Below are 249,311 nucleotides of genomic sequence, written 5' to 3' on the forward strand. Positions count from 1 at the left end.
TGGGAAGGATGTGCTGTGGTGGGAGATGCCAGCCCTGCCTCAGCATGACCGACCACTGGGCCTATCAGCAGGAAACCCACAGGGCCTGCAGCAGGATGGGTTGGGGCTGGGTGATGCTGAAATGCTCGTGGGGAAGGTTGATCCTGTGCTAGAGACAGGGCTGGGAGCACAGCTGCAGCAAGGGCTGAAGCTAAGCAGAGAGGCACAAGTGTGGCTGCACCTGTAGTGAGGCTCAGCTGAAAAAAATTAAAGGGAAAAATATAAAGGAGGTGTGCTCCTCTGCTAATTGCTAATTAGTTTCTACCTGCAGGGAAGCTGGAGGCTGTGACAGAAGTAGGGAGGGAGCAGTGAGCTGCTTTTGCTGAGGTAAGGGCCGTACTAGCACTTCTGCTCGATGCTTCCCCTCGTGTGGAGGTTGTGGTGTGAAGGGGTGTATGTTGGGGCAGGGTGGGCAGCAGGGCAGGCACAACATGCACCCCAAAAGCAGACAGGTTTGGGCCACCCTAGATCTTCTTCAGTAATTGTAATGCTTCCCAGGCATTCACTGACTGCTGTGGCAGCAGCAGTGATGGTTCTCAGTTGTGTTTCTTGTGGAAATGTCTGTATTTTACCCTCAGAAAATGAATTATTGTCATGTTAGGAAGCATAGGATGAGCTGAGGGAGTGTGTGTCCTGTGGCTGCCTGACACAACTCAATGCAAGGTGTGCTCCTTCCCATGACTGAGCCCAGGTCTGGCTCCTTAACCTGTCCCCAGCAGGATCACTTCTTCCCCCCTTCTCAAATTCTTCTTCAGCTTCCTGCTTACTCCAACACACTTTAACTTGTTAAGCTATTGGTGTATCACTTAAAGTTCTTTAGCTCTCCCTAAAAGCTTTAATTGTAACTAAACGACTTAACTTCTGGTTGGCCAAGCAGTGCTGGAGAGCTCTTTGTGTGTTTTCCATTCCCTTTGCCATTTTCATGGTCTGAACTTGGGTAGACCTGTGCGGTGTCAAGAGTTGGACTTGATGATCCTTAAGGGTCCCTTCCAACTCCGGATATTCTATGATTCTATTCTATGATTTGTTTGTATTTTTCTTGTGTAGTTTTCTGAATGTCCTTTCCCTGTTGCTTCTACTCCCTTCTAATAACTTTCACCTTCCAGATCTGTTTTTCCACTTCAGTGACGGTTTTTATATCTCATCTAAGCATATGTGGCTGTGCGTATACTAATAACAGGGTTCAGTGCTTTGCAACACAAGGTAATTTTCCTTACATTATACACATGCATAACTATGCTTACTTGGAAATGTTTTTTTTCTGTGATCTCACTTAGTGGAGTGATAAGGAACAGTCTTGCTGAGTAACTGCCCATTGGTTTTCAAGCAGTCCACTTTAAAGAGGAAAAAAAGTTGGCAGATATTTAATTTATTAACTTAATGTCACTGCAGTCATGCCTTTACAAGGATAAGGTCGTTTAATGGAGGGGTGAAATCTGCCTAGTGTAGGTCATCACAGTGTTGTTACAAATTGTTTTTAAGTGGCAAAGCCAATATAAAGAATCTCTTTGTGGCTAATAAATTCACTGTCATCTTTAAGCTATAAAAAATAAGCTAGTCTCACCTCCCTTAGGAAGGAAGGTAGGTATCATTTATCCACTGGTGCAGCTTAAGGGGGTAAGAGTTCAAGATGCTATGTGGTGATGTAAGCACACTTCTTGCACAATGCCTAACCTGTTGGGAGTGACTTCATTTCTGTCTTGAGGCTAAGAGGCAACTGAACTTCTAATGAAGGTCTAAGGTATGCATGTATGTGTGCTTATTTTGGTTGCAGTTCAGTTAAATCTCAGTAAATAGGGTTATGTGTACAACAATAAAAATAATTTTTGACAGTGATGGCAGAAAGCAAGAGAGGCTACAGGGTAGTTCACACCACTAAAGATAGTGCCTTCTAATTAGGGATAAGGCATGTGGCTGTGAGGTGTGGGGGACCATCCTTTCATTTACAGCACAATGGGAGAAGAGGGGGAGCACTCTTTGTGCTGTGCAATTTAGAGGGAGGTTTTTTTCCCCTCTGAAGGAAAGAGGGGGAAATTCTTTATCTATTTCATGACATTATTGTGCAACTCATTGTTTCTGTTTCTTGTCATGGCTCCATGGTGCACAGAGCTTTGACTTCAGCCTAACCTGATCTATTGGTGGCTGTAATTTCTACCATCCTTTATATTAGGGAGATTTACTAGAGCGTTATTTCTCTAAGCCACTGCGCAAAAGTGATGGCATTCACAAAGAGGCCGTGATGAACTACTGCTACCTGTGGGAATCACTCCTGCTGTACACAGGAAGCAGTGCTGTTGGAGGGCAGTATCTGCCTAGTAGCAGGCAGTGGCAGGAATGCAGTGAGAGCAGCAGGAGTAGGAAGGCTAATCACCATCGCACTCTTCCTGCTCTGCAGCAGCTTGGCTTTTAGTGGGATGGCTTTGGGGCTGACATAGCAAGCATGCTGTTTGCATTACTCATTTAGGGATATGCTTAAACACTGCATTTGCTGAGACCTAAGAAGGGAGTGAAACCAAAAGCAATACAGCACTCTCCTGTGCAACATGCTTGTCCCATTCCCCTCTGCCACACTGACTGGATTGCCAAAGCTCTCCAGCAAATGTATTCCTCCAACATTACCTGCACTTACCTTTCCACAAAAGTGCCCATCAAGGTCCAATTAAAAATAATGTGCTTCTAGATCTGGTCTAGGATATTAAAGTGTTAGACTGGTAGAGCCAGAATGCTCTCTGTAGGTGGGTGCAGTCCTGTGGGTATATCTCCCTCTCACACAGGTCTACTCCATGACCCATCCTATTTGCCACCTCTTTTCAGGACATGCTCAAAAATCTCAATGCTGGGAACCTATTTAAGATATTTTAAGAAGACAGTCCTTTAAAAATAGAAATGTATACAAGTTGCTCCCCCCCGCTCCCCCCCACTCCCCCCCCCTCCACCCCCCCCAACACACACTTTAAGGCCCATTTTCCCATATGGTAATATGGAGTATAGAACTGTGCAAAAAATGATACCCTCTTCTCTCCTCACTTTCAACTTCAACAGGCTTGTACAGAATATCATCTGTTCAGAAAAAGCCAAAGGCATCAAAGGTTTCTTTCCGACTTCAGTGGAGTGCAATCTTGTAGTGACAACCGCCAAGATTGACACTCATCTGTCACTTACCATCTTGTTTCATGAACTTTAATGACATTTCAGGGGCCTCTTTTTATGGAAAGAGGAACAAACCTAGTGAATTTTTGACTTTGAAACAAGTCAGTTCCACAAATACTGCTCACTGAGGATTTCAGATATAACTAAATGAAAGCTTTTACATTGGCTTATTTATTTCTGTGAAATAATATTTTTCTGTGCTGTGAAAATGCTCATAAAAATGCAGAAATAAAACATTGATATTAATATGTGAACTGTATGCGTTTTGGCTTTCATAGGACTCATGCTAATTATATGACTGTTTTTTTTCAAGTGCATGCATTTGTAACAAAGGACATAATATCAAGGAGAGCACACTCCCACAATATGCATGAGCTATTGAATACCTGTTTGAATAATTAGGTGTTTTGAAGCATGCTTCATGGGTTCTCCCTTTTCACCAGTCCTAAACAAAGAGAGCAATGCACTGTGTTTGTGCAGTTACATTATACGTGTAAGTGCTGTGTGTAAGCAATTTCCTAGTTTGGTCACCTCTACCTCATCCTGAGTAATGGTGTGATGACAGCATAGATAACGGCAGGAATGCTTGTACAGGCAGGCATCCAGGAGGCTTTGTTTGGAGGGTGGCTGGCACTGGGCTTCTTGCAGATCATGAGCCCTACAAGCAGGAATCCTGGGCACTCCATGGTTGGGGTGCGGAGTCGCTCTGCAGTGTTCATGGTCCCCCAACAGGCCCAACACAGCAAAGATGTTCAACCTCAGACCATCTTGGGCAAGCTTTTTGGCTGTATTCTGGGCATTACAGCTCCGGGGTATCACCGAAATAAAGCAGTGGTGTGCTGGTGAGGCAGTTGGAGGGGATGATGCCAGCCATCATTTAGATATGGAAAACCACAGGAATTCAATCTTTAGGGCTGTTGAAAGTTACTCTTCCAAAAGCTGCTCTTCCACAAGTAACAAGCTGTCTGTTTTGATCACCCTGTCTTTTCATCTCAGTACCAGACTCAAGCCCTCTGGGAGCTTAGTGAATTTTTGAATATGTGGCTTAATGTATATATGCACTAAATGGTGGTGTTGTGACCTGCCACCCAGATCTCACAGAGCAGAACCAAACTACGGAATGCATGCATGTTACTTGATTTGTACGTGTAATACACAGCTTCTGTAATTATAATATGAGCTTTAAAATACCATGTATGGGGTATAAAATAGCTTGCAGAACCATGTTCAAAATTCAATGACATATTTGAGATACTATTCAGTATAGCAAACTGAACAAGGAAGAAATTTGATTCAACCTGTGGTGTACCTGAGCGCCTGAGTCTAAGTGTAGAGACTGAAATGCTGATTGTGATATTTTCAGGTTGATGTTTGCAATTGTGCATCTTTATTGTCAACCAGTTCTACTTTATGAATACTGCAAGAATTAACTTGTGACTCCCATATGATCCAATGCTGGTGGGAGGTCAGTCTTCTGTTCCCCTTACCTGAGTAAATGCTTTATACACTCTGTGAAAGATGCAGAAAGAGATCCTTACCTCTGTGCAATTCAGGGAAAACTGTGTTCAGGTCCTTCATCCCCAGAACATCTGTAGCTAGATAAATGAGAGGTCATGGTGCAGTGTAAATTCAGATCACTGTGGCCAATATTTGAAAGAAGTTATTCAGATATGTTGTTGATTATATATGTGCTGAAAGGCAAAAATCTGCAGAGTGTATCTAATTTTTATCACGCTGAGGTGAATTCCACTGAGGCTTCATGTTGTGTAGGAGCACAGCAAAATTGAAAGCCAGGTTCAGGAAACCTTTAGTATAATCAGTTCAAAATTTGGTTGTTGGATTTGTTTTTCTCCCAGTGGAAAATCAAATAAGGGTTCAGGATTGCTAACATGCTAGCTTTAAGGAAAATAACAGAAATTTTCCAAATCTATGGAGCAGGATTACAAGTAGGGTTTCTGTGAGTACTATCTGTTCGCCTAGTTTAGGTTTATATCTTTTTCAGAAAAGAAGCATTCTGTTTTACCATGGCTGAGTGTTTCTCCTGTTCTGTTTTTAAACTTCAGAGCCAAAGCTTTATTTTATTTTTTTTTTTAAAAAAAAAGGCTGACAGGGATCCAGCACACTTTTGTAAACCTAGCAGTTTTTGTCATTTGGAGATGTTGTAGACCACCACTGAGTACATATATTCTATACATATGCATTCCTACATATAGTTTGGCACTTTGTCTGGATAATTTTCTATTAATGATCCAGGCAACCTATCTAAGCTCCACCTCCTGTGCATGCCTTACTACTTCTTGGTATGTCTTAACATTTTCTTCATCACTGAAACTCTCAGTGTGTACTCAACCATCTGTTGCCAAGAGAAATAATGTTCCTCATGGTGTTCTTAGCGATGAAAATGTTTTTTTTAAGGCTTAAGTGCTAATGCCAAACTCATTTACAGTTACTTCTAGTGTTGTAGGCAATAGGGCTGTGCATTCTGTTCCGAAAGTATGTGAAAACTTCCATCAAGTAAACAAAAAATCCTTTTACATTCTTTTTACATTCTATATAGAAAGGAGGTAGCCTGAAGAAGTGTAGGAAACTTATTTCCGAGACAGGTTACAGATTACTGAAGAGAGAAATAGTAAAATCAGGGATGAATGATCTGTCCCGGAGCCAAAAGAGTTTGAAGGAAGAGCTCAACCTGTTGGAAGAATGCAATAGATGACTTTGTCAGCTTCAGTCAAGCAGAAGAGTGAAACATGATTTCCTGGGAATTCATGAAAAGAGATGTTTCAAAGAATGAAATAAAGTAACGATGCTGTATCCAGATGGTCAAAATTACATAGTAAGAAACTGTCTTCACAGGTGAAGATTGCCAGCCTTTTCAAGTGCTGATGTCAAGTCTCATCAGCTGAGGAACCGCAGATGTGAGCAGTAGCTGTGCAGGAGGCATCAGAAAAATTCACAAGCTCTTTATTTCTCCCAGTGACTCACGAGGTGATTTTTCTTACTCAGAACAGAGCACATGCCTTGTCTTGGTACTGAAAGGTGCCATCCTTACAGTGAAGGAGGAAAATTGAGCTGATGACCTTCATAGTAATCTTTGCATAATTAAGAGTGATGATTTCCACCCCAGTCATGGTTTTTGTTTTGGTTTATTACTTAAAAACATTTCTTGGAGGACAGAATGTCTTAAAGTTTTGAAAACAATAATACAGATGTAAGTGCTGGGACTGAAATCTCTGAACTGGAGACAAGGAACATTGAGCTAGCCCAAAAATACTGACTCCAAACCTTCCAGACTGTAGATGTCCTCTTGAGGAAAAACATATGGTGCTGCCCCTCTGCTGGAGGATGAAGTTCTGGGAGTCAAGAAAAAGGGATTGCTGGCTGCAAAACTTCCAGCCATCTGAAGCTCTCCTACCTTAAAAAGCAAAGTTTTGAGTACAGCATTACCATGTTTTCAGGCACTGTTTTTCATTTTTTCACAGCTTGTACTGTTGCTGTTGATTAAAAAATCCAGGTGGTAACTTTTCTTCTCACTTCCACTTTCCCTCTTTAGTCTGCCATCTGGTCCTTTCTTGTATCAGTGGCTTTGTTTTGTTTTTTGTTTATTTTTCACATAAGCCCTATATATTTACCTAGCATTCTACATTTATAAATTTGGGCCAGTAAAGATAAGTTGTTCTTGTGCTCATCTGCCTATGCTGTTGATGTGAAAGTTAAAAAAAAAAAAATACATGTTTCTGGCAGAAAAGTTTCTCATTACATAATGAGAAGGAATGTGTAATTTTGGGACAGTTTACCCAGCTGAGATGTTTATTTGCCTGTGGTAACACATTTACTTTGTGCATTTCTACTCTTGATGTGTTTCACAATTCTGTATGCTTACCCACAAGGAGGCAAGTTTACAACCTGATCATCTGGCAGAGGGTTTGATGGTTTAAAATTTTGTGCTTTCCCAAATCTACTGTCAAATTTCTTATTTGTAGTTAAATTTACAAAAAGATGTGGTGCTCTTACCAGAGCAACACTTGATTTACAGGCAAGCATAGTTCTGCTATGTGAAGTGTGTGAGATGAGTGTTGAGCCTTCCTCTTGCCTCAGACCATTTAGGTATGCCTGTACTGCTAAGTAAACTACGGAAGGAAGCAATACATGGCCAAGTGGTGTAGGACACATCCTGTCAGTCCTCCCAGTGCCTGGCTGCCCTCCAAGCAGAAAGTGCCCAGATGTCCTGCGCAGAGCTCAGCCCTGCACTTCTTTGAGACCTCAGTTAAGGCACTGAGGCCCCTGGAGGTGATTGTTTTTATTTTTTTTCTTTCCCGTTCAGAGCATCTGAAGCAATCTGAGCTGCACTACAGCCCACAATGTTTTTACAGCATGAAACCAAGGTTACTGTCATATTCCATAGGGGTAATGCGTGAAACATTTTGTAGTACACAGCCTGCTAGAATAATGTTAGAAAACTGTGCAAGGTGGAGGGAGCCTAACTCGGGGCAGTCATGTCCCTGTTGTGCTTTGAGAACCATCCACGTTGTGATTTCCAGATCTGTGCCAAGACTTTGTCACGGAGAAGGTTATCGGGTGTAGCTCAAAACAGGAGCACACCAGAGAATGAGAAATACAACTCATCAGACCTGTGGTGCTGACACTTGCTGCATGGTCATCTTTTAATACAGCAGCAGGGTCATGCTCAATGAATCTCAGCAGAGGCCATGAGCAACAGTTTGTCCTTGCACAGAGGTAGGCTGTAACAAAGGAACACAGGCTGCTGGAGGGTTTTTCCTTCCCAAACTGCAAATAGCGAGTTTAATTGAGCCGTAGGATTCTTTTGGCTTGGAGAAAGAGAAACAGAGATGACTCTTGCAACTTAAAAATATAAATATAAATATCAGAATATAAATATACATATAAATACAGAATATAAAAATCTGTATATATAATGTGGTTTTAATAGTCAAAATACATCAAGGGAATATTTATCTCTAAAAATAAAAATCAGCAACAAAAACACAAGAAATTAAGGCTGGAACAGGGATACAAAGAAGGATTAGGAGGTCTGGGGGTATTTTTAAACATAGATAAAAATAAACATTTTATTTCTGATCTTACATTGTTTTTTAGATCTGGGCCACATTTTTCAAAAGCTAATCTAATAAACCTTTAATGCATAATAAAGCTCCTGGATCACTTACTGCAGAAATGAATCCCTACCTCTAGTTTCTAAGTAGCTTACTAACTTGCTTAGAAAATGACAACCTTATTAAAGAACAGCTTAAGCTAAAAGTTTGCACATCCTGTCATTTGTTGTATGGAATAAGAAAGGTTGCCCAAGAAGTCAGGACACCCATGATTAATGTTCCTGTACCTGTAAGAGAAAAGAGTTTAGACTTCTTTTGTTATGTTTCAAGGAAAATGTTAGTTGAAAGATTATTGGTTGGCTTCCAACTTTCACTGATAATTCTCTTAATTAGACCTCACTTCATCACCTTGCTGCTTGCATTGTCTGTGAAAACAAGAAGTTTGGGTCCCAGAGAGCAGACTTAAATGGCTCGGGGCAGAGCTGCCTGTTCTGGTAAGACATTGTCAAACTTTAGTACTAGTCTCTGCTTTTCAGCACTACATTATAAAAAGTGTATTGAAGAACTGAACAGTCATAGGAGAGCAACAGCAGAGAACAGAGCTTGAGGAAACAAGATCAGTGATGAAAAGCACAGGAATTTTTTTCAGTTAGCTTAGAGAAAAGATCACTTAGAAAAATGGTAATAATTAGAAATGTTTTAGCAGAAATGTTAAAGACCACCAGGAAAAAGAAAATCAACAATAAAACTTTTCTCCACAACTGCTGTGATCGGGACAAGAAGTAATGAACTCAAAGTGGATCAAGTGAGATGTAGCTGAGATATCAGGAAAACCTTTCCACCAGTCAGAATAGTGAAGCAGTGGAAGTGTGTGTTCAGTGAGGCTGCAGGCCCCTTATTGTCAGAGGTTTGAAGAATATCTCTTCAGATGTTTTAGTGCTTAGATCTTTCAGGGTAGGTTAGGCATAGCCAGCTCTACCTTGGGAGCGGTGGATGTGCTAAATGACCTACCAAGGTTCCTCATGGACCTATTCCCACCATTCTTCTGCTTTGTTTTGGTTTTGTTTGTTTTCATTGAAATAAAACAAAACACTTATTCTTAATGTGTAATGCTGTATAATAGCTGAAAATACACATATATTTTTTGTTTTGTAATGCTGTTCCTCTCCAGGGACACATGATACAGGGATCCAAGAGATGCGAGGATTCTGAGAAACTATTTGGTAAAATTTTGGATGTTTAATTTCTACCCCTTCTCCCCCATACATAGGGAACAAATTTCTAGGACTGTTTGAAGCGGGGGGGGGGGGGAATAATGATCTTGATGCTCAGCCTTTGCCACAGTAACTCAGAAAGATGTATTTTATGTGAGCAAAAACATGTCTTCCTTTTTGGAAAGTGTTTTTCATGTTTATGATCTTGGCTACAAGAGAAAAAAGAGAATGATACATAGCTGTACCCATTGCACATCATTTTTTTTTCATTTAAGGTAACAGTATGAAACACAACTGCAGTTACTGCCTCCTTCTGTTATGTCCTTCTGATTTCGTAATTGGCTAGGATTGTTCCTGGAGTCACTCCACACCACTTTTAAGCTTATTTAAAGACATGCAATCTTTTCCTACCTCTAAAATTTAAAGCTGCTTGGCCTTTCACGTTATGTTGAGAGACATTTTTGAAATAATAGCATAGATTTCTATTCAGCAGAATGTGTACACAAGTGCTTTTGGAAACCATTTAATTCACTGTTGGTACCTGAATGCACTCAGGCGTGAGCCTTGCTGAGTTGTGATTGTGCTGTCATTAGACTGATGGTTTGTAATTATGAATTTGGTAGCTTAGAAGCACAGCACTCCCTGAGAAGGCTTGAATACCTCCTAAATGTTGTGAAATGAAAATGTGCAATAGTGAGAAGAATAGCTTTATTTTCTTCCATTCTACTTGTATACTGCACTCTTCTCTTTCTGGTCCTAGTATGTTTATTGAAGCTGTCTGGTCCAGCTGACTCGGTCACTTGCTTTTGAATATCTGCTGTTAACCAGTGGTGACTCAACTTGTTCAGCACGTTGTCTCTGCTGACATACTGCCCCCTTCTTAATGTCAGTGCCGTGGACTGCACTTCTTCATTCTGACTGCTTCTCATTTCAGACCATCTTAAGTTAAGATTAAGGCTTTTAAGTGTCCTATCTATCTTTTAGTCAATACAATAAGCATACATCGCTATTATACCTTGAAACATCTATTCTTCAGAAAATGCCATTCAGCATGCTTTTCATTTCTGTTCTTGCTACTGATTTTCACTTCTGCCTTTTGCAGTTCAAGTCGTTTATTAATATATACCAGCTTCAGCCACATTCACACACTGTTTTATTCTCCAGGGATTTAAATTTGAGGCTTCAGTAGCATTGGGAAACCAATGCTACTGTTCAGTAGCATTGGGTTTCCCAATGCTACTGAACAAACAAACTGAAGCAAACATCAAGAGGAGAAAACTACTGAACATCAAGCAAACATCAAGAGGAGAAGAACACTTTATAATGTAGCACCTCAGATCTTGGCCACAAAGAGGCATCTATCTCCCAAATGGAAAGATCAACAGCGTTATGCCTGAGAGTTCTGACCAGGGTTAAGCCTAGTAGTTGGGCCACGGGACTTGTTAGATGAACAAGCCGTGCTGCACCGGAATACTTCATTAGTACTGCTGAGCACTGACGTGACCCTGGGTCTTCTCACTCTGCTCTGCTGCACCCAACAGTAATTTTGCTGGGGCACAGCCCTGCTTGCCTTGTGACTGAAAGCAGAAGTGTCAAAAATGAATGTTATTTCAACAGCTTTCATTTCTGGCTTTCTTTCTGGTATTCTTTCCTTGTCTCCCATCAGCTTATGCTTCTGAAGGGACAAATGTGGATTTAACTCAGTAGTTATTGTCTCCTCCCATGTCCTGTTTAAGTAGTGATCAGAGAAGGATAGAAAAACAAATTATCAAAACTGAGATGCAAAAGAAGCACAAGGAACAACTTGTCTGAATGGGTGGGCAGAATAGGTTGTGTTGAACTGGTAGTGTTTAGATACAGCTCTGGTTTGCGGAACGGGGAGAGGTAAAACTCAAAGGCAATACCCAGGTGTCAGAGCTGAGACTGGCAGGAAAATGCATGAGGAAGAAAACATGAAGAGAACACAGACACTGAGCTATTTTTTCCAAATGTATTAACAGAGGAAGAGTGAGGAAGATAGGCTGCAATATTAGCTTGGACTGGAGACGGTTCTGAAGTGAATCTTTAAGACAGAAGATAACTGCATTGTGTTCATAGCTTGTATCGCCCAGAAGAAAGGTGTGGAAGGAGAAGAGGATGACAGTGCCTGCTGAAGGCTGGGAAGGACAACAGGGCTCCTCTGAAGAAGGAGGCAGAAGGAAGAACAAAATTGCAGCCAGTTATGGAAGCAAAGGGAAGGACCAGGTTTTGAGCAGAGTCAGCAGTGCCCATAGCATCTGGCAGGCAGCTGAGGGCATGTTCTGCACTGAGCTTTGAAAACCTTGACAAGAGCAGCATGCCTGTTCTGTAAGCAAGAAACTGCATTTGTAAACCTCTAAAGTAACAGTGTTTCTAAATCACTTCTAACCTCCACAGGAAAGGCTCCAGGTCAAAGCTATGTATTATAGTTTGATCTGTATCCCTGGCTAATGTAAAAGACAAGTTTTGCTTATCACCTATTAATTTATTCATTTTTCCTGTGTTCAAAAACCTTTTATGTGACAGGTATTTCTGCAACAACAAAACACCAAAGAAATTGTACTCTCGTAAGATGACATATTTCTCCTCAACCAGATTATATTCAGCTAGCTGCCTCATCTGAAAGCTGAATATGGATAAACAAGCTACCTTTTTGTAGCGTAGAGGGAATAGGGATTAAGCTGCAATGCATAATGTTTATATGTCCATCATGTGTACAACTGCTCTGATTCCAAAATATTAACACGGCAATTTGAGTTAGAAAAATCTATCCAGTCATTCAGCAGCATAATGTTACACAAAGAACTGATAACATAAAACACTGCTGTCTTTCTCTCCCTTCCATTTTTGCTTCTGTTACTAAGGACAGTAAGAAATAAGAGAAAATCTATTATGCAAGGTAGGTTATTCAGGAAGCTAGTTATAATTCATACAGAAACAGAATATTGATTTTATGGAAAGGCTGAAATAAGATGAAAAGATAAAAAGCATATTTTTGTCAGGTATGTTTATGGGGCAAAATGCTTCAACCACATTCAGAAACAAAAACTGCACATCTAAAAAGAGAAATAATCTTGATAACAAGATTGCAAGACTGTGACACATTTATCTAAGTAATAAAATTTCTCGTGGAATGACAATGGGTGAAAATAGGAACACTTATCATGGACAGAAAGATCCATGGGAAGAAAGTAATAGATGCCAGTTTCACTCTAATTTCTTTTTTTTCTTTTCCCCTGTGGAAAATCAATGACCTATGGTGTATAGTAAATTAGTTAATTATGTAAGATGTCAGACCCTGTAAATGATGTGAAGTCTGATCTTACCAATCAGTCCTGCCTGTGAGAAGTTTTGCAATAATAAGTACTAGTGATTAAAATGCCAGCATGAAAGACTGCTGCAGATTCTACCACTATAATAACAGAATATAATAACTGCATGCTTGGAAAGTCCACGTAATAAAAAATCAAAAGTTCAAATTATTTTAAAGGGTAGTTACAATTGAAAATTAAGACATGGCTCTAACGTGCAATAAGGTGCTCTCCGTGTGTCCTTTTTTTTTTTTTTTTTAAAATCAGAACATTCTCTACAGCTGCCTTTGCAGAAGAGGTACTACCCTGCCAGCCAGAGAACCCATGTGTGGGGACAGTGTCAGATTGTCCGTGTCTGGCTTTTGCAAGTATTGTGCATATTCTGGACATGATGCACTTGAAATTTCTTAAAACACTTTCCTATTTTCAGTTATTTGCATTTCTTATTTCCCAGCCAGCCACATCCCAACAGGAATTGACAGTTTTAATGACAGCAGTTTCTTCTCACATTCAAAAGCATAACAGAAAGAAAACACAGCAGGATTCCAATAGGCTTTACCTTTCCTCCTTATGTAGTATTTGTGTTCAATATGAAATTCAGTCCTTTGTCTACAGGTCTAGTACTACTGTTTTTAAGTGTGAAAGAGAATTCTTGCATCACAGTGATTACAGCTCAAAACTTAACTACTGCACTAGGAGTTTAGGTTTATTTGGTAGGCAATGTCTCCTTCAGAAGATGTGGCATTATGTTTATTTGGCACTCACTTAGATGTAGAATGTTGAAAAACAGTGGCTATGGAAAAAAATATTTGGGTGGTGATAACAGGATGTGTTTCAACTTGGAAATTTTCCTACTGTATTTTTTTTTACATTCTTTTCCCATTTGGAATTGCCTTCCTATAACTTGCTTTCATTCAACTGGCATACAGTTTGTCCAACTTTGTTGTTACAGAAGTGTTCTTGCACACTTCAAGACTTCAGATAGTATGTTTGGTTTTTTTTTGCTTCTTAAGTTTCTCAAACTTTTCTTTTAAGCATTGTTGTCCCTGAAACACCCTCTTCAATAATTTCTTCTAGTTGGCGACACTGCCAAAGCAGGTATGTAATCGTTCATTTTGGGGAGAGTATGTTACAGAGCGTGCTAGAAGTGCAAACATCTGGCAGCCTGCTTTCTGAAGCCAATGACTGAGTTGTATATAGCACACCAAGCGTCCCGTTTCAGACCGGGCACTTTCAGACCGCAGGCGCTCCCAAAGCACTAGCATGTTTTCATATTCACTTAGTAAAGGATAGTTAGAGTTTAAATTAGGAGACACTGGACAAACTATGGAAATTCTCACCTTGCTATCACCAGCTAATCCTTGCCTCTTTGCAACTTTCCTGCGGTGCTGCAGGAGGGAGTAGATTTCTACTCACAGTAGAAATCGCACTATGAGTAATTTCCCTTGAAAAACATAAGACAATGATGTAAAGGTTATAAAATGTTTCACAGCCTCTCTGCCAAACTTCTTTGGGATCTTCCAGCCCTGCTTTAATTTACAAAAGTCTTGAGCTATGCAGAAAAACAACACGTGGGGTACTTGCGTGCCTTCACCATTCAATAAGCAATGTTATCCAAACTCTTCTAAAAATATATAGATTTAATGTTTGATATGTTTGCTTGCTTCTCAGAGTTTTCCCAGCCATAAAGCTCCAGTAAAAAGACTACTATCGTCCCCTTCCTGGTTTTGGTTGCTTAGCTGTATGTTTGCTAAAACAAACCTATTTAATCTATTGGACAGAAAAGGCCTATATGGCAGATCCAAGCAGTGAGAAGTAAAGGCATCCTTAGGGTTGAAGGTAGTGTTGGTGAATTATCTTTATTTTAATTTTGTTCCCTTTAATTTATCAAACAAATGCAGTGGAAGGAATATTCATATGGCTGAGATACAGGGAATACGTGACCCTCTTCAGGTGAAGTGTGGTTTTGCCCCAACAGCAAATGAGTTACCCGAGGAAAGGGAAGGACTTAGGAAAGGCAGCTTGTAAGGGCTGTAAACCAGGATTCACATTTCTACAGACCTGTAGGCAGCAGATATCTGTTCAAATACTTGCAAATGAAGCGGAGGCCTGGAGATTCATTCTATGTAGCCATTTGGTCACTCAGTTTTGCAGAGGCTTGGAAGGAATTTAAATGAGAAGATTAAATTAACTGTGTCACCCAAGATTTTGTCGTTCCATAGATCATCAGGAGACAGGTATGGCTGTTAGCAGAGGAAGACGTGTTGTCTCCTTACAACTTGAGAGTGATAGGAGTCCTGGCTTGCAGTAGTCAGGGCAATTTAATTGACCCCCACTGTATGGTCCACTGAACTCGGGTACAAGATGCTGAGTTTTTCTGGTATTAGACATATAGTAAGTGATATATAAACAATAAAACTTCCAGCTTGGCATTTCAATACTACAGCAAATATCTGAACTTGTAGTTCTTGTGCATCCAAAACACTCTAAAGATGGATTTAGACTTCCACATTCACAACCTCAGAAAAGTTGAAATGTCTCCGATATGATGTCAGAAGACTTGTAGCTACAAGAACCTTAGTTGTGTATTAATATTAGAAATTTTGACTGGTAATAAATAGAAAATAAGTGTTTTACTCATCTTGTGTTGTCTTAAGAATTCAGGGAACACAAGTGAAAAGACTTTTAAAAATAGAAAATACAGTGAGTTGCAAAAGGAGTCAGGAAAATAGGAGAGAATGTATCCTCTGTAACGAGATGAATGTTTGTCATTAGTTTAATGAAGGGGCCCCAGAAACCTCCTGCAGCCCCCCATTAGTCTAACAGTTAGTCCATTGTATGCATATACAATACACAGTCACTTGTCCTTGTGGGGGATCGCGCCTGGGTCAAGTCTCAAGGCTAAAAATGAAGCCATTTCCACTTTTCTGAGGCTTAAAGTATTTATTTTTGTTTTTAGGAGGCATTCAGGTTCCATATTTTTCTGAAATAATATGTCGTTGCTCCACCAAAGTTTCTCCTTCGCTTTTTGCTGAGGGTGTAGTCTAACCATGATTTATTTCCATCTAATATTTAAGTTTCTGTTAGAAGGAGAAGAATTTTCAAAACACCAGAGTTGAGTTTTGCACCTACCTTCCCTGGCTTGAACAAACAAGCTACGTTTGTAAAGAGAGGGACATTTTGGCACTTGTGTGACCAATACTTGCAGTAGCAAAGACCTGCAAAATTATAGACTCTTACCACGAGAAGAGTTAGAGACACAAGGCTGTCATTTGGAGCTTGAACAACGATAAGAGGTGCAGTTTGTCCTCTAACTGCTATGATCTATAACTGTATGGATGCTGATGTAACACTCAAGAGAATTGCAGTTAAAGTAGTTGTTTAATTACTCTCTTGGGGTGTAATTCAACTCTTGCCAAGATCAGCAAGCCAATCAAATCTCTGAAGTCAGTGGGAGAATCACAGTTTTGACCCTGTATCATAATTTCTTCCACAGCACTTGCATTTCATACGTTTGCAGTGTAGTGCTGTAGCTGTTTCCTGACCTGGGATCAGACGCAGATGATCGCAGGAGGAATAAATCTTCATCGTGCTGTGCTTGGCCCAAGAAACCTAGGCTGGGGTCCAGAGGAGTGGAGATGCAGCTGGTGCAATGTGTGGATTTTGGAGAAATAGCCTTGTCCTGCCACCCTGTTCCTGTTATCTGCTCAGACAGGGGGATTTATGTACCATGTGATCTCCCTTTGTATTTGGTGGTTTCCATTACCCAATTCAGGCTGAGATTTCCTACCCAGATGCGCATCTGTCATCCCCCATCCTTTGGCCAACACAAGACTTGACAAATCTACAAGGTCTGCAACTCATCTGGAGAGTGTAAGCAAGGACTGCCATACACAGTCCTTGCAACAGACTTTTATTGCAAGGATGGATGGATGCGGTTGTGAATAAAGAGGCAAGGCTGAGAAGAAGGTGATGTGACCTTTCTTTTGCAGTAAATTAACAAACATTGTAAAATTATAAACATACACCCTTTTTTGTTTTATGCCATTTCAGTATGAAAAGGCATCAACACTTTAAGCAGATCCTTCAAGGACAGGGTGTACTGTTCTCTAAGTGCAAATGACATATGGTTGAGCCTGCTTGTGTTAATTTGAGATAAAAAGAGAGGAAAAAAAAGTTACATCTTTTGAAAGAGCCTCCCATAAGGGCAATACTAGCTGCCTTTACAAGGTGTGACGTGAAAGTCTGGCTTAGCTCAATCAGCAGCACGCATGGTCCCACTGAAACAGCAAAGGTTTCTGCATCAAGAAGCACAGAAGTAAAAGTATAAAGGAGGTGAAATAATAGCAGCAGCAACAGCAGAATCAATTGTTATTTCATCAAGCAACAGAAATCAGACCACTTGATCATGTTGGTTGCTCTGGTTTTTAAACTCAGGTCTTTCCATCAGGAGATTGCTCAGTTGAAAGCTCCATATAGTGAGAATATATGCTTTCTTTTTCCACAAGAATTGGAAATAATATGAGCTAAGACTGACAACCCCAGCATCTGGGAGTGCTTAAAGCAATTCATAGTTTTGCTCCAGTCACGTGACTCTGGCCAAAGACTGCAGAAAAGCCAAATTGGTCTGGAGGAAGCCTTGGTGTTGGGTAAAATGCAATAAATTGAGCAAGGGTACTTTGATTTATTTATCCTAGATCATTGTAAATGAATGACATTCTTTCTCCTATTGCAAATACTTATTTGCTATTTATTGTATACCCAACATTCATGACTATGTTAATTGAGTTGTATCTTTTTTTACCTTAATTTTATGAACATTATTGCTCTGCTTTAGAGGTCCTGATTAGTTGATTTATACGGTCTCTCTTTTCCACAGGCATTTTCATAGTCATTGTCTTCCAGATGTATTTTGTATAGGTTTAAAGGAAATGTTTACTGCATTCCAGAAATACTGTTGCCAAAGTCTCTAATTTAGGCGGGTGGGAATAACTTATGATAGGCAGATCTACGTGCTACTTTGCGTATTTCACTTTTAACCATGTGAAATTGTAAGAGTAACAAGAATGAATTATTCAAATGAGAGAAATTCTTAATTAAAACATTAAAAAGTTCCATATTTCCGACAGTTACTCTACAGCTGTCACTGAATAAAATTCCTAATCTGAACGGAGAGAATCAAAATGAAACTTTACTCACAGCTTTAAAACTTTCAGGTTTATATGTGCATATGTTAAGGAAATGATAGGAAGCCAAGTTTATATATGTAACTGTGTGGGAAATGAGTCAAAACCAAGTTGGAAAAAAGCTCTGGGCTGTTGCAATAGCCTGCCTGAACTAGTGTAAGTTACGCCTAGTATATGTGTGTGCCTACTTGTGTGCAGGACAGGCTCCTGTGGAGAATTATCAGAAAATTATTCTAGCAATTTGAGTATCATTCTGTTGGCCTGGGGTTTTTAAATTTCGACCTGCCTTTTCAGTTCTCAGCATTGTATCACCACTCTGCCAGTTACGTGCTTCCTGGTAAAATTGAGTGCCTGGAAGACCAAGTTACCTGTGCAGCGGAGGCAAACTATTTGGTAGGATGTTCCCTTCCCTCTGCTGTAGCTAAGTAGTGAAGCTTATATTATCTGACATAGGGCCCACTTCTGTTTTGGGGTTGGAAGCAGTAGGTCGTTGCATTGGTAACTGAAGGAACAACAAAGGCAGTTTCATGTAAAAGTTTTATGCGGTGAGGGACCACAACTTGTGTGGGCAGTCAGAAGATGAAGTGACCTAATTTACAGACTTTACCGTAAACTTTTAGCTTGTGGATATGTCCCTTTTCTGTACATTGCTTTTCCCAAAATTTGACCTAACATATGTAATGACATCCTGATGGCAGTTTATATAAAAGCAGTTGATGCATAACTATTATTTTTTAATTTTTTAGTGAATACCACTTTACCAAGGGAAGGATTCATGACAGAGCTTGACATTTGCTGGCTTTTTGATGTGTGAACAAACAGCTTTTCTGAAATACTTTGATTAGATGAAATATGCATATGAATAATTCAGTAAGGTAACTTCCAGCTTGTGAATTGCTAATTGGTTGAGGAAAGTGATTGTCCCACTCTGCACTGGTGCAGCCTCACCTTGAGTACTATGTGCAGTCCTGGGCTCCGCAGTACAAGAAGGACGTGAAACTGTTGGAGAATGTCCAGAGGAGGGCTACTAAGATGGTGAAGGGCTTAGAGGGGAAGACGTATTAGGAGCAGCTGAGGTCACTGGGCCTGTTCAGCCTGGAAAAGAGGAGGCTGAGGGGAGACCTCATTGCGGTCTACATCTTCCTCGCTAGGGGAAGTGGAGAGGCAGGTGCTGACCTAGTCTCTTTAGTGACAAGCGATAGGACCTGAGGGAATGGAGTCAAGCTGCAACAGGGGAGGTTCAGGCTGGATGTCAGGAAGAGGTTCCTCACTGAGAGGGTGGTTGTGCACTGGAACAGGCTCCCCAGTGAAGCAGTCACTGCACCAAGCCTGTCAGAATTCAAGAAGCATTTGGACTGTGCTGTTAGTCACATGGTCTGAATTTTTGGGTAGACCTGTGTGGAGCCAGAATTCGGACTCAATGATCCTTACGGGTCCCTTCCAACTCGGGATATTCTATGATTCTATATAATGCCTGAGATGAGCTGAAAATACACAGGGCCAAATTTAACAAGGGATTTAGACCCCTAGTTATTCAGGCCTCTGCTTTTGAAAATCTCATCAGGAGCCTGCCCTGAGTGGCTGGCCCTGGAAGCGGTCACCTGTGGATTAGATCCCCTTCTCCTTAACTGGCAAGTGCTGTCAGTCCTGGGGTCTGAGGGTGCCTCTGCCATACAGAGATCTGCATCAGCTTACAGCACCTGCCTGCCAGGAGCTGAAGCAGCATCCTCCAGGAATAGCAGCTCTGTTGCTTATGCACTGATAGCACCTGGAGGGACCATCCTGTGGGCATCCCTGGTACACCTCTTCCAGATTAGATGCCACAGAGAAGAAACATCCTACTTTTTCTGCTGTTGGAGAACTAACGCAGGATAAGAAAACACGAAGTTTAGTTCTCCCTCTTGTCTGAGGGCATTTGACTGCCAAAGGCATTCACTTGTGAGGAATGGTCTCTCTTTCTTGTAGAAAAAGAGAGACCTGGTTCATAGGGATGCCTTGTTTGATAAGAGAGTAGTGATGTTACTATTAGTAGAACATGAGTAAAGATATTTTTAGGGGGTGTTTTCAGGGATGTGGATTGAGGTTTCCTATAGGCTAGATTAGATGTATGACAGCCTGTTTCACTGTCCCATAACATTCCCAGCTGCAGCATCAACACACCTCTCAGTGGATCAGCTTACTTCCCACAACGTTTTTCCTTGTGATACAGACTGTGGTGCACTGCAGGGAGCTGTGGAATCACTCTGGGACAGGAGGAGGTGAGGCGGTGCCAGGATGGCTTTCTGCCCTCCCTCATTAATTCTGCTGTGAGTGCTGCACTGGCCTGGCCCTGCTGCTCCCTGTTATTACCATGGCATAGCCCTGCATAGTGCTGCACACATCCACTGGCTACTTTAGAGATAGCCTGGTGGTGCCAGCATACTCTGTATGATTCCTGGATTCAGACATGTCTCACTATCTGTTTTATTTGGTGCCTCATTAGCACCAGTGCTGTATTTTCCCCATGTGACGGTCTCCGTCTTTACATGTCTAAATCTGTCCAGTACATCGCATGGTGCTTTTCTGTTAACTGTCTAAACAAGAGTGGCTTTTAGCGGGTGTGCTGTAAGAAAACTCTTGTTTACGCATGGGAACTTCTGCTTTTCTGCTGTCAGTTTCCTGAGATAAATGCAAGACTTAGATTACTACTGGGAAATCAATACAAAGAGGACACAAAGTCAAAGTGAATTCTGTTAGGCTGTTACGAGTGGGCATTTATGATGGGGGAAAAATTGATCATTAAGACTATACATTATAAAACATCCTCTTGTACCTTCTGCTTTCATTGCTGCTTCTCAATAATATGCATACTGCTTAAAAAAGAAAGGGTCTTGGTTTAATTCCTGTTGGCCATTTTGATTTCAGATAAAATTAAACAAACAACACCGTTGTAATCAGGAGTAAGGACAACCCTGTGAGTAGCACTTTGCTGGGGAGAGCCAGCAATGTCAGGGGATTAATATGAATTCATTTTGTTAAGTTCTATTACTCTCCAAGTGACTTTGATAGACTGTGTTCATATACTTTCAAATGGCATTTTAATTAAAAATTCTAAATACCTTTTCTGGAATGACCCTGCATTGTCAGAGTGTCACTAGGTTGTACCTGTTTGATGTATGAGCTATAGGATGTGGATCATGTACCTACCTTCAGACAGTTACTATCATGTTTTTCCCAGAAATGTATTTCTGAACCTTCCACAAAGGACAGAATTAATACAACCAGCCAGCATAGACCTACAATCCTAGTTCAGTCAAGGAAGATGAAATTTGCAAGCATTTTGTGCGCATGAAATGAAAAGCCATGGTGAACCCTTATTTCATCTCCATCAAATTATCGACTATTGCTGAATAAAGTAAAAATAAAGCCTGCACGGCTGTCATCAATTACCCTGTTATGCTTTCAACCCTTTCCAAATCAGAGAGAAAGTGCTGGAGGAATCTCAAGCTGCAATCTTTCATGGGTGCTTCTCAGATGATATTCCCTTAAACCAGTGAGCCTTTACTCAGTGTTGCCTTGCATCTAAAATTTCTGTCTTTGCTCTCTTACAAAAAGCAGGGCCTGGGTTCTACCTTACCTCTTTCGAGTTGTTTACACCTTTGCAAACTGCCTATTATGGCATACCCCAGCCGGGGAATTTGGAGAATTTATCTAGAAAATTTCAACAACAAAAAAAATATTCAGATGTCAGAATAAGTGAAGGATGTTTTGCTTATGTTAGAATCAAAATCCTACTGCTGCAAAAATAAGAAATGGCAATGCCTCCACTCCTTGGAACATCAGTGTTTACTTTTAGACATGTGGTTTCTGCTCTTCCAATGGAAGGCTACAGATCTCAACGTGACCTCGGGCTGTGTGCACTCAGCAGAGTGGAGCTGTAGCCCCCAGCAGCCTGGTGCAGCCATTCCCAAGCAACTGAGCAGTGTGCTGGGCTTGGAGCCATGAGCAAGCAGCTCTGTGGGTGCATTGTCATCCCTGGGCTGGCAAGCAGCTGACCTGACAAGCCGGGCAGATGAGGCCACTGGGCTACTGGCACCTAAACCAGGACCTTTGCCAAGTGCAGCCGTGTGTCCTGCTGACACACGACCTCCTTGTGCTCATCTCGCTCACTGAGCTAATTTCTGAGTGGGGGTTATGAGTTTGCTCAGCAGTCTCTAGTGTAGCACTGAGGTAGACCCACCTGGGAATTCTTGGCAGCAATATTCTCTGCCACTTTGATTGTTCTGAGCGTCCTCCTCCAGCCCCAGGGAGCCAGCTCTGAGCTCGCAGTGTCCTTCTTGCTGGAATCATCACAGCCAGGAGAGGGATTCAGCCAGAGCAAAGCTGAGCAAAAAGCTGGACCTACTCTGGCTGAGGTCATGGAAGGAAACACACTTGGACAAAGATCCTGGAGCTGAGGCTAGGTCTAGGAGAGGAGGAAAAAAAAGGAGCGGGACAAGGTCAAGACAGGCAAGGAGCATGAAGACTGCTGCAGTCTGAAACTTATCTGAAATACTGCTCTGAAAGTTATCGGTGGTGTGCCTGCCAGCACCACAGCACTCCTATATGGTGTTGAGCAGATTGCTTGAACTGAGTGGCCACTGAGTGGTTGTTTTATGCCTGGTGTTCAGTCTGAGAGCCTGGGCTCTGATTTGTAGAAGTCGTTATCATTCACAGCTGTGTCTAAAGTCCATGGGAGCTATGCTGTCAATGTACAGAGTGCTTCATAATGCTAAGTATTTTGCTAAGGCAAACCCCTATCATCTCAAGCCTGGCAATCAAAATTAATAGACATGTTTAACCTTAATCTCTCTGTGTCCCGTTTGCACAATCAGTAAAATGGTGATATTAGCTGCATCACACGGAAGTAATTCAGAAACATTCCTCATATGCTCAAGGTACCGTAACAATGAATGCTGTGGAAAAGCCTATTACGACATTAATAATTCCATATTACAGGCAGGATTTAGATAGCTTTAAACAAAGCCTGAGGACATATGTTGAACAAAGAGATTAAAAATAAACCAAAAATCTGCGTGTTCAATGATCAGTGACTGTCGCAGACACCATACGAGGCAGCAGTCCTGGGAGCAAACAATATAATCATACAATTAACGGCTGAATTGCAACTTGTATCCTCTACAAGTTAAAACAAGTTTGTCTGAAAAATTTTACCTTTGGATTTTCTTCAAGTGTTGACACTTGGCTTTTCAACCATATCATTCCTTTAATGTGGGTTTTCATTCTTCTGCATGTGTGTGTTTGAATGCAAAAATCCTGCTAAGGATATGTTTTCATTGCTTTATGCTGTGCATGCAAAATCATACTATTTTTATTAAAGTCAATAAGTAGCAGGGGAATTAAAAATAGGGAGACAGTTACACTACATCAAGCTATAACGAAGTAAACAATATTTATTTTTCCTACTTGTTGTCCTACTTTAATTTTAGGCATTTTAATTGATAGAATAACAGAGGTGTGATAGTTCATACATATGAAAGGAATAATTTCTCTTCTTCCTCTTAAGAGAATTTTTTACCTGTCAATGGAAAGAGCACTCTTAATAAAACACTCTCTTCCCAATGATAGATCTGCTTTTCAATTTTTTTTTCACAATCTCTTCCTAGAGATCAAAGACATTCTTTGCAACTAGAAAAATAAAGATTTATTGATTCACCTTACAGATGTTGTCTGTCTTCTTGTCAAAGCATCCATTTTTCTCAAACGTTCAATGTAAATGCTTACTGGTTTCTCATTTGCAACACTAACTAGCACTGCGACATGAATCTGCAGTGTGGTTGTTGCAAGCTGTCTGGTAGACAATTTAAGTGTTCAAAGCAATATAAAACAATGCAAGACATCCACGGCAGCAGAGCAGGTTAAGTAAGCCCCTCACACTCTGTGTTTCAAACTGACATTCACGAGTATCACTAAGTGGTAATCTAACCATGCAAATACACTTAAGACTGTATCTGCTGAATATTACTGGGGATTTCTGTTTAAAGCAACCTATAGTCCTAAAGATTGACCTTTTATGTCACTTTTGGTGCTTGAGCACTAGCCTGAAGTGGAACTGTTATATTTTATCATTTTTGTTTTCTCCTTCTTGGAAGTGAGGTGTCATTGTTCCTAACTTTGTTTTTGTTTGGGTTTAGTGTGGATTTTGAAGGATCTGTGCAGTGATGCCATAGACTGTAACTAAACCAAATAGATTCCCCTCCAAATCCTCTAAGGTCTGATCTTTCAGCCACTATGGGGATATTGTTTATCAATGAATCCAAGGGGATTGCTCACTAGTTGTTTATTTTCAGGTTCTGGCTCTGGTCCTGTCCACATCACCAAGGTTAATTTCCCTGTTTCAGCAGGTGCCCTTTACTGCTGGAAACCAGCAACAAATCTAAAAAGGTAGGTGGGATTCAGGCATTTACACATGCCTTTCAATGTCAGTGGCAAAAACGCCTGAATCCAGCCTACTGAGCAGAATTTGCAGCTGCGAGTGCTAAAGGACTATGAGTCAGCCCCCCTCAATCAGGATGCATTTTTTAAGCCTAAAAAGGAAAAGGGTGATTGCATCTTGGTTTCTGACCTGGCGAGTTGCACTTGGGTCATGATTTCCTACTTTTCTCCCAAACCACAGAGGACAGAACTTGCTGTTGGCTAAAAGCAAAAGAAGGCTCTCGTGGGATCGCGTGAAGGGCTGGAAGCCCTCCCCATCTAGCCAGGTCCATAAAATGAGACTGTGGGCTGGCAGCGCTGTACCAGGCCTCCTCCCTCCATTGTAGTGGTGGCAGTGCGGCCACAGGATGCACCGAAATGCATCGCAGCTGCAGACAGTGCCTGGGGCCACGAACAGTCCCAAAAGAGATGTATGAAGAGGATGATGGCATTAAGCAACCCAGCACGAAGCGAGAACCCTTCACCCTCGTTGTGTGAAGCAGCTTTGCGGGCACGACCAAGTCATGAGGGATCACACTGCGAGCCATGTGCGGCCGGGGGTCACGCTGGGCTTTCGTGATCCCCGGGGCCCGTCGCAAGGCGGCGAGAGGGGCGCTCCCCTCGCCTCAGTCAGCTCGGCCGTGGGGGCGAGGGGGCAGCCCCGCGACCCCCGCCCGGGGCAGGTGCCTCAGGATGCGCCGGGCCCGTGGAGGCGGCGCCCGACGGCGCCCGCAGGGGTCGCTCGCGGGGAGGCGACGGCGGGGACCGGGGCCGGGCCGGGCAGGGGTGGGCGGGCGGCGGGGGCCGTGCCGGGGGCGGCGGGGCCGGGGCGGGGGCCGGGCGGCGCGCAGGGCTCGGCGGCGGAGCGGCGGCTGTAACTCGACACCGGGGCCAGAGGCCGAGCGGAGCTTCGGCGGCGGCGGCAGCAGCAGCAAGAGGAGGAGGAGGAGGAGGAGAGGAGCCCCGGGAGCGGGATGGTGGCCACCTCCTTCCCCTCCCCTTAGCCGCCGCGCCGGGTTCTGCCGGGGGCGGCGGGCGATGGGCACGGGACGGGCGCCCTGAGCCGCCGGCAACTTTCCCCGCCGCGGGCAGCCGGAGCCGAGCAGGCGGATGGAGGATGCGCCTTCCCCGGCGGGCTGCGTGAGCCGGCGGCGGCCGAGGGGAGGAGGATGAAGAAGAAGCAGCAGCAGCAGCAGCACGGCGGCGCCGGGGGCTGCCCGGACACCCGGCCCCCCGCGGCGGCGGCGGCGGCGGCCGGAGGGGGCCCGGGCCCGGGCGGGGGCTGGAGGCGGCGGCGGCCGCTGTCGCTGCTGCCCTTCCTCTCGCTGCGCGATTACGGCTTCTGCATGGCCGCCCTGCTGCTCTTCTGCCTGGGCTCCCTCTTCTACCAGCTCAACGGGGGGCCCCCGCACTTTCTGCTGGACCTGCGGCACTATCTGGGTAAGCGCGGCCGGGCGCGCCGGGGACTTGTTGCGCCTCGGGGATGGGATGGGGGCAGAGCCGCAGCCCCGCAGCGATTCGGGTTGCGGTGCCCCCCGTGGCTGCCCCGCTAGCGGAGGAGCCGGGGGGAGCGGGGAGCACCGCGGGGTTGTGCAAGTGCCGCGCCGCGGCGGGGCTGAGCCGCACGGGGAAGGAGAGCGGAGGGCTTCGCCTCACGGGGAGGTTGCTGCGGAGTCGTTTCGGTACCGGCTTTTACCACCTCAGCTCCTCGTGGCTGCGAAGGCAAGCTGTCAGCGTTAAGCACTGCAAAAGGGCAACCCGTAAGAGACAGCAGCACTAGGTTGCAAAGTAGAGCGCAGTACTTGTGGCTCAGAAAAATAAGCTGAAAGCTGTATGCGTGCGTATGTGTTTTGTGAACATCCTAGGAGTACGTCTCAGTGTGTTACTTTTCTTTAAAGGAAAGCTATCCCGTATCCTCAGCTAAAAGGTAACAGGACAAAGCCGGGCTCTTCTGGAAGGCGCACAGCAGTGGGACAAGAGGCAACAGGCAAAGTTGCAGCAAGGGAAGTGCCAATGAGATGTTAGGGAAAGAAATTTCAACACGAGGGTGGGCAGATGTCAGAACAGGCTACCCAGAGAGGTCCAGCTGTCCTTGCAGGCACTCAGAGCTCAGCTGGACAAGGTTCAGAGCAGCCCACTGCGAGTTGTCCCTGTTTTGTGGGGTGGGGGAGAGGACCAGGTGGACAGAAATCCTGCCCGGTTCATAGTCTGAGTCTACTGTACCTGGAGAAAAAGGTCAATGAAAATTCAAGTGAGAACAGAAGAAGAAACTCTTTGAACGTTACTTCACAAATGCACCAGCATATTGCCTTTGCCAAAGGATTGCCAATTGGATTTTACTGACTCTTTTTCTTCATGTAATGTTAATTATTAAGATATTCCTCCACTGAAGAGGAAACGGACAAGTTTTCCACCAAGGCAGAAGCAGGTTTTGCTTACAACTGATTGACTTTTTAATTGGATCAAGTACAGATATCTCTGTTTCAAAGCAAAGTTCGTGCCAATTTTTTAATTTTAATCTTCACTAAGGATGAGTCTTGCTTGGCGTGTGTGAATAGAGAATAGGGAATAGATAGAGGTACACGGGGTTAGACAGTATCTCATTTTATGGCCTTTTGACTGCTCTTGAGGGATCCAGGAAATAAAACTGGGTTCGGATGCTTGAACCACCATAGCTGTCTCTGCTGGAAAGTCTTCTGAGGCCTGGAGATGAAAAGCTTGGAAGACGCTGGATCTTGGTGAATGGGTGGTGATTGTTTTTGTGAGGTGCTCAGCAGGTGCCAAGGAGCCTTTGTTGTACTCGCCAAAACGTGATGAGCTCCTGGGGAAGGAGTGCGGTGTTCTTTGAAAACGGGGGTGGTTGTTTTTGTTGTGTGGTCACTTTTTTTTTTTTTTTTTTAATGTTGGCTTCCCTCAGGAGGAAAGTGGACAGATCTATTCATATCTCACCATTAGCGAACTTCTGCACTTGTTAGCCTAGGAGTTTCTTCCTTGTGCCCAGGTCAGCTGGGACATTGCGGATGAGGACTTGTCTCATGCCCTGCAGCAGGCTGGTGCCTGGGTCTGAAGCAGGGTCCTTGCGGCCCGAGCCCTGGTACCCAACAAGCAAACTGCACCACTGCCACTGCTGGTGAATGGAGCTTGTTCTGCCTCAACGTAAATGTGCTTGTTTGAATGCTATTTTCTACAGGTATTTTACCCTTGCTGGTGTACAGTGCCATTTGGGCTGTCACCCTATGGATGACATTGTTAAAGAGTTTTTATATATCTAGTGTACATTTTCCAAGACCAGTGCCGTACTCCTTGATTTGTCCAACTGGTAAGGTTTGCAAATTGTGAACACTTTTTTGTAACCAGGTAGTCTTGTTGCCTTCCAGGGGACTGAGAAGTGTTTGGAGGAATAGGCAGTGGACACCTGGCCATGCTAATGACCAAAGCCCTACATATGTGCATGGTGCTTTGTAAAACAGCTTGACTAGTCAAGTCTCATGACGTTAAAGAAAATCAAACTTTTTATTTCCCCTGAAGCCACAGATCCAGTGAACAAGCAACTCTTTCCTTCCAGTCCTTCCAAGCCACAGTTTATGGTGTGAAAATTTAAATCCCCAATCAGACAGACAGCTAGTTTGCAAACCATGTTTCCAGTGTGTGAATTTTGCAGCCGCCCTTATTGCATTTATAGCTACAAGAACCGAGAGGCACTAGACCAAAGGGAAAACTTATTTCTCAGTTTAATTACTCTGCGGCCTCCATAGCGTGAGGGGGGCCGTCTTGTCCGGCTTTGCTTTTTTATTTGCATTTCAGGTTTCAGTGTGTTGTTCCTGGTTAGTTATGATACTCTGGAAGGAATGCTTGGATGTTTTTTTTTACTTCAGAACTTGAAAGAAAGTTCACAAGTAACAGCACAAGACTTCAATGGCAATCAGGATGGAAATCACACCTGTGTTGGGCAGGTGTGTGCTTTAAAGGAAATCTAGGTGGTGAGAGAACAGCGAGGCTGAACAGCTTTCATTTAGTTCTTAGGCCTGCAGCATACTCTGGAGGAGGAATAAGTTTGTATTCAAAGGAGTCAAGTGTGAAGATTTGCTAATTCTCTCAACTTTCCTTTGGTGAGGCAGGGGACAGGTTTGGGGGGGCAGATGACTGTATTTTTAGAATATTCAGACTACTAGTAACTATTTTTCCTCCTGGACCAGATTCTCTGGTGTTTTGTCCGTATTTGTCTCCCTTTTTGTTTGCTTGCTCTACTGATCAGGGAGAATCAGTTGGAAAAATGTTGTGGTGTCTTGTAGGGAGAGAAAGTAGCTCTATTCAGTCTTTCCACTTTGCGTTGCCATCTCTTCTCTTTTGCAGAGCTCTGGAAGGGTCATATGGGGAAAAAGGGAGGAGATCTGTAGATATGAGGCTGTGCTTTTTTTTTTTTTTTTTTTTTAAATCCTGTTCTGAATTCAAGCTCATAATAGATCTAATAAGAATAAAGGTCTGTGGAATGCTGTTGGTTTCCGCTGTCCGTTCTGGCTGTGGTTCACAAGAACAGGGCTCAAGTTTCATGCTGTAGTCAGGCCATCAGGATAGATGTAGAGCACTGGTTTGCAGCATGTAATCTGTGGGGGCACGGGTATTAGTCAGCTATTTCTAAAGAATCTGTGGAAGATACTTCATAAAAGCCTGCCTGTTGCCAGTGGGCTTAAATTTGCTGTGTGGGGGCGCATATCAGTCCTGGACCATCTATGAGCTTCAAAAAATAAGAAAGCTTAAAAGCTGCCAGGCTTTTCAGTAATGCACTGGAGTATTGGGATTTACACAACATCTATGAGGTCTTGCTTGTTGCTTCTGCCAAGGTAACCCTGGCTCGCTAACCAAAACACAGCTCCAGCACTTGGAGGAAGTGAGGAGGATCTTCTGCAAGATGTGTAGGACAGAGCTCATAAATCTTGGGCAGACCCGTGGCATCTGGGGAAGGCACTGGGGACCCCTTTCCCTTGGAACAGCAGTGGCTTTACGTTGCTGTAGTCTTTCCTGCTTTGGCTTGTGATAAAGACGTGCTTCAAAACACAGAAACGGGTATTTCCAAGGGCTGCTAGCAACCCTCTAATGGCCAATAAAAAAAATCTTTTGATCTTCAGTATTTGCAGTGTGAAGTTGTTGTTGTTGTTCGTGTCAATTAAATCATTTCCCCTGTTGAACTCCCCGTGAGACTGCCAACAAGTGCACTGCTTGATGTCAGGAGTTTGATTGCATGTGGAAATTGCCTGCACTGTGCTTCCTATGCAAGACAAAAGACTGAAGTGGCCAGTTGTGCGGAAACAGGCTCTAAATTGCTCCCCACTCTCACTTTTCATTCCTCTGGAAGCTCTTAAGTGTTTTGGCCAGGAGATGTGCTCCGTAGGCTTAAAGTTGTCACAACAAGGGTGACTGTTTATTTTGGACGCACGGGAGAATCCAGCCATAATTCTGTCAGGTGGAGGCAGCAGAAAGAAATCTTTCAGGGGAAGCTGTAGCAGAAATCTTCAAACTATTTTAAACTAAATGCAAAGCAAAAAATTTTCATTGAGGTAGTCTGAATTGGTTTTATTTCAGTACAGTGTGGCTGTTGATTTTTCTTTTGTATTTTTTTCTGGTGTTTTTCAGGGCAAGCTTTCCTAAGAGTGAAAGCACCTAGCATGCTCCGTTTTAGGTAGACAGCGTGTTATTTTGTTGTTGGGTGTTGGTTTTTTTTTGTTTCTTAATGGCCAAAAAGTTGGCTCATCCAGTTTTGTTTTGCACTTGGATCATCAATATTGTTTTCCACAAACTTGCCTGTTTTGAAGGCCTGTCAGATGTGTGAGTAGGAAAAATACATTCAAGGAAAGATAGCCTCCACTATGGATGAAATCAATATGGTGATACACAGTATCTGCTTCTTAAATGAATATGCTTTTAACAAGGCCCTGGTTATGTTCCTATTGATGTTTTTTTTCCCCCTCATCATTTCAAGAACATACGGTGTTCTCAAAAGAGCTCTTCTGTACTTTTAAGCATTTTGGTTTTTGTCTGGCTTTTCAGTGGACTGTTTAAGAATACATTACACTTGGAATTGATTACGTGTAAAAATTCATTAACATTACAAGGAACTGAAAGGTCAGCTTAGAAGTTGCTTCTTAAAGCCTTGAAAAGAAAGCTACAGACTTGTCATTTTGGTTCAGAATCTGTATCTTTCCTCACTGACTTTTCTGTTCTCTTTGGACTTCCTAATTTTGCTATGGAGAATGCGGTACATATTTTCTTTTGAGGTAGAATGTGTTTGGACTTCAATGTATGTTGCTGAATACTCATGCCATAAGCGAGCTATTTTGAAATACAAAAGATGTGCCTCATCTCCAATAAACTTTTGTTAAAAGGCTGCAAGACTTGCTCATCATTCACCACTTGTCCAGTTGTAAGATCAACAGAGCTCTAGCTAACACATGATGCTGTCAAGGAATACTCTAAGCAGATATGGAATGTCCCTTTTTTTTTATGACTGACTCAAGCCTTTTCCTTTCAGAAAGATGAAGTGGTCACTGCACTATGTTACCACAGAATCACAGAACGTTATCCTGCCTGGCTATGAAACACTTCATACAGCAAAGTCATAGCAAAAGTGTTTAAACTTGCCTGAAAGTGTGATGTTGATATTCTAAATATATTTGGAAAATTGGATGATATTCATTCAGAGGTACATTTTCTGCTTTACCAAGTCAAAAGTCAGCATGGCAATCAGGTATTGTGTATGTGCAGCTGTGTACATTTTTCTGCTTCATCTTGGCAGCTTTGCCTGTGACCTTGAAAAGATTAATTCAGTTCCTGATGAGAGGGAATATTATTGCAACTTTTTTCAAAATTTATATATATACATATTTCTAACTTGAGATTATATGATACAGACCTGGGTATATACACCTGTGAGAAGATGAGTCCACTGGGTAAATGGGATGCTAGAGTTTGACTTGGGGGAGTGGGGAAGGCTTCAGTTCTTGTCTGTGACAGAGTTCATATGACTTTGAACAAGTTGTACGTTAATTTCATCTTATTTTAATCCCTTTTGCCCAAAGGACATAATGAAGATAAACGTGTAATAGAATGTTATATTCTCCGTACAGTGATGGTAGGCATAGAAATACTTAAAGAAGAAAGATACTTGTGATTTTGGCCATTTATGAAAGTGTTAAGGCAGGCAGAGTGTTGGAAGGGAGATCCCATGTAGGCTGAGGCAGTCAGCAGTCTGGCTATTTTATTCCTATTAAGGGTATTGCTACTGTTCATTATCACAGTCTCTGTGCAGTTTTACTTTAGGAGTTATTGTTATAATTGATAGCCACAGTCTCATCAAAGGGCATCAGTTTCTAACAGTTCTGCATGTATGTCTTCATAGCAAAGACTTCATGCCCAAGGGAATGCAGTCAGATCATGTACTTCTTGTTTCTGCTCGTGCTGCATAGACTTCATTTGCAAAAACAAAAGTAAAACCACAGTTTCGTGAAGCATCATTCACTTCCAGTGAATGGCAAGCATTTTGTGCTCTGTCAGGGAATGCTCAGCCAAAAGAATGGTGGCTGTCACAGGAAGAAAAAAAGGTAATTGATGGAGTAGTTCTTCTATTTTCATATGAAATTAGGGAGGAAGAAAATTGCTTTTGCTTAGGGCTTGGCAAAAAATGATAAGCATTAAAGGGTGTTGAAAAGGAGACTCTAACAACAGTAACTCGTACAAAAGCTTCAACACATAGTGCATTGTGGGGAGGATAAAGGCTATTTAAAAAAAAAAAAAGTTAAATGGTTTGAGATTAACATCTATGCTAGCTCTACCACACTGATTCCTGATAAAACTATTCTGAAAACCATTCTGAAGTCAGTAGCACATGTCAGAATCATCAGTGACAGTAAGTGGAGTTTTTTCATTTGTTACTTAAGTGTAGGTCTAGCTTGTCAAAATTTCTGGAACATAGGATAGAAGTACAATGTAGAGCTTTGATTTTTGGTGGGAACACTCTGTAAAATAGTTGAACAGGTCAACTTCGGTCCTAGGACAGTTCTGGCACAAAAGCCTGAAGGAGTAAAAAGAAAAAGAACATTGCTTTTTTTTTTTTTTTTCCTTTCTCTCTCTTTTTTATGGTATGCTGTTCTATCCCTTGTTTCCAGCTAGTAATTGAATCTTTGTCCTACCTCTTCTTATGATTCTGTCATTTAATATATATATTAGTCACAAAAGAGAGTTTCTAGTCTCTTCTGTGGGTAGCAAAAAACTGAAATTACTGGAACTGCTTGAGTGGTATTTTTATAATGTTAGCCTTTTTTTTTTTTTTTTTCAGACATAAATTTGGGGCACCTAAGAGGAACAGAGCCCTTCTTCCTGGGTTGTCTTAGCTTTGAGGGGAAGTACTCATACGTTAACTTCTGACTCCAGTAACTCATTCAAGAAGAGTTTCCAGTAGCTATTTTGGTTTTGTAGCTGTTTCTGTAAGCAAAGGCAAGGTTTGTAGATGAGATGTAACAATTCACTTTTTTTTTTTTCTCCCAGTCCAAGATTTAAAAAAAAAAAAGTCTGTTTATCCTTTTTTTGGAAGTTGTGACTGTGCACCTGCTGCTGACCCCCTGCAAGCTCTGTTCCAAATTGCAGCGCTGTGAAAGGAAGCCCTGTGTTTTAATGGTGTTATGAAGCACAGCCAGCGGAGCGAATAGCTGCTTTCTCTGTTCATCTGACTTTGGTGAACACACTCAAGAAAATAAACTACCACGTTGTTACTCAGGACAGATAATTTTTAAGGACATGTTTGCAGCCATTTCAAATTTGTTTGTCTTTCATGAAGGATTGGGTGCTTGGGGGATGTCCCCATGCTCACTGCTCTGCGTTGTTTTACTTCTGGAGTAGTGGGATCAGGATTCAGGGCTTACAAGGGTCCAGAACCTGATCATTCAAACCGTGGGGGCATGAAAGGGATGAGACTCGTTTTGAAATGCATGAGAATTGTGTGCCTGTTTGTGTCTTGCTTTAGGACTCATGCGCCAGACTTTATCTCCTGAGTTAGGTGTGCACCCTCAGCTAGTTATCTCCTCTCTAATCATTAAGGGTTGAGAGCTGCTTCCAGATCATTACAGCTTGTGATATATGTGTAATACAAGTAGGATCAGTTATTTTCAGACAGGTCAGTCGTAGCACGTTGCCATTAAGGTGAAAGGGAGCACCAGGCTAGAGTACCCCGCTGCTGTCTCAGCCACTGCTGCCTTTCCCTGGGCAGTGGAGTTTCTTGTCTCCAACACTTCATCTGACCAATGCAGCAGTGGCTCAAAAGCATAAGCTAAAAGCTTGGTTGGTGGCTGGCTTGTTTGTTTGTTTTGTTTTTGTTTTGTTTTTTAACTTTTGAGTGAAAGACATGGAAAATGATGACACATGACTTTTCACCAAAAGTTTCCCCATCTTTCTTGGTGAGCAGGCAAGTAGATTTTCAAACATAGCTTATGTTTATATATCAAGGCATTTGTTTTTCTTTGTTTTAGGATCTGGGTTAGGGGATGTTTGGAGAATGGAGGGTGGATAGGAAGTGGAGAGCAATAATTTGTCTGAAATTTATTTTACTCTCTTGCTCTTCAGAGCTGCAATGAGGGAAGCAGATCTTGTTGTGTGGAAAATAGATGTTTGGCTTTAAGTGTGGAAGCACGATTATTAGGTTTGTATTAGGGTTTATGAGTACTAGTGCTTCAGAAACGGATGTTTGGATGCTTGCCAAAGCTTCCTTCCTGTCACGCTTAATGATTCAGAGTGGAAGTTTGTCATGAAACTGGCATGGAGATCATGGAGCCCTTGACAATTTGGGTAAAGAAGCAGAGCATCTCTGACATACCTCAGAGGTAGGTTTTAGTGCTCCCACTCCTGAGCATGTTGACTTGAAGGAGAACCAACCATCCACTTGGCCAGTAGAGGTTTTTAATGTGTCAGCCCCAGATACATTGTGAATACATAACACAGTATTCATAGGAGGTCACCAAACTGCTAGCACGTTACGGATCTTTGAGATGAGCTGCCAGTGGCCAGATCAAAAGCTGCTAATCAAGGGGTTTGACTCATCATTTCAATTTTTTTCCCCTATTTGGAAAGTCTGTTGTTTTTCCAGATGGTCTATTTTTGTAATTACCTATTCAGAATATGAAATTGTACAGCTTTGCTCCATGGCAATTTCATTTTTCAACTTCAATTTCCATTCTCAATTTGTGTTGAAAACAACATGAGATCTGCAGGGATTGGGACGGCTGAGGAGATCTGAAAAGAAAGCAAGTCTGATGATATTGTTTCAGAAGGTGTTTGAGATCTTGTCTCCCAGTATACCGGTTCCAGCTTCAATTTCAAATGACATGATAATTTTGTGAAATGAATGCTTACACTAATTGATTAGTATTATTATCGCTTCATCTCACAGCAAATAAAGCTTTAGTATGGCCAATTTTTCCCACTTATTTTTATCAGAAAGGAGATAAATATAGTATTGGTCTTTTTTTTTTTTTTCTGGTCTCATTTCCTCATTTTTTCATTGCCTTGTAAGATGTGGCCATCTCTGTTTCCCTCTGCTTCTGTTGTATTTATGGGTAGTGGCCCAGTCCCCTGGTTAATCATTTCCTGTACAACACCAGACCCTATTTAGCAGCTGGTGGCTTCCAGAGTGGCTTCTCTTCCCATGGTGGCTTCCTTCCCTCTCTTTTGTGTCCTACATCTAGCAAAGAGATCTGAATCTATGTTGAAAATCGGAAGTAAGGATCTTAGGAGAAGTGTCCCACAAGTATCCTGTTCCTTTGCGTTCTTAAAAAGCAAAGAAAAATGCAAACAAGATATTTCAAAATACACAGAAAGGTTGTAGAGCTGAGATATTTGTAGGCCTCTTCTGAAGTTTGATGAGACTACAGATGGAAATGGCATTTTGGACAGTAGTGTTCCAAGAAGAGGTTAAGTGGAAGAGAACTGCTTGGGGGAAGAGGGGACAGAAAGGTGTCTTTGATGATCAGAAAAAGTTGCATGAGATTTAGACCGAGCGTGGCTTGTCCTTAAGGCCCTGACTTCTCCTTTCAAAGGTTTCCTATGAAGCCATCAGGGAGCGGCAGAGGTCACCCCAAAGAGCAGTAGGGCTGCCTGTGTCTTCATGACAGCCAAGTCCTTGACTTCTGAAGTTTGATGGCAAGAATCGGAGTCGTTGTGCCATTTATTCTTAAAACCATGGGTTGATGACTAGTGGAGATGAGGGGGAGGGAGAGGAGACTGGAAGCCCCACTAGCAAGATTTTTAGGTTGAGAGAGCAGTTCATGTCAGTGGGTCATGGAAACCTCAGTGCTTAGGATGCCTAGAAATAGACTGCATAAAACACTGGAAAAATAACACCACAGGGGATATTCGTCACCGCTTGATGGGTGGATTTGATAATACGGTATGTGTATTTCTCCCAAAGTCTCACAGTTCCATGAGAAGGGTGTGTGACAAGGGTTGTGATATAATCTAAAACATTGTAGTAGATATTGTAAGGCAAAGGCTGTGAAATTGCTGACGTCTCAGTTCCTTTCTTATCTGCAGCTGATTGTTCTTTCCTACCAGAACTTCCCATACAAATGTACAAATTTCTTTTGTGTTGCCCACTGGGAGATAACACAATAAGTAAATTATGTAGAACAGCAAAATAGCAGTGCCTAAACCTTAGGACTTACGGTTCTTTGTGATTTTTTTTGTCTTTTTTTTTCCACTTGTGTCATTTTGGTCATCACTGCATCCATGCAACAGGGTGATAGAGGCAGCAGTACATAGAATAATGAATAATAGATAAGCTAATGTATTGGCTACCATTACCAAGAGGCACAGAGGTAGGTAAGACTGAGAGTTAGCTGCAACCTGAGGATGTGTTGCCTCTTACTGGCTGAGGAAACATTGAAACCAGAGGTAATCTGGGAAGAAAGACAAGTCTGTTTTATGAAAATCAAGGTGTAGCCTCAACTTCTGGACAAGGGAAGGTGATATGGGAATGTGAGAGGGAAGTCCTTTGCAAAATACAGGCTTCCTTGGAAGTCTTTTTCAGCACATATATGAGGGAGAAAAGAATCCAAGTAAATACCTGGTGCTTGAATATTGCCTTTTTGGTGCTGATTTATTTCTTAAATCACTTTTGAACTGATAAACAGCCTTGTTCTATTAATCTTGTTGCACCCCCCCTCTAGTTTTGAATCTTATACTCATCTAATCAATGAGGCAAACTTTGGGAAAGCTCTGGGATTCTTTATAGCTCAGCAGTCACCTACTTTCTGCGCTGTGCTACATGGAAACAGCTGACGGCTTCATTTTTTTCCCTGGAATGTTTTGGTTATGAATGTTGGAAGCTGAAAGATTTTCAAGTTGCGTGCAGTCTTTCACCTTCTGACCCCAGCTCCAGCAGAGCTGAGGCTGGCAGTAGCTGGATCTCATTACTGGGGTGAGGTGTTCAGTGACTCGCACGCAGTAAGTTCACTGTGTAAGCTGTGATACCGTTGCTGGCATTGCCACTCTCCTTTTCACTCCTCTAGCTCTAGAATAAGACATGTCAGGCTGGAGTGTGAGCAGGCAGCAGCAGTGGAGGGTCTGATGGTTTTTACCTGGCAGGGATCCCAATGGGCTGCCTGTTCCAATGTGCTGTGGTGCTGGGCTCGGTGAGGGCACACACACTGCCCATGCTTTGGGCATGAGGGAAGTAAGATTCAGTGAGATGGTACTGAGGGTTATAAAGCTTGGAGGAGCTGTTGACCCCCAACTGGCCCCAAGATAAGAGCTGCCCCTGTTTAGTGGATTTGTTTGTACTACCCCTGATCTGTAGGGAGAGATGTTTGTCTGGAGCTATTGCATTAGTGATAAACTTATTTCTTAAAAATGAAAAAATCTTGGAATTTCCTGCTTGGTGTCATAGACCAAGAAGTCATTCAGCTTTTGCAAGGGAGCTGCTGACTGTCTTCCTCTCTTCCCCTTCTATCTCTGATTACAGACCAGAGAGTACATCTTTCTGTTTTTTATCTTCATATGAGTTTCCATCCAACACTTCAAAGAGGAAAGTAAATATTAACACCTTTTATTTAAGGCACACAGAGGGGCTTTGTAACTTGCTTGGTGTTGTTTGCTTGGTGAATAGAAGTATCAAGAATAGATCCACAATTTCCTGGACTCAGAAGGACAGGGATTTGCCTGGAAATGCATACAGCATGTCTAATGAAACACTGATGCTTAACAAAACAGCAGCCCTTCTGCTTGCCTTTTTCACAGCGCTTACCTGGCTCGCCTGGTTGGGGTGATTTGAGTTTATGCAGCCTGTGGGGAGCATATCTGCACAATGCTCCTGAAAGGCAATGGAGTTACTGGTGTTTGTTTGTTTGTTTGTTTGTTTGTTTTCTTTTTGTGTTGCCTTTTTTTGTTTGTTTGTTTTGTTTTGTTTTTTGGTGGGGCTTTTTAAGGTTCATAAGAGAGTGAAACCAAGTCTGACCAGGTTGGATGAGGCCCTGGGCAACCTGATTTAGTGGGTGGCACCCCTGCCCATGGCAGAGGGCTTGGAACTGGATAAGGTCCCTTCCCACCCAAGCTGTTCTGATCCTGTGAAGTCTGACAGACTGTGGAGTAGCTTTTACCGAGCCCCTGCCCTATGTACATATAGTAACTTGTATTTTCCTTTCTGCAAGCAGCCACTTTTTAGTCTTCACTCAACCTGTTCCCATCAACAGGAGAAGCCTGCTTCTGCAGAGCCATACGTAAGACTTGAGTCTCTCAAAAGAAAAGCAAAGTGTGTGGGAAGAAGTGATAACTGGGAGGGGGAAAAGTGGGGTGAGAGAAGGACAGGTTGCTGGGTGAATCTTTCCTGATTTAAGCTAGAACAGAGCACCTCTTACTGTGTTCTTCTTAAAATGAGTGAGCAGGAGACAGGAATAGTAGTGGGGGAGCAGATAAGCGATAAATGGCGTGTTATGGAGCCTCTTCCCACTGAAAAGGTAATTGGCCTATTTCTTGTTGCCTTCTGCAGCTGTCTTCATCACCTCTGTGTAATTTGTTCACCAAAGCCCCTACTGTCATGGGAAAAATTGTATTTGTGGCATGGGTAGATGTTAAAACAGCTGCTTCTGTAGCCAGCAGAGTTTAAAAGCTGTATATTCAGCTTCAGAAACACTTCCTTATCTGTGCTGAAGAAAGAAATGTTTTTACTACAAAGGATCTCATAATGTGAGGGAGTCAATGAGTTTCATGCAAGCTTCATCTGTTTAGGCTCTGTGGCTACAATTGGTTAAAATTTTGCATTCACAAATTGCCTTAATTCACAGGTAATTACTGCATGGTATGAGGAAAAAAGACCAGGGAATTTATTTTCTCATTCTATCAGAATCGTTACCATGTAACAAACAAAACAAAACAGCAATATAAAAAAAAATTAAGGCAGAAGAATTGAGTGGTTTATGTGGTAGTTTTTTGCTTTTATGTGATTACATTTTTGGCTAACAAAGTATGAACATTCTCCATTTTCATGCATAGTACTCTGAATCCTAATTCAAACTTGAAATTTCATTCCTGTAACAAATAAATGTGGTGATCGTGAGCTATTTTTTATGTGTATATGTTCAACATTAAGGAAACTAAGAGACCCACAGTGCTTCGATATATAGTTAAGTTTGAGTTAGAAGTGGCAGGTTTAGCTGTTCAGTTATAGTATGGCTCTGGTTCAAAGGATTTCCTTACTCCTACTCTATAAATAACATCATAAGTAATGTTTACACGCTTTTCTTTCTCCAAGAAAAGTGAAGCATGGATGTTTGTAGGCTGTTTGCACTCCTGATCCTTGACTGCACAGGGTCCTGCCTACTGACCAAGCATTACTAATCTCTTTTATTTGCTTTGGTAGCATGCTAGGGCAGTGAATGCTTGCTGGATTGCAGACCCAAGGATTTGGAATCCACGTGACTGGATAGATTTATTAGTGCATACCTGTATGTGTTTGGTCATATCTCACAGAGGCTTACAATGCTGTGCAGGTCACATGTATTGTCTAGAAAATGTTGCTGTTCAACTTGGAAAGAAAGTTGGATGGAAGAACAAGGAAGGGGAAAAGTGTAAGCATTTTTCCTCATTCCTTCCTTTGCCATGTTTTTGGGCACTTATAACAAAATGATGTTAGTACTAATGTATGGCTAAATGCGTTCTGCCTCCCACAGCTGTAATTCTTTGTGAACCACGAAGAACAGTTTATATAAAGTACAAATTTGCGAAATGCTCTTTTGTGTGCTTTTGAATGCATTGCAATTTCTTTGACCAAAAAAAATTTTGCTTCACCAGCTTAAAAGTCCTGTAAAGTAAAGGAGTTTAGAATGGGAAAGTGTGTGTTAAGCAACTAAAAAGCCAGAGCTTGCATTAATAGTCCTTATGTGAATTATACCAATTTCAGTGCGTCTGAGACACAAATGCTAAGTTACTGCTGAGAACTACAGTTCAGTAGGGCCTGATGTTTATTTTCTTTAACTAGAAATAACATAAAGCGTGTGACCAAACTGGGTTTATTGTACTGGCGTATATTGAAATTTCTTAGAATTTACATTTCATTATTTAATATTATTCTATTTATGTAACTTTATCTTCAGTTTGTTTTATTTGGAGTTCAGTCTGTAGTGTCACATGTTCATTTTTTAGGAGGAGGATCTGCTAGATTTTTCTTCAGTGGTAGTTTTTTTTTTCCTGCATGTTTTTGAGTAGAGATAGTGCAGAGTTTAGGCGCTGGGTTACAGGACTTACCTTAATAGAAAGAAGATGTAATGTGATTATGGAAAAAACAGCATCAATTGTGTGTGTGTATAAAAAGAGAAATTATATCCTTTGTTACACACAGTTTAATCAATATGAAAAAGATGCATAGTTAAAGCACATACTAAACAGTGCATTACTTCTTTGCCTTGCCACGCAGAGGTCAGTATGTGTGTCCTCCCTCTAATTTACAATTGAATTAGGAATGGCTGTAAGGAATTAAAACATCTACCACTGGATCTCCTTTACTCTTGAGATACAAAAGGGAAACTGAGGTTCTGCTCCTGAATAAGGTGGGGCCCTGGTGACGAAGGACATTCCACTTAAACATAACAAAACATTTTTTACATCTGGATGGTCAAGCACTGGCATAGGTTGCCTCGAGATATTTCAAAGCAGTCCCTGAGCTCCCTGCTCCAGCTGACCCTGCCCTGAACAGGTGGGCTGGAGTAGATGACCTCCCGAGGTGCCTTTCCACCTCTGCCATGCTGTGCAAAGCTGACTGCATGTTCTGTCCTACCAGAAATTTGGTTAAGAGTAGGAGGGAAAAGTCAGCTCTAGTGTGAAGTGTGAAGGAAATGTTTCTTCTCTTGCGCTAGGAAATGAAAGAACATAGAAAAAGCAGTCATCATACTACTTTGTATTTCCAATTGTAGATGAGATCTCATAAAATAAAGCCTTTGAATGCTGTGAGAACAGAACCCAGGTCATGAAGCCAGTTTTTCACTGTTTTTTGTGCTGTACTTGGTGTGGAGCTGTTTTGAGTCTAGAGTGCACGTGCATTGAGGGTGATTGATGTGATAGATGTGTTACTGATTGGGTGCAGATTTAGGAGTAGGGCCTAGGTCCAGGCTTCAGTTGAAGCCTAAAGGAGATGGATATGTCCAAATTGCACATCGCATTCACAAATCACTTCTATAGCTTGAATATTTCTTCTGGAGTCTGAACTTTAGTAATAAACTTGCTCTTAAGTTTTACACAGTTAAATATCCGGTTGGACTTGAGCCTAGGAGTCAAAATAAAATGATTTAGACCTACAATTTATTGTAGCAGAAAACATTTTAGAAGTACAGTTTGATTAGCTTCTGCATGTATTCTGCAAAGTTAAGATCTCCCAAAACAACAACAAAATCCTAGAGAACATATATGTCTGAGGGAGAGAGAATGGATGGGAAGTTCAAGAGAGGATGTAAACATGATTATGGTGGGAAGGGATTGCTCCTGAGTGATTCCAGCTACCTTTTACCCTTTTCAGCACAATCCTTTTTTTCTCATTTTCATCTCATTCTGTGTGTTTTTTCCTCTTAGGTCAGTAGGAGAGCGATTTCTTAGAACAAAGAAGTAGTACAGTAAATCCATTGTGCCTCTAGGATGTATTAACTTCAAACGATATGATGCTTCAGTCTCTTCGCCGAAGTTAGATAAAATCAAGCCTGCTTGTTTTTGTTACTCTGACTCCAGTGTGATTCTGTCTTGAAATAAATTGGACAGTGCCTTTGCAAGTGAAAAATATTGAAGCAGATTTGTTTCAGTGAAACTGATACCTCTGGCAGGTTGGATCTAATTCAGATTGGTGTTCCAAGGATGGGAGACTTGAAGTTTGAGGAGCCCCAAAAAAAAAAAAATAAATTTCAATTATAATTTAATTTTAAAGAAATTATAGCAAGCTTAGCTTAAAATTACTTGTGGATTGAGAGAGGAATTGCTATTGTGTTAATTTATTTTCTGAGATTAGCAGTAATATTCTGAGATTTCCTTTAGCACACACAAGACATTCATATTTGGCACTGGCAAGCATTCCTATCTGAAGGAATTTTGCCTGTTTTTTTTTTTTTTTCTCTTTTTCTCCAGTACTTTCTCTGTTTCCTGAAGTTAAGGAAGATCAGCTTGAGTACTTCTGCATCCTTTTTCCTACTGTAATTGCATGTGTTAGTTGGATCTAGTTAAATTGTTGGGAGACTTGGAGTAAGTTTTAAAGGAAACCTTTCAAGTTTAAAAGGAAACCTTTAAGCTTCAAGATAGAAAGAAGCAGAGCTGTTTTGTCAAGGCAGGTTCTGATGTCTTTGCAGAGGTTTAATGCCCACAGTGATACTGCACGCTGGAAAACAATTCATTTGAATAATTCAAATTATAGAATTGGGACATCGTTCCATATCATCGATGTTTTTTTCCTCCACTTCCTTTTCATCAAATGTTTTAATAAATCACAGAGGTCTTTCTTGTGAAGTTCTCCATTTAAAGAGGTACCAAGTACTTTTCTCTTCTGGAAGGCTTTTTCTCTTGATTCTTTGTTGCTCTCCCCACTGGATTGATTGCCCACTGGGCAGCAATTCTCAGGTAATAGGGATGTGTAGTTTTCACATAAAATTGTCAAATGCTTTGTTGCTCTGAGAGTGGGGATTTGCCCTGGGAGTTGCAGACCATGCAAAAGATCTTTCTGGTTTCTGTTAGTTTGATGGGTTGGCTTGCCTAAGAAGTAAATTGAAAGCATTTCTGCTGTTTTATTGACCTGATTCTTTGCTGTAAACTGAACTCAGTGAAGTCGTTGATGGACACTAGCATTGAGACTGCAAGTAAGAGGTGGGTGAGTGTCCTTGAGAGGGAAGAGGATCCAATCCTTGGATCAGTACAGGTTTGCACCACACACCAGTGGTCATTTAGAGCTAAAGAGTCTTGGTTCTGAGAGAACACAAACAGTGGGAATAGAAAGTGGAAATACAGATAAGCATGGATACTACAAAGTGAATATTTAATCCTTCTTTATCATGGTAGACTTGTACGCCGTTTTCACAATGCTGCACTTTGTTGCTGTATGGAACTGCGTGTGCTGCTGCAAGGAATAGGAAATAAGCTAAGAGCCATTTCTCAGCCCTTTGTGAGACGTCAATTTAGTGATATGCTGGCAGTGAGCATTCATTCCCTCATCCACCATGTTTGCTTCTCAGGTCTACCTCATCTTGGAAAGGCAGGGCATAAGCAGTAGCAAAACAAAAAGAAAAGATAATGGTCTGTAACATAAGTGTGCATGTATAATAATAATATATGATATAATAGCTAGAATAATATGATAGTATAAGTACATGATACAAGGAACGTATATTTGGAGATGAAGGAGAAGAAATGGAACTTTTATAGTGGAAAAAAACAGTGCTTTGACCAAAAACATGAACGTTGTTAGAATAATGTAGGCTTAGCTAAGAAATGCTTGTGTTGCTTGTCTTTCATTGAACCAGTCATAAACAGTTCTCATATGCACAGCTCCAAGCTCGAGTTATCTGATTTACTTTCTATCAACACACTGGCTGAAGTAATTTAGTTTAAAAAAATAATAATCAGCTTCCATTACTAATTATGCTTAGTACTCAAATGTGAACAACTCTTTTAGCAAGATCACAAAAGTGCAGCTGATTTCTTCATGGAATGGCCTTGAAGCCTCATGCTGCTATGAGAGAAGTCTCATTTTAGAGTGTATTGTGGTGTGTCCCATTTCTCTCACTTGCAGATAATTGTGAATATTGCTTACTTGATAAAAAAATATTTTTTGTTATAAAAAAATACAGGGAGCCGCTGTGAGGAAAAACTCTTGTGTATGGTATCTAGAAACTTTTCCAGAGATTCAGAAACTTTTTTTGATTAGTGGTTTAGCTAGGTATAAACTCATAATGTCTTCACTATATATATATTTGTGTGTGTGTGTGTGTGTGTATATATATATATATATATATATATTATTTGTAAGGTTTTCAGAGCAGCTGGGTTTTGTTTCAGCTGATGGGTTCCCACAAGAGATGTTTCTGTCATTCTGTCATTTCCATCTTCAAGTCATAAGAAACCCATGAGCTGTTAACTTGATTTTGCTTCTGAAATAGTCATACTGGTGATATGGCCTGCAGTAGGGCCATGCCCTAGATAATAAGGTAAGAGTTTCAGAGGGAGTATGTTCATGGTTTTTTCTTTGTTTGTTTTTACTTTTAATAATCGGTATCAAGCATATTTTCACTTCCTTTCTGGACTTTGTTGTTCTGTATGAATAGAATTATCAATCAAAGTTGAAAAAGTGTTTCATAACTATAGCTGTTTTGTTTCCTTTTAATGAAGGTTCTTCTGAACATTTCTATAGTTCATGGTTTGCTGTGTTTTTCTGTTTGCTTTTTTGGAAAGGAAATCTGTGATACTTTAATCTGGAAGAAGGACTTTAAACAAGACAGGGCACTTATGGAAATATTAGAAGAGTTATAGTTCTGGTAGTTTTTTATATTCCAGTCGTAATAATGCACTGCATTATGCTTTGTCTGTTCTCACATGTAAATGGAGCTGAATGACAGCTGAATGATAACCATTTTAATGATTACATGATTCTTCTTAATATGATAAGAATTTCCATTGAAGTTGCATGGGAAATGAAAACTTATCTCCTTATTACACACCTATTACTTTACACTGTGGCTTAATTTCATTGTTTGTGAAAGTGATTATGCAATTTCTGGTGCTTACAAGCAGCAGATTCAACTTTTTTTTGGGCTGTAATTTTCTTGCAAACTGAAAAGTTTTGAAGTTACAAATCCAGGTTATCAGAGCAAGGTTGTAGAAACAATGCCTATCAGAAACCAAAACTAAAACCAAAACAAATATCTTAAAAAGAACACTTGAGATCAAAAAGAGGAAATGGTCTAGGAGGTGATGTTCATTATTATTAGAAACATAAAATGAACATCAAGACATATGAACTTTGATCTAGGTAGATAAGAATTGACAAAGAGGGAACCTTCTGTAGCTATAGGGCAAAATAAGAAAATTACTTGAGTTTTAGACTTGTTTCTGTCAGTGTGCTATTCTGTGCACTACATGAACAAATATCTAGAAACAACGGGGAAATCAGCAGGGATTTCAGAAAGTTAGCAGTGTTTTAATCTTCTACGAGGAACGTTTGAAAGTGCAGGAACTTCTGAATATCACGTTTGCTAGTCTTTTAGAGAGACACCTGGGATGTGAATCTGAATCTGGCTTTCTGAAAGTGAATATCAATATCTTCTGTAAATTTTTAAAGTAATGCGATTGTCATCACATAGCTGACGCTTCCTACTAATAGTTAAGAAAAAAACACTGATTTAACAAGAACAAATAACCACTGCTTTACTGTTGGACTTGCATCAAAATCATTCTCTCTCTCTCTCAGAAAAATGCAGTCGGTTGTAGCTGCCAGCTAGTGTACAAACAGAGCTGAGAGAGGGAACAGCTGCGCTCTGAAAAATAGCATAGCTCAAAGGCAGCAGTGCTGGCCTCGCTCACTGTGGTGGGGTTTTTTGTCTGTTTTTTGTTTCAGACTATGTTATCTATTTTGGGGGTCGTTTTGCATATGTAAATAAGTTTTTCTAAGTGATATTTAGGATTAAAGTTTTTTTTACTCAAAAAAAGTATAGCAATGTGTTGGCTTTAAGAGTTACTGCATCTGTTTTTCCTTACCTTTGTGCTTCTCCATGTTTCTGTGATACTCAGTCAGAGGCTGTCAAATGAGGACAGTCGGCAACCTTGAAGCTATTTGATCATGCGTTGGTCAAAAAAATTCACTCACGTGAATAGGAATATCATTGAGAAAGGTGGCAGTGGCCTAATAGAGCATTTTTACTTGGTGGTCTTCCATGTTGCAGGATGTGAGTATTGAGGAGCAAATAATGGGTGTTGCGTTTCGGTAAAAGCTGCAACTGAATCTGCATACTGGCAGAGTTAAAAGAATAAGTTGTGACTACAGTATAAGGCAATAAGCGACACTATAAGAAAAAATGGAAGTAGTAAGTATAAAGAGTGATAAATATTTGTGCATTCATGCAGCTGTTTGTGTGTAGCATGGTGTGCAAAATATCACTTTATATCTCATTGAGATGTTAAACTTTTCTTTCCATACTTTTCTTTCCTCTCTTACAAGCTAGAAACTCTTGACTAACCATTTTCTAGTGAATATAAATTTAATACTGCCATAAAATCTGACTGTTCTAAGTGACTTGAGGTTTTTATGTAGTACGATGTCCATCAGTTATTACTGAGAACTGACACAGCTCTGTCTGCATTGCTGTTGTGTGTGCTGTTCCAGATGGCACAGGATACAATAACTTATTTCTGAACTCCACAAAAATAAGCTAATGCTCTTTTGGCTTGCAGCAAATGAAGTGTTATGCGCCACTTGTTGTGTTTTAGACAATGCATGGTACTTTAGAAAAGGTGGAACACTAGAATTTTCTCAATAGTACAAATATAATTTGTTGTGCAGGAAAACATTTGTATGTAGCTTGTCTTAATTTCTGCAGAGGTAACCTGATTCTGGATTCATGTTACAGAGTCCTGAATTACTGCCTGGGTAGGGTTTGCTTCTCTTAGGAGCATATGGTATTTTGTTTTCTGTATAAAACCTACTAATTTTCAAAGGCCTGACAATTGCGACTTATTTGCTGTTTTTAGAAACTTGGGTGCTACTGTAGCCAAAGATAGAAAGTAATGGTTTTCATTGTTGTTTTTTTTTGTCAGGGACTAAGGTGCAGCCAGGGTCTGTCTCTGCTCCTTCCTTGATGCCTTGCTCCTGCAAAGTCTTCCAATTCAGGGAACATTTCCGATTGTCCCCACCTTGCTGCCCTGGGGTCCATCACCTCACCTGGCCATGTAGGGCACTCTGTGGTTAGAGCAATGGTCCTCATCACTGGGTGTTGTTCTGAGCACAAATTGGCTGATGCATGATAATATTTTCTGATGTTCTCCATCAAGCAGGGACTCTATGGCCTTGGTTATGATACCTGATTACATCTGTCCTGTCTGATATCTCTTTAATGTTCAATCATCTTACTGGAAAGCATGTTAACACTTGAAAGTAGTTGTTCGCTCATTTGTTTTGTGTGATACTAAAACTGGCAATATGAGATTTGAGAAATCTGCCCTTTCTGCAGATCTGAGAGTGTGACATTTGACAAAGCTGGAGATAATGCACTGGATTAGGTTTTGCAGGATTTTTTGTCTGTTTTTCTTTTTTTCTTTTTAGTGCTATTGAAAACTGATGGCAGCAAAGTTTTTGATTTGGGCACTGCCAAGTTCGCAAGGAGTGCTGTCTCCATCTTTTGAGCTGTTTGGATGTCTAACACTTCTTTAGAGTGCTATATGGTAGTGCTGAAAATACATGCATTTAGCTATGGCTTTATGGAAGTATGTAGAGCATAAAGAAGTGAAAACGCTGTTGGGCTGTGTCTCCTCAGATGCCGAGAATCTTTGGAATACTGTGGTTAAGATGTTTTGCTTCTTTTTTTTTTTTTCCCTGTATGTTAAGCGCTGTTGACATTTTAGGAATTTTTGTAACAACAATTCAGCGGAAGAAATCGTGGATTGGAGGCTTGGGATGGGGAGACAACCCATGTTTTGTGTGCCTCTTCCTGCTGGTTACGTTGGGTATGTTTAATATAGCTTACCTTTTTTTGGCCTTTCGATAAGCATATGGGCTAAGCCGTTTGTTTTTAAATAGCAAACCACACTGCGGTGGTTCTGGATGTGTAATTACTGGAAAGACTCTGAACGTAATCAAACCTACTCTTTTGGCGTTGTCCGAGTTGGACCAAAATAAACAGCTTTTAATAGCACGTATCAACAAAGCTGTTTGTTTAAAAGGTGTTGACTTTATTATCGACACTTGAATTCTAAGATTTAGCTGAAACTTTAGGATGTGGCATCATTTGCTGAAAACTTTTTTTTTTTTAGCTTTTGTTGTGTTGTCAGAAGTGAAAATTTGCAAATAAGCCAAAAAAAATCTGTCACTGACCCACTTCCAGATTTGATTTGTATGTTCAGCGGCACAAGTGTGGTGCTGTGTTTGCTGTGTTTGAGGAGGCTTTCCATGCATTTTGTGAGGACACTGGCCATCAGGAACAGAATGCAGAAGTGGCAGTTGCCAGAAGTCCACAACAAAGAGATTTAGTTTCTCTGTTGAGTATTTGTGGATTAAGCCCTATTATTAGAAATGGTCTAGCTTGTAACATTTTCTGGTTGCAGGCTACATTTTTTGTAAGGCAGCTCAGCATACATCTTTTACTACAGACTGAAAACAAGAAAGAAGTGCAAATTAAGAGGGAAGAATTGATGTTAACTGTTGTGGAATTATCTCAAGCAGGCTTTGTTGAAATTAAGTTTAGCCTCTACCTCCTAGGTAGTTGACTCCACTGTGCATTTCTTACCTGCCCGTGCCTCTGTATGTTGATTGAACTGTAAGTTGAAGGACTGAACTTTTGCAGGGAGGATGATCTTGTGTTAAATCCCTGATCTGTCTGTCTAGACACATCACCAGAGCAGTAAACTGTGGACAAAGTGGCAACAGTAATGGTGTTGGAACTTCTGGTTTCAGATCTTTCAACCCTAGTAGTTAGCTGAGGTTAGATTTTTCACCTCCTTCTTAGCAAATAATTTTTCTAATTTTACATCACAGTAATATTTTTAAATGACTGAGTTTGTCAGTAGGTTTGAAACTGTAGCAGAGTGTTGTCAAGGTATTGGGGCACCCAACTGTAAGGGCTGGTGATTGTTCTTGTGCATTCCACTTCAGCATCCTTTCTCCTGCCTGTAGGATGACTTTGAAAACTTAACCTCCTTTTGGAATTTGCCCGATCCCAACTTTCTTACTCTGGCAATGACATGAGATTATGGGGGTGGAGGGGTGTGTGTATTGCCCAGGAGCTGAAATCCCTGCCTATGTGTGTTCTTCTAAGAATATGCATAAAACTGTTGACAAAAGAAGATTACAGGTCTGTTTGTACATGCTGTATTAGAGGAGGATTTTACGGATGCCGGGTATACTGGGATAAAACAAACTACAGTATCAGCTTGGTTGTCTGCCAGGCTGGAAGGAGAAAATTGTGGAACTCTACCTGAAGAAATCTCTTTTGTGCTTTTCTTTCTTCTGAGCAGAACTAGAGAGTTTTGAGCTATGTAATCAAAGCTACCAATACAGAAGGGAGGGACCCCAAATCCAGTCCGGTGCTGTTGTATGCAACTACCTACTGTAATCCCTTTATTAACTGTTCAGATTTAACCTTCAAGCTAGTTACATTTGATTACTTTTGTATTCTTACTGAAAGTTCGGTACTGAACAACAATGCTCAGATGTTCAGAGAATTCCTCAGAATTCTTCCAGCTGAAACTTTTCTCCATGACATCTTTGTGTATCTTTGATCTTGTGCCACTTTTTTTTTTTTGGTAGGTTCTGCTGATGCCCTCCTTACCTCTGATGGGGATAGTAACGTGTCATGCACCTGTTACAGAATGAATTACCCTTTCTAGAACAAAATTGACAAGAATGGTTCACAATATTTTATAAGCAGTCTCTTTCAGTACTTTGTTCAGAGGTAATAATTACTACATCCTTTTCCTCTCCTGGACAGGACTTTCCTGATGCATGCTATGCTGTCGTTTGCCTTTCTTGGCATTCACTGTTATCTTTTATAGATCTGGACACATTAATCAATACACAGAGTTTCCATCTGAAAGGCTCCAGCCTCATTAGGGAAGATCTCTCAGCGTGTGGTTTTGTACTACCTAGTTTCAACCCTTTTGCTTTATTCTAACCCTCAGCATCACTATGGTTCTTCATACACCATATCGTAATCCTTCACTGTTGACAGTTCATTTCAGCTTTGTGTCACCAGGAAACTTCATTGTAGCAGTCCTAACCTTTTTCCAAAGTAATTACCAAAATTATGCCTTCTGATTATAGACTACAACATGTCCAAAGTAAGGTTTGTGCAACTTCTGGTTCATATTATACAGTTACAAACTTCCTTTCTGTCTGCCTCAGACAAATGATTAGGTTGAAAGCAGAGGGCCAAATACTTAAGCTGTATTTTGTTTTGGTGTTGATCTACAGTTGTTGTATGAAATTGTAACAGTTCTGCGTTCCTTCTTGTATCAAATTTAAGATTAATTGTGGTATAAGAAGCCTTTCACTTTCAATTTGCTGTTTCAGTTCCTTATAACTTCAGATAGATTTGTAAAATATAAACGTATTTAAGAATAGTGTAAGTGCTGAGATGGATGGTACCAGGGAACACTCTGGTTGCTAATCAGAACTGTATTACTGTTACTATGGCTTTTTGCCTCTATTCTTCTGCACCGTACCTGAAGATGCTCCATGGCAGCTGGTGTCATGTGTTCCTTCCACAGCCCTAGTGGAGCTTGCATGGAAACCAAAGTCAAGATACGAGAAAGTGGGGAGATTCATGCATGGATGCTTCCTCCGATTGGATCCTAAAAGTCTTGTCACTAGTTACTTGTGCATTGAATAGTAACACTGAGTATTTGGAAACTCATGATATAGTTATTTTTGAAATGGGAAGATCTAATAACTTACTGAACTATAGTTTTTTTTATATTTTTTTTAAACCAGTTAAGAAAAAAATAGTAGAGATGGGTTTTAACAAATCTATCTTGAAGGGAGCTTAGTTTTATACTCCACCATCTTACAGGAAGATTGCTAAACCCAGTGATCTGGGTTTAGAGATAGGGTTGAAAAGTTCTGTGACATGTTCTGCTGAAAAGTCATCTTGGTTATATGGAGCCATTTCAGCAGTTGTTATAAGGTCTGTGAATTTATTAATTTATTTTATGAATGAATATCACAAGTGAAATCTTAGTGTGTTAGGTGTAAGCTGCATACCTTTCCCTTTCCATATGTGTCAGATACAATACAGCTGACTCTGGATATTATTGGCTGTCTTCGGAGGACTTTTTTTTTCAGAAAAACATATGGAGTCATTTATGTGAGATACTAAAGTATCTTTCTGTCATTTAAAAATGGGATATACTTTTAATTGTTGACCTCTGCTTTCTCTAATTTTTTTTTGTCTGTCCAGTAAAGCAAATGAACTGTCATGATGAGGAGAGATGTTTCTGCCTTGTAAAACCTGTAAGAGATGATCAATTAGGCAAAAGGAGGACTACACATCTGCAAGGGAAACTTTGTGTAGAGCTTTAAATGCATGGGTGGTCTGTTTTCACTCTTGGAGTTTTTGAAGGCTGGCAAATGAATGTGTTATCGCAAAGAAAAGCTTTCTGATGTTTTTTTGTGCTGGACATAGGCAGTGTTTGGCCCCGTGTTTGGAACAGAGGGAGAACTAGTTTGAGCTTCATGTTGGGCAAGAAAACCCTGCTAAAGAGACTTGCAAACAAGAAAACCCTGCTAAAGAGACTTGCAAACAAGATTTGTTGAAGATTGGCCTAATTGCCCTAATTGGGATGTGTAGCCCTGGAGTGGCTACATCATCTCTTGTTCTTTCTGCTGAATTAGGCAATTGGTAACATGGCAGATAGGATGTTTGAAAAGTAACATCTGCTGTTTGAAAACCTTCTAAAATGCCTTAAGTACACTGTTTCTGCTTTCTTACTGCATTTGTTTCTATCTGTTAAACAACAAAAAGTTTGTCCAGATGCTGACAAGTGCTCTAAGTGGTTTGAAGTATTCACGAGATCTGCTCAGTATTGCCAAAACTGAGTTGCAGGTCTGTCTGTTCAAGTGCTCCCTCTCCAGCCCTAAATGGGTGGTTAGACCATCTTATGGTACCCTACCTGGTGCAGTGAATTTCATTAGGAACTTAGCTTGAGCCATTCTGAAAGAAATGGTAGCTTACACGAGCAATCACTGTCCCTAACATAACAATAGATATGTAGGAAAGTGAATGTCAGGCAAACATTTTGTGGAAAATATGGGATTCAGGAAGCAACTTCTTAGTTATTCAGAATCTGACTGCAGTGGGACCTGTGCATATATCAGTGTGATGGATGATGCTTTGTTTAACCTCTGGAAACCTAGTGCTTGTTTACCAAGAGTGAAAAATTCCTACTTCATTTCTCTTCTGCTCCCACTCACTGATTCCAACTGGAGGGGATTCAGGTTTATTTATAGACTGATGCTCTGCATTTTTTACTGTTGGTGTCTCTGTTCTTCTGCTGCAGTGAAGTAGAGCCCTATGTCCAGCACACACTACAAGAGTCTGATGGGCGTACAGAACTCCCCAAAATAGAAAGAGGCTAGCATGTATTTGTATCAGAGTCTTTTATCCTCTTGGTTCTTCTTCCCAACTGTTGCTGCGTATTGATGGCCCTCGAGGATCTGCCTTGAATAGAATGGGTGGCTCAAGGTGAAATAGGAGGAGGGATCCTACTCTACAGTTGTCTTCCTTAATGTTTTTGGGTTTTGCTGACAGTTTTGGGTAAATTTATTTCCATCTGAAATGGTTTCATACACAGTTGCCTGCTAAGCAATGCAGGAGTGGCCAGCCACTTTGCATCTGAAATTCCTGATTTTATTATAGCCTGAAACTTGAAAGGACTAAGCAAACCATGAAAAATGGTACTGTATCATCTTTAAAGTGTTTTACTCTAAATTGTATTGAAGAAGAATTCCAGTAACTTCCAGGATACTTCTCAAAGCTCAGGGAAGAACAGAGTAAAAACATTTACAGTTCCTTGCCCACAAAACAGGCTGACAGTCTTGCAGCTCGGTACAGCACAGGTGAAGAACTCATCTTACATCTTCTTCAGACCCTATGACAACTGGCTTAAGGATTAAGATCAAAAGTGGTACCTGGTAACAGTTACTCTTCCAGCTTTTCCCTCAGCTAAGCTGGTAAAAACAATGAAGAGGTCTCCCTGCCCCAGTACTGGATTTAGTTTGTTCTAGGTACAGACTGCCTTTCCATGGTTGTATGTTTTATTTTACTAGAATAAAGAATATCTTTATCATATCTGCAATTCCAACCTTCATGAGCGGCTCTTACGGTCTAAATGTATAACTCGTTCAGTTAAAGGGAATGACGGAAAGCAGTTGAGTTCCAGCATTTATCAACTCCTTGTCCTTGGAAAGAGCCTCTGGTCCCAAAGAAATCCTTCTTCCTCACATCAAATAGTTGTCCCTCACATCAGATAGCACTCTTTATCCAAAATACCTGAAAGGTTTCCATTTCTAAATTCATGATACAGACAAATTAAAACTTAAAATTATTCATAGAATCATAGAATCATAGAATATCCTGAGTTGGAAGGGACCCTTAAGGATCATCAAGTCCAACTCTTGACACCGCACAGGTCTACCCAAAAGTTCAGACCATGTGACTAAGTGCACAGTCCAATCTCTTCTTAAATTCAGTCAGGCTCGGTGCAGTGACCACTTCCCTGGGGAGCCTGTTCCAGTGTGCAACCACTCTCTCTGTGAAGAACTTCCTCCTGATGTCAAGCCTAAACTTCCCCTGCTTCAGCTTAACCCCGTTCCCGCGGGTCCTGTCGCTAGTGTTAATGGAGAAAAGGTCTCCTGCCTCTCGACACCCCCTTACGAGGAAGTTGTAGACTGCGATGAGGTCTCCCCTCAGCCTCCTCTTCTCCAGGCTGAACAGGCCCAGTGCCCTCAGCCGTTCCTCGTACGTCTTCCCCTCCAGGCCTTTCACCATCTTCGTAGCCCTCCTCTGGACACTCTCCAACAGTTTCATGTCCTTTTTATACTGTGGTGCCCAGAACTGCACACAGTACTCAAGGTGAGGCCGCACCAGCGCAGAGTAGAGCGGGACAATCACCTCCCTCGACCTACTAGCGATGCCGTGCTTGATGCACCCCAGGACACGGTTGGCCCTCCTGGCTGCCAGGGCACACTGCCGGCTCATATTGAACTTGCTGTCTACCACGACCCCCAGATCCCTCTCTTCTAGGCTGGTCTCCAGCGTCTCATCGCCCAGTCTGTACGTGCAGCCAGGGTTTCCCCGTCCCAGGTGCAGGACCCGGCACTTGCTCTTATTGAACTTCATGCGGTTGGCGATCGCCCAGCTCTCCAACCTATCCAGATCCCTCTGCAAGGCCTTTCCACCCTCATTCGAGTCCACAACTCCTCCAAGTTTGGTGTCATCGGCAAACTTGCTCAAAATACCTTCTATTCCTACATCCAGATCATTTATAAAAATATTGAAAAGTACCGGCCCTAAAATGGAGCCTTGAGGGATCCCACTAGTGACCACCCGCCAGCCTGACGCACCGCCATTCACCATAACCCTTTGGGCCCTGCCCGTTAGCCAATTGCTCACCCATCGTATGATGTTTTTTATTACATATGGAGTTGCTCATATTTGCAGAAAATGATACTCTGGAAGGTCATGAGAGCACAGTGAAGACATGGTCCTCAGTGTAACAACCTTCAAAGTGTTTGAGCATCTTCAACTTCTGTTTCTTCATTCCTGCCTCTGCATGTGCCAGGATGATGCTTTACACAGCAGTGAGTCTATCTGAAGTGATGCTTGTGCTGAACAGGTGAAGGCCTCCTCTTCTGAAACAGAATTTCTTCTCTTTTTGAAGGCTGTTATTTCTTCGTAATTGGCTTTGTTTGTTTTGAGTGACGTGTTTAGTCCAGAAAATGAGGGTGGAAGGATGCGTTGAGTGTGGTTCGTTACCTTCACTGCTTTTTCTCTAGAAGAGATCACTGCTCGTTGTACTGCATTAAGCCAGCATAAAGCTTTTTTTGTGTGTGTGTGATTACTGCGCTGTTTAGTGTTGTTTGTGAAGTAGGTCAAAGGGGTTTGAAGATATATAAAAAGATGAGAGGCATATGTTGGGTTTTACATAGTTAGGCGATTAAGTAATAGTGTTACAATAGCAACAGAAATGAAACAAACTGTGCCACATGCGAGAATCTGCAGGCTGAGGGATTTCATGCATATGATTGAAGCCCTTGTTGTGGATTAAAGTAATTTGCCTAAAACATAGGGATTGTACAATAATGAAAGATATTACTTCAGTTATATGTTTCCCAGGAGGAAGAATGTGAATCCTTTATTTAGGGAATACCCATTTTAGTAACAGTGCAGTCCAGCATTTCTATTCAGAGAATGGGTGAAGGGCGGCTGAATTGGCTGCTGTAAGAGAGCTCACACTGAGACAGAAGAGGTGCCAAGAGGTCAAGCAATGGAGAACGTAGTTCTGGTGGCAGGTCCCCTCAGGAGGCAAGAATACATTTCATATATATAGCTTGTTATACAGTCCCAGCCAGTTCCAGAGGTGCACTCTGGGTCTACTGTAGGTGACTTGGGTCATCAGCATGTCAGAGAGAAGTGTTTTCCTTCTGCCACCCTTCCTCTCCTGCCTATGCTCTATGCTTATACGAGTAACTGTGCTCACAGTGACAGGATTACTTTGAGGTCTGTGGCTTTGGGTATATTACAGCCACAGCTCCTCCAGAAGTACAGGCACTTGGGAAGTGTGTGAGTGTTTTTAGCAATTGGAAATGATTGGGAATAGCTATGAAACAGACTTTCTGTCTAGAGGGATAGGAAAGGATATGGTACATAATATGAGGGACAGAGAAGAAAAAGAAGCCTTCACAGTTGTCCCAAATTAGTACATCCCATCTTGTTCTGGCTTGAAGAGATGAAAAAATGTGGCATTTCTACCAAACGACTAATGAACCTGACTTGTGGAAAGAGAGCTAATGTTTATTTTTCTATAAGATAAGTTTTGACTAGAAAAAATGTTGGGGAAAATAAAAATTGCTAGCTGAGGTGACAAGTTTGTGACAGCATTTTCTTATTAGCTCTGAAGATGTGCTCAATATTCATCTTCTCCGATGTCACAAAGATCCTGTTTTAATTGCTCTTCAGCTTGTAGGTAACCCCCCTATTTAGTATTATTTATGTAGTCAGTAGGGTACCACACCGAACAGTATTTCATGGCTTGTTCTCATGAAGGATGTGCATGTCTCAGTAAGATTTATGCTGGTCTACCTCACCTTGAAAAATTGCCAGTGGTAAATAAGCACTTTCTCAGATAGTCTTTAGTCGCTCTTGCTTGTGTATTTGATAAGAGAAGACTTCAATTTCTTCCATTTTGCGTATGTCAGATATTACTTCCAGAACACCTACAGCATAAGACACGTTTCATCTGGTAAATATGGGATAAAATGGCCAAAGCCCTTTTAGTTTCTAAGCAGCTGTAAATAAGACCTTGCAATGGAGGTGAATGCCAACCTGGGCAATGGACAGAGTGAGCATCATGCCCACAGCTGCCCTTGCTGCGAGGCCTTGTGTCCACCTCCTGTTTCCTTCTGTCCAGGCCCGTGCCACTCTGTTCATACACAAGGCCTCATCTGCAGTGCTGTGACACCACAAAGAGCCCGGAGATGCCTACGCCAGTGAGAAGCATGCTGGTGAGGGCAGATATTCCCCAGGTATGGGACCAGGGCAGCACACATGTGTCCCTGAGCAGCGTGGTGGCATGGGTACCACAGCCCTCCATGGTGCACTGTGGCTCTGGATAACGTCGTAGTCCACATGCCAGCCCACCATCGGTGTGCTACACCACTTGTTTCCAGGTGTGGCTTTGCTGTCATACACCACCTTCTGTGCGGAACAGAGGTGTCCACTGTTGCATGCTTTCATGTTGTCATCAGTGCATATTTTGGTGAAATCTAGAAATGAATGCATTTAAGTGTTTTCTTGCTTTCCACCAGCTTTATGGCCAGCTCTAATGATGTTCATCATTTATTATGAGAGGAACTTGTCAACATGAGCGTGACTCAAGAGATGCAGCAAAGAAATGCTATTTTGAAGAAAGGACTTCTAATGGAATTGGAATGTGAAAAAGAACTACTGGAGACCTTTGGAAAAAAAAAGTGTTTTTCTTGTTTCTGGTACTAGCAGAACGTCATGATTTAAAGCTGTGCCAGCAGATCAGTGAGAAAGGAATTGGTGCTTGCAGAGGTGTATGTTAACATTTGGAGAGATCTAGATTCTAAATTGTTAGTTCAGATTTGCTTGATTTGTATTTAAGAATAATCCAAAGTATAAAATCTGTGATAATCAAAATACAAAGGGGGAATGGAAAGAGCTAAGAATCTCCTTAAAATTCTCTGGGCATTGTCTTTGTTGTTTGTGTTGAAAGGGCAGATGCTGGGTGTAGTTTTTGCCTTATTTTAACACCTAAGCCAAGATGAAGGCAAAGAAGTGCTGATGCATGTCTGTGTACATCTGTGTGTCATCATAACAGCTTAAGAAACTGCTTCTACTTATGGGAAAAAGGGAGAAAAAAAAATCCACAGGATACTCAAAAAAATAAATAAATAACAAAGATATTTGGGGTTTAAAACATTGTAGCCTTTTTGACTGTGTCCAGGGAAACATTTCCTCTAGAAATCTAAGAATTGAAGATTTTTCAAAGACCTTGAGATTCTGCAGGAAAATATTTCTTTTATATGGAGGAAAAAGATATTTCCTGTCTATCTACAACAGGAATGCCAGTGGTATTTTCCTACAAAACATGATGTCTGTATGATGACCAAAAATTATAACAGATTTTAATGGCAGTTACGCTTTGACTTCTGTTGCTATAGACTTTTTTTTTTTTAACGTAGACATGCTGTTTCACTTCAGAAATATTGAATAACAGTGACTAACTTAAGGTCTAGTTCAATGGCAATTGACGAAATAACAGCTTTAAATTATCATTTACTAATTTGCCAGAGATACAATGCTGGGGCCTATTTAGAATCAGTTGGTACGTGCTGTATTTTTCACTAAAATATTTGATGCTAAATGTTGTGTCTATGACCAACCAGAAATCAGTCCTAATTCATAGGTTAAAGACAAATTTTTTAAAGACTACTTCTGAAAATGAACTGGACGAGTAATACCTGTAAACTCTTTTTAGTGTGCGGCATTGTCCAGCTTGTTTTTTCTTATCCATTAGCATTGCTGGTATCAAGTGTAGGAACTGAAGGAGTAAAACTTGCTTTGGCTTGTTAAAAACTGAAAAATCCTCTAAGTCTTGCAAAGAAACACAGATATTTTTATATATGTAGATATTTTTAATTTTAGCCTAAGCAGTAGTAGGTAGTATAAGGTTTGCTATATAGAATTAGAATCCTTGCAAATATTTATATACATAAAATTGCTCAATTGTGTAGGTCAGTATTCAAGGTTAAGCTTGCTTTATATATAATGTTCTTTCTGCCAATATTTTGGCATGCACTTCAGGCTGGTGCCGTGGTAAGGAGGAATAATTTGCTCTAATGCAAGTAAACAAAACCAATTAGAAGACATTTATCTCTGAACATAGTGTAGTTTTTAACAGCCAAATTTTTTAAAAGGAAAAATATAGTACCAGGGGACAGGAAAAAAAAAAAAAAAGCTGCTAAATTGATTTGAGGGATGGAAAAAAAATGTTGCAAAATGAAGCTTAGAACTCAGTAAGTATTGGTTTAGCATAAAGAAGAATGGGATATAACTTGATTACAGCGGTCAAGTACGTTTGCTGGCCAAAAATACTAAGAAAATTATAGTACATGAGAAACTTATAACAGAAAACAATAGCTGGAAGCTGAAATCAGATAAATTTGTATTGAAGGTAGCAATGATAATCTCATTATGTGAAGAAATCTGGGGTCAGCCCTAAGAGATGTACAGAGAAAAACCTGTCACAGAGTATCTGGCTGCAACAAAGTCAGTACCAGTAGCAAGTTTTTTGAAAATTACATTTTGAGAAACATTCTGGCTTTCTTGTACTGTTTGTGTAGAAGTCATGAAGAAAAAGGGAGGGGAAAAAAAAAAAAAAACAAAAAACACACAACAAAATACAAAACAAAAAATATAATGAAGGGAGGAGAAAATGTTCTGGGAAGTTATCAAAAATGTAGGACAAAAACATTTCTTGTGGCAAAGGCTCAGATATGTCTTTTCTGGAAAAAAAAGTGGAAATATTTTTGCTGATTTCTTTGGTGAATGCCAGAAGTACTCAACACTTCAAAAACAAGTCTTTTTTAATAAAAATAATAAAAAATAATAATCATGGCACTTTAGTTCTGAAATAAAACTGGCTGCAACAGTCTTTGTCAAAATGGACTTGAGCTGTTTTGAGCAGTATCAGATTCTTTGGTTCTGCCTTCAAAAGCGCCAACTCTCACCGAAGGTGGGCAAATAAATACTCCGTAAATACTCCACTGCAGGGGAGAGCTGGGCAGTAATTGAGGGGTAAACTTCTCTAACCTGTTGTACAGGATGATGATACGAGAATAATTTCTTCTGGCATCTGGAAGGGGAGCCAAGGGAAATTCTTTTTGCTTTCAGGAAGGAATCTGAACTTTATGCGGCATTTTCTGCTGTGTGCTCATTTTACATACTTTGCCCAAGGGTTAAACAGTTTCTGCTTGAGCTGGATATTTGTCCCTTTACAAAATACAGGAGCTGTGAGGCTTGGTATTACTAAACAACTGTGGATAATAGCCTACTCGTGACACAGCCTAGAACAAGTAGCTTGTGTGCAAGCCAAGGAGAGAGGAGCACTCCTGGGCTCTAGCAAACTTTCAGTCGCCAGCAGACCTACAAAGTTTTGCTGAAAATGAATTCCCCATGAACTGTCCAAACACGATGTGTGAGTTTTCATTTCGCTAAGTAAATTTATGCAACAAGAATGGTTTCCCAGCTGTGTTGTTTTTTCCCCCACACGTTCCCCCCTAAGATCATCCTCCCTTTAGACAGCAAGGGGGGAAGAAAGTTTGCAGACAATATGATTCGGAAGGGTGCCTGGGCACAGGCAAAGAAGATGGTGCACGGAGACAGTGTCTGGTAGAGCCAGTTGCATTTTGCAGATATCAGCAGAGAGAGGAAGAAGGCTGGGGAGGAGGCAGTGAGAGCCAGGGAGGCTGGCAGAGGCGCTGCAGAGCGCAGCCAGCAGGCAAAGGCTGCCTTCGGGCTCCACCAGCGAGCCAGGTCTCGCGGCTGACAGCAGGAGTGCAGCAGGCCCATCCGAGAAGCGGAGCCAAGGACCAGTTAAACAATCATAGCTGCTCCTGGGAAATCTTCAGATGTGCCAGGGGAAGGCTTTGATGCTCGTGCTTTTCTTGGAGCTCTGTGTTGGGCTTTTCGTAGAACACAGCGAGAGGTTCAGCGTTGGATTGAATTTGGAGTTTGACCTCCTGGGAAGGTGAAGTTGGAAAACAACAAGCAAAGTGTATGAATTCCTGTAGCTTAAGAGCAGATGTCCAGCTAATATCATATACTTCCCTGAAACACTTAATCTTTCCAAACAATTCTAAACGAGTACCAGATATCAACATCAATATTAGTACCATGTTTCTCTATTGGTCTTGCAGTGCTTGGGCTCCATTCATATGGATGGCAGTCAGTCTTCTCTCCTAATGATAGCTGAGACTTTTGCACCACTCTTCTTAACGTTTTGAACAACAGGACTGTACATAATTAATGTTCTTTCTTTCCTTCGTGTAAAATTGCAGGAAAAGTAGGAGATTAGCCCTCTGTAATAGGGGAGAATAATCCCAGCTGCTCTTCCTGTGTTACAGTTGGTCCTAGGCTTTCACATGTTAGGAGTAACACGCACAGCATTACCTGTGTGAGCTGTAAGCTGGTAATCTGTTCCAAGATAAACCAGAGAAGTGCTTTTTGCTTGGGCTTACCATCAGCTTGTCACTAAGCAAGCTAATTTTATATATGGAATGGTTTTAGAAAAACAAACATACTCATTCTTGTATGCATGCTGTTTAGTTAGATGTGGTAGGTAACAATTTGGAAAGAAGTATTTTTGTCATTTGAAACTGTGTGACCTGAGGCATGGAAACGATTTTATAAACTTCGAGATGTCAGTTGCCTCTCGCAGAGGCACCTCAAAACAAATGCTGTCATGTCTCTTCCCTATTTTACATGGAAGTTATTTATGTTCTGTAGAACAGGGCTTGACACTCTGATGGGAGTGTGCGTGCTGAGCTTACAGAAAGCATGAAGTAGTTTCTCAAGTTTTAAATGTATTTATTCTGAAACCAACATTTGCAATTTTGGAGAAAAATGAATACCTTAAAATTAATATCTGGCTTACAGTGGCTGATAGGCACTATTATATTGTCGTGTGGTTTGAGTACTTCATTGTGGACTTGGTGCTGTATTTACAACTTCATAGAGGATTCATAGGTCACAAGATGCACATCCCCACCCCTTTAATAACACAGCCTTTTATTCCCATATGCTGGTCAGCCTATTAGATCTCTAGCTTTATTAATCTACAGACAGTTCTCTCTATAAATCTGGAGGAAAGAGAGGCATAAATGCTTAAATTTAAATAATGGGATGTTGCAAATGGGGCTGGATTCAGTTACTTTTATTGGATGGTGTAGAGACAGCAAAAGAAGCTAATGGGTTCAAGCTGTGCAAAGGAAAGTATTCACGTGGACAGTGCTGCAAGGCTTGTTGCTCTTACCCTGGGTGCTTGCTGAATTCTGAACTTCTGTCTTGTCTCTTGTTTTTGAACAAATATTTCTGGAAAGAAAGGTGGATCAGATACAAACAAATATTTCAATAATTTTGGTTAGACATTAGAATGGAGAATCAGGTGGCTTTTATAAGAAAATAATAGTCAGGGCTCCTGTGAAATGCAAAACGGACTGACACACCTCTATATGTGGAAGAGGATGCAGTGTGCTAACACCTATCAGCCAGAGTAGCCCCCCACAAAGAGACTTGGGGAAGAGTCCATTGTGATCTGTTAATGAACTAGTCAGTGTCTGAAAATACCTTAAATATGTATTTTATCTGTATTGACTGGCTTGACTGGATCAGCATCTAGAATCCCCCCAAGCTACTGCTGTCCCCTCACTCCCCTCACTGGCAATAGCAGCATGTCTCCATTTTAATGTATTTTAGCAAGAGTTCCATCTTCCTCCCATGTGCTGTGTGCAATACTGCTGTGGGTTTTTGTGAATATTCAGGATTTTTCACCTTCCAGTGCATGTTCTTGCAGCCCTGGTGGACAGCTCTGCTCCTCGATGTCTTGTAACAGCGGTACTCTGTCCCAGGCTTCCTGGGTGAGCAGTGATGCTCTGTGCTCATGGCAGGTTTTGAAAAGGAAGTCTGGATGGTCATTCACACCTTCATTCCTGCAGGTCATTTCCAGCCTGTAGGTTGCATATGAGACACTCTCCAAGTTAAAATTGAACAGTTGACGCCAGTGCTGTGCTTCTAGAGAAACCCAAATAGTCACAAATGATAGCAGAAAGAAGCTAGTGACTACTTCCGTGTTGTTGTATCAGAATTTTCTGTGTATCGATCTCTGCATATCAACTGTGAAATGATATTTGAAAATACTAGGCAAAACATAACTCTTAATTATATGCGTTTTTCAAGTTTCCTGATTTATCCAAGTGGCCTTTATTTTACCAGGAACAAAATGAACTGTAATCTATCCTTTTCTGAAGAAAAGTCATTACTTAGAGGCACCTGGGAACAAATTAGCACATCATCTATATGCTCAAGACTTTGAGGAAAAACAACAACTTCCGAAATTCAGAATGTATGAATTAGTATAACAGCATGACTATGGCACATATCCCTGCACTACTGCAGTGTGATCACATTCCATGTTTCTTGCATACAATTTTTTTTGAAAAACTTGGACTGTGCTTTTTCTGTCCCATGATCCTGTCATTCAACAAAAATGAGATCACATAGTTAATTTTTTAGTATTTTAAAAAACAAAACAAAAATGCAAACCCCCAAACAAAACTTCTGTTAATTGAATTCAGATGTCTTGCTTGGAGAACATTCAATTAAACACAAAAATAGGATACTATTTGGTTCAACAAAAAGGGTTTTTTAATTTTAATTTCTTTGTTTCTTACGGTATAATTATGTTTTTTTTTACATGTACTGAAAACCCACTGGATAGCACAATATCATGCTTTTGCCTGCATGTGTTGTCTTGCTTTCCTATTTTTCTGCTCAGTAAAAAAAAAAAAGTTGCATTTCCAGCTGCAATTTTCATGTCTAGCTTGAGAATCTGTTTCAGAATAAACATTCACTGTTTTTACAACTCTTTGTAGATCATAAAATTTTAGAAGGGAAATGCTGAAAGTTGTTCACACATTCTGAAGTCTTCAGATTATAGAAATGTCATTTGTAAAAATTATCATTTAAACTTTCTTCATAACATAGCTTGATACCAGAAATGATGCCACATTGTGAAAATAATGGCTTTGCAGGAGTGAAGGAGGTGAGCAAAAGTGAGCACGTTAAGTTGTAATACTGCCATGTGGTACCTGGGGGAAAATTTTGTACCTGGGGGGGGAAAATTTGACCAAAGTGGTGTTCACCCCCTTCTACTATGGACAGCAGACATTTTACCTCCTGCTTAAACCTGCCAAGGAAGTGAATTTACCTGTGGTTTTGTTGACTGCTCTGTGACTCCAGCTGCTTCTGTGTCCATGGATCATATGCTTGTTGATAATATCCAATTGCATGTGTACCTTGGCCTGTCCCAGCAGAGTAACATCTAGTCATTTAGGTTGGAAAAGACCTGTAAAATCATCAAGTCCAACCGTGACCTAACAGTACCCTTTCCACCGTGAAGCCACATCCACACATCTATTAAATACCTCCAGGGAAGGCAACTCCACCACTTCCCTGGGCACCTCCCAATCCCTAACCACACCTCTCTGTGAAGAAATTCTTCCTGACATCTAATCTAAACCCACCTTGACACAACTTGAGACTGTTTCCTCATATCCTATTACTTCTCACCTGAGAAAAGAGTCCAGCACCAACCTTACTCCAACCTCCTTACAGGTAGTTGCAGAGAGTGATGTGGTCTGCCCTCAGGATTCTCCACACTACACAACCCCAGCTCCCTCAGCGGCTCCTCATATGTCTTGTTTTCCGGTTGCTTTCACCAGCTACATTGCTCTTCTCTGAACACATTCCACCAACTTGGGTTCCTTCTTGTAGCGAGGGGCCCAAAGCTGAGTACAGTACTTGAGGTGCAGCCTTACAAGAGTTGAGTACAGGGGGATGATCACTTCCCTAGTCCTGCTGGCCATGCTATTTCTGATACAAACCAGGATGTCATTGGCATTCTTGGCCACCTGAGCACACTGCTGGCTCGTGTTTAACCAGCAAGTAGCCTTGTTCATCTGGAGAGTCTTTTTCAAATTAAACATCACTGTGGCTGCCTGTGTGGCCGTGTCAAATTTACCCTGGCCACAGGTCTGAGGGTTGGTGTAGGACTGCAGGGCTTCTGTGGGAGGCTGAAATTCCTGCTGGATGCCTGTGGATATGGGGAACATGAGTTTTTCCATGGTGGCCTTGCACTAGGTTCCCTTGTGGCCATGCTTGCAGAATGCTCCCATGGGGGTGTTGGCCAGGGCCTGGCTCAGCTCACGCAGGAGCTGCCGGTGGTGATGGCAGCAGCAACGGGCCCTGCAATGAGAGCACGGTCACTCAGCTCCACTTGGATTCCTGCACTGAGGGAGGTGGCGATTCAAAAACTGTGAGACTGCAAGGCTCATCAGTTCCCACCTGACTCACGCTGTATGTATGCCATGGATTTCAGCAAGAGACTCTCAGAAAGCTTAGTTTGGTTTGTATCACAAGTGAAATGTATCTGTAGCACTTGAGGGAAGCTGTCATTCCTATTTACTGCATGTTTCGGGTTGTGGTTTGGGGCTTTTCTTCATTATTATTACATTAAATCTGCATTGCTAACAGCTGAAGGAAATGCAGAACTGTCATAGTTAAAGTGTGTACAGGAAACGTAAACATATGATGGAGTGTAGTGGAAGAGCTAGGCTTGCCTAGTGGTGTTAATCTGTTTTAATTTAAGAAAAAAAATCACTGATGAGTAGTGGGTTATTCAGCTGTTACTTTGAATGTTTGCACTCTCCATGCTTTTTTTTTCCATTGTTGCCAATCAGGTGAATCAGAGAATCAGGACAGGGTTCAGAAGCAGCCGAATCAGCAGTAGCACAGCTCTACCGCTGTTCAGTAAGAGATGCTCTTGGCACACCAGAAGTATTACTATCATTATTTTTAACTTATTATGCAGAACTGGAATTTCTGCTAAAGTAAAAGCAAGAGGTTAAATGAAAGTGTTAATGTACTTGAGTTTTTCTCAAAACAGCGGTAGCAAGAGAAAGCAGATAGGGTTTGGTTTCTATAGAAGCAAAGGGAGAAAAAATGTTGTCTCAAAACAGCTTTAATTCCCGTTTCACCTTTCTAGGTTTGACACTTAGCCAGAAGTCTCAAAAGCAACCAGCTTGTCATGGGTCCTGCTTTCAAACTGCATGATTTCAATTCAGGGCTGCTAGAAACTAGAACACAGTAAAGAATTGTTTCCCAGCGAATAACTTCGTACGTGCCACATTGTAGTTCTGGAACATTTGAAGCAGTAGTTGATGATTCAATCATAAAGTAATTCAAGTTTAAAGATGTCATGGTGTGTAGTGCTGGCAGCCCTGAAGTTTTTCTTATCAGAACCATTAACGTTTGAGTGCTTTGCACGGTGCCCAGAGGAAGCGGTGTGTGGCTGCTGTGTGCTCGTGACAGTGCCTTGCTCAAGTGGCTCTTTGCTCAGAGGTTGTAGTCAAAAGCCTCTTGTAGCTTCTTGTAGGAAGTGATTTTTCTCTAAGATGGTAATGAATAAATTCCCAGCAGCATCCTGGGCATGGTTGTCACGTTTCTAGTAAGTCTCAGTAGGTTTTATTAACTTCCTATCAAATCTGGAGAGTTCAGAAGGGGAACCTTGTGCTTACTGTGGTGACGTTGAGTAATGTGGTAGGGGGGTAGGGAGGACAGTAAGGCAACCTGGGCTGGTTCCATACGCAGCCTGGTTTCATGCTGAGCAGTGGAGGTGGCAGAACTGTGCCTGAAACCCCAAAGCTGCAGCTGCACGAGCAGGAGCTGTACCAGGAACTTGCGTCCAGGCACACCTCGGGGCAGGCTTACAGAAGGCAGAGCACAACCACGTGCTGGTTGTGAGAGCCTCTTGTGGTGCTGAGGATGCTGCTGGTGGCTGGACGTGGTTTTGTATCATGTAAGCTGAGCTAGAGTGCAACACTACAGTTATGAACAGAAAACTGATGATGATGTACAGAAGCTAGGTCTCTTTCCTTCATCTAACCTGCATTCTCCATTAGTGTATATATTCTTAATTGATGAGATTAACAGCAATGATTATAATACTTATGTAGCACAGTGTTAAGCTCTAACAGCATATGTATGTGTTGAAGAAGGTATCTATTAAGGATCAGTACTCTGGTTTCGTTTAACATCTGCATTAATGCTCAAGAAGTGCAGAGTTAACATTTTGATTATATTTGCAGATGAATCTGAAGTAAAGATATTGTAAGAGCTGGAAAGGGCACAGATGTGTGTCAGAACAATCTAGAAAAATCAGATTGGCAGTAAATACCAGGTCAGTTTTGGAAAAAACGTGGAGCTGGCATTTTTGCAGAAATACAGTCCAAAACACCCAAACTGCATAATGTTCTAAGTACTAACTAGCATGCTAAAAACAGAAGTCAAGTCAAAAACAGGTTGTATGCCAGATTGCAAAGTAAAAAAGACTGTAATTTCAGCTGTGTGAAAACAGTGTTATGTTAGAGGTGATGGTATTCTTCCATTTGCAATGGCAGAAATTTCTAATCACTGAAGACATCCGAACTGGGCTTCTGACATTTCTGTGCTGCCTTTATGAGTTTCCTGAAAAGTGTGAACTGCCTTCATTTATTTCTGTATTGAAAACAATTTCTGAAACTATAAAATGCCTGTTCCTCTGTGATCGTTTTAACAGAAACCTTAGCTACTCCAGGATATTGGTGAGTGGCTGGGAGGAGTAAAACTACTTTCCCTTTTGTGATCTTTGAATGAGTAAATTATTCCTAGATCTTAGCTATACTATGAAATCACATTTCCCAGCTGCTCTAATTACTTCTGATATTGCTGTCCTGTTCTAGCTGTGCGAAGCCATTGCTGGATCTAAAAATGTCACATAGAGTACTTGAAGTTCTTGAAGTTTCAAAGTTGCTTTTTTTGTGTGTGTATGTGGAAACTGCTTGTGCACTTATGGATGCACGCATGCTTTGGGAAGGGTGCCTTGTCTGTCTGGTATTTTTGTGTTATCGTTTCTGGAATATGATGCGGAATGTGAAGTATCATAGATGTGCATCTTATAACAACTCAGGTTCATGCAGGAAATCCCTTTTTCTTTAAGCAGAGAAACAATTTTGCGTAGCCAAGAGGTGGCTTCTAGCAAAAATTGTTTTAAAGTTTGTTTGGGTTTTAATGACCTACCTGAGTATCTGTCCTCTAAAATGAGTGTAGGGAATCCCAAGGTAAATGACAGTAGTGATGGTTTTGTCTTTTGTTCTTCTTTTTTTTTTTTTCTTTGTATGTGGTTTGTGGCTAGAACACCATAGTCCGATGTGATGATGCAACCTATTCACTTCTGCTTGGTCTGCCATAGTCCCAGCACATAGTCCTAGCAATGATACCAATGTCAGTCAATGTCTTAGCTCGAGTCTGTTGAACCTCCAAGCTGAGGAAACAGCAAAGTCCCTAAACTCCTTAACAATTCTTTGGCTTACTAATATTTGTTTGCCAATCCATTTTTGATAAAAGAGGAGAGGGACCAGTCTCACCTGATGCTTAGCGATTTGCTTCAGATTTCCTGGGGCTCATCGGTAGTCGTTTCTCCTTGCTAGTTCTTGCAATAACTGAATGTTTTTACAGTATAAACCAAGACTCGCAATTCCCAGGAGCTGTGAATGTTGGCAGTTGCGAAAACTGTCTCTCAGGCACTGTGGACATTGAACTTAAAATAAGTGGTCCAGCTGTTTGCTGGTAACAGTTCCTGGTTCAACGGTGATGCTAAAGGTGGTCAAAGACCTGACCCAATCCCTTGAAGTAAGGCTGGCATTTTGCATGGACTCTGGGCATTGCCAGGGTTTGGCTAAGCTGCCCAAGCAACCCAGGAGGTTGCAGTGTAGGGCTAAGATTTTGCAATGTCACTGACGAGGTGTGATATCCTTGTTTCTGTTTGTTTGTTTTTTCTTCTCCCAGGGAATTCATAAGGGATGACTTCTGTTTGTTAATAGCTTTCAGTCGTGGTACTTAAAATGTGACTAAACATTCAGCTAGTGCCATGAGAATACATGGTAAAAATGTATCTTGTTAGTTAACTGTTCTATGTAAATGGAGAATACTATCAAAATACTATGCTGGAGAATACTATAAAAAACTACAGTTAGTGCTGGAAATAAGCAGAAGGTCTTGAAATCTTTTACTCGACTGGAGGTGGCGGAAGAGGGTATGCTGAGCCTGCTGGCATCCTTCCCAGCCCCAGCAGAAATGTAGTAGCTTAATACAACATGATAAATCAAGCGCGAAGTTACTTTTCTACCCCTGGAAATTATATGTAGGATAATCTGTGATTTCATTATGATAAAGGCAGCCTTCTAAATGAGTGGATGAGGGGGAAGGAGAGAAGCAACAAAGTCAAAAAGGATTTTTTAAGGGCAAAGCTGGCCTTCCCAGTTCTGCTGTGAAGCTCTAGGCAGAATGCTTTGTGTGTGGTGCAGATTTTTTAATTTTATTTCTGATGTGTGCGCACCCTAGTTTCCCGCTGTGACTCATTTGCCAGGCCGTTTGTTTCAGAAAGCAAACAAAAGAAGCCCAACTTCCCCACTTTCCATCCATGGTGGTGTGTGGGAGTCTACGTCTTGTAAGCTTGTTGTAAAATGCTATAGTTTTATAGGAGTCTTGTGTAGTCAGCTGCCTGTGTGAAATCTTATTTGTGTTTACTCACCACATTTTCCAACTGACAGCACCATATTTATGCCTTTTCCTTTAATTTTCCGTGAACTAAAATGGCAGCATATTGCAGGGATTCTCCAGAGCTGGATACAATGCTTGTTTACATCCCAAAGAAACAGGGAAAAGTACACAAGTATATAGAAAGTCCTGGAATTAAACAGATGAATGCAAATCTCTTAGTGGTGCTGGAAGCTTGATGTGCTTTAATTATGAAGTTAGTGAGTGTTGGGCACTGTATGAACATGTCAGAGTAAAGTAACCCTTCACAGGGCTTTTAGATAGATTCCCTTCTGTAAGGGCTCTTACAAAATATCTCACGCAATGACCTGGATTTTCAGATGGCTCTGAAGAAAAGCAATTCTTGTTAGAGTTGTTGGAGGAAACACAGTTGTGTCCCGCTCTAAGGAAGAATTGCAAAGGGAGGGAAACTGCCTGGCATCAGAGCAGAAGCTCTGGGCCCAGCTGAGTCATCCGAAACACTTTACTGCTAATGCCTTGGCTGTGAACACACGTTACAGCCTGAGCTGAGTAAATACACCGTTGTATTCTGAAATACGAATATTAGTAATCCCAGTACCACAGCATTTTGTCAACGTTTCTACCCCCTTCTTTTACCTCCTTAAAGTCCCATTTTCGACTCCTAATTTTCAACAGATTGTTTTATTTGCAGTGCCAAGAGTCTGTCTCAGGATGATTTTTTTTTCTTAATTCTTAGTTTAATTTGAGTAAAAAAAAGTAATGTACTATTTTTGAGGAGGCAGCTAGGGGAATTACATTCTTTCTTACTGTTTGACAAAAATAAGTTCTGGAAAGCTCTTCGTTGTTAAATAATGTAATACAGTGGAAACTGCTGTGGGAAACAAGAAGAAAACAGTGGAGACCTTTAAAACGGCTTGCATGAAATTGCAACAGCCACTGAGAGGATGTATTTTCACAGCTGTATTTTGTTTGGAGGCAGGGGAGCCGAGGAGCTGACACTCTGGCTGACCATAGCATGAAAGCTGCTGATAGTGGATCCATAAGGACATCAAGACCTGGAACATGATGACTTCTGGTAGGAAGTCTGGGACAAATTCTTGAACACCAGAGAGGAAAATAATAACAAAAAGCCCCGACATATGTCCCAGTGCCTAGGGCTTTGTCAGGCATAAGACAGTGGAATATTAAGCAATCTGCTGCAGCCATTGGTGAAAGTTATTTACCTTCATAGCAAGGCTGCAGACTGAGTGTGCCTGCTGCTGTGGCAGGGCAGTGCAATTTAATGCACTCACTTAAGGCTGCATTCAAATCAAAACAAATTTGGTGTTGGCCTTTTACCAATTTTTAGATGTTACCAGAAATAGAATTCATTTCCCACAGGAGTTCTTCTAAATCAGAGTTCAATATTCTTCAGAAAGAATCCTCTGTCTTTGGATCAGAGGTCAGAACAATCCATAGAAGCATTAAGCTGTCCATGAGTGACTAATGTCAGTACCGCAGGTACCAACCACGTACTTGTCTGTTTATTCTCATCCCCTTTACACTGCAGACCATTTTTTCTGTCTGGAGGTGCTAGCTTCTTTACCTTGTAGGTAATTTGCCAGCATGTGTACCTGGCTTTGGAAAATTCTGAGCATCTACCCTCTGAAAATGGCCTCTTTCGAGCTGTAAGGTATTGGTCTGTTAGCTTTAAAACTTGGGCATTAAAAGGCAAAATCTTTGAGGAAAAAGCACATCAATAAATGGGATGAGATTTGATTTAGTTTCTATGGTACCTATGTGAAAACTGTTCTGCTATACATCTCCAGGGTAAGGACCTCCAGTCATGCTAAATAGGGCTCACTTTTTGCAATTTGCTGCTGGTGGAACAATGCAGTAATTTAACTTCAGAATTAGTGTACTTACAGAACCTCGGCTGTAAAGGGAGAGAAATCCCACGTGAAGAAAGAAAAAGCTGTAAGAAAATTAATGGATGAGATTGGGATGAGCTTGCTTTAGGAATATTTTCACTTCAGGAAACAGCACATAGGAGGAAACTAAGCTGTAGTTATATGTTGGTATTTAAACTTCTAATACACAAAAAAGCCATAACTCTATAGACTTTGTAATAGGGGAGAAGATGCTTTTTATGTATTAAATTAGCATAAGTATTTTTTTTGCATTCTTGTTTTCTCAGCTGTAGGAAAAAAAAAGTCAGTTTGGAGTTAATCATGAATTTTGTACGTTCATATTAGCAAGTGCTGCAGTTGGCAGATAATATTAAACAGCAGCATGGCTTCACTTTAGATGTTCTTCAAGCTTCTTTCTATGGAAAACAATAAAAATTATTTAGAATTGTAGAAAGGTGAAGAGTTGCATTTTTTGAGGTATCTGGATGTTAATTTCAGTGTGCTACAATTTCTTTATTCTGTATCTCAGCCAAGCAAATTTCTAGAAGTTAAATACTGTCACTGAAATGACCTTGTGAAATGTTGCAGAATTATGCCATTGTGCCTGCTATATGATTAGAATGATAAGCCTCTTCTCACCTTTCAGCAAAAGTTGAAAAGTTTTGCAAAAATGAATGCTTTGGCATTAAAGCACTATTACCTTTACAAAATAGGCTAAGGCATGTCTTAGTGATAATACACCTTCTAGTAACATAATGCAATAATACATCTATGCTATTTTGTCGAGTAGTAAGTGACAAAATGAAGTGATACCTTTTGTTTTTGTTTTTAACAACTAATTTCATTGTTGGTTAGAAGTCTCCCAACCATTTGTGCAAACCAGAGTTTGTTTCTGATACATATTTATATAGTTATATGTAAATATAGTAAAAAGCTTCTCTTAATGCATATGTACACTAAGAAGCCAAATTTAGGTAATGGCTGATATATGGTGATAGCCTACATAGCACAGATGTTTGTTGTGTATTTTGAGATGTCTCTTATAAGAATCATGGTCTGTAGGAGGGCTGGTGAGTGGCAGTTAGAGATCTATTAAACTACCATGTCTTAGTTGTGACATCCTGATGTGGTTCTCAAAGCTAAATAAAACACAGGAAAACGATATAAAAAGAAAGAGCACGCCTAGGTAATTGTTACCAGGAGTGAATGTTTGCATCTCAGAGTTCATAAGTGCGGTCAAAGCAACCAAGAGCAGTCCTAAATAAACAAACAGTTATCCAAGTGAGTCAAAATGTATTTGAGATCTTCTTAGCATCTTCACCGAGCTAAATTCCTCACCAGTAGGAGCAAGTGTTTGGTAGTATATAAAAGAGAAATGTTTCTGGGACAGGTAGAGAGCATGAAGGGAATAATGCTATTTTGAAAAATTCTGCTGAGGTCAATGAAACTTGGACTACTTGTATGGTTGTATGACACTGCATTGTTATGACACTGTATGGTTCTTTTTTAACATAACTATGTTAATGTAGAACCTGGCATTGCTGACACTTTTGGGAGACTATTTTAGTCATAAGAGAGCTTAAGGCTGCAGATATTAAGTAACACATCTGAACACTGTTCATCTGAACACTGTCTTCCCCATGTTTTTACCTAAACATCTTAAAGTCAAAAGTGTACTAAATGCTTAAAAATTGAGGGCCAGATCATTTTGTTCACAATCTGGGAAAAGCCATCAGTACATATTTATAATTTTTTGCTGTATGCATTTATGAGTTCATGAGAGTCACGAGGGTTACACTGTCTTTTCATACAGGTGAGTCTTGTGTATGCCATGCGGATCTTAGACTTAGTAAGAAAGGCAGCATTAGATTTTGAAGAGCAAAAATATTTTATGGCAATTCATTGAATTATTAGGGCACCTTACAGAATGCTAACAAGTCAATCTAGCAAATCAAGCACTGGTACAAAAATGAGCATATCTTGCTTGAGATCATGAGAAGTGAGGCTGAAGGCAGGAAAACTCATCTTTTTAAATCGTGACATTTATACTGGACGCATACAGTGATCGAAGGAATAGACAGATGTAGAAGAGAATAATTTCAGAAACATTGAGTTTTATGTTGCTTGTTCCATGTGCTAAAATGACTTTTTTTCCAGTAAAGGCTGAAAACTGAATTTGAGGGAAATGTATTGCAAGGGGTTGGAATGGCAGGAATGGGGTCGATCCTGTCCTTTTGCATTTGTAGGTGAAGGGGTGCTCAAATGGAAAGGCAGGTTTAAGCAAAGTCCAATGCTCTATGATTGCTAAATCTTGCCTGTTATTTTTAAAGATGCAATTTGTACACAGAAGTCCCTAAAACACAGAACACTTACAGAAGTCTTTCTGTCATTAAAGTGCATCTGTTTGAGTCAGGTAGAAAGGAGTTAAAATGTCTTCATGAACTGAAGCCAGTAGCTGGATAGTGTGAAAATTGAGTAGTTTGGCCAAAGCATTTATAGTAATGGAAAATATTTACATTAAATCATATTGAAGTCTAGAAAACCATCTGACATTTAAGTATTTTTTGTAATAGAGATTAATAAAATTTTATGCTAATGTGTCATACAGAAGAAATAGTTCATTTAAGTACGGTATGTTCCTTATCTGGCCTACTTATATATACTGTTTTGCGGCTTCTAATAGACTTTGACAAGAAATGCTATTTCAATGTTTTATGCTTGTTAAGCCTTTTGAAGAAGGGAAACTAATCATAGTTAAGCAACTTGTATTTTTTTCATGTTTCCTTCACAGAGGAAAGCAACACAAAGGCAGTTATGTGGAGTGGTTTTGCTTTCCGAAAGGTATATAAGTATAGGGAAGAGTTTTACAGTGATTTCCTAATGGCACAAAACAAAACAAAAAAAAAGAGAATAAAAGGAGACAGACTTTAAAAACAAAACAAAACGCAGAAGTATATTTTTCTGTTTTCAGTAGTACTTTTTAAGATCAGATAGAAAGGGAACCTGACTGTGAAGAAAGCAGAAGACTGTAGAGACATATCTTGATCCCGCACACCTCCCTCAGATGGGGGGTCCATTATCCTAAATGCAGCTGCGTCTGTAATGATGTGTGACAAAGTCATAGCAACCACATGACCTGAGGGATGTTGTGAAAAGCATATGCACAAAAACTCATCTGCTTTTAGTATGATAAAAATATGAATAATTCTTTAGAGCTTTATGCAATCAATTATCTGTGAAGCACGTTCATTTCTTCTCCGCTAGGAAGATACCGCTGGGGTCAGACCGCAGCCCTGAGCAGTTTCTTGGAAATGTGCCTCCCGGGATAGGAACTTTAAACCAAACACCCAACAAACAACCCATTCTGGACAGCATTTGCTGCATAGTGCTTAATAATAATAACAGTAATAAAAATCTTCCTTGAATAAATGGTGACTTGCCAGCTGGGCGTTTTCCAAAATTCATTGACTTGCTGGTTTCCAAGATTGCCTGTGCAGGGGGAACAGAGAGAAAAAGAAAAAAAAAATCTGAAAATATCTACATAAACGCAATGAACAGGAATAAAACTTGCAAGTTGGCGTAGGTTTAACTAAGCAAATAAAATCCGTGTCTCTGGAAAAACATCATGCAAAAGACCAGAGCTGATGTCTGGTACTGATGTAATAGGAAACTCTTGAGAATTGTATCATCTGAGAAGGTGTCTGGTCGATACAGATTCCCTGGAGTTCGCAGTCTGAATGGCAGAGTGAAGCGAGAATAAGAGGCGTCGCACTTGACAGGGTTTTCATTGAAGCTTCATCATTATGTCCATTCTCCAGCCATCAGGCCCATCTTTAAATTGTCGTCACTTTGGTAAGGAGAGTCTTGTAAAGAGAAAGCTGATCTGGGGAATTGCAGTCCCAAACTTCAGATGTGCATTTGGAAATTCCCTGAATCGGACATGCTCTTCCCTGGTGCAGGGGAGAGTGTGAGCGTTAAGAGGGGATGTGTCCTGACTCTGCCAGCATCTTTTGTCCAACGAAGTTTCTTCCTCTGTGTCATGCGTTCTGCAGGTAACAGCAAAAATAAATAAATAAATTTCTCTGATGAAAGCAAATGGTCTTAAAATATCCTCATATGAATCTCTCACTTTGGAGGAGGGAAACAGGCTTTTAAGGCTTAATCCTAAGAAGATTAGTTAAAATGGAGCTTTTGCCAAGCTAGTGAAAGTATCACCAGACATTCAGCTGGAATGGAAGGATAAATGGAGGGATCTTTCTGAAAAGTTTTCACAGAGTACTCAAAGAAATCCAAAGGAAGCAAATTGGTATTCATTTCCCATCATCTCTCCCTGTGCTCTTTTCTGCAGTTTCCCCATTGTTTCCCATTCTTCTTTTTTGAAGATGTTGATCTTACCTGAGTTGAAAATTTTATACTTGTTGTTACTGAGTTGTATCTAGTATTTTCAGGCCATTTCATTGAACGATCAACATCTTTTTGACTCTGTTTGTCTGTGGTGGTTTTAGCCAGCTGGGCAGCTGAGCTCCACCACAACTACTCTCTCACTTCCCCTCCTAAAAGGGAAAGGGGGAGAAAATATGATGGAAATGGTTCAAGGGTTGAGATAAGTATGGAGAGATCACTCAACAATTATTGTCATGGGAAAAATTGACTCAGCATAGGGAAATTAATATAATGTAGTGCCTATCCCTAGCAGACTAGAACAGAGTGAGAAACTAAAAGTGAACTAAAAACACCATATGCCCTCTTCTACCTACCTCCCCCCCCCCCCCCAAGCAGTGCAGGGAAACAGAGAACAGGGGCTGTGGTCAGTCCCTAACACTTTGTCTCTGCCGCTCCTTTTTGGTCACTCTGCCCCTGCTCCCCATGGGGTCCCTCCCACGGGATGCCGTCCTTCCCCAACTGAGCCTGCAGGCGCTGCCCACAGGCAGCAGCTCTCCAAGCACGGCTCCCACACGACTCTGTACCATGGGGTCCATCCATCCCCCAGGAGCAAACTGCTCCAGCACGGGTCCCCCATGGGTGGGCAGCAGCTCCCCCCAGACCACCTGCTGCTGCAGGGGCTCTCCATGGGCCGCAGCCTCCTCCAGGCCACATCCACCTGCTCCACCGGGGGCTCCTCCACCCATGGGGGGGCTGCAGCGTGGAGATCTGCTCCGTGTGGGACCCATGGGCTGCAGGGGGACAGCCTGCTCCACCAGGGGCCTCTCCACAGGCTGCGGGAGAACTGCTGCTCCGTGCCTGGAGCACCTCCTGCACTCACAGCTGCTGTTGTGGAGCAGTTGTTTTTTTTCCCTCTTTCTTAAATCTGCCTCTCCCAGAGGCCCAACCAGCATCCCTGATGGGTTCAGCTGTGGCTACCAGTGGGTCCCTTTTTGGAGCTGGCTCTGATCTAAGGTGGGGCAGCTGCTGGGCTCTTCTTGTAGATGGCAGTCCAATAGACCCCTGCTTCCCAGACTGCCACATAAACTTAATACAATGTCCCAGAGTTTCTCCAGTGTCAAATCCCTTCACTTGGCATGGTTACCAAATTTAATACCAGTGCTGTGTACTGCATTTTTCAATAACTGAATGAAAATATTGAATGATAGGACACAGTACAACACCCAGGGAAATTTTGTTTGATTAAAATAAAAATTAAGAAGTAAGGCTGGAATGGGATCTAAATTATTATGTTTGATCTAAGCAGCATGGTGACGCCTGTGTCATTCCTGGCAGTGCCTGCTTGATCTGCTCCTAAACATCCCTGGGGATGGCCAATCCTCACAATTTACTGCAACATGTTTCTGTGCTTAATCCTTTCAGTTTAAGAGTTTTGATATCTGTTTTCGGAGGATTGTCTTTCACTCATTCCTTTTCTGTGAATTCTCAAAGATAGTGGTTAGTGCAGACTACTGGCAGTTTCCCAAGCATGCAACGTGAATTTCTTTAAGTCTAGCTCATTTCAGAATGTCATGTTTCTAACTACTCTCTTGCAGAGAAACTTGACAGTTTCTATGCTACGCAAATCATTTTTGTGTTCAGCCATAGTAATTTGACACAGCTTCCACTGTTATTCTCATGTTAGCCAGTTAGGAAATAAAGTCGGGGGCCAGTCTTTCTGTCTGTGTGATTTGAATGGGTGGCACTTCAGCTGTCAGTCTCAGCTTGCCCCTCAAATTTTGACCAGCTTTGTTTGCAGTTGCCTAGCGATGACAACTTTTTCAGAAGGACTCCCTGAAGGGCACAGGGGAATATAGTACTGTATTTATATAGAGAATTTACTCTGCCTTTTTGTGGTGGTGAATCTTTGCTGAGGAAATTAAGAAGTAAACACAAGTCATTGCAAAATACCTGGCACACATCGTGACAGAAGGCAGGGTAAAAATCCTCTCTGAAAAGAAAAACCTCTTATTTAATCAGTGTTCACTTGCTGTGTGATACCAGAAAGTAGAATTGGAGAACCAGCTGAAAAACAGTGAAAACGAAGAACAGATTAATGCAGCTTTGAAGTGCAGTTTGCAAAGAGCTACCTGGCAGTGGGGATAGACAGTAGTCTTTGTTCTCATAGAGAAACACATTCAAGTAACATTGAAATAGTTTTGCTTAATGGCACCTCCTTTTTTGGGATGTTAGTTTCTTCTCAATACTGCCTAGAGTACAGGAAAATATCTGTTTTTCTTAGTTGATTTTATTTTATTTTTTTCTTCTTTCTGCCTCCAGTGGTAGTAAAGTAGTGTATTGACAAAACAAACAGGAAAATGAAACGCGTGCCTGTACTTCTGCAGTGGAAAGGTTTGTTGCCTTTCTGTAGCAGGCATGTTGAAACAAAGCTTAACTACACAATTCAGAGTTGTTTTGCCTTCTGGAGTCTCCTCTCTTTGCAGGAGGAGGGCTGTGTGTAGTGTGCACTTTCCCCTGCCCTGCCTGCACCTCTGCTGCATGTGCAGGTTAGGAAAAGTCTCCCAGAAAGTGTCTCAGAGCAAAATATTCTGTACATGGTCTGTACACGGGAAGAATACATGATGTTGTGGCTAGTAATAGGACAATTTTTGTACTTTTATTTCAGACTGCCTGGTTCTGTCTTTGTTAGTTTGTAAGATGGAAGGGTTTTTCCCCTTCTTTGAGACCAGTTATAGCCAAGAGTTGTCATTGTTAAATATTCAGATTCCATTTTATCTGGACAGCATTTCTAATTGTTCATTAAAGTGTGTCTTTCTTCTTGTACAAGTATAGACTGGATGTTTGTCTCATTAGCGTATAGAAGAAAATTTAAAAATAAAATAAAGTAAAATATTAGGAATATCACAAATAAACCAATGCCCGTGATATTTCATAGAATTATAGAATGGCTCAGGTTGGAAGGGACTTCATAGATCACCTAGTTCCAACCCCCCTGTTGTAGGCAGGGACACTACCCACTAAATCAGGTCAATTGGGACCTCATCTAACCCGGCCTTGAACACCTCCATAGATGGGGCATCCACAGCCTCTCTGGGCAATCTGTGCCAGTGCCTCACCACTCTTTGAGTGAAGAATTTCTTCCTAATCTCTAATCTAAATCTTCCTTCTTTTAGTTTACAACCATTCCCCCTTGTCCTGTTGTTGTCTGATTGTGCAGAGTCACTCTCCATCTTTTTTATAAATTACCTGTATGTACTGAAAAGCCGCAAGGAGGTCCCCCCCGAGCCTTCTCTTTTGCAGGCTGAACGTTCCCAGCTATCTCAGCCTTTCTTCATAGGAGAGGTTCTTCAGCCCCTTGATCTTCCTTGTGGTCCTCCTCTGGACCTGTTCTAACACATCAACATCCTTCTTGTGTTGGGGACCCCAGACCTGGACACAGCACTCCAGGTGGGACCTCACAAGGGCAGAGCAGAGGGGGACAATCTCTTCCCTTCACCTGCTGGCCACCCGTCTGTGGATGCAGCCCAGGGCTCAGATGGCCTTCTGGGCTGCAAGCACACACTGCTGGCTCATGTCGAGCTTTTCATCCACCAGAACCCCCAAGTCATTCTCTGCAGGGCTGCTCTCAGTGAGTTCTTCTCCAGAGCTGTACTCATGTCCGGGATTGCCCTATTTCCATCATAGTGTTTGCTGTAGTTCACGCAATTTGGATAAATTTGGCCATATTAGAAATTTGGTTTGTTTTTTTGAATGAAAACACTGAAAGTTTTGATTTCTTGTTTTATTTATTGTAATTATACATTCAGTATGTTTGAATGGAACAAATATAATCAGTATGGATGTTTTTCCGAAGCAATTGACCTGTGGAACAATTTAACTCCCTAGCCTGATTGCATTAAGAGGGAAATGTATAAGCAGTAATAGATTTGGACAAACTTGTAAGTATAAAGAAAGACAGTATTTATATGTGTGTGTAAAATATATATAATATATCTTTATATATATATATATATAAAGGCATTTTTCTTCCTTTAGAATCTTTCTTTGATATATGTTCTGCATTACTTTAGAACCTGCAGTTATTTAAACACTCCATGTCTTTATAATAGTAGTATTTTTAAATATGTTACATATGTTGAATTAAAAGTAAGTTTTCAAAAACCGTATTTGAGTGTGCCAGTTTCTCTCCTCTTTGTATTAGAGCAAACTTGCAGGTAAACAAATCTGAATTATATCTTAATGAAGTTTCCAGGGTTCAGTGACTGGAAAGTAAAGCATTTTAGTCATCTTCCAGGTTCATTGCGTGCAGTGACATGGAATTAATACATAGCTTTGGGGTTATTTTGGGGGTATTTATGACTTAAAAAATGAGAAATAACTAAGATGTTTTGAAAGGCAAAAAAGGAAGCAGAAAAATCCATTTCAGAATGTTTTTAAAAATAGTGCTGTACATTTTTCCATCTTCAAAATGAAAATTTTGACAGGTGTTAGTCTTAAGCTGAGGAAACCACTTGTAGGTACAGGACCTTTTATATTTAATGGAAGAAATTGTATTGAATCACAGTGTTTTGCAGTGCAGACTGGACACTAGGGTTTTACTATGTTAATCTTTTCTGTACACCTGTAAAAAAAATCCCTCTGTTGAGAATGGCACAGCTCTGCTGACCTCAGCAATCAGAGGGTTTCCCTTCTATATTAGATTTGAGCTGGGCAACATCAGACTGCTAAGCTGCTGATTTTCAAGTTGTAGTCCATATCCCCCTTCCTGCCTTTGATCCATAAAGGGCTCCAGGAAATGATGACTAAGAACATGGTATTATTTCAGATGTATAAAAATCCACAACATTTCTGAGGATGTCCACTGCTCCCTTGGAAAAAAAAAAAAAAAAAAAAGACCTATAAAACGCAGAAGGCTGAGAACAACCCCAGCACCTTCAGTCTGTTGTTTCTGGCAGTCCCGGCTGGTCTTGGTACCTGCTGCCGGCCACGGGCATCCTGTTCAAATTAACGCTCCTACTGGTGGAGCCTCCGCAGTCTTTCCCGTCCTGGGAAATTTTTCATGGTGGAAAGAAAAGAGAAAGTGAGGAAAATGTGTGGTACAAACTGACGATTGGCACTGGGGAGCCATGAACTGATCTTGATTGTGAGTGGCTTTTCAGATTCTTGTTTAAATAACTTTTGGCTGAAAGCAGAGCAGAACTAATCCTCTTCTGAGTAGTCATTGGCACTTTCATTTATTTTGTAGACGGTATGCCAAGAAAGATTACATTGGCTAGTAGAAATTTGAGACAGTGACCAAGTAAAGAGAACAAAGTGGTGTTTTCAGAAGACATGATAAATTTGGCAGTAACTGCATCCCAGTTCCCTTAGACCACTTCTTGTGATCCCCACCAAGGGAAAAACCTGCTGCAGGAAAATAGTAAAAATGCCATATTTTCCATGTTGGCTTTCTCCCTTCATCTCTGACCATTTCTTTCCATATGATATCTAAATTGTTCAAATGCAGTGATTGTGGTTCAGTTACTATCAAAGGATCTTCAGTTCATACATAAGCCCATTTACCACCTCTTTCCATACTCTCCAGTCTTTTTTCTTTTTTTTTTTTTTTTTAAGATGTTTTTCCAGGATTGCAATTAATCTTGTCTTCTGTGGTTATGAACTGCACACAGTCATGTTTGTCCTTAATCCTGGAGACTGACCATCTTTCTCTGTTTAAACTTGGCTTGCTTCAAGCAAAAACCCCCACACTTCAGTGATTCCAAGAAAAAAGGAACATAACCACAAGGTTTCCCCAAAGATTTTGCATACATCTGATTCACTTAACCTCAAAGATAATAAATTATGGAGAAAACTGGACTGCTTCCATATATTCACCATGTTCTGCAATAAAGCTGGACTCTTTTTTTTTTCCTGAGACACTGGAAAAGACTGTGTTCAGTCAGTGCAAGTGTGCTGCTGAGTGTGTTTGTGGAATGCATAATACCACTGTTTTGACCATTGATTATTCTGTCTGCTTTGTTGTTTCTAATGATTGACTATCGTGCTATTAAAAGAAGGCAGAAAAAGTTATAAGGCAGATTTATTTAATTTTTTTAAAGACTAAACACTCTGTTCCATAAAAAAAAAATCTTTAAGTGTCTCGTTGGATGACAGACAAGAACAAAAGCTTTATTAAAGGTTTATTAAAGGGTTTCAGAAAAATCCTATTAATAATTTAATGAAATAGGTTGTTTCAGGAGAACGGAGTAGATTCTTAACGAAAAACTGTTGACTTCTATCACTTCACACAGAAAGCAGCACCACAGAAAACATTTTCTCTTCTTGTGACACTTAGTAATGTCAAAAGCATATTTGTATAATGTTCTAGTTGTTGTCTGCCAGAGCATATAAAAGCTGCATAATCATATTCTCCATCTGAGATTAGCTGGTTGTGTTGATGTAGTTACAATAAACACTTCAGCCTGATGAACAGTGGTTTCAGCGTTTATGGTAGTCATTCCTAAGTTCCTGATTTTTACTGTGCAACTTCCATTTTTTGTACTTCTGTGTCATCTCTTAGTAGAAAATAGTTCATAGATTGGCTTTACCTTGATGTTTCTTCACTGTTGCCATACCTATCATGCTGATTTTTCTTTCTTTCCTTTTTTTTTTTTGTTTGTATTTTTAATTAACATAGTCTGATATGTATTTTCTGAGAAGTGGCACTAAAAGTTCATACAATTTGTAGGTACCTAACCTAGGAGCCATGTGTAACATGCATTGCCTCTTCTTGTATTAGAAATTACTGTTTTCTGCAGGTATTCTGCAAAAATATTCTGAGCTTGGTGTGTATTTTTCAGGGTATTTCTGCACATGTTAAGGCTCAAGTAGTGTTGCCCTACTTGTGGTGGCCAAAGGGAACGATATCTTCCATGATAAGATGCTCAATGAGAGCACATGAAGGGCTTCACAGGGTTAAGGAGCTGGCAGACAGACCACAGAGCCTGCTCAGTCCACGCCATCACAGCTGGGTTTGTTGAATTATTTTAGTGTTTTTACTAAGGGTATGGTATGAATCATACAGCAAAAGGTTTCACTTTTATTACTGAAAACAAATACTCATTTTAAACATGAACCTAAAAGAATTCAGACTATTGAATTGGTCTGGCACACTGTGGATGCTGAAATCAGCTCCATTTTATATGCCTGAGGAGCCCAAGCAGAAGAACTGGCAGGAGAAGGAAACTAATTCAGCACATGGCATTTGGGGCAGTGTAAGGGAGTGGTGAATTTCTGTAGCTTTCCATCCCCTTCTCTTGATTTGTAAGGTATTCTGACTGGATTTCAAATCAGTACTCTGAATTTGCTTGACCACTTGTGTCAGTCTTGTGATTATTTTATATAGCCAGTTGTTACTTCTGGATTTGAGTAAGAAATTGCCATGAAAAAGAGCTTTATAAAATGGACCAAAACTTACTATTGTCTTAAAGTGGAAAAGTGGATACAGCAGTAACTAGACTGTGCTTAAAATAAATAAATAAATAATAAAATAAATAAATAAGAACGGAAATCAAGTCTGCAGGATCCATGTTCGATGCCAGGAAGATTTGGATTTAATTGTAATAATTAAAAACTGACGCAGAAAGGAAAATGTAGTATGCATACCAAGAACATAGGTTAGTGATACAGGAAAGTGAAATTGCTTAAGTTATTGGCTCCTTAATTTTAAAGGATACCTCAACAATGTTTCTTGTAATATATTTCAGATTCTCTTGACACTGCAGTCTAAGATATCATATAAACAATGGCTGTAATTATCTGTTTCTCAATAGAAGACAATTTCAAATCCTTCTCCTCAGCAAAATGAGCTATGATGGGTGTTTGCTAAAGACGAAGTGGCAGTATTTCAGCTTGATTAATGACAAAGAGGTGAAAGTTGCTATGAAGCCTGATCCTACAGGAAAATTAACTTCTGAGTAAGTGCAGGAGGAGAAGCACTAACAGGGCTTTCTTTGCACCACTCCAATGTATAACTCCACATTTTTCTGAAAAGCTTATTTTCAAGACCATCTCTGTGTGTACGGGTGGCTCTTTTACCAGAAGGTCATACAGGAGACTCCGTTAGCAGTCTGTGTGCGGGAAGACTATCCTGGCGGTTAGAACCATATCAGAGGAAAGGATAGCAGAAATTTTTCATCCATGGATATAGGGGATGATTGAAATTATCCATGGCATTAAAATAATCAGCTGTGTCATTCAGAGGGTGGATATTTGTGTCAAATATGTAGAAAGTTGAGTTTTTCTGCATCAGAGTCATGGAAGCACTTGAACAGTTAAATCGTATAGAAGGTGGCTGTTGGCTGCAGAAAAGTTGGCCTCCTAGACCCAGTTCTTTGTGTTTTTTTGTTTATTTGTTTGTGGCACTCTCAAAAATCATGTGATACACCATCCTTTTGGCCAGATTGACAAGAGAGGAGCTCTTTGGTAGCAAGTTGTTTTCCCCCCACCTATCTCGTGTTCCCCCAGAGGCATCATCTGCTGCTCCTTCAACGCCCCGAGAGTAGAGATGCTCACTAAGGGACCATGCTTTTTAGAGACCTCACCAACATCATGTTTGAGTATTTAGTAGACACTTGTTAAAAGTTATTCTCATAGTCCATACGGATGTAAGATTAGTACAGAGGTACCTTTGCTGTCTTTGATATGAGGATGACTTGGAGGATATGTATGCATGGCTTGAGAACTTCTCGGCCTGCACCAAGGTTTTATCCTCTGCTGGGACATGTTGGGAAAGCTCATAGTTAATCCTTCGGCAGAAGGGTTCAGGAAGGACAGCTGGAGAGGAGACATCATGTGGATGAGTGTGGGAGGGATTATTTTATTTATCAGTGTGTGTGTGCAAGTAATAGGTATAAAGTCTGAAAATGCTGTCTTTTCTATTGTAACTACCTAAAAAGAGAGCAATTTAGAATTTCAGAAGCCTTTTTTTTTTTTTTTTTCTGAAAATTTTCTTCTGAATTAAAAGAGCATCTTGGAAAGGCACATACATGTATAATCACATCAGAATACAGATCCTATTCCATCTGTACTGCTTAGGAACAAAGGTGCAGCTTGGAGGTTGGGAAAAACCTTTGTTAGAAGGAAGATAGTGAATGCTTGTGAACTACATCAGAGAAAAATCTGTTGAAGGCCTTTGATACTTTACTATTTAAGAATCTTTTTGAGGTTAACTGTATTCATTTGCTTGAAGTGTACCAGGGTGCAGCTGACAACTTTTGTCATGCAAATAATTGAATGCCATGACTGTTTAATTAAAGCTGCCCTGGCCCATTTAATTTTATGCTTAAAAAAAAAAAAAGAAGTGCATCTAACCTTTTACCATAAATGTGGCCACATCAAATTAATACTGTTTTTCTCATTTGAAGCAGAAGTTAAAGCAGAGGGTATTTATTTTCCTTGAATTATTTGACACCACAGAACCAATGCAATAAAGGTAACTGTTTCTATGCATTGGCAAGTTTTGAAGCTGCATTGGATGAGTTTTACTTATTTTCACCCTTCTTTTTGTAGGAAATTCCACTTACTTGGATGACCACGGACCACCCCCTCAAAAGGTGAGCTGCTTTTATTTTGCATTTGCTTTCTTCTTGCTTTTGCTTTCTTTCATTTTATTTTTTAACGTTTAGTATGTTTACTTGTTCTGGAATATGTGCAAAACAGCCCTGCTGAGTTTACATCAACAGCACTTGGCCTTTCTGGCTTTTTTTCCCAGTGTTCTCAGGCATTTGTAAGTAACTTGGGTTAAATGTCTGGGTGATTAAACTAATGGGATTTTTGTCATTGAGTCAAGGGGAGATAGGATTCTAGTGATGAATTTTTTCTGTCAGCAAAGTCATGCGAAGACAAGATTTGTCTCTCTTGGACAGGCATCCCTTAATTGTTTTGGAAATCATACCAGTTGTCGCAATGTTGTTTTTCTTGCAAAGTATTTGCTTGCAAATGGTCAACTCCTGTTGAACTACTTTCATTGGAGGACAAACTGTATTCATGCTAGAACGTCCGATCTATAACTGTTTTCATTTTGTATGAATATTTGTATGGTTATAGCATTGCAAGTATGCAGCAGGAGGCTTGACACCACTGTGAGAGCTAATAAGGGAAGTGAAGATGGCCTTTTTGCTGGTAGCAGTTCCTGAAGCATGGGCTCTGCTGCAGGAGCAATCCTTTCAAGCAGAGTGGAAGGATATATTTAATAAGTGTACATAATGAGCCATTTTATGGGGGTAGAATATACTTTTTCTATCAAGTATGTCTGTGTGGTGCTGTCTACACCCTTACTGTAGTCATAGCATCTCATGACATTACAGCTGAGAGCCAACATTGTGATGGTTCTTCAAGAGGAAGAAGTGGAAGTGGAAGCAGAAATTTAGGGTCTCTTGTTTTGTTTTGCTGGTTTATTTTCTAAAACCTGATTTGATACAATCTTGTATCTGCCTTTCCAGACAACAAGGCTCTAATAACTGCTTCTGTATAGTAGCATTTTCAAAAAAAAAAAAAAAAGAGAGAGAGAGATTTCTCCTGCTGTTTTTAATTTCTCCAGACTGACTTTATTTCTGCTGGTACAGTGTGTTATCTTACTGAGGTATTTGGGCAGAACTGTGGTTTTGTAGTCTTTATGCTGTGCAACTGTAACACTTCAGGGTGCATTTTTTATGAAAGTTTCCTTTCCAAATTATGCTGAATTTGCACTGTTACTTGTAAAACACCAAAGCGGAAGGGGGCATACTTGAAGTAATGTTGTTTTAATGGGACTTAGATGCTTGAATGCTTTTCTGAGCTCTCTTGGCCTTTCAGTAGAAATTTTACCTACTTTAAGAACTCCTCATCAAAAGGTGAAATTCTATGATCACTTCACGCCAAAAAAGTGGAGTGTGCTGATGGAGGGGTCATTTTTCACAGTGGTGCAGGATTCCCACTCGGCTGATACAACTGTTCATGTGAGGGAGCTGGAGCAGTTACCTAAAAATGCATATTTCTTCTAGTTTAGTTTTCAGACAGATTGCTTCACTGATGTGGCCCACTGTGAATGCCAGTGCAGCAGGTACGAGGAGTTAGAGATGGGGTGAAGGTGAAGAGCCACTCATTCTGATGGCATTTCCCACTCATGTCTGTTTAAAGTGACCATGGAATCACATCCTGAGCCTTCAGTTTAAATGCCTTCACTTTAAATGCTCAACCACATGTGTAAGATAGTGTGGTGAAATGGTTGGCATTTGGTCAGAGGAAGTAGGGTAATGTGGAAACAAATTTGATTTAGCTCAGTTCTCAGTGAAAGCAAGCTACCGGGATTCTTCACTTTATTTTTTTTCCCTGCAAATTTAGTGTGTGCATGAGATCTGTAACTTTCAGCAAGTACATGGAAATTTGTTACACTCAAGTTCACACAGTCCAATTAAAGAGGGATGGTGGACTTCTGAGTTTTGTCTCCTCAAAGAACAGAAGTTATTCATGTTTTCTGCATATGCAAATACAAATGGCTGGATACAGGAGTGATTTAATCACCTGTTAACTTAATCGTTATTAACTGAGATTGGGGTGAGAGGGAGGTAGAGGGGAAGTCTAAAGCTAAGCAAATGTTCCATACTTAAAATTCAATTAGTACCATCTTGTGGTCTTTAAATTTTTTCCTAATTATTCAGGTAGTCAGCTTCCGTTTCCCAGAAGTACATCAGCCTCCATGATTGTGTTTGCCTGGTCTCCACGGTGAACCCTCAGCTCCAAAGAATAAAGCAATGTTTACTCCAGACCTGTATTTGTCATGCTTGCATTTGCATTCAAATATGCTTAGATGTACCAGTAGGGAAAAAGCACTAATCTAAATAAGAGTTCTGAATTTTGAAAATTTTATTCAGATTTAACATATTGGTAACTTTTACTTCAGGAATTTTGTTTTGCTGATGAAAAGTACTGTGGATAGCAACTATGCCCCAATGGATAGTAGCCGTTGGCCAGATTTATCCAACCCAGACACTTTCCTGTTTACATTGGGAAAATTTCCTTGCCTTTCTAAACACATAGTTTGAAGCTGTGTGAACACAGCCTCATCCAGCTGGAACTCAGCTGTCTCTAGAAAGGCCAGCTGATTAGGTACATAGGTGATTGATTGTGTAGGTAATCTGTGATTAGCTGCCTACATGGTCAGTAAAGTTTTTAGGGCTTTTTATGTAATCATCCTCACTCCTGAAAGTTTGGTGGATAGCTCAGTAGAATAGCGGGATATAGCCTTGTATTAGTCACAGGTAATTTGCTTTTTGAAGTATTTGCCTGTGTTTAGATACACTGATAACAGATTGTGTGGTTTTACCCTCCTACACAGCTGAGCTCCACCACAACCACTCTCTCACTCCCCCTCCTCAGAGGAAAGAGGGAGAAAATGTCATGGAAGAGGCTGAAGGCTTAAGATAAGGACAGGGAGATCACTCAACAATTATCATCAGAGGCAAAACAGACTCAGCATAGGGAGATTAATATAATGTAGTGCCTATCACTAGCTGACTAGAGCAGTGAGAAACTAAAAGCAAATTAAAAACACCTTCACCTCCCCCCCTCCTCTCCCCATACACCCTCTTCTATCTCCTCCCCCCCGGTGCAGCACAGGGAAACGGGCTGCGGTCAGTCCCTGAGGCTTTGTCTCTGCCATTCCCTCACGGTCACTCTCTGCCCCTGCTCCCCATGGGGTCCCTCCCACAGGATGCCGTCCTTCCCCAACTGAGCCTGCGGGGCCTGCCCACAGGCAGCAGCTCTCCAAGCACTGCTCCCACACGTCTCCATCCCACGGGGTCCATCCCCCAGGAGCAAACTGCTCCAACATGAGTCCCCCATGGGCTCCCTCCCCTCACCCTGCTGGCCACACTTCTTTTGGTGCAACCCAGGATACGGTTGGCTTTCTGGGCTGCAAGTGTACACTGCCTGCTTATGTTAAGCTTCTCAAAAACCAACATTTCCAGGTCCTTTTCTTCAGAGCTGCTCTCAATTCATTCTCTGCCCAGCCTGTATCTGTGTTTAGGATTGCCCTGTTCCAGATGCAGGACCTTGTGCTTGGCCTTGTTGAACTTCATGAGGTTTGCACAGGCCTACCTCTCAAGCCTGTCCAGGTCCCTGTGGATGGCATCCCTTCTCTCCAATGTGTCAGCCGCACCTACAGCTTGTTGTTATTGGGAAACTTGCTGAGGGTGCACTCAGTATCACTGTCCATGTCACAGACAAAGACGTTAAACAATGCTGGTCACAGTACTGACCCCTGAGGAACACCACTCGTCACTGATCTCCACCTGGAAATTGAGCCATTGACTGCAACTCTTTGAGTGTGACCATCCAGACAACTTTCTTACCGAGCATCCATCAAATCCATGTCTCTCCAATTTGGAGATAAGGGTATTGTGCAGGATAGTGCCAAATGTTTTGCACAAGTCTAGATAGATGATGTCAGTTGCTCCTCCCCTATCCACCAGTGCTGTAACCCCATTGAAGAAAGCCACCAGATTTGTCCAGCATGATCTGCCGTAAGTGAAGCCACTGTTACCAATCACCTACTTATTTTCCTTGTGCCTTAGCATAGTTTCCAGGAGGATCTGCTCCATGATCTTTGCATGAGGTGAGACAGACTGGCCAATACTTCCCTGGATCTTCCTTACTTCCCTTTTTAAAAATGGAATTTGTTTCCCCTCTTCCAGTCAGTGGGAACTTCACTGGACTGCCACAACTTCTCAAATATGATGGATAGTGGCTTAGCAGCTACATCTGCCAGTTCCCTTGGGATTCACAGATGTATCCCATCAAGTCCCATAGATTTGTGCACCGTCAGGATCCTAAGCTGGTCTCAGACCTGATCTTTCACTACAGTAGATGGTTCACCATTTTCCCAGTCCCTGTCTTTGCCTTCTGGGGCTTGGGCTGTGTGGATAGAGCTCTTGACAGTGAAGACTGAGGCAAAAAAGTCATTGAATACCTCAGTCTTCTCCATATCTCAGGTAGACAGGTCTCCCATTTCCTTCTAGAGAAGGCCCACAATTTCCCTAGTCTTCCTTTTATCACTGACTTACCTCATGTACCTATAGAAGCTATGCATGGCTTCTATACACGATACAGCTTTCTTTATTAGTATGCATAATGAATAGACAAAAAAGCCCTTGATTTGTTTCTTGGATTCCTGGCAGTCACTTATCCTGGGAAGTATATCCTTGTCTTGCTTCATTCAACTGGGGTCAGTCCTACTTGGCACTGTTATGTGAAGCTCTCCAGTGTTTTCCTAATGCCAGCTGCATTAATCAGAGGGAATTACAACATGCCATGAAGGAAATGAAAACATGAGGGGGGTATTTGGTAGGTTTATGAGGTGATTTTTAGAATCAAAGGGTTTCTAATTTTGTGTGTCTACTTTAAAATAGGAATGGAGTTAATGAACAACAATTCATTGTCCAGGGTTGAAATGAATGATAGCTAGCATTAGTGATATGTAGTTGTAGAAGAAAGCCACCAACAGCTGATACTCACTGAATAGTAGCTGTTTTGCAGAATTTATTCTAATATTTTACTGTAAATCATATTAGTTTTGGCTTTTCATCACAGCTAGGTGCCTTTTTTTTAAATTTTGTTTTACGTACCATTTTTTTTCCCAGTGGAAGAACTGAAAGGAGCAACTTTTCTCTGAACAAGGAATAGCATGCTTACATGTCAGGAGGTCAAGGTTCTGGGTTGCTCTTTCAAGTAAAGGTATCATCAGCAGTTTTCCCAGTGCAGGTAGGCAAGGAAGGTTTTGTTCAGTGCCACAGATCAGTATCACCAAGGTGGCTCTAGTTCTCCCTTTACATCTCATTCAGCCAGCTTTTCCAATATTCCCTCAGCTGAGGCTTCCTTCATTGTTAAGGGGAATGTGCCAGTGGTATGAAGGTAACACACCTAGCATAGGCCACTCTTCTTTAGTCCTTAGGAACTGAAGACTTAACCAGTGATTTACTAATCTTAGACTTTCTCTAGTTCTAAAATAGATCTGTCTGTGCTTTTCTGTGAGTAGAAACAACTCCCAGTAACACTAACATAGCCTGATCTTGCTGGTATTATTAGCATGTGGCAGATAAAAAGGGAATACAGTTGAGCCAAATATAACCTCCTATTCTATCAGTAAAAAATAACTCTTGAAGTTAAAGCATTGGATTTCCTGGTTTGAGTGTCTATCTCATTCTCTTTTTTGTTTGTTTGTTTGTTTGTTTGTTTGTTTGTTTTCCTTATAAACATCTGAAAAGGTTAATTTTAAGCTTTTTGCAAGGTGATCGTTTGTTTATCCATTCCATGTAGATCAGAATCTAAGTAATGCCTATCAATGACTCTAGCCTATTGTAAAAAAACACTTGTGAAATTGATGCTAATTAGTGGCAGATGATGTTCAGTTGATTTTTTTTCTTGTGTGAGCATTTCAGTGAATAAAAATTGTGTACTCTGTTCTAATATTTGTTCTAGCTATTTCCTTAGCAAATCAGATTTTTTTTCTCCATCCATGGGGGTGAACCTGACCTTTGAGGGCTAGTGATGTGATCTTCATCAAACCTACTGTTTTTACTGATGAGATCTTCTCCCCTGAGAACTTGCTAAGAGCATCAGGATACATCCCTCTTTTGGTGCAGCTGATATATATGTGTAAAGGAGCTGTGCACACAGATGACAAATGACTTTCAAGTGGTCCCTTCTCTTTTTCTTGATGGCTTTCCCATGGGATGCCTGTCATGGCTCTGATGCCTTTTGGCAGCTGTTTAGGTGTCAGTAAAGTCCTGTCCTTAGCACTTGTGTGACAGTACTTCAAAGCTTTAAGTGAACACAAAAATGGATGTGGGTCAGGATGAGGTCAAAACAACAACAACAACAAAAACGCATGCACAAAATAAAATTTAAATTGATTTTGTTGTTTGAAGCTGCAAAGTGGACAAATTCCTTCTACACCATTATTTTAGTTATTACCTACTAGTCTTGCACTAATTGTTCATGTTTTCCATATGGATCAAGACTACAGGAAAATATAGCAGAAATCTTGAGCAGCCTTTGATATGCACTGTGCCCATTCATTGCCACACACAGCTATCAAATACATACTTTCTTTTAATTATTTTATTTTGTCTTGATGTCAGCATTGCCTCCATTACTTTGAGTTTTCATATCCATCAGGTTTGCCAACTTCATTTTTTTTTCCAATTATTTGGTAGCATTACAAGGATAACAGCCAAGAGTTGTATATTTTCCTTTGTTAAGATATTTTTTGAGTGGATACTTCCTGTTTCACTTGAACTTTTGCTTTATTGCTAGCAATCTTTTTGAGAGCATGGGTTTCTACTCCTGTAGTGCTATGCGCTATTAAGTGATCAATTTGTTAGGGATGAATTACTTGACTTTAAAAAATACACAAAAAAAGACTGGTTTCTTTCAGATACATGCTTACTAGGAATTTTAAAATTGTGAATCAGAAGTGTCTGTGGTTTTCATAGTATTTAAATTCTCTGTTCTTGTTAATGGCAGATAATCTTTGAAGCAAGCCATCCTATAGTTTACTGCAGTCTAGGTTAAACACAGAGAAACAGTCAATCTGGATGAGGGTGGAGGGAGAAAGGCAGAAATTTCAGTGATTTAAAAATAGCCTGTCCTGCTTATAGAGAGAAGAGCTGTTTACGACATGATTGTGCAGTGTGAAAGTTTTCACCTAGCCAAAATTGTCAGAATTCAGAAATGCTAAAATACAGTAAGTAACTTACTGCAGTTGCAAGACTTATTACATGGATGATAAAATCAAAATATTAAAAGAGAATTCTGTGTCTTAACAACAAGGACCACTCTTCACAGTTTGAAGTACTGTTTTACTGTATAACTGGGCTTCTGAGCCTAGTACAATCAATAAATACTTAGATTTAAAAAATACGTATAAAATACTTGTCAATTTCCTTAATTTTATTAAAGGGTTGTAAAAGAGTAGTTGAAATATTGGCAATCATTATTTTATGTTCTTCTGAAATTGTGTTCTTGCTTATAAATTACAGTATCTCAAGAGAATAAAAATCTGATTTTCCAGAAGATTACACCCTTGTATATTATTTATAATCAGTTGAAATCCTCCTAAAGTTATAGCTGGTGAATGATGTAGCCCTCTAGTATTAGAGAGACATTGCCAAAAGCTACATTAGAATCTGCACTATTAAGTCTGAATTGTGTTGTAAAAATATTTGAATAGTTCTAGAGAACTAATTTGTTTGTTTTGTTCATATTCATTTACTGATATAGAATCTTCAGGAAAATAAATAGTTTTCCACTGGTTTTCCCCAAAATAGAGAAGATCATTAATTATTTTTTTCCTCTTCAGTTCATAGTATATCAGAAACATGTTCATATGGGAAGATTGATTGATAGTAAATGGACAGTACAAAGAGACTTGGGAAATTAAAGCCAGACTGCCTGTCACAAGAAGATAAATCCATGAGGGATACTATGCATGCTGATATCCTGAAAAAGTTCCAACAATAGAGAATTTTCTTTTTACTAAGCCTTACATTTTCAGCCTCTCAGTTTCAAAAGACTGAGCAACAGCAGGGGTGCAGATTTTGTGAATGATAGCAGTCTGTAGTTTTCATCTAACTTATTTCAAAGATGCTTCGAAAGTGTCTTGTATTTGATTTGTACTCTAATTGTCAAGCTGCATGCATAGTTAAAGGTGGATTTTTCTTGCTTATGGCATTAACACAGCAGTCACTCCAGTATTACACAAAACAGAAAAATTCTGGTATCACCAACTTTTTAACCTGTAGGTTTTGTTTTATACCATGTACAATAACTAATAAACTGTCCAAGGCATTAGTGTCCCCACTTCTGAAGCTAATAGAGCTCTGTATTTTCATTGAAATTTAGTACATGATTTCTACCAAGTTGATTTTTGTTCACCTGCTAAGCATCCTTGCAGATTATTTCACAGCATATGAAGATCTTTTACAGATCGCAGTTTCAAATTTCCAGCTGCCCAGTTCATTCTCCCTGTTCTTCCCCTTCGTGACAGGAATGTATTCATAAACTAACATAGCACAGAAGGACATTATAGTCACTTAGTCATATCCACTCAAATAAGAATACTGTTGTATCAAATACATTCCAACGGATATATGTTACACTACGTAAGGAAACTTAGCAGAAATACATGGCTCCACAGAATGCCAGGTAAATAAGAAATATAATAAATCATGTCCGCCTTGATTATATGTTGTTTAGGAAATGCTGGTTCATAATACTGAGGTCCAATTTACAGCTAGGTCTGGATGACCTAAACCTCCAGTGGAGAAAATAAAAATCTGCCATTCTGGATTAGAGTAGCACAACAGGATATCTTGTAAAAGTGACAAACTGATTTGGTGGAGGTTTCTAAGCCTTGTGATTCAGTGTAGTAACATTCATGATTTTACCACAAGCTTCATCTTCCTTGATGATGTTCTTAAAACCCAAACTATTAACATTAAACAATTCTGAAAGAATCTCTGTTGACTTGAAAAAAATATTCCTTTTCCAGCCACTCTGTTTGAAGAAAAAAAACATGAAAACCCAGATGTTAAAAAGGCTTGCAAAACTGAAGAACAAATAGGAATTCTAATGTTAATTTGAAAGCCTAGTGATTTAAAAAGCAAGATTGTAGCTCCTGGCACTTTTCTACTGTATAGTTTTCTAACTATAAAGTATAGCTGAGGGAACAGTAAATAGTGATGAAGTACTTCAACAACAACCATGAGCTTTAATCAAAAAGGAGATTGGGAGCTCAACTATGTGTGGTCAACCATAGACTCAGAACTGAGCAAAGAGAACACTTTGTCTTGAGTGGGCCAGTGCAAGAGTGATGGTAATTTAGGTGGAGGAGGAGTTTCGGTGAGTAATATAAGCCAGGAGCACTGGGGATATGAACAGGTAATTCTCAGGATGTTACCAATAATGCCCTGGCATCCTGGGGGAACATGGAGCCCTTTGCTGCTGGAACCATTTGGGATTTTTGATTAGGTGCAGGGAGAAGTTCCTTCCGTTGTAATGGAAAGGAGTCCTCCTCTGGGCAGCAGGAATGAAGTTTGGTTTCCCTGAGCAAGCCAGATTCATCATTTCAGACTGCAGGAAGGTAAAATGGGAGCACTTGATACTGGGCTTCCAGCATGTGGCATCTCCAAAGTCATGGGATACATTTGTGGCTCAGATGTGAATTCTGGTCAGTTGGAAAGTTATTCTGGCCCTGTGAGTAATAATGGCCCTGGAAGAGTCGCCCATCATCCTTCATGTAGGCGCTACTTGTTGCTCCTTCCAGGTGGTGACATACTGTGATGAACCAGATTTGAATCTGTTACCTTCAGAAGCTCTGAAGGAAATCCAGGTCCTTTGAGTTCCTCTGAGCATGTGGAGCAGGAGCACCCTAGAGCCAGCCTGCCAGTATCAGCACAACTGGCCTGTTTTACAAATTAAAATTCAGTTTTGGCTATAAAGAACATTTATTTCATACTGCAATTGACTTGTAAAGTGCCTGCACAGAGTGCAATGGAAAATACGGACATGATTAAGACCATGCTGGAAACATTAAAATAAAATGTGAAAGTACTGAAGAGGGGCTAAAGTAAAGGATAGGAGGGCAAACTGAGACACAGCGTGACAGGTCCTTGGTAGTGGTGAAACCATGATGTGTTACACTAGCTACAGCCTGACTGATAGTCAACCACAATAGAGATACAAAAGAGTTAAACCTTAATGTGAAGCAAGACAAATGCATATAGAAGAATAAATTATTTAGTCTACCACTCACCACAGTCAAATCCAATATTATTGGCTCCCTCGGTGAATTCATGAATACTGCATTGGAAGCACAGAAACTGCTACAAGGTAGTTAGGTTACTTAAGGGAACTCCAATGCCACAATGTGTTATAAAAAGTTTTAAAACCAGGCTTAGCTACTTAATATCTCTTATTTTGTAAGTATCCAATATAAATATGTGGGTTGGATGTGATAGGATTTACTACTTAAACAGAGAATAACTGTGCCAGTGTGTTCTGAGCACATCACAGTGTACAAAACCCTGGGCTCAGGAGGAAAACCAATTGGTTTTAAACTTTACAATTCCAATATTTTTATTTTCATGGACATATATATATATATATATATACAAATGTGAAGGTACTCTGGAGTTGGAATCTGGCTTGCAAAAAATCTGCAGCTTAAGGGTTTTTCAATAGTACATGGAAAACTCTCAGTGGAAAGCTGGGTTGATTGAAGTGACATGAAAAATTTTAACCTACCTGAATTCATGCTCATTCTCTCAATTGCCAGCATCAGTGAACAATTTGGATCACTGATTTCCTTTATCTTGTTATGAGATAGGCACGTGCCAGCAAGAGGAATTACACAATGTGAGGAGCTTTGTAACTAAGAGATTAAAATGCTGGTTTTCAGAAGAGAACTAATGACAGCCTTACCATTATTTTCTGTTGTGATCTGCTTACGCCCATGTAAGGTTGAGAGAGGTCAAACCACAGGAAAAGAGTAAGGTCTTTCTGTTCTGCACCTCTCTGTATACGAGAGACAGTCTTCGATTCTTTTAAATGTCATTCTCATGTGTATTAAAAAGGGACATCTGCAAGACATGAAGCGTAGTTGTTCAGTTCTTTTTGGTGCTAGGGTGAAAAGGTACAGATTTGTGTCTAATTTTGGTCCCAGAAGAGGCGAACAAGTTGCCAATTGCAGAGGAAAGCAAGAAGAATGAAGAGGAGGCTGAAAAGCGTGCTGTGCTAAGAAAGGGTGAAAGGACAAGATGTGGTTAATCTAGCAGGTGTTCAGCTGTAGCCCCAGTCATTACCTGCTTGGTAGGGTGATTCCCTCTCGCCTGCTTCATCCCCAAGAGGAGCTGGAGCTGCCACCATTTCCATTCAGGTCTGAGGGATTAGATCCAGGAGTCTGCTCGCACTTCAAGGTGCTGCCTAATATCGATGACCACCTGTAACTGCCAAGTGATCTGAATGAACATCTGCTCTTTACCAGTCTGTTTCGCTCTTTGTATGCTTGTGCTGAATTTAAAAATCATGGTTGTTTCACATACCTGAAATAAACTTGGTCTCTGTTCTCTTTTCTGGGAAATCTTGAGCAGCAGATGGCAGAAGTAGAGGTTTTGCTCACCTGCAAGCTGCTGTTGTAGGAAAATAAATCAGACATGAGGGATAAAATGAGCAAAGCCAAATGTGTTGACAAGGTTCAGCCTTAACTTTGAAAGCTTGCTCTTTGCAATTTTCTTTTCACAGGTTGTTACTGATATTATCGAAGTATCAATTTGCTGTATGTATAGATGTGGTATCTTGTAATAGGACCTGGTATCTTGTAATAGGATCTGATCCAAGATTTAACAGGCAGACATCTTTATGCTTTGGTCTTAGCTCTTTTCAGAATTATAGGGGTTCAGTACTTCCCAGAAAGAAAAAAAAAAAAAAAAAAAAAAAAGGGAAAAAAACATATATATGTGTATAGGAGGGTTTGGTATTGGCTATATAGATATGTTCTGTATGACAAATTGGGAATCACTAACATTGAAAGACACTTTATAGTAACGGTTTTCTTCTGTCTTAGTAAGTGGGAGGACTGTGTCTACATCCAATCTTCTTTTGTTGCTTGTGCTTCATGCTTATGTTTTCAATTATTTTGGTACTTAGGGTTGTTGAATCATTAGGGAACACGTTTTAACTTATTCTTCCAAATATGTTAGCTGCCAAAAAGATGAAATGCTCTGTTTTTAAAAGTCATGCTTTTTCAATTGAATTAGTTGCTTAATAAAGATGCAACAGAAGAATCTTCTGTTTATTCTGCTGCCTATTTTCAGTGCTCCACTGCAGCTGTATGGACTTCAGATTTTGCAAACAAACTTCACCCTTATCTTTCTTGTGGTTTTAAGTGTATTTTCAGTGAACCGTAAAGGGGATGATGCTGTCTAGTCTGCTTTAGTGTTGGTTACTTCCAAAAGCTTGTCTTTTTCTACTGCCACTACATTCTACAGGTAGGCAGACAGATACTGCTGAGAATCTGGACTTTTGCAAAGCATTTGACATTGTCCTGCATGACATCCTTGTTTCCAAATTGGAGAGACATGAATTTGATGAATGGACCACTTGGTGGATAAGTAATTGGCTGGATGATTGCACTGAGAAAGCTGGGGTTATTTAGCCTAGAGAAGAGAAGGCTCTGGCGAAACCTTATAGCAGCCTTCCAATATTTAAAGGGGGCCTAAAAGAAAGATGAGGAAAGATTCTTTATCAGGGAGTCTAGTAACATGACGAGGGGTAACAATTTTAAACTAAAAAAGGATAGGTTAAGATTAGATACAAGGAAAAAAATCTTTAATGTTGGTAGGGCACTAGAACAGGCTGCCCAGAGAATCACAGAATGGTTTGGGTTGGAAGGAACCTTAAAGACCACCTAGTTCCACACCCCTGCCATAGGCAGGGCCACCTCCCACTAAATCAGGTTGCTCAAAGCCCCATCCAGCCTGGCCTTGAGCACTTCAAGGATGGGGCATCCACAGCTTCTAAAACCTGTATGCAAAAGAGGGTAGATTTAGATTAGATATAAGAAAGAAATTCTTTACTCGGAGGGTGGTGAGATGCTGGCACAGATTGCCCAGAGAAGCATGATGGTGCTTGACAGAATTGTGTCTATGATATTTAGCTGGAAGAGAGGGAAGGTAACTTTTTCACCTTTCAACCACGCTTTCTACTGGTAAATCTTCGTGTTAGTAATTCTTTGTTCTAGGCACTTTTAAGTGAGAATAAGGTAATTTTTGTTTGGAAAGGGATTATTTTTTTTTTTTGGTGGGGGGGAGAAATTCCTGAAGTTATCTTTGCAATATGCTATCTCTTACTGGCCTCGATGATTGTCTTTAAGTAGTCTGTGACAGGCTTGTTACAAACCTCACAGAAAGAGAGGCATCAGATGGATCTAAGATCTCAAAGCTAGTAATTGAATTTAATTGAATCTAATCTGTCTTCTTGAAACCCACAATATGAGGGTGGGTGTTCACGGGGAACAGTAGAAGATAAGGTAAAAATGAAATGCATGGTGGTTAACAAAATTCTGGAGTTTCTTTTGGGTGTGCTGGAAGAGGAGGAGAAATGTCAGAGAGAAATGGTCTGCAGACAGTGGTGGGTGTTGCTTGCTCTCCATAATGAGCATCTTCCACCACTCATGAGCCAAACAGACCATTGCTTTGACGCAGTAAGCCATTTTTGAAGTTTTATGATTGTGTCTCAGTGGTTCAGGAAGAAAATGGAGGGGTTGCAGAGGGAAGATTTGGTATTACACAGAGATGTGTGACATTAGCAAGTGTTTGTTTTCACAATCTTATCACTTGTGTGTGTGTTGGTTGGCCTCATTCACATGGCTAAGGTGGAGCATCTTCTGACCGCAAGTTAGTGTCTGCTGAGAAAGGAGGAGCCAGTTAGGGCATCAGCTTCAGGCCTCTCTTATACATAAGGACAGCGGTCACTGGAGTGATTCACTTACCTGCAAAATTTGTGGAGATAATGGACTGCTTTTGGGTATGTGCATCTCTGACATGAGTTATTTATCTGGGGAAATTCTTAGTGGCCTAAAGAGCTCTTTGACAGTTGTCACCCTTAATACAAATTCATTTTGGGATAAACATAATTTTTCTTCTGGTGGATTTCATTCAGAGTGGTTCTTGTCTACTTCTTTAACTGTGGAACAAAAGGAAAAAAAAAAAAACAGTTTGAATTGACAAGTACATTGTTGTATAACTTTTCAATTCCTTGAAAAGAGCTGTTGCAATTATACTGTGGGTTTTACTTTTCTATAACTGTAAGTACCAATTTGTATAACTCCAAAATTAATTATATGTTTGAATTGTTTTTATTACCTCTGGGCTTTGATGCCATGCTCAATAAAGTCACTCTAATTGTTTTGAAGTTATGCATTGTTACATGAATATTATGTTGCCAAGCATCACCTCAGTCAATTAGCCTATATGGTGCAACTCCCATTGCAAAATGAAATGTAACCCAATTAGCGGTTTATAAATCCCAAACCTCTGTTTTCCATCTTGTTTCCGCTAAAAGAAGCATTCTTTTCAAGTGTCTCTTCTGCCATGATCTCTTATATTGTCTGACTGTTGCTGTTGTGGGTATTGTGAGTGGGAAAACAAAGGAGTTCCTCTTTTAAACTTCCTTTTAAGTTCCTTGTTGTCTCTGTCTTGCATTTCTAGATCATCCTGATACAAACTCAGGTTTCTAGAAGAAGTACTTCTTCTTCCAAGAAATTACTTAATCTCTTTCTAAAATGCAGAAAGCAGATTTGCAGTGTCTTAAGAGAACCGGTCACATTAAACGAAAGTTTAAGTACCAAAAGCCTCTGTGCTGCATGGCTTTGTGTATTGGGCACACTCTCTGTTGCATTTAGGTGTGTAAGTGGAGTGGTGACGTTAATAGATAAAACATTAGCAAAGCATCAGCAATGAATCCTTAAAGCTAGCCACATTCAGCAGTGCTACAAGTGAAGTTCTGATTACAGCTAATTATTGTGTTCTTCTAAAGCAATCTAAGAGCTGTAGTGTTTATCTTGAATCTTGTCCGATTCTACCCAAGTGCATTCACATGTTTACTCAATCAAGGCATTGATATATTGGCCTCCTTTAAACTAAACAGTTCTCTGGAAATAATAGCCCTTTATTTCAGCTTTCTCTATCTGTAGTGAGCATTTGCTTTTAGTTTCTTTTTTTTTGCGTTGCCATGGTTATTGTCTGCATGCAGAGCAGAACTGCATTACATAAGAAGGTGAGTTTCAGAAACAAAGGTGAAAACTGGCCAAAATTGATTAGTAGATGTTAGCTGGCAAAATTATTTGCGCTTAGAACAGAAACTTTACAAAGGCCTACTTTTATTTGCTTTCATTCTTTTCTTTTTTTATTTTTTAAAGAATTTTATTAATAAGTTTCATCCAAAAGTTTTTGGGTAATAAAATCAGGGATTTCATTAAAAATTGAATTTAATCTGAGTGCAGCAAAATTCACTTGAAATGAATTAAGTATCAATGTAGAAAAATTTTTGCTCACTGTCTTGCAAAGTGCAACTCTGATATGAAAATCAAAGCAGTTAATAATTATGAAGCATTGTTTAACATTTCCAAACTCTCCCCTACATACTCTTACCAGTATCAAAGGTTAGGTACTGGTGCACCATCCAGTTCATCACCTTTGGAGTTCTGTAACCACTGAGGATGGGATTTTGCATTTCATGGGAAGCAAAGCTTCTGTAGGAAAGATTGATTAAAGAATAAGGGGGCTGGTTTTCTCATAGAAAACCTTTACATAAGTGTGGCAAAATAGTGAAGACGTGGTGTGTTATGTGTGTTTTATGGGGCCCATGTTCACTTGCTGAATCAGCAGATGAGATGTACTGGAGAAAGCTCAAGCAAGACAGTGATCACCAAATACCTACCCCTTCCACAGCTAATACGGGGAGTCACAGCTTTTATAGTTATGTTGCAGTGAAGGATATCCTAAACATTGCTACTAGAAGCAATAGTAATGTTCTTTTGGTCTTGAAGTGTAGTGATGATAGCAAAGTGCCATGAATGACCAACACTTTATATAATATTCAACATTATATATGATGTTCCCATTATATGTAAGGGTATCTAGATTTCTCCTTTTATTTTTGTTAGCAGTCTTCTATGAACGTAATCTGAAGGGTTTCCTGAGGAAGCATTTTCCTTCTCTGATGAAGATCTGTTAGCTGTTCCAATTTCACGAGAAGTGCCAGAAGCCCTTCTGTGCCTTCTGTGACTGCTGTTATGTTAGAAATCCTACTGCTAGAAAACATGATTGCACCACCAGCAAAAGTAACTGTAGGTTGAGACACACCATTGCTTTGGCACATGACCTGTTCCTTGTGCTGAAAATGTCTTGCCTAGAACCACATTGCAGGCCTTGTGTCAGGAAACATTTTGTGCAGTTGTCTTAATAGAAAAACAAGCTTTCCTTAAGTGCCATACGTGTGCTGCTGTAGGTGAAACCGTGAGGTCCTGACAGCGTTGGCCAATTTAAAGGTCTTTAAAACAGGTGATTCTTGGTCTATAGCATTAGATGCTGCTGCTATTTGCTATACCAACTGTCTAATGTGATAATGTGACTTCACAGTGCCTTTTACTGATAGAATAGCCCTTGGAAATCATCCAGGAACAAAACAAGGCTGCATCCAGCTTTCTTTAGAACACTGAATTGCTCGTTGCACTTTTTGGTTTCCCGGTTTTATGATTTAAGCTTCTAAAGCAGTCTGCAGATCTCAAATCTGATATGGAATAGTACTCCTTCCTTTTCACTCCGGTTTTATCTGTTCCTAACATCTCTGATCAGTAGTGACCCTAATCAGTAGAATAGCTCGATGTGCTTGTTTTATGTACTTTAATAGACTGCTTTTTACTTCTTTTTTTTCTTCTTTTTTTTTTTTTAAAAAAAAAAAAGAAAAAAAAACTGTAAAAAAGCTGTAGTGCATATAACAATCACACTCTGACTTCTGACATATTAGAAATATATACCGGAATGACAAAATACTCTGCTCTTAGAAGATAAATAACAAACATCAGTTTTATTCATCTTACAAAATAGACAGGAGAGTCTTTTGTATATCCTGCAGGAATGGCTATGCATAATGGATTCCTACAACATCATGCAATTTCTCATCATTTTGCTTTGGTATCTAGTCTAAGTCAAGGAAATTGTGTTCTATTAGACAGCAGTAGCATTTGGTCAGTGAGCTGTACAATGAAATGCTTTATAGTGTGTTTTGAGGATCTGAATTCCAAGAGACGCAGCACGGGTGACATGGAGCTAAGAGACTGGCATCCCCAGGAGCACCAGTAGACTAGTATTGGCAAGGTCAGTGCTTCATTGATCTTCTCTTCATTACTAGTAAGGAGCAGCTGAAATTTAGGAGCTAGAAGGGTTTTTTTAAGGCAATAGCTAAAATTAGCATGCAATACATAATGGATAAGAAACAGTGACCTTATCTCAATGTCACTGAAGAAATCCAAACAGCTGAATGAGCAGAAAGCTAGTTGTGCCCACTGACTCCTGCAGAGGAAGCCTTGTTTGCCTCTTGTCGAAGTTGTGCTGTGCCTACATTAGTGAGGGAGATCTGTAGCGGACATGGAGAGAGCACAGCAAGGACAGTACAGAAGAGGCGTTGCTGTGCTTGGGGCACCATGTCTGCCATGACTGAATCCAAACAATTCATTAAGTAGCAAAAAATGAAAGCTTCTGCATGAAAAATGTCTGAAGTGTGATAGGACACACTGTGTTTAAAAGAAGAGTCCATCACTCCTGACATTGGTTGTCTTGCCTCAAAGGCAAGACAGACATTTTCCAGAAGTGGAAAACAGCTGGTGCAAATGTATGAAAGCAGGCTTAATGAAGTTCAGTTTGTAAGCTGGCAGTTAAAGAAAGCTATTTCTAAATATTCATTTGGAGAAATAATCAAAAGCCTTTTCCTTGTCAGCAGTCTGAATGGAAATAGCCAAAATAAGGCTTCACTGCATGGAGCAGAGGTGGGTGCTCACCCATCCATGGCAGGTCTCATGGCAAGCCTGTAGATAGTTGTAGAAGACACTTGGTAGTTCTGGACTTTGGTGTCATTTTATGTTAGGTGCAGACTTGTGGCCGTAATTCCTCACTGGACTTACTGTAATGACAGCCTTTGTGGTTTTCATATTCTGTTGGTTTTTATGCCCACAAATCATGATATCATATTCACCTCTCAGTTGTCCTATTCTTTCATCCTTGAAAGTTTTGACTGTAGATCTGTTACCTTTCCCCAAGTGATATGGGGTTTGAGCCAAACCACTTCCTGTATTACTGGCCTTATTATTCCTGTGATTGCTCTAAGCTGGGTTTCAATGTCTAGTAATAAAACTTCTTAATTAACATGCTAAATTTGCTCATGTTAGTCTAGCATACAAAGCACCATCAATGACGTGTTGCTTTGCTTATTTGTGAAGCACTTCTCTTCTAGAATACCTGAGCTGTCTAAAAGCATTTAGTTAACTGTTATGAGCTGCTCTTTTGGTTGTGCCTTGGAAAAATACTGTTAGAACCACACAGGTACCCCACCTGCACCCCTGGTCCCTCCTTCTTTGCCTCAAAAACAATAATAATTATAATAATAAATGTTGTCAAACTGTAATAGGAATTTCTGAGAAATAACTGAAAGAAGAAATTTCAAACTTTTCGACCTTCTGTTTGCTGTTCTTGGAGCCAAAAAAGAAACTTACCTTCAGCTTCAGAGAGATGGTATTCAGTAAAGAGCACTGGTGTCTGCAGCAGTTGCATGAAGAGTGCCAAGTCTGGGGTCGCAGCTGCCCATGCTGTTAAATTATCTGAATAGTCCTTGGCATAGTTGGATAGTTGGCATAGCCCAAGCCAACTATCAGTCTCCCGAGTGGGGACAGGAGTGTGGTGCAAGAGACTTGAGCTGGAGATCATTGCTGGTAGGTGGGTGGGATGTGGCTGGTCTGGTTTGATGCTTAGTAAATGTCACCTGTGTGGCTGTGACCAGACTGTGCCATTTGTCCTCCAGGCCTGGCAGTGTCTTCTGGCTTGGTTTATTACACAAGTACGTACCTCACCAGTGGCACAATTCCTTCTCTAAGACTTTGGAAGATTCATGTTTATATTTTACATTGAAACGGTTGATTAATTTTAGCTCTCTCCAATTGGTTGTTGCTTCTTTAAAGCTGAAGTTTTGCAACTCGAGCATTCCTCTTTCATTAGATCAACTTCACTTTGAGCTGCCAAACTGTAGCACAAGTTCACTGCTCTTCATTCTTTGTATGGAGGCAGTCAACAAGCCCATCAAGTCAACAAGTTCATCATCATCTTCACTGGAAGTCATCAGCCATGGCTTAGAGTTCCTTGTGTAGCTACTGATCTGTGCTGTTACTTTAAAGTAGGTCATGAGGGGGAAGTCTATGTTTGCCATCTCCTGAGCGACGTGTTTTTATTATAAAGAGCTTATAGCTTGCTGGTGGAAATGAATGTTTCTGACCTGGGCAGGGTCCTAGAAATTCTCTTCTACATACCTGTTGGCTGACAGGCAAAATACTCTGTGACTGGGATACAAAGCCAAAAATAGCAATATACTGACTCATTTTTTTTTCAACCTTTATTTAGGTACTTCCTTTCCCCAGCCAGGTGGTCTACAACAGAGTTGGAAAGTGTGGAAGTCGAACTGTGGTTTTGCTTTTAAGAATTTTATCAGAGAAACATGGATTCAACCTGGTAACGTCTGACATTCATAACAAAACAAGACTGACCAAAAATGAACAGGTAAGTTACTCCTGCTCGACTTAGATCCTGTTCTCTTAGTTTGTGAAGCTGATAAACAAAGGGAACTAGCACAAATCATATTGAAAAGATGTATTACCTGAGTGATCTGCCAGTATTCATCATCTTCTAAGTAGCTTTAGTTAACAGGAGAAATGGATGGTAGAGCCTAGAGCAACATGATATGGGGGGTTATGTTAAAAAAAAGCTTCCAGTGAGACAGCTCTTGAATGTACTCGACATAGCAGTTAATCCAGCAGAGATGCAAGAAGAGTTACTACAAGTGAAATTAGGTGCTAACAGCTTCTGGGACCTGTGTTAAGGTATCTGCAGGGCACAGCCGTTTGTCACGTAGGCATGCTGGCTTATTCAGACCTAGCTTGGGTCTCTTTAAGCAGAGTATGAATAAATAATAGCCAACAGTTTCTCTGCTGGCTTTTCCCATTCACTTTTAGTAATGACTTGCATCAATTTATTTTTTTTCCCCAGGCCATGCTAAATCATGTTGCTGTAGTCTGACACATCCCTGAACCTATCTCAGCCTCTCACTTGTCTACCTTTTTCACATTATAAAACAACCCTCCCTAAATCAATGCCAAGTGAAACCTCTTTACCCAGACAACCCTCTTCATTAAAGCTGTAGAGGGCATTATTTTCGCAGCTTTCATTCCACAAGAGATCTAGTTATTTAAATTCACCTGTATCTAGCGTAACTGTGTGCCCACCAGAACTACCAATGTCATCCATAGGTATTGATGCAAGTAACACAAAAAAACTCAGTCTCCAAAGTGTGCTGATTAGTTCAGATGCCTTACACACAGCTGTTTCACACGTTGCCCACAGCTGTTCTTTTGATCTGCTGATTCAGGTAAGTGCTGCTGTAGCTGTCTGCATCACTCCTGAGATGAGTGATCTACAAACCGCAAAAGGATGTGGGCAGTGATCAAAACAGAGGGATGGGCCTACCAGTGGCATCGGCCTGTAGTTAGGGGTTATTTATCTGTAGCCTGTTTATGAGCAGCATAAGTTTCAACGTTTGTTATTTTAGATATAGCAGTTCATTCCAGATGAAAGTTTGGGAGCGGATGTCGCTACTGCAGTTCCTGTGTTCCTTCCTTGCAGTGTAGCCGTTCGGGTCCCACAGACAGCAATTCACCTAACCCTCTAGGGCATTTGTTTGTGGCCACAGACAAGGACTGGCTATAAGGGGCTGCCCACCAGCCAAAAGGCTGTGGAAGAAGCCAGTGCCCCCTCTGCTGCCCCTGCTCAGCCTCACTGAGTGACCAAGGGAAGGGGCAGAGCCCAGGGCTGTAGCTGCCGCAGCGTCCTTCTGTGCACAGCAAAACGGAGCCTGGGGAGTTTGCAGAATGGCCGGGTCAGGGGCAAACTTTCTTGTGTTATTTTTTCTGCTTCTTACTTTTTCTGCTTAATTGTTGGTTATGCAGTAGGGGATTTCTATTGGTACGATTGCTTTTGTGTTCGGGGTTGTTTGGGTTTTGTTTTGAGTATGTCCTTCATTATGTTTCATTGCTAACTGGGAAATAAAATCTAAAAACCTCAGAAGTATTAACAGCCACAATCCTTCATCCTCATAATCTGCTGCATTTCTCTGGTAGGCAGAGAACATGTTAAACATGATAACAGATCCCATGTAAACAGTCTTCTGTGCTTTGGTCCAACATGTCAAGATTCCAAAAAAGCCCAGACTGACTTGTGATGCAAGCAATACACTGACAGATGATAAATAGGTGCATTACTTTTTTCAGTCCATAAGCTTTGGGTTACTGTACAGTGAATGTGCAGGAACACAAACAGTGGTAGACATACTGTTACAGAGCTGATGATTTACTCTCTAGCATGGCCTGCTATAATGTGAGTCTTTCCATTTTAATTTATGGCTTATTTACGCAGTTACAATAGGTTCATAATTTAATGAGTACTTTTGCTGAAAAGCACACTTGATCGCTAGGTTACATGCCTGGAGACACTAACTGTTCTGTAGTTTAGGGTATTTTCAGTTGTCTTCCCATTTTTTATGAGTAAAATATGAAAAATGAATTATTTCTCCCACCTTAAATGTGGTACACACAAGAGGAAATTAAGAGAATGAATTGTCTGAGGCTTCAGGCATTGGAGAGAGAGAAAAGAGGTCTGGGCTGGGCTGTAGGCTCCCCGCATAAGAAACTCGCTCGAGATGTTATTGCTCTCTCCCTTCTGTCATTTGTCTGTCCCATGTTTGGTTAAAGCTCTGATCCAGCCAAGACTTCTCTGTAAATATTTAGCTTGCACAGTCTGCTATTGTTAAATAAAGTTAAGCATGTAGGTGTTTTTAATGACTATGGAGATTGCATTTAACTGGAATCTGTATGCTCATTGCCTCTTCCAGTCTTCATCCTACGAAGAAATTTTCCCAAATTATGTCTGCCTGCCAGCAATTAGAAGTGTAGCCATTGAACCTCCATGGGCATAAAGGAGTGGCTTCTGGAAGCAGATGAGTTAATTAGGTCATTGCCATTTACTATATTTTCAATTCATAATTAGAAGCTTCCAACTACAGAACTTATGAGTAGTATTTATGTATACAAAGTCAATGTAATTGCAGATTTCAACTTCTTTTTTGCACTCAGAAGTAAGAATGAGTGTCTATAGATATGCAAATACTGACCACATATAGGAGTACCTGATAGTTTGACCTCACATCATTTCACTCTACCCCCCATCCTTTTGGACGGACAGCTGGCTTTATATATAATTCAAGTTATACACACTAAACATCCATTGCTAATTTTTCTTAAATTCTTTTGAAGGCAGAAAATTGATCGTAGCAGCTCAGGGAATTTAAGAAATTTTTGAAACAATTCCAAATCTCTGAGAGTTGAAAATGAAGATCTGGTCTCATTCCTGTGAGCTGTGAATTGTTTATGGAAATGAAGTAATACTGAGATGAAAGTGATACGCCAAATGCCTGTAGATACTTGTGCCTCCTGGACCCTACACGCCTTCTTTAGAGACTGTAACCAGTATAAAAGAAGGCAAACAACTCAAAAGAGAGACAAATACTGAGAATTTTCTGTCCTATTTGCATCAGTGTTAGTGGAAACCATAGTGTCATCCACGGAAAATCAGTCACCTCACTGTTTTTATACATTTTGACCTCAGATTCTCTCCCAATGAAATGAATCAGCTTCAAAAAGTAGGAACATGTTGGCTGTTCTCTAGATAAGATTATTATCTGATTATTTCTTTCTGTTCCCAGTGCAATTAACCATTACAAATCCCAAACGCAATGGGACTGCTCTCAGCAGGCCAGCGTGTAGAGATAGATGTTTATGGAAGGGGGAAAGAAGGTGTCCTATCTCACAAGGCTGAGCTGAGTTTTGATGCAGAAACAATGCTGTGGCTGGAGCCAAGCCATGGTCCACGTTTCTTTCCTTTCAGGGAGGGCCCCAAGCCGTCTCTCTCCAAGTCATTTCACTGTGCCATCTGCTGGATTGTTATTTACAATGCAGCAGCGACTGAAAAATACACTGCTGATGCCGAGCCATGGTGACTTGATTCTTTCAGCATGGCCAGCTGAGATGCTACGATAGTGTAGGACAGTAGTCTGAGGGAAACTTTTTTCCCTTGGAGTATTGCCTCTTGGTTTTCTTGCTCAGGTGGGCTTTAGGATTCAAAAATAGCTTGTGATTTATGGAGTTGCCTCTAATTGCAGATCTGGTCTTGTTTAAAGATCCTGTTTAAAAGACAGAAAATTGATTTTGGAGAAAAAATAGAATGAAAGCTTAAGCAGGGAGTCACAGGAGTCAGAAAGACTAGTCCTTGCAATGAATTGCTGCTGAGGGGGATTGTGTTCTTCTTCTGCTCATGTAATTTATCTTTAAATTTCAAATATTTCTGTCAATGACAGCAAATGTCTCAGCACAGTTGATCATGCCACAGTGCTCCTTGCAGTTGCTTGCTTTGGTTTAGTATCTCTCCCAAATGCCTGCTGTGGGGCATGCAGTCTCGCTGTCCTTGGCAGCACAGTGCAGGCAGTGATTTGGGCTCACTTTTGCCCAGCGACTGAGCTGAAGTGCTCAGGCAGCACCATGGGCTCTGCTGGCAGATGTGAGCACGTGGGCATAGGGTGCCACTGCCTCAGTATGTCCACACACTCTTCATGTCCTGCCATTTCCATCTCCCTAGATCCTCATTCAGCAGCATCAACTTCCTGGTGCAATTTAGTTCATTTCCAATGCATTTGATATCTTTTTAAGCACTGCTTCACTGAAAAAGCTAGAAATTAACTCTTGCAGGGGAGCTCAGGGTGACAGGTGGACGGCTCTTACAGTCCCATGTCCTAGCAGGCATGTGTGCCTTTCAGGCTTCCCCCAGATATATTTGCAGCTTCCTTCCCCAAACATGGATGTGTTCTGGTTCCTCTCACCCCCTGACTGTGTTTGCTAGCACAATTGTAATATCTGCTACTATACCAAGGAGTATCTGCTGGTGCTTGTATGTCTTCATCTCTTTTCAATTTTAGGGTGGTTTAGATGACCTATACTTGTGTCTATCTCCTTCCTGCATGGCCCATTCCATCCAAAGGTGCTCACATTCCTGAGCTATCATCCACTCCTCATTCTTCCTCTATACCAGTTTTCTTGTAGAAAAGAAATCCTAGAGACCCCACTCTTCTGGGAGACATTGGAAGATTTTTTATTTGTTTTTGCATCATCTTAAAAGGAGAGCTGATTGCTTGGTATTCCTGAGCAGTACATTTGGCTTGTTAAGCTGAAATCAGTTCAGCACAGTGGGATCAGAGAGAGAGAGGCCCATGGGAAATATGGCCACAATTTGCATGTGGCCGTGAGCCATTACAGTTATTTATTTTTCCCTACTGACATCTGTGTGTTGTTTCTGTTGAGCCTTACTTACCCTTTTGGCAGGGTTTTTTAAAGAATGTTTTTTGCTTGTTTGTTCATATGCACGTTGTAGCTTTATCCACATCTGCTTACAAGCCCAGCTGAACATTAAGTGTCTAAGTATGAAGGTACTTTAAGTCAAAACAAAATTCTGTGTCTGCCTTAGAGTAAGTTATCATAGCACAAGAGATTGAGTTTGGTAGCAAGAGCTTAAAAAAAAAGCCAGGCAGCCAGATGCTCTGCAGCCATCTGCATGTATCTTTGCAGACTGCCTGTGCTCATGATGCCGAAGTGCCTCTGCTGGTCCAGCAGCAGGCTGACACAAGCCCAATACATCAGATGAAGAGAAATGGGAAGTGCTGTGGTACTGCACTGTGACTCAATGAGGTGCTATGGCCAGTTGGCACCTGCCACAGGGTGAGGTGATGGACAAGGGAGGCTGGAGAGGTTCTTAGTAATGCTCACATGTACCCCATTGCGCGCATTTATCTGTCATTAAAAACACAGGCAGCTTTAAAGTAATACACAACATAATTAATTGTATGTTTATAACAGCTTTACATCTCCGTATTTATGCTATAATGATGGTACCTCATTTATTCCAAGAAGGAATTACAGTGATGACTGTAGTGACATGAACAGAGTTTTTATCCCATATGAACATTTTCCTTCTGACACTCATTTGTGCAGATAGAGTAATACAGGTAAAATACCAATACAGCAGAAAGCTTCATACAGTTTTGAGAACTTCAATTCTCCTCTAACTTGGCTGGATAAAACAGACAAACAAAAAAAGAAACAAAGTGAGACCTCTGATATCCAGCCCCTAGAGTCTCTCCTCTGTTTCTTTCTGGAAACAAGGTGGATGAATATAACTTTTTGGCACAGAGAGTTACAAGTCCTAACTGGATGTCAGCTATTTGGGTTATTATGAAGTGTCCTGGGCTTTCTAATTTTGGGCTGGGCAAGTTCTGCTCTTTAGGTTTCTGATTTTCTTGCTGATAGCAGCTTTATTGTGCTGGAGGAGCTGTGTGAAGATATGTTTGTACTTGGATCCAGAGTCTAAAGATGACCAACTAAAGCTAAGTGGCCTCTTCCCTTCCTGCCTGATGGATGAACAGTTTGCTTCAGTGCTTGTTGTATGCATATACAAATGTTGAAGGCAGAGGAAAGTAGGGAAGAACGTAATTGTGTGCGCACTTTTCATTTGGTCCTAAAAATTATATGGCTACACCTTGTCTTGTCTGAAAGACAAAGGCGGGTTGTGTGTCCTATGAAAAAAAAATGGAGAATGAAAAATGGATGAGAAGCAACAAAATGTGATATGCAATGTAAAAAACATGGCAAAAAGTCCAAATATCAAAACTAAGAAATACAGAAAAAAATAATGATTCATCTCCCTTGGAGGCAGTTTAATATTTTTATAGTCTGGATATGATTTTCTGCCATGCTCTTATGGACATTGGCTCAGGTCCTGTTTTCTGTTACATTTTCAGTTATTTTACATTTTGGCATTCTAGCTAATGGATCCGGTGTCTTCAGAAGGCAGCTGCCACTTGCAACCTTCTGGTACAGATTTAGGAAGGATTTCATTTTTTCCTTTAGTTTATGCCTTCCTCTAAATCAATATCCACTTTTGGAAGTACATAAGCTCCGTGATAGCATGATGGTGTCTTCCTTGTTTAGGCATGCAATAGTGATAGTGCTATCTTGGTAAGGATGTTTGGGAGGGATGGTGGGAAAGGAGTTCCTGAGTAATGCAGACTTGAAAATTATGTTACTATATGTTGTTTAAGTTATATTTGTCTCCATAATGTGCCTTGACATAACATGGAAAATTTGATTTGTTAATTCTTTTCAGATGGAATTGATTAAAAACATAAGCACTGCTGAGCAGCCCTATTTATTCACTAGACATGTTCATTTCCTCAACTTCTCAAGGTAAGACATTTTTTGACTTAAAAATATTTGTTGCTGATTTATATTAGTTGTAATACATCAAATATTTGTCTTTCTTTTTCAAATATAAACAATGGAATTTTATTCCTTTTAGGCATTGGAAGTCACATTTCAGAGTTTTTTTCTCTATTGTCTCTTTCCTACCAAATAGTTACATACAGTATGTTTTTGAAAAGCCAGAAAACTATTGCATGCTTTTGCCAAGATTACCTTGGTTTCTAATGTTTCCAGACAATGCACTAGAGGTGGTAACTTGGGTCTTTAAGAGTAGCAGCAGCCTGTTGTGCCACAGTTGTGTGGCATCTCTGTATAATTAGATACTAATCTAAGAATGAAAGCTCAGCTAAGCTCATTAATTTTGTACCTGGAATGATTTTTATTTAACCAATTTAATTTTGTACTGATAAAATAGTCCCCATTCCACAGGATACAGAAGTATTTAGAAACCATGCAAATGAATTACACTCCATATCATGGGAGTGCAATCCCTTCTGGCATAAAAAGTAGCAGCTCTTTAACTTACACAGTAAGACTCTAGGGAAATTTATAGCATAGAATGTGAAGAAAATTGAATTTGGATGAAACTTCTGAGGAACTTTTGGAACGGTGTGAATGAGTTATGCCAGTTAGCATTTAGCCAGGATACAGAGGTTAAAGCTGACTGCAGATGGTTATTGCCCAGGCTTTAAATTTCATTTAAAAATTATAATCAGGATGTGTGCCATCTGTGCTACTAAGTTGGATTCCTGGTATTTAGATGAAAGAATTTCTGTGGAAGTGTGAATTTTCTACAGCTTTGCAAGAGCTTGCCTAGCTTCCCAGTGTTTTGTTTATGCCATAATATTAGTGGATGTGCTTTGAATGTATGGCTTCAGGCATGGGTAGAGAATGCAGTAAGAAATGCTAAATTTTGGGAGGGGTTGGTGGTTTTGTTTTTTTAGAAAATACATTATTCCGAGCAATTGAAAATTCACTTGCCTGTAACTGGTTATAGGCATGTTTTCACTGCGTGAAAACCTGAAGAGTTAAACAGAATTTTGGTCTTCCATGTTCTCTGTTCTGATTCTATGACAGTTCCATCACTAATACATTATTTTTAAATTATAAAACTCATTAGAATAGAACTTCACATCTTTGGTAAATGATCTTTTCTCCCAGCCAAAATACAGGATCAAACAAGTAGCCTGCCTGAGGGTCAAAGGGAAGTTCTTGATTAAGCTGATTTTTTCAGAGGCGGTACACAGCATTAGATACATGAGAAAAACATGAACACGGTTACCTCTTACTCTTCCTATGATTCCATTTCCTATAAATACGGTACCTCCTTGTCACATGGGTAACATGTATCTTCTGTAGTCTTTCCATAAGATTAAATCCATCTACACTTTTCTTAAATACAAATTTGTGAAAATACATAGAACTGTGTACAATTTATTAAAATATTTGCAGCTTCCTTTTTGGCTGTTACTTGCAAACCAGGAAAATGTATTTTTCCTTTTATTGAGAGAAAACTTGGTTTAACTGATAGCTGTCTAGTAGTGAAGAGGCTGTGATTAGTCTTTTAAATGGGGTGCCACTGAGGTGCATCAACATTGTTTACTTCTGGTTTAGGATTTCATAGTGTTTTCTGATAAATTAAACATTGTAAGAGTTTTAGTTTCAAAATATATTGGTGGTGTTCCATCTAATGGTGAAGCAGGATGTTGGATATTTTACTTTGTTCTTTAATTCTATGATGTAATTTTTAGACTGTATTTCATTAGGGAGCGGAGTGTCAAGTACCAATTTTGCAGAAGTTTCAAGAATGTGATTTAAATAGGCGTTATAAATAGTATGGTATTGTGAAGGTGTTCTAGTTTTGCCTGTGCGTTCTTTTTCCTTTCTGGTTGATTGAGGGATGGTTTTTTTTAGAACTATTCTTTTATGGCCCATCCATAGTGGATAGCTGAACTGAAATTGCCTGTGGGATATGCTTCTTCCTGTTTGACCTAGCCCTTCTACCAGCTCAACATAAAAGCCATGCAATACCCCAGAAACTTAAAAAAAACACAAGTGGCAAAGTATCAGTGTGGTGTTTCTTGACTGACAGCTCAAGACTTTACACAGCACCTCTTGGTGGGAAGGCAGCACAGCGGGGAGTGGGGCTGAAGGTAGGAGACAACTTAGCTTGAAGATAAAAGAAGCCCACTTTGGTGAAAATCATTGCTCCTTCACAAGGAAAGGGATGAGGCTTTCTTCAACGTATTGTAGCAGAACCTTTACTGGACATCACAAAGTTTTTCCCGGGCAGCCATCCTGGATATTAGTCCAGTGAACAAAGTCACTTCACCTTTGCTGTTTTATACCTTGAACCTAGCCTTTTGTTTGTAGGAAGGGATAGAGAATGCTTTATTCTGCTTCCACCTGTGTTTATCGAGCAGACAGGTGGGAGGTAAAGGCATGTTATCTTCACCACTCTTTCAGTAAGCTTCAAGGTCACCGCACATTTTTGTTTGAGTGCTTTCAGGATCTGAAGGGATTGCTGTAAGCAGTTCAGAGCCTAGCACTGGCTACTAGAGAAGTAGATAAAACAGAGCAGAGGCCTGCAAAAAGGGAGTCTGCTTCGCCTCCAGTTATTGGTGCCTTGCAGCTTCCCAAACAGTAGTAGGAAAAATAAACTTGCTTTTTGTTTAATGTCCCTGATGTGAATAACAGCAATGACAGACCGTTTGGATTTTCCTCCTTCGCATCCCGCACCTGCTTATAAACCTGTCAGCACTTAAAGCTCTCTGAATATTCAGAAAAGCATTGTGGCATTTACTTATGCTGTTTAGTTTGTTTCCAACTGGCGAGGGGAAAAAAAAAAAAAAAAAGGCCTATATCACTTACATCTTCTTTCCAGAAAAAATCTCCAGTGGAAGTGAGCTAAGGCTTAGGTCACCGGTGAATTTGAGCACATGCATGTTTCAGAGGCACTGTTAGTTCTGCTGAATAAAGTTCTGAAAATTTGAAAATCCCATCCCAACCTGAACACTTGCCAGGGACATTTTCCTCTCTTTTTGAACAATTTAAGAGTGTCTGCTGGTTCAGCTGCAGTCATGAATCTTCATTTACTTTCCTACATTCTTGACTTTCTTTAGTTCAGTACTATCTTTTCTCAATCCAAAAGAGTGCAAAGAGGCAGACAAAAAGTTAAATCTTAAAACATTAAAGCAAATCTTCATGTGAACTTTTACTGACAGAAATCTAATTAATTGCAGCTTCAAACAGAAGACAAAAAACTAGATTTCTTGCTGTTTTCTAATGTGAGGGAATTTATGTGTAGCACATGTCACAGACCAGTTAAGGAAAAACTTTATTCACAGAGTTTCCCAGCTTGTGTTTCCAGTCTGCCTTGTGTCTGTCCAGCTTTAGGAGACATCCCCGTGCCTCAGATGGGTGGCTGCTCCATCCAGTCCATTTTGGGACTATTTATTTTTGGGGAAATGGTGCTGTTTATTGAATCCTCCTTTGCTTGTGATTCTTGGATGAGGCTTTTCATTAATGACCATTGTCTTGCTCAGGTAATTTTAAATGCTGGACCGGCTTCTACATGGCTTCTTCTGATAACCCTACTTTGAAATGTTGTTATCTGCAGAGATAAATGTTTGGATGCCTTTTGGTTTTATACTGGCTGTTGCTGTTTAAAAAGAAAAACATTAAGAACAAAAACAAAAAAAAAATCTTATGTACCCAAGGAAGGTAGAAGTTGTCCATAATAACCTGTGCTAAAGCCCACAATGCACAAGGCAGAAGCACCCATCACCACTTACAAGGATCTCAAGAATTCCAAAGGTTTGTATCCGTGCATGGATGTCTGCCTGAAAACGACACGTGGCAGGATCAGGATGACAGCTGTCATTTAGCTTTGTCATATGCCAATTCTTTTTCAGTATCAATACTGCATCTATTTAAAAAGAACCGTGGGAACAATTCCATTATTAAAAGTACTGTGGGTTTTGTGGCATCTTTCATAAGGTCTCTTACATGTCTCTTTCTGAACTGAATTTTCTACAATAATATTGCTGTGAAAAGCTTCTGAAATGTTAATCAGAAGCACATACATAATAATGTATATGCTCAAGGTAGGTACAGATTTATATGCTGCTGCTACATTTGCTGAGATGGCAGGTGTTATTAGTAGATGCAAGTAGCATAGTGTTAGGCTGTAGAAGCTTTGAAAAACTGGAATAACTTGCAGAAACATAAAAAGCTATTTCATATTTCAAGTTCACTGTGTTTTATCATAGATACCCCTTGTCAACTATTTATTTAGCCTGTGAAAAATTAAGTGGGAAGAAGCTTCAAGTTTGTGGAAAAGCCCCGCTTGAACTCTTCTGATGAATTAAGTAACTATAACAGTCTTTTGGCAACCATTCAAGATCATTGGAGTGTGCTCCAAGTGTCACAGATTTCAGAGAAGCAGAAGAACATTTGCAGGAATGCATATAGGGGCAGCGAGGCCAAGGCTTTGGTTCAGGATGAGTCAGGGATCGGGAGAGTTGCACAACTCCCAGTCTGGATGTGGTAAGGCAGATTTCTTCCCTCCAACACCTAATCACAGTAGGTGTTTTTATATCTTCGGAACATGCACTTACAGCCCCCGGTTCAAGCAGAGCTGGAAGCCTGCCTGCTCCCTCCTGTCTCAGGGTAAATGAACATTACACAGGAATGTGTTAAAGTCTAAAGGCGTGCCTCTGTCAGTGACTGGTAAGTGATTTTTGCTTGCATAAAGGCTGGCTGGCTAGGTCAGGGTAAAGTCATAGGTGGGAGAAGCATTAAAAAGACCACCCAGAGAGAGAAACAGGCTTTTTCAGGTTTCACCGAAGCAATGAATTCTTTACGTACTGTAGGAGGAGTCATATGCCACTGGAGTAATCTCCTTTAAAATGTCTTATGATGTGGTAAATAGATGCAAAGAGATGAAGCGTGAACTCAATTTAATCTCACGTTTTAATTAGCCCTTAAATTTCAGTATATCTTATTTGTCTGAGAAGCCGGAATGAATTAACGGCCAGCAGCAGATGCAAGGAATCGGCCTTTCTGCACTGTTGGGCTGCTGCCCCATTCTTCTCTTCAGTTGCAGTTTAATACCTGCGGTGTGCCTGCATTTGGTGTCTGTGTGCCTGTGCTTGACAGGAGAGGACAGTGTGTTCCTTTTAGCACAGTTTTCTAAATTCTAAAGGCTCATGCAGCTGTTCCAGCTGTTCCGCCTCTCTTTCCATTTTCCCCCCACACCTCATTCCTAAATAACTTCTGAACCCGTTGGACAGTTTCAAATACAATTTGTAAGGCCAGTAGAAAATCCAGAAACAACCACGTTGCTGCAGGTGCCTCCGCCGAAAAGAAAGCCAAGCAAGACGGAGCTGCCAGGCTTCTGCTGGGCCACAGCCAGCGGCCACCACCCTCTGCCCTGCTTGAATGCCAGCCCCAGCTCTGCTGTGTCTTTCCTGCTTGGTGCACGAGGGGGACAGGTTTGGAGGAGGAGAGAAAAATCTGTTAGGTTTTCTGCTCCTGAGGGTACTTGCCTTGAGTCCCTGGCATCAACATAAGAAATATTTCTGGTTTTCTGTTATTCATTAGTAAAGTTAATGTGCAAAGCCCTTGTTTTTCTTGAAAAAAAATCTTTTTTTTTTTTTGGTAAACAGTCTGTATCAGCATTACTGATTTTTGTATTACTTTTTTTAAATAGACACAGAGGCCAACACTAACTGATAAAAATCAGTCTGTTGTAGGGACAGACACAGTCACATGCAGTAGTGCTGATGAGTTTACACCCTTTGCTTCAACTCAGACCCAAGTTCTGAATTATGGGTACCAGTACATCACGTGCTATATGAAGCAGATACAGGCACAGAGAGATTCAGTATGGATAAGTGCAAAATTGTGCTTGATTTCTGAATATTGTTCAGTTGTTGTTGTTCTTTGGCAGTTGTGTTTCTTCTGATGCAGAAAATAACAGTTCAACACAGCACTTTTACATTACAGCATTCCTTGTTCTTGGGCTCTGTAAAATGTGTCCATAGCCAAAAAACAAAAAGGAGGTAACTCTTGGAAAAGTAACTTGCCTATACGTCATGCGAATCAGCTGCATGTTTGAAAGCAGGGGCACTCTGCATTGATTGGAAGCTTGGCTTTTGAAAGCCTTGCATGTTAGATTTTGATTGTTCATAAGGGTTGTATGATAAAATGATACAATTTAAAAATTATTCCCATTTTCAAAAAGCTTTGCCACGGCTTAACCTGCACATGTGTCTTCGACCTGTCAATTTGGAAATATAATTTAAGTTTTAAATGTTTTATAGACTGCTAAGACGTCTGTAAAACAGCGGTGATTCTGTGATGCTGCTTTCTTTGACTTAAAACAGAGCCATGGAATATTTGTCATAACCCTCCCATTTATTAACAACTTGAGAATTCTTGTTTCTCCAAATTCTCCAGAGCAAGTAATACCACACAGAATGCAGATGTTTTGCAGAACATGCCTGTTATGTGTTTTAACTGTACTCAACTAGCTTTTGAGAAAAATGTTCAGGGCAAATCTGTGGAGTTGGCCTAAGAAGATGCAGAATGTCCACGCCCCTTCAAATACAAACTATAGTATACTCTGCATTAAATGCAGTAAATCAGTCAGCTTGCACCCATTTTGTGCAGTTCACTGGTAGGAGGGATCGGGCTTTTGAAATACCTCCTTGAAATGACATCTTGAAACAATGATTGCAGCCTAAGTTTACCTACTAAAGTAGTTTCATGTTGTGGATTTTCTCTCCTTTAAAAAAAAAGAGAATGTCATTAAAAATATGCTAAGAAAAAAAAATATTAACCTTTGGGTAAGCCCTTAAAAGTAGGGAAATGTCAGCTAAACCTATGTGCCCGGCTTTAACACTATGTCTTTATGTGTGTTCATTATAATCTATATTTTTTGCTAACACATCATGAAACACTTTCTACCATCATGTGAGGTCCGCCTTGTAAAGTACACATTTCATGAATGGCCACATGGTGCTGTAATCCCTCCTACTAAATTTTTTTCTTTTTTTATACTAATTTTTTTTAATGATGTGACAGTGTAATGATGTTTTTAACTGTGACTTGATGGAAGGCTAAGCACAAATCTAATGTGGAGTTTGACCTTTGTATGATCTAAGAGTTTGGGGGTTTTGTGGTTGTTTTTTTGTTGTTGTTTGAAAACATTGCCCTGTAGTGAACTTTTTCACAGTTTTTTAGATTATCTGCTTTAAAATTTATTTCCATAGATTTCCCATGTTCTTCACATAGTAGACTTTTCAGCTTTCATTTAGCAGGTAATACAATATTCACTGAATAGAAATCATTACTTGAAATTTAGTTACCATGGACTTGAAGGCCAGTGGGATTAGTCAAAATGCTTAAATTGTCATTTTTTACTGTTGTTTTAGTTTGTGTGCTCATATTTGCACTGTAGATTATATTACCAACCTTGGAGTACATTAACTTGAGAAAGATGTTCATTAATCAGTAAGAGTCCAAAAACAAGTAAAGGAAAAGATCAGAGAGAAAAAAGTGACCTGTGACAAAAGACTGAAAGGGCAGAGAAAGAAACAAGAGAGAAGATTGGGAAAGAGGGGACTGTGATAAGGTAAAGGAAATACACTGTTCTTTGAAAGTAATGATATCAGAAGTGGTGGTCTTAAATTGCATCAGCAGAGTTCTAGATTGGACATCTGAGAAAATGTGTGAACAAAGACGACAGCAAAGCAACAAAATGCAGTATACTCATGGATGTTGGAGTTGGTAGTGATAACTGCATAGCTGATTCTGCCTTGGGGCAGAAAGTTGGATTGCGGCAATCAAGTCATTTCTGTAGTCCTCCTCACCCTTGCACAACACCTTATACAGACTGTTTAAACCTTGATTCAAAATTACCAATAATGGAGAATCTGCTATCCTTGGTAAATTCTTCTGATATTGAATTGTCCTCTGATTCTAAATTTTGAGTTGTTTTTCCTCATAATTTTTTTTCTGAGAAAGCCAGTTGACTCCTTTTTATTGGATCTCAGAATCCATTTGCCCTACTACTTGAAGGCTCCTTTTATCTGATTTTTCTCCTATGTTATCTTTCATGTGTAGGTTCTTATGCTGTGGTAAAGTCACCTCCCAGGCTTCTCAGGTGTTTTTATTTTCCTTTTTGTTCTGTTTTTAAGGTGAAGTCTCTGCCCTTCTTGACATTTTTTTCATTGCAAGGTATTTTTTCAGCACTGTGACTCTGCTCTGAACGTTGTGCGTGCTTTGTTTGAAAAGGACTCAGAGCACAGTTAGTGCTTGTGTTGGTGCTGTGGCAGGTCTTTGCTCTTCTCCACTCGTGCATCATAGAAGAAGGGAAACGAGGATCATTTTGGCCTAGAAAATCTCACACTGCTGAGTGCAGGCATGCTGGTCCTTATAAAAATGGTTCTTTTCCTGTGAGTGTCCTCTGCTCCTGGTTCTAGGTACTTTGGTTTTGTTTTGTGATTTTTTGTTTGTTTGTTTCATTTTGTGGTGGTGGTGTTTGTGGGTTGTTTTTTTTTTTTCTGTCCAACAATGTGTGTTTGCTTACCTTGTGGCTAGTTCAAGTGTCTGTACCATGAAACCTCTCTGTTTATTGTTCTCACCTCTTGCTACTTCATTATCTGAAACTGTGACCAGTGGTTTTCTGCTTTTCTTCTGAACCACAGGTGGTGATATTAGACAGTATAGGTTCAAATACTGAAACGTTATAATATCCACAGATCCTTCTATTCAATGCTGATTGCTTAGAACTTCACTTTTGGGATGTGGCAGCCATATTTTCAGTTGTGGTTTTCAGTCATGTTACATTGATTTTTATATTCTGTGCATTGTCACGCAACATGTACTACTACCAAGTTACGGGTTGTGATGAGAGGTGACTTTTCATTACACCCAGTTTACTGTATTTGAATTTCCATATGGTGCTCGTAGCATTGTCTTCAGTTGCTCTGTGACAGCCATTTCCACAAAACAGCTGGAGTCCCCATTAACAACCCCGATAAAAGCATGCAGACGGGAAGCTGCATATGCAGTACCGAGTGCGTTGTAACTTCTGACCCTTGTCTACATCCTCTGCATGATAGCCTTCCTAAGAAGTCAGGTCACAAGATTTATGTGAATAACCATCTCAGCCAAATCTGTGCTCTCAGTCAGTTTTGAAGATGCGTCTTTCCTGCATACCATATTGGTTGATTTAATACTTCCTAAAGTGTTGTGTTAGCTGTTCTACTATAAATGTTTTTTTTTTCATAATGATTTGTATTTTTTTTCCATTCCTCTATATAATGTGCAACATTTGCTTTTGATGGAACATCTCCAAATTGTAGCAAAATGTTAATTAGAGGTCTAGAGAGTTCCTGAGCCTGACCTTTTGAAAGCCTTGAAAGCAAAGTATCTGGAATTAAGTGAGTTTAAATCATGCAGAGTTTGACTTTAACTGCTATTAGTGTTGTGTGGATAATTAGTGTTTTCACTCTTGCTTCCAGCTGTTCATAAATAAAACCACAAATAGTATTTCCTTCTCAAGTATTCCCTTTACTTGAGCTGGGGATGCTACATAGACATAGGCAGGAGTTGTGTCAGTGTTGGTGCTGTTCATTATCAATTTATATTTCAAACTACTTCGATATCCTTAGTGTACGGAAAGGCATAGATACAGATAATTTTCAGTATGTTTGCCATGCATGAACATAAAAGGCTGGCAGAAATACAGCATAAAATATTTTGGGAGATCTACAACATAGTGAAATAGAAAGCCTTACAGTGTAATCTGCCAGTTGTTCACTGGTCTGAGGCAGTTTACTAAGCAATTCCTTTGTGTTTTTGTTTTTGTTTTTTTATGATGACATTACCCAGACGTGTCACTCGGAAGCTGAAATTTCTGCTGTTGATGTCACAGCTCCAGAAGGGGTAGTTTATGAGAGCAGTGTTGCCAGCTTGCACCATTTTACTGTTAACCTTGAACCACTGAGCACTTTGGATCACACCTCCCATTCAAGGCCAGCCCAGCCAAGAATGCAGTCTTGAAATTAAAAGAATTATCTCAGCACACTTATTTTTTTCCTCCTAATTTCAAAGAAAAGCTTGAAAGCATGGCCGCAGAACAGGGTAAAGGCACAAAAGCAAGAAGATAAACTCCTTGAGTTGGGAGTCTGGCAGTACAATGCAGCACCAAGCAGACAATACCTCAGCCCACTCCTCTGGGATTTGTTGCAAAAAAAGGTGGCAGCTCATCCTTGAGGAGGGTCGGTGGAGTAACCCAGAGTTGCCTGATGCCTCCTGTACAGAATGGGTTTGCTTCACCAGAAGTGTTTGTTAATAAGAGAGATTACAGTGACTTTTCATTTCTAATTCTGTGAGTAAGATACCTTTTCCAGAAGACAGGATTGGATATGACTGCATCTGTTTAAGTCCTGAAAAGCTGAAAGTCGTACATTGGGGTTTTTACCTGATCTCTCCTTGAATCTGTGCTGCAGACCAGGTACTGGAGCTGTCACACAATTAATCTGTAAAGCTTCCTGGGCAATTGTGTTCTCAGCATGGTTGTATGAAGCTGCAAAAGGAAATGTGGCTTTCTGAGAAGGACGCAATATACCTATCCATGTTAATCTGACTGTCAGTTCTTGTTTGTTTCCATTATATTTCACTTACAGCAACCAACTCATTTGTTTAAGAGGACATTCTTCACATTAAAAGAGTAGCAGGCAGCTGATGTTCTTGTAGAGAAAAGGTTGGGAATCTTGATTTCCTCTAGGAATGTGCTCTGCCTATAGGGATGAAGAAGCCTGCTTCTGCTTGTGCAAAGAGTTTTGTGCTGAGCAGAGCTGCAGCAGCCTCCTGAAGTGAAGTGACAGGACTGCATTCATATTTAACCTTCCTTAAAAAAGAGCTTAAATGAAGAATGACAGGAGCTGAAATACACTCCATTTTACAACAAAACAAATTGCTTTGATTGAATTTTTTGAAATCTTTTACTGCTTTTTTCTTCCTGACTCAAATGGGGTTTGCTAACTGTTTTGGGCAAAGGTTTTACTCATGTAAATAATAAAATCAGAATTCATCAGAGACATTTTTCTATGACAGAGTTGCAACATCTGGCATATTTCTCAGCCTTTTTTTGTTTTCCTTTTTTTTCTTTAAAAAAAAAGAGGGATGGGAAATGCTACAAATGAATCTAAGTATCATTGATTGAAGCCTGCAAATATGCTAGTTATTTTGATGAGGAATCTGAAAATACATCTGTCACAACAGAGTAATTAAAATTAATTCGATGTAATTGTATATGCTAAATAAATCGGAAGCTAAGTGCAGAAGGAGCAGCAGAGGATCAGTGTGTACATTTTCAGCTCTCCATTGGAAAGGCTGTGTCCTGTCCCACTCAACCCAATTATGGCGATGAGCTGCGGGGCGTGAGAAGGATCCAGTATATTTACCAGGCAGGATCCAAATGTGATTCCTCTTATAGAAGATAAGCCTTCTGCTCAGGCCTGGAAGAGCAAAATTGCTTTTTTTTTTTTTTTCTGAATCTTCACAACAGATATGTGGGTATACATAAGATGATATGATGTACATGTATAATGAGAGCACTGTATGTTGTTACTGTTTGCAGGAGCATTTTCAAGTGGGTGTTATTAATTTGAAAAGTTGCATTTGGGAGAGCTAAGTAATATTTAATATGATGACTGATAGATATCTAAAAATGGGCAGAATATACATGAACAAATGGAGCATTGATTTTCCTTTTTTTATCTAAATAGCCTAAGGTTATTGATTTTTAACCATCAGGATTTTTTATGCCCTGCAACTGCTGCTTAGCTTCCCTCAGAGTCCCAGTACAGTCCGTAAAAACAAATGGTTGGAATTTGGAGTATTATAAACCATGCTTAAAAAATGCAGATTTGAATAAGTGCCAGAACAGATTTAAGTTTTCTAAAAATTCCCTGCTTGCTGCCTGATGGAGCAACTGCAGCTGGGTGTATACCAGGCCGGTCAAAGTGTGCAGGAAGTCAGAAATTTGAGCTGTGTGGTGTTTTGGGAGGCCACAGTCTCCATTTCCAAAATGAGAAGTTCCTCTGCAGTACCTTGTGAGAGACTGACTTCCCATCCCAGCTGTCCTCTAGGGACAGATGAGCCTCTTCTCTCAGAGCTGTTGGTACTGAGTTTATAGTTCACGTGTTCAGGGACACGACCTTACCAGAAAAAGAAGAGGCTTTAATGCTTTGGGTGGTTGGTTATGCAATCCGACCACTCCTTTTACTTCAGAAAAGACAATGATTATTTGTTGAATATTGTATCTAGACAAATAATAACTGTCTGGTTTTGCTTGTTTTCCTCTGCTGAGGAGCGTTTAGTTTAGGCTTAGCATCTTCTACAAACCCCAGGCTGGATACCGCTACTCTTTCGCTTCTCTGACTCTTGCCATCTTTCTCTATGTCTTAAGACAACTTGCTGCTGCTCTCATCTGTTCTTACTGTCTTTAGATTACTGTTAATCTGCAGCAAGCAGCAGGAAAATAATATGTTTGGTAATCTAGGTGCAACTTAATCTTGCCTGCAGTTTTACTTGAACAAGTAGTTTTTGTGGCTACCAGCCATGGCATTCACCAACCTTTTTCTATATAAAGATATTGTCAAAGGTTTATGCCTTTAATTTTCTGTGATAATTGCAGGAATGTCTGGTTTTTATGTAAGCTTTATTTCTGTATAAAGGCAAAGACAGCAGCAAAAACAATCTCAGAGAAGAATTCAGGATGTTTCCATTACAGACATATGTCCAAATTGGGCTATGTGCTAATCAGGAAGCAAGGAGCATCTGCCTTCTTAATTGGATTGTTTCAAAGCTTTCTGCTGTCTGTGCATCTACAAATTACGGGGGTGATCCTGCAACATTAAGGTCAATCAGATTCCTGATATGCACAAATAAATAAATTATTATCTAATTACTGGTATACATAAGTAGATATGCATAAATAATAAGTTATAAATATACACAAACCTTTGCAGGCTGTGTTTACGGGTCTGGGGAATCACGCAGAATAAAAATTAATTTGAGAGTGTGGGATTTTTCTTGTCTCTTACTATATGTCATATTTTTAAACAATTTTGCTGTGTCTTTAATATTTATGAGGAGCCCTGATCTTTTATTATATACCTTCAGTTATTTATCTGACTCAAAAATGAAGAAAACCTGAGAGTTGTGTTGTTTGTTTGTTTTTTTTTAATCTAAGTGGTGTCTTCTGTTTTCTGTCTTCTAATCTAATAAGAAAGAAATTTTCATTTTATAAGAAAGAAATACAACCTGTGGCTTAGACAGTCATATAAACAGCATTTAAATACTTAAATATGGCTATATCCTTCAGCTCCCAAAAATAAAACATGAGCTAGTGCTTAACTAAAGATTGTTCTCTTAAAGCGGGGAAACAGAGTGGAGAAACATAATGCATGCTTTGAGATCAGGAAAATTTCAAGTTGGATTTATCCTAGGAACAGCACCATCCAAATAAGTTTTACTTTGCTCTGTCTCACATCGTTTGCAGTCTGTAAGTCAGTTCCAGGGCATAAATTTTCATCCTTCTGTTTTGACCAAGGAAGAATGTAAGCAGCTTTCCTCTCTCTTTCCACTGGGTTGACAATTTTCCCTGTCCTGCTAGTGATATGTGTTGATGTAAAATAAGCAGTCAATATTATAACACTCTGAAAATACAGTAAAATCACGTGCCGTATCTTCTCAAACTCTCTTTTCCTCCCTTTCTCCTTTCGTATCCCGTATATGAAACTGAACATGTTTGTCTTAAGTATCAGGAGGAGACAGGTCCTCTAAGATGCAGGTACCTATGCTGTCTTTTGCTTTTTTAACAGACCCTGGTCACAGATGGTTTTACACCTTCTTTTTCTTCAGACTTGTGTGTACTTGAAATTAATACTTAATTTGTTTTTTGAAGCAGGATTTTTCATATTGACTTTTTTTTTTTTTCCATGAAATGCAGTACGAGTGTAAGGCGCTAGATAGCCACTAAATAACCTCAAATCCAGCAGATGGGGCAGGTTTGGGGGTGAGGGGAGGAATATCTGCGCAAGTTACAGCAAATAAATAGATGGAAATACCATACATATCTGTCAGTTCATCCGAAAGAAGCCTTTTGATATATGCTTGAATGTTGCAAAATCCTTAGCACATTCCCACTCTTGTACAGGTGAAGGTGATGCAAAGCTGCCCTATGGCAGTTAGTGTCAGGCACTGCCTGCACTGACATGACTTTCCAGACGGGAAGCAAGTGTTTAGAAAAAAGAAATGTTCATCCTTGGATTCATCTGCAAAAGGTTCTTCATCTGAAAATTGTGAGGAGAAAGCTGAGAAGCATAACCATTGACACAGTGGAAAAAAATAGTCTTAAACTAAAATGTTCGTAGTCCACATACAGCTTAATGTGATACTTGCCATTACACCTACATAAATCTCGTATGCATTTACAGTTTTGTAACTAGTCATAAGCATCTCAGCTTTACTTCTAGACTTGTAAATGCTGTGAACTCTGTAGAGAATAGTTTGAAAACATTCAGGGGAAAGAGATACATTTGCCTATCTGAAACCTTCTGGTAAGATTCACCCATTTTTCTTCCCACCAGGTTTGGAGGAGACCAGCCAGTGTACATCAATATTATTAGAGATCCTGTCAATCGATTTTTATCCAATTATTTTTTTCGACGTTTTGGAGACTGGAGAGGAGAACAGAATCACATGATCCGTACCCCAAGTATGAGGCAGGAGGAAAGATATCTGGTATGTTTAAACAAAAGCTCCAATTATTGATTTCCCTGTGTAGATACATAATGCTGATGTTCAAACTGGATGCTTGAAAAGCAGGAGACCAAGGAACCTTCAGTGTTGTGGTTTTCAACTGTCTTCATCTTTCTTGGTCCTTAGTTTGCCCACCTTTATGTGAAGACTGTTGCTGGTGAGTTCAGTTGTCCTGTTTGATCTTGTATAAGCTGGCAGCAAGTCCCAAATGCCATTGAATTTCAGTCCTCCCAGTGAGTTGGATCTGGACTGTACAGTAGTAAGATGTGATCATTCTGCCAATAGTCATTAGGAATATTCAGACAAAGTTTTAGGTTGAAGCTGCAGCAGTAAATATGCAGCCTTACTAGAGGAAAATTGGGAAAATTATAAATTCAGTGTGCCCAAGTCTCTGATACTTTTCCTGGTGAGTTGTGCAATGTTTCTTCACACCAATTCTAGGTTTGGCTTTGTATTCTTTTTTTGATTAAGAAGGTGGTAATAATGCTTGATATGCTGCTGTTCATAACAACAGTTTTTATTTTGCACAACTGCTGAACTATCATAATGCCCGTAAACCTTTGTCACAGATGAGGATCCCATGTCAGGAGGTGTACAAATGCTGAGGGAGGAACGTGGAAGTAAGGGTGCTGGTTCACTTGTTTGATGCCTGATAACTGATCTCTTTGCATGCTCATCACCACCTACAGAAGAAGGCAAAAAGGTGGAGTTAAATATTAACTTCTCTGTAATGGAGATCCAGTTTGGTTGGACTCAGCCTTCAGCCACACATGATCGTGCAGAGAGGGTTCAGTGACACAACTGTGACAGGACAGCATGATGCTATCCTATGAGATGTTACAAGCCAGATGTACTGAAACATACAGATCTAATTCCAGTTGTGTTTGTGTGGGTTTAAAAGCTAAGAGAAAAAAAAAAAAAAAATCACCTCTTATTTTCATTTGTGTTGGGGTATTCTTTAGGAAGTTATATGTAATTATTTATATGCATGTACACACGTACACATACACAAATCATTAAAAAAGCTACAATCAGAAGGAAATACTAAGTGGCCATCTGTTGAGGACACTAGTCATTTTGTTGAAAAGGCTGTTTGTCATTATGAGACTCTGATCATAACCTTCATAACCTTCATCAAAAATGTTTTTCTTTTTTGCTTTGATCTCCAGTTCATTGTTAGAAGCCTGGAAATGATTTTTGGAATCTGTCCTCCACCTCTCCTTGGCAAAGTTGGGTTGTCAGTCACGCTACTCAAAGAGGGTGGTTGTTCCTGTCAGAGTAACATATAGGCCACCTGCCAGTGAAATTAATTTTAATGAAAGCCACTCATTCTGAATGTTAAGCATTTTTAAGACTCCTGCTATTCAACCAAGTAATGTATTATGTGACTGCATTTTAATCTTTTCCTCGGTGGTGCAAAAGAATCTGCTGGCATGTGTTTTAAAACTCAGGGTAATGGATTTTGTGGCATAGTAGCTTCAGAAGCCTGCTGAATCAATTGCCTGATGTAGCTGTGAAGAAACTAAGCAGTTGGTTTTACCTCTGTGCGTGTGAGCCAGTGCAGTACTTCAGCACACAAGCGATGGCTGGCCTGATTGCTGTCCTCATACCTCTCACAGTTCTTCCCCAATGTTTGCCTTTTTATTTTATTGAAAATTCAACATAAAGTGTTGCTTTTCTGTGGGGGACTATCTGAATGATAAACTTGAAGTTAAGAGATCCCAATTTCAAGTTCTTAATGATAACACTAACATATTAAATATTTTCTGTATTGATCACAAAATTAAACCTAAATCATTTGGGATGAGATGTGCCTGACTGTGAGCAGACACCTGGAAAGCACAGGGTGGATACAAAAAGCTTTTACTTTTCTTCTTTCATTGTGCCTCAGATCAAAAGCTAGGAAAATACAGAAGTGCTGATTGTTACAAAAGGTTGTGCTCTTTGCTGAAGATCCTGAAAAGCCTTGTGCTGGCAGCAGTTAGTTACAAAATGGACTGGAGAACCTGTAAATGTCTAAGACCAAGTAACTCCTGCGTTTTACCACAGCCTGGTTTACATGAGGAAAGGTGCTCAACCTATGAAACTGGGATATTCATGGCTAATTGCATTTTTCTCCTAGCACTGATGTTCCTGGCTTCACATCTCTTGGCAGGTGTTTTGGCCACCCTGGCATTTTGGTCAATGACTGAACACTGCCCTTCTCTCTTGAGAAGCTAAGAGCATGCATTTTGTCTCAGAAACTTCAATGTGAAAGTGTGGGAGCTCAGCACCTCTAAAAAGTGGGCTTTTAAATAAGTAAATAATGGAAGGAAAACATTTTAAGATCAGGTTTGGTAAAGTTCTGTACCCAGTGAACTCCTGCTGTGCCAACAGGTAGTGATGTCCTTAATGGAGGCATTCCCTCCCCTTAGATCTGACTCTTAAGGAAAAAAAAATGAGGGAGAGGGGTCTGGAAAAAAAAAAAAAAAAAAAAAACAGTCTTTTTGTTCCTTGGGTGCTCTTTTTTTTTAACTGCGAAAATCCTAACTGCTGACATTGCAAAGATGAGGAAAAAAAAAAGACAGAAATTTCCACTGTTCACTGATCATTTGAAATCTTCTCTGAATAGAGCTTCAGGCTTTGACTCCACTCCAGAGAAAACAACTATTCATTCAGGAGTCAGATAAATTGTTTTAAATGTTTCGGCAAATGTCTGTGTTTACCAAAATTTAATTCAAAGCCAAGATAGAAAACAAGTCCTTTATTCACAAGCCAGATACGGTGGAGGCAGCTGCTGCAATGTGAGACTTCCCATCCAGATTAGCCGGCTCCTTGCCCTGACCTGGCACTTTCTCAGCTGGAGTGAGTTACTGTCAGTCACCTAAACAGATCACTTCCAAGCTATCCCAAAATAAACAGTGACAATGCTTTAGTGTGGAATACTGCGGAGAGGGTGCTGGTCTGAAATCGTAGCAAGGACCTCAGGTAAACTCTCAAGCATGTTCATGGGAGAGTTGCCCTATGTTCCTGTAAGATGGGATAAATTCATGATAATGAATTCAAATTCATTGTAGTGGATGTGTTTCAGATTAAACTAGAATAAATACACTTTAATAAAGCAAGTAATCCCTTGTCAGTACAGCTATAATTACTGCTTGTACCCAGCAAGAGAAGACTATGCACCAGTTGATATAGCTTAGGCCTGAAAGTGCAGAAGGTAAGAAGCACTCCTGACAGTGTGACTACCATAAATGTTTGAAAGCTTTGTATTAAAATTGTCCCTTCCAAAAGGCCTATTAATGATTATCTGGCACTTACTACAACTGCAGTGTGAAACATCGAAAGCAAAAGATATGCATGGCTTTTTCATCTTCCTTTAATGCATTCTAAAACTTTGATGTAGGACTGCCAAGCCTGAATAAAGGTGTGAAGCATTGTGAGCTGTGCCCTGTTGAATTGCAGACGACCTGGCTCTGTGTGCTTCTGATCTCTTTTAATTCCAGGATTGTTAGTAGCATGGCTTCTAACTCAAGACCTAAATATCTTTCAGCTAATTTGCCAGGGGAGATTTTGTGTAAAGAAAGAGAGAGAGCGCTTAATAAATTAAGAACTTGTCATCCACATATAGGATGTTTCAGATTTTCATTATAATTAGTGGTTAAGTTTGCAGCATATCTCTCCCAGGCTCAGCATAGTATTTCAATATCTCAGGAAAATAAATAGGAATTTCTCATTTAAAAAAATAATATTTGATCATATTCAGCTTTGGTTACATTAAAGACAATTTTGTAAAGGAACATCTGTCTTTTTGTTTTCTAAGTTAAACTTGTAAAAAGTGCATTAGGATCACTCCAAAGGAACAAATTAAAATTCAAAGGATGTTAGGAAACTTTCAAATCAGATTTATTGTAATAACATAGACATCTCCTCTGACAAAGATTGGCTTTTCTTACTAAAATTTTTAAGCGGCCTGTTGTTTTTTTGGTTATTTCATAACTTATAAACAAAATTCTAAAAAATGCTGAACAGTTAAACTCCATAGAACATTTTTTGTATTCCTTAATTACAGGAATTTGCTTTTATAACTACAATGCTTTTCATTAATATGAAAATATTCACTAAATAAGTTCAGGAAATTTGTTACTTATATCCCCAAATTTCTATCTAGAGAGGAAAATGCTGTTTTACCAAATTATATTGGTTTTCTGGTTGCAGCTTGCTGTTTAATTCCCATGTGTATCTGAATAACAAAAAATATTTAACTATGGCTGACTGTTGAGTTTTCAGTATTAGTAAGACATCAAATTTTCTCCTTCATAACTTTAGCTAGGTTTCTTGAAGTCCTTCAGTTTGCCAGAGACATGGCCAGTAGAAGAGGTCATGGTGCTAAGCGTGTGGCTGTCCCTCCCTGCTGCCAGTCTCCTCCATGTTTCTGCCTGCCTGCAGCTTGGGGGCGGGCACATTTCTATATGGGATTTTTCTGCCAAGGATCTCACAAATGCCTAGATTTTGACTGAACCACAGACTTTTTTGAGGGTCTGATGAACTTAGTATCATTTGGATTTGAAAACTGAGGCATGCAGAGGTTAAAATGATTTGCTTATGTCCATACCAGATATTAGGGAGTACATATCAGTGCATACCAGATATTAGGGAGTTCTTTTTTTTTTTTTTATGAACCCAGTAACTGAAAATGGTACTTATGTTTAGTTGACTATTTTACACACCCTCTGGTTTCCCTTCCTTCCCAAACATACAGTAGTCATTTTGCTCCCCGTGCCATATATCGGTGCTGAGATGACTTGAAGTGATCATTCGAGGCCTTGCAGCGTGTCCTGAGCTGCAGGGCAGCCTTGCAGCTGTACCCCTGGCCAGAGGATCACACAGTAGCATCAATCACTGCGGCTGCTGGGAAGGCAGCGCCGAAGCGCAGCCACCTGTCAGCTGACCCAATTAGAACAGTTTGCTGCTTCTTCCTTCTAATGAGTGCTTTTAATAGTCTCCAGCTGTTCTCTTTTGCTGTATTAACTCTTCACGGCATTTTTTTCTCGTGTTTTTGTAACTCTTCGCCTGCTGTTTATGTTCCAAAGCATCGAGCAAACTATCCTGCCCTCAGATTTTCCCCATTATTTATTAATAATATATTGGGCCTTGAAGTTAAGGATAATTCAGACTCAGTTGGAGGAGAGACTGATTAAACAACTTATAAAGTAACATTAAAGGAAATGTTTTCATGGCTGACATTTACTTTTCAGTGACTTTAATTTACAAAGCAATATTTTTTAACGTTCCCCTGTGGATTTGCATTCCTAATGTTGCAACATTATGCAATTACATGAGAGTGAGAAAATGCGTCTTACTAATCTGTTTTCATTTACTGATCTGAGTCAATTACATAGGGTAAATAAGGAACATGTCACGGTTTAACATTGCAGCACTAAAATCTTTTATGTAATTCATAATAGATATATTAATAGCAAATACACAAAGATATGGATTTTATTAATATTGCTCTTTTATTTTAATTATATCATTCTGTATTGCATTCCTTTTCATGGAGTCAGGATACAGGATAACCACAATATTTGTTTCAGAATTTAAAAACATGAGGTATTTTTTGTGCAATGTTCTACTGGTCAGTTATATGAGACTGAAAAATTCTGCCTGTTGCAAATGTTAAGAAACTACACGAGAAATCTGAGGCCTTAAAATAACAGAGTCTTAGCACCAGCAATAAACTGTACATGGTATTAAAGCGTTAGTATATACAGTAATTTATGTTCTTATATTTAAGGACCCAGCTGTATTAATCCCAGTTGAGAAACATGAATCTTCATTTTTATGGTGATTTTGCCAAGTTAGTTAGTAGTACTTTTATGAGTGTAAAGAATACAAGATAGGACTTGATGGTCTCTTTTTTGGGTGGGTGGGTGGGTGGGTTGGTTGGTTTTAAATGAATTATGGTGGCATGGGGAACTACTTTTCTGCAGCTTCTCTGTAGGAAGCTAGTGTTTGTGGGGTAGAAAATCCTAAATGCCTAACAGAGTGTTGAATATGTTGATACTGGCCTTTTTGGGCCAAATAACTGGATAAGGGAAGAGGTTATGTCCAAGTTATATTTTCAGAAGGTTTTGGAGATTTAAAAGAAGAACAAAAAAGAGCATTCTTGTGTAGCCCAGGGATAAAAGTCAAGCCTCGCCTTCAGCGCAGGCGGGAGGGCAGTTGAAGGGGTGTGCAGGCCTCATTTCACAGAGGAAAACGTGATCTCAGTGGACAGTTACCAGTCAGTAGGGCCTGGGGTGTGGGGTGGATGGCTCTGCAATAGCATCAGCTCAGTTCTGGAAGAAAAAAGAAAAAAAAAATCAAAAGCCACAGGGAACAAAACAGAGAGCGTCATTGTGTATAAATCTGTAGTGTGGCTGCATTTAACCTCCTCGAACATTTGTGACCTCCCGTTTCCAAAATGGGTTTGGAAGAACTGGAAAATATCCAGAGCTGGGTAGGAGTAACGATGAAAGTATGGAATAATTTCCATGCAAGGAATGACTAAGTAGATTAGCATGCTTCAAATGAGGAGGAAATAAAGAGGGGAGAGGATATAACAAGACAAATTTGCAGAAGGCATGGGAAAGTTGCACAAAGAAAGAATATCCGGGCAAGATCTCTTCTTCAGGGAATCTCTGATTGGTACACAGCCCAAGCCTGGGGTGTAGAAGAAGGGTCTTGTTCTTCCAGTCCTGGCAAGGTCCGTGCTGAGGGGCCCTGGTCAGGGTCCTGGCACAGGTGGGGCAGTCTGCAGATCTGAGACAGGGTGGCCATCGTTGTATGCTGGAGCTGGTTTGTAATGGGAAGACACTGGGAGGACCCTGGGAGGCAGTGGAGGCACCGTGTTTGGGGACAGGGAGAAGGGGAAGATTGGTGGGGAGCTCTTGGTGTAAGGCCAACAAGGTGTCTGCAGTGGTGCAGGTAGAATTAAGTATACAGGTGGCATTTTATTATTATTTGGTTGCATATATGTATTTCATGTGTTAGCTAAGAGTTAACTTAACTCTTAGCTAAGCATTATTTTGTCAGCCTGTCTTTCTAATAACCTTAAGCTCTCATTCCCTACCCAGGAAAAAGTGCTGGGAGTGTGCAATTCACTTCCTCTTGTGCATAGAGGAACATGAGTAGATGTTCCTCATAGTCTATAAAGAGTTTCTAAAATCAGTAACTGATCCATGTCAGTCAAAATCAAACTTTGTATCAAGCATTCCTGCAGATGAGTTCTACTGTTAGGTGATTTCACTTAGTTTTCATTACAGACATTTCTAGTTAAACATGTTGTGTCTTAACTTTAAACCAATTTCATGTTTTTGGGTTTATGCCACAGTTTTGTTGTCTTAGAGCTCTGATTGAATTAATTTTTACAGTTTCCAAACAGGCCTGAAGCTCTTAATTTTTACACTGTATTGATTATTCTCAAACTTATCTGAAAAAGATGAGACTAATATATTTAAAGTGTGAAATGCACTCACAACTTTGCATTGTGCCCTGTTACTAGTAAAGGTGCCAAAATAGACAATGTGAAAATAATTAATATGGTGGTTTTAAATTGTTTTTTTTTTTAAGTACGTGCTTTCCAAAATTTAGAAATCTATTGTTTTTGATGTACAGTTTTTTCAGTAAGGATGAGCTTCAGGTGTTTTGATAACTTTTGTAACTCCTGATTGAGTGTTCACATTTTTGTTTCTCCTCCTGTATTTCATGTATTTTTGATTGCTGTTAATGTGAAAAGAACAGGAGGACACAGTTAAGGAGACTACATTTAAATGGTTCCCAATAAATGGGTACTTACAATAATTAGCTGGTAAGTAACCATTGCATTTGAATGGAAACAAAGCTTAAGAGAACCTCGTTGTGTGATGTGCATGTTCTGTTAAATGCATGAGCTCTGTGCTGTAGCAGTCATCAAGTAAAACCAATTATTGCTTGATACTTTTTTAGAATAACAGGTTTTTTATCAAGAAGAAAAGAATAACTCCAACTTCCTCTTCTGTTAGCATAAATTTTAAAATTAATGTCTTTAAAGTTACATTATACACGAGCTAAATAACATAGACTTTGCATTAAACAACAAATAATAATTTTAATACCATATAATCATATTTATATATTCATCAATAGAAGTCTGATTTTTTAAATGCTTGGTATTGTATTAATGATTAATTAAAAAATAAGGTTTGAAGTCTTGTCTAATGAAGACATAGGGGCCTTCACTAGAAAAGCGTACTAAATACCCTCCTAACCATGCTCCTTACTAGATCTGTTTTTCCTGGTTGTTTTATGCTCTAACCACATTAAATCAAAAATATTTTATTGACAGTGTGGTGGGGAGGGAAACTGCACGACCTTTTAGTCATCTTTATAGATGGCTGAGAGGCAGGCACCCCTCCTCTTACAGTCAATATATTGAGCACGTTCAGCTTATGGTGTGATAATGTAATTTCAAGCAGTCAGGTATACTCTTCATTCTGTAGCTACGAAAAAAATATGTAGGAACTGACAACCTGACAGGAAAAAAAAAATTATTAGCCTGTTTTATTTCTTGTCTGTCACTCTCCTTCCTCTTTCCTTTTTGTGGTTAATACATAAGTTTTCTGGCTGTCAGCACTGCCAGTAAAGTGAAATAAACTGAAATCTTGATCTCTAAAACTTCTTTGCTAAAGCCTTCCAGAAGGCGGAATCGCAGTGTGAGTGTAGTATCCTGGGGTCAGCAGAATAACCTGCCTATGGCACACTGATAGCATGGTAAAATATAGCAGTGGTTTTCTAAAAGCATTCAAGACTATACTGTGCTCTAGATTCCTGGCACATTCACAGCTGAGATATTTAAGGTATTGTGCAGTGTTAAACTGTTAGTTAGTGTGCACAGTTACACCCATGCCCTGAATGTATTCTAAGTTATCTGTTTCTCTTCTTATTGTTAGTTTAAACTGTGTATCATCAGCAAAGCATTTTCCAGGCATGTATTTTTTGGTGGTGGTGTGGACTCTTCTAGTGAATGCAGAATAACTGGATAAATTCTGTATTTCTAAGATTGAAGTGGTTTATGCTGAAACCATGTGCAAGCTGAGATGCAGCATGTTGCAGAAAAAAAAAAAAAAATGGGACCTTCAGTGCCCAGGCATACTCAAGACTTAGCTTATCCTATTTCTTGTAGATTTCTTCCCTTCTGAAGTCTTGTACCTACCCTTGGTGGCAGCTAGCATGGACCCAGGTGCCTGCATGAGCACACCATGCCCCATACTGGTCAGCACCAGGCTCACATGGCTGGAGCCAGGACAAACACAGGGTGCCAAATGTCATTGGGGACACAGCTGAGGTGCACGACCACACTGGGCCAGAGGGAGGCAATTCCAGAGGTTTCCTTCAGATGCTAAAGGTAGTATGTTGTTTCCAGCCCAGGCTAAATAAAAGTACTGGTACCTGTGACTAGTAGCTCTTCTGTTGTGGCAACTCCTATGCCAACGCCATCTATTTGGACAATGTTACACCATGGATTTTTGGCTTTTCTTTAATGCCAAAAGCAGCGTGCTCACAATGCTAAGAGAATAGGGTGTCTTATTTACAAATAAAATTGACTGTAATCATTGGCTGACTAAACACACAAATACAGGAAAGAACCCTCTGAATGACACAGTGAGAATGAAGCACAAAATGCAAATTTCGTTTTTGTTTGTCTCCTCACAGAATGAACAGATCAGAACTGGGGAGTAGTCTTCGCAACAAACAGATGTTGTCTGTCTAGTCTTGCTTTGTTTGTTTCAATAAGCTCCTTAGAGGTAGAAATATTCATTTGTGTTTCTACAAAACAACTTCTAACTAGATACCAAACACCACAGATTTTTGTTGGCAACTGCATTTGGATGTTCTCTCCAGTGCTTGGTGCCACCTGGCAAGTGGCTGGTTTGCCTTCTCACAGGAGTGTCTTCAGGTGTCAGATATTCCAGATATTCAGATTTTCCATCTTGGCATAAAGGGTATTACAGTGTGTGTTTTTCTTTTTTTTTTTTTTTTTTTTTGTAAGACTCAAAGTTTTATTATGAGGTTATCAGCATGCTAATAGCTTCAGTTAAATGAACTTAAATGAACTTTTTAACATGGAGGCCCTGGGCTGGTATTTAGTGTCCTCCCTTCTCATATTTTCCCAGAGGGATATGAAAGGATCAGGGACAATGAGTCAGAAGATCGGCTTCTTTGCCAGCCCGATAAGCAATTGCAATCAAAAGAGCATTTGGCAAGTGTTCAGTGCAGTTGCTTTGGGAAGAATAATGGTTTCTGTGCCCTGAGATGAAGACTGATTCAAACCACATGCTCTAAGGTATCTTGGCATCTTAATGAAATAAACCCAGGCAGCTGAGTGGTCACTGATGGTCACTGGGGGTACTTCAGAAAACTGTGCATGCCCTGTTTCCTTCAGCCTTTTCATGATGGATTTTACTTGAATTAAAAAGTAAAAAAAAAAAAAAAAAAAAAGCAACCTTTAATAGCATGGCAAGGTGGTGCTGCCAGGAGAAAACTAGAGGGAACAGACTGTGACAAGCTGCAAACCTGTATTTGTTGACATTGAGTGGGGTTTGGGGCACTTGGCCATTGTTTCCTTAAAGTCAGTCAACTAAGGAAAGGGATTGATGCCAGGAACTCATTTTCTTGTCTTTCTTTGTAATTCCTCACTTTTTTAAAGAACGAAATGAGAGGAAACATGAGACAGACGTCAACTGTTTCAGATGCTTTATTTTTTTTTTAGGATGACTAACATTAAATAACCTTACTCAAAAAGCACAGCCACTTGCAGACCTGTTGGCTGATGATGCTGGTTACAGTTTGATGGTTATGAACTAACACGGGAGGCAGTGGGGGCCTCTCTGCAATGAAAAGGTAAATCCTTCATTCAAAAGCAGCTGTAAACCATACATATCAGTTAAGAAATATGTTGTCCATGAACTGTTTTAAGGTAGGGAAAATTTCCTATCAAGTAAAAGCAGTGTTTGTTTTTTCTGATTTTTTTATTCTAAGCGTTCTCTTCTTGTTTCTCGTTGACTAGTATTTTCAAAGATCCTATATCCCTTGCAACTATAGCCGCTATACCTAGACAAGAAAAGAAAAAGAACAACAGAAGAGTGTTTAGATGATTATTAGGGACTCTGGTAAAGGGGCTACCATTGTTTCAGCAAAGCTGCCTATTGCTCAGTGAATTGTTGAAACACAGTCTAGTCAGGTTGCCTTGAACTCAACTTTTTCCTATGAGCTCTGGTCCAAGCAAAGCCAGCTACTATTCATAACTAAGCTTGTCAAGAGTAATTTCCTTTTTCTTGGGGAAAAATCCACTAACTGGTGGCAAATAGGAAATTTTCCATGGTGCATGTGGGTTGCTAAATGAGATTTTTTAGAAATTAATTTTCTGTTCCCTTTAAAAGGGGAGAAAAATAAAACAAAACTATGCATCAATGGTTGGAGGAGAAAAGAAAAATCAAAATTTCTTCAGAAAGTAATCCAAAGAGATGATGTCTTTGATTTTTAAAATTAAAAAAAAAAAAAATTATTTTTTTCCCTCTTCCTCCTAGTAGAGTTATTAACTTACATGATTTTATAATTGATCTTGTTACTTGTACCTTTTGAAGTAGCATTTGGAATAAGATGATAGATTCTGGATTTGCATGTAGGTAGGAAAGCATTTTTCTGTTTTTCAACACTGTAGAAAAGAATTTCAGCAGACTCAAGGCTCAAAAATAAAAAAGAGGCAAATACAAACATTTTATGTGTCTAAATCTTGTTATTTTAGGAGTTTAAAATACTTGGAGTTGTCCATACAGTGATTGTCTTGTCAAACTGACAGATGAAATCAATATGTTTGTTCCATTTCATTTCTGCAATTCAGAATGGCACTGCTAGAAATAATGCAAAGTACTAGTAATTATCCAGGAGAAAAGAAAAAAAAAAAGCATTAGAGCTGTTCAGCATGGGGAAGATTATAAATATGAAGATTAGATGGGGTCAGCAGAGTAGACACCATCCTCAGGTGCAGCAGCAGGGAAGCCATGTGCAGAAAAAAACTTTTTTTTTTTTCTTCTCTGCTTTTTTGTATCTAAGCCCTGAGAGGCAAAGGAAGAGATTCAAGGTCAGCAGACACAGCAGAAATCTGATAAGAAAACAGAATTAGGGCACAAGTCACACTTCTAGCTCGTCTCACCATTCAAAAGGCTTGTGGTAAAGTGCCACCACAACTGAAGTAGGTTGAGAGGATATAAAAGACATTTAGACCTTGTTGCTGTAAGGAAGTCAGTTGATTTTTCCTAAAGGTCAATACTGTGCTTTTAAAAACTATCATCTAACTTTAAAAATACTAGGAAAATATAACCTGTACTGTATGATGATGATCATACCCTTTCTCATTTTTAATGAGAGGACATCAGCAAGCTTTTTATTTTTTTTTTATTTTTTTATTTTTTAAAGAAAAAAAAAAGTCTTTTTAAGTGTCTTTTTTAAGTGACAATTATTTCAGGTACACATCATAGGCTCTTGGCTACAGTCCCTTTTCCTGAACATCACTGAAAGAGAATTGGAAAGAGAATGGCTGGAATTCACAAGAGAGCTAGACTAAGCTATGGGTGAGCTGTATGTTAAAATGAAAATTTTAAGCTACTCAGTGGTTCCTTTCATTGAGAATTTTGCTGCATCTTCTGATGAGAAAAGCTTAGCAATATAAATAAATACTACAGGCTTCAGGAAAGCAGTTTTGCTTTTGTGTGTGTGTGGCATATTTTCCCTTCTTCATATACATACTCTTACTTTGAAGATTTATATTGAATAAAGTAAGCCCTTTTCTCCCTAATTTTTGTCATATGAACTTCCATTACAGCATGTGCAAATTGAATGGTCTCTTGTTTGTTCTCTCTCTGTCTTGATCGAATGAGTAAGGCAGCATTCATATTTAATGCCTGTTGCCAATGAAATTAATTTCCCTTTGGCTCATGGATCGTTTCTCTCTGATTACATATTTACTGTTAAGAACTCTGATACTTGTTTTAACCAGACTTTAAAAAAGAAAAATAAAAAAAAAAACTTTCATATTGTTAAAACAATATTTTTGTTTATTTGTGGAGATTTACTGAAACTGTGTAATGTTATTGTCAAGATGTTATGGAGTTCATAGAACTTAAATGTGTTTCTGTTACTATAGGTGTTTTGAGGTTTTTGCTAAAATCCAGTAAGCATGATTTCTGAGTATGAGGTCAGGGTTTAAAGGAATTGACCTGGGAAAGAAGACATGAGAAAAATGTGAATCTACAGAAATGTCATGTTATTAAAATAGGCTTTCCTGTATTATAGCAACTGAGCAATATTTTGAAAACTTTAAATCCCATGTTATCTGTGCAAACAACGTAGTGTCGTAAGTAAATGTGTGAACTTCCTGCCTTAAGTCCTCGTTGGGAGCTGAAGATGAGATGAAATGTCCTGGGCGAGACAGGAGCACCATCCAGCCTGGCTGGGGAAGGGCTGAAGGGCTGCTTCCCCTCCAGCATCCTCCCAGCTCCTGATATTCTTCAGGTTGCAGATTTCCTCAGCCAGACATTGTTTTCTTATCTGTGTTTAATAACCCTCGATGGACCATTCTTCCTTGAATCTCTCTTATTTTCGGATTTAAAAACCCAATTACACTTTTTTTCATCCAGAGTATGCATTTACCGGCCCTGAATTTCTTTCAGCATTTCATCACCTAATCATTTAGCATTATAGGGTTCTTCTATAACTCTCTGAGGCCAGATTTTTCATCCAGTGTCACTAATAACCCCTGAAAAGCATTATTTCACTGTTAAGCCTTCTCTGTAATGCACAAGTGATATTTCAGATACTGTGCAACCCTACTCAGTGTCTCATTTCACTAAGAAAACTAGCCATTTTATTTCCTGCCCTTGGCTTCCTATCCTTTATCAGCCCCTCCTCTATTTTTTTTCCTTGGGAATTTAGATACATAAGTCTGTCTTTGTCATTTCTTTAGGGACTGAATCACAGAACTGTCAGAAATTGGAGAGGCTCAGCTATCTCTGCTAACATATGTTGATTCTACCTCTTGCTAGCTGTGTTCTTCATTATAGTGTCCTCTAATACTAGCTGGTTCTGGCAGTCTTTTCTTCTGTTAGTTTTATGCATTTTTCCTAAAACATCATTGGCTGTCACTTCATTTTGAAACTTTTCTTCTGATTAATTCCCTCCCTAGAGGGCCCTTTCCTGTGTGTGAAAGCATCCCACCTCTCCTATGGGATAAGAGATATTTTTCTTCTGATATGATTTTTCATTCCAAACAATCTGTAATGCATAATATTGCTCAGTTCTGAGAAGGACTTGCTCTCAACTCAGTACGCGCTGAGTCTTAGTGTTGTAGTGTACTTGACTGGTCAGTGAGGCTTTTAACATAAATAGAGTAGTATAGTAGAGAGGTGATGATCTGCAGTGTTTTTACAATAATTTCTTCTGTATCTTATCTAATTCGGTTTTTAAAAAATGTGTAGCACAAAGCTGGGATCCAGCATTTCAAGTACAACAGAAGATGCTGGGCTCCAGGAGCCAGAGATATGAAATGATTCCTTCATTCTCTCCATAGCACTCTCTTCTTCAGAAGAGAACTTACAGAAGACATCAGCAAGGTATTTTCTGCTTTATTTGGAGCTGGAAAAGCCTAAGTTAAAAGTGCTCTGTTTTCAGACTTCTAAGAAATTGAAGGGAGTCCAAAAGACGTTCTGAAAAAGGAAATACTGCAGGGAAATGCAAAGGAGTGAAAATGTGTTGTATAGCAGTTGTCCTCCAGTTATTCCGTGTGTTCATCACAATTTAAGACAAAAAGGAGTTTCCTTAAATTACATAAAGGTGTATTCATGTCAGATACTAGTAAATATTTCTTGACTATTAGAGAGAGAGAGAGGATATGGACATTTTTATGTAGAGAGATGTCATCATAGCGATAAGTCATTATGGAGAAATGACAACCCTAGTTTAGAAAAACATAGTTCTCCATTAGTGAAGGATGGACTAAAAAGCTTCTTGAAGCCCTGGGTTGTCTGTAGCAGCCTTCCCCCCAAGCACAGGCAGCAGCCAGACCTGCACTGCATCCCAATGTCCAGGTACAGACCATGTCCCTACCTGTGCCACCACCCTTGCCGTGGTGAGCCTCGCCTGCCATCTGCGTCTGCTTCAACCCCACTGACTTCAGCATCTCAGTCCAGGCTGAGTCCATCATTTGTAGCTAACTGACTTTATCCATGCTCCACAATTACCTTTTGTGAGCTGCATTTGTCTGTCGACTCGCTGCTTTTCTCACGAGCATCTGTTGGCCAGCATCCAGCCACTGCATTCAGAAGGGCTGAGAAATCAGTGAGGTAGAGAGTATTTCCTGGTCAGGGCTTGCAGGATTGCATATGTGCCATCCTTAATTGGCTTTATTAAGGGTTATCGTCTGAGCAAACTAATTTTCCAGATTCTTTTATGAAGAGGTGTTGGTAAGCAGAAGTGACAGATGGACTGTCTCGGTGCTGCTAGTTGCCACTGCAATTCATTCTTTATCACAGCATAATGCTCCTGCACAACAGGATGATTATTTAAATCATACACTTCTTCCAGCTGGCAGGTACTCTTTATGGCATAATTTATTTCCATTTTTTTAAATATATTTCCTGTGCTAAGATGGTTTGAGGTGAAAAATACAAAGCAATGAAAAAGGAAGATGTCAGAAGGTACCTACTGACAACTGTTACAGAATCACAGAATGGTTTGGGTTGGAAGGAATCTAAAAACCATCCAGTTTCAACCCCCCGCTGTGGGCAGGGACACCTCCATCCAGCCCAGGTTGCCCAAAGCCCCATCCAGCCTGGTCTTGAACACCTCCAGGGATGGGGCATCCACAGCTTCTCTGTGCAACCTGTGCCAATGCCTCACCACCCTCTGAGTGAAGAATTTCTTCTTAATACCTAGTCTAAATCTTTTCTCTTTTAATTTAAGGCTTTTTAGGCTGCGATGAGGTCTGTCTGGAGCCTTCTCAAGCTGAACATCCCCAGCTCTCTCAGCCTTTCTTCATAGAAGCAGTGCTACAGCCCTAAGGAATGATTTGGTTCTAATTAGCAAATCTGGTTGTCTACAAATTAATTATATTTCTGGTAACAGAGGAGTTATGAAATAGAAAATTGGGATCTGCAAATGTATTTGGTGTCTGCCAAATACATGTTGGAGAAGTGGGCAGAGGTGTTCACCTCTGCTATGTTAATGCCAGCAAAAGTTTGCACATGAATGAATAATTTATGCCTGTGCTAAACGAACATGTAGACAGTTAGCAGAAGACACTGTTTTGTTAGGTGCTGCTTCACTAGTTGGGATGCCAGGAAGAAGAGCTGAATACATTGTTGGCAGAAAAGCCAGGCAAACTATCTGTGCCAAAAAAAGTCCGTCAGTAAGAAAAAAGTGGGAATTCAACTTGGCGGCATATTTGCTTATGTGGTCTGGGGGGAAAATGAAAAACACACATTTTGCCAGAAAAAAAAAAAAAAGTGGAAAGTCAATTCAAAGAAAATGCAGAATTATCCAAAAAATAAAAAATAAAAAAGGAAATCTATGCTGATGTAAAGACAGCATGGTTTGAATCTAAGCAAACCCTAGGCTAGCTTTAAAAAGTCAAGTTCTCTCATTTGAATAAAATTAAAAGAAGGCTTAAGTGAACCAGTCTTTGTATGGTAACAGTTGAAACTATTTTTGTCTCTTTCTTCAGATTTTCATAATAGAATTTTCTCTTGAATAGTTGTACTCTTATAATACAGGCTTTTTTAATTAAAGAAAAATTATCTCGTGTTATGAAACAAAGTGAAGTTTCATTAACTTGTGATTAGAAATATCTAGCCTACCAGTGCATTTATTCATGAGAAATCTCAAACTTTGTATGTATTCCTTCTTACACTACTTGTCCGGATATTTAGTCATCCACAGTAGCCAAGGTTTCTGTGAGCTCCCCATCCCCTCTCTCAAATACAGCATTAGTCTGCTACCCTGGGCAGCGTGAGATAGAAACATTCAGTAGTAAGTCTGCCCTGGTAACCACAGGTAAAGGAGGCTTAGCAGAAGGCAGTCGGGAATTATGGGACTGGTGGGGTGGGGTGGTGGTACGCTTTGCCCACCCCAAGGAAGCGATGAGGTGACCATACCCCCAGGAGCCGAGCAGAATTAGCCAGCCACGGGGCTGAGGAGTGAAAGGCTGCTGGGATGAGCGGCTCTACAGTCAACAATATCCATGGCATCTCAACTAAATCTGTTTCTGTCTGTGGAAGTGGCAGCACTGCCCATCGGTTACAGCAGACATTGCGTGCAGTTGGATGCTGGTTTGGGTACAGAGGTAAGCTCAGTTTTCTCTAGCCTTGCTAATTGGTGAAAACTTGTTCCCTGGAGATGAAACTGAAAGAGAAAACAATATTCCCAGGCTTGCCAAGATTTTTATCACGTGTACCACAAGTACTTCTAAAGTTTGTTTTTTCAAGTCAACTCAGAGCACTTGCAGCCAGGCCCCTCCACCCTTTCTCAGGATGGCTGGTGGCCTTGCCCCTGCCTGGGGGAAGGAGAGCTGTCTGGCATGTCTTCTCCTGACATCAGGTCTCTGAGCTGGAGGATCAGAAAGGGGAAGTGGTGCAGTCCTGCTCGTGGCAGCGAAAGCCATTCTAAAAAATAAACAGCAATTTTATTCATATTAAACATTGGAAAACATTTTTCAAGTTTCTCAAGTGCATTTTTCTTTAAAGAAAGATTTTTCAGAACAGAGACCTTCCTATTCTCCACTTTAGCTTATGTTCCACACTTTATCTTTGCAAAATGTATTTATGGTACACGTTGACTTGCCTCAAGCGTCCATATAGTAGTGTGACTTGCTACCCAGATCAGTACTGCCAGGGAGGGAGCTTGCTCTCAGAGGGGACAAGATGCCTCTGGAGCCTTTTGGCAGCCTGACAAGGCAGAAAGGCAGATGTGGAGAAGAGCTAATGTGCAGGCATTTGTGCATTGCCTCTGCTTGTGGGGATCTGTTGTTTCCCCAGAACAATTGTGTACGTGGCAACTTTACATAAGATTCCTCTCATAAATAGCCCTGTGAATACTCCCAAAAACATAGCAGGGTCCAGTCCTCCAAGTTGTCCTCATTGTTTCCCATGGGCTCCCGGGGGACCTTGTGCAAGATGCAGGGTTGGCGTTGGTGGTCCCTGAATGCTGACAGTGTTACACCACCGCCTCTTGCTCTCCACATTTCTGGTCTTGTGAGCAAAAGGCATCAAGAGGCGAGAGGTGGGTAGGTAAGCAGTCCCACCATCAAAGCAAGTGGTTAACTAATGCTTTGCGGGGAGAAGTGGGGTTGTAGGAAGCATTTGAAGAATTGGAAGAGATGGGAAGGGATTTTTCACTTTCTATTTCCAGGAAATGAAAAATCATTGGGAGAAAAAAATAAATATATATATATATATATATATATATTCAGTAAACCATTTGTAAGAGCACATTGCTTTGTTTTACAGGGTAATTTCTGTTTTGTACTAACCTTTACATCAGATAGCTGGAGGACAGCAGCTTGAATCAAAGGAGCTGGCTCTGCGGGGTGCTTTTGCTGTTCCAAGACACTGTTGCTAAGAGTCCCTGAAACTTTCTGAAGGATACTCCTTTGATCTCTTGTGTAGGCTGTTGTATTGTCTCCTTCACCAGCAGAGCACTGTGCCTGACAGCAGTGTGGGTGATGAGAGGGCTGACTTTTCCATTTTTCTCTTTTCTTCTCGTCATTCTCTAGTTGCTTTTGCTGCTGCTTTTTATCAAATATTCGATTTAGCTTAAGGTGAAGAGCAATTTTGGGGAGAAATGATAATGAGGCTTTCCTAGGAATTTATTAGATCAAGGTGTTGTTTGTGTTTGTTTTTGTTTTTGTTTAAAAAAAGCATGTTTCAGCTGCTGACAAATATGTGGAAGAAGGGAAGTTGAAAACCTGCAGAAATGTGAAGTGTCTGTGCAGCCTTTTAAGAGCTGTACAAAAGCTTTCAGAAATGTATCTCTTCAAAAACAGACGTGAAGTGAGAGAGAGTTGAAAGGAATACTTTTGGTGACTAAAACCAGCTTAATCCTTAGCTCAGCTTTTAATGTAGTGGTGGTTGGAGGTAAAGTGGTATTGCCACTTGGCCTTTAAGCAGAAAAGGCATGGCAGTGCCAGCTGAAAGAGGTCCCTGGGGAGTGAGGAGTTTCACAGTGCCACAGAAGAAAATGCTCAAAGTGACTCTGGTCCTGGCAGCCGCTGGCAGCGTGTGTGAGCATGGATGGGTATCTCCATGGGGGCAGTATTTGGGCACAGTAGGCAACCGGTGTCAGGGTGAAATGACCACGCTCTCTGGTGACAGTTTCCTAGTCATTGCAATGACCACATTAGCAAAACTAAAAATTGAAGAGTGTAGCTGAAGGCGTTTGGTGTGGCCTGCTTCACTTGGGGAGGGATGTAGAAGACCCCTGGTAGAAGACAGGATCACAGGTTGGATGAGGGGATGAGGTTGGATGGGACCATCTGGTCCAAGCCCCCTGCCGAGCAGGGTCACCTAGCACATGCTGCACAGGGTGGCATCCAGATGGGTTTTGAATATCTCCAGAGGAGGAGACTCCACAGCCTCCCCAGGCAACCTGTGCCAAGTGCTCTGCCACCCTCCCAGTAAAGAAGTGCCCCCTCATATTCAGATGGAGAGACCGGGCAGTGGAGGAAAAGAAAAGGGTTTCTGTTGCCTTTTTGAGCTGATGGAGCCCGCATAAGAGTGAAGGGGCAATCACAGCTGGTGCAGAGGGGCCAGCTGGGGACAAAGACCTGCATTTTGGTTAGCTAGATCAGCTCTGCCATCTCGTGGAGCTTCTCCCTGAAGTACCCGCTGCTCGCTCTGCAGTCTGCCATTGGTGTTCAGATAGTGTTGACCAGCGTGCTGTAGTCTCCAGAGGGCAATCATCTGCTTGGGAAATCTCCCGTGCAGTTTGGCTCAATCCCCCCTGCCTGGCAGCAGTTCTTGGAGGGGCTCGATACCAGAACAGCACTGGCTGGGAATTACTTGGCTTCAGCTGTGCTGGCAGTGCTGGTCTGGGAAGCTATGCCCAGCGCCTGCACACCTCACAGCCATCTCCTGCCAAAGTTGTTAGGCTTGATGCACCACCAAGCACCAAGTTCCTCCAGAGTCTGAATAAAGCAGGTCTCCTTGCTGCTGTGTGGCTCTCATTATCCAATTATTTGATTGCAATTGAAGAAAACCCATAAATATCAACTGATGATGTAAAAATGTTTTTAACTAGGGTTAAAAATGTTGATGGCATAGTTTATTTTCTGTAAACATACATACATACATACATACCCTGTGCTGCTAAATAACATTCAGTAAGATGTTACCTTTGTATTTGAAAACCTTAACTCCAACTATACCTTGATTTTTCAGTTTCTCAGGAGCAAGGTATGTCTTTCTGCAGCCTTACAAAGTAGAAAACCATGCATTTCCTTCTTTCCTTTCATATTTACACTTGCAAGGCATTTTCTGAACTGTGTTGTTTACATTTTCTTCCCAGTTGCTCTGTGGTACCCACAGCTCCCTAGCCAGGGGTCAGAGGAAGAGGCAAATTATTTTATTTTTTATTTCCATGTGGTTGTATTTAGTTTGTATGATGCCACGCTGTCCTAAGGATGTAATGGTCAGCTTGACCTCCTTACAAACACTGAGCAAGTATGTGAGAAAACCTTCAAAAAGCCGTGAGAGGATTCTGGGGTCTCTCAGCAGAGAAGAAAAATTTTTCTTGGCCGCCCATGGTGAGGACTAGACTGGGCCATTGACTGCCACGGAGTATTAAGAGCAGCCTTGTAAGCAGGAGAGGTCACCATTGACTGGGCTTACTCGCTGGTTTTCCACATCAGGTTATTTCATTTCCTTTCATGGGTATATTTCTCCTTGAAAGGTATTTATTTAGTTCCCTGCTTCCTCTGTAGTCATCATGACACAGCCTCACTTCACATCTGCTGCCTTTGGACATGAATAAGGACCATGCACCATGACCCGGCTGTAAGCAGGGTCTCCTGGCTCTGTCACAGAAGCCACAATATTCAACCAGGGCAGGACATGGAAAGACTGTCTTATTCTGCATGGTGATTGTGAGAAAAGGAAACAAATATGGAATGTTTTGAAGCTCAGGTTTTCTTTTAACTTTGGTGTTCCATCTTCTGGCCAAAGAAATGATTTTTTTTTCTACCAGTACTGTTAGGATTTTACACTGGGGGGGAAAAAAGTCTCAAATCTAAGACTGGGTCTTTTGGTATATGATATAATATCTGCAATGAATTAAAGTCATTAACTTAAGTAAATTGTTTTATGTTTTACAGGAAGTGCTTTAACGTTTGGTATTTTTATGACAGCACTAAAATTCCAGAAGAAATTTTGTATCCATAAATTTTTTTTAGCACATGCAGGCTTCCTCTTATAGCATATATGAACATGCTACAGCAAATAAAACAGTTCTATTATTAACTTAAAAAAAAATTAATAGCACGTCTTTGATACACCTCTGATAGATCAGTAGGCTGACTTGTTCACAGATTAGTGTATTAGGGCACATCATTATTTTTATATGAAAGACAGTTTTACCAAAGGAAATAGACATTGCTGTTACCAAAATGCCATTCCAGCCAAAATTGTAACAATAATAGAAAAACTTTTTAAAAGAAATCATTTGTTGTTACTGACAGCCCCAGGGCCGCTGTGGGGAGGGGACCATTGCTGGTTCCAGGCAGCCGGCTGCCTCCCTGCAGAGAGAAGCCCAGCAGGACATGAACAGTGTAGATCACATCTGAGAGCTGAGGAATAAAGAAGGATCCCTCTTTCTTTATTGTGGAGAGGTCTGATCAAAGAAGGTTGCCCAAAGCCCCGTCCAATCTGGCCTTGAACACCTTCAGGGATGGGACACCCACAGCTTCTCTGGGCAGCCTGTGCCAGTGCCTCACCCTCAGAGTGAAGAATTTCTTCTGTATATCCAGTCTAAATCCACCTTTTTCCAGCTGAAAACTGGAAAAAAACTGCCACTTGACCTGCCACTACTGGCTGTGGTAAAAAGTCTTTCTCCATCTTTCTTATAAGCCTCCTTTATATATTGAAAGATGGCAATAAGGTCTTTGAGAAGAAAAACAAACAAAAAAAAAAAAATTGGGAGCGTAGGCAGAGCAAATAAGCAAATTACCCGTGCCACCCTACTGTGCCACCAGTAGCTTTCTCAGTGATGTTCACAGAAGTGAGAGCAAAGCGTGTTTATTAGGTTAAGCTCTGAGCCTTGAATTTCAAAATATATGTCTTGAACATAAATCTTACAGTATATATCTTCTCAGTATGCTTGTGGGGAGCAGGGGAGATGGGTTGGTTGTATGCCAGTTTGCAATTTTTATGCTGTTTTCTTTGATAGTTCCTCACCATGTAATTTACTTTGCTGTCCAGTATCTCCTGACTCACTAATAAAACCTGATTTACAGAAGCGTAAGATGAGAGGAAGGGGAAAATAAACAGGCTTTTGGAGCCAAATGTGAAACTAGTTAGGGCTTACGTTCTGTGAAGAGCTTTTCTGCACTGAGTTCTCAGATGCTGATGCTGCAGCCAGGGCCTTATACCCCACACGGCCCTAGGGTTGCCCAAGGCACTTGTTGGTATAGTGGATGCTCTACACAGCCCCCATGCTGCTGAGCAACTCTGGCTCTTAGAGGGTGTGGTGCCCACAGAAATGTTCTCTGTCCCATCTCATTTACTTTATAAAGTATGGATGGTGTTTACCTAGACTTTAATTAAGCTTTTTACACTGCTTCCCACAGCATTCTTCTGGAGAAACCGGCTGATTATGGCTTTGACAGGTATACCCTTTGCTAGGTAAAAAGCTGGCTCTGTGGCTGTGCCCAAAGAGGAGCATTGGTTGATAGCTGGCTGAATATGAGCCGGCAGTGTGTTTAGGTGGCCAAGAAAGCCAATAGCATCCTGGCTTGTATCAGAAACAGCATGGCCAGCAGGACTAGGGAAGTGATTGTCCCTCTGTACACAGCTCTGGTGAGGCTACACTTCGAGTACTGTTTTCAGTCTGGGGCCATTGAGATCCTGGAGCCTGCCCAGAGAAGGGCTATGAAGCTGGTGCAGGGCCTGGAGCACAAGTCCTGTGAGGAGCGGCTGAGGGAGCTGGGGGTGTTTGGTCTGGGGAAGAGGAGGCTCAGGGGAGACCTCATTGCTCTCTGCAGCTACCTGAAAGGAAGGTGCGGGGAGCTGGGGATCGGCCTCTTCTCTCAAATAACCAGTGACAGGACTAGAGGGAATGGTTTCAAGTCATGCCAGGGGAGGTTCAGGTTGTATATTAGGAAAAATTTCTTCACTGTAGTGGTTGTGAGGCATTGGGACAGGCTGCCCAGGGAAGTGGTTGAGTCAGCATCCCTGGAGGTATTTAGAAGACGTGTAGATGTGGTGCTTAGGGACATGGTTTAGTGGTAGACTTGGCAGTGCTAGATTAACAGTTGGACTTCATGATCTTAGAGGTCTTTGCCAACCTGAATGAGTCTATGATTCTATGGTTAGTCACTGGTTTCCTGTCCATGTGTACCAAGGCTATTGCATTATAAAAGCACATGTTGAAGAACGATGGGAGAGGAGTTTTGCAAAGATACGATTCTTTCATCTTTGCATATGTTGTCTTACTCTTTCTTTAAGTCCTTCTGGAATCAGTGAGTCTGCCTGCAGAATAAGGGTCTACTAGGCGCTAGATAAGGGTGGTGGAATTCAATCCGATTTACAGGAGTGTTAGTGAGCTGAGTAAAACTAGAAATGGGGTGCAGTTCCTCAGGGTTCAGTAGCTATGCCTAGTCTTTTGAGAAATGAAAGATAGTCCATAATTAGATGGCTGATGAATCAGGAAAATGATAAATACTTTCTAATAAGCTCTTCTCTCAGTGAGGGTTTACACAATAGGCTCAATTCTGAACATCTCAGGAATGTAATCAATGGTGATGTATGTTTTTATACCAGGAGCAAGCTGTGTGAATTACAAGTTCATTCCAGTAATTGTATGAAGCAGAATAATATAAATAAATAAAATAATCATTGTCTAAATTTGATTTATTCTGGCCCCTTCTTGTTTCCCCTTGGGTGTATTCAGAAGAAAGAAAAGTCTGAAAATAATATCCTAACTATTTTAAATATATAATTCATTGTAAAAGTCAATCCATATGTCATGCTTTGAATCATGCATTAATCTCAAAATAAAAATTGTGGTTTTTGCAGAAAGACATTATAGAACAAATTTATTTTTTTTCTTCTGCAACTTTCTAATAAAATGTAGCAAGTATTAAAATGACTGGTAGATTCCTTCTAAGGTACTTGGTATAGCCTCAGCACAATTCTTTGATTCTGAGGTGTCCGTGTAAAGTGTGAGATAAATAAAACAATTGTTAATAAAGAAAGGAAAACACAGTAATCAACCTCATTTTCTTTTCTCTCACCCACAGGACATTAATGTATGTATCCTTGAAAATTACCCCGAATGTTCCAATCCCAGGTTATTTTATATCATACCATATTTCTGTGGACAGCATCCAAGATGCAGGTAAATAAATATAAAAGGTATCTCAATTTGTTCACTAGTAGCCATTGACAGCATTTTGTCAGAAACTGGTAATTTGAGACAACATTTATTTCAAGTACAAGAGAAAAGTGTAAGTACAGTGTAATTCTGTATGTGGCAACTGCATGTGTATATTTTGGAATAAGAGGGGTAGGATATTTTTTCTTCTGAGTTGGCAGAGTGACCTTATGCGCTTGTTAACCATTTTACCTGTACGGTAATTTTTTAGTATGCATTTTAGTTTTGCTCAGATGCTTATACCAGATGCTGTAAGATGCTGTATCTTAGGAACCCTAGGTTTCTGTTTCTATGAAAAAATAGTGAACATGCTTAAAATTATGTAAAGGGGAGCCTTCTACTGCTGTAATTGAATTAGCTCATTTTTAATGTGTCTATTTTTGCCATTCTCATGTTGCTGTATTATTGATGAGGCATAATAAACTTTCATGCAGTGTGTGAATAATTTTAAATACCTTCTTGTTTTCAAATATTTTTATATTTTGGGTCACAACACATTCTTAAGTAGGCTTGTTCAACTTCAAGGTATTATATATTTATTTATTATTATCACATTTCCATAATGGAATAGCTGTGAATATTTTCAAAAATTTCTTACAAAAGCCATACTTTCTTCTAGCTGTAATAACAAGTAAAAATGCATTCATATTTTTGTCTTTTTGTCTCTGTTTCTATTTGCTGTAAATTTCTACTTTATTTCTTGGCATAAAGGAAGATAGTATTGAGAAACAAAACAGATTCATGTCTTCATTAAACATTTTTTTCTTTATATATTTTGGCTTCATTTGCAAATACTTATGGTCGCATATTTGACTTGCATATATGAATAATCCCATTAACAAGAGTGGCACGCATAAATACTTTCACAATATATCTCTATGAGGTTCCTGAACATTAAAATACTGGTTTTTAGCTTGTTCTAGATCTGTCTCCTATCATGCAGTGGCTACAGGTCTGAGAAGAATCATGTCTTTAAACTCATTTTCAAGATGAAGTTCAGCATTACAGCCTCTTCGGCTGAGTGTGAGGAGTCCTAAGACCTGCTTTCTCTAAGATGTCATGGCCTCGCTGGGAAAGCTTAATGCAGTCTCCAGCAGAAGAGCAGGAAATGATATTAAGAAAGGTCCTAAATCCAGATGGGAATTGGCTAGGACAGACCACCTATCTTCATGATGTCGCACAACTGAAATACAGGATGGTTGTCTCTTCAGACCCATGGCAAGAGAAAAACACACACTGCTTTTGGTCATGTGGTGGATATATGTCCAGCCACATGTAGCACCACATATGCATTTTCTGTTGCAGGAACTGATACGTGCTTGTCTTAGGACATAGCCTGTTGGTATGATGGAGATGCAGTAGTTTCCTGCTAGTTTCTGTCAGTGAGGGAAAAGATAGAGTAACCCCCAAATGATCTTTGAAGCCAATATCTGTCAGCGAAAACAAATGTGAATCCTGTATCAGATCTGCAGGGCAGTCATGGGGTACTGGCAGAGAAAGGGAAGCTCCTGGAGACCTTGGCAGACTTTGTCCTTAACCCAAGGACAAGGCAGGAAACAGGCCAGTTGCCCCCTCTGTGGCATTCACTGGATAACAAAAGGCAATGTTTGCATGCAGCAGTTCTCCTGGTGTTGTTCAGAGTTATTGCCAGAGTCGTCCCCTCAGAGCCATTCATCACCCGGAAAAATAATTCCTCCAGCAAGATGGGTTCTGCTTCTGAGCAGAAATGTGTGAATTCACACGTGTGAGCTTTTAGACATCTCTGTGGAAGTTATCTATGGAACTGGGTACTTCCATACAGTTTTTAACCTCATTTTAATGTGATCATGTTTTTACATGTTAAATCAAGTCTAGATGTTGTGTGGAAAATCTCAGTAAGGCACACTAGTTTTTTGTCTTGTTTTGTTTTTTAATCTTCTCTTGGAGGAACAGCATTCAGCACTGAATATTTTTCCCCCTGCAGTTGTCTTCTTGGCTTGAATTTCTGAAGTAAACACATATTTAAACAGTCATTCCTTTTTCTTTTCTTTTTTGTTTTTTTTTAATTCCATTCCTCTCCCTCTGTTAATTTCATACAGGGAACCTGGTGAATGGGCCCTTGAAAGAGCAAAGCTGAACGTTAATGAAAATTTTCTGCTTGTGGGTATTCTGGAGGAGTTGGAAGATGTGCTGCTTTTATTAGAAAGATTCTTACCTCATTATTTCAAGGATGTGCTTAGCATCTACAAAAACCCAGGTAACTTTTTCCATTATACAGCTATTTTCACAGAAATTTTGGCAAATTTAAATAACTACTGAAAGGGAGACTATTTATGTCTTATTTAGTCAATGAAGAGATTTATCTTCCTTTTAGGGAGCAAATTTGATTGATGGAGAAAGGTATGTATTCTGCTTTTATTCTTAATATCTTTGTGTGGTTTTCATTCCCAGGCAAGCACTTGGTGCTCCAGTAATCTTGCCACATGCTGGAAAGCTTCCCAATTATCACTAGAGTGACTTTTTCTTCTTTTAATTCTGGCATAGTGAGCTCTCAAATAATGTTGCCATTTCTCAGAATGCTGTTAGCAATATCTACCTAAGGAAATCTGGAAGAAATTGGTTGGGGAGCTGGACCGCAAGGATTCTTGATTACCAGGCTATTTGTTTTCCCTTAATCTTGAGTGAGAGTTGCTAAGATTTTAATCAATTATGTTGAAATAACTGTTCACTTAAACAGAGATTGAGTACAAATAAAAATACAAATTTACAGCACGCTGAATAGAAAGCATGGTCAGAAAAAAAGACTCAGGTGGCCTTCAGCAGATAAATGAGAACAGAGATAAATGAGAACCTCTTAATTTGCACTGTGGCATCAACCTGAAAGGTTTCTTTCATTGTGTTCAGTCCATCCCTCCCAATGCTCATTTTCTGTTAACTTCTTTAGAAGATGGTTTTGTGTCCCATGCTTAAATCGAAGAATAAGATGTTCCTGTTTTTGCAGAACTGATCTGCTTACGTTTGACTGGGTAATTAACATGGTATGAACTAAGGAGGGGTAAAACTTCCTTTCTTTCCTGGTGACTCAGTTGCATTCATGTCAATTAGAAATGCCTACAGCCACTGAGAAGTGTGTTTTGTACCGATTTATATATCAAAAACACATTAATCAAATGTTGAATATTGTTTGTAGTGCACTAAGCTTATCACTGGCTTTTGATTGAGAGCAGCTGTAACAGTAATCAGCCACCTTGAAAAAATTATGGATTTCAGTGGTGACTGTGTACCAGTCCCTATTTCTAGGACAGATGTCTGGAAGTTTTGTATTAAGCCATGATACAGATATTACAGGGAAAGTTCTCTTTTCTTTGTAAATTAAAAAATAAATAAATAAAATAAAAAGAAATTTTTAGCATGAGGAAGTCTTCTTAAAGTTTGCCCAGTTCTGTCTCCAAAATTTTTCCATAGGAATGCTAGACTGGAAGGAGATTGGGGATCACTAGAAGGACACTCTCTGTAATCAGCAGATTTTTCAGTGGGAATCTGTAGGGTTTCCTCAGCTGTTCTATGCAGCATAGATTTTCACTTCTTTTCCAATATGGGAAGCTAATAAACAACACACAGGATCTTGATTTTTCATCAGAGTGCCCTTGAAATCATCAGAAGTGAAATAAATAATCTCCCAGAATCATTAAGTGCTGGATAATCTCTTCTTTGTGTATATCCCATTATATATGGGAGGTTTGACCCACGTTTCGGGGTAGTGATTTCCTCTTCTCTGGGATTTCGTGCATAAGACCTGTCTTGTCATTTCTTTGCTTCAATATTCCCTATGTGGATTAAAGTTTGTTTTATTCTTTCCATTCACTGATTAACAAGGAGTAATAGACAGGAAACCGTTTCCCTTTGTTAACCCTTCTCTGCTCTTTTCATACATGCAAGGGTGTATTGTGTGATTTATTCTTTTTAAGTCACAAAAGACTTAACAGAATCAGTCAGAAAAAAAATCCAAGTGCTTTGTAAGAAATCCTATGTAATTCTTTTCAGTGCACCTTAGACCTGATCTGCAACACCCTCTGCTGTTGCATCATGAAGTGCTGGGAGGCAGAGATGCTATTCTCCTGCCCAGCTGTGTGGTACCCCACAGAGCAGCAAATACCTCAAGCCAAACACGACCTTTTGTTGTGACTAACGCTTGCAGATAATTCTATAAAATGTACAGTTTTGTGTGCTAGCCTGCTGTTCCACCTGAGATACTATAATGGCAGTCTGTCTTTTCTTCATATAAAAAAGGTAAAGCTTTGCCAGAACTTACTTTTTATCAATTTCTCATATTCAGATGAGAAAAATACAGTGGAAGGACTTGTATGGGGGGGGCGGGGGGGGGGAGGAGGATTTATTCCCAGGCTAATGAGTCTGCACCAGAGCTCACTGCAACAAGCAGTTCTGGATTAGATACATTTCAAAAACTGAATTTATAGAGCTGCTTAGCAGCAGAAATTGGTTGAAGGAAGGCAGTCTCCATCCTTCAGTGGATTACATGCATTAGAAAGTAGAGTAACAACTTGGTGGCTGGTCTCCCACCAACATTGGAAACTAAGCAAAATTAGGAGCACCTGCCTCCCACTGTAGGTAGTAAACTGCTGGTTGTATTCATGTCCATAAAACACTTATGCTCCACAAGGTGACCTTTGGACATGGCCATACCTGCACTTCTTGATCTGCTGGAGGCTGCTTTGGGCATCTTGAAAAGCATCTAAGATACAGCTGTGGCAGTTCTGGGTTAAACCCTTTCTTCTCAAAGTTTGGGCCATCCTTCTCATTACAGGTGCTCTGGGTGGAAACCAGCTTGCTACAGCTCTAATCTGAGCAAATTTGTTATTATCAGGAACCTTCAGGGTAGGGTGATAATAGCACATGTCAGTAAATATGGAAACTTTCTTTTCCTCATCTCTGCTTTTTTAACTACACAAGTCTTATTCAAGTGTTTTTTTCTTTTCTTTGTCTGCAGTAGAATTTCTCATCTGAGACAGCGGTCAATAATTTTTAATAAACACTCTTGCTCAGTGTTCTTCTCCTAGCAAGAAAACAAAGCCTGGAGCCTTTTTACCATCAAAAAATACTTTGCTATTATTGCTCTGAAGCAGAAGAGCAATAAAATTGCGGCTCTGTTGATCAGATAGTAGGACATTTACATCAGAGAGAACATAAACTGAAGTGCGGCTGTCTATCTATGTAGTGACAGAGATAACTGCGCAATGTAATGTGACTTAAGGGCATTTGTTGGTGACACAAGATTTATTTCATCGTGTCTTACATAAGCTGACAGGAGGAGACTGATGGAAGGTAACTTTTAAAGAAATTTCAATGTCAGAGAATGTTAGAAGAATAATTGTCCTCATTGCATTGATAACAATGGTTCCTTGAGCTAATCCATATGCCAAATATTTTGACTTGTGTATTTTATAACAGTGTGCAACAAAATGTGACAGCTCTTTGTTGTGCTAAAGCTTTCATTGGAACTATTAATCTTGTAGCATTCTTTGCAGCTCTGTTTCATTTGTTTTGTTTTGTTTTTTCCCTTTTCTACTCTCTCCTTGAAGTTAAGTATCATGTTAATATCGATATCAAATCAAGCATTGCAAAGGGACTCCTCTTTTTTAAGTGCCAGTCTTGTCCAAAAGTAAGAAACAGAATCACAGAATGGCCAAGGTTGGAAGGAACCCCTCTGAAGGTCAGCTAGTCCAAGCCCCTGCCAAGCAGGATCACCAGAGCACACTTCCCACCTTGATGGCCACAACTGCTTTTGACAAGAGATCAGAAGTAGTGAGAGGATAATGCAAAATATACATGGATATAATTAAAAAAGAAAAAGAAAAAAAAGTATTACTTTTTTTTTTTTACTGGATTTCTGTTCTGTGCTAAGCAGTAGAAGCTGCTTGCTGTTCTGTCGTTCCTTCATTTTTTCCTCATCATTGGAGCAGATAGGGTCCAATTGTGGAGCCTTGGGTAAGTTTTACTGCAGAATTTGAAAGTATTCCTTTGCAATGTGAAAGGCCCAAAATAGTTACAGAATAACTTCACATGCAAAATCTCTCCTCACTCTCAGGAGCACAACTGAAGGAAAAATAATTGGTCAGTCCTGTTCATTTTTGGTGGTTATAGCTCTTTTCCATGGTCTGGCTGGTAGCCAGAAAGTGGAGAATGCTTACACAGTTTATTTTTAAATGGGCACGAGTGGGTTTTGTATCTTTGGTGTTTCAAAGGGGCAGAAAATGCACACAAAGCACAGAAGAGCTTTTTTTTTTTTGCCATTTCAACTTCTCTGACATGGGGTAAAAGTTAACAGCATCTAATGTAAAAGAATAGGCAATAAAAAGGTTTTTTTAATCACCTCAGAAATAAGCCTTGTCCTCTTACCTTTCTGTAGGAGTTCAGAAATTTTCTTTGGCACTAGAAGCCCTATAAAAACACTTCTTCCCCATACCAGAACTTTGTTTCTTGAACATTACACTTTGCTATGAAGGACATACAGATCTTACTGGAAAGCAAAAAGACCAACTTAGACTTTTCAGACAGTTATATTTATTGACTGTAATGAAATTACTGATCCTGTCAGCTGGAACAAAATATATTGTTCAGGTAAGGTGTAAAATGATTTGTTTTGAAAATGTAATTCTTAGAGACAATCACATTTGCAGAGAATGGTTTTAAACATAGTAATACTGTCCTAGGTAATATAAAAATGCTGATTTTCTTAAATCATTTTGTATTCATGAATGCTGATGATAGAGATTTGTTTTTGTTTTTGAACTTCTCATTCTTTTTAAACTCAGTAAGGAGTGCACTGCTGCCATTTGTCTGTATTGCAAGGCTGAGGTCCTGTGACACAGATATAAACCCTTCTTTGGTAGAGTTAGGAAAAAGATGAGATAAACTTCATTGAAGGTGTAACGTGCCTTCAGATGGTTCTTGTGCTGGAAGTGGAAAAGAGCATTTTTTCCACTCTGTCAAAATAAAACTCTTTGCAAGTGGAGAAGGCTGAGAGAGGCTTTTCTTTCCTTATCCCCCATTCATGACATCGCTTCTTTCGCAGTGCTCCCCCAGAAAAGAAAGACATTTCTGATACCTTTAGTACCAAGTTCTCCAGGCAGCCGTTCTGGCATCCTGTTCTTAGAGTGCTCCAGCACCCAGGACATGGATGCTCTGCATTTGGAAATGTTCAGAAAATCAGTTCAAATGAACTGATTTTCATTGCTAGAAATGTTGCTGTGATATAGAGAAATCAAAGGGAGGGCAGGAAGGATCCCACTGTGTTTTCCATCCAAGAACTGAGAGGAAAGCCTTTGCAGATGTGACCTCTAAGAGCAAAAACTCTGAATAAGAAAGGTTGAAAGAAGTTTGATGGAAGGAGGTGGTGATTTTTGTGCAGTGTTAAACAGTGATTGTCTTGTACTCTGCCTTTGTTCAATACAAAATTAAAATTAATAATAAAAAAAAAAAAGGTCAGGTGATCTGTACCTTCTAATATTCTACCTACTTCCCAAGAGCCATCCTTTCTGGAGAGGGCAGAGCTAGCACTGATAGGTGGAAAGAGGATACATTGGCCCATCTCTTGTGCCTAAATACATCTCTCTCTCTCCTACAAGCATCTTTACTCTTGATGTGAGAAGAAAACCAGCTTGGATGAGATTAAATCTAGATTCTCAGATTTTTTGCATCACTTCTTTGCATCTCTTACTTTCTTAAAACAGAATATGGGAAAACTTTGCAGACATTCAAATACTTAAAAACTTTGGAGACTCCAAATATGCTGTATATTCTTTTGCCTCACACTCTAAACCAGCTTTGTGCTTTCCCTAAATAATACTCTGAAAAGGAATCACTACATATGAAAGTTTTCTACAGAAGAGGAAAATCATAAACTGTGCATGGAGGTAGTACATGAAGTTGGACATGGGAAGTAGCTAGCTGTATAACGCTTTGATGGCGTGTTTCCATCCATTATGTGGAGCAAAATGATTGTATGTGTGACTTAAAAAGTTTTGTCCAGAAGGTGGTGTAATCTCCCTGCTTTTTCCGGACTTTCAGGGAAGTTGAACACTGTGCCAATGGTAACAGCACATGCGAAGTTACATTCGGCCTGGGTGGCGTTTTCTGCTTTATCACCCAACATCCTGTTCTGAAAAAGAAAACAGAAGCAGGAATGTGGACAAGCCATTCATTTCTTGTCCCTCTGATGTCTGAACTTTCAAAATTATCTAGAAGAATGCTTTAAAATAATATGTACACTAAAACAGGCAGTTTATGCTCTAGGAAAAGTGTTTAATTATGTTGTTGTTTATTGTATTGTAAAACAAATTCCCTGTTCTTTGTGTGCAAGAAAGATGGGGAGGGGAAGCCACAGCACATGTCCCAGGGGGATATTTGTTCCCCTTTTTGTCGATAGCATCTAGGACAGTTTACACAAAAAATCTGCTCTTTGGTTTGTTCTATAAAGCTGAGGATAGTGTAAAAAGCTGTAGATATATTATTTAGCTCTTTAGCCATGAAAATAAGGTTTAGAGAGCAGGGACAAAATCAGACTGCCTGATCTGGGGTACCTTGAATTTAGTGGATGCACCAATCAGTGATAAGCACAATCAGTGGAAATATTCTTCCTTTTTCCAATTCCATAAAAGGAAAATATGTTGTTTTCTGACTTTCAGAGGATTCAAATCCCACTGTGAATAAACCAAGCTGTTTTAAGAATAGGAACTCTTGGAAGCATTTGAGTACTTCTAGACTTTCTCATGACTATTTTTCAGGAGAGCCTCTAGATCTTTTGAAGATTCACCTCAGAAACTAAACTTCTCTGTGGCACGTTCTGCAGAAACAACTGGCATCTCATAACAGCTGCAGGTTTTTATTCTGCTCTGGAAGGTGAAGCCAGCCCAGAGTATGTATGTGATACATGGGAGACATAACTGTGTCACCAAAAGATTTATCCAAGATAGTTTAAATCTCATTGTTAAAATACCAGCAACACTGAAGTTGTGGCAAGAGAGTTTGGAAAGGCTTTCCAAGCCCACAGGGAGCTTGTATGCATCCAGGATCAAGCCTGCTGTACTTACTGTTCCCTGCTAACATGTACTTTTTAGGTTGGAGTTAGTCCATATGTGCATGGTTATGCAGCAGAACATTTGTTTATAAATGGTCCAAAATGAATGGTGCCTTTTGAGCTGAAAAGTGAGATAGCTAAGAGCTTGACATGGTTACGGCTCTCATCCAGGGTAAATCTGCTCCTTGAGCTTAGGGTGTAGAAAAGTGCAATTTGTGGGTCCATCTGCCAAAATTATTGCTGTGGTTCTTTGTCCTGAAGTGAAGATGTAATGGAAGGTGAAGTCCCTGTTTCCTTGGGTCATCCTTTGCAAAAAGCTAGGTCAAATGTTCCTCTTCTACTAAAGCTTCTAAACACGTGAGCTCATTAGCTGTGACAATTTACAAGGTATTGCAGAGATAGGCTAAGTATGACATAGAATTACTCAGTCTTTCATTTCTCTGTGGTATAATACATGCTAGCTGGATTAATATTGCTGGCTTGGGCACTAAGCTCAGTTCTCGTAGAAAAGGATTTCTGTAAGAGACTGAATCCAGTTTCTTGGCATGCCTGCCATAATTGTTCTCTCTGGTTGGCGTGGTGTTTCCTTGACACACAGCTCCCGTTGGGTGCTGGTTTCACCTGCTTATATAGGTGGTTCTTTGTGAACCTTTGCAGAGACCAAGCCCATACATCTCTGGCTGGTGTTCAGAACTGCAGGCTGTGCTCTGCAGTCACCTACCTTTTTCTTATTCCTCTCTGCCACCTTGTTCTGGTCATCAGTTGGCAAAGTCTTTGCCTGAAGCCATTTTATTGTTTTGCGTGTTCTTGTCTGTACCTCTCCACCATGACCAGAGTTTCCCCTCTCTAAACTTTCTGCATAGTGCATTTATATCTGTAGGTTTATGAAGTCCAAGACTACCTGCAGCTTCATCTTCTAGTGCAATTCCAAAAGACTTTAGTCTTCAGATTCTGCATTTCGTCCCCCATCTTCATGATGCATGCATTCTTTCAATTTCCTTTCATCAGATCTATTGATGGGCTGTCCAGTTTTGGACTAAACCCACACAGATGTAATTTCATACTTTCTTGGAGTAAAAACAAAATGTATTTGTGGTCTAAACCCCAAGGGGCGAGTCAGCCAAACCCTTGCATCCCACATGTCTAGAATTCATGTGTCAGGAGATCATTTTGAAGCATTGATGCTGGTATCTTTCAAGAAACTATAATGTTTATCTAATAAGTGTATCAGTCACTAAAGATGTTATGGATTTGTAACAGTGCTCTTGCTATTCATCCAAGGTTGATTCTCTGATGCATCTTTTCAATGTTTCCTGTTCCTAGTATTAAAAAAAAAAATGAAAAAACCTTGGGGAAGCAGCGTTGTTAAAGCTCTGGCACACAGGGAAAGCTGCATTCAGGTACAGCGTTAATATCTCATAAATAATCCAGGGTCACTGATGACAGGATGCCACAATCTTTTTAGTGGCAGACGATTCAAGCTTGCATTGACAGTTCATTCCTCCTTGAATAACTTACCAAATAAAATCATAATGCTATTTTAATCACTAACGTTCCAGCTAAACCTCAGTTACTGTGTATGCTTTTAAAACAGCATTTGAATAAAAATTATAGTAGTAACACTATGCAAATTGCTTCTTCAGCAACTTTGACCTCTCTTTAGGCAGCGTAAGGCATAGTGGACAAGGCGGATGGCTGCTAAATTCCAATTAATATGCATGCTTCTGGTCTCAGCTACAGTTCCAGCACATTTACACAGGTCTTCATTTCACCTGAATGGAAACAAGTGAATTGCATAAGGTGGCTGAGGCTGGAATATGAGGAACTTCTGTTACTAATAGGTCCATAACAACTCAGCATTTGGTTTGATCATGACTCTGTGCCACATTACATTTTCAGGGTTAGCATTTGGGTAGAAATGTCTTTAACTGAAGATACAGCATATCTGACATAACAGCAACAGTATGGAGCAGATTGGAGCTGACTATTCACTTTGCTTTCAGGAACATAATCATGTTTTCCATGTTCAAAGAAGTGGTTGTATTTTAACCTCAGACTAATCATAAGTTGTGCATATTACAGCAGCAATAGAATAGGTTACATGTTCAACTGATGATTCTTATCCTAGAGACACATTGCAAGAGCAATGTGAATACCATCAGAAAGTATCTTTGACTCTGAAATGTTTTGAAAAATATTAAAGGTAAGGTAACTACAGAAAAAAAAAAAAGCATAATTAAACAGATTTTACCTGTAATTTTTGTACAGTCAAGATGAATAGCCATTCTTAAGGAATTACTTGGGATTTCACATAGTCGTAGCAATTGAAAATCAATTTTTTTATAGTGATAAAAATTAGTTGCTATAATAATTAAAATGCTGTAGTAACAAAAATAAAGAAAAAATGAAAGACCATAAATTCTAACAAGGTAAATATGAAATTATAGCAAGGCATTTTCTTGCATGCAGCTAGAAAATTAGGCATTAAAGCTAATACCAAAAGTTATTTTCAACCTGAACTGACTTGTCTGCCAGAGATCTGGGAGGAGGGAAGACAGTGGGTAGCTGGGAGAGGTGGCAGGCAGGCAGGCACCAAGCAGAAGAAAGCCATCACAGAAAAGGTCACTGTACTTACCTTGCCTACAGGTAAAACATGAAGGCTCCATGTTGGGCCTATTCTTAGTAATGACGGGTATGAGGAGGTATCAGAGACTGAAGGGTCAGTAGAAAGGGGTTTTATTAAAAATCAGTAATATTAAGGGGCAAGTGCCAGGTGATCTTCAAACTGTCAGTTGTTACCCTTTCCCTACCTACAAGTGCCAAAGACAGTCTGGGGTCTCTGAGTCCCTGGATGATAGTGGTTCTTCTCTTGAGACTGAAGCATCCCAAGAGTGTACCTGTAAATAGGTAAGTTACTCCCAGAGTGGGAATCATCTGGTCATCCAAAGACCTCTAAGTCACTTTAAAACTACTATAATTACTCTTACCAAAAAAAAAAAAAAAAAAGTAAGAATTAGTGAATAAATTTCAGCAAAGTGTAAGGGTTGGCCCTTGGTTAGAAAGTTAAAAGAATTAAAAACAAGGAAATGTATTAGCAGTGTAGCTCTCAGCTGCTACAGGGGAATCCTTTTGGTATGTCTGCCACCATCACTCCTGAGGGGATAATGTGCTCACTCGAGCAGAGCTTCACATCATTCTTCTGCTTTTTCTTCAGAGCCCCTTTGCTGAAGGTCCCCTTTACCTGCCCTGGGGTAGGAGGCTGTTGCAATGCTGCTGAGCTGATCCCTTGCTCTTCCAAGAGCAAGTCTTCCTTGGAGTTTATGCTCCCCACTTCCTTTCCCAGTTGGAATTTTCCAGCCTTTTTGACCTGTCCCTCTTGAAAGCTTGCTTTCCCAGAAGCTGTAGCAAGAGAAGAGGTTTTTACTAAATATGGCTAGGAAGATTCCTTTTTTCTTCTTTTACTTTGTTCTTGGAGTTGAATCACACGTTTACAAATGTAGTAGCAACGAGCATGTTCCCCTCCACTGCTCTCTGGCTCATCTTCCCTCTCTCAACCCTTTCTTCTGCATTGCAATCCTATTGTATTCGTTAACTAGCGTGTTATTTCCAGTTGGGCTGCTTTTTCTATCCCCAACATTTGCACAACGGTTACTGCACTTTAAAAATGCCGTATTATGAGTTGTACATATCTTTTTGGACTAACGCCGAATAACTTTTCAGTTTTTCACACATGTCATCTATGATACAGGTAACACATTTGTTGCTAGGGCAACAAATTTTCTCCTCGGTTTTCTTTCCTCCTTGGCAGTGTCAAGATGCTGCTGTCATAGCCACTACTCACAAAGGATGTTTCTGAAACTGTAATTGCCAGCTCTGCTGTGTGTCCTATCAATCCGCAGCTACACTGGAAGAACAGAAGGTAGTTAACATGACTCCAAGTTTTTAAGGGCTGAAATGGTGATCTAGACATCTGCAGATGACAGAATCCTATTTAGGTATGTCTGGGAATTATAAGGAAGAATGGGATTAGTAGACAGTTGAGAAAATTCAATGTGGCTTTTGTAGAGCCTCAAAAATCAGCTAGTTCCTTGAAGGAGTCAGCAAGCGCATGGATATAAGATGGCGCACATTTGATTTTCAGCAGGATCTGTCCAAAAGCTCTTAAGGAAAGCAAGTTACCCAGCTATGAGAAAAGAAAAAAAAAATGTTCTCCTGAAAGATAGAATTGGCTAAAGTGGTAGGCATTAATTATCTGGTAGTCTCCCCTTACTTTAAAGAAGCAGTGGAGTCCTGCAGGGACTGTGCGTAAGTCTGGGATAAATTTTCTCTTAAAAATATGAGAATGGGGTTAGAGTGCTCACTGCCAACTTGAAATCACCAGGAAGCAGCAAGAACAACACTGAAGTGTTGTAGTGCTTGTAACAAAGAAAGCAACATATTAAAATTCAGCTTATGTGTAGTTCAGGAGGTCTGTCATCAGGACTGCAGTCCACTCATCTGCTGGGTCCTGGTTTGTGGCCAAGTCATTAGGAAAGTGTACAGATTGTCAGATAGGTAAGGGTTTTGTTTTTTTTCTGCATAGAGAAGCAGTCTCCTACAGATCGCCTGAGTCACTGGACAGCAGCATTTCTATGGCAATGAAGTTTTTATTGGAAGGTAGATCAGGCCATGGCTCAGTTTTTCTGGATAGCAGAAAATGATGACATAGGACAGAAAGGCTGAATCCTGGCTAAATCCTAGGAGCAGCTGAAGGGAAGGCATTCACATCTGAGGTGCTGTCCTAGCTGCAGACCAGAGAGCTCATGCAGCTGTAGTCCTGATCTGCCTTTAATTGCAGATATGTCAGGAGCATCAGTACATACCTGCTCTTGCTCTGATTTATCTGTTCTCTTTCAAGTCCATGTTCAGGGTAGGCAGAAGATGGTGAGGATGACAGTGAAGCCAAACAAAGGCAGTTTTTCTGTAGGAACACTGGGCCTCTTTTGCCAGCTAGATTTACCAGTGGAAGAAAGAAACTGTTGAGATGGGCTCTGGTTTTCTAGCAGTGAGCAGCAGCTGTTTTGGTAGCAGTAGCAGCAGCTCATATAACAAATGTTTCATGATGAATGCAAACAAAAGCCAGCCCTGAAATTCCAGCTCCACTATGTACATATAAAATATAAAACCAGTTCAAAATAACATAAGTACTCAACTTAAGGGATTTTTCCCCCCTCTAAATAAATTCCATATGAGCATTAGTGTTTGGTCTGCTCGGTTCTCCAGGGCTCACCCAGAAAACATTTTTATCATACAAGCTGAGGGCAAAAAGTAAGCATAAAAACAGGCCAAGAAGAAAATACTTTTAAAAGAAGTGCACGTGCAAAGAGGTGTGTGGTTTGGGGGAAGGCTTTCAGAATACCAAACATGCTTACTCGAATGAAATTACTGCTGATGTTTGTGAGTTGGCTGAATTCACTTGCCTCCAAAGTAGGTCTCGGAGGAATTCTTCGTGCACCTCCACGCAGTTCGGTTTCTGGAGATGACTTGTGGTTTTAAAGGCATCTTCGTGTCAGAAGAGTGTTATGCCCTCTAGCATGGATGTCTTCCCAGACAGCTAGTGGGAGGATTTCTGAGGAATGCAAGTTGCTGATGAGTGCATACTCAGGGGAAATGAGGGTATTGAAGAGAAAAAAAAAATAATAATTGGAGACTCAGGAGAAATAGAAGAGCTATCCAGGGGGCAGTGCCTTAAATAGGCATCTCCCTGCAGTTGCTCAGTTAGAACAAGTAAACTCGAGCATTTATTCATCCCTCCCTGCTTTGCTGCTCGTTGAAAGCCTGCAGCAGCATCCGTTGTCTGTGACACAGTGCTCCCACTCTGTTCTCAGGCCCTGAAATATTCTCTCTTCACAATCAATTTACTTTCCCCATGGCTTTCTGTGATTCCTCTGTTCTGGCTTCCCTGTAACTATTGGATTACTCAGCTCTCTGTATCCAGCATAAAAAGGAACCTTATTTCCTGTGCTATGCTAGGTCAATGGAAAAATGATGTATCCCCATCCCACATCTTTTGTGGTATGAGTCCATACTTTTTGTGTAGTGAAAGTGTTGAATAGGTAATTGTAGTGGTCTGTTCCTTTCCGTAGTTTTTCTCCCAGTTGAGTTTTGGAAGGTGCATGAATCTGCTGTGTGATCGTGTGATATATCGTGCTCTAAGTATTTGTGTACCTACTTGTAAGTCATAACAAGTATTGCACCTTTGGTGTTACAGAGCATGAGAATTCAGGGCTTAGAGCAAAGTCTGTATGCTTGTCCCAGTCTCTTTGCTCCTGCTGTTTGACTGTTTTGCTTCATTTACAGTCAGCTACATTATTTGACTTCTTGCTTCTCTTGGAAATGAAGGGAGAAGAGGGATAACAAGCATCGTTGCACCTAGGAAAAAGGAGGGTAGGGAGGATTTTTCTTTGTTTCTAGCCAGGAAGAAGTGATAGGTTATTGGGAACACAAGTACAACATTAGGAAAATGCCTCTGAAATGGGATTAATTAAAAAAAATAATAATAATAGTAGTAGTTTCAGCTGATGTCAGAAACTCTTGAGGTATATTGGAAGTAAGGTTACGGCTGTCACTTGAATAAAGGGCATGATGCCTTACTAAATTGGTAGCTGTTGTAGGATTTGTGTGGTCACACGCAAGTCCTTGTGCTTTGCAGGACTGTGCTCCCATTGCTTTCAGGGCATTAGGGAGTGTCAAGGTTTACTGCTTGGGCAGGAGCATGCACTTTTTCTGCCATGTGGATTGAGAGTGGGGGATTAATGTATGGCTGCTATATAGTATAAATCTCCTAAAAGCTAGTGGAAATTGGACACGACAATAGCGAGAACATAGCCAAAGCAAATTAATGCAAAAAGTTGAATGAATATGTTCACCAAAAACTCTGTTTTAACCTTAATACCAATAAATATTATTTCAATGAAAATATGAAATGAAAAAAAATTGAGGGGCTTTGTTTTCTTATTTTTATTTTTCAAGTTATCTTCCACTCCCCACTGTCACTGTACGTGCTGTGCCACTTTCACAGTAGCCATGACTGATCTTTGGAGGGTCTTCAGACCCTTACCAAATCTGGTTCACTTCACTGGATATTGACTTTATGTAGTGTGAGGTACTTTATGAAGACAAACTGAACTCTAGGTGGTCAGTGAACAGAAACGAACAGCAACTTCTCTCTTCAGGAGGTTGTTTGATGCCCTCAGTGGCTGCCAGAAGTCCTGAAGCAGGAATATTTCTCTCTTGTGCTGTACGCTTGTATAAAGTTGGGTGCAGATGGATGCTGTCAAGGAGCCTGCATTTAGTATTGTTTGTAGGGGCAAGGAAGAGGTATGCTTATAAAAACAGAGTTTATGCTATGCCTTACTAGTGTTCTCCTTGCCTATTCAATAGACGAATATGTGCGTGTGACTGCTATTTGAGCTGTTTTGGGGAGGTGGGGGGAAATGTCTGGGTGTTTGGGTTTTTTTTGGTTGGTTGGTTGGGTTGGGTTGGTTTTCTTAGCATCTTTTGTAATATTTTTTGCTGTGGTGTTTTCAGGAGCAAAGTATATGGCCTGATTCCCTGTATGGCAAAGAAATGCAGTAGAAGATCAGGGCTTCTTTGCCAAGAGCAAAGGAGATTGATCAAAAGAAAGATCTACTGCAGTAAAATCTTGGGAACCCCTATGTGAAGACAAAAGCTGCTAGAAGAATGCTTAGAGAATGAACTGCAGGAGGCAGGAAATCTGAGGAAGGAGTTTGTATAGTAAAACTGAAGAGATCTTGAAGAGGGCGAAGTGTGGCAGGATCAACTGGGGCAGACAGCAATGATCAAACAAACTTGCTTGGATGTTTGGCAGTGGAGTAATTTTGCCAGCTGCCTGCTCCATGTTCTCTCCGTGGCTTTTTTTGTATGTAACCACGTGTGAGGTGTGTCTCTGGTCTTGCCCTGTCCATAGCTCATGTTTCACTGCTTGAAAAGACCTCGATCATTTTTTCTGCACTGAATCCTAGTTCATAGTGACTATTGTTTGTCCAGTTTCACCATAAAGGTGTCAGGTAATAGTGATTTCTATGTCTTTGTTAGGGTTATTGTTTCAAGATTTGTGGATCCTTCAGGTGTTGTTTGTTTGGTTTTGTTTATTTGTTTGTTTTTCTCTCCAAATTCTTATCTTAAGCATTCCCGTTCTGAATTTAGCCCAGTCAGATGTAGTGGTAAGTTCTGGGTGCCTGTGGTGCCAGTTAAATACCAGTAGAGATAGGGTATAAGCTGGGAATCCTGAATGCCAAAGAGCGCTTTGAAGAGATCGTGGTCTTTCCTATTCTGGGGTACTCAGTTTAGCCCATGATTCTCTGTGCTAAACCAGCTGCTTTTCTTTATGGACAGATTTCTCTTGTTCAGATTATTTTGTTTTCTTTGCCAATGGCAAATGATTCTTTTCAGTTTGCATGGTGAAAAGGGTGAGATGAGTGCTGTTGGTGTCCAAGAGCTTGACAGAAAGGCATTATCCTGAATACCATCCAGATATACAAGTATACTCATCCTGATATACCAAGAATAGCTCCTATGGGACTGCAAACCCTTTTCATAGTCAATCGTTCCTGTCTCTTATTAGCTGAAAATAATAGGTACAAATTGCAGCTTTGCCTGTTTGGTGCAGCTATGCCACTGCTGATGGATGATAGCAGAAAACCTGTCAAACTTTTGCAAACAGCTTACCAAAATGTCAGCCCAGTTCATCTAGAACTTCTAACACCAGAACAGCAGTGAAGTTGCAAAGCATATTTTTTTGTGTATTGAATTTCAGTATTTACTTGGCACTGCCTTCTGCTGCTGGTAGAATATAGCATGTGGTCCCCTGCTAGCTCCAGTACTTTCTGCAGTTGCAGAATACATTATATAGCCTATTTTAAGGGCAGACTCACTATTTAGCCAAAGGTTCTGCTTTGAATTGCTGACAATTATTTTCCTTGGTGCATGTTTTTGCAAGCTGCTTGTAGAAATCAATGGTTTGAATTCTTGTTTAATTCAGCTATTTAATTTACAGTCTGTTTCTGTTACCCTTCCAGACCACATCTTGGTGTACGTCCCACTTGTTCAACAGGTTTTATTTTAACATAAATAAAAATGTAGAGCATAGACACTTTGCATCTCATGCACAGAAAAGGAAAAACTCCAAGCCCCATGCATCTTTTTATACTGTATACATATGTGTGAGCAATTTTGTGAAGAAACAGTACACGGTACATTGGTATATTTTTTTGGCAATTGGCAGTGCCAACCCAAAATTTTGATTTCAAAGTGGAGGCAGAACTTACACAGATTGCCATTAAAATCAAAGGAAGAATCCAGTGCAGTGTCCATAAATCAGAGCAGACAGACTGCATAATTGAAGACAAAAGAAGCACAACAAACATATTTTGATAAACAGATGGTGGACACTTTAAAGCATTGAAACTCAGTTTAATTTTTCCCATGCTACATAAATAGTCCTTTCACTTCCTTCAGCCTCGTGGTTTTTCATTTCCCACTATTACTCTGAGCAAATGAAAAAAAAAAAAAATGTAGTTATGTTTATGGGGACTCTGTATTTGCTCAGTGTAGGGATTTTAGTTTCTTCAGTAAATGTACTTAACAAAATTAAATGCTCTAGGCATACGCCAGAAATACTTTCAGCCACTGTGGCAAGCAGATGGATAAAATGTCAGCTGAATATGATGTGCCTGGGTACCATGTTTGTTCAGAAACTGATGACCATAGCCACTGGCCACACCAGCTAGGAATATATTTTTAAAAGACCTCAGAAGCGCAATTTCATAACCCCAATGCTTATAGGGGAACTTGGCCTTCGCTTAAACAATAAACTTGAGAGTTTTGAAGAGTTCTGGGATCCATATATTCAACACTAAGAACAAATCTGATTTTAACCTGATTATACATGCATTGGTGTCCAAGGGAGAACTGAGCCTGAGTCAAAGTGTGGGCCTTATGGCCCTCTTGACATGTGTAAGGGCATGTGCACATCCAACACAGTAGGTGTCCCTTCCATGTAAACTCACTCCAAGTCTCCCAGAGACAATCTCTTTGGGTTTGGATGGGCCATGACAAGGCTCCCTTGATTTTTTTTATTTTTTTTTTTTTATTGTTTCTGCTACTGTGGAAACCCTGAATGTGTCATCCTCTCCGATATGTTTTCCACAGAACTTCATTAAAATCCAAGCATTTATTCTTCTGATAAGCTTAACAAATAGGATTTGGATTTCATAGATTCAGAATCCACTAGGGATGGGAATTTTTATTAGTTTTTAAGAAAGAAAAAAAGAATATTAATATTTTGAGGATTATCTGTTGAAAATGGGCACTGAATTATTAACTCCCATTTTTAATAACATTTTCTATGTTACTTTACCAGATAAATTAAATTCACTTGTAGGTGCCGCTCTTGGTTTTAGGATTAGCCAATGAAGTTGAAGAAATCTCTTGCACTGAACTGCCTTTGTTCTTCAAGTAAAAGAAGTATTCTCAGCCTGTGCTTCAGGACAAGCACTATTTCAAATCTATGTTAAATCTATGTCTTTGCTTCTGCCTCTTACGTATGAAAAATGTTGAAATTAGTTATGTTGTACGTGCTTTTAACCACAAATTGCAGCGTTTTCCTTGAGACCTCATTAATTATTTGTAGCTTTAGTCGCACTCTGTCAAAATGTGTCTAGCAGAATTAGAGCAAGTACACAGCAGGAGCAATCAAGATGGTCAGAGACATGGCATGGCTTTGGTAGGAAGAGAAATGGCAGGCCACCATTCCAATACTCAGCAGAGTGACTGAGTGGATACTTCATCTTATCCACTGTGCCTGTTATGTGTGTGAGTTATATGTGTATTTTAAGTTTCCTAGAGAAAGGTGTGACAGGTTTGCACACACCTGAAAGCAGCTGCTTTTACTCTGGAAATGTAAATATCAGGTAAACGATAATGGCAGATGCACGTTGGCAGCTAAGCATAAAGGTATAAGCATTCACATGGACATCTTTATCAAACTAACTCTTGTTCCCGTCTTCTCTTGTTTCTTCTAACATCTTGGCATACAACCTACGCCCACTTTTCATTTCTCTACATATATATACATTCTCTCGTCTTATCTATGTCTTGCCTAAAACATTCGAATTTATACTTTCTGATTTGTTTGGCATAGAGGGACTTGTCAAAACTACCTCATCAATGTGATAACTGGGAGTAAAATCTCTTCTCCTGGCAGTTTTCATGCTAGAGCCTGTGGAGCCTGTAGGAGCTGAGCTCTTCTATTCTGGCTTTGCTCTCGAACGAAAATTTGTGATGTCTTTGTTTTGAAACATCAAAGATGACAGGACTACCAGTACTCAGGTGGCCCCAAGTTGCTGAAAATTTGACCCCCAAAGAAAGTACAGAATAGTGGCCCTATCTATGCTGCCAAACGTGCAGGGTGAAGTGAACCTTTCAACTTGTGTTGGAGTGACCAGCCGAACACAAAAAATGCAAGTGGTGACATGAGTGCCGAAGTGCTAATATAAAGTCAGAGATAACCTCAACTGAAGTTACTGCCTTGGAGCCATGCAGAAGAACGACTGGACTTGAGGGACTGGGAAAAAGATCTATGTTCTCAGAAAGGCTTTACACAGCCTTGCAAGAGTGTGCTGGCTCCCTGCAGGACCCTGCCTGGATGAGGCAGGGTTGCCTCCCAGCCTATGGACCTCTCCTGGCTCTGTCTACCAAGCCTTGCAAAGCTGTTAGAGAGCTGCTGTGACTCAGAACAATTCTCATACACCCTGTGCCATCCTGCCTTCTCAAGCCCAGTGCTACCATTATGTCTTTTTTTTAAAGAAGATGATAATGCTATTTTCCTGCTTTCTCATGCATGTTATATCTGACATTTTTTTATGCGTGTTTGAGTCCCTGGCAGGACATGGCCCATGATGCTGACTCCCTGAGGAGAACTGATGTCTCTGTGCCAGTGGGTGTGCTGAGGCAGTCTGGGTTCAAGTTAACTTTCTACATAACAGCCTGTGTAGTGCTGTGTTGTGGATTTCTGGCTAAAAGCATTGATAACACACCGATGTTGTGTTGTGGTTGTAGAACAGAGATCACACAGGGTCAAGACCTCCTCTTTTCCTGACTCTGCCCTCTCAGCCAGTAGGCTGGGGGTGTGCAAGAGCTTGGGAGGGGACACAGACAAGACCGCTGACCCAGACTGGTCAAAGGGATTGTCCATACCATGTAATTTCATGCTCAGCAATAACAACAGGAGTAGAGGAGGAAGAAGAGAGGTTTTGGCTATTGCTTAGGGACTAGCTGAGCTACTAGTCTAGCTGTGGGAGGTGCTGAGTGATTTCCTTTGCATCGCTTTTTTGTTTTTATTTTTTAATCCATCCATTGAACTGTTTTTATCTCCACTGAGGAGTTTTCTTCCTTTTTTTCTTCCTGTTCTCTCCCTCATCCCACAATGGGGGCCATGGTGGGAAGAGATAGCAAGTGGCTGTTGGTGCTTGGCTGCTGTCTGGGGTCAACACACCATGAGAGGTTTTCTCTCTGTCTTGATGCAACGCTTAACATTGCATACCTCGTGAGCAATGTTGGGGTCCTCTTTTTCACTTGTCTTGAAAATTGCAATGTAGAAAATGGCAATCTTCTTCAACAAAAGCCTGGTTTGCTGCAGCTCTAGGGTTCTTTTCAGTAGGCTAGCTCCTTCTCAAAACTGATTTTTCTTGAAGAGTTCTCCTTAATTACTGTCACATCCTTCCTGTTTTCTCTCCCATTTTGTACTCATTTGGAGGTGTTAATGTTTACATGTGCATACAGAATATAGAAATAGAAAAATACAGAAATACAGAAATAGAAGAAGACAGTAGGTCATTTTTCTCCTATTTTCTTTGGCACAAAGGAAAGTTTTGTGCAGTGTAGCCTTCAAGCATGGTAGTCATTATGTCAGGGCTAGTATTGTCATTAAATCAAAAAAGTGCAGTCATCCTGGAAACTTTGATACTAGCCAGTCTCTCTTATGCTGGAACGAGACTACTGATTGAAATACTACAGACTCAAGGCAATTTGCAGGATCAAGTACAGAAGTAGTGGCTTTTCATACCATCTAAATCTCCCATTCTGATTCATGTTTTCATAATACTCAGCTAATTCCTTTATCCTGCAATCGAGTTGAGGCTACTGAGAATATACTTCCTGTAAACAAGGTGATGGATGGCAGGACGATGTGCCCATGTATCTCTTCCCCTGTCAGCACAGTAATGTGAAATGCGAGTTGAATTAAAAGGGATCATTGAGCAAACTCTGTTTCCTCAATGGGTTGCTCTCATGCTGACGCACAAAAGCAGTCAAGGTGTGCTGGAACAGATCACACAAATCTGAAGATAGATGAGAAGTGCTGCAGCGGAGCCTGTCCCTGCTACTGGCTGGTGCAGATGTACACGGAGGCCTTCTCCAGGAAGGACCTTGGTCTTGTAAGTATGTGTCAGAAATGCCATTTCTCCACTTCAGGAGGAAAATCTATTGCCTGTAATACAGAGCAAGTACATTCATGTTTAAATCCTGATGGTCTTCAAACAGCATCTAAGCACTGAAAAGTGTCCTGTATTAATTTATTTTAACCCAGGCAGATGAAAATCACACTTCTTGAGTTGGGGCCTGCTTCCGAAAGCTCTCAGACACATGAATAATTGCTGGGGGAAGTCTCCTGCAAGAGCTCACTGAGACATTACATCCTGTAATACAACCTCTGAAGTAGCTGACATCACTCAAGCACTTCAGTGCTCAAAGTCAAGTGGGTTGCTTCAGACCTAGAGCTTTTTCTGCTCTTTTCAAGTCTTCTGCCCTTGGCTGTGACTGGGCTCTGGAAGAGGAGGTGCTGAGGGTGGCATGGATAGCCACCACATCTCTGCGTAACCTCTGCAACAGCATCTCCCTCAGGGGTTTTGGGGAGGAGGGAGACCTCTCAGCCTGTGGGGAACCCTGAGTGTCCCATGTTCTCCATCACAGACCATGAGATGGCAACAAGCCCAGGTGTGAATCCACCTTCACTATGTTTTAATAGCTTTGTGAAATCCAGTAGGAGCTTTAGTCATTGTGAATTCCCTAGATAGCTAAATGCCTGCCTTCCTTATCTGGGAGAATCTTTAAGGTCTGCTAGGAGCAAAGAAATTTCTGCAATCTTTTTTATGAGTGAGGACGCTTGCCCTTCACGTACTAGGGCAGGCATAGAGGGGAGTAGTGGGACACCTGGGGCTTCCTGGAAAGAAGAAAGATGCATTCTTGTTTCAGAAGCCTTATGGCTTTAACCCTGTTGAGACATTTCACTTTCCCTTCTAGCCTGAGAGGTAGACAGTCAAGACGTTCCCTCTATGGGAAAGGCATGGAGCGAGAATTGCATTAGCCACACTAGGAGATTTCTCTTCTCTCTCAGGACTTTCAGTTAATATAATTCCCCTTATTTTTAGTTTTTGCTCTTGCTGAAACAAGTCTGCCTGTGTTAAACAACGGGCCCTTTTCCTCGGTTTTGGCCAGAGGAGGAAGCCTTTGTCCCAATACCCTGGCGGCTGGCCAAGGCAGTCGGGCTGTGGGCCAGGAGGGGGTGAACTTGAAAGGAACAGTGTGTTGTTTCTGCTCTTGTAGCATTCTTCCTTCTTCACTAGTGCCTCAGCCCCTGGCTGCCTTCAGTTGCTCATTATACACAAAAGAACCTAAGGGGAAAAGAGAGAATTTTCTCTTGACCTTCTTTAACTTTTAATAATAAGAAATAAAGCAATTTCAGGGCTCTGAGTTGCTTGTGTGCAGACGCAGTTAGGAGAAAATCTTCTTCAAACCAGCAGCCTTCTCACAAGGGAGAAGAGAACTGGCACCTTCTTTTTTTCTCCATTTTAATAGCCACTTGCATACAGTATTGCATATCTTCCAGCCCCATTATACCATATCAGTCGTGGTTTTACCTTGGCAATGCATTTTTTTATTGGCCATTACTTTAGCTCTAGTTAGCATTTTTGCTCTAGTTTCTCATTTCGGTAGTTATTCTCATATAAAGCAATAAGCAGTCATATGTATGCACTAGAAAGGTGCAACACTTAGAATTAATAATTTTTAAGACCATGTACTCAAACTTTTATTTTAACCTAGTGTTTGTTATTTCACAGTCCCTCAGGGCCTGATATTGCAGGGTGGTGACCCCTGGGCTTTGAACAGCCAAGAACTGAAAATGGTAGCAAATTAGGTGTTCAAAATGTTCTTAAAATGACATTCACTTAGGTGTCTCAAAAGCACTCAGAAAAGGCTTTCAGAAGTGGTGCTACAGGCTTGGAAGCTGAGACATGCAAGACTTTTGAAATCTGCAGCTATACAAGTCTTACACGGACCACTGGAGCATTTAGCTTGGCTTTTTCTGTGCTACCAGCCACACAATTTCTCCTACTTCTGCACAGAGATCAGTAACTGGAATTGGTTAAGTTATCCAGTTCTGATGTAAAAACACCAAAAATACCAAGTGAGGGCTAATCAATTGATTTTTTTTCTAGTGATTAATCACCTTCACCACTTGAAAAACTGTGCTTTATTTCCAGTTCATATTTCTCTGGCTTCAACTTCCAACCAAGTATCTGTAGTTTTCTTACCATGAAAGTACATGGATGCTGTAAACAAGTCACCTCTCTATCTTTTTTTGGTCAGCTGAACAGAGCAAATGTATCTTCTTTCTCTAAAGTCCTCCTTCCAACCCCGGTATTCATTCCGAGGCTCTTTTCGTATCCTGTCTGATTTAGGATGTGGTTACAAAGCTGAATGCTATATGCCAGTTGCACTCATCAATACTATATATGGAAATAAAGACACCTCCACCTCACTCCATCCCACTTAGACACTGTAAGCTTGCTCTGCATGCCTCTTCCAAGGCTTCCTTTTTGTGGACACAAATCACGCGTATCGGTCTACTGTGACTAGAAGCACAAAGGCGAGATGCCCGCTCGAGTTGCTCAAGTCTCAGGCTGTATTTCTGTTTGCAGATTTTCTGTGTTACATATCTGTGGTGTAGCTTTTCCTGCTCATGAACACAGCTGAAATTTGTCTCAATCACTCCAACTTTCTCTTCCCTCTGGAAAAAAAAAAAAAAAAAAAGATTAATATTGGTAGTATCTGCCTAACCTACTATGTAACAGTGTTCACAAGTGATCATCTGTAAGAAACTATTTTTAAATTGTGGTTTTGTCAGATTGTCAGGTTGACTGGATTCATTCAGTAATACTTATACAGCTATAAATGATATATTCAGAATTTCATATGAGCTGCAAACCTAGCAATTCTCTCAGCAGCTTGAACTAGAGAATCCTGGCATTTCCTCTGCAGATGACTTTGGTTTTGGCACCTCCAACCCTGTCTAGTTTCAGCTCAGAAGTTGCTAAACAGCAGTAAAAGTACCTGACCACATGCTCATAAGAATTTGCCTCTTCGCTCTACCAATGGGGGTTAATTTTCAACTTTTTTTTTTTTTTTGGTGTGTGTGATAGCTTATCTTAACTGGGAATGCAATGCATAAATTGAACCAAAGAAAAGGAGTCTCTCAGAAGATCCTGTTGAGATTTGTTATCTGATTGTGTGTGAGATACAGCACGTTTCCAGGCTTGGGCGGTACCACAGGCAGAGCGTACAGGAGAGTCAGCTGAGGTGTCAGCTGGAAATGCACGTTGTTGTATCCACAGCTTTGAACGGGTAGAGACATGAGCATAATACTGTGAAAAGTTTCCAAGAGGAGAGTTGGAGACTTCATGAAACATGTAAATACTTTCTAGCTGGAGAAGAGACCTCAGAGACTGGTGGCTGTATGGAGAAAGATAGATATTTGTGTTGTTGAATATGCTGTAACGCAAGTGTTTTGTAATAGTGATATGATGCCTTTGATAGCTTAAGCAGTATTACAGAGCACTGTTGGATACATACCACTGTTACTTTGTCCAGTCCATGGCCAGGCCAGTGCAGCGTTTACCTCTGCAATATATTCCTAATATGTGTTACATGCATACAATGGGAAGATATTTCTTTTGTTAATTTGAGCCTTACTGATGTATTTCATACATTTATGATTAATATTTCCTTTCCCTTTTATTTTCCTTTCTCCCTCCTCCTTCCCTTTCCTCTTTCCTCCTTGTTCTGGTTTTGTCCCTTGCCTCCTTGGCGTTTATATCCTTCAGCTTTAGTAATTGTTTGATTATGTGTCTTTCAGAATGCCTCTGTGAGCCGTTCCTGGCTAATCTCTTTTTTGGCATTCCTCCATTTTTCTCTGCTAGGTTATCATTCTCTGAGCTCCCTGCAGTTTGTCCATGTTACTGTTAATAAAATTATGAAATTATGTTAGGTTAACAGTGATATTATTCTTCCCTGAGGTTTCCTTATACATTGTAGTGGTAACAAAGTAGAAACAGAACTGCTGTGATGTTCCACCTAGTTCAGACGCCCTCATAGACAGTCATTTTGCAGTGTCTGAACTGATTACAATCTGGTGTATTTGCTCCCATGATCCCTGCTTGATAATAAGGACATCAGATTTGCCTAGGACCAGAGGTCTCTGAAGTTCTGGGTGTTTCCATACCTCCAGATAGCTGTCTTTTCACAGAGATACGTATCTGACAATTAAGAGATGCGCCATTACTGTGTGCCAATGTGCTAGAGTTTTCTTTCTAATCCTCTGGAGCTGGGAATTGTCTCATGCCATGAAGGAAACACAGCAATTAAGATAAAAATACTGAAACAAAGCAAGTATTGCTAGTGAGCTTAGCGTAACTGTCTTCGGTACGCACACAAATGTTTAATCTTTATCTAAATGTTGTTAAATTTTACACCTTATCTTGTTAATGAGATTAACTGAGAGGAAGAGAGCTAACTTCTGTTTCTGACCCCCAGTGCATACAAGCAATAAGGAGGTTAATAAGAGGGACTTGGTGTATTTCAGACAGAGCTAGTAGATGCTGTGGGACAAATTATTGCCTATTTTTTCATCAGCTTCATGTTTTAGTACCCATCACCTCAGCCGATGACTCGGAGAGGTCTGCACCACCCCAGCTCGGTGTGGCCATGGGCCGCTGCCTGCCTCCTCCACCTGGCCCAGGAACAGGCCCTGCCCGAGGGAAAGACCAAACAGAGGTATTTCCTCTGCTTTCCCAAAAACATCATTTCCCTGATGCCCTTCGAGAGCTCAGCAAAAATTTAAAGCCTGAAAAAGTGGTGCCTGAAAATGTTCAGCTGAGCTGCAGCTAAATACTCTGAGGGGAGATTCACACAGCCACCAGAGTCCTGTTTTAGGGGCTCTTTTTTTTCACTCGTTTGAGTGGCACACCAAGCAGAGGCCCTCGGTGGTTTGTACGTCATGCCCAACCACAGCGACACTCGTTTCTTTCCATTTAAAACCGTGGAGAAGTAGGTATGTGCTGCAGTTCAGCTGTGTGCGGCTGAGACGGGGGCCTCCCTGCGTGGCTGCAGGAAATGAGTTTGCTCTATCTTTGACAACCATCATGTTCGCTCAGTCCTGGAGCAGCAGAGCTCAGGGCAGAGTTTTTCCACCTTCTGCTCACCCACAGCTGGCCCAGGCCTGGTGTGCATGGCCTGGCCTGGCCCCCGAGGCCGCTCGGCTCCCCGCAGCTCAGCTTAGCTGGGAGCAAAGCTCTGGAGCGCGCACCTCGTGGGAGAAAGCACAACTCATAAATTCTCTTTGGAGGTAGTCTTTAGGATCATTTTGTCTAAATATGGCAATCCAAGGTTTTTCAAGCCACAAAATGTAAAAAAAAAAAAAAAAAATCTCCTTCCCCTACGGTTTGGATTACTGCAGTGAGTAATGTCAGATTTCTTAATTAAAAAGAGAAGAAAGGAGAAGTGAAAGTGGGGAAAGTAACAGTAAATATTAATCACCTGGTAACCCAGAAGAATTTAATTTTCTTCACCCATATCTGTGTATCAATTTAGTCTTCACCACGTTAATTCAAGGCGTGAGCAGGCAGTACTGGGAGGTTTGGTTACTGTATAGTACATTCTTTTTAGTAATTTAAAAGAACGCCAAAGCAAATACAGTTTAAAAAAATAACCCTAAAAAGTAAATGGTGTAGTTTGTTGCCCTCCATATGGTTAGCTGTCTCAAAGGTCATAAAATGGGGTCCTTTGGTGGGACAGCTGGGTTTATGTAGCATATGCAGATTGTTATTTTGGCCTTAAGCCAAATCTACATAATTTTTCCATCTTGCTTATACGATGAGGAGAAGTGGTTAAGGTGACTTCAAGGGGCAGTTCTGTGATTTCATTCATATTTGTATTAAAGAGCCTTTCAAGTGTATTTAAGATTACAAACCAGTCTAAATAAAATTCAAGTGTAAAAAAAAAAAAAAAAAAAGTAAACTTGTTTTATCAAAATGCTAAGCCTGAAGTCCCAACTAGTCCTATCTGACAAGCAGCATCTCACAGCCACTTACGCACTGCAGTTACTGATAGTTACACTGAGAGGCAAACTGAAAGGAGACAGAGAATATACATTTCTCCTTTCAGAGCATGTGCATTTCTGTCTGTATATATCAATATATGCACATAGGTACATTCGTAGAGCAAAGAATAATTGCATACATCCAGATCCTCTATTTCATGCTTACTGCAATTGCAAAGCTCAGGCAAATTCAGCCTGAGTGTATTTAGCTGCTGGCTGGCTCTCCCCCGGCGGTGCCTGCCTGCGAGGGTGGCATGCAGCACCTGGCTCTTTGGCCGAGCTGGTGCTGGCGGGCTGCTCCCGGCCTGGCACCGCACCAGTAAGCCACCCTTTGGCTGGTCCCACCCTGTGCTGCTCCCCCCCCAAGAAAACAGCCCAGCTCTTTTCACCTTGTCATCGTTGGCAGCACTCCTGGGCCGAACACAAGTGCCTCTCTCTGCTGGAAGGAGCAGCCACCAAAGGGAGCTGGTGCCTTAAGAAGTGGCTTTTCCCAGTTAGAGTCCTGGAGGGACCGTATAAATAAAGAGCTTTCTCCAGCGATGTAAATGGTGTTTTCTGTAACAGAAATAACCTACGTAAAATAAAAATGCAGTTGGCAAGCAGTATAAAGGCTTGAACTTAATAAATGAAATATTTAGTAGTGTATATTTGCTGCTGAGTTTGTAAAGAAAACCAGACTGCAAAGCTGGTGGAAGCTACCAACTAAGCACCAGAACGAGGAATTTTTTGAAGTGCTAAATCATCATAAGACAGCTCTTGCTTTCTTTCTTACCCAAGGACAGACTGAGCTCAGTGTCCTTCCTTGAGCGCATTCGTTTAATGCCCATCAATGACAACATGAACAACTAATTAAAAATTTAAAAACATGAGACCTTTGTTAGTCTATCTTAGTCTATGGATGTAGGCAGTGTAGAAGAGAATAAGTTCTTGACCCCATTTGTTAGCTGTTTATGCTAATGCCAGTTTTAAATGCAAATATTTCATGAGCCTTCCTTTATGCTTTTTCTTACCTGGACAGCATATTAAAGATCACCCCCCTGATTGTTTTTAATGTCAACTTCTGTGCACTTTATTAGTTTTACTCCTAACTAAAACTATACAAATTGACAAACTGTGAACAGTCAGTAAGTATAGAGCATGTCACCATTACTGTTGTAATTAAAGAACAAAAACTCTGTACACTAAGCTTGTTTAAATTATTTAGATATATGAGTACAGACATCTCAGTGCTAAAAATTATGAAGTTTGGTGTAAAAGCTCCATTTATTTACAGAACAGCATGTTTTAATTGTCACTAAACAATGAAAAACGTTATTCCTTTAGAGAAGGAATTAAAAGTACAAATGCAAAATAAAATCAATCTTTAAATAATTTTTTTGTGATTTATAACAACATTAAGTTTGGTAGGCTAGTCAACCTGTTCTATTTTTGTATCATATCCATTACAAATTACTGTGCTATAATTGGTAAGCAAAAATGAGAGGGAAAATACCTCTTTCAGATACAGTGTTTTTCTACTGCACCAGACGTGGATAAAGCCAAATGAATAGGAGAATTTCCAGCCCAGCAGCACTTGCTGTCTTGTGTCTTGCTCTTTGCTTACATGGCAAGTCCCATTCATCTTGCCTAGTCTGGACCAAGAGGTATTCTAAGGCTATTAGGATCATTTCCATGGGTGTCACTTTATATAAAAGTAACACACGAACTTTGCTGGATTGGAGCACTGTGTTTTCAGAAAAACTGATTAATGACAAAGGCTACTGCTTCATCACTGCAACATTCATCTCTACGTCTTCTTAAGACAGTTGTAGTAGGGGGGTCAGTACTCCCAGAGGTTATTGTTCTGCTCTTTTTGCAGTTGACCTTCAGTTACATTTCTGTATTGGAGAAGAAGAATATACTTGGGATAGTCCAGCAGTTTGTTGCCATCTGGTAGAAAACAGCAAAATGGATGCTTGAAGTGGTTTACTTTGCACCTTATTCAAATAAATTAATCTCTAGTGGTAAAATAATCTATTGAGAGAGGAGGCAAACAGAGAGGCAATATAGTGCTTTTGCTAAATCTTTATCAGCAATAATTGTGTTTTATTTCGGTTGACCAATGCAAAAGTTAACAGGTGAAGAGAAACGTACTGAAATCTTCCAGTCCCAGGACATGACAGGAAGATGTACTAGTGTAATTAATATGTGCATCAAGATGACAAAGTCAACAGGCGCATTCGGTCTTGGGGTGTCATCTGTTGATGCAACGGTGCTAGCCTGAGATGGATTCAGACTGATACATATCCGCTTAGGTCTGAACAGTCATAAAGCACAACTGCACCACGGCATACTATGCCACATAGGAAGTAAATGATTAGTTCAGCTCAGCTGTGTGTTGGATATATATTTCACATGCATCAGCAAAAATCTCCAAAGCTAGGCAAGATTAGTGCACAATTAGGTACTATGTGTGTTTCCCTAAATGTAGTTTGTGCTCATAATCGGTGTGACTCAATTTGTATTTGCAGATAACCATTGCCTGTTAAGATCCTCAGCGACTATCTGCAATGCCAAATGCTGTGCGCGAACTAGCCATGTTTAAACATGCAAGTCTAACTTCAAATCACTAAGAGTAGTTACGTTATTAAGGAGGCAGATTGAGGTCATTTGTGCCAGTAATGCGGTACAGTCAAGTTTTAATGTTAATGAAAAAAAAAGGTTTAGGTGGTCTCATTAATCAGTACCTACCATATGGCTTATTTTCTTTACAGAACATAGGAAACTTGGCAATCTGACTGTGACAGTGAAAAAGACCGTCCCCTCTCCAGAAGCAATACAGATCCTCTACCAACGCATGAGATATGAATATGAGTTTTATTACTATGTCAAAGAACAGTTCCACCTGCTAAAGCGCAAGTTTGGACTGAAGTCTCTTATCAGGAAACCACGTCCCAGACCCGAGTTCTTCATCCCTTCTCCCCTGGAAACAGAGGAACCCATAGACGATGAGGAAGAAGATGATGAAAAGTGGCTAGAGGATATCTATAAAAGGTGATGGATGGAAGAGCTATCCTTTCTCTTCTGGTTACCCCTCCAGCTTTGTTAAGATTTTTTAATTATTATTAAAAGTAATTCTTTAAGGAACTGAGTTAATGCGCAGCAGCATTTAAAACAGAATGAAACAGAGCAGTCCCACATGTTGGGGCAATCGGGAGGTGCCTGGTTTTGTGGGTTTGATGTTACTGTACTGTGCTGGCTCCATAGATTCCTTGCTATAGCATATTTCAAGAGAGAAGTATCTACTGTCTATCACAAAATAACTTTTGGAGTACACAACAGTCCCCTGGGCATCTGCAAAACATAAAAGAACAGATTAGGCACTATTTCAAGGTGAATTTTACAGACTCTCATCTCTCTCTTTCTCCAGAAACAAGTCTTCATTGCATAATACTGCGGCATTAACTACGGAAATGAGGAGGCAGTGAGCCATTTGGGAAGAGTGCCTCTCTCTGCCCAGAGAGCACTGGTATTCCAGTGATGCAGTCAGAGCCTTTGCCGTGTGTGCACGTCCAAGGATAACAGGCTCAAGAGTGGGTTAGATAATGGCTTCTGAATTGCTCAGTGTGGGAGGAGCAAGTCTACTATTCTGGCAAATTAATGCGGCTGGTCATAAGGCAAGTTACAGGAACTAGATGTTTCTGGTAAGCCCTTCTAGTTCATAGAGCGGAAAAAGCTACCAGGTCAGTGAATGGCAAGAATGAAGAGTCTGTGGGGCAGGGTTATGTAAACTGCAGTTTTGTTCCTTGCAGCTGAGTACGTTTCTATTAGACTGGTGGAAAAGGTGCAGTGTGTTTTTTCTGTTCAGGGAGAGTGTTTGTAGATTTGTATTTTTATTATGGATCAGAAATCCAAAGAGATGCAGAAAAAGTTGCTCAATAAAAAAAAAAAAAAAAAAGTAAAGGGTATGGAGCTCTGATTCAACATAAGCAACGCTTCTATGATCGCAGAATTTAATTGTTCGTGCCTGAAGCACAGCGCAGCTGCCACACCAGCGCAAACAGCAGACATCTGCTACTAGTGTGGCTAGAAGTAAAATTAACAGTATGGAGACACTCCACTTCCCTAGCTGAAATACTTCAGAATGATAAAACAAAAAGAAAAAGCTATGCTCTGTAAAACCAAAGCCAATTCAATGATGCATTGTTGAGAGAGGCACTGTGCAAGCCTGCCCTGGCTGATCACTACAAGTATTACCAGCAAACACTGGGAAGTGGAGTAGGGTTGGCTGAGAGGAGAAATGGGGATGGCTCCCATATGCAACAGGCTGTTGTCTTTAAGGTAGGTGTCCCTGGGGTTCCCAGTGATGATCTGCCTGGGCTGCAGGTGCAGAACCAACAGACCTGCACACCACAATGGGCAGAGCCACCCTGCTCCACAGCAGAACAGGGGGGCCTGGGGGTCTCAATGAGGCCTTGGCCTCTTGTGCACCCTTAGGCCCAGAGGAAGCTAAACCAGTAGAGGATAATAGCAATAAATTCCTGTCCCAGAGCACAACTGAAGAACTGCATCATGAGTCCCACCCAGTAAGACTTCTGGAGTAAAGCACCTGTGTCCAGCTCGTGCCCTCTCAAACATCTGCCAGGCACTATTGGCTTCCTATCCTGCGGCTGTCTCAGCAGCACGCCTGCTGTCTGCAAGGTAATCCTTCGGTTTGAACTAACAGCAAAAGTTATTTTGTGATGGACGAGGCACATGAACTCAGGCTAAGCTCGAATGTGCTTTTCAAGGGTTTCCTCTGCCGTGAGCCTGCTGAGAGCCAATACCCATTATGGCCTGTCTTCATCAGCAGTCAGTCTTTACCGTACCTGCACATAGAGAACAAGAATAAAGAAGTGTAATCGTGTTAAGACAAGACATTTATTTACAGAAAATGCTACGTAGAAGACTCTGTTCTCATGATTAACATCCCAGGTTGGTGGCAGCAATGCGCTGCCATGAGGGAGTGCGTTAAAGAAAGCTGAACATGGCACAGATAACAACTAACATGTTAGCTAAAATATGAATCTGCTGCATTGTATATTTTAAGTGGTTTCTATGAAATTACATTGAAAGAGTAATGATTAGTTTACACACTGTGGAATTGTTATATTTTGGAAAGAAAATTAATATTCTCACCTTTCAGAAGTTCTGTTTGAATCCTTTTTGCCAACATTGTAACAGAATAATCAGTCACTTAACACATTCACCCTTCCTGCAAGTTCACTGCCGCTTACTGTAAAGTCTATTTTTATCTGTTTATTTAATGGTATCTTCAGCCATCACTACTTGTAACCTAAATACAAAACCTGTTAAACAATTTACTTGCTAGGTTTTAATGTTGTTGTATTTTTCTTAACAATCAACCTGGCCTCTCCTCCTCGAATGGTACTTCATAAATTTATCTGGCACATAGCATCTAAGATTCCTGGTCCTACAGCTTTTTTGTCTGTCATTAAATATATTTTACGTAATTGTTAAAAGGTACGTTTTAAGCTGGTTAATCTTTGACTTATTTATTGAAACTTTTCAGCACATTCCAAATTCTAAGTTTCTCAGGAAGAAGTTGATTTAAATGATTATATTTTGGTCTGATGAATATTTCTTATTCAAGGAAAAAAACAACATTGTTTTTAAGCCTTTAGCCCACGACAGCTTTGTAGGAAGTGCCATGCATGTACTTGTAAATCTTTGTGGGGGAAAAAGGCGGGTGCTTGACATTTATGAAAATAAGAAAACATATGTGTACATTAGCTTAGCTATCAATGAAAGCAGCGTATGTTTTGGGATGAAATATTCTTTAACTTATTCACTACCATCTCCTGAAAGATAAATAAGCCATACAAATATTTTTCAGCCCAGCAATGTTTAAAAATAAAACTTGTACTTTTCTTCATAGCACTATAATCTAATTGCTTACACTAGTTTTCTTGCCTGGGTGTACTGGCTATGGGGACATGTTGGAATGGCACCAGGCGGAACAGGATTTTATACGGCACAGTTTATTATCTAAAGGTCAAACTTCAGAAGAGAGATTGGGGCAGGTTGTTCCTGGGTTATTTTCTGCGTCCAGAACCGCCTGGAGGTATGAGATGGAAAGCAGAATTATCTTGCTCACCTGAGATACATGCAGTAAGTTCCCCGAAATACCTTGTGTTGTCTGCTTTATGGCTGCTCAAGTAGAAAGAAGTTTTGTGTAGAAAGAAAACAGCTTGGTTCCCATACACAGCATTTTGCTAGACATGGTATTTGATGGCCAGGCTGAAAAGCTCCAAAAGTCCAAAGCAATGTTCTAATGTAAGCAAAACATCAGTGCTTTCACACTAAAGAATCAACCATTGTTAAAATGCAGCATTCTGGAAAAAAAAAATAAATCTTAGTTTTAAGTTTCAATGACGGTGACAAATGGTGCATTTTTTTGTTCCTGTTTAATTTACCTCTCTTCCACATAAATTGTTCTGATGGTGTGTGGCTAAATCAGAGTATCTAAAGTGTTCTCTACATACACATAGAGAAGTAGCTCAGCAGAAGTCAAGGTATGTGAAATCAATGGTATATTTGAGGTATTTCAATTCGTAAATGATTACCACCGGTACATAGTGTCATAAAGACACAAAACAAAATTACAAATTTAAAACACCAGAGAACACATCTGTGGATGTCAGCCATTGAACTTGTCCTGCTTTCAATATTTGATGTAATAAAGACAAATATTCAATATAAAGGTACATTTTTTGACTAATAAAGGAAATGACACTGCATGCCAACTTAGACCCTCTTTATTAAATGAAGATGCGTGGTCTGCCAGAGAATAGAGCTCCCCATCTTATTAAAAAATAAAGCTCTGTAATTCCCAGTTAAGGGTAATGGTGCTCTGAACTTTTCCTCCATTTTAAGAAAGGGAACATCTGTGACAGCAGACCATAGCCTAAAACGACAGCAGCAACATTTCTGAGGGCAACTAGAGTGTAATACAATACTGCACCATTCTTTTTATTTTTTAAGGTTTCAGCCTTTACTGCAAAGATTTGAGCAAATGTATAAAGCAGTGTTGATCAATCTGCTTGCGTGAGCCAAGACGAGAAAAAAGAACTGAGCCTTGTTATGTATAGACCTCTATAAACAGACTCCATGTGAAAAAATGAAGAGCATCTGGTGAGATGCTTGAAAATGCACACCCAGTGGTGTTGGCACTGCTGGGACCACTTCTGTTGTTACAGTGTAGTGTCCCAAGGGAGTGTTTGCAGAATTAGGCTCTGCAGAGGTGCACGGAGGTGAAGTGTGCTACAAGACCACTTGGTGACAGACACTGGGGAAAAAATGCAGAAGGTTAGACATAGATGGAAGGGATCTTGTGCTGAAGGTTGAAAGCTACATCTCAGCTCCTCAGCCAGCATAAATCAGCTGCTAATGTCTCACTTCCAACTGAAAAACGCTTGTATCTTTTCTTCAGTTTGTCCCTGCATGCCACAGCAGTCGTGTCATGGCAGAGTGTGTGGGGCTGCCACACTTCGGGAGCCTGGAGGCGGGGTGGAAGGTTGCTCTGGGGGCAACGGTGGGGTGGGAAGGGGGGAGGATTTTCTGCAAACATGTATTCAGCCTTTCAGATGCTGGAAAATGGTAAGATCTCACCAATGGTATATTTGGATGTGGATTTTGAATATAAACATGTGGATTTCCTTTTCTGAGTACATAAAGGAAGAATGCAAGTCTGTTTTTGCATTTAACTGATTGTGGACGAATTTAGCTGTCATGTAAGGGTAAGTAATAACACTGGTGTCAGCATGGCATGGTAGGAGTGAGTTTTATTCAAACTTTCACCATCCTTCAGTTCCCTTCCTCCTATCAGATGGGCAGCAAGGAGAACGGCAAAGAAATCTGCTAGATTGAGGGGGAATTAGTGCTGTGAAAAGCAGGAGTACATGGAGGCAACGCTGTTAAGTACAGTGGTCTAAACACTAGGATTGCACAGAGCATCCAGCAGAAGTGTTACATAAATTCACTCTTATTTTGTCTTTGTCTCATCTGGAGAACTTGAGACCGTGATTTAAAATAAAATGCTGTTTCATACATGCTTCTATTTAGTTAGCACTCTCTCAGCTTTTCCCATGCTACTCTACCTAAAAACTTGGCAGAGCACGCAGCCTGTACCTGTTTCTGACATGCAGGAGCTGATCTGAGACAAGGATTTGATCCTTCAGCACACTTTTCTCCAGGCTGAGTGCTGTGGATAAGCTGACTGAACTGAATGCTCCTCAGTGCAGCACTGCTGCTAGCAAGCTGCGTAATACAAAGGTACAGTGCCACAAAGGAAGGCGCTGCCGCAGTTTTCAGATGCCAGGACAGTGCAGGAGATAGCAAAGGCCAATGGCATCTCCCAGTTTTGAACTCATGATCATCTCCAGATCAGGTGCAGGAGAGAAACAGAGGCTGTTCCAGCCCGTGCCAGATGCAAGGGAAAGTCCAGAGCACAGCTTCCCATGGCACATGGGGATTTCTCCTTTGGGCACCTGCAGTCTAGCTTGTATGGCAGTAAACTCAGGAAGGGAAGGAGGAAGGGGAGACCAACTGCACAGTTGCTGGTCTCCTCCCCGATTCCCCAGAGAAGACAAGATTCATAAGATCACACTGAAGAGATTTGCTGAAGAAGTGACAATGAGGCACCCATGCCTCCCTGAAGAGCTGCAAGCCTTTCTTATTTTTACCTTATCCATTTGTTTTGCATTTGAACAAACCACAGACTTTGGTATATTTCCCAAAGTCAGTCTGCGTAGGGTACTTCTGCACTAACAATATTGTCTGAGCATCTTGGAAAATGATTAATGCCTTTATCCTTTTGATCCACAGTGGAGGTAAAGAAGTGCTGTTATCCCCATTTCATACTCAGGGAATGGATACTGCAAGTGGGTAAGTGATATTCCCAACATTGCACAGGAGGGGTGTGAAGAAGACACCAATTACAATTTAGTCAAGTGTCTTAACCCTTTTTCCCTTATTTCCTGCTCTAACACTGGCCCTAGATATAAGAAGACAAAACAAGTTCTGTGAAAATTGTTTGTTCCCCGTAACTTTTCCTTGAAACTTCCCAACTTTTCAGGTAACAGCCTAAATAGGAATGACTTTTTAGCCATTCATCAGATCTTTTATGTCCTTTGGGGACAACAGGTAATTCCTATTCTTACTTGGTTACACAACAGACACCTGTAGAAATGGAGTGGCTATACATCAGCTTTGTGTTTTGCAAAGGTGATCTTGAGGATAGCTGAGTAGATGGGTTAGATGAGGATAGATGAGGATAGATGGGTAGATGAAGTCACACCTTGCAAATTTAGTCATTTGCAAGAATACCTACCCGAAAAGTCATCAAATCTGTTTGCATACATAGTCTAAACTGATTTTTCTTTCTGTTTCCAATAGTGCTTAGAAGCCCAGACCGTGATGCGATGCCTTCCTGCTCAGCAACCAACACCAGCACAGAGCAAAAGGACAGCTCCCACTCTGCCCATTGTGCAGTTGGTTTGGTGTGGAGTACCCACAGGCAAGACAGCTTCTCCAGCCGCCAGGCAGGGTGTGTGCCTCTCAGCTGACAGACACGGTGCTTTCTCTCAACTCCTCCCTGCCTTACCATGGTGCCTCGGCAGTGCGTGTTGTTGGAGCATCACCTGTGTCTTCTGGGAGCATCTTCAGGGGGAGTGAACGAGCCTGGATGTCACCCCAGCCCCTCTGTCTGAGTGCTTTGTGGAGGAGCGAGAGCTGCTGAACCTTGGTCTAAACCTTGATACTGGGACAAAGATGTTGAGGTTGAGCCCACCCTGCAGGTGTCAGCTTCACCCCTGCTCCCATTTCTGCTCTGAGTACTGGGGCTAGTCATGGCCTGCCTCTGTTGAAATAACTGAGGCTTAGCAATGCCAAATCCGTCCCCTCTGGCTTGGGGCCGGGAGGCTGAAATGCGCTGGCAGGTGAGAGCACCAGGGTGCAAAGAAGTCTCAGCGGCGTCAGGTCTCAGACACAAGAACAGGCTCTGGGTGTCAGCAGCAGCCCTGGAGGCCGGTGTCTGAGGGGAGAGAGGGAGACGGAGCCAGTTTCTTCACTGTAGCTGGCTGGTGGGCATTTCTGCCAAATCTCCTTTGGACAACTCTGTGCTAGTCCTGTCAGCACTTGCTGTGGGAAAAACCTTCCTTCCCGCACTTCTCAGGACAGAAAGCTGGCAAGCAGAGCCCGGCAGCGCCTCTCTTGCAGGGAGGCTGGAAGCATCCAGCGAGGACAGCAGCCCCCTGCCTGCCTGCTGAGCTCCGGGCTGTTCCCCTCCAGGCCCAGGCAGGAGCATGCAGATGGAAGACAGCACCGCTCCTCGGAGCATGAAACTGAGCTCCTCACAATGGGGCTTCTTGTCCAGAAACTTCGCTGTGAAAACTCCCCAAATTCTCCACATAGCTGAAGCTTTCCAGCAGGTTGTGCCCCAGTGAACGTGATGTGGCCCATCAGTGCTGGCTGGAAGCTGGGCTTTTCAGTGACTCCACAATCCTGGCCTTGTCAGTCACGCCACTTCGGTCCGTGCATGGGGCTCTTTGTGATAAACCTCACTGGAATTTGGAAACCATTCAGCAAATTTGACCTCTACTTTGTCTTATAAATATCACAGTGTCAAGCAGCATCGTGCATGTCTTATCACTCAAAAACTGGGAGAAGGGGATGGAATTATGATGTAGTCAGCTCTGATTTTCCAAAACAATGTCTTCTGAGACAAAGGAAAAGCTTTTGCTTCTCTGACAGGAAAGCAAATGTCCTCTTTCTGCCTGGGGGAAGGAGGCTTTTCTGGAGCTTGCTCCAGTCCCGCATGTGCATGTACCAGTCACGCCGAAGGAGCCTAAAGTGTTTCTGTACAGCATAGGTAGAGTGCAGTGGCAGCCAGCTCCTCTGAGGAAGACAAGAACGGCCCAGTTTCTCTGTTCTCATCATAGGGAAGGCAGCAGAGGCAGCAGCAAAACTTTGGCTCTGACCAAAGCTAAGAGCTTCTAACTTCCCTGCAAAAGAGATAGAAAAGCACAAAATAGATAGGAAACCTTACCAGAGCAATCCAGAAAGTCCAGGGGGAGGGCAAACAGAGAAAACACATTTTGCTCTCAGACGGCATCTTTTAGGTGAGCTGCTTCTCCTCACTAAGGTGAGCAAGGTCAGACCCTTTCTTCCCTAAAAAATGTATGTGGTCCTGCAGTACCCCTCCCCAGGCTGCGGTGTGGGTCGCGGTGTGGGTCACGGTGTGGGTCACGTTGCTGTCCCAGGCACAGAGGAGCACGCAGAGGCATGGCTGCATCGGGAGCCCCGCGCAGCTGGTGGCCCGGCCGGCTGCCGAATCGCTGTGTGGCCTGGCCTAATTGCTTAAAGCTTTCCCTCTCCCTCACTGCGAGGGCTGGAGCGTAGTATTTATCTACTCTGCAAAACTTTTATGAGGATTGGTGCCGTTTTGTAGAATTCCTGAATAACGCGGATCACAATAGCTGTGGTAGAGCCTGGCTTCGCAGGCTCGGATGCTTTGCAGTGGTTGCCTTATTTACACGCAGCCGCTGAAGCCAGGGCCTCGTTCAGAGAGAGCAGAAAGCTTGCCCCTCTGCTCCCACCAGCTCCAGCAGCAAGTGCCCTGAGGAGCTCCAAACCACCTGGTTTGCCCAAGGCTTCCACCCCCCTTTTCCAGCATCTGTAATGAGCCAAAAAATCCTTTTTATGCAGAAGAATCCTTATGCAAGGGGAGGGCGAGTGCAGGTTAAGCTGTGGGAACCTCTTGCTGAGGAGGACCAGGTTGCATGCCTTGATGCTCGGAGTGTTGCTAGCTTCTCCTTCTTCCCTCCCCTCCAGTGCTTGCTAGTCATTTCAGTTTAGATGAAACAGCCTCTTTAAAAAAAATAAAAATAAAAAAAATAGTAAGCCCAACAAAACCAAAGTATCCATTATTTTTCCAGCCTGTCCCTCCAAAAGCATTTTGCTTTAGCCCAGTGAGTTGAAAACTATTACTTACTCATCATTCCTGTTTGCATTTAAGAATACAAATGGCTTGAACAAACCCCCAAAACTCCACTGGAAGCAACTGGGGCTGGTTAGCTCTCCCCTGGGGAAGCACTACGTTAGCTGTTGCTTCAGGCTGGGAGACTGTGTGATGGTTACTGCTGTTTGACCAGGACCAGTGGAGCTGGCATGGAGGTGCCACAGGGCTGGCACATGCAGTGATGGCAAGGTCCCTGTGTAGTGAGGCAGTTAGCATGCGTGAGGTGGAAGGAGCAGGGCTCTGTGCAAGGCGCACCAGGGGAAGACATGCCCCAGGCAGGTGTTAGGGGGCTGGGCATCTCTACCAGAGCTCACAGAAAGGCAGTCGCAGCCTCTCTGGCTCTGCCCTTCCTGCTGCTGTAGGCACACTTCATGAAAAGCCTTCGCCTGATAAAAGTCAGGAGCACAGAGCAGCAGGGAAAGGATTCAGCCCTGGTCCAGAAGTAGTGATGGGTCCCGGTGATGCTACTTAAAAAACCTCACTGGTTTTCGTGTGCTGGAGCCAGCCTGCGGGAAGTGGAGCAGAGACGGGCATTTCTTCCTTCGGTTCACCTCAGCACTGCTGCTGCAAGCTGATACCGCACATTTACAAGAGGAAGCAAGGCCGCCTATTGAATTGTTTCACGCTTTATTCTAGCAACCGGCCAATATCAGCTTCGTTTAAAGGCTTTCTCTCACCCCTCAGTCCCAACCCCGTGCCCTCTGCTTCTCCAAAACAAAGCGGAGCCCTCCTCCTCCCGAGCCGCAGCCCTGACGGACTACCGCTATTCCCTCGAAAAATAATAATAAAAATGATAATAAAAATAGCGACAAAAAGGGCAAGGCCCGGCCGCGGGCAGGTGCAGCCCCGCCGGGCGCTAGGGGGAGCCGCAGGCGCGGCGATGGGGCCGGGGCGAGGCCGGGGCCGGGGCATGGAGGGCGGGCAGGCGGCCCCGGGAGCAGGGCGGTGGGAGCCGGGCTGTGCCCCAGCTCCAGGAGCCTGCCCGCGGCTCCCCGCTGGCTATTTTGGTCGGGCACGGAGGGATGAGGTGGCTGAAGCCTCCTGTACGAGGAAGAGCTGCCGCTGCCTTCCAGCTGTCTCGTGCTCTCTGCGGAATGGCAGGGAAGCCCATTCAGCCTGGTGAAAATAACCCCAGCGCCATAGCTGGCATTCCCGGTGGCAGCCTCGGCGCGGGGGCCAAGGCTCTGAGGGCTGTGACACATGCGGCATCTCGCTCCTAAAGAGCCCCATCTGGGCTGAAGCGTGTCATCAGGAAAGCATGAGGAGCCTTGTGCGCCCGCTGGCAGTGCGGTGCTTGGCCTCTTCACGCAGACCAGCCTGCCTTGTCTGTCCTGCCAGGCTGGCGCAGGGCATGGGGACCAGTTACTGTATGCTGATGTTAAAGGAGAAGGACACGCGGTTTCCTCTCACTGAGCTCCTGGACTCAACCATCAGTCCCGCACCCCGTTCTTCTCCATGTCTCCATGACCATTTGCTCTCCTCTCTTCTAGGATTAAAGGCCGTGGCCGACCCCATCATCTCCTTTGCATGTCTATCCCCCTCTCGTGTTCCCCGGCTCCTGCTGCACATGAAGCTGGGTGCCCAGGCGCTGTCTGAATACAGTGACACACGGATGAGCAGGCTGTCAAGTGGATGGCAGCAGGGAGAGGTCATCCCATTACGGCCTGCTGAGGAGGAACCAGGAGGCTCTGCAGACACAACTGCACCACGGTGTGCCCCCGGGCAGTGGTCATCATGTTTGCTCTCCTAGTGGCTGGGGAAGACTCAAGAAACACCTCTGGAGCTCTCCAACTCTGCAATGTCAGCCCTTTGAGCATCTTCAAACAGATGGGCATCTGTGAGGAAAGGTGCTTCTGTGTTCTGGAGCACTGCTGGCTGGAGAGCTGTGAAAATTGTGTGCACGCATTTTATTTGTCGCTCTTCACATCACTTACAATGAAGCTGCCTGAAGACACTGCAAAAGGGGATGTTAAATGGAGTAATTAATTAAACATGATTTATTAATTATTTAAAATTAATTATTAAACCTAGGAATTGCTCAGCCCACTGACCTGCCCCAGGCGCTGCTCTGACCAACACGAGTGTCAGCAGCTCTCCAGGAGCACTGCAGCAACATAGCATTGTACATGCTCTGCCTCCCCTTTCAGTTTAGGGCCAGGAGCAAGTCTGGGGCTGTGCAAGATGCTATTCCAGGCAAGAAGTGCTGATTACAATAAGGATGGACAGGCACAGTGGTGGGACACACCACCAGCAGAACCCGAAGCACAAGGGGAAGCCTTCTAGGACAGTTACCATCCATCTAAGATGATTTGCCACCATACGTCACCACTGTAATGATCTCACATTTCACAAGCTTATTCTGATGGAGCCCAATCCAACTGCGTGGATGAAATTAAAGAGGTGCATCACCCTGGAGATGACCTGTGATCTTTTTAAGTAAAAGAGCACGCAGACAAATAAATAAATAAATAAAAGGACTGGGGAAAAAAAAAAAAAGAAAAAAAAAAAAAAAAAAAAAAAAGAACTGTCATATCTCTAAGCTTTCCCAGGCAATTCTGAGTGGCCCAGTTTGATCTCTTTCCCCTGCAGTCAGTGACATAGGTGTTTTCTTGATATGACTTCCACACGCTTAGTGTGAGCCCTCCTCAGACCAGAACCCACTAGGTTCTCATTCTCCAACTTAAAAAAAAAAAAAAAAAAAAAAAAAAGGCTGGAAAATGTAAGATGCAGTGAGGCTGTGCAGACAGTCCTTCAGTCTGCAATGCCCAGCTCCCACACACCTTCCCCTGAAGGATACAGAAATGGTTTTAAACTAAAAGGTGCCAAGAAAAGGGCCCACAGCTGCTTGGAGTCCTTGGGTGAGGAAGTGAAGAGAATAAAAGAATTAGAGGCAGGTCTTTCACACAGCTGATTAGTGCACTGGAATGTCACATTCGGCACAGAAAGTTTGCTTATCAAGCTGCAGATTTATTAAATGTGTTCCAGACTTGCATTGCTTCATTCAAGTTTAACAGAGCTGTAATACTTAATATGCCCTTTAGCAATTTAATACTCTCTTGTACAAATCATTGGAAAATTTAAAATAGAAAAATATGTCCAGGCTTAACTGTAAAAAGAAGGGGAACTCTTTACAAAAACAGAGGAGAAAGAATGCTTGGGTAAAGCTGAATATTACTGAATATATTACCACATGTACTATTCTGCTGAGTTATTAGTACATGCACTCTCATCTGCAGGCCAAAGGAGGAACTAACACTAATAAGTTACAGAAGAACAATTTTCAGCATCAGGGCTTGAGACTGGCATCACACCATGCCCAGAAATTACTCCTCAGAAAACACGTTTTATACATTTTTTGCCTTTGGAGAGTACAAATGTGGGTTTCTTCTTTAAGGAAATGAAAATCAGTTGTTGGTCCTGCTGGTAAGAGACAGGAAATATTCCTGTCAAACATCAAACAACCACATTCACAGTAAAAAGGGATGTAAACATTGAACTGGTACATCATTAGGACATTAAAGACACTATTTGTTGGAGACAGAGAGAGGACAAGCCTGTAAAATGCCTAGCTGCTGCATAATTACTTGCGAATATAAACACATCCATACAAACATAGTTGTGCATAAATATTTTGGGCCATAGACTCTGTGTAAGAAAGCTCTTTTGAGGCTCTGCGTGCCCAGCGTGTGCAGGGATCTGTCCCAGTTCAGACACGAAGATGTTATTTAATATTGTGCATGCATGTGGGAAAGAAGAGAAGGGCTTTATTTTGCGGCAGCCAGTCAGAGTGCTCAACTTCTGCTTTTTTAGAGGCGTAAAGACTCTTAAAGCAGCCTTCCTAACAGATCAGCTGCAGTGTAGATGCATGTTCCTGAATCTGGAAATGGGCTGGAGCAGGAGGTGCAGCAGTGCCTGCTGCATCCCACCAGGAGATGTGCCGGGGGGCAGTGACAAGTACATCCTTCTCAATCCAGGTGCAAACGGTACAAAGCTGTGTATATCAATAGCCACGTCTAAGGTCCCCGAATAACTGTGTCACTCACCGTGCTGCTAGCATGTACTGAGCCCGACTGGGTGCCAGCAGCCAGGCTGAGTCAGTGGCATACACAGCCCACAGGGCCGTGCAGAAGCTGCGAAGACAAGGGAAAGTCATTGGGAATAAAAAGGAAAGCGTGCTTAAGGTTTTGCCAAAAGGCACAAACTGAGTTAAGGAGCTGGGCTTTGAATCTCCCCTCTCCTGCCCTCCTCACACACGACCAGGCCCTAAGCCACTTTTAACAATTATCGTTGCCTTCCTCTGGCGACCTCAAACTAACTCTTTCCAGCCGCAGGCCTGGAAGTGACCTCCTGAATCACTGATCCCAGTCCTTTCTAATTGGAGGCGACCGCATCATATGATACCAGTCAGAAATGCCTCAACGTGAGCGGGCGGGGGGACTTGTGATGATTTCATCCTTCCAAATTCCATGGGCAACACCCAAGCGTCTGTGGCAGTGATTGTCTCTTGCTCAGACCTTATGGGAAGACGGCCATTGCCTGTTAAGGAATTGGTGCTGTAAGGTGGTTTGTTTGGCTTGCAGTTTTCTCGGTGTGGCCACGGCAATGTGAACGCGATGGGGTCTGGGCAGAGCAGCCACTCATCTCTCCCACCACGCCACGTACCAATGGCATGAAGTACTAAACAGAGGCTTGCCAGCATCCAAGAGCCCTTCAGAGAGCCCTGTTAAAGCAGAAGCTGCTGCAATATAATGAAGGTCAGCAAAATCTGGTATATGATAATGAGGACTGATGTAGGTATGAATTTACTAGCACCATTTGCCTTTGAAAGGCAAATGTTTCATGGCCTCTGGGATGCACAGAATCCATTTCCCTGGGTAGGTGAAGGGGGTTTTAATCCTCCTTCTCCATTAGCACATCTCCCACTGTGCTGTAGCTTTAGCATGGGGCAGCTTGCCCCTATACCTGCAGCAACAATGGGAGAGAGGACCTGGGCAGCAGGCACTCCATCTGCAGGGCACAGGTCTGAGAGAGAAGCTCTGCACACCTTTGTTATCTGATCCACGTGGTGGAAAGGATAAGCTCTCTGGTTCGCTGTGGTTCCCATCCTGAGAAGCATATCTCCTACCGGTCCTTTCAGAGGCCACAAACCAGGGAACAGGGTCAAAGCAGCACCATGCATCTTAGGTGGGGATAAATGGCACCAGAGCGAGGCAGGTGAGCAGGTTTGCTTGGGTTTTGAGGGTGGGATAGAGAAGCAAGTAACACAAGAGGTACAGGGCTGTCACACCAGCGTCTCTGCAGGCTGCTGGCGGTCCGGGTCACCTGGATGCTGCTTTGGAAGTGCTCTTGGACACAGTCAATATATGAGGGAGTCTGAATATGGGAAGAAGGGGTAAAATGAATGGAAAGTACTCTGGGAAGAAGGGAATGGATGCTTGCAGCAGTTCCTGGCTAGAAAGCAAGGGCTCCTTGCAAGTGTTGGATTCACCAAGTCATGGCAAGGCCCAACAGCACCTTCCATCACGGCATAGCTGAAACAAGCAGCAGGGACCCAGGACTTCCACTGAAACAACCTCCTTGGGCTGGTATCTCCAAAGAAGCTGCCAAAATATGATAGTAAACAGCTACACGTTAAAGAACAAAGGCCCATTAAATATCAAAAGGTGTTTTAACTTGCTCCAGAATCCAGGGATGAAATTCAGTTTCCTGTCACCACTGAATTGTGACAAGCTACCAGCTAAAGCTACTCTGGAGAAGCTGGCATGGTTTCCGTAGCTGATATCCACGAGCTATGTAGAGTTATCTGTGGCAACAAAGTGAGAGTAACGAGCAAAAGAGATTCTGTTGTCAGGAGCAGGAAAGGGGACTCATAGCTGAGATGTACTGAGGCAGACAATCCAAATGGCTCAGGGGTTTTTTAGTCCCACCTTCAACAAATTCCTAACGAGACTAATGAAGGCTGCTTTCTCAGGAAGATGGAGACAGATCACTTGTATGGATTGTGTGGATCAAATTCACGTATAATTAATAAGCTGCTGCTATCACTGTAACTCAAGTACAGCTTATTTTATTTATATTTAATTTTTAAAATTTAGAAGTAACATCCTTATGAGTCCTGCAATGTAGAGTAACGTAGATTACTAGGAGTCAAGAAAGCTAATGTAGATTGCTAGGAGTCCAAGATTTGGGGTTTGGGTTGGGAAGTAGTAGTATGGACCCCTCCTGGAAAATTGTCCATCATTCACAGCAAGGGGGAAATAATTGACAGGTACAGAGAATTTCAGCACAGTGCCATGCAGTTAGAGCTGCCATTCATCATGAGGAGCTGCAGTGCAGGAGCTGGGGAATACTTTGTACATCAACAGATGTCTGGGCAGCCAACACGCTCCAATTTTTCTCTGTCTTCTCATAAGACCCTGGCATACCCTTGGGAGCTGGATTCAGGGAGAACCTTTCAAGACACACAAACATACACAGAAGGATTCATCCATTTCTGCTGGATATTTATCTGGCTATTTCTACATATGGTTGTGTGAAATTTCTTGGCAAAGTTCAGCTTTTAGGAAGGATATTATAGAATAGAGATTGTGCTGCATCAGCACTGTGTGAAGAGATGCTAAAAATAGGCATAAATAGGAATGGCAGGTGTTGGTAGCATCAGTCTTCGAGTCAATCACATGTGGTTTCCATAAAGTCCTTTCTTTATGAAAATCAGTGCTAAGAAAATAGGGTGGCTTCTGCACCTACTCTGGAAACAAAGAGATCTCTGTGCTAGACCTAAGGAGGAGAGCTCCTCGGCTGAAAACGAAGCGGCATGGTGGCAGCTCCCTCTGCCTTCGTCTGTGCCCTCAGCCCACTGCTGTCCCTGGCGAAGGAGCCGTGGCAGAGCAGCAGTCAAGGAGCCAGGACTTCTGCTCCCACTGCTCTTTCTTACCTGCCTTATGACCACGTTTTCTCCCAAAGCTGATGAGGAAAGACAGATGAGGAAGATGGGCACAGGCTTGGATGAGAGAAACAAGGAGGGATTAAACACAAACATTTCTGCATCAAAAACCATTTGGAACGTGCCCAGATGGGGTGGTAGTGGCTAGCAGTGGCGTAACAGAGCTGTTCAGTGCCTGTGGCAGATCAGATCTACGTGTAAAGGGCTGGGGAAGTGCTGTGGCTCTCCCTCCTCTCCATGTCTCTCTGGAGTAATCCACCAGAAGTGCACTCTGACCCTGCTCCTGAGCCATTTTTCCTTGCTCCTCCACCAGAGGTAACCCAGTCTCACATCATCGCACCTTACAACAGACGGGGGAGCGGCTCCCACCAGGTCCTGCAGCAGACCAGCCTCTGTCAGCAAGAAAGGATTTAGCCTGGGGGATCTGAAGATTTTAATTTCCTTTCTTCTCTCTCCGGCTTTACCAATTTCCTTCCTCTCATGTCTTGTACATGCACAGCTTGTAAACAGCGGGGAGAAGAAAAAGGAAGGGTCTCAAATTAGCCTGACTGCGTGGTAAACTCTGGTCAGGTGGTGGTCTCCACAGGTCTGTGGGAAGGTAAGGTACCAGCCATGGTAAAGGTGGACTGTGGGAGTCCAGCCTCCAGGATATTAGAGAGGGAAGACTGTAAATTTCAACAGAGAATTCTTCACTTCCATAAGGAAAATATTCAGCTTATATTTCCAAGAAAATACTGGCAGTCCAGACACGTCTTCACTGTCACGATGGATCTATTACAGATGTGGGAAAATGTTCCCCCACCCAAATCTGGGACTCCCTAAGCCTGCCCACTATAAAAGTCCTATTAGAGAAATCAGAAGATGACCATGGACTACCAGTTTCTTAATAAATGCTTCCATTTCTTACAGCATTTGAAATGTGAGATCCTGAGATAATGGCTCTAGGGTTGCTCAAGAGCACACGATGCAGCCTCTCTGAGGAGCTTGCCTCGCTCCCCTCTCTGCTCCCTGACTGGTAAGACAGCTCATAAACAGCTCCTGGAATGGAGCTTGCTCACATTGCCAAAATTCAATTTGTGTTTTTGTTCTTCTGAGGCAAAGACGTTGAATGATGTAAACCGAAATGCCAGTCAGTTGGGTAACACCAGTTAATATTCTGTAGCTCGGAAAAAAAAGTTCCTGTAGCTGCATTCCTTCCAGGTGCAGCTCACTTAAGCACTTCAGGTAACCACTGAGGGAGTACTCTGGGGCTTGGAGTCAGCAGCAGTTAAAACATAAGCACACAGAGGCTAGCTTCCCCTTGGTCCAGAATGCTCCCTGGTCTCCTGGGGAGTACAGGCAAGTCCAGCAAATTGGACTGGCATTTAAAAAATTTAAAATAAAATAAAATAAAATAAAATAAAATAAAATAAAATAAAATAAAATAAAATAAAATAAAATTTTAAAACTTAAAAAATATATAATAATTTAAAAAAAAAAAAATGGAGAGAAGTGAAGAATCACATTTGGAAGGCCTGCTGACGTAGCTCGGAGGTGAAAGTGTTACAAACAGGACTTGAGACTTTTTCTTTTCACCGTAAAGAGTTGTTTGCCATGCTAGAGTGTATTCTTTCGCTGCTGAAAATGAAAGTATCACTCCTCTGAATGCCAGAACATTACAAGCAGTGAGATGATAACAGCTGAGACGAGGACCAACACCTAGAGGCTTACAGAGCAAACGTGACACAGGCGAGGGAGCTAATGGTGCCAGGACACCTGCCCGTGTGTGACCATCGCTTTCAGTAAGCAGCCTCTGGCCTGGCAGCCGAAGAAAGGTGGAGACTGATTTGTACCCGGGCACAGCAGACCCTGGGGTTACAGGCTGCCAACATCTGTATCAGCAGGAGCAGAGCCAGCCCCATGCTTCCTTGGACTGAGAGTTGAGGAGAGGAGAGCCATAACAGATAGGCTAAGGGGAACCAACACAGGTCGGGTACATCGGTGGATCTTACGAGAGGAAATAGGCTTTTCCTTGGGTCCTCCCCAACAGCTACAAGAAGCCCTACTATCTGGGTGAAATGAGTACAACCCAAGCTGGTGTGAAGTACTGTGAAAGGCATACGTCAGCTTTAACTAGTTGAGGGCTAGCAGGCTGAAACCCTGCCTATCCATCCGCAAGTTTCTTCCCAATTTTCCTGGCACAGCACATCGGCAAGGGGAGGGCCGTGTTTCTGGCTGGCTGAGCAGAGCGAAAACAACGGAGTTTGACCTGCGGTGTAGAGCTGCTGGCTCCAGTAAGCTCCCTCCCTGCGCTGGGAATTAGTTTTGAACCCAGAAGAGGCTTGATAAGAGACACAGAAGTGGCAGAGAAAGTTGAAATGTGATTCAAAGGCAAAGGGAAATATGCACAGTAAGTACCTCTCCCTGCAATCCTTTCCTGGCTTTTATCCTTACCCCGTCACTGCTAGAGCTACTCTGAGTGCTGACTTCTTTCAAATGGTTAAACCCTGGCTGTGCTCAGGGGAGGAGAGGGTGGTTCGAATCATAAATAATGCAAGGATAAGGTCGGGCAAGCCAAACTGATGTTTCAACACCCAGTGGGCTGTACACTGGGCTGTATGCTCTGTTGGACTCTGCAGGATATTAATAAAAATTTGCCTCGTTTAGCCCATCTAACTCATCTCTCATTTTCCAGTGTACGACACTAGATGTTAACTCCACTGTTGCTGTATTAACAGCATCTCGTGCACAGTCTGTAGCCTCGTGTTCATAGACACAGAGAGAGAGAGACAGATCAGTCTCCTTGGCCCTATTCTGCTCCGGGGCTTCAGAGAGAAGGTAGGGGCCAGGCTCACACAGCAGGTCAGTGAGAGGGCCCCAGGGAAAAAATAATGCCCTAGCCCATGGTGCAGCATTCTCCAGTTTAGCAGAGACAAGTGGGACCATTGTGGAAGGTGGCAGCAAAGTTATGGCAAGCAACCACACAATAAAACAAAAGACTTTTGTTTCCTTAATTCATGGTGAACTCCCCAACGATCACTGGGAGCAGAAGGGGATAAATGTAAATGCAGAAACTGAAGTGTTTGCATCTTTCTGCTGTAGAAATTCGTGGTTTCATATTTTGTTTTCAAGGCTAGGCACCACACTGCATAGAGCACAAAATATCTGTATGTTTGAATCTGTCCTGTGCAATTCGAGTCATTTAGGATCGTTTAGGTTGGAAAAGACCTTCAAGACCATCTGGTCCAACCTTTAACCCAGCACTGCTAGGTCCACCATTAAACCATGTCACTGAGCACTACAGCCACATGTATGTGAAGCCAAATAGCCTGTTATTTGGGGTGGCATCAAGGTGGCTGTGTCTGAGCTGCCCACCCAATCTTGCCAGCTCTCCCTTGACCTTTCTCTGGAAGCAAAGAGCTGGGGTCCAGCTGGAGCACAGCCTGTGCTTTAGAAAGCAAAGTCAAGGCAGGTTCTGACTCAGGCAGCATAAGCCAACCTCTATCACGAATACAGGAGCCTCAGACCATGCACTGGTGAGGCTGAGCCTGGAACATGGTCCCCCCTTCTCATCAAAACCACATCTGGGCTGTACCTATAAGCCTCTAAGGAGATGCCTATGTGTGCGTGTCTTTAAATACCAGAGAACCATGGCCGAGAAGGCCAACCTGTTCAAGCACCCCTGCTCTCTTAACTGTTTAAAGTGCTGTGCGTGCTGCTTGGATACCCCCTAACACTGTTTGCTGGATCAGATATCAAACAGGAATGTTAAACTTTGAAAGCAGGGCAGCAGTGTGCCTCAGTAATTGCCCTTCTCTCCAAATAATGGAAGCCCGCTGGACAGGACAATGATTTATTAGCAATACCTCTCTCGCCTTCCCCCTTCTCCACGCTCCATCTCAAGCAATTCAATCAGTAATTTTTTATCACCGTATTTTATGGTGCTGTAATTAGCCTAGAGGACTAACAAATGTGTGTCCCTATAAAACTTGTATTAATTCTCATAGTTGTTGTTGGAATCCAAAATATTTTTCTACCATTGCTGTGTGAACATGTTTCTCATTCTCGGAGCCACAACGTTTTGTGTTGCTGCTCTGGCTCCCATTCACATGACTTCCATCAAAAACAAGGAATTGCAGGGAGTTAGAAGCAGTCCTGGGGCTGGTATCTGGCCAGTGAGCTCTTCACTGCTGTAATAGTTGGGACATCTCGGACATGTCAGTCAGTGCAGGTGTGGCAGAGCGGGGTTTTGGTTGGAGTCCCCTCTAAACACTATTTGCAGCAGCTGCTACAGGACAGGGCTGATCAAGCAAGCAGCTTGCAGGCATCATACTTGAGTTTAATTTCTAACCAGTCTAGGAAATTCAGCATATCTCACCTGCTCAGTTTGCTGAGCTATTAAATTAGTATCAGAAAAAAATCTCACTGTGCACAACGGTTGGATATTTACTGCTAACTTCTGGAGAAGCTTTTCTTTCCATTGCTGCAGGGACTCCACCTGCCCTCCAGCACCATGTCTGACCCAGTTAGCACCCTGGAGGATGCAGACTGAGAGCAGCCCATGGTCATCTTCACAGGATCTCCCCGCAGAGCAGAGGGAGGTGTCAGTCCCTCCCCACACAGTGCACCCTTTTCTCGCTCAATATCCAGTGCCTCCCAGAAAATCTCCTGAAAGCTATTATCTCAGAATCTGTAAATAATAGCCCAGCAGGGCTTCTTGGACATGCCTACAAGATTGAGCAATAGATTTGCTTCTAAGAATTATGAAATTTGACACTTTTTGTAACAGGGCAAATTTAGTCCCTTCTGTGCGGCCAATGGGGCCGAGAAGTCCTCATTCGCACGACTGTCACTCTTCTCAAGAGAGTGCAGTAAGGCCTCCCAAACTGAAATGGGAGCAATTGACATTTGCCAAGTTCATGTGTAAACGATCATTTATTGTAGCGAGCCAAATAAGCCACTGGAGCAAGCTATCCAAAGAAAGTTTCCAGAAATAGCTGACTCTTGACGAGGCAGCTCAAATCTAACCATCTCTTTCTACTTCAAAACCTATGAAGCTATGGCGAAACACAGGAAAGCACTCGAAGAACTCTTCTTTCACTGCAAACAAGATAGGAAAGAGAGGACACAGCCATGGTCAGTACGTGTCAGTTAAACCTCCCAGCTCCTCACAGCTTTCCCCTCATAGCTCCCCGATGGACATAATGACTGCACTGATCTTGAACAGAGACTTCTAGGGTTTTGTCCATGAGATGGCTGAGCTGTGGGAAGCACCCTAGGTCAGAATCAAGAATCAGCCTCTGGATCTCTATTAACTTATTGAAAATGTGATAAACGTTCCCCAAACGGATCCTATCAGAATTGTTACCAAGAAAAACCCTGTTCACGTTTTGTGAAGCAGTGAATCTGCAGTCATAAATACGTAATCCACTTACATATTCTTTGCTAATAAGAGTCACTGCTTTATCTTTAAAGGGGAGACAAACATATTTTTCACTCCATTTTTTACAGGGCAAATGTCTTTCCCTCCCTGCAGATGGCAGCTTGCAGGTGGGCCGTGTTCTCACAGGAGTGGCTGGGTCTGGCCCGCCAGTCAGGGGATCAGTAGGTGCTTTTGGGATTCAGCCACTGCGAAGGCAGCGGGAGGCTGAGGTGGTGCCCACGGCACAGCCTCTCACCGCAGTCAGTTCAGCACAGTCTGGGCCCCATCCGTGTCCCCAGTGTGCCGCTGTCCCTACAAGCACACCGGGGTGGCCAACTTACCTGCACACGGTGGAAGCAAACAAGTGACACTGAGAGCGGTCGCACGGCCTCCCTGCACAGGCACTCTACATCTAACCTTGTGCACCTTCAGAAATATTTTGTAAAAGCAGCCTGCGCTGATGGAAAGCAGCTCCTTTGTATCTGGAGGCCTGATCTCAATTGTTTTCCTGGAGCTGGGCATTCAGTCCAGTCACTGGTCCAGAACAACTCAGCAGAAAATACGGTATCACATCAAAAAGCCATTTCCTGGTAACGTGGCATCTTCCCTGGCAAAAGGTTCTTAAAACAACAACAAAAAAGGCACAATAGATAAATTTCTCAATTCCAGACTTGTTTTAGACCATGTCTGCCAGACGGTACACACTGCTGGTCACACAGTTAGTAACTTTCCCTTCCTTCCTTATTCCTGGTACAAGGTCCTGCACACACTCCATATGTGTTTACGGATATAGCTCCGTGATTACTTTGGAAGTGCAAAATGCTTGGCGTAAGGGATTGTGACAGAGTTTCCTTGGCTCTGACAGGTCTCCTCTGTGCCTTCAGTCTTGGCTAGCCCAAAACAAAATCTGTACTTCAACATACTGTTCAATTTTTCAGCAATAAAATAAACATCTCAGACAGTGCTTTCTGGCATCAAACGTCCATCCTACTTGCTGTCTTCTGGGTTTAGGAAGGAGGCTGGGGGAGGAATGAAGATGCACGTCTGAAACTGGCATTTAGGAGGGATTTCTGGCTTTGATTCCTCCTTTGTGGAATCCTGTCTGCCAGCCAGTTGTCTGAGTGGGCCTGCCTGGTTATTTCAGTGTGAGCCACTAATCAGCAAGTGTGTGGGATGCAGCCACTCCTTGGGAGATGACCTGCACTGGGATTTAAGGTTATTTGTTGCTTAGGGTTGGCTATGCGCTTTTTGCTCTCAGCTACCTCATACCCAAATTGTACAAACAGAGCTGTCTGCCGTCCCCTTTCTACTACCTACCCACTTCTGCTTCTGGCTCCAGGTGAACCTGGAGAGGCCCACGGTAGTGCTTGTTACTGAGCTTGGGACTGCTCAGGAGCTTTGAAAGAGCTCCACACGACATGTGCATGGTGTTAGTGAATGCACAGTTTTGTATCGGGACGTTAATTACCAAGGAGCCTGGCACAGAACAGGAAATACAAGTCCTTTTCTTACATAAACATGCTCGGTTTTGGTTGGCTGAATACCTGGATACCAATTCTCCATGGGCTGGGATCCCTTAGGTTTATTTATGCAGTTATGTTCCTGTTCTGAATTTAACAACTCCCTAACTATCATCACCATGGTATAAAAAATATTGATACACGAGGTACAGGAGACAGTTTTATGTTCAGTTTCAACACAAACTAAGAAAACTATTCAGCCAGAGGCATCACTAAGCAGCTTGCTCTGTTCACACACAAAACTGGATGAACCACATTTGTCATTTTTTTGCCACCACACAGCATTTCCCAGTTCTTGTGCTTTCCAGAATGGGGACTTAAACACATGCATACAGCAGCTTTCTTTCATGCAAGCTCTCCCTGTGTGCCTCTGATAAGAATATATTGTTGCAAGCCCCCCAAAAATTTAAAAAAATTGCCAAAGAATCTACACATGGTAAAATAAAGGGGGGAAGGGTTTAATCAGAGCACTGCTTCCCACATGGTGTCCAATAGCACTAGTATCAGAGGTTTGTACACTGGAAGAAATAGTGTCAACACTGAAAATGGTCTAGGCAATACTGCTTTGAGTTTTGCTAACATAGAGTGTTGATTTAAGAGGGCTTACGGTAAGTACAAATATTGGCTAATTATGTTTTATTAAGCAGAAAATAGGTGGAGGCTTTCCAGAGATCAAAATGGAGCATACGGCTTAATGCAGTGGAAATATATGGGGAAATAGTTGGAAATATATCTGTGAAGTTAAGTTCACTGATTTATCTACCTCTCAGTCAGCCTTACTCTTTCCCTCTACCCCTCCTCCCATTTTTGTTTTGTTTCCAGTATAAAGCCCAAGATGGAGACTTTGGGAAGGCTGGGGAGGGGCAGATATGACAAATTGCTAATTTTTTAAAAAAATCTAAAGAGGTATGATTCTTTTGCAAGATAATCCTTGTCTGAAAAGAATTTTCAACAAAAGCGTATTGTACCCACAGAGGTAAATCTTTTGGTTTTCCTTATGCTAGATAAAGATAATTAGTCACTGGCCTGAAACTTGATAGTAGACTGCCTGTAGCAGCATGACGTTCAGTAGGGGCAAATGGAAGACACTGCTGACAAGTTGAACATATTAAAAAAATAAAAATTAAAAAAAATTGTGGAACTGAGAGAAGGTAAAAAAAAAGCAGGTAGAAGTATGATTATTAACTTAGATTATAATTCTTATTACTTAGAAACTTAGAAATTTATTTAGAAACAAATTAACTTGATAGTTATATAAAACTGATTTATTAATTTGGTATAACTGACGAGAGAAAGAGCACTTGAATCAAAAAGAAGTAAACCAGGACCAAAAATGTATTTAAAGTGACCCCAAAGTTGCAACAGTCACCCTCACTCAAGTTTTCAGTATTAGGTGAAATTCATAGCACATCACGAAAGAGCCCGAATTCCCTACTGAAGGAGATGGATTCTTCTGCAGAGTGACTCAGACGCCAGACATTAGACTGTATGGTTTTTGGTGTCTCTCAGAATATTGCTTCCAGTCATCAAAAGCAATATTCAAGTGAAATTAGCTATGCATCAATAAGAGAAAGAGAAAAGTATGGAGCTTTAATAAGAGAGACCTATATAAAAAGCAGCAAGAGACGGATAAGAAGGTTTGATTTATGTTTGATTTATTTTGATAAGAAGGCTTGATTTATGTCATAAGCAATAACATGACTACTTTGACACCATGCTTAAAGGAGTACTAGAAAAGGAAATAGATGCATGACAGACGAAGATGATAAGATGATCAACAGTCACATAGAAAAGATAGACTTACTCTGTTTTTACTTGTATTTGGAAGGCAGAAGCTGCTGTGCATATATGCCTTCTTTCCACTCACAACAAAACAAAAAAATATATATTAGACCACTCTGACTTGGAATGAGTATTTTGAAAATCAGCAGGCCTAGATAACCTGCAGTCAAGAGACCTACAAAGATGGTAGAGAAGATCCTGGCCTAGGAATATTCATTTACAGTGAATCTTGAAGCACTGGAAGGACCCAAGAACAATGCACAGCATTCAGCCAACGTCCCAGTGGGTCACAAGGATGCTTGACAGCACTGAAGCTTAGTTTGCCTGACAAGGGATCCTAGGCCAAAAAATGGGATAACAAGCAGAAAAAAAAATAATTGTTAATGACATTAGGTGGAAACACAGTCACTAGAAGTCTACACTGCATACATTGCAACATAGCATTCTTGTAAGGCTAATGATATACAATGTCTGTGTAGTTCCTTCCAAAGGGATTAACACGGGGCTTGAAGCCACAACAAAGAGTTCATTAGAGGGTTCCCTTCAGATGGCCATCCACATGCAGCTTGCTGTTCAGTGTTGCTTAGGTATGTCCAGACTGAGCCAACAAGATGGTGGTTGGACCACAGTGTCTCCATCATCAGATGTGGGTCACAGGTAAGACAGAGGGAACAGTGATATTGCCAAATTGGCAAGGAACTGCTCAGGTTAGAAATGTGTGACTGATCTATGCTGTAGAAAGAGGTGAAAACCTCACAAAGGTCTTTGACGATTTGGCCTTTTGAAGCCAAGACAGATGACCAGCATGACTTCAAGCATGTGAGCAAGAGACACCAGCAAAACACTGAAGGGAGTAGGACCTCATTATTAACTGTAAACCAGGTCAGCTTCTGACAGAGACAGAAATTAAAAAAAAAATAAATCACAATCAGATTGTAAAAACAGTTTACTACCCCAATCCAGTTTGAGCAGGGATGTGCTTTTATCCCTGTGTACAGTATTAGGGAGCTTGTTTCAATGCCCACAGTTTTAGAAGGTTGTTGAAATACCGGAGTGGGTGCAGAAAACAGCTATAAGAAATTATGCAAGGTCTAGAGAAAAATGCCATGACTTGGAGAAGTCGGTTGGTTGAGTGTAATAAAGACTTGTAAAAAATGAGTAGTGACTCAACTACAGAGGATGTCTCCCTCCTGAGGGAAATTATCATGAACTAAAGGGCTCTTAATCTAGCAGAGAAATGTGCAACAAAAGCCAACAGCTGAAAGCTGAAAGCGGAAGCTTGAAAAATTCAAATAAGAAAATAATCAGAAATGTTTAACAGTGAGAGTAAGCATTAAAACAAATTGTCAAAGAAAGCGGTGGGTTCTGCATGTCAAGCTATCATCACATCAGACCTCCAGGCCTTTCTAAATGACAAGCTTCTGTTAGACAAGCCATTGGTCTCCTTATGAGAATAACTGTCCAAAACCTAATAGCCTATCGTAAGGGCTGAAACTGTGTTCAGGAGACCCAGATCAGAGGAGCTGCTGGTCTCTCTGACCCTCATGCTGTGGGTCTAGGAGACTCATATGGGTTAGGTTAATTTTTTTCTTATCTACCAGCCTTGTCATCTCTCTCATAATCAACCACTTCCTGCAGCTATCACCTGTTGGGACTCTGCAGTAGATGAAGAACTTTTTCTGCATATCTGGAGATGCAAATCTTCTTCTGCTGGGTGAATCTCTCCTTGTAGCTATGTACCCTGCAATAGCAGGGGCGTTTCTTTTCTCAGACATTTCAATTTTTCCTGGAAAAAGGACAGTTTCTCTCTTACTGCCTGTCTCTCTCTTTCCCTCTCTTTTTCTCTCTTTCTCTCTTTCTCTCTCCATCTCCAGCCACAATTGCCAAGTCTCCTGGAAAATATTTTCTAGCTTCTGGAATGGATTATTATCCCTGCTTGGTGCAGATCTTCTGTACTCTATTTCTCTGGGTGGTTTTCAGAGCCTCTTGGGGCCCACTACTTCCCATGGTCTGGCAAAATCCCTGACCACCACTTGGGACCTTGGTATGTTTATTTTAACATTTATAGTGCAAAAGAAAAACCCAAAACCAATCGATGCCAACCATTGGTACAGAACAGAAAATTAATATAGACCAAACACATTTCTATCCTCTAAAGAAAGATGTAGAATAAAGGCCCCACCCTGTGTCAAATTAAATAAAGGCCAAAGTTAAAAGTTCTGTCTTGCGACACATTCTACAACTGTCCAAACTGCATGGTAAGAAGCAATAAATACTAGAGCCAAGGGCTTAAGGGGACGAGTCCTCCTGCCTGGTCCCAGTAGCTCAGGCCCAGAGATAGACAGCAGGAGCACTCTGGTTTGTTTCAACTATTGTAAAAATTTAACAGCCCAAGGGCAGATCCCAGCTCCTGTTGGAGAGAGCAGGGTTTAGAAGGCACTCAGCTCTAGGAAAGCTAGTGTCGTAAAAAGGCACACATGACACAAGCCCCAGAGGAACGCTTGTTCTCACCTAGGCGCCTGCTCTTCTGGCACTCTTGCTTTCTTATTTCCCTACTGCTTCTTGCTGGAGGTGGATCGTGGGACTGACATACTACATATTCTTCACTTTGGTCTTTGCATCTCTCTCTCTACGCTTCCCAGTTTGGGGGATTTCTCTGCTCTACTAAAAAAATGGGAGGCAAAGGAATTCAGTGTCACCAAGACATCTGGGAAAAGCTGCCTCAGACTTTGTTGTAGTGTACATACCTAGGTTGAAAACAGCAATCTGCCTCCATTCCCTTTCCAAGGTCCCTGGCATTGCTGCTCATCCCAGAAGGGCTCCTGGGTTGCCAGCACTTAGTTCCATGGCTCAGACAGTGCCAAAACCATTGTTTTTTGTGCTGGAGTTATGTGATTCCTGTGCCAGAATCGTGAGTAAACCATGAAAAAAATACTAACATTTTTATGTAAATTTATGTAACTTTTTCCATGAAGACCCTATAAAGTGGCAAAAGTTTTGCCTTGCCATTAACCATATGGAAGTGTATGGCATATGTGTGTCTTCTTAAAGGAGCAAGAGTTTGTCCTGAACACACATGATTGCAGATGTTCTGAAGTACAACACGTATACAGCTCCCACCAAAAGGCCTCTGCAAAGGCCCAGCTAGAGAGATGGACATGAAATTGGTTTTCCAGGCAAACTCCAGCCTACAAGCACAGCTGCGGCTGCTCCCGAGCAGTCACAAAGCGTGGCTACAACGCCAATTAGGCTGGGGGCCAAGGCCCACAAAAAGACCCAGCAAGCCCTCGGTCCCAACGTGGCACCACTTTTAAGCACGAGTGGAAGGGTTTTCTGTCCTGGAGCAAGAGGTCTGCTGGATGGGAGAGCCGTAGTCGTCGCCAGCCATGCGCTCATGCTCTGGGGCCTGCTGGCTTCACCGCTGCCTCTCACCCAGGGCCCCAGCAGCAGTCCCTCTGCTCTCCTACCAGGAAACGCTATTGTACATGAGAACCCAAACACTTTATAAAGTGCCTTCGGCCTCAGCATGCAGATCAGCACTTTGTAAAACACACGGGGATGGAAACGCATATGCCAAGCCCTTCGAGCAGTGAGACTGATTAGCAGTTAAAGGTTTGTCCTGAGGAGGAAATGCTGGGCTTCATGAAATGGTGGGCTGCTGTCACTTGTGTTTGAGCAGCCTGTCACTGCTCAGGAGCCCAGACACATCCCGTGAAATCTTCCTGGATCACCGTGTGTTTCTGAGGTTGGTGGGTGGACACAGCCTATTGCAGAGCCCAGCAATACAGATGCTCAACAATTAAGCTGTTAGTGGACTCCTACACACTTGTAAGGTACACAAGGCCCATGCAGTGCCTGCCAAGTTCCTCAAGTAGTAACAGTTCATGACACTCTTGAGATATCTGCCAGATGCCGACACAGTGTTCTGAAGTTCCTATTTCAGGACATAATTTTAAAAATACTTCTAGCTCAGGATTTAGAGTGCCAAAAAACATTTGTGTATGAATTGTAATGTAAACCATAAACCCAACAGGAAACATCAGAGCCTTCTCCTTTTGTAGATATGATGTGACTAAGGAGTGTTAGGAAAATGTTCCTTTATTGGCAAGAAAACAAATACATTTTACTGTCCCATATGTGCAAAATGAAACAACCAATTAACATATATCTGGCAAGGAAAATATATTTTTACCTTCCAGCATTGCCCATACATCCCAAATTGTATATTGATTGCAACATTTATGAGCATTGCACAGGGGGCAGATGGTGAACACTCTGCTCAGCACTGAGTTTGGCTGACAAGGAGGCACTGCAGTTTTAGTAACTGAATCAGCAATTTGCTCAGCCTGAATTTGCTCATGTTTCTTGAGCTCACGCTGGGAATGCTCAGTGGCCTAGCAAATGCTTTAACCTAGCTGCTTTCATATCATCAGCTGGCTGGCATAGTCACTCTCATAGTACTAATATAATTCTTATCCTTTCAGTAGGTGCCAGAATTAATTGCAGTGGAAAAGCAATCCCAAGAAGATACACTTGTCTGCTTTGCCTAACATAAGATACATCTTTGCAGGTCTAAGTTCAATAAAAAATAATCGTGTATGTTTATTTTGAAATATTCTTGGAACATTGGAACTTTGAAAATAACTTTTTTTTAACTAAGATTCAGGTGAGGAAGTCTTAAGGCTATCAAGATGCTAGTCCTGTCCTTCCCGGTATATTTTTACAGGGTAAATACATAACAACAACAATAGGGTGAACAACAGAATGCAGTTCCAACCCTTGCAGCAAGCCATCCTCAATTCATGTTCTTATCCTAGCCTCTAGAGCAGAATAAAGCATGCTTTGTTGTTTCTGGGATATTGTCCGCTGGCTTGTTGTAACCGCTGTGCAGACTCAAATATCCACCACTTTGACACACACACACACACCATCTCAAAGCCCCACCCTTCCTGCCAAGTTCGTGAAATTATCTTTAAGAGGCTGGTGCTCTCTCAAACATAGTTGAAACCAACTAACAGGGAAACGGGCTAACAGATGGGCTTTGTGTAAGCCCTTGTTCCTCTGAGCTCTTGCACTGTTAAGTGAAATTAAAGTGCTCAGGGAGTAAAGTTATTATACCTCCTTAATTGTTTAGTTCAAATGAATCCATCAATGCTTGTAATAGTATATTGAATGTATTTTAAAACATTTCGAAGCAACAGTTTTAGAACAGTACATTGTGAAGCCAAAAATGATGAAGTATCTTCCTGAAATACCCTACTGCCTTCTGTTCTCAGACCTGCTGCACAAGATCAGCATTTTACACTGTGTTATGCTAACAAAGAGCTTCTAAACAGCCATTGCACTGCACGGGTATGTGGGGAACTGTTCATCAGTAATGTACAACAGAGGGAATTTTGCAATTCTGGAAGAGAGACTAGTAAGTGTAGTTAAAGTGCTCTTTTTTCCCTTTCTCTCTCCACTGTCTCCACACTAGCCTGTTGTGTAACCAGAGAGTTTTCTGAGACCTCTGTTAGCAAGCAGAGTCTAGTGTGCAGGCACCAATCACGATCTTAATATTATGAGAGCTTAGAGGCCTGTGAGTGCGGAACAAATTGGTTTTAAAAGCAATAGCAATTGCTAAAAGGATTGTATTACAATAATAGACTTGAAAGCTTATACTCCAAGCAATGCTGCAGATGAGAGCCGGCGATAGAGATGAAGTATTTTGTGAGCTGCTAGGAGCAGAGCAGGTCCTGATTATTGCATTGACAGAGGTGGGTTGTGGGGCAACTGACACCTCATTGAAGTCAGGTCTTTCAAGCCACCCATGACTACTGTGGGACTCAGAAAGGGCACAGGAACAGCACCATTGATCACAGGCTGGAGGAGAGAAGGAGGAGAGTCTGTATTCGTATATTCTGAGTGCTCTGTGCTGACTAACCTGGATGCTGTTGTGATAAATACAGCAAATGAAAGAAAAAATGAAGAGAGCCCCAGGTAACAAGAATTCTAAAGAGACCTGCATCACCTTGACAGAAGTCACCAAAAGGTATTCAACCAAGAGTGAAGTGGCTGGAGAACTTTGAAGATCTCAGCCACAGTCTGAAGAGACAGAAAAGGAGCTGGCAGCCTACTAAGCTGCTGCTTGACAGACCACTTTTCATCCATTTTGAGAGGAAGCCTCAAAGGCTGAACTCAGTATTTTTCAGGATGCTCATGCTTTTGGGAATTTCTTCTGCTTTTATTTACCACATCATAATATGAAATTATGCTTTACATGTGGTATATGCATTGGAAGTAACTTGAAATGCTAGAGGTTCCTTTGCCTGGCTGCCTAAATACAGCAACACCTTGTTTGGCAGACTGAAGGAAGGATTAAAAGTGTTTTGGCTGTAAGTCCCGACCAGGGTCAAATCAAGACCTTGATTTCCTTTAACACAAACTCCTCATTAGGACCACACTTTAGCAGCAATGGTTTATGCCCCTATAACAGAAGAGTTATTATTAGCAAAAGCCAAAATATATTCAGTCAATCAGATTCTGGTTTGGAGATGTTATGGATGGCATGTAAAATGAAGTACTAATGACTGACAAAATAGCACAGTAATGAAATTCTATTCACAAATTCATGCCCACTAGTTTCCAAACTATTATCAATGGCAACTTCTTTCTGGACATCAACAGGGCAGGACTGGAAAGGCAGAAAAACAACATGAATCATTAAACTAAATTTTAGTGTGTGTACACATACAAGCGTACATGCATGCACATGCATATACGTGCATGCTTATTTTTACAAGTGAGATAATTCCCTGTCTGTTCTAAGTGTTGCTTTTCTGCTGCTCAGTCTGAACAAAGGGTTCCTAAGGCTGAAGACGAAGTGAGGTGCAAGGGAGCGTATCGCCCAAGAGAGGCATGCAAATCATGAAGACACATAGTGTGTGGGCAGTTTGAGCTGGCTCACAGGCAGCATAGGATGAGTCTGTGTCATAATGGATGCCACTTTGTGCTCTATCCCATGGCTTTAGTATTTTACAAACATCCTGCTGGCCCTCAGATGGTTGTAGCGACGGTTTTGAAAACGTAAGCCAAAGATAAGCAATTCAAAGGTGTCTGCTTGAGTCCACAGTCAGACAGAGCAAGATCTTCAAAGATCTGAACTTTTGCCATTCATCTTAATGGCATGTTATTACTAAAGCCATGCAGCAAAATACAGTTTAGTGTTGTTAACTATTTCATTGCTGGGTAAAACTTGCAAGAGAAAACTAGAGTGACAAATAATAGGTAGATATACGCTGCCATCTCACTGCCATCTCATTTGGCCTCACACCATAGACACATTTTTACCTGAGCTTTGTATTTTCATTATGAAGGACAGTCTTGAAATTATTTCATCATTAAGCAGGCTGATATTCTGACTGTTCTGCTGTTTACCTGACTACCTACCTTTTCATCAAGCTTAACACTACTGTGACCACGAGATCATAAAATCTGTGTTCCCAAGGAAAGCAAGGAAGGCAAATCTCATATGGCAGCAAAGATCAGCAAGAGTCATGCAAGTAAATTAAGAAAAGAGGCTATGTACACTATTGTTCTTGGTAATTCTGAAGGTTTTGAGACAGATTCTGTCATCTGTTTCACTGGAGGAAGCAAACATCTCTTCCCCAACTAAGCATAATGTGCAGATTGTTGAAGGCTGTGATGGGACTCCAAGTTGACTAAAGCTTTGCAGTAGATCTGCCAATTTTTTTCTTCTTAAGTTGGGCACTCCCAAGACTGCAAAAGAGCTTTTAAACTCAAACCCATTTTATTATAACAGAAACTAGATCCTGTAGCTTTTTAAACAGATAAAACTTAGCGTGAGACAAAACAGAAGAAAAAGCATTTAGAAACCGAATTCCTTCTTGCCCACTATGTCCTGGCAGAAAAGGTCCTTTTTTTAAGGCTTCCTCTCAGTTCAGCAGCTCGGGAACTTTCTGTATTGCAACAAAAACTCCTCTGAGAAGATCTCTGAGACTCTAGGAAATATCTTTTGCCCCATCACTGAGGCCTGGCTGTGTGTCTGCTCTTCTCAGCAGTTTGCCAGCCTTTGCCTATGATGCAGGCTCTATGCCTGCTGAGTTCTCCTCATTCTCTCAGTGTGAGTTCTCCCACATGTTGCTTGGTGATTCGTTATTTTAATGTGATTGCTCTTTAATTGGATTCTTAGATTATAGAGTATCTAAAAAATTCACCTGAAAAATGGCAGAGGCTGATAAGAGGGGAGATATCTGGTGGGTGAGGGGAGGAGGTGTTAAAAGATGTAAACTGTCAGAGGAAGTTCATTTTAAAACGAGCTTGGCACCGAATGAATGTGGTGAAAGAACACCATGAAGAAAAGTCTCTGGCCAAGTCTTTGGGGTTGGTTTCTTTGTTGTTTTTTTTTTTCTTTAGCTTTAGTGCTTAATCCCATATAAATTGCATTTGGCGTTACTGGAAGAACTGGCTGGCAGAGAAGATCGGTATGGCTGTCAGAAAAGGACAAAATAATGAGGATCTTCAGAAGGGACTAGAGGGCACAAGATAAGAAAAGCTACAAGAGGTACAGAAGCAAAAAGCATTGTCAGAAAGAGAAACTTGAATGAACAGAGATTATCTTAAATGATAAGTTTGTTTTGTAGTAACATTGGAAATACAGTAAGAAATTTCATTCTATATTGCACACTGACTCTTCAAGAAAGATGATTTGCATGTAGGAAAGAAATTTTCTGGTAAGTACCTGTTAACATAAGAATGTGACTTTTCTCACAGGCACTTTTTAATGGAAGAAATCAAATACAGATGGTGTTGGAAGACTTTGTTCATTCAGTTTTATATTGTCTAATGCCACTATTTGGCATAAGGCTGTTCTAGCACCCAGATACAAAATTTTTGCTTTACCTACTCTTAGTTTAGAGTTGTGAAACCAGACTATCAAAGAGTCTAATAGTAACTGTTAAAGTTATGGTTCCCAGACTGTTTCAGCAGACTGCTGTCTTCCTATGGCAAGTTTCCTACTCCAGCTGCAACTTCTACCCCAGGCATTTAATTGATAAGCTGGCAATTAATTGAAAGTTAATTGACAGGCCTACACGGGTGCACTAAAAGCATCCCCCTCAGCTGATCACTAAAAGCAGTGGGTACTTGATAAGAGGAGAGCCTGCTGATTTGGGACAGGAGTAATGAACATACAGTACGTTTTTGTTCTGTCTCTACCCATGCTATAACCAACCCCAAATGTTGGTTTCTAGGATAGAAAATCAAGTTATTTTGTAACTGCATCTATTTCTAATGGAAAACTATGTGAATAGAGCAATTGCCTGACTGGGGTCTGATATGGGGCTCCACTTTACAGCCCTATCCCTCTGGTTAAGAACAATGAGATTTTTTTAATGGAAAATTTTCAGAAACTAAACATAATAAAACCACTGCAGCAGAGTTCCCCTGTAGCACATATACCAGAGGTGTGCAGAAATATTTTCATGACGTCTACTTGATTTTGACGTAGCTGAAGAAACACCAAAATCAAGTAGCTTCTATACAGACCTGCAGTCCATCCTCAGCAAGTGTAACAAACCAGGGTAGGAGAACCTGCACGGTATTTCCTTAGCCTGCAGAAAGGGGTGTTGGGACAGTGAAGATGCTAATAAAATGCAGACTCACTCTGGTGAGTTATGTTATTTTGAACACATATATTTAAAGTCTTATTTGTTTGCTGTACATGTTCCTTTCTACTGCAGAATGTGCAATCAGTGTTTTTCATATCTACATGTAGGTTTGACATTATTCTAATTTAAAAATTGTATTGCTTTCAAACAGAGATATAAAACTGCGCTAATAACTTGCCTTTCTTTTGCTTTTTAAAGGACTGTCCGCATAGAAAATGGTGCAGACTTTGTAGGCACCCTGAGCCTCAGGCAGCTATGCAAAGGAGAGCCCCAGCCCAACCCACAGTCCTCAGCAGCAGCAGATCTGTGGCTGTGCATCTGCCAGAGTAGATGCCCCGCCACCAGGGCTGAGATGGTGAAACAGAGCCCTGGTCATGCTGTGGAGACAGTAGGCTGCTGGCAGTTTATGACAGGGGATGATCCGGGTGCAAAGGGAGAGTCCCCAGCCCGTTCATCACAGTGGCAGGTTGAAGCCCCAGAGAGGCCAGTGTCACACTGCAGCTATGCGCGTAGGAAGCTCTGAGAGCTGCTCCCTAATGAGCCCACAGCGTGCCAGTCTTTGGATTGGCATGAGCCAACCATTTGGGTTTTAATCTCTTCTTCTGCACGCATAGTGACTATTCATGAGAGGATTACTATGAAGTGCCCTGAAACTAAATGGCATGTTTAGGATCTCATGGCTATGTGAATAAAAGCTGCAGGCCAGCTTGGATAGCACAAGCAATGTGCAGCCTTATTCACATTTTCCATAAAGAATATCAAATACCTTGAAGATCAAGTACTCAGTGGCAAGCTCATGCTCCCATGTCCCCAAACTCAAAATGCAACATCAGTTCTAAAAGTTCAGTTGCCACTGCTAGTATGCAAATGAAATACCTCGTATGGGTGTCACCTCTTCAAGATCACCTTGTTCTTATAGATCAGGAAGTCCGGCAACGGGAGCAGGTAATCACATCAGCTGAGAAAGTAGACAAGCCAGTATCTTCTGCAGATCTAATTTTTAAAAATGTTTTAGCAAGCATGTGCCTGCCTGGATTTACCCTGTAAGACAATATAATACCCAGCTATGTAACTGCAGGGTTACTGCTTGCCAAAATAAGACTCCTGTAAAGCTGAAGTTTTGCAGGTACTTCAGGCTCACCATCATCTCCAGAGCCTATTTTGCAGTGCTTCACAGTTAAAGTTACACAGATGCACTCAGCAAAACCAGATCCCTTCCACTTGGGGTGAGGGGAGCAGAGGCACAGCAGCTAACTGCCAGCCTAAAGAGAGAGGAAAGTGAGTCACGGTCATGAAATAGGTCACTTCTACTCCGTGTGAACTCGCTTCTCTAGCACTCAGGTTGGTTTCTGTAATAGGGAACGGTCTGGGCTCGAGCATGCTTCTGGGCTTGCTGCTTCTGCTCCAGATAAATGGAAAAACGTAAGGAAATAACTGCTCTTTAAAAAGTGGGTGTTTCCAGCTGATGAATATATGACTGTGGGTTCTAGAGAAATTGTTCTAACTTCCACCGATTGAACATGTGGTTTAGTTTTGTTTCATGCATCTATGTAGCTTCTTTAAAAAAAAAAAAAAAAAACTCTGTAGCAGCTGCACTGGCTTCTGCTAATATTTGCTTCCCTAACAGAAAAACCTAAGCAGTTCAGCAAAAGATGAAAACCCTTTTCTTTATTTTTATTTCAAATCATGTCTTTGAAACGCGAGTTCCTGCTGGAAGATAGAACACAAGCTTATCTATAGCGAGTGGGAGGTTGTGTTGTTAGACCTTCTTTCAGGAAGCCTCTTTGACCCCACACAGGATATTTTACAACGTTTGAAGATTTAGAGATGATAGCAATATTTTTTCCAGGAAATTTCTCAAAGAAGAGGGAGGGGTATCATTATGGTCGTTGTTTTGTTGCAGCAGATAGACCGCTGTCTGGAGACACTGTCCTTGCTGGAAAATTGATTAAGGTTCAGTTTGAAAAATAGGCACTTCCTCTCCTTTTAGTTACCATATTAGGTTTTCAAAAAGGGAAAAAAAAAAAAATCTTGTTTCTCATGTTCCTGTTACTTCCCTATGTCACAACCACTTACTGAACGTGAAGCAAGCTGCTGCTGCTTTTTTACCTCCCCCTCTAGGAAACAGTTGCTTTAGGACTGATTCTGGTAACCTGATACCACTTGATGTATTTTTGCTGGAATATGGAGCCTACATAAATTGCACCATAAGCAAATTTCTTTATAATGGAAGGATCAGGAAGCTGCAGCTTGGCAGGCCATTTCATTGGTGTGTTTTTTTTAAGGTGGATTTTCCAGACACTTTTTAACAGATGATACTGCAGACTTTTGCAAAAGGTATTAGGAATATACAATTGTCACTGTTTGGATGGAGCGTCCCACCTGTAGACTAAGTGCCTTATACTCAAAAAAGATGCTGTCTGCCTGCCAGATACCATTCTACAACTGAAAGAAAAGCTGTTGTTGTTTACTGAATGTGCCTAGCTATTTACATGTATTACCAGTGTCACACGAATCCAAAGACCCTTGCTGAAAGCAACTCCCATCTTCACATGGTCTCAAGTACAGGCAACAAAGTTAGTCCCTTCCTGCAGATGTGAACTTGGAAAGAAAAAAAAAAAAAAATAGAAAAAGAAGCATCTCACCGAAACATCCTTCCTTTCTGACTGGGACACAGCAGGTGGCACAGGGACTTCTTTGGATCCAGGATGGGGAGATGTTGGCAACTCTGCAATGCAGCGTGATGCAGGCGGGGGTCCTTCCAGCACTAATCCCCTAAAGGAGCTGAAACAGAGTTTCAGGCAGGAGCATTTCTTCTCATCTGTTACAGCTAGAGCAAGATGAACCAAACCAGCTGGATCCGCTGCATGCTGAGTGCAGCCCAGGACTCCCCTGCAGTTTTACCCTGCTGTCCTTCCCCAGTAAACTGAGCCTGTACTCCAAACTTTTTGTTTGTTTGTTTTACATTGCTTGCATTGGAAGTGATGTTTATTCAAGGAGCCAGAGGGAGACTGAAACCCTTTGGGCATCCTCAGGGCATATGTGGCAAGTGTCACTGTGAGAGAAGCTTCCCCAGGCTGCTTTGCCAGCACATGCCTGGATCCTGCAGGGCTTCACCTCTGATGGCAGAGGAGAAGCAGAGCCTCGAGGCTCCCTTATTCCCTTGAGGATATTGCCAGCCAGGGTGCCAGACGGCCTGGACAGTTGCCTGTAGCACCAATGCCATAGCTGCTAACCAAACTGCCCCAGGTGAGGAGGCAGCAGGCGGGTAAAGCAGCACCGCCCACAGGTCCCACCATCATGGGCTGTGCTTCAGCTGGTGGGAGGCTTCCTGTCCTCTCACTAGAGCTTGTGCTTTTAGTCTGACACAGGCTGAGGTGCTGGGGGATGCTCTGAGCTCTGCAGACCATGCAAGCTCTGTCACTATGTCACGCAAAGGGCAGAGCTCCCTTACAACCCAATAAAGCTCCCAGACCACTCAGACTTGGTTATGGTGTCACTGCACTATTATATGTCACCAGGATGGTGCACAGGAGTCCACCAGCCTTCCCTCTCACTGCAGCATGGGGATGCACGTTGCATGTGGCTGAGCTGTTCATCAGGCTGCACGGCACAGGAATTTCTCCTGATAAGGTAAACCCTTGCGATCTGCCCAGAAACAGAGCCTGGCCTGCAGGAGGAAAGGAAGAAGATTCCCACGGTATTCCTTTCACTGGAAAGAATGCTGCCAAGCCACCAGGTTGGAGCAAGCACGAGATGCAGGGCAGGAAGGCAGCTCTTGTCTTATCAGCCGTAGGCCGCCACCTCAGGAGCCCTTTGTCATAGCATGACACATGTGAAGGGCTCACCATGCATCAGAAAGGCTTCTGGGTTTGGGCTTCTTCTGCTAAACAGCTTGTATGGTGATGAATGAGTGCTTTAAACTTACAGCACGTTGCTTCATTCATCTCCACAACTAAGCAATTCCTAACAGGAATTTCACTGGGCTCTCTGGAAACTCAGTGCTCATAAATCACCTTGAGAGCCTTTCCTCAAAGGCCGTAAGATGCAAAACATTTTTTCTTGTTATGTACAAATAGTGTAAAAAGCATAACTCCAGGTTGTAAATCCACAGCCTAGTGATAAAGACCAACCCAAATTCACACTGCTCAGGGTTTGTCTACCCTGGAGCAGGCTGGCCACATCCACTCTGTAGTGCCTTTGGCCTGGGTGTCCTCTAGGTCCCATGTACCATAATCATGGCTATGAAACTTAGCTTTTCTTTCACATGTAACTCCTTTGTTACCTACTCTTTGGTCTTATGCATTAACTATTCAAAAAAAAAAAAAAGTATATCATTAAAAAGCCCCCTTTAAAACACATGTTTAGAACATGTGGCAATCTGGTTTCCCTAAGCAAAAGTCACCTCTGCTGCTTGCTAACTGCTAAGGAAGAGTTGCTCTGTGTCTGCAGGAGGGACTTTCCCAAAACTCAGCACCTGGGGATACCACACATCAGACACTGTCACTTTGCATACACCTCCAGCTCCTGGGGCCACCCAAAGTCATCTCAGCTAGCAAGGTATCCACAGTCACTAGTTCTGGGGAAGGAGAGCTGTTTGCTTCTGTTTTTGTGCATGTTTTTTTCTTTTTTTATGTATATTTGTATTTCATTCATATTTTCCTAAAGTATAGCAAAGAGGGAGATGTTTTTTGTAATCAGTTTTCCACATCATGCTCTCTTGTCCCCCAAATTGTGCAGTGCTGGCTGCCAAGATCCCACTTCTTTCCTCATGGAGGCCTTATTCTGTATAAGGGCCAAAATCTAGATGGCTGGAGGCATGACTACAGTAAGAAATGTGTCATTTCACTGTAGCTGTGCTGAAAATGGTCAGGGGCTATCTATGAATGGGTACTAAAGAAGCAGAAGGAGCCATACCTGTGAGCATCCCTTCCAGCACAGCCCTAAAGGGATATGTGGTTAAGGAGCTGGGGAGACAACACTCCTAACACAGACATACACGGTTATGCCAGGAGAGTCCTTCAGTCTCAGGGATTTCCAAAGGTCCTTCAGACTTGAAGATCTGTTTTCTCTGAGGTGAAACTCAGCTGGGAATCATGGTAGAGACCTTCATCAGCTTGACACATTCACCAAAAGAACAATCTGGTGTAATAAAAGAAGGAAAGTAATTAGGAAGCAATTTATTTGACCGAATTATTATTTTCTTCTCTTAAAATTTTACTCTTCTTTGGCTGGACTTCTGTTTTTGCTGCCTTGCAAATCTAATGTTTCCTCTTTTGATTTTGTAACTTTTTTTCCTGATGTGCAGAATTCTGAATAAAAATGAGTTAAGGGGAGGACACATGAAGGAAAGACAAAGGTAGAATAATACTAGAAAGAGTGCCTTGGCAGAAAATATGGCATATCTAACACTACATAACTGGCAACAGAAAATTGGTTGGGTGGTCTTTTTTTTTTTTTTTGTCTTTTTTTGTCTTTTTTTTTGTCTTTTTTTTTTTTGTCTTTTTTTTTTCTTTTTTTTTTCTTTTTTTTGAGAAGAACTTCCAGACAAGGCTGAGAGCCAAGCTGAAGTACTCACCTAAGGCTGCTTTAAGATTTATGTGCTAACGATTGACTGTGGGGAAAGCACTCACACTGAACGTGGGAAGCCCATGCCCACTTATGCCATTGACCAATTCCTAATAAAGAATTGCTATTCTTGTGTGGCACAGCGTGGAACAGGCATCCGGCATTAAAGTTTTAAAAACACAGAATAAAAAGCAGATCATCATGATTCAGGTTTTGTAACTCTAAGGTGGTGATGAGATTGTACATTGTTTGGCTATGATAACTTGACCAAGTCTCATTTGTTTTATATGTAAAATATTTATTGAAAATTAACTGAGCAATATTAATCAGAATGTATTGGACATTTTCTGTCCTGCCAATAAAATATCAGTAAAGATATTCAAACAGTTTACTTTCAAGAGAGAATTAAAAACAAGGTGTTCATAATAGAGCTTGTAATGAGCTGTGCAGTCTAAGCTGCTACAAAATAAAGCAATTGCTTCTGATCTGGGGGGTGTCAGTGAAAGATCAGCATAGCTTTGTTAGCAAGAGGAGAGTATGTTGTTCAAACAGAGAGAGAAATAATCAAAAGTCTAGATTCATGAATGTGTGCATGAGAAATGAATGTAACATTTGATCTTTCCCATTCCTTGCATTCAGGAGCAACTCTTCCAAGTATGGAGTGCCCTAAAAGACATGGATAAGATGGAAAATGAAATTCAGTGATGAGAAACACAAACCAGGGGCACGGGGAATGAGAGAAACTGACCTACGTGTGCAGAATGCTGGGAACTAACCCACTTGCTGCTTGGGAAAAGGACCTTTGAGTCACTGTGGCTAACACACAGAAAAATGGTTGCACAAGGCTCAGAGAAAGTTGAAAAGCCTCCGAGAAAGAAAAAGAGAGTGAAACAGAAGACGTCATTGTTTCACTGGGTAAATTTATCATCCACCTACACTGCAGTTACTGCAGGCAGTTCTGCTGCCCTACCTCAGACAGGGCTGGTCGAGTGAGAGAGGTCGGGGAAAGCAGCAGGATGCTCAGAGGTATGGAATGTGAGGGGAAACTAGAGAGGCTGCAATTTTTTAGCCTGTAAAAGAGATAATTGTGAGGAGATGTGGTAGCTATAAAACCAAGTCAACAGGGGAGAAAGATGGATAGGAAGCACTTACTCATTGTGTCAGAAAAACTAGAATGATCAGACCTCAGGTTTAAATCAATACACACAGAGCACAATTATGCTGTAGATTTCATTCCCACGGGATGCTGTGGCAGCCAAAAAAGTAAATTAAGTCATAAGAAAACACTAAACAATCTACAGGGAATAGCTTAATCAAGACCTACGGATGCAACCGCCCAGATGCTATCTCCTGATTCGGAAATCCCCTACCTGCTGATGGCTGGAAGCTGGAAGGGTGTACCAGAGAAGGCATCACTTCATCCATGGTACTGCTGCCCTGTCAGAAGTAGGATGCTGGGTCAGACTGACTGGTACGGGTGTTCATACTGTCCAGGTCTGCACCCGGGAGGTGATATGGGCAACACTCCACAATGCAACCAGACAGTGAACATTATTTATAAGAGCCAAGTTTTCCGGAGAACCAGCAGGCCTTAACATTGCATTAAGTTGACCAGAAGTGTCAGTAACAATAAAATTAAATTCAGAAGCACAGGTCATGTTTTTTCAAGTCTCTAGAAATAATAGTAACCTCATTCAATCAACAGAAGAGTGATTCATTGGATACCTGTTTTCCTTGCCAGGTTCTTTTTTTCCTTTGGGAGTGCAGAACAAATATTAGAAACCAATCATCAGGGTCCTTAATTTACACGCACATTACAACAACATTATTTATAAAATAGAAAAGTTACTACTCCACTCAGAGTGGGAATGTGAAGCTTTTTAAAGCCAGTGACCCTTTACAGTTCAAGAACAAAATCACCCCCTGGAGACTGTCTGTTAGGTGGCCCTGACAGCACCGTACTGCAAGAAGAGCTCCTCAGCAACAGAGACTGAGGCACCTTGTGAAACAGAGTGAAAATCTTTTGTCTCTATGTATCTAAGCACTTCCTATTTCCATTGCAAGACAGATGAACTTTTGATAAATAATGGCCTATTTGGGTTCTGCAACCCCCTTGAGAGCCACAGAGTGTGGGTATCTCTCCAGACTTTGTTCCAGAGCCCCTGTATAGCAGTGACTGTCAGTACCTGAGAGGGCCAGGATAGTTTCTAAGGCCATGAAACAGTTAAGCACATATAGGCATTTGTATGTGCTAGCATACATATATCAATAAATAATAAATATTAATAATAAATATAAATGATACTTACATAGATATATAAGGATACATGCACACACAATCATGTATTCAATATATTCAAACAGTTCCAATTTTTTATAGCAGAAATTGTGTAACTAGAACTGTGTAACAGTATTCAAAATTATTCTCTTTCAGTGATTCTTCAGCTTTTCTAGCATTTTTATTAAGCAGCTTTTAAAGAGTCCTCTTTGAACTCCTGTCAAATGTTTTGCATTTGTCTAAGATGGTTTGTTTCAGTAAATTGACACATCTGTGGGTAGTTTCAGTAAATCTGACTATAATGTTGTAGAAGCTTCTGTGAAAAAATAAAACTGTTGGTAACTTTTCACTTTGGAGAAAAGAGTAAGAGAGATTTTCTCCTGGAAAAGACTTCTCAGATACACATTTTTGACTAGCTTTAATAAAAGGTCAAAGAAATGAAAACATTCCGGTTTCTTGGTTCTTGCCAGCTCCTGCTGCTGCTATTTGTTTTTAGTTTTTTTTCCTTTACTTTTATTATTACTGAGCATTTATTAGTACTGTAGTGGTGCCCAGAGCCCCCGCAACCATCCTGCCTGCACTTTGCAGCATGATTTACAAAGAGATGAGCTGACAGCGGTTCTCCCGCAGAGACCTGACACTCTCAGCACACAGCCAGCCCACGTGGAGCCAGGAAGAGCGATACAACAAAAACAGATTCAAGCTTTGGTGGGCCTTGTGAGCAAGACGTGCATCTCAGTATGTCCCAGAGAAGACTCTGAACAACTGCAGCCAAAGATAGTTTGGGAGATTCATATCTACCTGCCAGAGATACAGGTATATCCATGCTGCATATGATCACAGAGCAGTTGGGGCTGGAAAGGACCTTAAAGACCATCCAGCTCCAACCCCCCTGCCATGGGCAGGGACACCTCCCACCAGACCAGGTTGCCCAAAGCCCCATCCAGCCCGGCCTTGAACACCTCCTGGGTTGAGGCATCCACAACTTCTCTTGGTTGGGTATAATGCCAGAGACCAGTCCCCGAGCACTGCTGGGAAGAGCTGCTGACTGCAAAGCTCCCAAGGATGGGTACATCAGCAAGAGCATGTTTGTCTTGGTGGGGAACCACAAAGGGAAGGGCACACCAGTGCTTATAAAGTGCTGACTTCACCCCAGGCAGGAAAATTTGGGAGTTACCTGTGCCACCGAGCCCCAAGGGGAAGTTGGTAATTTTTAGCACCTTTCTCAGAGGAGGAAATCAAGGGCTGAGGAAAATGAGGCTGGTAAGGCACTGGGGTGAGACAAGGATGTGGGGATGCAGCAGCAGGGCAGCACTATAAATGAAAATAATTCCCTTGAGGCTACTGGACTCAGTTTGACTTTCCTGAGGTGAGGACAGTGAGGGGATGAAAGAAGACGATGATGGTGATGCAAGAGAGAACTCTGGAGCATAATTCATCCCTACATCTGCTGGACAGTGTCTGACTCGGGCAGGGGCACGCGGCTGGGGATGCAAACAGCCAGAAAATAACTCCCTGCCTGCCTCGGCTGAAGGGAAGGAAGTGAATTATTAACTGCAGCTTTATGTCAACAATGGCATAACGTTAATCCTGCGCCGAGCTAAACTGATAATAACTAATAAGAACTGTTTATGGCTTATTCAGTGGAAATTAAGGGAACAATGAGTAAAATATAATCAGATACGCAATAAACATTAATTAACAAGTTAGAGACACTGAGACAATCACTGGCAAACAAGATTGTAAATGTTTAAATAATGTAGCAGTTGCAGAGCAGATGTATATTAAATTAAATGGACAGTCTCACTGACAGAGAAGATATGTTTAACAGGTAGTAAAATCAGCACACAAAAATGTATTGTGCTGTGCACGGTACATTGGATAGCACAGGCACAATGAGAGTAGTATTTCAGTGCACTATATCAGGCGTTCTGTTTAAAAGGTGGCCATTATTTCTGCCTCTTTATGAGAAAAATGTAAAATAAAACATCCATAGGCAAGCCATTAGAGAAACCATGCCTGCAGAATTTACCCAGGCAAGTCTGAAAGAGCATGAAAAGTTATCAATCATTTTGAGGCAATAACCTGGAGATACCTGCCCTGGGAATGTAGTAAATACAGTATCTGCAGCAACCCCTAATGCTATGTTGAGGATGAAATCCAGGTAAGCTCAGCAATTTATAGTAAAGAAGGGTGAAATGGCATGTTAAACATATAATTTGCTTATAGTATTCATATTAGCAACCTCATACAGAGAAAAACACAGTTTGTTGGAATACAATTTGCTATGGTATGCTTCATTTCATTATTGGGAATTGTGCTGTAACTCAGATCATGCCAATAAAGAAAGAAAGACTCTGCCTGAAGTATTGCTGTCATATGGTATTTGTATTGCTGATAAACAGGAAAACATTTGCTCCACATCTTGTTGTAAGGCCATCATGAAGCAATAAGTGGTTTCTGAACCAGAACTCAGTTGCTGTAGCCTGTATTTTAAGGGTAAAATCTGAAAAATGACATATAGGATAGGAGTCCTTATAGGATAGGAGTAAATTTGTGGGTGACACCAAGCTGGGGGGAAGTGCTGATCTGCCAGAGGGTAGGAAGGCCCTGCAGAGACACCTGGACAGGATGGGTCAATGGACAGAGGCCAATGGGATGAGGTTCAACATGGCCAAGTGCCGGGTCCTGCACTTTGGCCACAACGACCTCATGCAGCGCTACAGGCTTGGGGCAGAGTGGCTGGAGAGCTGTGCAGAGGAAAAGGATCTGGGGGTGCTGGTTGATGCTTGCCTGAACGTGAGCCAGCAGTGTGCCCAGGTGGCCAAGAAGGCCAGCAGCATCCTGGCTGGTATCAGGAATAGTGCTGCCAGCAGGAGCAGGGAGGTGATCGTTCCCCTGTACTCTGCTCTGGTGAGGCCGCACCTTGAGTACTGCATTCAGCTTTGGGCCTCTCAGTACAAGGAGGACATCGAGGCCCTGGAGCATGTCCAGAGAAGAGCTACGAAGCTGGTGAAGGGCCTGGAGCACAAGTCCTGTGAGGAGCGGCTGAGGGAGCTGGGGGTGTTTGGTCTGGGGAAGAGGAGTCTCAGGGGAGACCTCATTGCTCTCTACAGCTACCTGAAAGGAAGCTGTGGGGAGCTGGGGGTCGGCCTCTGCTCACAGGTAACCTGTGACAGGACTAGAGGGAACTGGACAGGAGTAGAAGGAATAGCCTCACACTGCACCAAGGGAGGTTCAGGTTGGGAATGAGGAGACGTTTCTTCTCAGAAAGAGTGGTCATGCATTGGAACAGGTGTACTGGGTCTGCTGACCACCCATCCCAAGGGTCACCATCCCTGGGGGTGTTTAAGGAAAGGTTGAATGTGGACATGGTTGACGGGGTAATATTGGTGGTTGGGGAACAGTTGGACCAGATGATCTTGGAGGTCCTTTCTTATCTTTACAATTCTATGATTGATGCACTCTCCCAGCAGGGGAGAGCTGCCCCTTCTCACCATCCAGTGAGGTGTTTGATGTGGACTCTGCAAATCTCTGGTCTTTCTACTTTCTCCCATATTCAAATATATAATTCCTAGATTATGTTCTCAAGGGTCTTTGGTCAGGGTTTTTAAAAACCCCAGAGAGAAAGGAGAAAGAGTTCTCTTCTTTCCATACAACACTGCATATCCATCTTCCAATATAAACCTCTTCTCTGTAAAATTTACTTGAAAAGAAAAATCTCTTCTGAAGACAGAATGAGTGAAAGTTCCTGCTTTGAGAAATGCATTCTGTATTCTGTGCGTTTGGAAGGCATTTTTATTGTGCCTTTTTCTGTTTGATTGTTTTCTGTTAGTGGCGAGGAATTCAAGGGAATGAAATTAAGCCTGTGAACTAGTACTAGTAATCACATTAAACATGGGAGAATTGAACTAGCAATTTCCCCCAGCTGTAGGCAGTTTGTGAACCAGGCAGTAAATCTACTGCCATCCACCACAGACAAAGCTGCTGCCTGGTTTCCCTCCCATTCGCTTTTGGATTTTCTTTGTATTTGGCTATGTGTTTCAAACCCTTGCCTGCATTCAGGATGTGATCCAAGAGCAGTCCAGAGTTTCCTTCTTTGCAGTCCCTGACCAGGGCAAGGCCTTTGAGCATTAAGCATGCTTCAGGGGACAGGCACAAAGAAGCCGTCAGGTGCTGTGGAGCCTCCAGAGCTGCAGAACTCAGAAAATAGGTCAGCTGTTCTTCAGCTGCCTTGCCACAACAACAACAAAAAGGAGGAGGGGGGAATAAACTTGTTTTTCTTTCCATCCTGTCAATGTTGTTCCAAACCCAGGGAGATGGGGTGGGGGGGAGGGAAATATCCCTCTCCCACAAACTGCCCAGCCACTGCTGTTCACATTATTGGCTGTTTCATCTTTTTTCCACCCTGAACTTGGGGCTCCTGGTGCTGCTCAGGTGTTTGGGTGCCTGGAGAAGGCCAGGGCAAGCTGACCGCGAGCACCCTGTTGCTGGGTGCTGCAGCACACTGCTCCTACTGCTCCCAGCTCTGCAGAAAGACCTCCTTTCTCTGCCCTGGCTTTAATTTCCTCACTAATCCTGCAAACAGTTGTTTTTTTCTTTCTTTCTTTTTTTTCCCCCCCCCCTTCATACAAAGAAAAACTTCTCCGTAAAAAAAAGAGGGCTTGTACTTGGCATGGAGCATAGTAACATGAGCATAATAAACAAGAGTGGCTGTCCCCATAAATAATAAAAGGAATGTTTCTCCTCACATGGCAGCTTTTCAGAGGAGAAAAGGCAGGGAATAGGTAGTCCTGCGCTAATGTGCATGTTGCAAGCTCTAATCCCCATTTCTGTTGTTTTCTTTGGCAAGCCAGCAGCTGGTGAAGCAGGGGGTACCTCTCTGTTTTGCATTCCCTTCCAACTTTTATTTGGTTTCTTATCTCTTGTACCTTGTGTCTGCTGGGAGCGAGAAGGCTCCTTAAAATGCTATTGTGTTTCTTCCCTCTGTTTGATATTCTCATAAAGACAGAGCCACGCTCCACTGACGATGAACTTGGACTCATAATACCAGCTTGGAGGTGAAAATAGACCCTTCTCAGCCTAACATCTCCCTGATTTACGTTCCTGCAGCAAAGGCGATGAGCTTGTGATACAAGTGAATAACTATATCATTGGAAAATGTTTCTGATGTTGTTTCAGCTGCTTATGTAAAAATGCTAAGCTTTCTCACCATTAGGGATGTGATTTACTGACACGTCAAAATTTCCCTCTTCTGGCCACTCAGTTTAAACTTTGAATATATTGTAGTTGGCCTCGATCTGCAGAGCCATGTGTTAGCTACTGCAGTAGCTGAAAATGCATGCAAATTATCCCTTTATTCTGGCGAAGATTACAACATTAAAACAACAACAACAGAGAAAGGCCTGTGCAGAGAGTATCATAAATAATTTAGCTTAAGTGAATGCTGAAATTAGTCAAGGCACCGCATTGCTTGGCTCTGAGCAGTCTATTTGCAGCCAGATATGTAGAGTGCCCTCTGGCCAAAGCCTAGCCTTTCAAAAATGGAAAGCAGGAAAAACAATATGATCTTCTTTTAAAGCAGCACGTTGGAATGACCCGCAGGGTTAAATATACCTAGACAGCCCTCCGTGCCATAGCTCCAGTGATCTCGGGAGAAAACAGACCGCGTATAAAAGCCACCAGCTAGGAAAGGAGATAACGAAGTGTGCGTGTGTATTATTGGCAAGTGCTCTGAATGGCGAGGCGAGCAAGCTGCATACAGTATTATCTTGCATAATTATTGGGTCACCCTACTGTACGCGAAGCCGCTGCTATACTTAGCGGCACTACCGTGCCCTGCGCCTGGCTGAGGGCCGGATTCGGCCCTGCCCCGAGCTGAGCTGTATTTACACCCAGCTACAAAGCACGGGGCCATGCCTGAGCACCACGGCACCCACAGGCCCCTGTAGGCCACCGCCAGAGCAAGCAGGGCCCTTGGGTGCTCCCAGAGCCTGAGAGGGCACCAACAGGCAACAGCTGCCCTCTGTGGAAGGGGGAAAGCCCCCGAGTGCGGAGGGAAGGGGAAATTAAAATAAAATGACTGCCTCCATTGGTCAAATGAAGGACAAATCTTGGGAAGTGGGCATGGTGAGAGAATAAACGAATTGAAAGCTTCTGCAAGGAAAGTGCTTGGAAAAGTTACCAAATTACACAAACACAGCAAAGGAGATGTCCCAAGATGCTCGTGCAATGTTTTCTTTTAACTGACAGGTGACAAGTGGCTCATATTTTATATTCCTATGGCCCTTAACCAATGCTACTGCCTTTTTCTAAATGGCTGTGTCTGCGTTATGGCAGGCCTCTGCCAGTTTTCACTCTGAAAACTGTGAGGTGTGAGGGTGAATATAAAGACAAGTGCAAGTGTAGGTTTGATTTATTCACCCATATTTTCTGACGCATTACTACTGCTTTTCAAGAACCAGGGAAACACTCCGAGTTAGTAGATCATAAGGTCAACTTTAAAAGGTTCCTGATAGTGTGGCCTTCTTTCAGTTCCAGTTTCATGGGAACCAAATGCAATGACAAACCCTAAACAAGAAGGATTTCCTGCGGATACACCCATCCTCCCCACAGGCAACCACTGGGTACACTGCTGGTCACGGCTATAGCACAGCTCAAAGGCTGTAACAGGATTTCTGCTGCCCATCATGCTGCCCTGCCAGTGGTGTCCAGCATCCCAACACATGGATATAAGGAGGGAAGAGTACTGCCCTCCCTAGACAAAAATGGGCTGGTGAATGTTCTTCACATCTAATGCTTCCTTAATGACACTTTAATAGAAGGAAGAAAAGGCAGAAAGACTCCGTGTTTATCAGTTACCCGAGAAACACTAAATTCTGGGTCAGGTTCTTCTAACCATGTGTGTTTTAAACCCTATAAAAACAGTGTTTCCAAAGATGCAATCCTGCTTGTGAAGATCTTTCAAAAGGACCTAGACCAAGTGACTGTTAAAAAAAAAAAAAAAAAAAAAAAAGGCAAGATCTGACATAAAACCTTGTGATGTTCAGCCTCCATATGCCCCAAATAGCAGCAGTGGAGAGGGCAGCTTCACCCGCTTGCCGCCCTTCCTGTGCAAGACCCTGCTGTCCCCATTTGTTTGTTGTTGGTTTTTTTTTGTTTGTTTGTTTGTTTGTTTTGTCTGTGTTCTATGGGAATCCAAAAGTATATAACTCCTATTGCTCAAAATTTCACCTTTTGAATGGAGTGAGACAGCCCACTTCAGGTAACTGGCCAGTGAGGTGAATTCCTTTGATATTTCTACCTGCTTCAGAGCTGGCTAGTTAGGAAACAGCCTGTTTTGTTTTGGTTTTTGGTTTTTGAGGTTGTGAGAGGCACAGCTTTGTAAAGCTGTAAGATTTCACTTTTAATGAGCCAAAATCTGCCCTATATACAGATTAAGATTAAGAAAATAATTTACCTTACTGGACAGGGCAGTTTGCCATACTGAATTGTGTTCACCCTATGTGCCTTGCCATAGCACTAAATGAGATGCCATAAGGGCTAGATTTCATTATTAGAAACTTGATCAACAGCAACATGAACTTGGTATGTCTCACTGACAATCTTCAAGTCTTGCTTTGTGGAGGGATAGGTAAATGTGGGAGCCCCCAGTGAACATTAAGAGGAGGTCTAAACAAATGTTTCAGCAAAAAAGAAATTCCTTTTGGAGGTTTTTGACCTTTGGAAAGCTCAAACACAAAATAAATTACCATGATTTAATAATCTTTCTTCTGAGTCTTTACAGGGTTTTTTTGGCCTTTTTTTTTTTTCCTCTTGAGAGAGGGAAAAAAATTATGTTTTCAACTTGAGCCTGCACTGTGTGCATGCAAGGTGAAAGGAGGTTCCTTGGAGGGAAAGAGTTATACATTCAGTAACCTTTGTATATTTATTTGTTCAGCATGCTAGCTCTTGTGCTATTTGCTGGGAAGGAATGCCTGCAAAAAAAAAAGCCATGAGGTGGCTCAAATAAAAAAGCCCAGAATGTTTTGAAAGCCTCCCTCCTGACTTCTGATTGAGGGGAACTGCAGAGTTTTTGGCACATTGTAAATCTGTGTTTACTAGAAAGAAAGAAAGAAGGAAAAAGAAAAAAAGAAAAAAAAAAAGAAAAAGAAAGAAACGCTGATTCGGGGGTTATGTCTATGAAAGTCTATGCTAACCCTAGTTTATAGCATGTCAAGTGCTAATATTTCACAATAGACCCAAGACAAAAGAAGTTTTTAACTGCATTTTGGGTCAAAACATGTACAGTATTAAAATCTAAAAATACTATGCAATTCGATATTAAGAGAATGTGAAGATCCAAACCTACTCCAAATTGTTCCAACTCTTCTCCTAGAAACTTAAATGTAAACTTTGTATTTAAATGTAAACCCACCACTGGATCTGGTCTATTCTCTTAATTTATTTTATTTGCCATGCAGCTGAAAAGGTTATGCACACAAAGCACACATGCTCTCTTAATCTTTTTAAGCCATTGATGATATAGTTCATGCAAAACACTTAGTTTCATTGTGCCTCTAGAACTGGAAAACAAACTCATTCTTCAATCCCTTTTAACACCCTTCTGCATCTTTTTCTCTCATAAATATTCTAATTCCAGCCTTTGGTCTCATACACTCAAATAATGAAAAAGATACGTGTCAGGGTTTAGAAGTAACTCGGGCACAAAACTGATCTAACAAGATAAAACCATTCTTCAGGTAGCCCTTGCCAGCATCAACAGAGTAAGGTGGCATTTCATCACATTACTTGTTTTAATCCTATCCACCAGTTCTTTGTTTGCTTCCTAGGAAGTGGGGCATAAGAACTCTTGGAACAGAAAATTACCTGGTTCCCTCAGATACCAGCAGTCCAGGGCTTATAGAGATGAAATCCAGCACACAGGTATGTAAGTGTGTGTCATTTTCTGCATGGTGCCTCCTGAATTTTCCTGAACTTCTGAATTTTCTTGAACATTTTCACACCTCACTTTGCATGTGCATCCCTCATTGCCTCCACCATGAAAGAGGTAGAGTTATCTTCTTCTGTGGGTGATTTTTGGCTGCCCGGTGGTGAAAGGGATACTCAAAAGGCTCAGCATTTGCTTTCAAGGCCCTCACAGAAATTTTTAAACCCTCATGTTTAATCAGACCCAGAAGCTTATTGGGACTCAGCGAGAAGCAGAGGCGCTGTGTCTGAGATATCTCCTGACCTCCCTGAGGCATCTTGATGTATTCTGCTCAAGTTGGTGCATCCATAGCAATGTTTACACCAAAGTCCCTAGTACGGGCTTAAAACCACCTGCATGATTTCTGTGCATTAATTTGGTTGTGGGTCAGAACTGGAGTATCAAGTTGTGCTCTGGAAGAGCTGAGTTTAGGATATCCACCAGGGAGCGGGCTGCTGCTCTTGTGGCACCACCTGCGGCTAAGCACCCCTGGAGCACACAGCAGCAAACCACCCATGAGGCAGGATAAGGCAGAGTAGTGCTACCTCACCTCTTCCCTGCAGTTCCCAGGCTGTGAAAATGACTGTTCCTCAGGATCAGACAGAAAAGAAAAAAAAATACAGAATTATGTACACAGAAAAAAAAAAAAAAAAAAAAAAAACTAAAACATTACTAAAGTGAAATGTAATGAGCCGTCCACAAAACACGCCTTGCTTTCTAGCACCTAAGAGCCCTAGGCACTTCTAGTTCTCCATACACCCCTGAAGTTCTGCTGCCACGTGCTCAGGACAGCGGCACCTTGATGCCACTGGGCATCTCCAACTCTATGTCCACCCAACCCCACTGCAAAATCGCCAGCAAGGTGTCTCTGGTCATCCGAGGGGCTTGTTTCCACAGGGATACACTGAATTCAGCACACCAGTGCCATGGTAAATATTTCTCATTAATCTTCTTGTGTATGGCCAGGAAAGTGTCTAGTACAGTGCCAAAACTGACCTCCACTAGGAATGAAGGAACATGAGAAGTTTTCTTCATCAACAAAAGAGCCTTTAAAACGTCCCTCCTGTATGTTAATGCACCTCTGCCCTGCCTACACTGCATGTAAATCCTCTGGACTCCCATCTCCTGTCCTAATATGACCAGACAGCCAGGGAAAGAAGGTGACCATAAAGCCTATGTTATCTAAGGAGATGTGGGACAGGGAATGCCCAGGTATTTCATTAAATTATTTTCCCAGAGCGTTATAGAGAGGAACCAAGTGCTGCCAGTGGCCGTGTCTCAGCAAGGTGAATGGATTTTCTATCTTTGCCTTTATTTAGACCCAAAAAAATGGTGTTGGAGCAGATGCAGCTATTGCATGGAACTTGAGGTCTGCTGTGTTCTGTGGAGGAGCATCCAGAAAGCTCATTCTGCACACAGCAGCAGAAGCAGGGCAGGGATAAGGGGCAGAGGACTGGAGAGCGGAGACCTCTCACTGAGCATAAAGTGAGTAACAAAAATTGCCAGATTTAGAAGTGAGGAAACTGCTGATAACCAGAACTTTGTAAAGCTGCTTAAACAGAAAGCCTGTGAGCTGCTTTATTCTGCTCTGGTGTAGAACAGAGGCTTATTTTGTACTTGCTGGCCTTTTTTATATTTACTTTGTGTCAATGAGGCAAAGGAAATGCTCGAATGAAGAGCAAGGCATGCTACAATGCTTTGTTTATTCCTGCATTTTATCACTGGAAACTTGATCATCTTCGCTGGCATTTTAGAGACTCCACAGTTGCTCTGCTCTCAGCACTGTCTGATAACAGATTTGTGAAAATCCCTCTGTGCAAAAGAGAAGGGGGTGGACAGAAACAAACTTTTCACAGTGACTCAGAATTATCTCACTGGTAAGTTTAGAGAGAAACTGCTTTTAAAAAGTTCCTGCTGCCTTAGGAACAAATTGGGAGGGGGAGGAAACAGTATTCATTTACATTGTAAAGTATTCCTTTTTAAACAGAGAGAAAGAAAGAAGTATTTAAAGGGAGGGGAGAAATCATGTGTTTTTCATAGCAACACTTCATTTTCTACCAGCAGTTCTAGAATTTCCATTATACAGAAAAACAAATATCAAGGCTGCCAACCACGGAGATGAAAGAAGAAGCCAATGGAGAGAAGCATTTTTTTACAAATAGTACAGCGATGACAAAATACCAAGAACTCATCGACAGCTTAATCGACAGCACTCAAAATACCAAGGCTCATCGACAGCATTGTCAAAGGTTAAAATTATAGTTAATGATATAGTAGTGGCTCTCTGGCATTTTAAGGCAGAATGGCACACGGATTTCTCACCATATTTGCAGTTTCCTTGTTCTCTCGAGAGCAACAAACTTAAACTGATCCCGCTGCTAGGTGATAACAACCAGTGCAAAGCAATTATTGTCTCAGGCTATAGCATAAACTGGATCAGGCGTTCCTCCATATATGTTATCAGCCTGCTGGGAGCAAATATAGCACTGTAGTATCAAGAGTCATTAGTTCAAGTCAGGACTTGGGTGACTGAGCAGGTGGAAGTTTTACATGTCAGATGGAGGAAGCTTAAAGCAATATTGAGTAGCAGTTACATAAACTCTGCTAGGGTGTTACTGCTCCTCCAGAGACGGGCAAGCTGCAGAGGTTAGGAAGCTTGAAGTGGTCAGAAAAGTCAGGGAAGCCACAGCCATAAAGCTTTCCTCTAACTGGTGTTGGACTCAGGTTTTGTCAGGAGACTGTTGATCAACAGGTTACTTTGTAAGCACTGAAACACTCACATTTTGTTTAGAGTGGAATTTAGGCTCCTAACTGTAGCCGGCAAAACACCCAGCCTACTTCCTTGCCTGCCTCCCCATCCCAAGTCATGGCAGTTCACACCACAGCAGCAGGTTTCTCTCTCCCACACCATCAGTACATACTGAAACGCGAGTGAGATATAGCATTTCGCATCCACTCAGGCTGCTTTGTTGAGAATACCATCTTGGAGCTCCTGCCTCTCTGTACCTGGCACACGGACAGGTGATGTTGAGTTTTTCGCTAACCACCGTTGAGTGAAATGCATCCACAGCCTGGGCACCTCACCTCAGGGCTATGACCCAGTCCCTGACACTAGGCTACAGGCACAAGCTCTGTCTTCCTCCTCCCACTCATGGTCCCCCAACGTTTTTTTCTTGAACTATGCCATAACTTAGCCTAACAGATGGGATGAGGAAGGTCCTGCAAGATAATTGCCTGTAGGGGGTCGGTGAGCAGATCATACTCAGCTCTGGTGAGGCCGCACCTCGAGTACTGTGCTCAGTTTTGGGCCCCTCGCTACAAGAAGGACATCGAGGTGCTTGAGCGGGTCCAAAGAAGGGCGACGAAGCTGGTGAGGGGTCTGGAGAACAAGCCTTATGAGGAGCGGCTGAGGGAGCTGGGCTTGTTCAGCCTGGAGAAAAGGAGGCTCAGGGGCAACCTTATTGCTCTCTACTTTCTTAGTAATATGGTTTAGTGGAGGACTTGCTAGTGTTAGGTCAGAGGTTGGACTAGGTGATCTTGGAGGTCTCTTCCAACCTAGATGATTCTGTGATTCTGTAACTTGGCTTGGGCCCTCTCTGGCTGAGGGGGACTCCATGTCCTAGTTGCCTCCTTCCTGGAGGGTGCTGTAGGACTACCACACAAATGTAGCTGGTGAGACTATTGACTGAGGTCCTCTGGCTTAAATAAGAACCAACAATCATTTGAAGAACAACCCATCTGAGACTGAAAGGCTGATGATGGAAATATACATTAAAATAAGCAGCATATTGAAAGAACTACCAATTGAAATGGAATCCAAGAGTAAAGACTTGAATAAATAGCTGACACCAGGTCAGATAGTGAGGGAAGGGCATAAGTAGCAAATACTGTGCCTATGATTAAGATACTGAGATACAGCATGAGCAGCTGGATCCATTGCTCATATCTCATCCCTATGTAAAGCTTTCAATTATTGAAGGAAACATAACTGCATACATTGAGAAAAATTAAAAATAAGATAAAATACAACATGTACTTCGAGAGTAGATTATGCCATGCTAATAAGGTATATGCCTTTACCAGCTGATCTTGCTGAGGAGCAAAGCAGTAAATCCAAGCCATCTGGGTGTCAATGAAACACATCAGGGAAAACAAGAGTTAATGCCGCAAAGATGAAAATTAGTAGGAGAAAATGGAAGGTGGTGAAGGGACCAGCTAAAGAAGAAACAAAAAATTTTAACCCCCAAATCAAGAGGGCATAGCTTTGCTGTCACAGAGGAGATATATAAGATAAAAATCAGTGCTGGCACAAGAGCAAAGTAGTATAAACCACCCTAACTAAACTTACATTGAAAACTTAAGAAGTTTTGAAACATCAGAGGAGTGTGGTCTGGAACAGCCATCCAGTGAGCATAATGAAAGCAGTCTTTCAAGACAGAACTCTGCAAACAAATTCAATCTTGATAAATTACAGACTACAGGGCTGACTCTGATAGCAGGGACCTGGACTTGATGACCCAGGAGACCCTTTCTAATCCTTTGTATATAATTTGGAATACAGGAGCTGGAATGCTTAAGGGCCAGACTTCTTACTGATAATGCATAAGATGATCATTTCAAGTCATATTAAAGAATAAAGTGACTTGTTCTTTCATCACTTGCTAGTCTGAGGGAAGAGGTAAAGGAGAGATATTTTGTGAACAGTAAGAATTTGTAAAAACATATTTTTTATGTTTGCATTGAACAACACTTTTTTGCATGTATCTAACATGGTAGTGGTTTAGATTGATAAAGGAGTTGATCACAACAGTAAAATATTGTGATAAGCTAGCAGAAATAGTTGTATCTTCATTATTTATTTTTTTTGGTGGTGGTGGTTGTTTGTTTTGTTTCATTTATATATAAACATATGTTCATATATGTACATATATAGACATATAGACATATATATTGTTTTTATATAAACACATTTGTTTATATATAAACAAAACAATCTCTCTCTCTCTCTCTCTCTCTCTAAATATATATATATACAGAATAGTGTATAATAGAAATAGACCTGGGGAGGGCCTTAAAGAAGTAATGTAATCCATTCTCTTTGAGACTGACTGTACCCTACAGCATTCCTGCCCAACATTTGTGTTTGTAAATGTCTCCAGAGGTGGACCTGTGTGAACTTCCCCAGCACTGCAGTGCTTTTGTTGCACCCGCTGCTAGAAAGCTTCACTTAAGGTCTAACCACAAACCTCACAGCAAATGAAGGTGTTTGTTGGTGGTGTGGTTTTGTTTGTTTGTTTGTTTTAAGCAATTGTCCCATATTTGAAGTTTGTTAGTTTATCAGTCTTCAGTTTTTCCTTCTCTTGATCAAAGAGTAACAGTTCTTTCAATCTTTTTCTCATAGGTTGCAATTTTTTCACTTCTAATCCTTCCTTGTTGCTTTTCTCTGGTTTCAATAAAACTGATCTAAATCCACCCTGACCTGTGAAGCCCAGTGCTGAGCAGGGCAAGATTACGTTCTGCATCTTGCTGTCTTTACTCTTGTTTATAAAGCCTAATATGACATTGTTTACCTGGAAGTTCTTTGTGGTTTTTAAGAGAAGGTCATCTAGTGGAGGTGAGGACACATCAGCCAGGCACTTTCAAAAAAAAAAAGAACTGAAACAAGGTAGTGTGAATGATGACCAAGAGCTGGCTCTCAGTAGAAATGCTTTTAAAAAGCCATAAATAAGAAGAAAAAAAAAAAAAAAAAAAAAAAAAAAAAAACCTGCAAAATTAAAAGGCATATATTTTCATTTTTAAAAGGAAACACAGAAGCATAAAGAACAAGGAAAGTTGCTTGTTAATAATTTTAAATATAAGAATTGTAGAACTTTGCCAAGGGACAATACACTGGTGGAAATAAAACATCAGTGCAGGTTTTAACTTCTTTTGTTTTTAAGTATGTTGGAAGCTAAAGGAATTCTAATAGTCTTTCATCTAATACAAGACAGAACTGTTGATCGTATCGTGGAAGAGAAAAAATGTTCACGTAATGGAACTTTTCTGTATTTTGAAATAATTCAGTTGATGCATTTGATCTCTTTCCCAGCTTTTGTTACTGGCAGGGTGGGGGGCTTCTGGGACGGGGGATTTCTGTGTTTCCAGGTTGCTTGGTGTTGTATGCATGCCAAATGGCAGTGACTCCATGCTCTTGGTGCGCATCCCTTCAGCCTGGGGTTCCTTACCACATGCCAAGGGACCTGCTCTGTACTAATGGGAAGCACTGATCCTTCGCCCAGGTAGTTGTGCTGCTCTTTGATTTATGGAGGGCTTTTTCTACATGAAGATTTGTTTGTTACAAGTCTGTTGCTGTGCTGTCCTACATGCTTGTCTTTTAATTAAGACACTCGTAATGTCTCCAGAGTTAGGTGTGGGGATTTTTTCTTACCATAGGAGGAAATAAGTATTTCACAGGCGAGCATCTTCCTACAGAAAAATGTTAAAATCACAGTGCTCAGAATATGTCTTTATTAACACTGTTTCAGGCATTACTCCAGACAGGAACCTTGTGCTCACTTCTTCCTCTCTGTCTTTCCTCTCTCAGTAATAAAACAGCAGCACCTCCTCCCCCATAAGTGTACTTTGCAGGGGTGGCAGCATCAGCAGTGGTTGCTTCAGAGCAACCTGCACCGTGCAACGTGACTGAAACACGCACTGCACTGCTTTCAGTGCCTGTTGCCGACACGCTCCTCAGGGGGCATATTTAGGGCATGGGGGGCCACCATGGCTCAGGTACAGCACCGTGAGAGACCTCTACCAGTACAGCAGGCATGGGTAGCAAGGGCCCTGTTTGGGGATGGGCTGCAGAACCAGCTGGGGAGCCGTGCCTGCTGCTTCTGCAGGATGGGCTTCTCCTGCTGCTCCAACGTGGCTTCCAGCAGTCCAAGAATTGTTACAAAGCAATGCGAATAAAAGTGAGCATTTGTCCAAAGATACCGGGGATAGAGGTCTTCATTTTGGTGAACCAACTGCAATAGGAAACACCTTACAAGAAGCATAGGTGTACTATCTGCTAGCCAACTCCCTTATTGCAGGGCATTGTTTTAATGTTGTATGCTATTATTTTATTGCATCATCTGTGACAGCGCGTCCTTTCATTTAAGCACGAAATTACACACTGTACTGCAACATTTTTCCCCTCCCTTTTACAACATTTCCATTTGATTCCATTCTAAAATGATACCGGATGCTGGTTTTTCATCATCACATTGCTTCAGAGTGACTGCACAGACATAATTTTCCTGTACGAGTCACCATACCTCTAAAAGAAACAGAAAGCGGCTGCAGCTATACTGCCTGGTTACACGGCCTCGCGGTCGACATTATTCATTTTTTGACCATGCATTATTGAAATTGGAAGCTGCAAACCTCCACTTGTGACACAGGCATGAGAAATAATGGCTGCACGTTCAGGTAAACAGGATCGTGACTCCAAGTGAATGGCTTATACACTCCTACGCTTAAAGTTGGATAGATTGAACTAATGAGTATCACAGGTGAGCAGCAGAAAGGAAGCCGGTTCTTTGGGGTATCTCGTCTTGACATAGACACCAAAAATCACCTCTATCCTCCTCTTGTGCAACATGCCATGCTACATGGTCTTTATGCAGGTACCTTATGAGTGTCAGTAATGTAAAACTGTGTCCTAATTGTTTTCCATGTTTGTTTTTCTTTCATTGTGACCTTCCTTTGTTTTTTTAATGGTTAGGAAATCTATAATAGAAATAACAACCAAAACCTAACTTCCATGTCTGTGTCCTTTTTTGTACATTTTTTTTTCCTCCCTCTTGTATAAGCTGAGGGATGAAAGCTAGTTTAGGCTTGAAAATGCAGATTTTAACCCAAGATTTCTTAAGAGCACTAATCATACTTAAAGCACTCTTACTGCATAAATATTTATTGCCTTGGGAATGTACAGGTGTTTCTGCAATTTAGCATATGCATTGCCTTACTAGAGCTTCATTGTCTGGAGCAAAAGTGTGTGCACAGTGCTGTAACAGCTACACACGTTAGTGCTATGTAGGTAGAAGAAAGTGATTTCTTTAGCAGCTAAAAATAGAAGAGTCCAAAGAAACATGAATCCCTTTCTAGTTATTGTTTAGGAGCATATTCTCCACCTTATCTAATCCAAGCTACCAATTCTGTACACTAGTCATTGATGTACTGAATGATTATAATGCAAATAGTTTATGTATTAGCATATTTCCTTAAAATACAACATGAAATATTTTGGTGTCTTTTTAAAGAACACTGTATGTTTTCTGAAAATGAATGTTTTCTATCCATTTCTGGATAGAAGTGTTACTCATAAAAATAAAACTGAGAAATACTCTTAAATACTCTTAAAAATAAAATTGCAATTCTCTAAATTAAAAGCAAAGTGTGTCCATGCTGTAAGGCATCAAATATTTACAAGCAAGCTGAAAAGTGGCTTGTTATAAAGAAGGAAAACAAACAAACAAACAAACAAACAAAAAAAGCAACTTGTTCTTAACAGGAGTTTACATCTTCTGGTTTCCTGAGGGTGATAGCCTCACTATCACAAAAGATCAGTGACAATTATTTTAATCAGTTGCAGCTCAGTGCCCGTACGGATTTCAGATGACTGCCAGATACTGCGTTTTAGTAGCTGGGAAATTGGAGCGGATGAGAATTCTCTGGTTCATTGAACATAATTCTATGAAGCTGCAATAGCATTTTTTTATTGCATTTTGAAACTGGTTTTCACTCCCCATCACTGCTGGAAGACTATTTCAGCACTTCATTTCCGTGATTAGAAACTTCTTTTTATTTTATTTATTCATTTTTTACCTTAAATGCAGCCTGTTATCCAGCACCGGGATTGATTCTGACAAAGATTAACTGAAACAGGTAGGAGTTTTGCTTGGAGAAGGGCTGATGATTAAGCTCTAAAATATGTAGTATGATGGGAGCAAGCTCCCAAGCTGGAAACCTCGACCTGATGGGAGTTTTTATGGTCCCATTACTACAGCTATTTAGAAGCACAGCATAGAGTTAACTGCTGGTGAATCCGACCAGTTCTTCTGGCCTTCCTGTACCCTTCTTCCCATCAGCAGCAGAAGACAGGCATAGTTTGGAAGTGAGACATGACTGGTATGGGTTCCACAGTGCTCATTTCCACAGTAAGAAGTGGACGGGCATTCTTTGACCAGCCCTGCTAATTCTGAGATCCCACCTGTGATCTCAGAAGTCTTACAGAGCTAAAAAAAACGTACTGTTTAATGTTTATTTGTGTTGTGGGGCATTGGGTCTTCATTGAGCAGTGGGCTGTGCACATAAGGCATGAAAAGAGGATCCTGAGCTTTCAGTCCTGGTGAAAGCAGGACTTTGGCAATAGTGGAGTCACAAAACATGTTTTACTATACTCTGGTGCCTCCAGGCTGGGGTTCCCTGTGGATTCCCACCTATGCAACATGGGTGAGTGCAGCCTGGTCTTTATTCTTTCCTTTTGTAAAGACGCTACTATCTTTTTCTACACCCCAGGCACTTATTTTCTGAAAAAAATCATGCATTGCAGATGTGGCTGCCTGGAACCATCCGTTGGGTTCAGAAGCTGCGGCTGAGAAAGACGGATGAGCGCATGCCCTGAGGCTGGGCACTCGGCAGCCTCATTCCCTTCGGAAAACTGCCTGCAACAAGAAGGCTTCTGAAGATGGGATCTGACCTGAAAACAAATGAGTGTGCCTTGTCTTTCGAATACAAGTTTTCCCTTTTGAGAATGCAGAAAATGCAGTGTGCATCCATTGCTTGGCGATACAGTCGCAAAGTAGTGCGAGAGGGATAAATGGAGCTGTTACTGTGCAAGTTCATCACATCTGTGTAAGGACATCAGCAAGAGGATGCCCACGGGCACAGCTCCCCTGCTGCTGGGGGCAGCTGACATGGTACCACAGAGCAAGCGGCTGTGCCATTGCCTAAGTCAGGTCTGTCCCAAATGGGGCCAGATAGCACTGCGCGTCAAACCCCAAAGGAGCCCTATCTGTGCTAGAATTCATATTCTGCTGCACTGTTGTTAGCAACAGAAAGTTTTTGCTGGAAAAAAAATAAAATCAACATAGGCACCATCTAGGAGAATTGTACGCCTTCTGTTTCTGCAGATGATGTAAGTTCTCTTTAAAGGCCAGGCGTACAATACCAAATATTTAGAGAGGTGCTTAACGTTAAAAATAAATATGCATCAGTGCACAATCCATACAAGAGAATTAGTTGGCTGACATTTATTGTATATATGCGATTATATGATTTATTTGTTGCGTAAATCTTTTGAATGAGCAAATTCAGGTGCATGCCTGTAACGAAGCTCAGTGTTTAGAAAGCTTGGCCTCCTGTCTGCCTGTCTCCTTCTCTGGGGAATGCAGAGGTATCTCTGGAGCAGCCAGGCTGTTATGAAGCACTGGGATAATTGCTTTTGAAGCTCGTGCTTGGAAAACTTTTCTTCCTTGATGTGGAGTTTAATTTGCTTTTAGGGATGCAAAGATGCAAGAAATGTTTTTCATCAAATTAAGAAAAATGAAGGTGCTTCTGTAGCAGGCTAATTAGATAGCTATCTAAAATAAATGTTTTGTTTAACGCCTGATTTCTTCTTTAAATACATAAATACCAGCCAGTGTTTTAAAGCTCCTGTAGCCGTGAATAGCTCTGCTGTCCCACACTGCAAGCTACGTTTTTATTACTTCTCCCCAAGAAATTTATTTTGCTGACATGGGCCTTAATCCAGTAAAGTGTTAAAACACATGCTTAATTTTAAGCATGCGAGGAAAGCCAGGAGAACTGTTCCTATGCCTAAATTTAAGCACAACTTTGTCTTTGGCCTAGCTGGGGCTATAGTTTTTTGGTTATGTTCTTGAGGATTGCGTGCTTTTCTCAGAACGGGCGCCCTCCTGATGGAAAAACAGACTGTCATGAATTTTTAAGGTATTTTGCTATTTATCGGAAGATCTTGCGAAGAAAAATGAACCAACAAGGAAATGCTGAAAATTTTTGGACTTCAATTCATTCTTTTAAATATGTAAGTTATGCAATTTTCCTAAGAAAATTCTCACAACTCTCCTCTTCAACCTCTGCGTGACATTGTAGTAGCTGAACACAGCTGAGGCACTAGCTGATTGTTTTCATGAATGACCAGCCACCTCAGGAATTCCTCCTGATACTTTCACAGGTAGAAAGCCTTATTTTCTGTATTGTTTTTTTCTACCTGTTTTGAGTGTTTTAGTTTGAAGAAGGAATGACCTTCCTTATTTCTAGTGAGCTAATGAGTTAGAACTTCAGTGTTTCTTAATATCTGGCCCTGTGATACCGAAAGGTTTTTAACTGTGAATACATACAAGTGATCTTTTCCTATAGGAAAGGTAGAAGCTTGGGAGATGATGACTGAAACGCAGCTCGACTTGGAACTTGAAAGTAACACAGGTCAGAGAGGAATCTGGTGACACTGATGCAGTGAGCAGAGGGTGGCTGGTTACACGGTGAAATGTATTCCAGCAACTTTCACTCCTGCTGGCAATCTCGGGCAGACCTAGGACAGAGTGGACCTGCAATCTGAGCTGCCTTCTCCTTACAAGGGCTTGCAGGAGATCTGGGATGAAACAAACCGGTACAGTGTGTATATAAGCTTACATGACTGATTCTGTTTCGTTACACTGGTGAGTTTTCCACCAAAACGGTGAATCCAGTACCACTCTACATCAACATGAACTGTTTCTAATGCATATCAGCGTTAGAAAGCTCCAAGTTACTTTTTCTTTTAATACAGGATGGCTTAAAGGCTTTGTGCGTTTCATCTGTACCATGCAAGTTGTCAAGCACCACAGCTGAACAGAAGAAAGAATGCGGGGAATCTCCTCTGAGCTTTAATTTCACTTAATAACAGGCACAGGATTTGCTCGGAGAGTTTTATTATTTGGTGAGGAGTTAAGGTAATTACAGCAGTGGGGCAGAAGGCCAGAAGATGATGGAGAAATCTAATACCAGCAACCATTTAGGTTTAGGGAGTACTGCAGGTTATTTTTTTAAATATACTAACCACCTACCAATGCCCCCCTCCTGGGGGAATTTATACACAATATAATTATTGCACCTTGTATGTTGACATTTACAATAAGATTAAATGTATTGCAGCTTGCACTCTGGTGCTCACATTTACAAAGTGTGTAAAGGAGAAGGATTTGGCTCAAGCCGATCAGACAGAAGAGGTTAAAATCAGTAGCTGGGAAATGAAAGAGCTGTAAGGCATTCTGCACATGTTTTTACTACAAAAACATTCATGACTGATTCGAATCTGGAACAGGAAAGTTATTTGTTTGGACTTCAAGGTAGGTTTCCTGTCTCAGACCAGCAAGTTATACCTGTCCAGAAAAACACTTAAGCCCATTCTTTGCCTCAGGTTTCAACACAGTGTAAAATTTAAGCAAGTGGTTGAGGGGTATCCTGAAAAAAGATGGACCATAGCAAGAGACTGGGTGTTTTGCTGAACCAAGACCCTAAAGAAAAGCAGAAATGTATTGTTATCGTTACTTTCTACTGAACTTCCCACAAATCATAGTAAATGGTGGACTCGGGATGAAAAATAACTGGTATTTCTTCTTACGTGCCTTGGAGCCTCAGATGATCTTGGCTTTCTATATTTTATGTGAGCTATCAAAAAATACTTTCATAAAAGAGTCATTTGATGGTAGCATCAAATAATACTAAATGTATCTCACCAGTAGGTAGTGTCTCAGCCATACGTCATGTGAACCTAGATGGCTTTTTATTCATTTTGTATTCTCTTATTCAGAGCACTGAAAGATCCATAAATTGTTTATTTATCAATGATGCGCTTTTTCCAGCTTAGTCAAAAGATTGATTTAACACAGCACTCTTTCCCAGTTTTAAAGCAACACTTCTAAAAAACTTCAAAATTGTTCTGGCCAGGCTAAGATATTTTTATTCAAGTGTAAACATTCTTCTAAGACACTCAGAATCGATATAAATGAATGCTTTTATATCAAGCTATTGCTAAAAAAAAAAAAAAAAAAAAAAAAAAAAAGCCTTACCAAGTCTCCAAAACTGTTATTGTTTTATGTTTGTGTGTCAGATTAGTACGTAGCCTACAATAATGCTTCTCTTGTACCACATAAGCCTTAAAATCGAAATGCCAAGGTAGACTGCCTCTCTCAGTGGATTTCCCTCATGCCTTATCCAAACCTTGTGAGGCTGCGAGAACTCATGAACCACTAAGGCACCTCTTAATCACATCCTTATCTCGAATGTCATGTTTGCTCTCTACTCCTAAATAGATGAGCTGCGAGGAAGTAAAAAAGCTGGTGCTATCTTGAAGAAAGGAAGGGAGCAACCTGGAAAACCAGGGGAGTCTCAACAGCGATAGTGCAGCTGTTTGTGTGCTGCGGATCAACAAGGAAAATGTCAGGGCACAACAGCCTTTCCCAACTGCTCGTGTGTGCAACCCAAGCATCCAGAGTTCAAAATAATCTTTGAATAGCTCGAGCTGAAACCCATTTCTTTACCAAAACATTTTCTCCTACTTGAGTGATTATACTTGTTTGTTATTTTAGGGTTGTTCATAAATTCTGAGCTCCTAGAACTGTTTCTGATTAAAGAATAAAGTGTTTTGGGTTTGGTTTTTGTTTTGTTTTGTTTCTAAACCAGACTCAGGATTACTCTGACATTTATAACAGAAGGAGAAGAAAGTAGACTATTGACACTACAGTTTCCAACACACTCTTCCAAATAAACATCAATAACTGGACTAGTGCAATACTGAAAAGAAAAAAGGTGTGTGTTTTTTAAGCTATTTCACAGAACAAGCACCCAAAGGGGGAGTGGGAAGGACAAGCTCTGAGAACGTTCCTTCCCTTCAGCAAACCTGTCCTGTGTATTGATCACAGCTTTGGCTTTGTGCTGATGCTCTACAGCTGAATTTTCTCTCAAATCCAGCAATGTCCACTTCTGTACATTAGACCAGGCAAGTTCTTGTACTGTGGCACACAGCTGATAACTGCTAGGTACAACAGGAAAAGCACAACTCATGAGTTCTGTGAAATAAGGTGAATTTCTGTATTCCCTTGTCACATTATTAAAAAAAAAAAAATCTAATTGTTTTTACAGAGGAAGCTGTGGGTGTAACCTCAGACTGGGAGCTTTCAAAGGCTCTCCTTTGTTGTCCTCTTTTTGTCAGCCTGAAGATTGACAGACTTTCTGTCTAGAAGAATGGAAAAGAAATTGTCAGGTGACTGTTTAAGTGAAAAGTGGTGTTTTTAAAACTGTCAGTGCCACCATTTTCCATTGCAGAAAACCAAATTTAAACTCAATTTCAGGCATAATTATGACAATTGTTGTGCATTGGGTTTAACTGCACTGGTTCTCTTTTCATTTGTAAAAAGCTTTCTCAGGAGATTTGAGCACCAGAAATGTCAGTACTGGACTCACAGAATTCACTGTACTTTTGCAGAAACAGGTTTCCTGTACAAAATATTCAGAATAATTCCCCAATCTAATTTATAATTTTATTCCCTAGCTGTGAAGAATATGAACCCTGGTGAAGTTTTGAAAAACATCAACTTGTAACCTGTAGGGCCAAAAAAAAGGTAATATTTAAATCTGCAGCAAAAGAGGTAAGGCTCTGAATCTACCGGACTGCTGGGCAGGCAGCTGCCTGTGCCTCGGTGATGACTGAAGCCTTGATTTGCATCATCTCAGGCGTTACACCCAGATTTTAATATTAGATATATCCTCCTACTTCTTGTTACAGATACATAGGAGAATAGTTCTTTTCTGAATATCAGTATACAGAACAATTTTCTTAAATACTGCCTTCTTTGCCTTTGGGAAGGTGATAAAAATGATTTTAAATTATCTGCTGTAGAGGAGAGAAGGGCAGTTTTAGGAACGGGCTCAGACATAGGTGCAGTGTGAACAGAGCCTGGGAAGAGAAGGAAAAGAACCGAGCAGCTCGGTCCCATGTCCCGTCGCTTAAGCACTGCAGTAAATATTGCTGATGGAGGCTGTAGAGAGCAGGCTCAGGGGCGACCTTATTGCTCTCTACAGATACCTTAAAGGAGGCTGTAACGAGGTGGGGGTTGGCCTGTTCTCCCACGTGCCTGGTGACAGGACGAGGAGGAATGGGCTTAAGTTGCGCCAGGGGAGTTTTAGATTGGATGTTAGGAAGAACTTCTTTACCGAAAGGGTTGTTAGACACTGGTGGAGTCACCATCCCTGGAGGTCTTTAAAAAACTTTTAGATGTAGAGCTTAGGGATATGGTTTAGTGGGGACTGTTAGTGTTAGGTCAGAGGTTGGACTCGATGATCTTGAGGTCTCTTCCAACCTAGAAATTCTGTGATTCTGTGATTCTGTAGAGCAGTGAGAGATGGGCTTTCACTTTCCTGTGGCAAATCCCTGTTTTAGCAACTGCAGGCAAAAAGAGTCAAATATTTAACTTGGTATTTAACTTAACAAAATAAACTCAGTTTCTAATGCACAAGATTTATTCATTTAAGTATACTATCACATCTGTCTGAAAGGTCAGATACTGCTTAGCGACATTTGAAACAGTTGTGTTGGAAGAGTTGAACAGCAGTGTGCTTGGGCAGATGAT

The 249,311-nt window shown here is 41.2% G+C and overlaps 1 protein-coding gene and 4 long non-coding RNA genes across 7 annotated transcripts; 4 read left to right on the forward strand and 1 right to left on the reverse strand.

Annotated features, from left to right (window-relative positions):
* Positions 1-299: 299 nt before the first annotated feature.
* On the forward strand, positions 300-17,930 carry LOC113843206 (uncharacterized). The gene is made up of 2 exons (XR_003496396.3): positions 300-366; positions 16,301-17,930. It is a non-coding gene; the product is annotated as an uncharacterized lncRNA (long non-coding RNA).
* A 7,330-nt stretch (positions 17,931-25,260) lies between these two features.
* UST (uronyl 2-sulfotransferase) lies at positions 25,261-194,054 on the forward strand. 3 transcript variants are annotated; one of them, XM_027454344.3, is made up of 10 exons: positions 25,261-25,883; positions 84,661-84,704; positions 104,355-104,510; positions 111,270-111,349; positions 126,037-126,190; positions 150,768-150,865; positions 152,980-153,137; positions 182,226-182,505; positions 188,338-188,397; positions 188,908-194,054. In XM_027454344.3, the coding sequence occupies exons 1-10, from the start codon at positions 25,613-25,615 to the stop codon at positions 188,912-188,914; spliced, it is 1,308 nt and encodes a 435-aa protein (XP_027310145.2). In that variant the 5' UTR covers positions 25,261-25,612; the 3' UTR covers positions 188,915-194,054. The 3 variants fall into 3 exon arrangements, with proteins under 3 accessions (XP_027310145.2, XP_027310147.2, XP_027310148.2); XM_027454346.3 differs by lacking the exons at positions 188,338-188,397; positions 188,908-194,054 and adding an exon at positions 182,882-185,883; XM_027454347.3 differs by lacking the exons at positions 188,338-188,397; positions 188,908-194,054 and having other exon boundaries at positions 25,262-25,883; positions 182,226-185,883.
* On the forward strand, positions 27,662-59,682 carry LOC106016535 (uncharacterized). Its single transcript, XR_001189356.5, has 3 exons — positions 27,662-28,552; positions 56,331-56,445; positions 56,728-59,682. It is a non-coding gene; the product is annotated as an uncharacterized lncRNA (long non-coding RNA).
* Positions 91,026-96,846, reverse strand: LOC106016555 (uncharacterized). The gene is made up of 3 exons (XR_002401377.4): positions 95,991-96,846; positions 95,611-95,768; positions 91,026-93,684 (listed from the first exon to the last, which is right to left on the reverse strand). It is a non-coding gene; the product is annotated as an uncharacterized lncRNA (long non-coding RNA).
* Positions 194,055-200,876: 6,822 nt separating the features above from the next.
* LOC119716588 (uncharacterized) lies at positions 200,877-219,788 on the forward strand. Its single transcript, XR_005264872.2, has 2 exons — positions 200,877-215,908; positions 217,043-219,788. It is a non-coding gene; the product is annotated as an uncharacterized lncRNA (long non-coding RNA).
* Positions 219,789-249,311: the final 29,523 nt, after the last annotated feature.

Source organism: Anas platyrhynchos, chromosome 3 (genome assembly GCF_047663525.1).
Source record: "Anas platyrhynchos isolate ZD024472 breed Pekin duck chromosome 3, IASCAAS_PekinDuck_T2T, whole genome shotgun sequence".
Taxonomy (NCBI): domain Eukaryota; kingdom Metazoa; phylum Chordata; class Aves; order Anseriformes; family Anatidae; genus Anas; species Anas platyrhynchos.

Excerpts from the sequence above, each read along its gene's own strand:
- UST (XM_027454344.3), top strand. The coding sequence starts at position 25,613 with ATGAAGAAGAAGCAGCAGCAGCAGCAGCACGGCGGCGCCGGGGGCTGC. Across the intron at positions 25,884-84,660 it reads GGACCTGCGGCACTATCTGG|GAAATTCCACTTACTTGGAT; the intron begins GTAAGCGCGGCC and ends TTCTTTTTGTAG. Across the intron at positions 153,138-182,225 it reads TAGCATCTACAAAAACCCAG|AACATAGGAAACTTGGCAAT; the intron begins GTAACTTTTTCC and ends TTTTCTTTACAG.